Raw genomic sequence first — 284,437 nt, forward strand, 5'->3', positions numbered from 1 at the left:
TCACAAAAACATGAGCGTGATTGGAGGCTGAGAGATTAAACACACAAAGGGCCGTAACAGCATTGTGTCTAATATCGCATGTCTGCTTAGCATGTAATCCGTGTGACATGACTTCCTGTGGCGTGCGGGGCGTCACGGCAGAGGGCCAGATTATCGAACACACACATTACGACACACGCCAGAGAAACATCTGTCCGCGTTCATGCTGTAGAAAAAAAAAAAGCAAAATAAATGGTCTCTTGGAGGGAAATGTCTCTCAAACACTGCTGCGATGGCTGAGGTTCAACAACGTCGCTCAGCACGCCGCGCCACTATCACGCCGCGCCACTATCACACTGGAACGAGCCAGGTGGAAACTGGGCCATGCATATCTGCATTAGCCTCCGATTACCAACAGATTATGCAACCGCACAGCATGCTTTACATAACCGGCTGCAGCCGTGCGCTCCTCCTCTATACACCCTGTGTTTTCAAATTTAATTATTCAATAACACCAACCTCCCTCTATCCTCCTGGGATGAATGCTGCTCATCGGGTGTACAGATCGATGCCGATAACGTTGTGTAGCTGCGGTTCCATTTTTTTTTTTTTGTAACACTGACAAACAAATGCTTTGTCTGAAGAAGCACCGTGTGACCTGCCAAATCTGATCTCAGATCTTTGCCTAAAATACTTTTATGACCTGGCTTTGATTGCTTCGGCTGCAGTTAGAGTTACGTCTTGGGGTCTGAATGAAAATTACACATAGAGAGAAAATGGCTAGAGGGAGAGGGTCAAAGAAACAGCAGGGGGTTTAGTTAGATCACAAAGATGGCTTCAGCACTCGAGCGTGATGTAATGTCCTGATTCATACACAACACGTCCGTCTACATCGTCATCTGACCCAATTCATATTCATTTTTATAACGTAGGCTGGCTGGAAAATGTGGTCGTCCTCGAGTCCGTCAACAGCAACAGAGATGCCCCTGTTCACGTTTGTGGCTACAATTTTCACCATTTTGTTATGGTTTCCATGAGTGTGTTATCCAGAGATATTGTGGGGAATGATGGATTGTTTTTTTCCAAGTCAAAGAAAAGGCTCAAAGAAAACATTAACGCTGCTACCTGAAGAATCACCACAATACATTTTGTCCCCCTTTTTTGCAAAGAGAGCAAACTTGTTATTTTGGTTCTTGTTTATTTGCATATCAGTGCGTAATAGGCTTACGGAGAGACATCAGGGTGCCTCGGCTGCTCTGAATTCTGGGTCAACAGAATCATTACGTCACATAGAGACTTGCTCCACTCCATCCGGTCAAGTTAGTCAGTTATTACAACAGTTCTTGGTTGCCGAAGCCCTCCAGTCATTTTTATGTGTGCTTCAATACAATTTGAACATTTTATTTTTCAATTAAACCCTTAAGTTTCATTCTACAGTTGTGTGCATGTTGCACATATTTCCCTTGGATGAATCCTTCACGTTCCCCCGAGTGAAGTCCCCTCCAACATACGTACTTTGTTTTATAAGCATTTCATAAGCCCCCCCTCCCCCCTTCACCCCAAATGATCAAAAGTGGTTGCTTTGGAAACAGCGTGACGTATTACAGAGCCCAAGAATAGAAGCATGAGGAGATCGGGTCTGAGGCTTTTTGGCTTCTCCCCCACAATCGGTCTGAGTGCATTTCCAAATGTTCCCCTCTAACGTGTGTCGGGGGCCAAAAAGCGCTCAGACGAGTCTGACATCTTTGTCTGATGAGGGAGCAGACGGCAGGATCGGTGCTGGGGAGGTCTCCTAGATCAAGACAACATCACCTGGCTGAGACGGAGGTCATGACTGACGTAGCGGATTACCGGCCGCACCGACAGCAGATGATCAATAAACATAAACCCGTGTATATGCACACGCTCCGCTTGTTATGAAACAGCCCCCCCCCAAGTCAAACAAACTGAGTCACAGCCTATTTATAGCTCCCGCAATACATCTCTCATGTGCATGAGCTCTGGATGGAGGCTCCGCTGTGCGTCTGCCGTATAGACGCGCTGTTACATAAAGCCGAGCAAAAAAAATAAAGGATCATCAAGACGGCTCCATGTGGTTTGGATGTTACACATTTTTGGAGATTTACATTTAGAAACAAGGCAGAGCAGATTTTTGAGGGAAAATAAAAAGCTTACTCAACATGAATCGCAAAGAAAATTGACAAACACTCATGTCTCGAATATGAAGCCTCAGCTCAAACCTCACTTCCCATTAGCGTAGCTTAGCATAGAGACTGGAAATAGGGGGAAACAGTTAGCCTGGTTAGTCCAAAAGTGACAAAATCTTCTCACGCAGCACCTTTAAAGTACAGTCACTAATTAACAGGTTAATTGACCACAGAAATCATCTCAGGACACTTAACACACTGAGCTGGACTAGAATACGCTCATAATTTCCAGAGTCAACACAAAGTCCCAACATCACCTCGTTTGTTTCATCCAGAAAAAACAACTAATTTTTCCTCCCTTTGTGCTACGCTAGGCTAACCGGTTGCTGATTAACAAGGCCACATTGACAGATTAGAGTGGTATGGATCTTCTCATCTAAATTCCGCAATAAGCTTATTTTCCAAAGAACGATTTGCAACAGATAATCTCATAAACAGATGCCTGCAGGCAACAGGACAAGATGCTGGTATCAGAAGGGTTCGGGTGTCTGTTTTTCGTCAGAGTATTATTGAGCAATCACCTTGGAGGCTTCGTCTGCATGCAGGTGAACAGTCAGGAAACATGATATCGGTTTAAAATTAGCTTGCAACGTCACGTCCCGAGTCGTTATAGGACCGTAAATAATGAGCAGTGAGCTGAAAAGCAAGTGGAGGCCCGGCGGTCCGCTGGCTACATCAGGAGGCTCCTCCACCATTAGTGTAAAAAGGGACACAACATGTCGCAAGAGGGCTGCGTATAGAACGCAACGTGTGCTTTAGAAAGAGCTAAAAGGGAAGAGGAGGAGATGTGGTAAACATGTGCAGGGCTCTGAAACAAGACGTGTTCGCCATGACTCTCCATTTGTTAATGTCTAATATTAGCGGCAGCGCCTCTTGCGTAATCGTGCTCGGCTAGCACAGAGTGTTACCACATGAGACGGCGTTACATAGCGATGAAACGAGGCCAAGCTGGCACGGAGCTGGATGACACAGTGTGCTGGTGCGGCACACCGTGTCACTGCAGAGGGATTTTCTTCCCGACGCCATAATGAGGCAAACACAGGGAACGATTTCCTCACGTCCAGCTGAACGGGGACAGAGGGGATGAAGTATGAAGGTGTGCAATAAGAGACTGTGATGCTGGTGTGACTCTCAGCTGAAAGGGGATCAATGGTTATCCGTGACCTTCTTCCTGCCACAGCGATCTGTGTCAGCGGAGTGACAGCCTCCCCCCTCCCCCCCGTCCTCCTGCTCGGACTCCCCCTGTGGTCTAGTTCTGGAGTGTATTTTCAGCTCGTCCTCCGCCGCCTCCTGCGGGGCCCTTTACGTAACATGCTTTTCATCGTCGACTTGGGCTAACACCTCGCAGCTCATCTGTCTGACTCGCAGCGGCCGCCTTCGTGAAAGCCGGTCAGCTGGTGTAAACAGCCCTCGCCGTGAGTCTCGTCTGTGCCACCCACTTGGCGAGAGAGCGGGCCCGGATATTTATGTCCTGCTACACCGCCACTGCTGCGACTCCCAGAGCCGATGAATTATGAAGAAAGACGGGGATGTAAAAATGATAGAGTGTGTGTGTGTGTGTGTGTGTGTGTGTGTGTGTGTGTGTGTGGCTGCAAAGTCTCATTCTGTTCGGGTTTACTGGCAGATCATTTCTTCTGGGAATCCCATGTTTTTTACAACCTCCTCCATTGTTTTACAAGCATCACTCAGATACACTGACGCTGATATGGAACAGAAGACGTGCATGTGCTGTAGATTTCTAGTAACTGTTGAGGAACGTTTTTTTTATTTTTATTAACTGACAGTTCTGAGAACGTGATTTCAGAGTTCTGAGAACGTGATTTCAGAGTTCTGAGAACGTGACTTCACTTAAATGTGTCGTGGTGCACGCTGTGTGGAAATCTGCAGAGGCCGTCGCCACGGCGATTGACAGTTGACAGGAAGAAGAAAGCCAACTATGGCAGCCAAGAGCAACTCATTCCAGTTAGAAAACCACCCTCCGAACTCTTAATGCATGCTGCTTCAACACGTTGACAAAGTTATTCATGTAGAAACTGGACATCTCCATCCCACAGCACACGCAACTGCCTCAATCTCATGTATGTGTGACGTCTTGAGGGAAAAAACAGCACTTTTAGGAAATGAACGAGCCTTTTCCTCCTCTACCTTTCTATAAATAAATGTTTGTTTACACAGCGTGTCCCGCTGAATCTGACTTCCTTGTAAATGATACCTTTTTATTTTGTGTGCACTGTTCAGGTTTCAACTCCAGGCAGAGACCGAACGTCCTCCTGTAAATATTAGTTAAGCTCCCCTGAGACATGAGATGTTTTTCAGTTGAGGCAACATGCCCCCCCCGCCCTCGCCCCCTCAGGTCAAAGTTACAAGGTGAGCCGCTTCCATAAGAGGCTGCACTAGAATGTCAAGAATTCAGCTCAAACTCGTTGAACTCCTGTGGTTCCTCCTCTCTTTATGTTGTTTTGCTGCTCACCCAGTTGCGACACACTCCTGACCGACTTGCTGATACTGACCGTCTTAGGCAACGCATCTGTGAGAAAAACAGAGTGGTCAGTGCAATGAAGTGTTTCCCCACTAGAGATAAAAGAATCCAGGAGCCGCAGAACTTACTGTATCGATTTGAACATCTTACCAAACAAATCATGAAAAAGTCATTCTGTAATACCTTTTTCCTTCCAACAGGATTTTTTGGGGGTTCTGTTGTTCACTTCCAAAGAGTTTCTCAAGTAGATGTGTGATACGCACATTTCAAAAGCTGATCTGTTAACCAGATGTACGGTGTAACTCACTTCCTGTTGCATGAATCAAACGGATATTGCCATTTTGCAAAGGAAGGATCGTCTCATTAAACCTCCCGCTTTTTGTATTCTCCCCCACGCCGACCTGGACTCGGTTACAGCTGGGAAGCACTCCATCATCTAAAACCCATCTTTACACTGGTGTTAAATGACGTAGAGGCGGGGATTTCTCAATAAAAAGGTGAATTTATGGATGTGATTTTAGTTATTTCATATGTCCAACAGACAGAACCAGTCCTTTATTAAGTTCATTAAATCCTCATCTTCCTTCATCTGGTTACATGAAAGGACATCTTTTGGATTATGACACCCACAGGTGCAAGTGGCTTACAAAGCCGACGCTCTACTAATGTAATTTCCCAACCAGCCGTTTGGATTTGGATTCAACAAATGAGATACAACATGTTCACTTGTGCATTTAGAGGTTAAGTGGATTTTGTTAGCTTTGAGCTAAGCTGTTAGTTAGAACTCCAATAGCATCAATCAAGCAACGTATATTTCCCATAATTTCAGACTATTCCTTTAATCTTTAACTCCAAGCATTGCACTGACAAACCTCGTATTACTGTCATAACTGACACAAATCAACCAATTCAACCACAGCCATGTTTTCGACGACGCACAGCTAACGTGGAAGGTTAACGGCGTCTCGTTTGGAGCAGCTGCTGCACTTCGGTCTCGGAAGCCAAAGGTGCAGTAAAGGGGCCGAGGGGCCCCGAGGGGCCACGCTCGCCCTGAGCGTGTTTGCTCAGGGGGTTTACATACGTGATACCATGTGCTCCGTGCAGTTCATTGTCTCCTGTTCACGGTTAAAGACGGAGTTCAAGGGAGACCTCGTGCAGCTCTCGCTCACGGCACACGTGTCCTCGGCTGCCTGACATACATATGTGTTTATGATCTTCCCGACGCAACTACAGAGGCCCGATCACACGAAATGCTGCTTCAGCTCGACCATCTGACTAAAAATGTTGGTGTTATTATAATTGTTAAAACCTTATCAACGAAGAAAACACCTGTTCCTTTCTATCACCACATCTCCCTGCCGCTTCGCCCCGCCCTCACGACAAGAATCAGCCTTTGTGTTGCCTTGAAGACTTGTAGATTCCTGATAAAGGAGCCAGTGTTGCGGTAAATACCTAGCGAGCTCTCCTGATAGATCTAATATGGCTCGAACTGTAGAGAAACAGAGGCAGAGTTCAAGAGGGACGCTCACATCCTGAAAAAAATACATTCCTCAAACCTGCTTGTGACACACATACCCTACATACCGGATTAGCCTGTTAGTGCAACTGTCTGTGCAATGTGTGTGCACCCTGCCACCGCTGAGTCCTGTGCTAAAAACAATACTCCACTGCTATACGTGTACGCGTTACAAAAAACCAACCTTTCCCTTTATATTTCACTTTCCTTCTGACCTTCATAAACCCAAATATGTATTAAAGTAGTCCCTTCTGTTCGTCACAAACTGGCCTCGAACACCTGACTAATGCATGTTTTTTTAAACTGAAAACCTCCTTTAGTTTGCCAGTTACTCGCACACAAAGATGTTATGTCAGTGTCTGCCTACACTGTGATGTAACATTTGTCTCTCTCATACAGTCTGCCTCTCAGCTACAAAATAGACTTATTTAAATATAAATAAGTCTATATGATATAATATATAATATAAAATAAAAACATGCAACATAAGAAAACCCATTGTTTCCTGAGAAGCATAGCACATGAGTCACTGTGTGGCTGAAACGAGACAGAAAGGCATGGAGCCGATAGGAAAACGACACGGTGGCGTTGTTGTTGACCGCTGGATTTAGAACGTATAGTGGCGGATAAATGACAGAGTCTGTACGCCGGAAAGAGAAAGGCGAGCAACATTACCTAATTGTTATGAGGGGGGTTATGCTGTCACAGGGGGCGGGGCTTGGGAGGTCAGATGATGATGATGGTGCTGGTGATGATGATGCCTGGGTTGGGGTGTCACACAGAGGGAGGCGGTCCCAGATAGGCGAGCACAAAAAGGCCCCCCCCGCTGGTTCATGCGAGGATAGGGAACGTCCCGAGCTGAACTCGACGTTACAAATAGGAGCCGCGAGTCCAAGTGGAGCAGAGTGGAGGTGCGCCATCGTAATATCAAGTAACAGCTGCCGGCTGGATCCGCAGTGAGAAGCCGGGAGACGGAGAGACGGAGACGCTTAGAGCCTCAACGCGAACCTTATTCTCAGGTAACATTCTTATTATGTGAAGTGAGCTTTTACCCGCTCTGTGTTTATTATTATTATTATTATTATTATTATTATTATTATTATTATTATTATTATTATTATTATGGACATGTTTCGCTATTTAAATACAGTAACGTGAAAAGACGACGCGCTTGAATAAACGTTCCCTCGGGACTTGAAATCCAAACAAATAGTTCCCGTGATATTCTTAGAGCTGCTTTCGTGGCGTTTTGAACCCTTGTTGTGATTTCAACGCTGTGTTGGGAATAACTTTAAACGTTTGGTCCGCTGTTGGTCGATCCCCTCGACTTAAACAAGGCTGCAGCAAGTTTGCGCCTTTAGTTCGGACTCGGATGCCGGCGATGCTGCCGCCGAGCGGAGTGAGGTCAGATTAGATAAGTACGAGCAACCGACGGGAGATCAGCGTGTTCCCGTCACGCATGTGGGTCAGTGCTGATGAGGCGAATAAAACCCGGCGGACCGGAAACCGCCCGCGCGCGGACGATGACACATATAGGTCATGATGAGGAAGAAGAAAACGCTCCTAAAGATGAACGTTAAAGTGCCCCATAGTTCTAATATTCATGGGTTCGTGTCCCATTGCGGTCAGCGTTTATTCCCTCTTGTGTGTACAAATGGAGCCGGGAGCTTTTAGTGATGCTAAAGGTCTGCTGTTGATTACTTTTGTGTTGACAACGCGCGAATTGAACACATAATGAGGCTGGCAAGGTTATGGTGCAAGTCGATAATGTAATGGGGTTACATAACACTGTGTTGTAATGGCTCTTGCGTAACCTCTAAATCCCTCTTCTGGTGTCCCTCTTTCAGTTTGACCACTAGGAGGCACTGTTGCTGCATCTTCAGTCCAGAGCGCTCAGCGAGGAGAGACTCATCTACCCGACAGGAGTCATGTATGAAGAAGAGCCCCAGCAGATGAGGGTCCAGCAGAACGAGACCGAGTCCCCCGTGAGTCCCGGTGGGAGTGGAGGAGAAGGAGCCATGTCCTTCACAGACGAAGCCGTGTCCATCCTGACCTCCAGCAGCCTGCTGGCCCGCTCCCTGCTGGGTCGCTCCTCCGCCGTCAAACGCAAGGAGAGCCCTTCCTCCAGCATCCGGCGCAAGCGGGAGTTCATCCCCGTCGACAAGAAGGACGAGGGCTACTGGGACAAGAGGAGGAAGAACAACGAGGCCGCCAAGCGCTCGCGGGAGAAGCGCCGCGTCAACGACATGGTCCTGGAGACCCGGGTTCTGGCTCTGCTGGAGGAAAACGCTCGTCTCAGGGCCGAGCTGTTGGCTCTGAAGTTCCGCTTTGGCCTGGTCAAAGACCCGTCCAACGCCCCTATTCTGCCCCTCACCACAGCTCCGAACCACAGCGCTCAGACCCTGACCCCGCACTATTACCTCCACAGAGGGGATTCCTCCGCCTCTCATAGCAACAACCAGACAGGCCAGCTGAGCTCCAGGGCCTCCAGGGATGCCGGGAACCTGTCGGAGGACTCTGGGTTCTCCACGCCAGACGGCTCCAGCGTGGGCAGTCCGATCTTCTTTGAAGACCGGCTCAGCGACCACGGCAAGCTGTCGCCACAGAGGGCAGAGGAGCTGTGCTACGAGCCCCACACCTCCCCTCCTCACACCTACCACACCGAGGTGATAAAAAACCTCCCTCACAAGCTACGTTTCAAGACGCCCGGCAGCGGGGACATGTTTGACACGGCGGGGGACGGCAACGCCGCCAGATGCAGCCCCACGCTCTCCACAGCAGGACGGGATGTATCGAGAGAGGCCCCTAAAGGACTGGGTGGAGGTGAAACCACAACAGGGCACTGCTCCTGGCTCCAGCAGCTGGACGGGGAGGAAGGCAGGAAAGGGAGACAGTCCCCTCAATACAACGCCTCGGCCGGCGGCTACGGCCTCCCGCCTCCTCCCCCCGCGCAAGGACACACCGAGGTCCAGTACAAGCACGAGAACACTCACCTGAAGACCAAGCTCAACTCTCTGAGCGAGGAGGTGGCTCAGCTGAAGAAGCTGTTCACGGAGCAGCTCATGGGGAAAGGCAACTGAGGTGTTGTCTTGACTTTTAAAAAAGGACAAATAAACTTTTGCTGTAAGTGAGCCTAAAAGAATTCAGCGCACAAACAGGAATGCTCACGAGGACTGATCAAAAACGTTCAATTCTATCTAACTTTTGACAATGTGTTGTTGTTGTTTTTTATTTCAAACACTGTATTATATTGTAATAAACGTCTATAAAAGCATTCATCTCATAACCTGCTGTTTAACATCCACTTAGTCTCCCCGTCAATCAGGCGGGGAGTCTCACCTGTAGTTCTATATTTCATGCACTGTGACGACTCAAAGCAGCATTAAGCGACTCACGTCACTGAAGGAGGCGGCGGGTTTCGGCGGTTCAGGAGGCAGCAGCTTGTTGTGACACATCGCGATGGAGGAAGCGTTGGGGTCGACTTACTGCACGAGTTTCCCTCCGCTGAGTCGGGTCTGCTGGAGGCTGTCAACACAAGCAGAGAGACAGGAAACACAGACAGATTAAACGATGAGCTGGCAGACCCTCGAAGGCCAAAAGAAAAGTTTGAATCGGTTTCTCTCATCACTCCTGTGTCAAGCAGCTCCCTTTAGGAAACATCCTCTAACATGTGCTGTGTCGGTGTCATCACATCTCACTTCCAGTTTTAACCCATTTTATTTATGTTGGTTTATCTGTGACGACGAGAATTTCGTGTCTGCTGTCTTTCTGTACATTTTCATATTAAAAATAAAAAACGTTTGACAAATATCACGGTGGTGAGTTGATCCTTATTGGGGGGGAAAACCTTAAATGACCGTAAACGTTGCATGAGGTTGGTAGGACATTATGTCATAATGATGTCATCAGTGTTAACTCGGCGTAGCCTGACATGTTAACACAAGGCGTCTTTCGGAATTTCCATTTATTATGTATATCCCTTGTGAGTCCCCTTTATATATAACAGAACAATGCCTCACTGTTGTGTAAAATACATTTTTGGCAACAGCACACGGCAATAAAACCTAACACAAACAAGAGCTCACTGCTGAGCCTGGATCAGATTTCTCTAATAAGCCATAGTGAGAGAATAAAGAACCAGAACAAGAGACCTGACTGACAAGTGTTGACAAACGCCGGCGAGGTGAAGGAGAGTTGTGCACTTTGGCAGCCTCGGAGACAGAGACGGAGACGGAGACAGAGACGGAGACAGTGGGTGTGGCAGCGTTTACTCAACAATTCTCTTAGAAAACTTCAAAACATGAGAGCTTCAGTTACAGCTGGAGGCTAATTCATCATCATTCATATCAGCGAAAGTGGCTGGCATGATTTCAGTGGTGCATTGCCGTCACGCCGGGTCTAGACCACGTGATCACACAGTCAAAATGCCAGAATTTGAATACAAAAAATAAATATTACCACTGTTTTTCTTGGCTTCAGTTGACAGTTTGTAAAAGACAAACAAGAAAACAAATCATGCTGCTCTGGAGTCAGCAGGGGGCAGCAAAGACAACGTCTTCAGCATCACCAGGAGTCTTTAAACAGCAGGATGCTCGACATGCCATGGATCACTGCGATTTGTGATGTTCCCGCAGGTGAGCAAGTTAGTTGGCATGGTGATGAGTTTAATGCAGCAACGGTGCAACGTGTGCAGGGAGAAACGCACAAAAGCTCAAGTAGAAAAAGGTCAATTACAATTAGAGCAAACACATACTTGATGCAATACAGATGTCCTTATTTCACACCGTCACCAGTTCGCCTCCTATCATTTATTCAGCTTGGCATGTGCGTCACGTGACTACTTCTCCTCTGCTTATGCATTCAAAATCATTTTGTATCTGTTGTGGGAAGCTGGGGGAATATATATATACACACACACACACACACAGATGCTGTAATCAGAGCATCAGTTTGCGAGCTGCCTGAACTTTAGGAATATAAACACTAATCTTGGCTACAATTCTTCCCACAAACAGAGTAGAAAGGCAACATTTTGCCAGTAAAGAGAGACTGAGTCAATTGCGGCAGCAGTGGGGAAACGGAAAGGTAATAGGAGGCGAACGCTGCAGGTGTGGAGCGGACAGATGAAGAGTCTGATTTAATTCATCTACTGCAACAAGCTGTTGTTACGCTGCCGTCCTCACCCACATGAAAAATAAATAAATGCAACCCCCACAACCCCATCTCAACCCCCCCTTTTTTTTCCAGTGAAAGGATAAAGCCTGTTGCTAGGCAGGCAGTGCGACAGTTGCCATGGGAACGCTTGCAGACATAGCTGGAAGGGGGGAAAAACTGTTGGGTTTAGGGTGGGGATAAGGATGGGGTGCAAAAAAAGAGAGGGAGTGATGCAGAGACAGAGAGGGAGAGTGTGTGTGTGTGTGTGTGTGTGTGTGTGTGTGTGTGTGTGTGTGTATGTGTGTGTGTGTGTGTGTGTGTGTGTTTATGGGGGAGGGGGATTCAAGTTCACGGCCAATGCCTCTCTGCTCCTTCGGTGCCGTTTGTCTCCTCCAGCTAAAGGAGGAAACAAAGAGGTGCAAAGGAATGGGGATCCATATTTAGTTCAAATTAGCGGCTCGGCTTCCAGAGTTGCCCTCGGATAATGCAGCGTGACAGGACGTAGGTGTGAGGTGGATGCTGAGCGAAAGAAAACATTTAATTACTGCAAAAATAAAAAAAAGATGGACTAATTGATGTGGGTTTAATAGTGCATGTAAAAGACCAATAACACAGAAAATCAAGAACTAGTCAAATAAAAGAGAAACAAAAAAAAGACCAATTAGCATATTGTTGTTGAGCGTGTTCAACAAACTGGAGCTGTACAAAGACGGGAACAAATAATTGCTGTAGTATGAAAAGGTGAGAAGTCCTCGATGTCCTTCGAGGACACAAAACAATCCAATTATAGAGAATAATTGCTTCAATTAAGGCAATTGTATGCACAGAGCACAATGTAACGCGGCGACATGTGGAGTGATCTCACATCTTTGTGGGAAGTGAAGGAACGAAACAACTGGGCACAAGTTCTGTTCACTCCCACTGCCCGTAAAAATATAGCACAGCCTTTGATATGAAAGGATGAACACATCCGCAGCAGACGTCAGCCTTCAAGCAGGCATCCATTCATCCCCCCCTCATCCCCCCGTTTAAATCCCTCTGTGGACTACTGCACCACGCATTAACCGAGACACTCAGCAGACTTTTTCCATCCCTGTGTCTGGAGCGGGACGGGTGGAAGATGGATATCAGACAGACTGCACAGTTGCTGTCGTCTTCATTGCAAAAATAAAACTATTCTATCTGTGTTTCTGCCTGCAACTAAATAGGAGGGCTGCTGAAATAAAACAAAACATCAATGAGTGAGCAATTTTTTTCCGCTTCCAGGTCATCTATCTTTAAGTTAACGGGTTTGTTTAATGGAAATACTCCTCTTGTGAATTTTCAAGCTTTTATAAGTCTTTAAAAAATCAGGTTGCCAACAAGTAGCTAAATCTGTCGGCTGCATTCACGCATCAAAAGTCATAATTTCAAGTCAAAACAAAACGTGGTAAAATTTGTTTTTTTGGGAGAGAACTGGTGAGATGCTAACTTCCAGGGTTGGCCTACAGAGCTGCCCAAAATAAATAGAAACCTCCCTGAGCGCTGTCACTCAAAGACACTCTGATGGCCAGGGTGATGGATGGCCATTCAACTGCTCTCCAATGAGCGGAGGAGCGACCCAAGCAAACATCTCAACCCCTCCCCTCTGTGCGTGCGTTGCTGACCGCCTGCCGCCGTGACGTGCACCGCGGCTCATCCTCAGGATGAATCCAAACACGCACTTCAAGTTACATAATACCATCTCATTCCGGCCAGCGGAGCCAGCGCTTCGGCTCGTTGCAACAATTCAGCAGCAGATGAGCGAGTGCCAGGAGAGCTTCTAGAACCTGAGAATAGAGTGTGTGTGTGTGTGTGTGTCTGTGTCTGTGTGTGTGTGGTTTCCTCCAGAAGGACAGTGTCACAATAGTTGTAAACACAATGAGTTTGCACAATGAGTCTTTTCCTGATCGACACGTATCTTGATCTCACGGTATCGTTGTTTTCTTAAAAAACATGTATGTTCTGTGAAAAATGACTTCCCAAGTCCTTTGAGTCTGATTTTCATGATAAAATGTAGTCAGATTACTTCAACCTCCTTCACTGCAAATCCACTTGCTTAAAGAATGTGTTTAATTGGACCCTGGATTATTCCTTCTTATTTTTATTATAACTTTTATTATCAGTAAAATGTGGAGAAAATATTCTGGGTTGGGGTTTGGATTCCAGGGAATCACCTGGACCTGGACAGACGCAGATCTGGCTTTGCTGCCTCCTTCACACACCGCTGGAAGGAAGGGAGGCACCGGAGAACCAGAACCAACACTGTGTGAGGCAGACTGTCAGACCCTGCTGCAGTAAAATCACAGGTTTTCCAGAGGGAATCTGGTACTTGGAAACATTACTGCTTTTGTCCACAGGGACCGCCAAAATCAACACCAAGAGTTCCTCGTAGTCACTTTGAATTATGGTGAAAATGAAAAATGAGAATGAGAAAAAGTTGATTTCCACAACTGGGCTAGAATTGACTTAACCTTGTCGGACAACTAGGGGACATTTGAGGCACTATAGTTGAAAAGATGGTAGTTTACTACCTTCTCTAGTTCTTTGCAGAGTTGAAGTTCGAGATTGATGGATGGATGTCATGATAATATTGCAGTGGTACCAGATGATGTAAGCATGTGTCATATTTCACTTTCCAGGAAGAAAACAATATTGGATTTTGAGTTCAACATAAAAATAAATTTATTTTTTTGTGTCATTTTTGTTCAGCATATACTGGTAAACAGTGTGACCTGGGCTGTATTGTCTTTCACATTTTACTTATTTGCTTTCTTGCACACGTTTACACGAGAAGACTGCACTAAACTACCTGAGTGCTGGCGGCAGCCTCGCATCATCAGAGGATCAAACATGAAACGGCGTTCAGTTACTCAGAAAGTCTCAGGGGCCCGCCAGACAAAGTCTTTGCTGCACCAAGAATGAGGATGTGCTTTTCCCCAAAGTGCCAGCCGTGGAGAAAACGGGTTATTTTAATACTCCTGAAGCTCCTTTCTCTGTGTGTGTGTGTGTGTGTTTGTTTGTTTTAATGTCTAGTAACCTTATTATAGGTGTCAGGGGCCTTCATGACCGATTCTGGCTTGGAGCCTAGTCCCTCCCCCCCCCCTTAGGGCCTTTCTCCTCCCCTTTTCGCTCCCCTGCAAGAGAGAGAGAGAGAGAGAGAGAGAGAGAGAGAGAGAGAGAGAGAGAGAGAGAGAGAGAGAGCGAGAGAGAGAGAGAGAGAGAGAGAGGGAGGGGGCAGAGCAGAGAGAGAGAAACAAAAAAACGTGACTAGGCACCCAAAGCGTCCTGTTATGCAACAACTGACCTACTAACATACATTTAGAGACTCTGAGGGAGAGGGGAAGAGAGAGGAGGGAGGGCGAGCGAGGGGAAGAGAGAGAGAGAGAGAGAGAGAGAGAGAGAGAGAGAGAGAGAGAGAGAGAGAGAGAGAGAGAGAGAGAGAGAGGAATTGGAGCAAACATGACATGAGGAGCGCAGTGAAAACAAGCAGCACTGTGTTCACGCTCTCGCGTCTACCTGCACTAACCGGAGAGCCGATGCGCAGAGCGGATTGCGGGAATCACGAGGATCCTCTGTGGAAGCTGGTCTTTTTAACGCAAACTAAAAGGTAAGCTCTTGTTATTGATAGCTGATTTATTTTATTATTGTGTTATTACACACATGCTCTCTGAATACTGTTGTTTTTTTTGGGGGGTTTTTTTGTACATGTGTGAGAATGCATCAGCTCGTGTTTGTTTTGGTGCTTGGGCGCATTTTCTCAATGTCAAGGTGAAGCTGCCCCCCCACAATAAGACTGTGTGGGGGTCTCTGTGTGAGGGGGCGGGGGCGGGGGGAAGCCAAAGGATTTGGGATTCCTTCAGAAAAAAAAAAGGTGCGGTGGGGTTTGGTGGAAGACGCACGCAGGCGGATGTGGATTGTTTTTGGAGCGGTGCCATAGGTGTAATGAGGCAGGGTCAACACATCCGCGCTGTCGTGTTACGGAGCTCCTATTAATAATCATATACATATTCACGGGTTGTTGTGGTGCTTTTGGGGGGGGTTCAGCTCCACATTCAGGTAATTATCATCTCACTGCAAATATTCTAATTATTAAGCCACATAATGAGAGACTCCGACGCCTGTGACGTTCATGGTCAGGTTTATGTGTCGGAGAGACTTATTTATAGCCTACCCGCTTTCTTTTGGGTTAGTAGTCCATGCAGACAACTGGTGGAGAGAGAGAGAGAGAGAGAGAGAGAGAGACAGAGAGAGAGAGAGAGAGACAGAGAGAGAGATAGAAGCCCACGCAGGCACCGACGACACACTTCTCTCCGTCACGTGGAGCAGCGCTTTGTAAAGGTTAACGCGGCTGTGCGGCTCCCAGGTTTAACCCTTTCGTGAGCTGAGAGCAGTCCGACACACGCCGCCCGGTCCCGGACACACATGTGGGTCCGTTTTTAGTGGGACTTCTTCGGCTTCCCTTTACAACCTCGGCTCGGCAGTCAAAAACGTAGCAAGGATGACTAATGGTGAAGTTCACCACGGGAGCTGACGGGCGCAGAGCAGCAGCCGCCAGGTGAGGTGTGGATCCGAACATCTGGATCAAATGTGGGTCAGACGTGTTCCGTGTGTTCCTGCTGCTGTAGACGTGTGTGTGTGTGTGTGTGTGTGTGTGTGTTTGGAAAAACATGTGTGGATTGTGGATTTCCAAGCATGGATGGATCCACGCAGTCGCCTCGGATGACTGAGGATCCGATTAAATATGCATGAAGCCGATTTGTCAGACGGAGCAACAAAGAAGGCACGCGGGGCAACGCGTCTCTCAATGCGTCGCTGTGCGTGAATGGGAAGTGGGGAGATTTTTTTTGTTGTTGTTGCGGAATTTAATCGGGCCTTTCATTGAACCTGTGCGCGTATTAAAACTCGTTTGCCACGCCGGCTTTGTGGCGTAGCTCTGCACGTGGGCACGGTCGTCCCCTTCTTCTCTGGCATCAATGCTTCACATGACAAGACTTTCTATTCATATGGTATAAAACAATACCACATATTCATAATCACACTACAGCAGGTCGTTTTCTACATTAGAAGATGACTTGCCGTGAAAGCAGCGCGGAGCGTGACTGGAGGCACTTTACGCAGTTAGCCGCGCGCGTGCCGCATGCCCTATAGACAGGAGCATACATTAAACAGGGGGTGGATGCAGGTTGCATAATGAATGAATTGAATAATTGAAATGGATCAAAGTGAGGGGCAGATTATGCAATCGGCGGAAACCCGTATAGTCTGTGGCGATGCAGCCCCCCTGCGCTCTGCTGCGGAGCGGCCGCTGCCAATTGGCTGGCGCACACTGGGTCTCTATGCCAGCTATGAATGTAGGTCACATTGGTCCTGTGGGAGGAGGAGAGGAAGAGGGGGGGGGGGGGGGGGGGGGGGGGGTAAAGGGAGAATCAAAACCCCACCAAAATAAATCCTCGCCCAGCCATAACAAAGAAGCGAGGCAGGCATGCAGAAATAGAAGATAAAAGCATTCAGTTTATCAAAACATGTGCAATCTAGGATAATCCCCCCCCCATACCTGTTTGTCCTAACATTTTAAAGGCTATTGCATCACTCCTGTGAACTGCTTGGACAACTGTTCTGTGGTTATTTAGGTTTGATGAAACCCTGTCCGGCCTGACTGAAAATAATATGTGTGAGTGTGTTGGGGGGGTCGTGGTCAGAGGCACAGGGCGGTTTCCATCCTGTCGTACTTTGTGGCCTCTTGACGTTGCCGGGGTTTCCTGGCACATGGAAGATGATCCAATATGAGGGCCAGGCTTTGTTATTGTGCTGCGGTTGCGGAGCCATGGCAGAGGCGAATTACAGCATTTAGTAGGCCAACGGAGCACATGTGACTGGTGCAACACATGGACTGAGTCACTCAGCGCTTTTCCTTTTTTTTCCCCCTCTCCCCTTTGGAGGATGATACGGAACAAGGATCTAGGACTCCGCCTTGCTGGCACGCCGCCTGATTTCCTAACCCCCGTCCTTCTTTTTCTTGGAAAGATAAACTCAGCCCCAAGACTTGAAATTCAAGCAGACCCCACCCATGACCCCCCCCAACCTTGCACCGCGTGCCATACATAGCATTCTTCCTGGATAGGGGAAGGGGGATGTCTCATCATTCCCATTTTCTCTGAAGTATGCCCCCCCCCCTTCTCCTTTTTTTATTTTAAACCTGCTCCCATTTCCTGAACCGCTCCGCAGGAACACGTGCTGGGGGTTTGAACTCGGTCCACTGTTTCCAGAGCTGGTCGCCACATTTAGACTCTTGCGGGCCCTGTGGTCGTGTGAGCGAGTGCAACTCGGATTCTTTCACTGCGCTATCATTCCACAAGTGCCACGGGGGCTGAGTGATGACACGTGAAGAATATATGAACGATTGGAAAGAGTAATCTAGGTCAAGGAAATGTGTGCAGGGCGGGCCAGCAATGCACTGTAGGTGATTCAGAGGGACGTGTTTTGAGCTGGAAACTTACATTCATTACATGAAAAGCAGGAAAAGCAGGGATTTATATTGGTTTGTGTTCTGGCATCTCCGTAAAGCCGTTGTAATTTCTGATGACAAAGAGGGTGAATGAAACGGATTACAGGCTGAGCTGAGGGAGAGACACGCGGCGCGCGCCGCTGTGATTCACGCTCATTCACGCGGTGGAACAGAGGGGGGAACGGCACCAGCAGGAGTTAATTAAACACCGGGGTTCATTCATGTGCGACCCGGGCTCATCTGTACATGCAATATGCACACATGGTGACGTCAGCCACCCTCCTTTTGTTACAGGATGCCGGTTTTCTCACCATCTGCATTTGGCCGTGTCAAGCCGCTGTTTCAGGGGAAGGGAGAGAGAGTCCGATATGATTGGCTGCCCTTTCCGTTCCCCCCTCCTTTTTTGGTTGCTATGGGTGACACATTCCTTCTATTGATACCAACATTGTCGCAATTGCCTCTGGTTCCCCCCCCTATCCAGCTACAGTACAATCTAATCTCCATCCCTCTCTTTGTTTTAACTCCCTCATTGATTCTTTTCTTTGTCTCCACTTGGCTCGCTCTCACCTCCGTCTATCTTTAGACAATGATCTGATTATCTTCGCCGCTTCGGTCTTTTTTTGTCCTCCTTTCTTTTCCCTCTATTTTTTTGGTCTTCTTTCCGATCTCTCGCCCATTTTACCTCTCCGCGGCTCGGCTGACCTATATTCCGGCGAGCCGTGCGGTGGAGGCAGCCAGACTTGTGTTTACGGAGAGCAGTCGTTCCCTAGTTTCTGGGTCAGTGGGACACGCTGAGGAAAAGTCGGATTCTTTCTCTCTCGTGCTCATCAGCCACATGTCAAACACTCACAAGGATGACCTTAAACCATTCAGCCGAGCACAGGGAGATTCCAGACGCAACCAAACGAATATGGCGAATAAAATGGAGATTCTTAGATTTGACTCTTTGGAGAGAAATTGCTTGCATTTTTTCCCCCCAGAATCTGGGCTCAAATCCATATGGATTGGGAGGATACGCCTGGAGTTACATAATGGCTGCCAGAGCAGAGCAAAAACCTCGCCAGATTAAGAGATTATAGATTCAGACAGTGTAATAGTGTTTATGACGCACATTTACTGCAGCCGGTAAAAATGGATTGGATTTGCTCAAACTCAAACATTATGGACACATTTAAATATAGAACACAAACACAAATGGGAAGGAAAAGTTATACATTTTCTAATCTCTAATTGACCACGCAGGTATGTGTGCCACACCGCTACCACGCCTTAAAACAGAAGCATTTCAAAAGACTACTTTTTGGTTTTGTTAAGTAATTAGCATTATGCAGGGATTATGACATACATCATAGTGGTTATGCCTGTTCACTACAAAGGGTTCCCCGCTGTGTTCCAGCTCCGGGGAAACCATCTCCATAGTTATTACGAGACTTCCGACCACTTTGAGTTTTACCCAAACGTTGATAGGCTTTGTTATTCCTGTCTCGCCTCCCGCCTCCTTTCTTTCAAGGAGGTCTTGACCCATATTTATCAATGCCCCACCTCCCGGCTGGCCCCACACCCCCAAATCTCCCCAGTCTCAGCCTCTTTATCCTTGACCTCCGCTGGCTGCTGCCTTTGTCTGCCTTATCTGCTCACTCTGCATCATTGATTTGGCATTGAGTTGTTTTGGCGAAGAACGCCGCCACATTCCTCTGCGGATGAACGCATGGAGGGTGTGTGTGTGTGGGGGGGGGGGGGGGGGGGGGGGCAGTGTTTGTAGATGGGGTTCAGCAGTAGGCTTTCCCTGGCTTTTGTGTGTGTGAAATGTAAAATGGACCCAGGGAGCAGCAGCTGCATCTGACTCACCCGTCTAGGCCCCAATACTCACCAGGCAAACAAAAAGAGCCGATCCTTAAATATGCTGTGCTCTCAGCATGTGTCAGGCTGATGCAATTTCTGTAGCGTTACGTTCTAAAACTCATGTGTGCACTTGCCTCCGTTTGTTTCATCTGCCTCAAAAAATGCGGGGTATGCAAATATTTCTCCTTTTAGAACTACTGATGGTGAGAAGATGAAACCGTATTATCTGCCTTGCAATGAACACAATGCCCTCATCACGTCACAAAAGTCAACATCAACATGTCAGGATAGAGGTCAGAGGGCATAGGCTGCAGACAGAGCAGATCAATAGTGGGCTAAAAGGTCAGACAGTGAGGTCGAGCGACCATTCATTAGTTGCCAGGGGTGACACCGTCAGTTAAAGCCAGACATGCCAAAACAGCAAAGGAAATGCTAGAAAAATACCATCATGGAGGGGGAAATGGTCAAAATGCAGTCAAATAAATACCTCATCAGTCTGCTATGAGAGTGTATCAGGAAGTACCAGCAGCCCACATGTATTAACGCCATTTCTTTTTTTATCTCTGCAGCCTTTCATCAAACGAAGAGAGTCAGACGGACGGAGTGAGAAAGAAGCTCCCCAAGAGACTGGCATGCTGAGGTAGACGGGTCGACCTACATCCTGCTTTAGGCGTGGAGATCTAGGACACTTCTCTCCCAGCTTAGCTTTAACAACCAACAGCGGAAAAATCAAGAGGAAAAAAAGAAGAATTTGTGCTTTTTAAAGCCTGATCTGATCCGCTGAGGGTCTGTGATACTTTGAAGAGTCTGGACACTGAATCAAATACCCCTTCAAGTGGATAAATGAGGGTTACTAATACAAAGCTGCAGCTGTTCTTTATCCGTTTGGCTAATTTGGACACTTGAGTCCCCTCTAGTCATTACTCAGATAACCGAAACAGACCCAGAACTTTGCAAGAAAAGTGGTTTTTGTTGCCACCCCCTCCTCCTCTTGACCTCTGACCTTGTTTTTTTTACTCCCAAAAAAACTGGCTGCCATTAGACAAAAATGGAAAGTCTAACTTCAGCTCTCAAAACGCTAAACAAAAACTCAGAGAATGACCATAACTGCACTGAGACCTTCAGCAGTTATGAAGAGTCCCTTCCTTCGGCCGAAGGGAGTCCTTCTCGCATGGGGCGCCTCTCTAAGTCCAAATCCAGCATGAGTTGCAGGCGAAAGCGGGAGTTCATTTCGGATGAGAAGAAGGATGCCTGCTATTGGGAGAAACGCCGCAAAAACAACGAGGCGGCCAAGCGCTCCAGGGAGAAGCGGCGTCTCAATGACATGGTTTTGGAGAACCGCGTCATTGCACTGAATGACGAGAATGTGAGGCTCAAGACGGAGCTGCTGCAGCTGAAGCTGCGCTTTGGCCTCATAAGCACCGCCTCGTACATCGAAAAGAGCCAGCAGATGGGCGGAGGCAGCAACAAGGGAAATGGAGGCTCGTCATCATCCTCCCAGTACTACTCCAGCGGTTACTCTAGCGGTTCTCAGGTGATGATGAACTCTGATTCCTCAGAAACTGAGCAGTCTGGACCCGGTGAAGGCCTCAGGCAGATGGCAAAATACTCCCCGCGTGGCTCCCTCTCCGACATGTCCGACGGCTCCTCCAGTGACAGCCCTGAGCCAATGCCATTTGAGATCAAGCAGGAAGGTGACAGGCTAGAGATGGACATTGCCAATGGCACCACCACCCAGATCATGTTCAACATCCACCGTGGTCTGACCTCTGTGCCCACTCACCACCAGATCCAGCAGCATTCTCAGGAGCTGGAGGCTGCATATCACAGCCAACAGCAGCACCATCATCATCAACAACAACAACAACCCCATCAGGAGCCTCTTGCCGCTAACAATACTGTCAGCCAGCCTGCCCCTCACCCACCTGCCGCCCAGCGGAGCGTCATTCTGTATGGCTCCAGCAGTGCCTCCTATCCCGTGGACACCGTGACGAGGCACCAGGGCGTCGATGTGCAGGCAGCCCAGAAGCAGGGCGGCGTTGGCCAGACGTGTGTCAGCCGCCTGCCCCAGTCTATTACAGAGAGCTCTGCAGAGACGCTGGCTGAGGTGACAAAGCAGCTGGAGAGGAAGACATTAGACTCCCCTTCGTATGAGCTCTCAGACAACCAGAACGAGGCCGCAGAGAGACAGGGGTACAGGGTTTGCCAGCTTCCCCAGCAGCACCAGCAGGAGAGGGATTCATCTGTGGAGCTCCTCCACAAACAAGTGGACAGGGTCAACCACTCCCACCTGTACCACCATCTCCAGCAGCCTCACCATTCATACCTCAGTGCCCATGACGAGGAGCCACCCGTGCTAACCTACGAGGGCGAGGGTGAGCGCGAGGCTTATTACCGAGGTCAATCAAACTCCTCTGGCAAGGACACGTCATCCAGCGACGGAGATCCACGCAGCTCTGACAAAGAGGCGTCCACCGATGACGACGAGTGCCCCTCCTCATCTTGCTCAGATATGGGCAGCTACCACAACCAACATGTCACCAGCCTCCACCACCCTGCCTCGCCTCTGCCTTCCTTCCAGGGTGGCTCTCAAGGCCAGGGCCGGGATCCCCATGGGGAGGTGAAGGGCACAGCGTTGCCCCACAAACTCAGACTCAAACACCGGGCCATGAGCAGCGGAGGTAACTGCTGTGGCCAGGAATCCCCGACAGCCCCTCCCTCTGCCACGCCGCCTCCTCTGCCGCAGCATCCATACTTGTCGCTCATGCCACAGCAGAACACGCGAGAGAGCCCAGCTGGAGGCTTCAAACAGACCGCCGCAGGGGAGGGCAGCAGGAAAGAGAGTGGGAAAAAGGAGGCCGGCGGACGACGAAACAAGAGGCGAGAATAGGTGACATTCACTTTTAGAACTTTGTCACAACAAAAGTCCTCTAAGAACTACCCTGCCATCATGCCTTTGCCCTATAATCAAATCCCCTCCTCAAACTCTTGGGACTTTTCTACTCCCCTATCCCCAATGTCACCAAAAAAAAGGCTGGACATCTTGTAGGGCTGTATATTTGTATATATTGTACAGATTTGTCATTTCTTACATCCTCTCCATACTTACAGAAGCACTTTTGTTTATGTGATGAGAGGAGGAATGGAACTACCTGCTTTTCTACTTTTGTCATCCAACAATAAACAGCGGAGTACACCGACATTTAGATCACTCGCAAACAAGAATGTAGGAAAACGTTTTGAGCTTTATCAGTTCTATAAATTTGGTGCGTAGCTGACTGTAGACAAACATACACATGTATGGCTATCTGCCTTAATTCAAATCTAATGCAAACGTTCACTGGGGACATTCCCTCGACCAAAGAAGCACCAACACTACAAATCGAGTTCCATACCTCTTCCCAGACCCTACCTCTACCAACCCATACTCTCCCCAACCATCTCCATTATTTCACAGAAGATCGCCATCACCTTTATTTTTTAAGCACTTGGTTTGTATATTACTGTGATATATGAATATATGTATCTATTATAAATATATATTTTACAAAGAAATTTGAATACAAATTCAACAAAAATGCGACAAACCTACAACGGTAAAAGAGGGTTGTTTTTTTTTTGGTTTAAAGTGACCATCCTATTACGAATTACTGTACAGCCACGTTGTCCGCTGTCGCTACAGGACCCATTCGAATTAAAACGCCTCTCTCTTGATTGTTGAGCTTTAGCATTAATCATTTGTTAATGCCCTGTTTACACAGTAATGGCCGTCCGGTTTGGAGCGCCAACAGCACTGAATGGAAAACATGTTGTTTCCTGAGGCGAGGGCCTCATTAAAATGTTTGGATTTCTTAACCTTTAACCAGCCTTTAAATATTCGGTGGAATTCACCAGCTGCAGGCTATAAGCCTTTATTTTATTTGAGCTTTATCAACCATATCTTGTTGTTGTTACCATTCACTGGCCCAATGTATTTATTTCCCTCTTCTCCACACACTCATCACTGTAGAAAAGCCCACAGGAACATAGACAATGTGTACAGACCTTTTTGAGATACATGCTGCAGCCTTGAGTTTTTAACTGTAATGGAGGTTTGGGATGCTCGGGGGCAAACGCAGTTAACAGAGGGAAAGTCACAGTCATGGAAACACACTATGGCTCACTGACTTCTCAACCAGCTCCTCCTGTGTAAAGAGTTACAATCATTTCAATGAAATGAGGTTTTGTAGTGTGACCAAGAATGGCCCTCAAGGTCCATGGCTCCCGGTTAATTGAGTAACTGGGTAATAAAAGCTAAAGATTCTCGAATCCTCCAATTGGTTTCAGCGTTAAAATTCCCCAGCAACAATCTGAGCTTAAATTAATAAAGAAAATGACCCCCCCTGCCTCCCATGTGCCTCCATTATTCATTTCAGTGGTTATTCATCCTTTTCTCCTGGCAGTTCTGCTACTGAGCAGTGATGAATTCATTGCCTGCACTGGATCCTAGTTTAGCGAAAGTCTATGTACCACGTTTGGCTTTTTGGTGCTTGTGTATAAATGTAAAGTCCCCCCCGCCCCTCCACCCTTGAACAACACTGTAATGTTTATTTCATTTGTTTTATATCCTTTTTTTTCCGTCAAGGTGTTGTTCTGTTTTCTCTATACTGTGTCTTTTCTCCTATTGACTGTGATGACATGTATTTGCCTCATTCCTCCTCCCCATCCACCTTTTTTCAGTGTGTATAAATCAGTAATGTTTGTGGTTTTGCTGATGGTTTAATGGAAAAAGAAAAAAAGAAACATGCAAAGATAGTGTGGTGTTTAGAGATGGGTGGTGGTTGGTCTGGTTGGTCATTACCATCGCTTCCTTTTGACATGAATATGTATGTAAAGACACTAAAGTTCATTGTGGAAGATGGGAGCATTTCAACATCGAAAAATTGAAATAAAAAAAAGAATGTTGACCATATCAACATGAACATGAACATGGGTGTTTTTCTCTGTTCTTTCACCAGTGTGTGTGTTCGGCACTATGACACCAGTTAGGAGGTTATAAGCTCTTATTACTGAATCATCGACTGACTTTCAAAGCCCCACAAAGCAACACCAACATTGAACTGAGCAGCCATTTCATTTTGCAGCAGCTGTCACCACGGCGATCACAGCCTGCAGGCAACACGCAGTCTGACTCGTCATCCTATCACCTGTTATGCTGTTCTATAAACCTCAGGCTGGAACCAGCAGTTGGGTAATACATTACTGATTGACATAAGAGAATGAATCACCAACCAGTAACCAAACAGAATACATTAAAGCTATACAGCATTATAATCCTCCTTGCTTTCTTTTCTATTCCTGGAGGACAGTTAGATAGTTTCTTCATACTGGATGCCATATTATGTAAAAACGTCTGTTTCAGACACTCTTTACTTTCCTTAAAAACATATTTAGACAAAGGCAGAACCTCAGGGGTACAACCTGTTTTTATTGTGCAGAGCTTGGCATTCCCTGTGAGCAATCACTCTTTTTTTGCATCGGAGGCTAATCTACAGCGGGACAACTCCGCGGTGACACTCTTCGCCCGCCGGGTCCAGCAGGCTCGCTGGTGAGCTCGTCTGATGTAACACTGGCCTACTTCTACTAATAGACATGAGCCTAAATACCATCCAAATGGCGTGCTCGCGGCAGCCAAAACCCATGCTCTTCTGATTGGACCCCTGCACCTAAGACTTGTGGCTAAGCCTCTCTGAGGTCTCATACATTTAGACAGAGACGTTTGCCTACGCAGACAAAGGAGGAGCACTTTTGTTCTAACAACTGGAACAGGTGTGCCCCCCCTCGCTCCCTCCCTCTCCGGAAATCCAGAATATTTATAGCAGAGGAGGAGCGCCATCTTTCAAACTAAACCGCTATGTCTGAACTGGGGGAGTCAGCTCTGCATGATGTGCGGGACAAAGCCGGGTCAGAGCCAGTCTGAGCCTCTGTCTGTCCTGCCAAGTCCTGCTGTATTCTTTGTATTGACACAGAAACGGCTGCTGTGTTATCAAAGTCCAGACTCACAGGCTAGGCTACTGTATTTTAACTAATGCATAGTTACTTTTAGTCTTGCCTTTTTAATTAGGGTCCACACTATTCCCTTAAATGCAAAATGTAGAATTACAGTACATACATAATAAAGGTCAAATTATAATAGTTGTATTACTCTGATTATTGAGTAAGTCTACCTTAAATAATCCATTTCTCTCTTTGTCTTCCATCCTCCAAACGAGGTCATGTTCATCAACAACATAAAGGGCAAAGGGAGGAGCAGTGAGGGGAGAAAAAGGGGGGGGGGGGGGCGATACAGGAGGGGAGGGAAGTTAACCCAGTGCACTAACTTGATCTAAGCCTGCAAACAAAGCACCTCTTTGAGGCTGACGCATCAATGCCCTTCACAATGCTCTCAGTCACACACACACACACGAAGCAAACGCATGCACACACACACATACCGATGCACATTCCCTCACACACGTGCATATAGAAAACCCGGAGGATTTGGGCTCGACAGGAAGTTGTTGAGTAAACATTAAATTCTTTAGAGTAGCCACCCTATGTAGCACCCGTGGGATAGTGCCAAGGACACTCCTTGCAAGCATTTTGCCGCGTCCCCTCTTTTCCTGATTTGACTTCAACGGCTGCTGCTGCTGCACCGGAGCTTGCATAAACAGGTCAGGATGAAAGTAGGTCAGTGTGCGCAGGGAGGGAGGGAGGGAGGGAGGAGAGGAAACGGAGACGTTAAGAGAGGGGAACGCGCTGAAGGGGATGGATCGATGAAGGTTATGGCTCCGTTCGTGTCACTCTTGTTTGTCTCTGGCAGCAGAGATGCTCTTGGCAAACGGAGCAGAAACGGTGCTCTCGTGTTACCTGGTTCTCCTTCACAGCCTGGGGAAAGGGGTTAGTGGAGCAGGAAAGGAGGGAGGAGGGAGGGCGATGGAGAGTGACAGAGGGGATGAGAGAGCAGGATAGTAGGGAACAAGGTGGTGTGGGGGACCCCAGGACTGCTGGTTCACTTCCAAGATGACACACTGGAGGCGTCTCGCACATTTCTGGGGCAGATCCTGGGACGCCTGCAAAGCCGGGTCAGATTCAGAAAAAAGGACGGAAGAATCGCACCTGAGTGCACGCCGAAAAGTGCGGCCGAGCACTCAAACAGCTTTGTCACTGCATTCTGTAGCAGGTGCACGGCGACCTGCATCGTCTGCTAATGAGGAGAAAACGCCGGTCGACTGACCCCTTTCTTACCTGCACCTGTAAACATTCAGAGCAAAAACCCCTGCACGTGCAAATGCAGACATACAGACGACATGCACAGAAGGGCTGATGCACACAGGTTCACCACACTGCTCAGGTGACCTACTTGTTTATCGCCCTATTCAACAGTTCACTATCTGACGCTGGGGGCTCTCATTATGAAATCCCCTGGTCCTGCTGTATCATGACTTAAGCACGGGGGTTTATCGCATTCTCGGAAAAACATCCCAGTTTTCAGGAGAACAAGCAGGCAGAGAAAGTAAAGATGAAAAAAACATTTCCTGCTTACATAACTAGCACGTAGCTCCAGGCTCTGTACACATCTAATCCTATGTTATGAAGAGGTTACAGGCAGAGGCAGTATTGCTTGATCAGAGGCGGAAACATAAAAAGAGCTAAAAATGTGACGGAGGTGCGCAGATAAGAGGCGGTTAAATGCAGTGTAATGAAGGGAGGAAGACAAATGATGTTTGTTGGAAAAGAAGTGAGGCTACAGTGTCAGTTTGAGATAAAGTGGTACGGAGGAAGTGACAGCATCTTCAGTTTTAGCAGAGAGATGAGGTGGATGACACATTTAATCCTCCACGCAGTTGTTCACCCACATTCAAACTGGTCCGAAGCGGTTGGCGGAGGGAATAGGGAGTGGCCTTGGCCTGATTTAGCAATGGGCCCAGTGTCGCCCCCACTCCCTTCACCGCACTCTGTCATGCACGTACCATGCACACACCTTGACCTGCTGCCCCAAATCCACCTCGCCTCGAAAGTACGAGCTCACCTAAATAATGCAAGAGTTACAGGATTGGCACAGACTTTTCTTTGGGCATTTATTCTTGAAATAAAATGAAAAAAATGAAAAGAATTCCACAACTGTGTGTCTACAAAGAAACAACAAAACCTGACTTTGTTCAACCCTCAACCTTTGATCTACCTATCACTATATTGTTGTATATTGTTTAAAAGCACCTTCAGTCCTTTCATCTGGCGAGAGAAAACCTCCAAATGGTGCCTGAAAAACCTCTCACCACCTACACCCGCAGTGCAGCGGGAACCCCACGACCCAGCCTTCCCTTAGAAAAGCAGCATGCAAATGCAGCGGTGGAACGGCCGCCCTGGGCCTGACCTGGGCCTGACCTGGGCCCGACCTGGGCCGACTTAGGCCCGACCTGGGCCGACCTGGGCACTGCAGTTGAAGGGGCTCATACTGCAGTGCCAGGTTCTGCCAGCTCCCATAAGAGCATGGGAGAAAATAGTCTAGCGGGGGCGACGTTGAGAGAAAGAGTGGAGAAAGAAAAGACAGGTGTGAGAGTATAAATCTGCAATAACCCGAGGGAAACAGTCCAAAGGGGGGTGGACAGATAATGAATGATGGTGGAGGCCCAAAGGGCACAGCAAGGGAGTGGGAAAACACTGTCAAAACAAAGAGCTGGCTCCGTCATTTGCCCCACGGGCCTCGGTCCTGTTGGGCCACGAGGCCATCAACTAACTAAAGAAAACAAACAGAAAGTGATAGCAGATCTCTGCCAGGCGTGCCGGCAACGGCCGCTGCTGTGTAGTGTGGACGGCGTTTGGACGGTGTTTGGTTTCCCGGTGTATCTGGGACTTACGCCATATTGGATGTTTCAGCCATGACTGATGAAACATCGTGGTGTCTATGTTGAGCTAAGCCCCTCCCTCTCCATTGCGTCTAGTGCGAGTGATGCAAACAAACACAAATGATCCTGCGGTCAAACTTGGGCGTAACCCAAGGCGGAAATGCGCCAGGCGGGGCCGGGTAAGAGTGGTGAGTGAGGAGTCAGCCGGCAGTCAATGGCTGCATAAAAGAGGGAATTAAATGTGTTTAGAGAAAGTGACCTTGACCTTGACCTTGTTTGCTGCAGCCGTGGACAGACACAGAGGTGCACACGCGAGATTCTCCTGGCGGAGTTGCAAAGTCTGCTCTGCATACCACTCCACTGCAGCCCCACCCAAACAGCAGCCCCACCTGCACCTCCCTGCCAAACTGTGGGGGGTGACACAAATACCACAAACAGCACAAACATGCTGTTGTTTGAGCACTCATCGCAGCTCCACCTGAGCCCTCCAGTGCCACCCACGCACTCTCCCCAACACCGGATGCCAGTCAGGTCGAGACACCTGGGGCCCGTTTCACAAAGCAGGTTCAACAAACTCTGAACCTAACCCTGAACTCTGAGTTGACCAACTCTGAGATGGGCAACTCTGAGTTTTCGGTTTCAGAACAGCGGTTTTGAATTAGTTCAGTCAACTCTGAGTATGTAAACTCTGAGTTACGCGCGTGCCTGCCGACTCTATAAAGCCATCATCAATGGAGCTCCGATACTACGATTCACCGTGGCAACCGGGAGAGCGTTATTAGATATTACTGAGTGTTTATGTAGAAAACGAGCTCATCCTGAGAAAGAGGAGCAACGTAACTGCAGCAAAGTAGCGATAGTTAGCGTGGCAGACAATTACTGCCCGATCTAATGTGTATAACTGAATGAAACAGTTGATTGATCTAAAGGTAATAAGTGTTCATTTTCAGTTTTGCAGAGCGACACTGTGGTGTAATGGTTAGCAACGCTGCCTATGGTGCAGGCGATAGTGGTTCAATTCCCGTGATTCACAAAGTAGCGCACTGAATAAAATGTCATTTTCATTGGGTGTAATCCCCCCAGACACAGAAAGAAAGTGGCTTCAGTTGAAAATTAAGCATAAGAATATTGCGCAAATACGTTGACTAAGGCATATGATTTTAATCATATTTCACATATTAAACAGTAAATATAAGCAGATATTTCAACACAGAAATGTACTTAAACATTTCATAAATCTCCCGTTCGCAAAAACACTACCACCGCAAAGAATCTGGTTGCGGATTATGTCCGCGATATGAAATGTTGAAAATGTCGGAGAATATTGTTTAGATAATATCTAATGTGATTGAAAGGAAAGGTAATCAAAATCCTCTCCCGACGCAAAGCTACTAGAATCACTTTTATTTCCATATCGATTAGGTTGACGATGAAAGGACGGCACATTTTTTCCAGAGTTGGTTCAGATTCCGTAAAAAGGCGGAGACATGTAGGGAGAAACTCACGGTTTGTTGAAGCAAACCTGCTAGCGAGCAGGTTAGGTTCACGGAGTATGTTACCCGGGTAACTGACTCAGATTTATGCTGAACTGGCTTTGTGAAACCGAAAAACCAGAGTTTCCCTCATCTCAGGGTTAACTAACTCAAGGTTTTTACTAAACCTGCTTTGTGAAACGGACCCCTGGACTCGTACGGCAGGGAGACCAGGGCGCGGAGTGATATCATACGTACAATCTGGAACGTCTCAGTTTATCCAAGTGTTTGCAGTATATCAGATCGTTTGAGTGTGCTGTGCGATGCTGATGCTTAACAAAACGCTGACAAAACAATGGCTTCTCAAAAACCAGCGATGACAAACTGCGATTTCACAGGCCAAGACAACAAACTGAAGCCTGACGAACATGTTGGTTGTCAGCAGCTGGGCAATGTTGTTTCACCAAGACTGCAATAACACTGAGGCTGCCAAAATCTCTGGCATCCACTGATGATAGGAGGAAAATCTGACCGTGTCACCTTGTGTTTATTACACAATGACTTGTCCAACGTATACGCAAAGGCTCCAATTCCAGTTAAATCTGAGAGGGCGTTCTTTATCTTCTCAACGTCACGGTTTAATGGTTTGCCATGAGGAACAAAGCGATTATGTAACTGAAAAGGAACGGGTTTATGTAGTGTGACGATAAGCCTTAATACAATTCTTGTGAAACTCAGTGAAAGAATACAATGGTATTTTCACCATTAGGCCTGAGTCGTATGTGCTGCACCTGACGGAGAGCGGGGCACATCAAACAAGAGCCATAAACGAAACTGCGCTAATCTCATCTCAATATTGACTTGGCGGCTATCGGAAGGTTTTACGATACGCAGCATCATAATGAAACCTTTACTGGTAATGTTTAAAAGCGCGGAAACACATGGAGCTACGTGCAGATCGGATGTTTGTGTGCCATCGACAGAGATAAAGAAAAAGCCAGCACCGTTCCTGTAATACATGCGCTTCTTCAACCAAAACAAACAAAAATCACACTTTCTTTTTGTTAAAATCTTAAAACGTCTGTTGTGGCATTTTATTTTTGTCTGCTATGCAAGCAAAAACACTGATTTCACAGAGGCCATATCTCAAGCCAGCAGTGTTGTGGTTTATGTTGGAAAGCACTGGGGAAGGTGTTCCACAATACCAGGCAACCTGCTGCCTGCACTGAGTAGCATACTGTCTGTGTTCCTGTGGGACCGGGCCAGGGAGAGTGAGGAATGTTTGTTTGGATTTTAGAGGGCTCAGTCGGGGGGCCCAGGACCTTACAGTGTGCATGTGTGTGTGTGTGCATGTCAGTGAGGGGAGGGTTCATTCATGGCAAATTACCCTCACTTGCCTTGTCTCTGTTTTTGTTTTCAATTCCCCGTCCACTGCAAAAAAAAAAAATTAGGTCAGCAGTCACACGTGACGCGTTTCAGCCAGAGGAGCATCGAGAGACGGAAAACAAGAACTCGGAACACGAGGCATTCTCAACCTTTTTAACAGATATTTCTATGACGGTCTGTAACAAAGCCTTAAAGTCAAACGCTCAAGAGCTTCGTCGGCTATCTGGAGACTTGTTCAGGCCACATATTCGTCAACCAAAACAAGAGGCTTTTGGTTTTTTTCCCCAGCGAGCCACACAGGAATGGCAGTTGGCCGTGTGTTCTGCTTACTGTTGACTTTGGACGGGCTCCAGCCTGAGTGACCTTCAGGAAAGTCACAATCACAGGTGTCGCTGGTGTGTGTCGGTGTGTGCCGTCTGATGTGTGTGTGTGTGTGTGTGGGCACAAAGGGAGTGGCAGGAACGAGGAAACAAAGAGCAGAACATTGAGAGTCACACTAATATGTGTATGTGTGTGTGTGTGGGGGGGGGGGGGATATGTACAGCATTGATATTCACTGCCAATAAGGAAGCAACACAGCCTTCAGACTGTCAGACCTCAAATCTGTGTTGTTTTGAATATCCAGATTGATTTTCAGCAACAAAAAAAAAAGTAAATTCTTTTGCGTTTGGATCCGAGCCACATCTGGAGATGGTTTTTAAAGTTCAAAGACAAACATGCAGTCACATGTAAGCAAAGGATTAGCATGATCAAATTTGCTATTTCGTAATAAACAGAGGCTACGATGGTGTCATTTGTCTTTCAGGCATTTGCTCCTAAACTAAAGGAACTTCTAACTATTTATTTTGGCAAACATTCACATCATGCCTTTTTCTTTGGTCACATATATCTCAGTTAAATGACCTTTCGTTTCGTCTTGCTTCATCAGTTTAACTGTCACATGCTAAAACGCTTTCTCAAGCGACCATCTGGTGTAATCTTCCATCCTTTGATGTGTGCAAGCCATAATTTGAACCAAAAATAGGTATTAGTCAATCAGTCCTTTGTGGGTATCCACAAAAGTGCTAAATCCTGGCGCTGGAGGCAGCAAGCAAAATGTAGGTCAGCCCCTCCCACTTTCTTCGGCACGGCCCTGCCTTGCTCTTACCCTTCCACCAAATAGCTTCACAAGCAGCGAAGCCTTAAGTGAACCCGTGCGCCACGGCAAAGCAGCCGAGGCCTGTGAGGCTGTGGGGTAACGGAGGGGTGCAGCGGTGCGGTGGGTTGGTGGGTGGGGACCAGGGGCAGCAAAAAGGAGGGCATGCTTGAAATTCAGATTTGGCCTTCCTAACATGGCTCTGTCTCTTGGCGCCCCACCCTCCTCCCTTTTTTCCTCCGTGACTTCAGAGGAAACCTCCTCTCTGCTCCAAGAATCCTGACCATATACAGCAGCCTGGGAGATCACCAAGCAACACACTAAACTGCAGTCACGTGTCTCCACTGGCTTTAATCCACGTCAACGGCCGAGTGCAGGAATGTCGCATCTCTGCTGCGGAGCGTCCGTTATCTATCAGCATGTTCAGTTAGTTCCCCCCCGGTGTTAAAAGTGCGACCACTAGGGCCACCTTTTAAGGAGACCTAGAACAAAGGTGCTATTTCATGTCTGGTCCAAGGGAGTAGGAGAGGAGGATGGGGGGATTTTTAGCTTCTCCTCAGACTGGAATGTTTCGGGGCCCCCGGCAGCAGCTGCCTGCATCAGTGTGGGTGGGTGACTACAGCCTTCCATTACGAGTGGACCGTTCAGGGCAGTGTGTCACATACTGAGGGAAGCACACTTTCCACACTGGCAGGGAGCGCTGCAGCAGGGAAGTTAAATCATGGTTATGCATCAAGGACTGAGTGAGTCACTGATGGGTCGGGGTGTAACAGGACACGTATCCGTACCGGACAGATTCAGTACTGGACGTTCCTACTGTGCCGTGTGACCTAAACAGCTGTTTGCCTTCACTACTGGTGCATGTGGGGGGTCACCTGTAGCATGCTAGTTGGTTTAGCCCAGTTAATGAAGCTCGGACTACGATTTGGGTCAAACTGCATGATAGGGTTCAGCTGAAGTTGGGTATATTTGTGGATACACTTTCATTTAGGACAGAGTCACCCGGTCGTGCCAATTAGCGGAACAAAAACACAAAAGGCGAGTACTTCTACCTACAGCGTTCAGGCTCCTCCCACTGCAGGTTCACACCGAGCCAAAGTGACTCATCGACGCGTAGAAATGTGACCAAACTCCATCGTAGACGATACAGAATGAAAGCATACGGTCAGAGTGCTACAATGTGCGTTGATGTGAGCGAGTGTCAGTCCGTTCTGCATCCTGTTGGGTTTAAAAAAGTCACAGCCCAGTTCAGGAATCATCAACACAATCCGGAATACTTTATTGATCCCAGCAGGGGAAATTACATTACATTTACATCACTCTGTTCTGATTTTTGACAATATGCCAGTATCGAGTGCCTTAACTGTTACAAAAAGAGCAACTGTTTAGAATAAATTACTAAAAGGCTATTGTCTGCATGTTCTTTGCTTTCCTTTTGTATCAAAAAGGTACTGAACTGTGAATGTTGTCATTACACCCTTACTTAAAAGTCCAGCTTAAATGAAAAATGCCTTTTTATCCCACATCCCCAGTCACATTGTGAACCTATTTAACAATAAATACAAATGACCAAAAACATACATTTATTTGTGTTTATGTTCTCCCTGAAAACATTATAAGATGCATCCTTAAATCAGCCAACCGATCAACCAATAATATCCTGATCAATCTGCAACTACAGCTCTGCAAATCTAATCAAAGCTAATCTTTTCAACCATAAAATCTAATTCCTCCCAGCATTACGTCCCGCCTGTCTGTTCTGTTTCACTCAAATACGTCACCACACGGAAGCTACATGCCGCTTCGGCTCCACTTTAAGACGCCGACGGGCAAACGCCACGCTAACGCCGCCGTTTCCTGCACGGTGATTTTAAGACGCCTGGACTTGACCTGCCCCGTGCAGCTGTGCTACAGGCACAAATCACAAACAGAAGTGACAGAAGTGTTGCACACACAGCAGGGCGTCAACGCGGTTCACAGTGAAACCCAGATATGATGGGGTGGGGTGGGGGGGGGGGGGGGTGACCCTCCAAGAAGGGTCTCCCAGCGAGAGGATCTGAAAGCAGAGAAGCTAAACTCTGTTCAGCGGCCTGTTACGCAACTGGGTATAAAAAGATCCCTTTGTATGTGACTGAGGGAGCAAATAATAGCGCTATCTATAATCCACAGTTGCCTTTGTGCAGAGAAGAGAGATGAGCCTCACAAACAAATGCAAGAGCTCAAAGGCGGTTGTTTACATTGTGTGTGTGACCGACTGTACGCCGGTTATGTTTCTTGGTAAACAGGTGGTTTGCCGAAGATCTGCGTGTTGTTCACATACATAGATAATACTGTGACCTGAATACAGTAACACACACACACCGCTCACGTTATCAGTTCATGCACACACACCCGGCAGCTCCAGAGTGTGTCAAGTGTAACGGACGCTTCTTCCCACACACACACACACACACACACACACACACACACACACACACACACACACACACACACACACACACACACACACACACACACACACACACACACACACACACACACACACACACACACACACACACTCAACGTCAGTGGCCGAGTTTCGCATCCAGTTGGATCCAGTTTGTCACAAAGCCGTGAACAACGGGCCTCAGGTGAGTGAGACCTGAGAGGATTGTGAGCGGACGTTCCAGAGAGCCTTGTGTAAGATTGTTTTGGGGATCATGTGTCAAAAAAGACGTAGCCATTTCCTAACAGGGTCAGAGGTCAAGGTCACATTGGAGGCACACTTGTAGGCGCACTTGGCACATTCTTGCACAAAAGAACAAACACATACACCATTTAACACAATCCACACTACCTTTAGGAGGTTTAATGGCCGTTGGCTGACTGGAGTCTGGTGGCTTCGAGGAGAGCATGTTAATTGCATGCTTTTGTAGATTAAGAAACGATAATTATTGTCCAAATCCCTGTTGATATTCTTTATTACATATTTATATATTCACTTCACATAGGGCCCAAAATGAGCGTGTCCACCGGGTGTCATGTTGCAATCATTGCCAGTCAAAGCTGGAGCAGGAATGTATGCTAATTGTAACCTTTAAAGACAAACAGCCAGATGTTGGGTGTTCATGGTGGAGGGGCTTTAGTTAGTCAAATCAAGTGGGTATCCTAGTAGTAGTTTATTATTTTAGGGTTTTGTATTAGCATGCAACCACCAGGACGTAGGAATTCCATACTAAAGAGGAAAAGTCAGGGCATCTACAAAATAATGACGACTTTGGGTTAAACCGTCCAAGAGACAATTCACCCCAAAATCAAAAACACATTTTTAGTTTTACCCGTAGTGCAATTTATGATGTTTTGGTGGGATTCTCCGATGTAAGTATATGACACTCCACTTGTGCTGCTGAAAGAAACAACTCAACAACAATGTCTCTTTTCCAGGAATCATGACCTGGTTACTCAAAATAGCCTGCAGGGCTTTTTGTGAGCTGGTTTTTATGCAGGAACATTTTTCAAAAGTATTTTTCACCTCGTCTCGTGAACCAGCTTTGTGGGTGAGACTTGTTTGCTTTCATATACAACCAGTGAGTTCATGGAGATTTTTTGAATGGAGCACAAACTTGTTTAGATCTAGTCTGTATTTTTCATATTGCAGGACAAGTCATTTTTGTTTCAACATCATGCAGCCATACTACAGGTGGACAAATATGCATTTACAATTTAGGGGTGAACTGTCCCTTGTAGAATGTAGCAGCAATGTTAGCCAACTACAGTGGGATATATATGAATGCAGGCAGGTGTGAGAGAGCGTGTCTTGTTGACTGGCATGTTTCAGGATATGTTATCCCTCCCCACACTGGCTTCCTGACACAGACAAAGGACTGGGCCGGGAGCCTGGATTCCTCATCGGCCTCCATGTGGATCTGGTTTATTGTGCCAGCCAGGCATTAGCTCTCAGACAATGACAGGCCTTGTACCTCAGTCCATGTCTCTGTAGCTCACCATCACTCTCTATCACATGCTCCTCCTCTCCTTCTTCTACCCTTCTCTCTCAGCCTCTTGTTCCCTCTGATAAGCTTCCCCTCACTAGGCCCCGGCCAAAAAACAGCTACATGCTGTAACAACTAGTCATTGTTTACACAGACATCTGCACAGACGCGACTCACTGTTTTGTAATAGAAAGAAACGAGAAAACAAAGTAATTTAATGAGGCTGCAATGGCTTCTTGTGAAATATCTTCTTTTGCAATGTTGCTTTCAGTGGGTCTGTTATGCAACCGGCTTTCAGCTGAAATACTGATCAATGTTAGATTACAAAGATCATCATTATCATAGTTTTATTGTCTCATCACCGATTACAGTAAAATGACACCTACATACAACACACACACACACACACACACACGCACACGCACACACACACACACACACACACACACACACACACACACACACACACACGCACAACACACACGCACACACACACAACACACACAACACACACACACACACACACACACGCACAACACACACGCACACACACACAACACACACAACACACACACACACACACACACACACACACACACACACACACACACACACACACACACACACACACACACACACACTCATTAGAGACGTACATCTTTGAATAATAAGGGTCTCACTGGATATGTTGGTCACTTTATCACATTAAATGTAAGAAAAAGACGAGTTGATTTGATGAACTAATTGTAAACAAGGCACCGCTAATTTCAAATGCTGTCCTTTTGTCTCATTTAACGCAAAGCATTACTTAGTACATTTAATACTTAGTGTCCAGTCTGAATAAGAAAAATAGAAATAGATGCCTTTTAAGAAAACTTGGACCCGGACTTACAAATAAAAAAGTTGAAATAATTTTCAATGTGATGCGTATCAAGTCTATGTGAGAGTCCTCTGCTGTTCTTTTCATAGATAGACTATTTACTTGTCCTTTTCCCATCATAAGAGACGGGTTAACGTCCTTAGTTTAAACCAGCTTTAATTAAATGTCATCGTAAAGTAATCCATTTATGACTGTATGGTTATCACCTTCGCTGGCATCCTGGACCTGGACCCACAACTGGATCATATAATCTGTGTTCGCTCGATGTTCAGAGTTTTTAGCTCTCTACTGATGAATCCCCCCCCCCCCCCCCCGTTGAGTTCCTCGTCCCTCATTCCTCCTCCTCTCTCATGTGACGGGTGAATCTCTTGCATCAAGGTCTGGCAGATATCTGTGTGAACACTGATTGTTTGTTTTATGCATCATCTCTGTAGCAACACGCGGGACCTTGGTGAAAAGACGCAAGTCCTTGTTTTTCAAGGTACGAAATGATACAGTAACAATAAGGGCCCAAGGACTTTTGATAAATCATTGAAAACAGTTTTCATCGGACTTCATAATATCACTTCAACTCCATTTATATCCTGGCATCAACATGCACCAGTAACTTTAATGTAATGACAATATTCATGCATACCCATCATGTGAATGGAAGCATTCCGTTGTGTAAGAAGCCGCCACCACCACATTTGTTTTTTATCAGATGCCACAGCCATGTCATCACCATGTCATCGCCATGTCATCGACCATGGCACGCTGAACTGCCAGCTCCGTCAAACACACCACGCTCCCCTTTCATCCAGTATGTGGTTTGACAAAAATGTGTCAAGGCTGAGCTTCACTTCCTGTTTACTGCTTCTAAACAAATGGTAGCGTGCTAACACACTTTTGTTGGCATTTCTCTTTCATATTCTGATTTATGTACAAAGTATGTACGTACACATACAATATAGGACACGTAGAACTACGGCCACCAGTTTCCAATAACTTTTCTACTGTTTGCTCTAGTGGTGGAAGGTTGTTTCGGGAGCACCTAACTTCCAAAATAATTACAGATAATAGGTATCATATCCAACGTTGATAATAACGGCAAGGCTTGGCTCTCTTTATCTAGGTCAGGCATTCCTGAAAGGTGCATTACGCCAGATTGAGAGCATTTTGATTGCCTCTCAACGGCTCTCAACACGGCGACGCCTGAGCCAGCGGCGAGTATCCTGACCCTGTTCTAGTCCTGCTCAGTGTCCCGAGATAACTTCTGTTGTGATATGACACTATATATATAAAATAAAATTGAATTGAATTGGAGCCAACCGGTTAGGATGGCGTTATCGGCTGTAACCGTCTTATGAGAGCATCGGCCTCGTCAACACACAACAGAGAACCTCTGATAACAAGCATTGCTCCACTATGTCTTTATTAGCTGTTTACTGCTTTACTTATCCTCTGAATGTCTTATGTTGCTCTTTTAAAGTCACTCACAGAGTCAACAACTGCCACCTGCTAAGGAGCAACATTCTCATACACACACACACACACACACACACACACACACACACACACACACACACACACACACACACACACACACACACACACACACACACACACACACACACACACACACGTTACAATGACCTTGTTCTGTTTCCTGACTATCATACTTCCAGTTCCACTTGATTAACATTGTTGAATGGTGAATGGTGTTAACTAGGTTCCTATAACCACAATAGTTGCTAATAACATAATGATAGCATGGTTTAAATGAATGCATACACGTTTTATATGGACAATATCCAATAGTTTTAAATAAAGAACAGAAATATCAGAATTCTCATTAGCATTCTAGCTGTAGTTTCAGAAACTATGGAGAAATGAATCACTCGACACACACACACAGAAAACAGTAAGTGTGTGTGTGTGTGCGTGCGTGTGTGTGTGTGTGTGTTCGCTTTGCTGCCACGTGAGTTGTTGTTAAGTAGGTCAGTCAGTAAGTCAGGAGTGGCAGAGAAGGAGTGCACAAACACAGGCTAACTCCATTACCTCATACAGTGGATTAGTGTCAACAGGCCCATCTGTCTGTCTCCAGGCGTGCGGGTTCCAGTGACTGCAAGGAGAGCGGCGGGGGATTCGTGTTTCTGCCCTGCTTTTGGTGCCCGTAAAGCCCCATGACCACACGCATACCTGTAAGCAACCCTCACTCACGTAGGAGAGCTCACCTACACATGGGGGAATGTCTACACACACACACACACACACACACGCACACACACACACACACACACACACACACACACACACACACACACACACACACACACACACACACACACACACACACACACACACACACACAGGCCAGTAAAGTTGCACCTGTAGCCGTCAGTGTGGAATTAGTTTCAACAGCAGACAAACAAAAGGAACACTTCCTGTTTCTTCTACAGCGTGTCGGACGAAGTGAACTGAACAACAAAGAGAAGGGGGGGGGGGGGGGGGCATCCTGGTGATATAAGATCATAAACAACCCTTCCAGGCTATGCTGACATGTACAGGAAGAGTCCTGAGATTATGTCTATGACTAGCAACAACACTGACATGACTGCATGAAACGCTGCAGTAGGGTTTAATTACACATCCAATCGTTTCCTGGGAAATATAATGACGAGTAAAAGTGAGTTATGTTCGAGGCATAAACCAAAAGGCTGATACACACAAGATGAAGGTATCACTTCATAAATATGTGGCTGCAATCAGCTTTACGGAATTCCATTTCCGTTGACAACAACAAACAGTCAAGTATCACTTCCATGAGGCTGTTCTCAGCAAATAGATCGTTGGTAAGTTCATAGTCCTTCCACCAGAGTCTCTGCTCTGCCGGATCGGCACACGGAGAGAGTCACCTGGTCTAACGGCGCTGCCCACCAGCAGTCCAGGATCCAGCCGAGGCCCAGAGTAACACAGGAGACCACAGCTCACTCTACTGTCGCTCATCATAACTGGCCTTCTTTTGCTTTGATATATACTAATACCACTAAATAACAACATGGGGTGAAACACCTGTTGCTCTGAAAGTGTCTTTGACAACCGAACATGCAATAACCAGACATCGTCCGTTGTCAACATATGCAAACACATTTTTAATGACGTCGGTTCTAAAAGGGTCTTAAGGGCAGATATGAGAAAATAGCTCAACCTGATGGAAAATAGAAAAAGGAAAGTTTAGAGGCGAATGCACTTGAAAGCCTCATGTAATAGAATGCATGATTTTATGCTGTAATGGCCGTGGGATCAAAGAAAGCCAAACATTGTATAAGCTGTGACTAACGGCTTTGAATAATTTACTAAAGTTTTATGGATGGTTACAGGATATTAATACAAAAAACAACTTCACCAGGTTATGAAAAAACATTTAGACCATATGAACCTCAAGGGCTGGAGATGATCAGACAAAATCCAGTTAACTACTAAATTAAAAATATATTTAACACAGTAACAATAAGTAGATTTATCAAGATTTTAAAAGAAGAAGAAGAAGAATTTAAAAATAAATGAATGCGCAACCATTTTGATAATACATTAATCATTTAAGTTTCAAGCAAAAACTGTAAATAAATAAATGCTCTGAGTTTCCTATGATAGTAATTTGCAGAACATAATTAACCCAAATGATGTTCTTGATCATTTCTTATAACTGAATCTATAAAGCCTTAGTAATAGATTTATTGGCCATTTATTAAGACATTGGATTACACATTATAAGATTATAAACCCTTTAAAGAGGTGTGCCTAACTGGAAAGCTGTACCCAAGTGTAAACACTGATATGTTGTCTGCCAAAGTCTGAAGTCAGCAGGTTAATCATTACCTCCATGTCTATATAACAGAATCACAACCCACCAATTGCATAACTTCAAAAAATTAAATATTAAAGAAGTGTTCAGTTTTCAAAGGAGCAGGTGTTACCACATGTTTGGACTAAACCACTGAAGCGCTGCACCCCTGTACAGATGTTATACAAGGCTGCAGCGCTGGGTCTGACTGGTCCGGTCTTACTTGTGCTCACTCATAATAGGATTTAAATAAAGGAAACAGAAGGAGAAGAAAACTGCATAAAAGTCATCGAGGCTTGAGATGGGTAGTCTGAGAAAGTGTGCTATATGTGTACACAGCAGCAGCAGAGGAGTCAGTTTACAGAAAGGGCCTCCCTGTTCCTCCCCGGCACTCAATCCTTCCTCGGCTAATCCAAACACCTGGAGGGGAGGGAGGGACGGGGGGAGGAAGGGAGGGGGGGTGACCAGCAGGCCCCATGTGAGTGGTGGCTCACATGCAGTCGGCACACAACGTGTTATGGTAACACCTTCACTGGCGCAAAGACAGGCAGTTGTGTCAGGCAGCCCCTCTTTCTCTCTCTCTCATACAAACCACATTTCCAGAAAAGATATTTTCCAAAATGCAATAAAAACTTAAATGTGTTTTTTACGTGAGCTTTGATTAAACTGACACAAAGAAAGGATAATCAATAGTTATCGTGAACAACTTAATTGTATTTTGTAAATAAAGTTAGAATTTGCACCAAGTTGGCACAGAAGCCTGTTAACCATTGTCTTACATCACCTTTCCTTATAACAACACTTTTTCGGCGATTGCTGCAGTTTTGCAATTGGATTTTTTTTTCCCCCACTCGGGCCTGATGCAAGACTTGAGCTGCTCAACGGTCTGTGGTTCATGAGGCGTCAGACGTTCTCAGGAGCAGACGGATCTGGACTGGCAGCCCGCCAGCCAAGCACACGCCATGCTGCTGTAGGTAGGTAGCCCGTCCAGAATGAGGCTTAAATAAACCTGGACAACATCTTGATGCCTTGATCGGCAATCCTCTAAAATCCCCAAAATACACCTCTGCATGTACCTCGTACCTTCACACACATGGCAACGTGCCCATGCTGTGGGAACTCGTACACCCTCATACAAACACGGATGCTGGCTTTTGCACCTTTCGCTGATAACAATCTGGAGGGTGTTCACTTTTGGCAAGAAGAACTCAACGACTGGTTTCCCTGAAAACAGGCTGAAACGTGGACTCCTCTGATCCCAGCACACGTTCCCAACAACTTACGGGCCACCATGAGCTCGTTGTGAAATACAGTTTCAGACTAAGGGTTTTCCCAAAGTACTACTGAGCCCATGTGACTGTATTTGTGATATTAGCGTGAGGTTTTTTCCAGGCGGAGGGCTTGAAGGTCACGCACATTCAACAGTGGTTTCCAAACCTTGCTCTTTACACACCGATGTCTCAAAAGTCTCTGAATCTTTTCAACATATTAAGTACTGCTGACTTTGAAAGACCTACATTTTATGCAATCTTGCGTTGAGAAATGTTCCTTGTGAATTGACGAGCAATTCTCTCAGCCAAGAACCGGCTGTGCTTGTTGAGCCTTTGGTGCATGCTCCTTAACCAATCACGACACCCTCACCTGCTACCAATTAACCTGCTTATTGTGGGATCTGTCACAATGGTGTTCCTTTAATGTCCTATAAACCTTTCTGTCTTATTTTGAGTGTTGCAGGCATCAAAACTTGGTTTATATTTACAAAATACATTTATGTTGGTCAGTAAAACTATTGGAAATATGTTCTTTGTACTTTTGTCACGTGAAAAATATCTCAACTTTTCTGCAAATGGTGCGCACACACACACAAACACACACACACAGCTATGGATATAGATATGTGTGTGTTTGGTTATTTGAGTAAACTGGATGGAGTGGATTTGCAGTATCAGCTGTTGTCTGCTGCTTCACTGATAACCTGCTGAGCTAAAGTCTGCCACCATAAGCTCCACCATTGTCAACACGTTGTCTGCCAAAGCAACATAATGTGTGAGTGGTTTACTTTCAACAGGTTTATTGGAAGTGAGTTGGCTGTGAAGGTGACAAACCCCAAAGTGTGACTACGAGATTAGAAGACAAATAAAAGTGAATTGTAGAGACTTCTGAGGGTTTCATGCAGTGGTCCGAGGCGTGGCGGCGTCTTGTGGCATCCTTGACACATCTGGAGTTATGAGGTCGGGGAGACGGACAAACAGAAAGGAGACTAGACCAGAGATAAACAAGATGGCTGCCTTTCCAGAAGGCTCCTGCGAGTGAGGAAGACGGGTTAAGCTGGGATTTCACTTGGAGTATGTGGGTCACTGAACCTGTAACACCAGGTTTTTTCACCCTTCTCCTAATGCTTCCGATGACAATTAACAAGGCAGCTGCCTGAGTTCAAACACTCCTGAGTGACCTTCAGCCTCAGTCAAGGGCAAATAGTCAAGACGTCTGGGAACTTAGACGCTGTTGTGAATTTGCAGAGAACATGGGTTTTCACGTCACGAATGTGTGACGGATGAGATGCTTCCCCTGCCGCTCATTCACCTGGTTTTCTAAGAAGCCCTCCAGCTTCCACAAACCCTCCTGGAATTCTTGGTAAAACTTTGGCGCAGACAGCTCGTTATTTATAGCAGGCAACGGCTCGAACGGCTGGGACATGTTTACATTTAGCTTGAGCAAGAGCACTGCAACGGAGGCGATGAAAGGGGGGAAAAAATGGCTCATCTCTTGCTGGTTCAGCTTGATGTTTTTCCAAGAGAAACTAGGTTATCTGCAGGTACTTAAACCAGGGAATAATGGTGGCCATTGTCTGTGAAGCATCAGAGGAAACGGGTGGGTTCGTGGTAAAAGGCAGAACGGCAGCAAGGCTGGAAGAAAGAGAGGGAGGGAGGGGGAAAGAGTGTGTCGTCGGAGAGCCATGCGTTTGGGCCGAGCATGCGAGTGACTGAAACTGTTCACGTCACTGTGTGACTCACAAAGTGAGGAGGCTGCAGCGCTCCACACATCTCCATTCACAGACACACATCCATAATGTGCACAAGGACGCCAAGCGTCTAAAAATAGACGGGCACACACGGGCACACACACACACACACTCGATACAACGAGCATACACACACTAGGCAGAGAAACTGGTCATGTGCAGACATTGTCCTCTCCGCCATGGGAACAGGGAAACGATGACCGCGTGCTGAAGTCTCTCCTGATTGGCCGAGTCAAACAGGTCGCCACAGAGCCTTATGACCCTGAAAACTGTCACACTTCAGCTAACAGGATAAACATGTACTGCAAAAGATGATCAACAATTACATATAGAAGGAAGTATAACACTGACCTAGTTTTTCTAATTGGCTTCAGGTTCCTTTGACCCAGTGACCCATGTGCAGTGGCACGAATGCATGAATATTATTGTTATTGTTTGTTCATTGTTTATTACGGATCCCCATTCGTCAGTCAGTCATGCATAATGACATATGTATGCGTCATGCTCAGCACACGAGTGCTACTTACAGAACACAACAGGAAAGCAGGCACACAATGCTCTAATATCAGTAAGCATTCAACAAAAACTGAGCCATGTGAACGTCTGGCACGTGAACACGCTCTGTAATCTGCCTGACACTTTCAGGACGAACTCAAAAACACGGTCATGACGATGGGCCATGGATCTGGTGTGAAGCTACGACGATCGTGATTTGCCAAATCTGATTTCTTAGTTAGATGGGTCGAGCTCAGCAGTCAAATACGAAGTCACGGAAGCATGCAGCCGCAGCAACGCCTCATTGTAGTGACAGAAAATGAGTTATTGTGAGGATAAGGTTAACTATCCTCTTCAACGTCACACATTCACTTCGGAGGGGAGAGTGGTAAGAGCCGTGAATAAGTCACGTGGGCGGCGAAACATATGTTTACAAGTATAAATGGCCGTGCGAAGGCATAAACGTCTGCGTTGAGGTGGTGGGAGAGTCACACTTACCTCTTGATGCATATGCACCAATCGGCACCCTGCCAAGATGATGTGTGTGTGTGTGTGTGTGTGTGTGTGTGTGTGTGTGTGTGTGTGTGTGCACGTAGGGGGCTCAGCACCTTCCTCTTCTGAGAATGGGGAACCAGGCTTATCAACAGTGTGCACATCGGCCTCGATGCTGAAATCACGCTTGCAAAAGCTGCCGACACATGCCCTTTTTTCCCTCCTCCGGCTCCGAGCTGTTGCCTCACATCTCTGAAAGCTAAGAAAGCCCTCACACGTGTCTGCAATCAACGACACAACGGAGAGATGTGTTCAGAACGTGAGGACGAGTCCCAGAGAAGAGCTCCAAGTGATGCAAGCGGCCCAACACAAGAGGATCTGATGTCATCGCGTCTTGTGCAAACTGTGCAAGAAGATGTAACAGCTGAGCAACGGAGCTAAAAGGGAATTTGCTGAGTAGGCATGTGACGATACAAAAAATGTCATGTCAAGATCATCTTCGCCGAATTATTATATTATCCCAATAATGGCTCACTAAACATTATATTGATAAAATCATAAAGGTCCCCTTGCATAAATAAAGGACAAATACAATGTTTTTTCTTATAATATAATTCCTGTATTTTTCTACATCAGCCTTTTCAAGTCACTTGTGACGATTGTCTAGGTGATGGAAACAAACCATGGTTATTATAAAATTCTCTCTCCCTTTTAAATTTAGACAAGACAAATAAATACCAAAGTTCAATGACCCTGAAGATGTGGAAACAAATGCTGTAACGTGCCCCGAGGCTGTGTGGCAATGGCTTCTGACCTCCCCACAAGTTCTTTCACTTTGAGGATGTGCACGGTGGTGAACTGCAACATCCCCGAACTTCCTCAAAACGGTCTCGGGGTCAACGGAGGTGAAGACCATCGATTTTTATTGACGACTTAACTCTGTGTCTCATCAATCCTCATTAGAGACCTGCCGCCACCGGTTTCCTGGAAAAGTCCCAGATAAGACCTTGAACCTCTCACACGCGGATACGAGGTGCACTTAACGTGTCTCACACACACAAACACACACACAGTCGCACATCACGGGCATGCATAATACATGAGGAAGTATGAGCTGAGGGACAGTGTCCTGTTTCTCCTCCAGAACTGCTGACCTGAGCACCCCCCCTCCCTCTCCCTCTCTCTCTCCCTCTCTCACCACGAGGAAAGTTCTGACCTAATGAATCCAGACCCGTATCCCTCTGCTGAGTGTGCATCTACTGCAGCCAAGTGCACTGAGTGGGTAGACGGGCCGGCAGCACTCCATAGAGGACTGGTTCTCTCCAGGTCTCATCAGCTGATCCAGGTGAGCCACTGCTGGACCCGTGCTTCCTGTTTAAGGAGGGTTACCAAGCCAACTCCACATTCAGTTGAAGGTTATAAGTTACTCGGTATGTTGTTGCATTGTCCAAGCGTGACACACAACACACCTCTGTTGTTTCGAGCTAGGTTAGCGAACACAGCTAAGATGCTAGCACTCCCTCCTGGCGTCTCGACGTTAGTGCAGTTTACTGTGACATTAGCACACCTGTGGCTGAGTGCGCGGCTCTCTGACGCCACCTGGTGGCGGCATGTCATTTAGTTATCTGTCCAGTGCTTTGTAAACACTGAACTGTTTTGGACACTTTAAATGAGCTAGTTGAACTGAGTGAGACGCGGTGGTCTTACCGTTGGCGGGCTGTCTCCGTGTCCGGGTCGGGGACGTCCATGGCTGTTTTTTGGTGAGGACACCGCCGTGATAGCTCGGCGTAGACCCGGTCCACATGGTTTGTTAGCTGTTAAAACCGTCAAAGAAACAAGGACAGCGAGACTGCGGTTGCACCACGCGCGAGGCACTGTAGGGGTCAGTGACGTCACGTGAAACAAGAACGCAAAACCGGAAGTCTCATTTAAGCATTTCTTAGCCTGTTGAGTTAATGGAAGACACATACAAAGTATTTATTTATTATTTAAATGTATTTAAAGTATTTATTTTTATTATAAAGGTTTGGCTTTTATTTGGGAGAAAAATGGAGAAGAAAGCTTGACCCAACACCAATTCAATTCAATTCAACTTTATTTTTATTGCCCAAAATCACATTTGGATTTATAATTTGTACAACATGCCACATCCTGAGCCTCTAGGAATGTGAGCACCAATGTGAGAGTGGATTCGTTTTGGACAACGTATTAAAATGTTGATGTTGATACAACTTTGAAAAGTAATCGATTTCAAATTAGTCGTGAAGGAAACGACAGAAACACGAGACGAAAAGGACTGAAAGTGTTTTTCTTTTACAGCTGTGACAGTTTCTTCATTTTCCCCAAGAGTGAAACAAGTTGGTGCAGCTGCATACATGCTGTTAAACAGTGGCTGACTGTGTGTTTTACAGCAGAGGTGAGCGCGGTGCTGAAGCTGGAGAATACAGTGATGGGCCAGACCACCACTGTGTGTGCATGGACAGGTAGAGGATGTCAATGACCTGTCTTCTTTCTTCAACGGCTATCCTGAGCCCTTGAGCAAGGCTCTCCACACTCCAAGAAGACTTGATTTTGTGTGTGACTTGAAGACTTGAAGTGTGTTCAATATGCAACTCTTCCTCTTTGCAAATACTCCCATGAAGGCCGACTGTCGGACATCCGAAGGCTATTTCACAAACCTAGATTGAGGATTAAGCTGGGATTTTCCAGTTATCCTGGCTAAATTTAGCCTTGACTCAGTCTCATGAAAGAAGTGGCGAGGAGCAGGGGAGACGAGGGGATTGGATGAAGGGTACGAGCCAATGCGAGCCTTCCGGAGCAATGGCTCCCATTGGTCAATTTCTATGCAGGCCTGAATAGACTGAATGGATCTTTTTTTATTCCAAATCGTAGACCATAGCTTTAAGAGGCGTGGTTAGTAAATGTGGATTTTTAGGCTTTGCACTTCTAGTCACACTAGTCGTTCCGCTAACTGTCTGCCACACCTTTTCTCGCTGCTTTATTACAGTGGTCGTATTTCCTTTTATGCAGATTATATACTTTATTTCCTCATACATTTCCATCAGAAGCTGCAGCTGACTTGGTCAAAAGTACGCGGCCGCTCGCGTCTTTTCCATGTCTGCATCAGTTGAACTGTGATCGACACCGTGGTCTGTGGTCTGCTTACACCAGGCTCGACTTGGTCTTCATCCTGGCTTGGCCTACGTGAAACCTATTAAGCCAGGATACACGTAGGAGACTAGTTCAAACCTCTCCAGCCTGCTTGTGTGAAATAGCCCCCCCGATTATTATCATCAGCCATCTTGTGAGTCTTGGCGTCACTGAAATGATTACATCAAACCTTTAAAATCAAGCTGTTAAAGCACAAGTTACATCCAGGCTTCACAAGACTGAACCAAATGTGTTAAATACAATAACAACAACAAAATAATAAAATTAAAACAAAAACAATTAAAAATTGACATTAACATCCTCAGACTTCATCAGAAAATAAGACATCTCTAAAATGATAAAGTCATTCATCACAGTTGTTTTAAAATAACAGATTTTTTTTTTTTTACATTTGTTTTAATATCAAGACAAAAGACAACTTAAAGTGACTCAGCGAGTCTTCAGATGAAGGTGCGGTGAAACTGAACCATGACAACAAAAACTAAACCCTGACAATTGATCTAACTTTGATACTGAAAAGCACACATAGCAGTTATATTATCGTCTCATCAAATAACATTAGCACTTGTGCGTCCCGTCCATCAAAGCCTCTGCTGCTGCCATGGTTACCCCGACTCAGGAATGCCACCCTTCCAGTCGGGGCTGCTGGCCTCACACGCCAAGGATCACAGCAGCAACTCCCCAGGTGTGCAGGGCCCCCTGGTAAGAGCACGCCGGGCCATGTCAGCCCCAGTGGCTGACAACCTGCCAAGGTGTCCCGGGAGTTCATCATCATCATCTGACCCCCATTCCCTTTTTAAACACACAGGTTATTAATGGCGTCCAGCTGCGTTGGGAGACGGCCAGGCGTTTCCCAATGTTCACGTTGGGTCACTCATGTTGACGTCCAGCAGAGCCGTAGCTGAAGTCAACCATATCCCCCCGGCTTTACCAAAACACCAAAAAGTCAAGGAATGGGTTCTTCCCCCCCCCCCCAAACAGGAAATATAAACATGTCCGATCCAGATGTTTCTTTAAGCTCCATCTGTTCCTGTAGCGGCGAGTGTTCTTCTTCATAAAGTGCTGTTGCATCATCTTGTCATAAAAACTTAGGTATCCAAAAAAAAAAAAAAAACAGGATGGACTAAAAATGCATTGTTTTTATAAAAAGACTATTAAAAAAAAAGACCATTTTCCACAGAGAGCCCCGTGCGCTCAGTTCATATTTGCAGGAGCAGGACTCGTAGACTTGAGGTGCTACTTTGTGTATCGTCCGAGACTCGACGTGGCCCTCAGTGGTTTCTTCTTTCCTTTGGGGAACTGGCGCAAAACAAAATCAAAGTTTGCCACTGTGGACATGGCGTAGAACACGTTGGCTTTGTCCGGTATCAGCAGATCTGAAAACAGTAACACACACGATAAATAGTCAAAAGTGGCGTTTTATTTCTTCCAGCATTCATTTTTTAAAGATTCCCCCGACAGCAGAGTCGTTCTGTTCTCACCTCTTTCCTGGGAGATGACCTGTGTCAGGGTGAAGTCCTGCCAGTCCATGTGCTCCAGGTGATGCTTCTCCAGCGCCCGTTGAATCACATGGGCAGTTTTGTCCTGGCTGGTCAACTGTGAAAGACAAAGAATAAAACACGTGCTATTAAACACACCTTTTTTCTCCTCTTTTATTTGCTCGAGAACATCGATTGCAACGCCGCAGTTTGTGCATCACTTTGGCTGAATCTAAATGTCCAGGAGAAGAAGAAGAAATCAGTGAAGATAAACTCACCAGGATGCTCTTGTACATGTTGCCGTTGTTGTGGCCGAGGTCGACGCTCACTCGGACTATACACGAGTCGGCCACCTGGCGGTTGTACTGAGGCAGGGAGGTCATGGACACGGAGCGTTTGTGGTGCGTGGCGAGGGTCGGCTTCGGCCGAGCGCCGCCGCAGGAGGCGTCTGAGGAACAGTCGGAGGGAGCCAGGGAGTCTGGGTAGGAAGCTGCAGAGGAGCAGGGGGATGAAGAGGAGGACGAGGACGAGGAGGAGGAGGAGAAGGCCTCGCACACGTTGTTGCATGAGCTGTGAAAGCACTGCGGAGAGACAAAACAAACGAGGTCAAGAACAACAATGCTGTTGAGTGAGAAATGTGTGCACCATGAAACAAGCTCAGCTGACCACCTGACCAACAGAAAATCACGCTAGTTTCGACGGCACTCTAAAGAGGATTCTTTTGTGAAGGGATGTTTTTTCAGAAATGCTTCGGGCTATGTTTGACTATTTGAAAGCTGCTCACGAGGTGTAAACAGTGCTTGTTGTGCTGAACACAGAGGCCCATCAGATTAAGGTGCACACAGCATGACATGCACACACACACACACGTGGCGGGGTTTACCTGCAGTCTGATGGAACAGGCCGGGTTCGGGGAGGACAGGTCCTCCATCTCGGATCCACTGGATCCAGAAGATGAAACGCTGATCTGATCAGCGGGGACTTTTTTAGATCCATCGCTCACCGTCAGGAGGCTGCAGGCAAAATATTCAACACAACAATATTGATATTAAACTGACACTGTATACCACACTTCATACTCAAAATAATTGTCACGTTCAAATCCGTCCACGGCGCCATACTCACAAGGAGAGTTTCTTGGTGAGTGTGCGGTGGCTCCAGGGATTCGGAGAACACAAGTCCAACGGGGGCTCCAGTCGAATCGACAGGTCATAGCTGGAAGAGAAACAGCAGTGTGATGTCACATCTTGTAGAAACATTAGGTGTTCATCTTTTTTATTATTTTATCCATAATTGGTGATGTTTTTTAACAATTCTCTGCATATTATTGCTGGTCTGATTATCAATTGTTGGCAAAATAATTATTGCATTATAAATTATATATTATAGCATTTAATAAGATTAAGATTACTTGCATGATCAACCAACATTGTAATGATCTTTTTCCTGGTATTTTCCGTCATCAGCAGACTTCTCGTTTCTCTCGGACTTTTTTTATATATATTGACAGATTTTATGAGTTTGTAATTAATGATTACACTGTAAATGTCCAACGAGCGGCTGATATTTCTCAGCATGACGAACCTTTCAGTGGAAACGTGTGAAGGCAACCTTTATTTTTCCATAAAGATAATTAACTCCTCAATGACGGATGAAGAGTTTTTACGATGCATACCGCAAGTTATGTAACCAAACTTTTATTGGGCCTTCCTCTGCTCGAGATGCGTTCACAGGGGGGGTGGGGTGGGGGGGGGGGGGGGGGGGGGGGTATCTTGGGCTCACCTCTCCTGGTCCGTGAGCAGCTTGTGTCCCTGCAGCCAGGCGGCGATTCTGGGGTGATGGGGCAGGTTGTACTGGGAGCAGGACGCCTGCAGCACACAGATCTGCGACAGAACCTCAAACTCCTGCAGGGAGAGACAGTAATGGCTGTGGATAAACAGAGATGACTCCTGCGTGTTGACATAACCTGGAGCAACAAGGTACAACACTGTGGTATTTCAAACGGTAGCAAAAGCATTTGTAAGTGTTGCTTAAAGAGATATGTCAAAGTTTAAAAAAGCTCTCTGGCTTATAGTGTGATGATACTGAGGAGCTAGAATAAATAATGTGTAATACATGAAAGATGACACAAAGAGGAAGCACTTACCCTCCTTCTCTTCTCAAAGTTTATGAGCCCACCCTGTCAAGAGAGTAAGTAGGTATTTATTGCGTATATCAATGACTCATTAAATCAAGAAATGAATAAAAACACTTCATCTAACATCCCCCAATTGTATGTGCTGTATATCAATTGTAAATCAATGGTCTATAACACATTGTTAAGTAGTTGGAAGCTTTTATTTGTGTATTTCTTAACGTAGTTAGTATAACTCCTGTAAATCAACTACAACTAATGCATAGACCATCACTCACAAATCATGAATATTTCTTTTTATTTTACTTACATAGTTAATCTAAAATTAATTTATTAAGTGTTTTTTATTTATGTATTCATGGTGACCGAGTTAACTCAAAAGGCCATGGGATGTGGCTGAAAGCTTTTGTGTAGACGCAAGCTAGATAGCTAAAGCAAGACCGCTACATCAAGCTAGCTGGTGAGACAGACACAGTTAGCTTAGCCTTAGCTAAAACTAAAACTGAATGCTCTCACTCTGTAAATGAAAAATATAAAACTTTGTTCCTAGTCATTTTGTTTGTTATTCCACATAACTAAATTTGTGATATTAAATTATATTATATAATAATAATAATATGAAAACAAAACTGCTACTAAATAGGCAGCTAACGTTAGCTTAGCAGAACTCAGAAGCTACCATCTTAGCTTATGACTCTCGTGGAATTTGTGCAATTTGGTGAGCTGCAGCCACCTACAGATGACATTTAAAAGTATTAAACTGTAAATACATTCATCACATCTCAATATAAATATTAAACGTAGACGAGCACTAGCAAAACAGAGCTCATATAGTGAAAATTAAGTCTAAAAAGAGGAACGTCTTGCCTCCTTATTAGCCCTGGAGTAAAATACAAAGTATGTTGCAGTATGAAGCCAACCATTAACACAGTTAAATATGAAGGAGAGGGACTGTGGCTGTATTATGTACCTCCACAGTGTCGGGCAGAGCCGTGTCCAGCATGGTGAGGACGGTCAGATAGGTGCCCAGGTAAGGAACCACTCCACTGGACGTACTCTGCAGAGAGACATGCAAACACACCGCCCATCAGGGTTTCAGCACTTGTTTCCTGTGTCACTGTATCTGCCATCCATCCATCCATTGTCTACTGTATCTGCTTATTTGCATATTTCTTTCCTCTAAATGGGTCAAGATCAGACGACATTCGGGACAGGGCGAGGACCAGCCAGCAGCACTGTGGGTTCATGTTACGGCCCAGGAGAACGCGCATATGACTCATAAAAGATCCCGGTCTAGTCTATTATTACTGTCCTATAATCCTGGTGATGTGGGGCCATTTGAAACTTGTTCAGCACAGAGCGGGGCTAAAGATAGGTTTGGGTATCTGCCATGCCAGAGATACTCCACCCACACGGAATGAAATCAGCTCCCTTTAGGCTGTCAGTGCAGAGTAATAAGGAAGGGATTTTGCATGTGTCTTTTTTTAAAGCTGAAACTCAACACTGCCTCAGGTAAAAATTTAAAAAATGTTTTTTTAAGCATAATTAGCACACTTTGCAAATTTCCTCACACGAAACTGCACGTTTAATGACGATGTGTGCCACTGGGCTCCATCTCACGTCTTCAAAACATCCCGAGGTTGGGCTTACCATCTGTCTGGAGATCGGACACCGCTTGGATATCTTTGGAGAAATGTTATCCACGGTCGCTTGGCCTCCTTCCTGTCAAAAGTAGAGCAGACAGAGCTGCGTTCAGGTGAAGGTGACATTTTAAAATTATAAAACAAAATGGTTTGAAGTGTTTGAGCAAACTGTAAACTGGAGCGAGCTCTACAACACAAGACATATTATAAATTAACTTTATGAAAGGGTGGGAGGTCCCTTTGCATGAGACATCAATCAATAACTGCAATAAGGCCTTTAGGAAATGTACGAGTGGCTGCGTTTACATAGATAAAATCCTCCTTAATAAACAGACAGCGCCTCAACACAAATGCAGAACGAGTTCATGTATAAAATCGTTTCCCCCACAAGGCATTTATTTGAATGTAATAGTGGAGCAGGAGATAGCAGCATGTTGGTTGCTGTGTACAGAGAAGACAGGTCCATCCACTGTATGATCTGTTGACTTTAGAGTCCTTTCACTGTAACTAGACACAAGTGGCCTCTGGAGTTGCCTTAAGGAGGCTTCATCGAAGAAAAGAGGGAACACAATGTGCTCCAGGCCCGTAGTTTCCCATTAACACTCGGTTAAACATTCCTGTAAATATTAAACTCAAATATGAATGAGAGATCCATGTCTTTTTCAATATCCAAAACACTGTTCGCACTGTGTTGTTTGTGCTAACATTACGACAGGTGGGGTAATCCGTTGCCATGGCTAAAAAATCCAACAAATATCATCAAATATCACAAATGCACAACACAAATTCATATTTTGAGACCAACAATGAAGGGGGCGTGTATTTATTGGAAACAAAAACAATGACCTCTACAAAGGTTACCGCCGTGTGTTTACATGGACATGAATAAGCCACTGATAAACAGGTTATGCACGTCCATGTAAAGACGGTGAGGTGCATCGGGCCCGTTTCGTGTTTCCGTCTCACCTCCACCAGGAGCTCTCTGTTGGTCAGAACACAGTTCTCGTCGGGGAAGGTTTCCCAGAGGTTATCGAACGTGGCCATGCTATCCCTGAAACGAGAGAAAAAGACACGATATGTACGAAATACACGCAGTTATTCATACTTTAACTACCAACTCTTACACAACATAACTTGTGCAGATGTTGGCACCATGAAGAGGGCGACATATCCTTGATGTTATAATATCTCACATGACCCGCCATGCTGCAGAATATGGGTCACTGAAAGCTAAGACATGCTCCGACTTGCTCTGGCAGTGACATTGAATTGCACCCGATGAGGGTTCAACGTCCTCATTAAAGCTCGATTATGTAAAAGCGGCAATAAAATAAAAAGGTAACCATAGAGACGGACACGAGTTGTGGCTCCAACTCAACCCTACCTGCTGACAGCGGCCCAAGTCTTCCTCAGCCTGTAAATAGCGTTGGACTGCAGGGCCGACAGGATCGCCTTCAGAGAGGAGAAGTTCTTCAGCAGACGGCAATCCTGCGGAGAGAAGTCGCATTCAGCGGATTCGATTCAGAATCAGAGAGAAATAATGCCGAACAAAGCTCTTATGAAGTCTAGACCGACCTGAGCTACTCTGATCCACTTCTCTATGACGCGGGCCCGCTGAGCCGGCGTCGTGGGAGGCCGGCGGCTGGGAGTCGGACTGGACGTGGCGTCCGTCGGCCGGCAGAGCAGGGACATGATGACCTGGTTGGTTATGGCGTTGAACTGTGCAATAGTGGCTCGGATGGTGGGAGACATGTTTTCCTTCTTGTCTCGTTGTGACCACATGCAGCCCAGACACTGGTACGGCACCACTTTGACAAACAGAGCCTGAAAAAAAAAAAGCAAAAACCCTCAATCATCAGCGGTTCATGTAAAAACGACAGGAAGGCAGGTTGAACACACTCTCACGCACAGACTCCATTCTGGTGAGCTGCTCGGCGACGGCTGCGGCGGAGAAGTCCACGACGCCGTGATCCGGAGGGTTTTCACATCCCGAATCCTCATCGCCAGAAGCCTCCTCGTCTTGCTCCGGTTCTGCTCGGGCAAGGCCGACAGTTGTGTCAGCTGCTGAATAAAAACACACAGAGCAGGAGTCAAGAAACAGCGATGCAGGCTTTTTGCTAGTTAACGTTTCCACTCATGTGTTGTGATGGTCACCTTCTCTCTGGAACCTCGCGAGCAGCGCCTCGGCTTGCCCCGCCAGCGAGCTGAAGTTGGGCTGGCTACGCATGTTGGTGTGAACCGCAGAGCTGATCCTCAGGTGATCCAACAGCAGCCTGAGGGCCGGGTGCAGCGGAGCATCCCTGAAGTCCTCACAATACTCATCCAACCACGTCTGGACGAAGGCCAACAGAGGGCTGAGGGGGCAGCGGGAGAATCTTTACAGTTTAACTTGTTAAACCAGGGTGACATATTAGGAATTAACTGGATAAGAGCTCAAGCACATCGTTAACTCACGAATCATCCACTCACCTCCGGTAGCACTCACTGTTGTCCAGATCTGACACAGCATTGTCTCTATTGGGGGAAAAAACAGACTTAGTCATACTCCTCCGGCTGTTTTCTGTATATTCTTTTTAAATTATTGTTTGCTGCTGTCCCTCAACTGTCCTAAATCTGACCTCAATACATGCGGACCGCAGTCAAAAACCTCTATGTGCATAATTGTTGTTGTCGAAAACCTCGAGATAATGAGCACCTGCGAGGTACTTATTACGACATCAAAGCAGGCGCTGTATAAAAAGATGCTGACGCAACGCGGCGTCTTCGCATGGGCAACAACCAACGTTGTTCATCATGTTTAAACTGTAGGAGCTCAAACCCAAAGAAAGGAGAAACTGACTGTGTGTGTGTGTGTGTGTGTGTGTGTGTGTGTGTGTGTGTGTGTGTGTGTGTGTGTGTGTGTGTGTGTGTGTGTGTGTGTGTGTGTGTGTTGTGAAACGTTAGCTAACCATTAAAGTCGAGCTGAAATGAAAAATGCCCTTTCAACCAGTTAAAGTCACATTCCAGGTCAAATTGTTCACCTATCTAACAATATATGAAAAAAAACTGCAGAGGTATAATTTGATGTTTGGGGAAATGCTTAATATGAAGCTACCGCCAGCAGTTAGCTTAGCATAAAGGCTGGAAAGAAAACCAGAGACAGTTTTTCATGTTTAGTGAAGCCGTTTAATACATTGACCAGAGCCAGGCTAGCTGTTTCCCCCCCTTTCAGTCTTTGTGCTAAGCTAAGCTAACAAGCTGTAGCTTCATCTTTGCTGCACTGTTGGAAAAAAAACATGATTGTACCTGTGGAAGAGCAGCTCGATGAGCTTCGAGGTACCGAGGCTGAAGGTTCTGTAGGTGGAGAGGAAGATCCGGCCGTAGTCCTGCTCCTGGCAGCCAGGGTCCAGGAGGTGGTTCACAAGGAGCTCCAGGGGGGCAGCTTTCAGACGCCGCACCTTGCAGGTCCGGTACTGCACGAAAGCGCTGCTCGGATTCTTCTCACTGGGGTTGGGGGAGGAGGGCACGGGCTCCCGACGCAGCGTGACCCCATAAACGGCGCCGTCCTCAAACTCCTCGCCCCACTGCTGCACTGGGTTCTGGGGGACGGCAGAGGTGGGAAACCGTGAAAGTGTGGCCGCCATTCACCCGTGTCAAGCTCGTGTCCCAAAAGAATATGCGGGTGTGCGTCAAATACACAAATATATATATCTGGTTATGGTACTGGTCACAACATTGGGGTCAGGGGTCGGGCTGTGAGGAGGTTAAAAAGAAGCAGCGGGGCCAAACAGCCACAAACAGGCGATGCAACATCCCACTAAGACTCACGCTGATCCCATGTGACCCACGACGACCCAGAACCACCTTTCCGAGCTTGGAATGAGCACACAAACAGCCTCGCGTGTGACTGATGATTATGAAATTGGCGATTTCCCTGCTACACAGCAATCCCAGGTTTCCCAGAATTTTGTAGATTCACATGAATGTTTATGGACAAATACAGTACTATCAAAAAGGTACATCAAACAGTACACCACAGCAAAATACCACAACGGATGCAAAACACTGCCTAAATGTCAGCGAGTTTCCGTCAGCTTCACCCGTCCTCCAACGACCAATAAAACAAGAGCGGCGGGGAAGTGTCGGGACGTTCTGTTTCGGGGGGCGACAGGGTTAAAGAACGTCCACAGGACATTATGAGGTCACTGAAAAAGCAAAAAAAAAAAATGAAATGGTAGCTCTTTGAAAGTTGTCGAAGGAGAGATCTACCTCGCCTGCAGAACACAAGATATGCACCAAAGACACCAAGAGCTGCCCTCTGACCTCAGTTCCCACAATGCAACTTAACAGCATCGGGGTCCGAACCGTGACAAATCACACGGAGGCTTTTGTTTACAGTGAATTTTAGTTTTTGGCCAAACTTTAGGTTTATACTATTGGAGACCCAGAAAAACATTCTGTAAAATATTTTGCTGAATTTTGAGAATCCTTCCTGGGAATTCTGTCATTTTTGCACCCTAAAAAAAGGGTGCCATTTTTAGAGTTCAATATCTTCAGAAATGAGATTCAAGAGCCACGCAGTTTGGTAGAGGGACAGACAAAATGGTGTACAACAGACACAAATGATTGAAAGGCACAAGCAGACATCATATTACTCACTAATGGCTGCTTAATATGGGGAAAAAGTCCCCAAAAAGTATGGACATTTCAGAGGCGTGGCCCTTTAAATGCCTAAAGGGTTATAGAATAACGCCATGGCATCAATAACTGACCTCACATGGCTGCGGTCTAATCCATCTGGTTAATATGCAAACGATTCACAAATCTATAGCGATGCCCCGGAGTGAAAGCAAGTAATTAGTTCAACATCAGTTCCAATGTCCAGAACAGAAAATCATTGGTGTCACAAGCTTTTAGATGGGGATTCTTCTATGCAGCGTCACACCTATGTACATCTAAATACAAAAAAACGTTAACGTTTTTTATCTGAAGGTCATCATGTCTGAACAATATGGGCTCAAGGGATGGGATCGAGATATGATGGGATCGAGATATGATCCATATATCGGCAAGATCGCCAAATGAAGGAATAGAAAAATCTCTCTGTGACGCAATAAAAATGTTTGTTTCTTCTCAAAATGTCAGGTGATTCTATAAGTGTTTTACTGCCAATTTAAGAGCTTTAAGCACATTTTGATGATTAGCAGTATAATATGACAATAATACTACTATAACTAAGGCCAGGATAATCGTGACATTTTCACAGGAAACAAAAGCAAACTGTTTCAAATCTGCTGTAGATGGGAGGACGACCGTCCTCGTATGTAAACGACCATTTAAACGTCTTCAGGTCGAGGGGCCGCTGTATCTGCTCATCGGTATCACACAAACCCCATTGTCCCTCATAGAAACTGGGGGTCGTTTGTCAGCCACACAGATGTGAAACCGTGCATTGTGTCTTACTCGGTGTCGGCGACGGCGGCGCTGAGCACTACTGACAGCCAAACCCAAAAACACAAAGCGTTTCCACGGAGATCTGCTCCTCTACAGCATTTTACATGAATGGAAAAAGCAGATCATGGAGCAGCAAAGGGGTGACAAAACCAAGTCACATTTTCATATCAGTTATTTTTCTTCCAATTATTCTTTATCATACAAAATCTAAATTTCCCCACAGGTTTAACAACAACAAAAGGACAGGTGTTGTAAAATAACTGCGATTCACAAAATCACCCAGATAATAATCAAAATATGAACTTATATAATATCACTTTACATTTTTTGTCTTACATTATTTTGAACATAATTTTTAGTGAAACACAATCACATAATGTTAAATGAGATGATGGTTAATTATAACGTCTTCCTGCATAAATAAAGGATAAATACTTCTATAAATGTATATTTGTACCCCATATAATTTCTTTAAATCTGGCTCCATTTTTCACTTCTCTATCTTGACAGAGAGCTAGACAGCTTTTTCCAAATCGCTTGCAGCAGTACTGATTCATGATTTGCAATAAAATCTTTATACATCATCCCATCCCTAAGTGTTTGCAATTCATGCAGGTGACAGTGATTCAATTTGTTTTTTAGAATAAAGTCTGGGTGTTTGAAACATTGCCAGGTTTCCTCTCAGATGTTAATGTTAAGAGTCACAACCCCAGGCATGCATACTCCAAGTACTCCAGATCAGCTGTGTGTACATGTCATTTACAGAGATGATGTTGTTGAAGTGTAGCCTCACAGTAATGAGACTGGGCCTGATTGGCTCTGTGGAAATCAATGACAGAGCTACAGTTTGTTCTTGGATCTCATCCAGCATTTGTCTTACCATTGTCAGCTCCCATTTTCTCATTCTCTCGTCCTAAGGAGTCCCGCTGCTGCTGCTGCTGCTGCTGCTGCTTTCCATCCTCACGAGAAACCGCCGGGGACTCAAAACCAACTTCCACGTCGCGACAGCACACGCTTACGGCTGCATGTTGATATAATAAAAACCCATTTTCTAACGGTTAGGGAGGAACTACATTAAGGCGCCAGTATTACAATCACAAAGATGTTTTTTCTGTGACGTTTCCTCTACATTGCACGTCGGCTCATAGAATCGCGACGAACGCAGACGGGACGTGAACCTGTTGGTGTCCGCCGGTCGTTGTCCCTCCGACGGCGGCTGGAGGTTCCCGGACTGTGGGCAGTGTGGGTGAAACTCACGGGGCTTTATAGTGGGAGGCGACTCTCTGTAGGCGGAGTGAGAGGAGGTGTGCCTGCTCCGGCGCGGTGTGGCGGCCTGTGTCTGTGGTTGACTTCGCTGCTTGGTTCTTATTTGTCAAGAGTTAAAGCCCTCATGGTCCTCCGGTGCTACAGGCACGTATAGCTTAGCTTAAAGAGTGTACACCGTTAGCTCCAGTTTAGAGGAATGCTACATGTTAACAATGGTTAAAGATATTTAACCGGCAATATCTAGGAAACCCCACAAGTTTTTTCAAAGCACGGTAGTTAGGATATATTTTTATGATATATTAGCCTATAATATTCTGTCCCCTGTCCAATAAAAAGAAAAATGGCATTTCTTATCCGTTTTCCCAAGTTGTGCAGGCTGCCATCTTTGTTTTGATTCAGAAACAGGCACAACTATGGGGAAACAGGTCGAAAATCTTTTTTTAAATCATTCATCAGACGGCATATTTTTTCTTCTTCTTGTGGTTAGAAGAGTCTTTGTGGATTCTAGAAAATGGGTTTTTAAATAACCTTTGCAGATTGCCGATGAGTCACAAACGCTGGTTCTGAAAAGTGAAGCCAACACTGAAGGGTTGCAAAAAGATTCTGATTGCATGGAAGTCAATGGGGAAATTACCCTTTACTTTTGCGCTCTCGAACCAGGAAAATCACAATTTACTAAGCAACTGTGAATGAGAGCGAAGTGGAGTTTTTGTTTCAGGTGACATTTCTGACATTTTTTTGACCAGCATGATGCTGGCTTTTCCAAGAAAGGGACAAGGTGCTTAACTTTTCTATGAATGATGGCAGCTCCTTCCTGAGTCTGGCATTTCGTGACAGGCGTCATATTCACAGCTGCTTTACGTCCAAATGCGAGACAACAAAAGCCTCGCCCGGTTGATTACTGGAAATTGTACAACTTACTAAATGTTACTCGTGTTTTGTATACTCATGCATCACACTGGGATCATATTTACATCTTTTGTATTCACAATAGTGTGCTCTTCACCGAAAATCTTGACACAGATTTAGTTCCAGCTCTGACGCCTCGAGGTGTGGTTCTTCCCCCCGAGCACCTCATCCATTGTTGATAGCGTTGGCATCATATGTTAGCCCAGGCTGTTACACAGATCTGACACCATCACCTTCATCTGCTATTAACATGTTATCTATTTTTGATAGACTGAATGCGATGTGTAGTATGAGCTCAATTGTAGGGCATTTCTGAATTATTTTGATTCTGGTAACTATAGTGAAGTTTGGACTTTAAAAAATTCAATCCATTTTTTATGTGAATCCGGTTATTTGTGCGAGTTGAAATATTTCCACTCCAGCGAAAAATGTGCATGTTCGCATAGCAGTCTGTGGTCTTCCAGAGCTCTACGATAGTAACTCACAGTAAGCTAATTAGCACTAAACACGAAACACAGCCGAGACTGATGGGAGTGCCATTCGGTTTACAGGTGTTTGCTGATAAACCAAAGTGTTGGAGAAATAGAAAATTGGACCAAAGTTATCACGAGTCATCCCGAGGGGAAGTTGGTGTCAAATTTCACACCAATCCATCCAATAGCTGTTTATACATTTACGCTGGTTGCGCTCGAGTCAAATCAGGGTAATCACCAAAGTCAGAGGGATTCATCCTCCGGAGACTGTGAACGGGAACATTTCATCCAATAGTTGTTGAGATATTTCAGTCTGGAATCAGGGTGACTTGCTAGCATAGAGATACAACGATTAGTCTCCACTTGTGATGGTTGCAGTGATTTTCATTGGTCGTTATGAACAACAGCATCGGCTGACACACTCCAGTGTTGAGTCGAAGGAATACAAGCTGAAAATCTCAGACGATTCGTAGGATTTGTTTGTCTCGAGGAATTTTAAGACTTCAGCCTGAGAAGAAAAAAGAGTGACGCACTGTGGTTACAGTAGTGTAAAGGAATGCAGACAGACGGTTCTTTATCAACACAGCCAAAGAGACAAATACCTCTTGAAACCCTTCGCATTCATGAGTCTCATGATGGGGCCTCGCCTCCGGGGCAAAACACGTAAAAGCATGTTTGACGGTACGTTTTGGCACATTAGTTACAAGTTAATTCTTATAAGCTGAAAATAAATAAAAATCTTAAGTTTGAGTTGAAGCATTACAATTAAGACAACACCATCTATATATCACACCACAACTGTGATGGCCTGAGGTTAGTGAAGGAAGCTCGTGACCAGCAGGTCATAGGTCCAATCCCTGAAAAGGCTGGGTAAATAGAAAAAGCAGCTGTTGCCCCTCCCTCATTACTGCCACTGAAGTGCCCCTGAGCAAGGATCTAAACTGCAAACTGCTCACATCCGGCTGTGGTTATATAATGTGCAATGTGCAGGGCCTTTCTGCAAAAGGAGAGGCCTCTCTGTGAATCTTCCCAGAATAAATGACGATGCAAAATCATCTGTAATCCAACTGTTTTCTTTGGATTGCTCTCAAACATGTGTCAGCAGGTTACATGTTGCTGCTTTAGGCTCTCTCCAACGAAAAGTGGTCAAACCTCACCAACCTTGTCACCAACTTCAGAATGCTTGAAATGGAAACACACTGGCGGAGTATTTCACATGTATTAGTATTTCACATGTATTGTTGGGCTTGCCAGGGCCACAGTGGCATATATCAAGTGCATACCAGGTATTCTCAAGAACTCTGCCACTCCTGCTAATGACTCAACCACTCGGGGCAGCTCAGGTGTTCTTCATTCAAGACCGGATCATGAAAAGAAAAAACCCTTCACCTGCCCACAAGCCTCGCCAAGCACTCAGGGCCTCTGACGCAAACCTGCTAAGAAAACAGCATCTTTTGTAACTCAGCGGCTGAATTATCGCTCGCTGTTTGACTGCAAACAAGGCGAAATGAAGCCACACCGCCTGGGGACACCGATGATGCCGCGCTATAATCCTTTACCGCGTCAACGAGATTATCATGCAAAAAAAAAAGACCTTTGGGAAAGGTGCGGCACGGTGCGATAAAAAGAAAAGGCAAAAGTCAACATCGACCCGTTTCTTTTTGAAGCCACACAAAGGGATCGCTTCAAGGCCAACACACAATGGAAGTAGGTTACTGGAGAATAATCTCTCAGTTTTTCTCCCCAAAGAAATGCTGTTTAAAGGTGTGTTTTACTGGTTTATGGCACAGAGGCGTGTTCCTCATGTCCCACTGCCACTGGTTTTAATGGATTTGACACATTTAGTTCTTATCAAGGATATGTGCGACTCCGTGTCACCAATTCACTCGTTTAGTCTCCAACACGCCGGACTGGTTGAAAGTGTCAGTCAGCACAGGTGACGTCCGCGTCGACTCCTCGAAACATGATGGTAATCTAAGCAGGTCGGAAGATTCCTGCAGCCGTCAGGTGACTCCAGCAAGGCAGGCTGAGGTGAGGCCTTCCTCTGCTGGACTGACCTGCACGAGAACAGCTGATGTAGATTACACACTCCCCCTCATGGGCAGTAACAGAACAGCAGGTAGCATTTTATTATTTAAATAGAGTGTCATGTGTCACTGAACCAATTTAACTATCCTGTTTTATATCATGTTGTATAATGTTTTATTTTTTTTTAAATCACAAAGCACTTTGTAACTTAAGGTTCTATTTACATAAAGTTATTATGCTGTGTTCAACATGTCCTTGTGTGTGTTAAGCAATGGAATGTACTGCAGCCACGAGGTTAATTACAAATATATAAATCAAGGTTTTATAATCAAAACAATCTGTAATCCAAATTCATATTCAGTCTGTAGGGTTACGAGGCAGAGCCTTGTGATGAAAATCAAAGAACGGTGCGATTCATTTGAGTTCATATTTGTGTTATGTAGTTTGAAAAAATGCAGGCTTTTTGGACCTAATCTTATTATACAAATAATAATAATCTAATATTGGCATGAAATGAAATGAATGAAAGCACACAAATGCCTCAGTGAGTATCGAAAAGATTAAACATAATTATAATAATCAACTTAAAAAGAAAATTACAGCCTGTAATGTAGTTTGAAGTCCAGCTGAAGTGAAAAATGTCTTTTTAACCCTTTTAGGTCACATCATCGGTCATACTGTGTACAGATTTAATGACCTGAAAAATTACATTATATCTTTTTTTATCATTATCAAATGTTTACATTAGATCACATCAGCTTGTAAAATACATTTTAACCAATGATATCACAACATCCATTAATTCATCTGCAAACTTTCAGCTGCTCTGTTTGGAGCGGACGACATTCACGTTGTTTCTCTGCAGCCATTTTGAGCCCAGTTTCAATATGAGACATTTATCATAATTACATATTTGTGAAATCTGATGGTTGGGACTGAGAGTGGACTAGATTATCATCGACACCCGAAGGATCCGAAGATCAGGGTGAACAAAATAAGAGTTCTGAGAGCGTAATATAATAATTGGAGAAAAGGAGATAATAATAATATAATAATTGGTTAAAAGGAGAGACAGACTCTACAATTATGTACAAAACTATGTTTATTTCAAAAACCTTATCAATTCAACTCCACAATGATGAAATAAGCATCAAAGTATAACCATATACATTAAAATACAATATAAATTGTACTTTTGTTCTGATATTATATTTAGCTCTATGCTTGCTGATATAAAACATTTAAAAAAACAAAAAGGTGCATCACAGCATCAGATGCTTTATGAAATAGTCTAATTGTAGATTTACACGTCCTCCGTTACGCCTGAGCGGCACTTTAATGGCTTTGGTAACACGTTTAAATATTTACTCAAATATAACACAAGACAACACGATGATAAAAGCACAAACACGTATTAAACTAGTAGATTACATTTAGACATACCTTCATGTAACACTAATTAAAAATAAATGAATAAAGCCGATAAAAAAAAAAATTAAAAAAAATTTACAACATAGTACAAACGGGTTTGGATGTTAACTGAATTCAAAGCAGAAAATATTTGGCAGTAACAGAATATAAGAGATGACACATGATCGTCACCTGCAGGCTCCCGGTGACTGAAGGTAACAGGTTTGGTATCTGAGCTGGTTTCCACAGAGCCAGGTGCAGGTCGGCCCACGGCCTACTGGGCCGGCTCCGGGCTGTTCTTCTTATTCAGGACCTTGCGGAGACTCTCGGGCATCAGGTAGGGCCTCTCTGCACTGCCGTCGTTCCTCTCCAGATCCTCCACTGGAGACAGATTCAGCACACAAGCTATTAGACTCGATTCACGGCGAGCATGTTCAAACAGACGTCAAGCTGCACAATTCAAGTTCATCTCCTGCAGAGTTTCATTTACATTTATTAAATGTAAATAGACAAATCGCCAACAACATGAATCCATTTCAAAGAGTTTAAATTACTTTACTGCCAGGCACACATTTCCTTTATGAAGAGGCACCGAAAAACTGCACACATTGATTTTTTTTTTTATACAGGAGAGAGAAAAAAAAGACCCAGCTCGCCTCGAGAAAATCACCAGAATTCATTCCTACAGATTAATCCCTGTTGAGACCAGAAATCAAAGTGATCGTGCGTCCTGCTGAAAACTCTGGTTCTGATTGCATTAACAGTAAAGTACCAAGTCAGAAGGTGCAAACAGACCGACGTTAACACTGTCAATTAGGCACATGAGCGGCTTCAGGTTTCTATTGGCCGGTGGCAGTAGGAGCACTATTAGTAGGCTATAAAAAAGTAAATTCATACAATGTCCAGATATTAAGAGTGCTGCAGAGATGAGTCTTAAAAGCTGGAAATTAGTCCGTATTGTTGCAGTTCAGGCTCCCTTGTCTTTAAGTCATTTAAAGTTTTTAAGGGGAAATGAATGAAACATGTAAGGAAACACCCCTCTCATGGGAGAAGGTGGTTGCTAAGGGGATGAATAAAACGTCATCGCACTGACTACTCTACCTTCACAGCTTCATTCACGTCACATGGTTTAGTCCCTTTAAATGTTTGTTCGCCACAGAGCTTTTCTGCAATAACCTTAAAAACCGACGGAAACATCCCTTGGCTTTTTGTCGCTGGAACAATCCTAACTTCCTGTCCTACAAAAGACACGTCATCTCTGCAGCACTCGGTTGGGCATCAGAAAGCAGGCAGACATTCAAAGCACCATGTCAGACCTGGCTGTTAAACAGTCTAAACTCAATCTCATCACCTCCGATGAGAGGCCATTTCATCGTCTTAATCATGCAACAAATAACCAGCTCCAAGTCAGTCAGGGGTTTATCGAATGGTGAATCAGGAAGACAAATCCCTCACATCTCGTTTTCCACGGTGGCCTTTGTTTAAGGACATATAAAAAGGTAAAGGGAAATATCCAGCACTCAGCTGTGAATAAACACTGAATCTCCACTCTAAGGCATGCTGTACTACAATTAGAATATTATTTCTGCCTCTGTGAGATGAGTGGGTTAAGTGCAAAGAAGAATTTCTCAACAGGCACGATTCCAGCTCCTTAACATTTCGGATAGTCTTTAAATAGAACAGTTAAATCGGTGTCTTTTCCCACAAAACTCCTCTTCTCTAAGCCGCGTCCTCCTCCTGAGCCTGCTGGAGCTTCGACTGGACGTCTTCATCGTCGTGTTGCCGAGCAGAAGATGAAGACGGGTCCTCGGCTTTGTTCTTCCACAGAATCTCATGAAGGGTTGAGGACATGTAATAAGGCCTTGCGGCTGAACCGTCGTTGCGCTCCAGGTCTTCACCTTATTGTGTATGTGCGTGTGTGTATTTGTACAGGTTAATGGATGGAACAGAAAATTAGTAGTGGAAATCGAGGTTAAAAAAAAAAGGGCCAGTAGGAAGGGGAAGGGGTGAATTGTGGGAAGTGAAGGGGGGGGGAGGAGACAAAAAGAGAAAAAGAGGTCAAATAGCAAGCAAGCAAAGGCACCCACAGGCAATTCAGATTTGAAAGTTAACAGTTCAACCAACCAAGCAGCAGCATTTTCAGATTTACATAACAGATGCCACAGACTGTTATTTGGCAATGATGGGGAAATTTCCAAGAGTGGCACACCATACTCATGCAATTCAGAATTAGTGACAGCCCAACACCGAGAGCAATGTGAGACCCGAAGAAGTGAGGAACCTTTGGATTTAAGCTTTGCATTTTACACCGAGGCCTTTCTTCAGTCTGCAACGTAGAGTCCATCTAGAAGTAAAACACGGAAAGCGGCGATGGCCGAGGAGGTGCTACTTACAGAAGCAGAGGAAGAGAGTGTCCACACACATGGAGTACACGCTGAAGAATCCGCTGGCAATGAGGTACGAGCCGACCACCACAGTCTGGGGAGGACAACAAGAACCAGAAGTTATCAGTAACAAAAAGCATCGTGGATCAGAAGCAACAGAATTATACACAACTTCTGCTGTATTTGTGATGATATAATGCTGATGCAGACTGACCAGGATGGGTACCCAGTAGTAGTGCAGATGGGGAGCCGTGTTCTCAAAGGCCTGCACTCTCCCAGAGAAGAAAAAGAAGGCAAAGATCCCTGTGGAAGGAAGACCAGAAACCCTCAACCTCATATCCTGGCTGCAGCCTTCGGGCAACTCCATTCAAATTTCAACATGCTCTACGCTGCACACTGATTGGCTATGAGCGAGTTCGTTAACGATAATGAACTTATTCATAGCCAATCAGTCGTCATCGGGCAAGTTAGATAACACATGAAAATCTATGGAAATCCATTCAGCCTCATTCTATTTGTACAGCACCTGTTTTCATTTCAAATTTAAAAATTCTTAGTATTTCCCACTTGTCAAATGTAGATAAGCTCATTAAAACAGCATGCATCATTTATGAGTTATATTTTGCATTAAAGCCTGTGGAAGCCCGTTCAGTCCCGCTGTGCTCATCATGCAGCACCTTTGTACAGCAGTGACTCACTGTGAACGAGCTCATTATAATGAACCGTGTAGTCACAACTGTGATGCATCAAAAGGTGCAACGCTTCTTGTTTAAAAACTACTGTTCTGCATCAACAACCCAGCCAATACATTCAAATCACGTTTTATTATAAAAGTATGATTATAAATACAAAAAGCATGCCAATCAGCAGGGTGGGCACATATATATATCCCACGTCTTCTTCAGGAAATGCTTAACCCTTAATGTATACAACATGTAATATTATAATTGCACATCTTCCTCATATTATGCAGCTTTATTCTCTAGTCTCAAATAAGTTGTGTCCCATGAAATAATCAAACATGAAGAATAAAGGTAACATAAACAGACTCACCCACGAGCCCAACAACGAGCAGTTTTCCCAAAAACAAGAGGAAATCAGTCACTTTGTCTAAAACGGCCACCCTGGGGATTAAAGAGAGTCATTTTTCCTTTGAAATTAAACTTATCAAAATAAACACTTTAAACACAAAATACTCAACACATATTTGTACAAAACGTTCCCCTTGAACACTCACCTGATCATGTTCCTCATGAGGAGGAAGAAGGCATTTCTGGCAGAGGTGCAAAAGTTTTTGCCATAAATCGCCACCTAGAGGCCAAACACACTCATTACATTCAAATACTTCAACCTTACAAGTAATGCATTTCTATTTATTAAATGATGAGCATCACACACCATAATGTAGGCATTTCTGTTTAGGAACTTGATGAATTTCTCCAGACACCAGAAACAGCACTTCAGACAGCACAGCAGGAACCTGGCAAACTTGTTTTGGGCTCCTGTGATTGGTAGAAATCCCAGACATGCATTAGAATGTAGTTAGTTACTTGGATGCAGATTTATGTCTGAGCTTTGCTATTTGTGCAGGTCATTCATTTAACAATCAGACTGAAACACTGAGCAAAAACTGATCAAAGGTTATTGCTTGATTCAGGCCTGTATGCTATTTAATGCCTTGACAAGACATATAACTGCAGCCAAAAACAGTACCAGACCTTTCAGCTTGTGGTCCAGATACTCCAGAAAAACCCTGATGAGCTGAATGATCGAGAGGATGAGGGAGCCGAACGCCAGAGTTCCTGTGTGGTACCTAAAACAAGATAAAACAGCATCTGTAATATGTCGATTGTTAGATCTATGATGTAGCGATGCTCCCTCCACACACGCATACACACCTGAGAGATCTCCCTAGGGAAGAAAACACTGGGAAGGCAGGCATGTCATCCGGCTTGACGAAGGCCCAGTAGTAGGAGGCAAAGGCCCCGGCCAGCGTCATCTGTCCCAGAGCCGTGACGAAGTTGGCACACCAGAAGAAGAGGAAGACGTTGTAGAACTGCAGGCCGATCAGGTATTTATGGTAAACGGTCTCCCCGCCGTAGAAGGCAAAAAGGCACTCGGAGTCGGGACACTGGGCTTTTTCAGGAGTGGTCGTATAGTTCTGAGCACAGACACACGTTATAAAGAGACATTAAAAATAAACTGCATTCACAAGTGACAAATTAAAAGAAGAATCAGAGTTCTGAAGGTCAACATGAGGATAACTCATTAACAAAAAGGTGTTACGTTTAAAAAATGTTGCCTGAAGGATCTAACGTCCATATAAATGAGAAAACTTACCGCTGGGTCACAGGTTTTCCTAGAGTGGTCGCATGCGGTCTCGTTGAAAACTTTGTAGATGGGTTCATTAGAGGTAGACAAGAAGCTGATCACTTCCATCAAGGACAATAATCACAAGGCCTTCAAATGACATCACATCATTTTGGGTAAACCGCTGTCATTTACTCATTAACTTCTGCTTGATGAGTTACATGATCGGAGGTCTGGTACATGAAGGAGCTGAATCAGAATGTCTGGACTAATCACACTCAGACTGTACATAAGAAGTCTTGGTTTTTCCAACCAGCTACAGTTAATCCTTAATGACGACACTGACCGGCAGCGTGTTGAAAGGATACACAGCAGTAACGGCCCAGTAGGCGATGACCATGGCCAAGAGGAGGAACGTAAACAGCGGGTAGACGAGGGAACACATCACATGCCCGACGGCTCTGTGAACAAAACACCACAACCAAGCAAAACATCAATAAAAATACGACTATGAGCTCAATGACCTCATCTGTGTCATATATCCGACACAATACTGAGTTATTAAAAATAGTATGAGTCACAGTAAGGCGATTTATAAGTCTCCAACAGTCATTTACTACATTTACATGCACACTATTATTCACACACTGTTTCCTGTTTACTTCCAGCTCTGTGTGCTGTACACAAACCAACTAGCCAACAGTTTGGAGTAGGGATGCATGGCTAAAAGAAAAGGAGGACAAACACTCCTCCCTTTAAGCATTATGAAGGCCTTGGATATCAACAGGTTTTTAGATATGAACAAATATCACCACAACAACCTCAGGAAGGTGGTTGAAGGATTAAAAAAAAGAGAGGCAGTGTTCACACAGATGGAAAACTCTGAAGATAACATTTTGACTCAAAGCAGTAGCAGCTGCCGTTCCACTTTTCCATGTTTCAACGTGTTAAACAACATGTTAGGGCATCGACACGTCAAACCCACCGACATGGGATTCACTAAACCCCAGTGATGATGGATGTGGCGACGAGCTCCTCAAATGGAACAGATGATGCTTGGAAGAATTTGGAAAACGACAACTAACGTTACAGTAATGGGAATTCACGGCTGCATGCTAACGTGAATATTAGTGAAATATTTATTTTCATCAGCCATGTAAGCGGCTTGGCAGGAATATCTAGTCTTTTTTGGAATAAAGGCAAAAACGGGAATATTTGGTGCAAATAAACACAGTCACTGAACTGTTTTCCACACCACCGTCCTCTCCTCTAAAAGCTTGAATGTGAGGTCTGACCTGCTGGCTTCTTTGATGAGAGCAATGGCAATGAGGATCCTCTTCCTGAGGAAGATGAGCAGGAGGATGATGATGACCTCCACAATGGCCAGGATGATCACTGAAGGAGAAGGGCAGCAGAAGGGAAAGGTCATACGGGTGTCCCGTGTCAGAATCCATAAACATGTAAATTAGCTGCTGTGTACTGACTGAAGGCCAGCCAGGTCTGTCTAATCTGGAGGTAGACTGTGAAGTCTGTCTGGAAGCCCAGGTCCTGTAGAGTAACGTCAGAGCCCGGCTCTCCTTTCAGGGAAGCGTACTCCATGTAGCAGTGGAAGATACCTACAGCAATAACACACAAACATATGGTCGCTTTAAAGATGATGGAATTATTTTGGCAAAGAACAGTTTAGTAAAATGTCTCACAGGCCCTTGAAGCGAGTATAGCAAACATAATGACTGATATGCGTTGCTCTTACCATATCCTATGACCAGTATCACCAAGACAATCATCACCCAGACCATGATCCCTGCCAGGAAGCGCAGGAGGACGATGAAGAGCAGGCTGGTGAGCATAGCAATCACCAACCCTCTGGAGAGAGTGGGAGGTGTGAGGAGGGAAGGGAAACACAAACACTGATGCTTCATTCTTTGCACAGAAATTGGATCCAAGAGAGAAAGAAGCAGCTGTGGGTGACTTACATCAGGATCCAGTACCAGGACTGTGTAAAATCCTCAAAGATTTTCATGACCACCTGCCGAGCCTCGATGACCACGGTGGCATTCCTAGAGGAGAGGTTCTGTATGTTTATCTGTTTATGCACTATGGGATCGCTTGTCAGATCTAACGAGGGATGCTGAGACGGGCTCAATTCAAATCGGTGATAGTTCTGACTCACTTGACTCCGTCCACAAGATCCTTGGCATCTCTCATTTTTCCACTTCCATCATCAAAGTGAGAGTTGTTTCCCACCGTGATCACTCCTCCTTTCTGGCCCAAAGCAGGGAAACACCTACGGGTGACTGAGGGAACATGGAGGAAACATTAACAATTATAAATGAGGCTGGTTCATTTAATTCTTTTGAGAAGTTAAAAAAACACCAGCAATCATGATATATAATATAGTATAATATATATTTTGGGTCCAACTCACAGGGTTTGCTGGGGATCAGCATGGCAGGACAGAGACCTAGGCTAAGGATTTGTGGTATCCCCTGAAACACAGGAAACACTTAAGAAGGTGAGTGCAGACCTTTGAATCTGAATGATCAAGTTTCTACAGAGCGGCCTTGAAAACAAGCATCCAAGGAGGAACTCGGCTTTAAACTCACCATTGTATTAGTCACACCTTCCTTACAAAATGTCTTGTAGTAGTCAAAGTCCTTTTTGTTGGAGTAGGCTTTGACTAATGTCATGAACTTTTCGGGGCACTTCTCCACACACATCTAAAATAAAGAGGGAGCGGTAGGAAACAATTATATGAAGGCAGGAAAAGCATTCACTGGTCAGGATGCTAAATGCAGCACGATAGGAGATTGAATGCTAAGACAAAACATTATTTTTAGACCATGGCTGATAAATGCTGTGTCCCAAATCCCAAATCCGTGCTGAGAGAAGAGGAGTTCCCACCTGTGTGGTGGGACACTGGAACTCCAGCAGCACCATGGGGCTGGCACACTTCATGATGTTGAAGTAGAACAGCACCCTTTTGTCCCTGTTAACGCACACGAGAAACGCTTATAGGAAAACTTCATGAGGTGTTTAAGCAGTATCTGTGCATTCAATGAATAACAGACTGTTTTATTTCCCTTCCTGGCTTCATGCTTGTGTCAAGTACACAAAACAAAAGGTGTTGTTGGCGTCGCCATCCTTTTCTCATGCAGGTGGAATGGTGAAAGTGAGCGGAGGGGTTTCATGGTTTCTATGTGGAAAAGGACGTATCGGAAGTTGCACCTTTCATGAAAACTGTCTCTTTACTAAGATATATGGGAATTGAGATGGTACGTCTTTTCAATGCGACTTGTGATTGGATGAGTCAGACTCGGTACTGGATCGGCAGGTGATCATATATATTTTGTGGGCAAAAGATGCGGCTGTAAATTTCAATTTCATTTCCAATAAATTCTTCACAATAAAAGTCCCCCGTTATTTTTGCTGCTTACTCTTCCTCCCTCCTCTGCAGTATTAGGAGACTAATTTCATTGAAAAAACAGCCTGAAGCAAAGTTCTGCTAAGTCGGTGATCAACACATTTTCCTATAAATTCTTAACAATAATGGTTAAATTATTTAGTTATTTAAAAGCAGCAAAATCAGGAAATGTTGGGGGTTCATCAGCTATAACTTAACTCACTTTGCTCTCCTCGGGAGAGGAACCGAGGACCTGTTTAGATGAAAACGTCCGGATTGTGTCTGCATGCTGCTCATACCTCACTGAGATCCGAACTCAGTGCAAGCCATACCACCTCGGCATGTGGTCTGGCTGATCGGATCCCAACGTGAGTAAGATCTGATCTCTGAGCGTCCAGACTGTAAATACATCCTCACATGATCAAAAGTCACATTGAATGAAAAGATCTGAGAGAGGGGAAGATTTAGAAAAGGCGCTCCTTATGAGGGAGGTACTACCGAGAAGGTTAAATAAGGAACTAGACTTGATGCCAGTTTTACAGTCTTCTGAATTAAACTTGTTCACAAAATGTATCTTTTTTAGAACCCAATTTATTCAGCTAATAGCTGAATGGGTAAAGGACACTGCAGATTTTATGGTTTTTGATCAATATTATGACATGGAAAAGCTAAAATATTTTTTTTTAAAAGGAGGATGAAATAATTTGTTGCCTTGTTTTGAAAAACAGATATTCAATCATTTTGATGGGAAAATGAAAGATTGCATTCTGAATATACATTCTGAAAAGAGTAACACAAATGACATTTTTTCTGTACTTACTCATCTTTCTCTTGTGTTTGCATAAACAGTAATGATGTTAAGTAAAAGGGATTTTTGAGTAAAAGGACGATTATAATATTACTTGTTTATACCTTCTCTGTAGCTAAACCTTTGGTGAATAAAGATGCTGAGTCATGTTCGTTTTAATGTTGATGGACATTTGCTGCACTGAAACTAACACCACGCTGTGTGTGTGTGTGTGTGTGTGTGTGTGTGTGTGTGTGTGTGTGTGTGTTTGTGCGCTCAAAGCAAGATGAAAATGTCCAGCAGAGGAACAGGGACAATTATAATTATAATCTATACTTGGAAAGCGACTTACGCAAGTGGGGTGCCAGCCTGCCCACAGAATTGGCCTCGACTGTCTGTGGGATAGATCACCTTCCTGGGATCACCCTGGGACCAGGCTGGAAGCACAAAAGTAGAAGGTAAAGGTTACAAAACGTCTTTATTGTAGGTTTTGGATGATGTTTTTAGAGGTATACCAAACTGCACGGACGTTTCCTTACCGAGTACTCCCACTGCAATATAACCCAGTATGGCAATAATGAAAAGGATGCAGCACACAATGTCTGTGCAGCCCCTAGAGAGGAGAAAGCAAAGGTTGAATGGTTGAAAATAACCTCTTTGTGGCCACATGCACACAGTAAAAAACAGAAGTAAAATCACATCCAGCTCACCTGTTCTGGATCGGGCCCTTGAAGGTCGGGTCATACTTCCTTGGCTCGCCTACACAGGAAGGAAAATAGTGTTTTTATAACTCTCGACATTGTGACTGCTGAAGCCATGGCTTGGTGAGAGGTCTTCAACTGGATGTGCAACAAAATACGTCTGAAATAGAGATGCACCTTGCACCCAGACTGGGTTTTTAAAAAGGGGAGATCATCTAAGGATAAGAATCTGTACGCCCCCTTCTTCCTCCCATTCTTCTGTCAGATGACTTTCCCCTGCAGGCAGACACGCCTGGCAACACAACAGATTCCTCCCTGGTGACTAAGCAGCAGCGAACCCATGTGAAAGACTTGCACGGCTACTACTGGGGGCCTAAATCATTCATTGCAGTAGATGCATCCATTGCATGAAGTTGAACCATTTGTACGATATATATTTTACCATCAGCCCTGCCATGCCTTAAGGTGGATTTAGAATCTCAGTATTCAACCGATGCTGGGTTCTGGGATCTATTACAGGCTCAGACATTTAGTTTAAGTTTGCTGCAGGTTAGCGGAGGTCAGCAGAAGCAGGACACAGAGCTTCTGTTATCTATGCAAATTCATCTTTCGATGCTTAACTGCTGCTCTCCAGGACATAAACGATGTGCCATGTTGTTACTGAACAACAAAGGTCACAGATGAGCAGGCAGTAAACGCCACACTAACACAAAATAATGGTTTCATATCCAAAATAACACCATATTTTCACATCACAGCTGCGTTGTTATGGCTTTAAAATAGCCCCACCATCAGCCCCATGCCACCACAGCATGTACATGTCCACATGCGACACCCGAGAGTCTAGACATGGGGTATGATGTTTGCTGTGGCGTCTTTGCACGTTAATTATTTATGTGGTACGGACGATAATGCTGCTGCAAGCATTTCCCAGGCCAGCTTTTAGAGAAGTCACAGCTTCCTGTCAGAGAGCGCATGGGTGAAGAATTTCATTTACATGGTGTGATGTCAGTATTGTCACTCCTGAGGTTTTGGCAATTTAAAGGACAGAGTTAAAGCTGTTTTAATATAAATTGCAACAACAGAGCATTTTAATTGATTGATATAAAGATAGACAATAAAAGGGAGGTGTTGTTAACTTCATGATAACAGCAGCTCGTTCAATGATTATCCACACAAACAACAGTCATATTTGTGCAAGAGAAAACACTGATATAAGAGCTCCCTGCTCTCACACACCTGTATAATCAGCAGAGCTCCACACACACACACACACACACACCCAGTCCTTCCCCACAATGTTGACATGCTGATACTGCCGCTGCAGTTTCACTCAACACCCTTCACTTCACGAGGCAGATTCATTTGAAAAAAGCTGAGAATTGAAAGAGAAATAAAAGCAAAAAGAGTAGTTACCATGCTTTCCATAAAATTCTCCTTCTTCCTCCGGCATGTTGAAACTCCTCTCTGGGCCAATTGTTGAAAAGAGAAGCTTTTTTGACCTTTTGCTACAGCTAATTAATCCGGTTGACTTCTTCCTCCCTCTCTGCTGGTGTGAATGAGCGGTAGCAGGGGAACGCAGGTATTGTGGAGGTAGAAACCAGTCCAACCTGTCCCTGAATAGCTGTGAGCCTGGGCAGCCAGCAGCGCTCCACCTCAGATTTCCCTCTGTGTTTATCCTGAAACAACTGCCTCTTCGCATTTCTGTGCTCCACCTGTGCACCTCCCTCTATCTCCTCCCACTTCTGTCTGTTTCCCTCCCACTTTATTTCTGTCCTAAAAAAGCCATCCAAACAGGCAAAAATGACTTATTCACAGGAAGAGAGTGAAAGACGAGGTGTAAACCCGTGAACTTTAGTCAAATTCTTTAGATGTTATCAAAAACATGTGTTTGGAGACAACAATGGGGGGGTTGGCTGCACCGTTGCCTCCAGTGGTGTTTTGTGTAGCTGCAGAGGAGACATGATTACATTCAGGTGAGCAGGATATTTTGGGCAGAATATTTCATCTCCACAATATTACTCCCAACAATACATCATTTTTTGAAAAACTGTGACAAAAAAAACAAACCGCCATGTGGAGCAGCTCAAACAGGCTTCACTCAAATCTCTTCCCATCAAAGTGTTTTCTCCCATCTTGTGGGAACATGGTGGTATGGCACTGAGACCACAAGGGAATAAAAACTAATCTGTTTGGATCCTGTTTGCTTTCATACACGAGGAACGTTGGATCTCTTCCTGCTCTGAATTCAACGGCCAAATGCAAGTATGGCAGATGAATTCACAGTTCCAACAAAGAGCCCACAGAAGGACTAAATGCCTTCAATGTTTTGAACAGATGCTGATAGAAACTTTCACTCCAGCTGGATTGACTGAGTGTTTCCATCCACTCTGTTTTGCTTTATGGCCAATGTCATGGTGCATTCCCATCAGGAGTCCTGCTGTAATTCCCATAACAAAACCGACTCCGAAACACAGGCTCTGAGGAATTTGATTCTTTGGATGACGATACTGGACACAACAGTAGTTCTTACTTCCATCTATTGTGCTTTCACTGTTGACCTGTGGTAAGTGGTGGTGGATTAGCTTGGACTGACAGCTAGTTTGACGTGTGGCGTGGTGAGTGAGTACGATGGAGTAAAATCCACTGTTCTGGTTTTTAAACAGGCTTAAATTAATTACTGGTAATGTGTTTTTCTTTGGTGGCAGTGAGCAATTGTTTTAATATGTTAAAAGCTCTCCAAGGGATGTAATCTAATTCCACTGTGCAACCAGACAACCCTTGAGCATCCACTAAAATAATTAAAAAGAAATACAAATGACATTTGCTTTATGTGTAAGAGGTATGATTGGATTATTAAAAGCCATACCATCTTCTAATGCATCTTTTTTACAGATAAACAATCTTTCTTTATATTTTGCTTTTGAGTGTCTTGATTAGGAGTTCAGTAATGTATTGAGTCATCATCATATTTGCTATTGAACAATGAATCACTGTTAGGAAGGAAGTAAACTTCATCTTTATCTGAGTTTTCTCTTCACAGAAACAAAATCAAAAGTTAAACTGAAACCATTGTCTTTTTGCAATTCTGTGTTTCCCCACTCTATTTATAGGTTTGCCTTTTTCGCGTGGAAGACATTTTGACATGTCACAGTAGGGAAAGCGCAGGTGTAAATCATCAGTTTAGTTGCTTCAGTTTCAGGGTCCTGGTGCCAAGACTCTCACTGGGACACTCGAATAGAACCGAGACATAGTGTTATGAGTTTCCTACTATGACAAGTCTAAAAATCTGCTGTGCAAAAGGCATTTTGTCCGCTGTAACATATACAGCACAAGTGTGGTTGCTAAACTGTTCAAATGTTTTTATCATGCCCCAGTTTTGGAAGTGAAATACAATTGCACTCCCACCCTTAGATGTGTAAACTTAAATTCAACTATAGTGAGTATGATAGTAAAAAGTTGCATTTTACTTCTATTCGTTCTGGTGGTTTTATTTATTTTCTAATTCAAAATCAGAAAATTAAAATCAAACAATTTTCTTTTAAATTGCACTCAATCTTTATCACCATGAAAAGAAAAACACGTTGTATTTAAAATGTATTTATATAAATAGTTTATATAGCCAGACAGGACAGTAGGCGGACTTTAATAACACCTAAAGGTTACAGCTGCTGCCCATCGCCCACATCTCTTTCATTACAGTAAAATGGGTGTGGACTGTTCAAGCACAAGTTCAGATCTATTTCGGGTCTAGCAACACTACAAATCTCACACTCACACACACACACACACACACACACACACACACACAGTACAGTATACCCACAGTAAAACGTTGTATCCGCATCTGTCTCATAATATATGGAGGTCAAGCGACAAAAATGTTTCCTTTTTTCTAAAAGAAATCAGAACAGTTGGATACGCCACTCTACGCCACTCTTACGCCACTCTTCACCCTCATCACCTCTTGTTCCCCCACCGACCTCACAACAGTATTTTGGGAAACATGTGTGCTCTCCTTTCTACTGAACTCAGCCCTGTCTCCTGTGTCACTCTCAGTGAAGCTGAAATGAAAGTGAAACCAAGATGGTTTGAGTTGTATTTGAATTAGACAGAAACAAAACTGGCCCAAGTGAGAAAACAGGAAGCAAAGACATTTTCTAGACTAAGCATCCCTCTTCAATAAGAAGGGTCAGCCAGATGAAGAACCACTACTGACTGGTGAAAAATAGCTGTGAACAGCTCACTGGGATGGTCCTACATTCATGTCACATCCTCATTTATATAGCGCTTTTATCCAAAGCGCTTTGCAGTGTTGACTGACATTCACCCATTCATGCACACATTCACACACCGACGCAGGAGTCAACCACGCAGGGCGACAGGAGCAATTAGGGTGAGGCGTCTTGCTCAGGGACACCAGGCACTCAGCTAGGAGGAGCCAGGGATCGAACCAGCAATCTTGCAGTTACAAGCCAACCCGCTCTACCTCCTGAGCTAAACCCCCTCACATCCAAATTAATCTGCATTTGATTCTCTTCCTCTCTCCAAACTCATTTTCCCAGACCGTAACACTGCTCTGGACATGCCTTTGTATTTCAGACTGTAGGCAAGTTGACAGGACCACTGAACACTTAGCAGAGTCACATGATCCGGTTTGGGTTGTTAGGGTATGAGTAAGGGCATTTAAGTGGAAGCGGGTGGCTGCAGTGACTGAGAGGCTTTTGGCTGCTTGTTAGTAGTAGAGAGAAACAGCTGTAGCATGCAGGGACTTAAAGCTGCAAATGTAGCTCAAATGAGCTTCAACAAACTGCTTGAACGCTTGGCATCGGATTTCAAACCATTCTCCTAAATATGTCTTATAATTACAGATAATCTGCACCAGGGCACGGCCGCCCGGCTGCTTCAATCCTGTCATTGAGGTTTCTTGATATATCTCAGCCTGAAATTACTCCAACATGTAGAACTAGCGGGTCCTCACAGTATGTTCTGAAAGGGCATGATTAGGTTTCTTGTCTCCTCTTCTTCTTCTTCTTTTTAAGATGGTTTTCTGGTCTCAAGATGCACTGATAAATATTAATGTGTTGCACTAAAGGTTCCTGGAGGCTGCTATCTCAAAACACAGTCATTCCTGAAATGAATTTGTAGCCGAGTTGCACGCATCTTCTCCCTTAGGTCGAAATAAAATTGCGTTCCTCCTCCTGTTTTCTCCCTGTCCGAAACAGTGACACACTCTTGAGCATTTTCATGATTTAAAACAAGCATAACGTGAGTCAATTAGCCACCCCGAGGCAGCGGAGTAGAAAACAAGGGTGTGTGCAGGCAAAACACTACGTTAAAGCCACATCTTGAATCGCAGCACAGAAGAAGTGCCTCCTTTTGATCTGCAGAAGCTAAACATGTCGCTGCAGAACAATATGAAAAACAAAAAAAGAGGCCATTCATTTATATAAAGACAAGGTTATCGACATACAAAAAAGGGGTCTTTCTTGTATAAACATCCTCCCTTCTTCTGTGTAAACTCCCTATCGTTTTATTGCATGAGATCCACTTCCCTTATAAGAAGCTGCATACAGGATGCGTCACTATGTTTATGGGCAATTACAACCACACAGAAACGGTTATAAATACTGTTTGGAACAATAAAAACAAGAGTACATGTGTACTAAACATGTAATAAAACCGAGTCTAATATTTATATTTTGACACCAACCCATAGAAGACGACGACAAACCCTTTTCACGTGTTTGAGGTATTTTCTAATTAGCTCTATACATAGCTGGGCGTCGTACCAGTCTGAGGAATGTGGCAGCAACTGGACAAGCATGATACACCGAGGCGCCGTAGACCCTGAACGCCAGCAGCTCAACTTCTGCCCACGTACGACCTGAATCTTGAGAAGACACGACGGGCAAAAAAACAAAAACAAACACGCACGCGAGCGTATGCAAAAGTTAGTATTCACGTGCGAGTTAATATTTAGGTTAAGCGGAAGATAATGGATGGATGGATGGAGTTAATATTTAGGTTCGCGTGAGTTCAAAAGGAGAAAGTGGTCCACAAAGTAGTTCCCAGCGAAGCGGAGCACAAACATGAGTCTAATGTGATAAAACTGCATCGCGAGGAGTAACGGTAGCGCCTCGCGCCCAAACAAAACTAGCTAACCGTGTTTATTAGACGTTTCGTTAAGCTAACGGTTCGTGAAGTGAAGCGTGCCCGTGTTGGACTTTAAATAATTACCATATTTTGGTTTCTCCTCCAGTTCCATGGTCTTGTAGTGTTTCTTCTGAACCCGGGGTGCTTTTTTTGTTGTTGACTACCGACGACTAACTACAGCATATCCCCAGACACGGAGGCTACCGCGCAGCGCTTCTGACACTTTGAACACTTGTGTGTAGAAATCCGCTCCAAAATCTTGACGGTCCTGGGAACGTTTAAAGGGAGATTCCTGAGGGAGAGCGTCGACCAATGAAAACGCAGGACGCCGTGACTGACGAGGCGCTACACCAATCACAGAGCGAAGGCGGGAGGTAATATTCCGGGACTGGCTACGTTGCTCGTACCGTTAACCGATACTGGCATAACTGTCCAATGAGCTGCTATAACTGTCTAATAAGCACCACATACGATTAATCTCGAAGTTTAACGAAGTTGACGTTGTGTTCGTCCATCATTGCTCGTTGACTGCGAAAACGCGTCTATAGAAGAGGACAGCAAATCAGTGGCATAACTTTAATTGGGCCTGATGAAATTCAGGACATTAATTATAAAAGCAATCTATTCATTCATAATTCAACTTACACGCCTAACATTACCTGGTTTGACTCTGGACTTTGTGAGTCACGACAGCTGCTAGTCGGCTGCAGAGGCGGAAAAGGTAATAAGATCCAAATACCAGTGAAATAAGAGAGTGAAATATCACATAAAAAAAATACTCCATCACAAGTAAAACGTTTAAGTAATTAATTGCAGCTAAATCTAATACACGTGTTTTAGTAAAACCATTCACATTCAGAGGATTAGCCTACATTATAGCAATGGGTAGCAGATATTAAAACAAATTAAAGGTGCAATCCACCAATATGTCACATCAAGTTTAATTCATTCAGTTAGATATGACTACCATTAAACCTGGAAAACAGTTGTATAATGTCTTCTGTGGCTCTGGACGGAGCTTTCCACGGTCTGAAAAAATAACCCCAATGATGAGTTATTTCATCCCGGGGAAGTGAAGTTTAAAAAGATATGTACAGTGATGTACAGATAAAACACTGTTGGGTTACATTACTGGAAATGTATAATCCAGTGTTTCTGGATTACAAATTATCTAATCAAATTGTCTTTATTTTGTTTGTCCCCCAAATTTACTGACTGATTTTCTTTCTTTTTTTTACAGAGCCCGTTGAACAGTGTGATGTAGGCCTATTATGCTGTATGTTACATTTTGTCTGTAGTAAATACCACTGTCATAGAAATATGGTCGAGTAAAATACTTGTCTGTCATGCAAATTAATATTGGATTGGTTTTATTCTGAGAACTGAAATATTAATAGATGTGCTGAAGTATTCCCTGAAGGCAGCCATCTTTAATGATGATGGATGGCCACGAACACAGAGTTCATACATAATGTTTATGTATTTATATGTCCTGCTTTCACACTGACAAAGACGACTCCTCTGTGAAAAGATGAAGTTGGTATGATTTCATGCTGCCTTCACGTGATATCGCAAATATGGTAAATAAGACTGGCCGACTCGGAAATTGCACGTGAACGCCCCCTCAAGTTGTAATTGTTGTACGAGTGGGGAAACTCCGAGGAAAAAACCCGAGTTGGGGTGACGGGAACCTTTCAACGTGGCAGAGAAGAGGACAGTTTCAGTAATGATGCGTCTGTAGCCTATATCATTTTACAACAAAGCACTTGAACGTAACATTCTCGTTCAAGTCGGATTTCCCCGACTATCACGTGAAGGCAGCAAAAGGGGCACGTCTTGTTTGGCGTGATTTACGTGATGACGTCGGCTTGTGTTTTGACGTTCAGTGCCACTGCGCCGTCAACCTTTAGTGGCAGTCAGAATCGTGTAGCCGAACTAAGGACAGCTGACCAACTAAACACGGGTAAACGCTCCTTACACAACATGTTCACTATTATTCTCAACACACAGCGCTCATTGTCACCGTGGACATTTGGAAATAACGTTAACACCCGAGTTACTAGCTAGCTTGCTATCACGGGCTAGCGCTGCTAGCTTACCTTATGTTGCAATAATGTCACTGGCTACAAAGGTTAGCTGAGCTAAATTAGCTTAGCTTGGCACTGTGGCAGGTAGCGTCATTGGATATTATAGTGACAGGTTTGACATGGACCCGGGAGAACTGCATGTAACGTTACAAAACGTGGATGAGCCATGCGGTCACACAACGGTTCAACTCTTGGGAAGACTGCTGTGGACGTTGTTGCCATTACTTTCACCGCCTAAGCTTAATGAATGCAGAAGGTGTTTCTTTTATAGACTCGTCTTCATCATGGCTATGAGAAGCGCTGTGTGTCGTCTCTGGGCCAACCATCACAGATGTGCCATCATCTCAGCCTGCAGAGCACAGGGAACTGCAACAAACGTCAGATGGGGTGAGTAATATGACGTCAGCTGCGTCCCACAACAACACAGCCAGTGGCATCCGTGTGTGTTGTACATTTCAAAAACTGAACAGCAGTGTGGCTACAGCTGATGTCTGTAAACATTCATGACGAGGGGGAGATTGACCCTGTTTGTCATTTTAAAAGAAAATTGCTTTGTCGTTTTTGTTCCCAGACTTGAAATATCATTTGACACCCACAAGGAGACCCGTGGTAGCATTTGATTTGAAGCTTCATTTGAGAAAGAGTTAAGCAATTGTGTATATTATTATAGTATGTTTTTCTGCTTTGAATTTTCCCCAGATGCAGAGAAGACTCAGCAGAAGTCTAAAACACGTATGTTAGTCACTCCTTATATGTGAAATCTCTTTATTGTCCGAGATCATATTTTGAACATGAGGCTCCCACTGGAATGTATGTTGTTCTGTGGTTGTAAGGATTTTTTCTGCCGTTTCTCTTCTAAATGTCCGACAGCGAAAGTGCAGTTCAACTGGCGTGATGCCCTGAACCTGGAGAGCCAGCTGACGGAGGAGGAGATCATGATCAGAGACTCCTTCCGGACTTACTGCCAAGACAAACTCATGCCTCGAATCCTTATGGCAAACAGAAATGAAGGTGAGAGACTCATCTTCAGCCAGGACCCTTAATTCATGAAATGTGTAGTGCTATATTATCACTTTGTAATACGACGGCTGCTTGTGTCATTCATTTCAGTGTTCGACAGAGAGATTGTGTCCGAGATGGGAGAGATGGGAGTCCTGGGCCCAACCATCAAAGGTCTGTACTCACTGCATAAAGAGAAGATTTTGACATTTGTTATTGTAGCATTTTATTGTGAACTATAAAACTTCACCACACTTCTATTGTAAAATCCAATTTCTGTCCCATAAATGACAAACACACACACATCACAATGAAATGGACTTTGGCCGTGTCCACACTAGTCCTGTGTGTTTTGTTTGTTTTTGAGAAATCTCTAAGTTTGTGTGTCTACGACAAAAACCCATTAAAACTACTTTTATTTCCCAACTTTAATTTCATTTTTCACAATAACTCCTCCTGTGTTCGACATAAAGGTTATGGCTGCGCTGGGACAAGCTACGTGGCCTACGGTTTGATCGCCAGAGAAGTGGAGAAAGTGGACAGCGGCTATCGCTCGGTCATGAGCGTGCAGTCGTCGCTGGTCATGCACCCCATTAACGCCTACGGCACAGAGGAGCAGAAACAGAAGTACCTCCCCAAGCTGGGTCTGACACGTTATCTATCAACAGTCATTGTTCGTCCATCATTATAATGGTTCACAGTGATGAGTGACTGTGCTCGTGGTGTCGCTCCCCAGCTCGGGGAGAGATCTTGGGTTGCTTCGGCTTGACGGAGCCCAACCACGGCAGTGACCCGGGCGGCATGGAAACCAGAGCCAAGTACAATCCCTCCGGCCGCAGCTACACTCTCACTGGCTCAAAGACCTGGTGAGTAGGGGATGTGTGAATGAAATAAATATAATAGAGGTAAAATAATAAGGGATGCTTCTGGAGCTGCATCTCTATATATAGCATCTCATTGGTGGTTCAACCTTTGTGGAATTCAATGTCCTCAACTTATGAGACTGATTGTGTCATTTCAGGGTTTACACTTTGCAGTTTTACATATTATCCACTCCAATTGGCTCTTATATTTTAGATAGAAATCTAAAATGTATTTTAGACCATTGTGATGCATTTTCCCCTGGTGAAGCACTATTTCAAGGCAGCGTCACAATGTGTCTGATGGGGAAGAGTTAATTTTTAATAGATGAATCACGTACGTATGAAAGATAAAGTATCTGATGTTAATGTCAGGTATTTTTACACCCAGTGACTCTTCTTGGTTTTATGTAATATTTTTTTACTATTTTGGGTAGTATTTCGGTTTTGAAGATAAAGGTTTTTGTTGTGGCACAAGATTCAATATGACATTAGTTGGCCACAAGGTGGAGCTCTTTACGGATAAATTACTATAGGAAACTAAAGATGTTGCCTTTTTCCTCTGGTGTACTAGAGTGGCATTTGATGAATCGATGGACGTAATGTTTTTTTATACATTTTATAACTTCATGCAAGTAAATAAGGTTATTATGCTGTAGGTCCAAAGAAACAGAATATTAGAAAACATACTACCAGATTAAAGTAAACCAGTAAAGTACCGACCAGCCGACTGCGTAGTTACAGCTCAGGTCTATGTTCTTTACACTTAAAAGTAAAAATCAAGCCTACCTGTGCATCACTCCTTCTGCTTCCGCCCTCAGGATCACCAACTCTCCTGTGGCCGATGTTGCTGTGGTCTGGGCCAAATGCGATGACGGGAAAATCCGCGGCTTCATCTTGGAGCGTGGCATGAAGGGCCTGTCAACACCTAAGATTGAGGGAAAGTTCTCCCTGAGAGCCTCCGCCACCGGGATGATCATCATGGACGAGGTGGAGGTTCCTGAGGAGAACCTGCTGCCCAACGTCTCTGGCCTCGGGGTGTGTGGAGCTAAACCATGAACAATCTGGTTAGGGAGTCATGTGACGGTGGAAGACGGTGAAAGATAAAGTTACATTCATCGTATCCTCATGACACATCGACTTTGTTATTGTACTGTTTCTAATAGGCATTCACCTTCATGTAAAAACCACACGGTGTGGCTCAGTGTTTTACAATTCAAACTCAGCATTAATTGCTCCTCACTCTCCTGCTGCTGCTTCCAGGGTCCGTTTGGCTGCTTGAACAACGCTCGTTACGGCATTGCCTGGGGCGCTCTGGGTGCTGCCGAGTTCTGTTTCCACGCAGCTCGACAGTACACACTCGACAGGTCAGAGTGGACAATTAGAATGGATATATTCATGTTTCTAATGTGATTTTATTTTGTATTGATAAGGATTTATCGTTTTCTGTGCCAGAATTCAGTTCGGCGTGCCACTGGCAAGGAATCAGCTGATGCAGAAGAAGATGGCCGACATGCTGACAGAGATCACCATCGGTCTGCAGTCCTGTCTGCAGCTGGGGAGACTAATCGACGCTAAAAGGTAAAGGCAACTTCATCCACTAAGTGAAGTCTGACCTCTTCTGTCAGGTTCAAAAGAAATACATTATTTATCCTTTGGTTCTCAACAGTGTTATGAAATAGATATAGATAAATATAGATTTGCTACTGTGTCTTATTTTGGTGGCTGACTGTGGTTTAATACAGGAATTGCAAAGATGCAACCAAACACAAAGTGCATCTGAGGCTGATTGTTTTGCAAGTATTTGGTCATAAGGGTCTCCCTGTGATAGACTGGCGTCCTGTCCAGGGTGTACCCTGCCTTCGCCCAATGACAGCTGGGATCGGCTCCAGCCCCCCCGTGACCCTAAATACAGGATAAGCGGTAGAAAATGGATGGATGGATGGATGGTCATAAGGGTCATTCCGTGTCATTTCATCAAATGCCTCCCACCTGACCATCTTAGAATGTCCTGAAAAAATTTGAGTACAAAGACACACTTGTTAATAGGACATGAAACATCATTGAATGAAGGGTAGTTTAGACGGTTTTTGGCATCATACTCTGAAAAGCCATTTTTAAACGGCATTATCTGGAAAACTATCTCACCTGTGGCCTTCAGAATTTTTACAGTGTATATCTGTTACTAATAGCTTCCAGACATGAAATATCAGGGGTGTAGCTCAATGATAACCTAGTATGGTAGGTACTTAAAATGAGGCTTGTTGAAATAAGGTAGTACATTTGAAGAGTGGCTGAGCTCCCATTTTTACAGATAAAAGACTTCTATCACTTCTGCCTCTATCTCTGGTGTTAGCTTAAACATTCTACAAAATATGGTCTCTCTTAGATTATTACTTTCACAGATATTAAGGCTCAAAAATGGAAGTTAACACATCTTTGCCCAACTTCAGAGTCATATTCCAAAAAACTGACAAGACGTATCAGGTCCAAACTTACTTTTTTTGAAAGATCATATTCTTCTTAAAATCATATTAAAAAATCAGGAGGGTGTTTTGCCTCATTTTGTTGCAGTGATTTTTTAAAGATCCTGATATTGGTGGGGTTTTTGTGGCTGGTTTTGGTACTGCATGTCCTAATAGCCTACCAGAAAACATCACAGGAGGGCAATTCAAATGTGTTTTTTACCATTTGCCAAAGACTTACATGTGCCTAAATGCTACTGATAAATTTAGCCTCACGAAAACATTAAAATGTAGCACAGTTGTAGTTACAGAGGCAATAAGTCCTTGAATGTGAGTTAAACATGGTGAAAGCAGCTTTTAATGTCTTAAACCATGAACAAAAATAGCATAATATTGAAGACTGTACATTTTGTCATACTTTAAGTATATAAATACCACAACCAAATCAAATAATAATCTTAATTTGAGCATAAGATTTTACATTACAGTACAAAAGTCTCCAAAGTTTGATATTGAATAACAGTTTGTCTCTATGCTCACTGTGAGGGATCACACATTTTTCATCTTTTAGATCCAATTCCTTTGTCACATTCATTAATTTGGCAGTCAGTTTAGAAATTGTCTAATGTACATCTCTGCTCTGTTGTGCTCATCTTTTTTGATGGCATACATGCGCCCAGTTTCTGGAGAGGGAACGTCAATCCTTGCAATTCTATGCTGCAGTGGAACATTGCACATCTTCTCTTCTTGGCCAGTAGAAACTCTTGGCGGGGCCATGTGGGTGCATGAACTGAACCAGTACATCTTCATCTTGATCTGAAACATCTCTGATACTTCCTATCCACCATTTCTGATCATAACTCACATATTGTCTCATAGTGAGCACAGAGACAAACTGTTATTCAATATCAAACTTTGGAGACTTTTGTACTGTAATGTAAATTCTTATGCTCAAATTAAGATTATTATTTGATTTAGTTGTGTAATTTATATACTTAAAGTATGACAAAATGTACAGTCTTCAATATTATGCTATATTTGTTCATAAGACATTAAAAGTTGCTTTCAGCATGTTCAACTCACATTCAAGGACTTATTGCCTCTGTAACTACAACTGTGCTATATTTTAATGTTTTCGTAAGGCTAAATTTATCAGTAGCATTTAGGCACATGTAAGTCTTTGGTAAATGGTAAAAAACACATTTGAATTGCCCTGCTGTGATGTTTACTTGTAGGATAATAAGACATGCAGTACCAAAAACGGCCACAAAAACCCCACCAATATCAGGATTTTAAAAAATCACTGCGACAAATTGAGGCAAAACACCCTCCCAATTTTTAAATATGATTTTAACAAGAATATGATCTTTAAAAAAAAGTAAGTTTGAACCTGATACGTGTTGTCAGTTTTTTGGAATATGACCCTGAAGTTGGGCAAAGATGTGTTTACTTCCATATTTGAGCCTTAATATCTGTGAAACTAATAATCTAAGAGAGACCATATTTTGTAGAATGTTTAAGCTAACACCAGAGATAGAGGCAGAAGTGATAGAAGTCTTTTATCTGCAAAAATGGGAGCTCAGCCACTCTTCAAATGTACTACTTTATTTCAAAAAGCCTAATTTTAAGTACCTACCATACTAGGTTATCATTGAGCTACATCCCTGATATTAAATGTCTGGAGGCTATTAGTAACAGATATACTCTGTAAAAATTTGGAAGGCCACAGGTGAGATAGTTTTCCAGATATTGCTGTTTAAAAATGGCTTTTCAGAGCATGATGCCAAAAACCGTCTAAACTACCCTTCATTCAATGATGTTTCATGAGAAAACTATTGACAGTAGAGACCTAATATTTTGGATTTGTCCTATGAACAAGTGTGTCTTTGTACTTGAATTTTTTCAGGACATTCTGAGATGGTCAGGTGGGAAGATTTTCACAAATTTGATGAAATGACACGGAATGACCCATAAAGTAAAGTTTTGGAAGATTACAATGTATTCAAATTATCCTGAGAGAAACACGAATACATCTTTCTTTAGTTGATAAAATATTTCAGTTGGGGCCAAAGTGGTTCAGGACTGACATAACATAACGCAACACAAATGTGTTTTCCTAACAGAGCAGCCCCAGAGATGATATCCATGCAGAAGAGGAACAGCTGCGGCAAAGCCCTCGACATCGCCAGGCAGGCCCGAGACATGCTGGGAGGAAACGGCATCTCCGACGAGTACCACATCATCCGCCACGTCCTGAACCTGGAGGCTGTCAACACATACGAAGGTGAGGCGGGGGGAGAGACGGTTTACAGACTTTGGTTCCACGTTAGCCACCAGCATAGCTGGAATGAGAGCATCATACTCTGATAGTCATCTTATTCACGCTGATGTGGGTCGTCTCCTCCTCCAGGTACCCATGACATCCACGCCCTGATCCTGGGCAGAGCCATCACGGGACTGCAGTCCTTCACTGTGAACAACTAGATGCAACCGAGGATCCTGCTGTCAGAAATGTAACTCGCACGTCTGCAGCAGTTTGAAGATGAATACCTGCCTTTTAGTGATGATGTTTGTTTTCACTCAGGTTAACAGAAGAGATATATATTTATAGATATATATGAGTGCTTCGTTTTGTGTGCAGTCATGTTTGGATTAATTCAGAAGTTACATTTTCAACAAAACTATTTTTCTACTCCTAATCACAGCACTATAGGAGAGACGTCCTCTCGGCTCCCTATATCCCCCGTTGTATAGACAAATTCAAATTGATTGTATATTCATTGATGCTGCTGTAATGAAGTATTGACGGTTCTGAATGAGGTCAAGATCTAGATCTGCTGCTGGTTACTGCAACGTTGATACTGTCATCATAAAACTAAATTAATTACAACTCGTTTGGAATTGCATGTAAATCTTTTTTTAAATTAGAGTACAAAGATGACGAGATCAGTTACTGTTACGTTTGCTTTACTGGCTCTGTCACTAAGATGTCATAACTTTGCATGGTTTGCCAGAGGTGGGAGCATTCATGAATAAAATCATAAATAAAAGTTGTTGATGCATCCCAAATGTCTACGTTTGATGAGGTAAGACTTTATTCTCAGCATAAATCTAAGGAATGGAGAGGTGATGTGTTGGAAAGGGGAGTTCTGCTTTGTATTCATCTTTTCTGGGCAATATCAGATAATTTGACCTCTTTGGAGCTCAAACAGTTAAAAGAGAGGGTTTCATTTAAATGAGACGCCCTGTATATACAGTGGCTTGTAAAAGTATTCATACCCCTTAAACTTTTCTATATTTTGTCGCGTTAACATTTCAGTTTTTTATCTGTAAAAAGATGTGAAAACCATGTATTATTTTCCTTCCACTTCACAATGATGCTTCACTTTGTGTTGGTTTATCACCTAAAATCCCAATAAAATACATTTACTTTTGTGGTTGTAACGTGACAAAATGTGGAAATGTTCAAGGGGTATGAATACTTTTACAAGCCACTGTATTTAAATCTGCATGTTGCAGACCAGGTCCAAGTCTGTTGATTCATGAAAATAGATCAGTGCAAGTCTAAATTCTGACATCTGATCATATTGTCTTAAATGGTCTCATTTAATTGTCATATTTTCTTACAATTTCGCAACTCATAATTGTGTCTGAAACAATTCCTTTAAAAAATCAACTTAAAACTGTCTTTAAAAATAAAATTTTGATATAAAGCCATAATTGACTTAAAGTATTTAATCTTAACTTGTGCAACGTTGGATGATTTGATTTCTTTCGGATATTTAAAAGAACCATCCCATAAGTTTGGATGGAAATCTTTCAGTGGTTAACTGTTAACAACTCACAGACATCTGAAACATGACGGTCTAATAGAGGTCATCCTTTTGATCTTTAACAATATATCCCTTTTTATAAGCTTGTCTGTTTTCATCTATCCTAAACTGAAAAGTAAGTAATAGCAGCCAGATGATGATGTCACGATGACCACGTCCACGTCTTCTACACCATGAAGACAAAAGGAAGTGGTTCAAGTCACTGAACATCTCCAGTTAAATCAATCATTAAGAAATAGAAACACTGACTGATGTTTTTTATATTTGTATAATTCAGACATCTGTTTTCACTTCGACATTTAAGCCACATTAAAACATTTTTCAGTAAATCTTTCTTAAGCGCTTGCAAACACTTTATCCCCTCTCCATTATTAATGTATTTCATCCTTCCATCTTTTGTGCATGTGAAGATATGACTGGCTGACTAATTGCCCCCTGGATGACCTGTGTGGTCAGTGCGTCCTCTCTGATACACGCCATCATCATCATATTCTCTTATCCATCAGCAGCAGCTATGACGCTCTTATACTCTATGATTAGTGAGGTTTTTCATCTCAAATGATCATCTGGATAATAACCACGGTGAATTACAATCTCTGTCTAAATGAGTCACGATTGGACTAAACACCCCCTCTCGACTCAAATCTTTTAAAGCGTTTAACAAACATACTAATCCTCTGACTGCACTAAATTATGAGATTAGGATTTGGTATTGGGGGGTGTGAGCAGTGTTACTGTTGTGGGATAGGTTTAGGGCGTAATGTATATGATGAGGAGGAGGAATAACTTTCTGCATTTAAATTGACTGATGATCTAGAATTTAACTGAATACTGAAAACTAATTTGCTCACGTTATCTAAGGAAATGTTTCATAAAATTAAGTACTGGCAGTAAAAATGTCAGTGTTATTAAGCATTGGTTGGTCTGCACCCATGGGTGGTCCCAAGGTGGTGTCAGGCTCAGTCAGGGTCCAGCAGAGTGTCTCACCCACCAGGGTCCTGCCTCCAGTGGTGGATCCGATCCCTGGAACTCTTCACAGAGATAAAATACAAAATAACATGATAAGATTTTTGATAAAAATGTGTTTTTAGAAGAAACCTAAAAGAAGACGCTGACTCAGTCAGCCAGGTCGTCGGTCATTTTTAGTTTTTGAACACTGAATGTAAACTTTGTTTTTGTCTGTTTGCAGTAAACCTCTACGGGGCGCCTTTAAACCAGTGGAGCAAAAACAAGATTATCGGCTGGCGTCGTAAATGTTTCTAACGGCTGCGCCTTTAAGAGAAGGTGTCCCGCCTCCTCTTCAAGGAATCCCTAGATAATAGAGCTCTACTAGAGGGGACTTCTCGGTAACGTGTGTAGGAATTAACGACACGTGGATTATTTGTGGTTGAAGCGGAGTGAAGAGGGACGGCTGGTCCGAGTGGGCGGAGCTGACCGTCTGGACCTGCTGGCGCGGGACGAGCGCGCGCGGGCGCTTCATTTCAGCACCAAGGACAGAGGCAGCGGCTCGCGGACACCTCGCGTAAAAGGACGCACTCCAACATTTGGATGGATGTGGGGCTTCAAAATAAGGTTAGAAGCGAAGTTTACACTTTTAAATGCTCTTATTTAAATTCCCTTAGTGTTTGCCTTAATTGCCCCCCGGGGACAAATACAGTTTTTGATTTAATTGTTCGCTTTGCAGGATTTAAGACTTGCCTGCGACAAACAGTGACTCGAGGAGGAGGAAGCCAGATAGCCAGCAGTTTCATCGGTCGGAGTTCATAGTCTCTGATCATGAATGGCGACATCTTCCCCGCACTGAACGTCACCGGTCGAGGCAAACAGTACTCGTTTTCACCGACCGTGGAGGCTCCTCTCTACCGGCAGTACAAGCCCCCGGCGAGGGACATCATCCCCCTGCCCAAGGCTGTGGTCTACCTGCTCATGGCGGTCCTGGTAGTGGTTGGAGTTGCCTACGCCATCGTTGGACATCTCATCAAAGATTTGGCCATCGACATTGCAGGTATGGCCTTCTGTGAATTACACATTTTAACATAAAGTGAAACGTGCGGACGCTCAATCTCGTGTCCATTTGATTTTAAACGAATTATTATTTATCACCATTAACGAAATAAAAAGTGGAAATTGTTACAATATTTTGTCATACAATTGGGCTGGTTGACATTCGTACCATGGTTAATGGCAGAAACCACGTCATCCTTTAATGCTAACTGACGTTTTCACGCCCCATTTCATAAACGTTACAATTTACCGTCGTTCACTCGTACATTTTAGATAGTTTAAAAAAATAATAATATATACAATAGGCTCATTTTAGTTAACTCTAACCGTTGTTTAATTTAGTTTATCGAACTATTTCAACTATTTGGTATTGCACCCATTTAGCTAACGTTAGCTCGCATTTTAGCTAACGTTAGCTCGCAATTTAGCTAACGTTAGCCAAAAATGTACGTTGCTGCTAACGTTGTTCGTTCATTGCTTTTCAGCCGTTTAATTTTAGCAAACACCCACACTTTATTTATTTAATAAGCTGCATATCTCAACCATTTAACCACTACTTTTAGCTAACAAGCTAAAGTTATTAGTTTACTTATATTTCCCCTGCATAGCCCTACATATTTTTTTCCTACCCAAATATATAGCATTACATTTATAAAAATAAATAAATATTTGTCTTAATATAATAATAGATCATTTTAGCTACTCCTCCGTCTGCGTGATTGATCACCCTTTCATCATTGCTGGTATTAAACCTATAACCTCTGTCCCCCTGGTTCAGAGTGTGTGTTGGGTCCATCTGGTGATGAAGACAAGGAAAAGGACAAGAAACCACAGTGCAGCGCCTCCAGCCATCCTCCCTCAGCGCATCCATTTGCCCACAATGCCTTCCACGTGTGGGACCAGGAGGACGTGGTCATCTCTCTGCCCCACGAAGAGAGAGACAGCCCCCAGATGAGCCCGATGATGATGGCTTCTGCCATCCCCTACATCCCCTCTTTCTTCCCGCACTTGCACAGTCCCACAAGTCACAGCTGCCCGGCTTTCTCCAACAGCCCGGGGCCAATCAGAGAGAGCAGCATCACGAGGGAACTCTGACCCTCGCCGTGATCATGAGCAGCCTCAGTGACTGGCGATCGAGTGTTGCAACCTCCGGCGCACACAATGCAGGTACGACTTTGGTGTGTACCGGTGAGGCCATTGTGTAGGAAATGCAGACTTCCCGCTCACATTTTAAATGATTCCTCAGAATTATGCAACGTGATTGGAGAGTGGTCTCTTTTCACACATCATATCAACAGAAAAGGCAAAAGCAAACACCCTGAGAAGGGCAACCCAAGGACAAAAAGGGACCACTGGAGAAGGTCACTGTTATTGTCTCTGTGTGCCTTCAAAGGGAAGCTGTTACACGTATTAGATTTGGTTTAATAAAGCCTAGCAAGTGGCTGTACAACAATATGAGAGTGAAGCAACTGTATGTTCCGTGTGTTAGAGATATTTCTTCCCAAGTATAAAGTTTGTCTCATTTGTGGAATTTAACTGCTGGTTGATTTTGTTATTGCTCTTAAAGTGAACCTTACACTCAGATCAGACACTCGAGGTTACTACATCATCCTCTGTCGTCAACCAAGCCGTTTCCAGGCTGTAAACCAACCACCTGGCAGTCTCACACACAACTGAGGAAAATGCTATTTCAAGAAACCGAGGGATAAGCTTAAGAGGAAGACTTAGCGGAGTTCCAGCGATTCAACATGCACACAGCGTGACTTAATCCCACGGCCTTTACCGCAGGCGTCATGGATTCCCCTGCGTGGTATGCAGAGTCTATAGCGCTGTTTATAGTACAGGGAGTATACATTATGTGGCATGATGGGGAAGTGAGCTGATTTCTTCATTTAAAGATCTGGATTGGCATCAAACGTTTGTTAAATGCAGATTTACAAAAATCACAAACAGCGGGTGGTCTACTTGCATTTAGTCTGTTTTTTTAAGAAGGAAGCTGTTGATAAATTTAAATATTCTAGGAAGTTTTGATCATTACTTTTTTTTTTAACAACTCATCTAAGCAATGTCACAGTCATTTCTTACAGCGAGAGCTTAGTGAGCTAATTAAAGCACCGAACTGTCTCTGAACTTTTGGAGCAGTGAACGCGAAACGTAACTCTATTCAACAAGTGATGCAATTGTACACAGGATTACATGGGGATCAAATGCAACTTCAAAATAAAAGGATTTCAAGTTGAAATCCTTTTATTTTCAACATATTTCCATTACAAAATTTTGCACATTCTAAGAAATATCTGTAAGAGCAGCTTTCGTGCTAGCACGGCACCAGATAATGAACTCGGGGAGAAATATTTCATGACATATGACAATATTCAAAATGCAATCCGACATCCTTGGAATTACAAAAACAGCCACAGCTTCTTTTCCGTCTGCATTTCTCAACAAGTCTTTTTCTACTCCCTGATAGAAGTAGTTACGGTATGAATAGAAAAGTAACAGGTAACAGATCAAATGTTCCTCCACTAGCAGCTAGAAACCTGAACATAAATCCTCACTCTGGGTTCAAACGTACCGTTGTCACAGCACCCACTTGGACTCCTCAAAGCAGGAAAAGCTCAGGTGGGATTGATAACATTAACGATAATGAACGAGCACCACGATCCCCCCCGAGGGAATTCATGTTGTTAAATGCACCCGTGTTCATTCTGAGCACTGACTGGAGTTGCAGGTGGAACGTTAAGGAACCAAGTTAGACGAGTTAATGCATAAACTTTAAATCTTACAGTAAGATTGAGTGAAAATTGAGTCAAACAAAAAGTTCAGACAGAACCTCATGTTTACAACAAACACAACTCAGGTATTGGTATTTGGAAAAAGCTTTTTTTATTGTCACATTCCAAAAGTAGTATTTCTGTACAAGTAGGTGGTTTGTTGTAACTAGTAACCCAGTTCTCAGTACGTAACAAAGCTGAGGTCAGCGATGAGGTCAGCGATGCAGCTTGGTTGAACCTCAGGACTCCAGTCGACATATGGGGCTGTCGTAGACCATCTGTAGGTTGACCTTGTGCCCCACCAGCTCTCTGATGTTGTTGATGCCGTATTTAATCATGGTGGGCCTGCGAGGAAGAGGAGAGAGGAAAGAAAAAAACAGTTGTGATGCAAAGACGCAGCCACAACAGACGCGTTTGTGTTGTCTGCTCTGGGTGTGACGGGTCAGAGCGAAGCAACGCAGGGCCGTTTACTAAACAGGAATACTTTAGACAACAGACCTAGATATCTACAATGTGGGTCATGTGTGCGCTGGCCGCCTGCACAGCGAGAGACTCATGACGTCTACAGACAGACTGAACCACACTCCTTTAATCCTTAAATGGAAAGAGATTAGGTAGTTTGCACAGGCACACAGATGTGCTCTCGCTTTCAAAAGAATTACATAAAAAACAGGCCAGTTGTGATCTTTCACAGTTTGTGTTCTGTTTAGTTTCATGCGCTTACCTTTCCAGAGACAGGCCCCAGGCAATGACGGTCACATCCTCAGGGAGGCCCATGGGCAGCAGCATCTCCGGTCTGAACACGCCGGAGTTCCCCACTTCCACCCACTTTTTAAGTCCTGTACCAACCCAGACACGTTGTACAAAGATGGCAAAGGAAGCAAAAAAACTACTTGATACTTTATAAACCAGACCAAATAAATGCTTTCAGGCAGAAGGCCATAAAACCGAAAAATGCATAGAACTTCAAGTGTGAGTGCTGAAAGGGTTGGTACTCTACCTTCATGGTAGCTGAACACTTCCATGCTGGGCTCTGTGTAAGGGTTGTAGGCCGGCTTGAAGCGCAGTTTGGTAATCCCTAGAACATAAACAAGAACGGGCGGATTTGTGAGGCTTGAAATAAAAAATAAAAAAAACTGCAGAAAATCTTATCACGGTGTTGCATAACTCCACTAAAACCATCTATTATTACTGTGTGTTGTATTAACTTTCTTTATGCACACGGTGTCATGGAGACCTCCTGACCTAGCTTAGTGAAGAAGGCATGCAGCGTGCCCATGAGGTCCCCCAGTGTGAGCCCGTAGTCGGCCACCACGCCCTCGATCTGGTGGAACTCGGCCAGGTGGGTGGCGTCCAAGGTCTCGTTCCTGAACACCCGGTCGATGGAGAAATACTTGACGGGGGTGAACTTCTCCTGGCGGGTGACGAGATGGAGAGGGAGAGAGAAGAGTCGTGGTTAGTGACGTCACAAGTCACAAGTATATGGACGTTACACCGATGCGATTGGTGGACATCTCAGTCTAAAGCAGTGTGCTGCTGTTAAAGGACAGCCTTTATATTATATAACAAAATGATGTATTCAGGTCCTGGTGCAGGTCGGGTTAGAGGAGTCATCTCATCAGCATGTACGATCCACCAAATCCTTGTTATAACAGTATGTTTTCATATTAATACTTGGAACAGCTTTTCAAAAGGGTTTGGAACACGGCTGCACAGATTTGCTCCCTTTCAGCTAAAGAGCATTAGTGAGGTCATTAGTGAGTTGCAGCTCATCCCTGAGGAGGGTCCAAAAGACGGGGGCGTGCTTACAAGGTACGTCTTAAGATCCAGTCCAGAAACAAAGCAACAAAAAAAGGTTGATATTTTCCATGTAGTATGGAGTATGAGTTGAGGAAAGAAGCCGAGCTATACTCGCTATGTCGCTGGATGAGCGATGTCTCATACTATCCTTCAGCCACCTTCTCTTAAAAATTCAATCCTCTTAGGATTTATTCTGGGAACTTGCGACGCCATGTATGTGAGGTCGCCATTTCTCTGCCATTGCAGGAACGACATGGTTCGTGTCCCTAGGAGCGCTCGACGTTTGGACCTCGACCCACCTGTTGTGCCAGCTTGTACAGCATGCGTGCGCTGACTGCCGTGGTGTGAGTGCGGAGGATGTTCTTCTGAGCCTCCTCTATCTTCCAGTCACATTTGTACCTGAAAGACAGCAGCATAGTACAGAAGTATGTCACCGGCTTTGCTGAAAGCTGAATAAAAGGGGAAACCTGTCTCCACTGATGTGATGGGGGGGTTGATGGGGAATGTAGTCAATTTAAGCAAAAGCTTCCTCAGTGCATTTTAGAAGTGAGGCGAGTTCGCAGCCGCAAAAATCTGCTGTTCGTCCTGCATCCGACGCCATCAGCTGACTCGCAAAGTGCAGACTATTTCAGCTTGGATTTAGAGGGTGGGCCCCTAAATGTTTCCAGGAAACTCATATCAGGAATAATCTGCTTGATGTAAAAAGTACATCTAACTGACAGATTTCTACTCCCTCTGACTTTTATTGTATGCATAATAAAAGGTTGATGGGGAAAATAGCAGATTTTGTTAGAAATCTTTCAAATAAATTATGAATGTTATCCACTAAAGGGGCATTACTGCTCTCATTACAATCAATTGACTATGTTAAAATTATTTTGTTTATTCTGATTTTGAGCTATGGAAAAACATTTGGATTGAAAAATTAAACTTATTTTAGATGTTAAATTGAGGAACCGAATGCTTCACCTGACTAAATTTCCCTGCAACATTGATTGGACATCCACCTAAAAATGTGGCACGTTCCCTTTAATTTGAGTTATGGCCCGTCTCACCCTTGTGAGCCAAAGCCCCCCTCTGTGTGGACCTTCTTCACTCTCTCCAGGTAGTCCTGCGGGAAATCGTGGGCGAGTGCTGGGTCTGAAAAAAAGGAAAGAAGAAAAAAAAAGATGTCCTGAGAAAATTCTCATGAAAAAGAGACTTGGAAGTTTGGAAGTGCGGCGGGGCTGGAGAGAGAAACGCCACACGGCCTCACCAGACAGGAAGAAGGTGTCGTGCTGGTCTCTGGCCGGGTGCTGCTGGGGCTGGAACAGGGAGTCGAAGTTCCAGAAGGAGCTCTCTATGAAGTTGTTGGTCGGCATCTCTGTGAAGCTGCGGGAAGCGGGGAGTTCATGTTTCGGGTGCGCTCGTTTGCATGACGTGTTATTCTCGGCCACTCACCCCATCTCCAGGAAGATCTGCCTGAACTGCGTCCGCACCTTCATCAGCGGGTGCATGTGGCCGCAGTCGGGGGCCACGCCCATCGCCTCGAAGTTGTAGGGCTTAAATTTCTTCTCTTTCCAGCTGCCACTAAGACGAAGCAAGACAAAAGAAGAGGTGTGAAGGAGGAAGGACTAACTGTTGCCTTGACTTCAGCTCCAGCATCCTAACTTCTTCTTCATCTGGATGCTGCTTTTAGGGAAATCCCCTCTATGATGTAATTTCATGCAAACCTTTTCATTCTCCTCAGCATTAAAACACGATAAGCTGAATCATGAGTGCCCGTTATTTATTTATCATTATTTCCTATTTTTAAGTACGGTGGCTTTCAGGTAAAGTAACAACGTAAAAAGGCCTTCTCTAGAGCCAGTGTTTGGTTTGTCCCTTCTGGGCTACTGTAGAAACATGGTGGCGCTCCCTGTGTGGATATGAAGCGCTTATTCTAAGCTCATGCAAACACTACAAGTCTTCGTTTCAGGTCATTACACTGATGAAAACACAGTGGAGAATAGAGACGGAGATCATCACAATCATGTTGTCCTGCCCTGCCTTTAGAACAAAGTCCTCATCTCTGGACTTGTCCCCTTTATTGGGCGGAGGTTTCTCTGTGTCCTCCGCTGAGATCCTGCACACCGTCACTGACAGACAGAGGAGGACAGACGGGACACGTGTTTCCCAGTTGTGTTCGGCCGTGTCTAAAGCAGACAACGGTTCAAACATATTCACAACTAGAGGGTAACAACCGTACTCACTTGGCGATCATCTCAGGAGTGAGCTCCGTCTCCTGTTTGGTGATGGTGGTGCTGAAGGAGCTGCCCTTGGCGATCCAGTACGACTTCACCGTCCTAAACACGGACAGAAAGATCACTCCATACCACCAGAACAACACTGTGGGGCAGCGCATTATTAGTAGAAGTGCTCCCCTGGTGGCGCGGTATTGAAATGACTGGCGACGTACATCAAACCCACGGACGTGAATCATGTGATTATGAATATGAATGATGACATATTTGATGACATGTTCTTTTTGACTCCAGATACTATCTTCTCTCAGGAGAAGGATGCTCACCACATCTGATCCTAAATCTGCAGATTGTTTTTTTTTTGTAAAACAAATTAAATTTCTCTCCACGACTCTGCCCTACGTTGTTATAACTATTAAAGACATACAGCAATATTGAAGCTATATATATTATTTTGTCTCAGAGAACCTCAAAAAACACTAGTGCCTTCTATAATAAAAATTTAATTATAGAACCCTGCAGTTACCCTCTCCGTTATATGGTTAATAACTATTTTTATCTGAAATATCCCTGTTTCAGCAGAATATAAGACCATGGAAGGGTCTGCCACCACCTCGAAGAAATGTTGGTCACAGACGCCGTGAAGCAATCTCACATTTCTAAGGAATTACAGAACAAATTCTGGCAAGAGGAGCAGGATTTATAAACCTCATGCCGTCTTGTGGATGGCAACCACAACAAACATTCTACCGCCACCTACTGGTAGACACCGGTTCACAACCCACGCTCGTGTACAAAAGGACCAGGGACTCACACTTCTGAGAGCAGTTTCCTCTTCTTCAGCTCGTTCTTCTCCTTCTCTTCCAGCTGAGAGGCGCTGCCTTTCTGGACCAGAAGCAGCTTCTCTCTGACCTGGTCCTCTGTGCTCTCCACCTGGGGGGTGGGGGGGTCATACATGACTCATTCTGGGTGACCGCTCACAAAAAAAGCCCACGACAAGTTGACATGACACATACGGTCCTGAATATCCTCGGGCCGCCCTCGTGTGCCTTGTCCACTCTGATCCACTTGTTGGACATGGCCTTGCTGAAGCCGATCTTCCCAAAGGACAGTTTCTGTATGAGGACAAACAAAGAGGCACGACGGGGGTCACTGAAAACAATCATTTAGAATTTAAACAGCATGTGCAGTCACTCTTGCCTCTATTCTGGTTGTTTATTTTTATACTAAGCTTACATGACAGCACCTTAACTTACATACAGAAGGGAATATACAAAGTAGACATTACTGGGAGGGAGAAAGGAACTATATATATATATATATATATATATATATATATATATATATATATATATATATATATATATATATATATATAAATAAATAAAGGATAGATGATGGTGATGACAACAGAAATGCATTTTCATTGTTTTTTCCTCAGAGGGTTTCATGAGGAGCATAACCAGTAGAATACATAAGAGAGATATTACTGATATTTTTCATTCTTCACAGCAGACCTGCTTAATACTTGGGGGCTTCATGTTTACACCTGAACCATAAACCAGTTCCCACCAGTTTATGTTGTACTTTAAGCCCTGCAGGTGATGCAGTCCAGCTGTTACACTCACCATGAGCTCACTCTGTGCCAGACCCTCCGGCGGGATGGAGCCGAAGACCCGGGCTTCGTGGCTGCCCTGCTCGGCTATCTCCGTGCCTTCGCCCGACAGCTCCCAGTGTTTGGTGGAGCGCTGCTCGGCTGAGATTAACTGGACAGCGGGGAGCAGACGTGACATGTCAGGTTGTCAGCTAACAGTGTACATCATATTAACCCTGACTGGATAAACTAAACCCGTCTATCCGAACTGCTCTGACTGACAGTTAAAAGTCTCTTTCACACGTTATTGCATCAGTTACACTAAACGAACAATGTTGACGGTGACAGCCGACTTCCGCTGCCGCTCGGCCCGGGAAACTCACGTCGCCGAGGGCTTGGAGACTCTTCACGGCTCCGACGATGACCTGGTGGTCCAGCCCGAGGCTGTTCGCCACCTCCAGGCTGTCCACGCCGTCGTCCGCCTTCTCAATCCGCTGCAGAAGCGTCTCCGCGACACCGGTGTCCGCCATGCTGCAGCCCTGCGAAGCCCCAAAGAGACCGGATGTGACGTCGCCTTTCCCGAAGGCCGAATGTATTGGAGTAGCAGGACGTCAAAAAGACGCAAATTCAATACCGTAAATATTGTAGTTAATCTTACTTAGAAAAAAGGTAACCTTTTTGGTTTTTCAGAATAGAATAACTTGAGTTATAGAATATAATAACTTGAGTTTATAAGTTATAAGCATAAATGCAAGGTATTTACAGGTGAAAACATAATTAATTATTTTCACAAAGGTCAAATACTAAGTTGACTAAATATAACTCCTGTAAGTGAAATCATAGACTTGTATTTTTTAAGTCTTCATATGAAATGTTATCTCCTCCCTATTTCAACAGTATCCATCAAAAATATATGGAGACCATGAAGCACAGAGATGAAAAGAATATGTCTATACATATTTGCTTCAGAGCATAAATTATCCACATAAGTTGCAGCTAATTGCTTTATTAATAGTTGAAAATCCTATTTATCAGTTATTAGCCATTAATAACACATTTTGGGTTGCCTGGTTTTGAAAAATCCCTAGCTGGTGAGTAAATAGCTAAGTTATAATAGTTAACCAGGTCATTAAGTAATGCATAGTATTTCATACTGTATATAAAACACATCAAATACTTGATACTTAAAGTCAAAACTTTAATAAAGACCTCTATTCAAAATAAAAATCATTTATTAATACAAACACACTTTGTTATACATTAACAGGCACAAATCCAACCCAATGCAAAAGCTCCATTGAGCAGAAATGTGGATTTAACTTCAGAATGTAAGTGTAATCTCCAAAAACATTTATTAAAATAACTACATCACATTAGGGAAATTACAAAATAAGCTGAAATTACAAGCAATGCCGAAAAGAACAAGCTATTCGGGTTTATTGAATTATTACAAAAATACAACAACCTCTGTAGTTTAAAACTACAAGATTTTACTAGTTTCACAAGAGAAAAAGAAAAGGGCTGTCGCCACACAACTCTTTAAGGAAACCGAGTCAGAGCCAGTGAGTAATTTGGAGAATCAGAATTCATATTTAGTGACGAGGACTGGTAGCTGGATAAAAAAAAAGAAAAGAAAAGAAAATTAAAAATGACCTAAAACACAAGACTAAGCACTGACCAGACCACTGGAACAAACCACTAAATTCAGCCACAGCTCGACTCTGACTCTTACAAAGTCCAGACAAGTCAACTGTGTCCACGTGTGCGACATATAGACCCCAAGAGCACAGAAGAAGCAAACATGGAAAAGGCGGAGAGCACAGGTAAGCCGTCAATCACTTTCTTTGGAGAAGGCTTGAGACTGATGCAGGGTGCCGATGAGGAGAGTTTATCTGTACTGGTAACTCATGCTGCTGTCTCCCCGGTAGCCCACGGGGTTGTGGAACTGAGACTGGTTGGTGCCAAAGCCCTGGGTGCCGCCTCCGCCTCCTCCCTGTGTGCTGTAATTGGACTGGTGGTTGAAACCTACAAGGGAAGTGTTTGGTAGTTAGTTAACTATTTTCAAGAACATACAACCATTTGTTCACCGTATAAATCTGAAAACAATAAAAGCTACAAATGTTCAGCCACTTGTGGGCAGCGTTGCACTGACATCTAAGGTGAAGACGGAATAATGTGGTGTGTAGTAATTAAGTATATTTTAACGTATAAAAGGATCTTGTTAAATCGATATTATGACTGCCAGAAAGTGAGCAACTATTTTTGTTGTTGTCATGGTGATCAAATCAGGAATAAAAAGTCATTTTTACACGACTGAATGGATTTCTCTCATTTTAACACAATGGAAGTGTTTCCTCGTAACAAAAAAACTGAGTGAATCCTTTTATGTAAAATCAAATAATTCATCAAAATGGTTTCAGATCATCTTTCAAACTTTCCCCTGGACTCACCGTCGTAACTGTAGTCTTGGCTCCCTCCAGCACCCCCCGTCACCTGGCTCGGATAGGCAGTGCTGTACGAGTATCCACCCGTCGCCCCCTGGTTCTGGTTGAAACTCTTCTTCCCCTGCCCATATCCCTGGCTGTACTGGCTATAGGAGCCCTGTGCTAGCGGGTTGCTGGCCTGGTAACCTCCTGCAGATCCGCTGCTGGCCCCCGGGGGACCTGGGAAGGCGGTCTTCCCTCCTTTGTGCATGGGGGGTTTCTTTTTGGCACTTTTCGCAGATGAGGCAGTGTAGGCTCCGTCGTTCTGGTAGTACGAACTGTAGGAGCCCTGAGCTGATCCCGGTGATGTGCTGGCTGGAGGGCCACCCGACGGGCTGCTCGAAGCCCCGGCTCCTCCATTTGTGCCCCCGTTGTTGTAGTAATCTGTGAAGTGACAGCAAGGCACAATCAGCTACCGCTTGCATGTTGGCTCTGTGCAACACAGTCTCGTCATGTACTCAGAAATTAATTGACACCCTGGAGTAACACAGCAAAGAATGGTGATGTCACATTTATTTAAAAAAACAAACAAAAAAAACATCTGGAGCAAGAAGTCTTCCCTTCCCAAACATTCAGAACTCCTAAAATCATCAAGTTTGTGTGTGCAAACTTCGTGCCAATAGCCTCGGTTCATCAATGCCTCATGCCGTTACAGATGGGATAGCTCAACTACCGAACACTGCCAAAGTAACAATCATGCATTCAGTGTAGCTGTGACTAAACAGTGTTGCTGATATGACACAGAAACAGCAGATTCTACAGAAACACAAAGCAAAACAGAAATTTAAAACAAACAGCTCAGTCATGATTGGAAGAATATTTGAATTAAATAAAAACAAGTCATGTTAAGATTTTCTCATCCAAGTAAACAGTATGGAGACACGGAGACCAGGCTATTGAATTTTTGACAATAATCCAAAAGGCAGTATGTTGTCCAGCTCCAACAGGCCCTCGCTTAGTCACCATCCAAATAATGGTCCGACACATGGAGGTGAGCAACAGTGAATCAGCCCCGTGGTTTGGGGGGAAGGTCCAGGCGTTCAGGTACGTCCACATAAGGTGACTTATGGCTACATGCATGCAGTGGCAGATCGTCTCCCCAAGGGTGTCAGGACGTGACAAGTGGATTGGCAAGACAGGCTGGAGGGGTAGTTGTCACTTTATTCCCAGGGTTGTGGACTTGGTGGTGAAGGGAGTTCACGATGCTGCTGGAACACTACTGAGAATTTTGTCCATTTTTTTAAAATCCTCTCTACGGGACTGTTTTAGATTTTCTAAGACTGGGGAAGATTTATGTTGCAAACTCGTGGTAGCCATAGCAGTCTGAGACAAAGTCACCTAAAGAGTGAGACAGGGCAGAGAAGGGGAAAAAATAAAATTAGATTTGTTTATTTGGATTTTTTAGTTTTTTTTTTTTTTTCTGCCGATAAAGAGGCAGTTTTATGACTCATTTGGTCAGATTGTGTTCAAACTCAGTTGTTGGGTTTGTTTGTCTTTTTAGATTTCTCTGCTCCTGTCACGCTCGGGTAGGTCAGTCCTCAGAACAGGCTGCCAGAGGGAAGGAAAGGGGCTCTCATATGAGGGGGGCTTGTCAAAAACAGATTCAATCCCTTGGCTTAAAGCAGAGAAATGTAAAATCATTGAACTGGGAACATCCCAACCCATTTTATCACGGTGTGGTCATTTGCCCTATAATAGGCTACATCCCCTAGTTTGGTAGGTATAGCACAAGTAAGAGCTGCTGTTTCCCAGTCATGGTAAAAGAAAGCTTGACTGCAGCTCAGACTACGAGTAAACATCCAGTCCAACCAGGATTATAATAATGGGTGAAATGAATACTCACTGTATCCGGAGATAGCGTTGTTCCCGTAACCGTACGTTCCGAAGCCACCTGGCAGGATGAAACGCATTTAAATGTGCTGATATAACACCCGTCAATCATTTAGAGACGTCTACTCATGTTGTACCGGTCTGCTACAGTAAAAGTGTGTTTTTACCTCCCTGGCCGTAGCCTCCTCCATTATTGAAGCCCCTGCCTCTTCCACGACCTCGCCCTCCTCTCCCTCGGCCCCGGGGTGAAGTGGGGTCTCCGGCTCCGGGCGCTCCCATCATGCCAAACCCTGCCGTGTGCTGAAAAGAAAGTATAGCAATTTTCATCTCTACAAGGACCGTCATTCAACCCTGTGAAGTCTGGCTCGTTAAATCATTCTTAAAAAACGATTGAACTATTAGACCATATTAAAAAAAATCTCTTTGGGCAGGTTTATGTATTTGTCTTTTTCTAGTAAGTGTTTACTCTCTCCTACTGTATCATATTGACCACATACCTTTTCAACATGACATCACACTAAAATAATCTCCATCTTACTTTGACCTGAGCCTGTTATTCTGCGTTACTCGGTGCTTACCATGGGTGGCCCTTTTTTCTTTTTAGCCGCGTCCGCCATGGAGCCCTCGGGGAAGAGCCGCTCCAAAGCGGCCAGCGCAGCGTAAGCCTTGGCCACCTTCTTATTGGATCCCGTCCCCTGAAACTTCTGGCCGTCAATCTCCACCTCCATGACAAAGCGCTTGTCGTGGCTGCCGCCGGTCTCCGAGATGAGCTCATACTTCAGGCCGCGGCGCTTTTCGTTCAGCTCCATCACCGGGTTCTTGCCGTGTTTGGTCAGGATTGGTCCCTGTTGGCGAGCAGTCTGACAGTTAAGAGATAAGGTCAGTAAAATGAGTTCACCCAAACTACATGCAGACCGTGGTCACCTGCCGACACACAAAGCTTATCTAGCAGCTCGATTGCATCTCCATACTCCAGTTAGAGCACTGAGGTCAACCAATCAGATGCTTCCCAGAACAGACACAAAAACAGTGGCGACCAAGCTTTTACGGGGGCCGCCTCTATTCTCTGGAACGGTCTATAGAATCCTATAAAAACTGCTGAAAACAAAGAACATTTAAATCACTGTTTCTCATCAGCATTTGATTGCTTTCATCCCGACTTGATCGTCTGTTGTGCTGCATGTATTTTACTGCTGTTAAGTTCTAACTATGTGCTCCTCTGTTCGTATCGTCATTTGGTTGTTTTGTACTTTATTTGTCCTATACAAATAAAGTTGGACTTGACTTGAGATGAGCCGTGTACCTCTACGGCCTCAGTGGTTTCTGCATTAGCTGCTCCTGTGGCAGTGGCGGTAGTTTCCACGGGTATTATGACCGGCTTCGTTTCTTCCACGCTGATGGCGACTACGGCCTCCTCTGATTTCACCGACTCAGCGGTCTTTAGTTCCACTCCTGTGGGCAGGCCCATGTCTTGGAGGACCTGCAATTGTCCACACAGATGCATAGCAGTTTAAAAAAAAACACAAATAACAAAAATTAAACTATAGGTATGTGTGTTATGCACACCGCACTCACCTTTACAGCTACATGCAGCTTGGCAGTGCGTTTGGATGGACCGGAAGCCTCAAAGGTCTTGCCGTCCACTTCTACAGCCATAGTGAAGACTGGAACATGAATGGGGCCCGTCTGAGAGATCAGTTTGTACTGGAGGCCTGGCTTCAGCTGATTGAGCCTCATCAGAGCGTTCATAGCCTGGGGAGGCTCAGCCTTCTCCTCTGGAGCTGGTTTAACAGCATGATTTACAGTAAGAAAACATAGCTAGTCCATTTACTTTCATTCTTTATCAATTATCCACAATGTTTTTCTTTCCCACAAAAGGCCAATATAAGGTTTATTCTGATGCAGGAATGATGTTTCAACAAATACAGGAGCAAAATGAGCACTTACATTTCTTCTGCAGCTTTTTCTTCTTCTTATTTGGACTCTTGTCATCAATTCCCTCCTCTTCTTCAATGGGCCTTTTCATTGGTGGGGCGTACGCCGTACTGGGTGGGATTTGCACTGCAACGGGCACACAAGAGGAGACCATAAGAACATGCAAGGCAGCTTATTTCATCATAAATTAGAAATACATACATGCTTAATTCTCACAGATAAGGTGCGTGGGTTACCTATGTAATCAATAGGAGTCTCGCTACGAGGTTTCTTAGGCATCTTTGAGGGGAGGGGGTCCATTCCAAGCACTTTGTGAAGCTGTCCGAAAGCTGATAACCTTAAGGCATGCTGAAGATACATGAGACAGTGTCAATTTCACATTTACTAAATTGAGAATAAGCACCCAAACAACTCTCTCACTCACTTGTGCGCTTGCTGTGATGTCTTCTCTCTGCTGGTGGTCCAAGTGACCGATGGCGTCTGTGGGCTCCTTCTCACATGGATCAGAGATTCCAGCACCGTCTGCAACACCAGCAAAAAGACGCGGCTGAACACTTTAAAAACCCCAGAGTGGACTTTAACTCAAATAGCACTTGAAGAAGAGGCGATACGTACATATACCATCCATGAGGATTCCTGAAGCCAGGCACTCTAGAACCCTCCGCAGAGCTTCCCCCGCCCCCATGGGCCGGTTCCCTGTACCAATGGCTTTCTCACAGATCAGCTCCAGTGGCTGCAAAGGAGAGGCTCATTGTGTGAGGATTCTGTTTTTAAGCTGAGCAACTAACACAGAGACATTTTAGGTCACTGCATGTGATCTTCACAACTTAACAATGGCAATGTGATTTTTTGGAGCCAGGCAGAGAAAGCTTAAGGAGAGGATGTGTTGATTATAATAATAAGCTTTGGGGCTTTGAGCAGCCAACTCAGTCTGAATAACTCTACCTACGATATATTTAGCCGGTCTCAGAAGCCACGATCACCGGCGCTTCATAAAGACTTTGGGCTATTGAGGCTGTGAGGAGGCCCTTACTCACCCAGCCACGAAGCGGGGCCCATGTGGGGACGCGTGCACAGAGGTCCCTTAGGATCCGGATGACAATCACGCAGGAGCGCAGTCCGTTAGCTCTGGCCTGGAGACACAAGCAGGGAGGGGGGGAAGGAGGAGCACGAGGAGGACAAGCAGCCTTAGTCAAAGAGGAAGACGACGAGACGCCCAAGGCAACACAAACGTCTAAATGAAGTAAAGTAAATCAAAAAGGAAGCCACACTTTAACAGCTTTGCTTTGTCATTATGGAAGTGTCTGGAAATATGGGCTGATAGAATAATGTTAGATAGACTCCACGTGATTGATGGTGTCGTTCAGTAATAAGACATTTCGTTATGTGTTCGTACAAACGCTCATGAGTTAAGTTCAGGAAGAAAAGTAAATCTCAGGCTTAATATCAAATTTAATGTGATGACCAAGTTAAAAGGTTTTAAAATAGGGTTTGCTTACGTGTGCTGTCATTGAAAGGGGTGGTGGTGAAGTCAGTGACAGTAAAATAAATAAATAAAATTAAAAAAGACTACTACTACAAAACTAGTCAAGGTGCAATATTCCTGTTGATTTTGTGGCACACAGAGTGACAGAAATGCACTGATTGTTATAGTGTGAAAGCCAAAGATGACACTCCACAGTGCTAGAATGAGTTATCATCAACATGGCTGGCTATGGAAACAAAAGATTGGATATATCCTCAAAACTACAGAACAGGGCAGCAGTGATCTACATGTAGATTATAGAAATGTGAAAAATAACAACTCACTCACACCGTCGTTATAGAAATATTGCACCTGGATACATGGCGTATTAGTCCCAGATTTGTTTTGCTGATTTGCGTTAAGCAGCTGTGAGGGAGACTAAGGAGTCGGGGACTAAAAGCAGCATTGAACTTCTTAAAAAATGGCACTGCAGTAGAACCTGTTAAGTGAGTAAAGCAACTCTACACAACAGTGGAATGACAAAAGTTTCCTAAGAAACAAACATCCAGATCATCCAGTATTACTACAGGAAGTACACTTCAAAAGAGTAAATTAAAAAAACAAAATAAAATAAAAAACACATGGAACGCCCAAATAAAAGACAAAAGAACAAACAGCATGAAACCAAACTCAAAACTACTTCTGTTTTTAGAGACAAATAAAGACAAGATCCAAACCTGGAACCACTTAGCGTGGCGGAGAGACGCCAAGGCAGTTAGGCATTTCTGCCTGTCCAGAACATCCGGGGGATCGTTGACTGAAAGCGAGTCTATTGGCAGGTGGAATAAGAAGACAAGGTACAGTTTGACCAAGGGGAGTTCTGTCAGCCGGCCAGGGGGAACACAGGCAGCCTTCCCAAACCACAGGCAGGAGGGGGAAGGGGAGGGGGACCCCTCCTCTGCAGAACCACCAAGCGCTCTCAACCTCCCCTATTAATAGTTTTGTACGGCCCGGCACACTATGATTCGATTTAAATCCCATCAGAACGACAGCAGTGTTGAGTGGGTTCTAACCTGATTTAGCGAAAAAGTAAAAATCATTGTAGAAAAAAATCCCTGTCATAAGAAAATGTGCATTTATTAAGGGCTAATTGGTCGTATCAAATGGGAGGTTGTCTTTCCATGGTTGCTTCAACTTCAATGGATGCTTCAGTGCTTAAAAAAAGGTCTGCTTTTCCTTTCTGGCGTTAACAGGAGGCAGAGCCCCTCCCCTTTGCCCCTATTCTGGGTACACTGCACTTTGCCCCTTCCGAGACAGAGAGCGGCCAGTTGGTCAAAGGTCCAGCGTCCCTAAAAATTGACAAACTAGAAGGCTTGACAGAGAGAATCAGAATTGGAACCACAGGCAGAAGTTATCAGATGCACAAAAAGTGGGTATCAAAACAAGTCCACACTGCAGCAAAACTGATGGCTTGGGGGGAAAAAATAAAAATAAAAGACCCAAACTGGGCATCACTGTGAGCAAGGGGCTACAGATAAGGTCATGGTTCAACACCTGCTATATTGAGACCCTCACTACATGTGGGTGCTCTCGAAGAGAACAGCAACTATAATTGCAGAGCTACAATAATGATTACACGCATATTTCAGGATGCCTCAATCCATCACTACCTCACATCTGTTGCCACTCCCCTGGATTTTGAATGGGGTTGGACGTACAGACAGGATCTAAATGCCCCTTGTCGTTATCTGTAACCCTGAGCATTCCCTTGCAAATGAACACCAGAGACAGTCAATAGCCCACCATTGGGTCTTACAACCAAGGACAGTTTCACCACATGTTTTGCTACTCATTTTTGCTGCAATGCAAACCGTTCATCATCAATGATAAAAACACATGCAAACAAAGTGGTCTCTCTTTTTGGTTAAATTCTCAGTAAGCCTTCATTTCATTGGTGGCCTTGATCATCACCTTGGGAAGAGAAAGCCATGTCTTCAGCAGTCAGTGAGCTACCTGCCCTATACTGTATATTGGGCCATCAAAAATGTACAATTACATTACATGGAACTACGAGAGTCTAGAGAGCTATAAGCATAGCACAGTTTCATTATGTGATGGTGCATTCTTGTCCCCTAGCTCCATTGAAGGCCCAATAAACAATATCTATCTAGCCTGGTCACCAGCCTGACCTCCCTGCTGGAGAGGAGGGGGGCACTAAAAAAAAAAAAAAAACACTGAGGCCCTCAGGTGGGAGCTTACCTCCGGATGCAGCCCTCTCAATCTCCTCGCGGACCAAAGGGGATGTCAGGTGGATGGTGAGGGTGAGAGGGGGCTCCTTGGTGTTCTTGATGACAATACTGGCCTCGCGGATGTGCTGGGTCACCACATACTTGTCTTCTGTGATCGCCTGTCAAAGAGCAACGTGGTTAAGACACGACAAAGGCAACATTCCGACAAGGTCCGACTATTATAAGACGGATATTATTTTCTCAATTGATTGATGTGAAAAAATAATGAAATATGCCCTTTGTGGTTTACTGGGGCCATGTTTAAATTGCTTATTTTAATAAACTCTAATTTACAATAAACTCTAATTTACAATTAGAGTTTGATATCCAGGTATTTAGATGAGATACTCAATACACCATCACAGAAGACTATGGAAAAATGGACAACTGCTTTTCACACCATCATGACATTAAAGGTGGTCACTGTCAACATTATGTGCAAATACTTTAAATGAATGTAAAATATATGCCTACAAATATATATTTATATTAGGTCTAACTGGGTCTGGTGCAATTCTGTGGTTTAGCCAAGATGTGTGAGAAACATCAGGAGCAGATTATGTATTATGACAACGCAGACAAACAGGGATTTGACAGCAGTTTGGCTCTCATTTTCAAACCTTTTATACCAGACAGATCATTTGGCGATTTACCTCATAGATTTACCATAGATTTATCATATTGAGTATTTTTAACTTTGTATGCCGACTCATGAGTAACAGAAACATTGGTTTAAGCTGCTTCGCTTCTAAACGTGTCACAATTCTTAAAATGAAAAAAAAAATGTCACGTCAAAATAAAAAACATGTTCACACTTCCATACTAATATATGTAACGACATTGAAAATTGGTTGAGCTCTTATCACATGAGTCAAAGCATTGAAATGGTCATGTTCCCACCTTGAGCTGTGTCACAAGGTTTTCAGATACTTTCTTCAGCAGACTGACAGTTGGTTTTTCCTTGCAGAGGAGCACCAGCTCCAGGTCCAGGTCCCCCTTCAGTAGCAGGCCCTTGGCAACCAGGCCTACCCTCATTACACCACGCAGGGAGCGGGTGGCCTGGTCTCTTTGTTCACTACCAAAAAACAAAGAGCAGGCAGAAGGGAGAAGGACAATAAAGACAAAAAAGAAAACAATGGTTAAAGAAGAACTGAAGCATTTTTTACCAACTGAGCATGAGGAATGGCATCCCTCACCTTTCCTTATCTGTGTCTGCGCTATCAGAGTCAGACTTGGTGGATCCCTTCTCCTGCTTATCCAGCCAGTCAGAGACAGCCTTGAGGGCCCGCTCTGTGTGGGAGACCATGTTCTGTACACTCTCCAGTTCCTCCTGAGTTGGGTAAATGACAGAGTGTTTGGCCATGACGTGGCGGTCGTCGTTCATGAAGACCCGCATGGAGCGGTGGCGCATTGGAGGCGGCTGGGGTTGAACAGACACGAGATCATTAATAAAAGGAGAAACACCAAAGAGGTCCATGCAAAGACTAATTTATTGTAGCTACAGGCCCTGCTGCGAGGATGAAAACAACAGATCATCACTGTTTACATGCAGAGACCTGTCTCACAAAGCACTATTACCGAGGATGACTGGACAGAATAAAACCAAGAGCAGCTTTCAACTTCAGTCCAGGGTGCAGATTTGAAAATGTTCCAGGTTTTATTCAGAACAGTTACTCAACCAACTTAATTAATCCTGCTTTATGAGACAGGCTTATGTTTAACCTGCACAAAGCATTTATCAGGATTAAAAGGGACCTACTTTGTCTGTCAGTGTCTTGTCTTTGATTAATTCAAATAAATAAGTAACAGGGTCTCATGTCCAAGCCAAGCTCCTAACACCAGTGATTACACAAGCCTGGTGTACACACAGGCAGCCAAAGCCAATTTAGAAGAGAGCGGTGATGTGGAAGCTAGAGCATGTGTTCCCAAAGCCCCGGGCAGACTGGAGAGGCAAAAACGCTGGCACTAGCACTGTCACTTAAATTAGATCACACATTTATGTGTCCCATTAACGGCGATATTTCACATAGAGGCCAGTGAACCCTGTGCTTTAGCTGCTGCCAGCCGACAAAAAACACATGATACTGATTAATAACTTCAAATCAAATAAAGTAATTACCATTGCTGTTCTAGAGATCGTGGTGTCTCCTATATCCAGTGAATGAAGGCGTTAAAAAAAAAAAAAAAAAAAAAACTTCTCAGCAGCAGATGATGATGTTGCAGTCCGTCTGTACAAGAGGGGGAAATGTTCACACATTTTAACATAAATTCACAGTAAGGCAGAAGTCAAATGTCACTGAGGGAAAATAAAAACTATTATAGAACAACAAGGGCCTGCTGGCATGCATATTTGATTTAAAAGGCACAGTCAAAATAAATGTTTTTCTGATTACTGTAGTGCTATTTATCAATGTAGGAACTAGTTCTTTCATCCATAGTTCCTGCACCTCATACAACATCTGTGGAAATAGCTTTAGTAACCAGGTGGAGATTTATGGAAATAGACATTGCTGTTGAGTTTTTCCTAATGTATGTGGCGCTTTGAGCACCGCAAACCAAGTGCCATCTTGGCCCATCATATGAGAGCGAAGGCAGACATCTATGGCCCATATCTCCAAAACTAGGCAACGCAACAAAACAATCTAGATTGATAAATACACCCACAGGCAATTGGAATTAAAATGTATTTGTTATTTGTGGGGTGAGGTGTCAATTCAAAGCCATTTCAGTACCCGAGGACAACAACACTGAAGACTCTTCTCCATCAGTGAATTAAAAGTTGTTGCCCGCTGTAGCAACAGGGGAGGATTGTTGACACGGCACCACATGCCTGGGGGATTAAACACACAGCCCTACTTTCCCAGGAAGGGAACATGCCAATATCGTTCATTGGAATCAATCTGACTTTAGGCACACAGGCTGCTTTAAGTGAGGCGTGGACGCTCATATCATAATAATGATATCATAATTCCAAACATTTAAAAAGATCTTATCTACGGTACTTAGTAAAACTGACAAGTGAGGACCGCGTTAAAGGAAATTATTCATCCGAGTATGTGATCAGACTCGGGTAATTAAGTGGGAATGTGGGACATCCCATTCACAGTTTTAGGAAACTTTTCAGGGATGATTTAGTTTCCGGTTGCAGTTCAGCCAAATGGGGTGCAACCGTGAGGAGCATAACTACTGCCACCATTTTAACCTGTTAAACCTGCATGGACATCTCTTTATTTCAGGAGGAAGAGGGAGAAGAAACGTTAGCCAATCAGTTCTGGGACCCGGACCCCGCAGCTCCATCAGGGGGCAATTTAACAACAGACGCCATTTTAATTCAGCGCAGAGCTTGACTGGCGTCGGCTAGCTAGCTAACAACCCCCACAAAAGATTCGCCCGTCGTTTAAAGCTGCGCAGTACCGACATGCCCAGAGAACCGCAACACACAACACACCGGCTAGCATGCTTGTCAGCTAAGTACGTAGGAGTGTAGACAAGTAACGGGAAATTGTGTTTGAATGCCAGTCTGTCATATCAGACACCAAAATGGTCGAGGAGACAATACCGAGACCCCACTCAGCCACAGTTAGCAATTAGCACGTTAGCTTAGCCGAAAAGCGACAAGGGATCCGTTTCCGAAGCGCGTAAAAACGAACACGCTAGAACAAACTAACGGGCGTCGTTTGTCCTCTTCAGTGCCCACCCAACACCTCATCTACTTTTTATGTTAAAGGGTAAAAGCATATATGTATTCCGGACTCACCGTGGTGTCGTTACTGCTAATGGACGGCTGCTGCACGACTAGCTCCCGGTCTGGACCCGGAGTGTGCGAGGAAACGCCCACGATCTAAAAAGCGATCCTCCTCATTGGATAGAACCGGCACGATACTGCGATCGCAGCCAATAGGAAAAGAGGGGGTACAGGACCGGGGGGCGTGGCTTCAATGATGAATTGAAGTGAGTTGTCCACCCACGCAACAGCTGGCTGATTCATTCAATGTTTTGGGGGCCTGCCCTGCTGATATCAATTAAAACACGACGTGACACTGGTGTAACCATTGTATTATGTCAGTCTTCATATTACATAAACGTGTTTAGTATTAGTGTTGGGAAGCTCCAGTTTGAAACCCCAAAATATTGATAGCCTACTTGAAATACAGAAACATTGATTATTTAGTGTAATATGTTTGTATGTTGATTCAAAATCCAATAAAAATTGAGTGGCATTTCACTTAAGCAACTGCAGGTGAACAACATGCAGTTCACACATGGAGCCATTTCTTTTGCAATCAAATATAGAGTATGTTTTGATGTTTTGATGATAAAACATCCTACCTACCATTCCCATCCACTGCGTTGGCTTTGCAATCTTACCTCCATGCATGTTAGCTTGACCTGCGGAGTTCCACAAAGATCAATACTTGATCCCTTTCTATTCAATCCACTTGCTTCCATTAACGTCCAGATTACATTCACGTTAACCCTTATAGATCTCCTCCAGTCATGTTGTGCAGCTTTTTAACAATACATATAAAAAAATGTAAAAAATCCATCAACTTCTTAATATTTTTATATAAAAATCCAATCCAACCCCCCTGCGAAAAAAAATATGAAATCTGCTGATGTAATATAGTATCAACAATACAACCAATCATATAATGACATCCATCAATCAATCATTTAAACTGCAACTTTTAACGACAAGAGGTGGTTTGTTTGTAGCTCCGTATACATTGTAAGCCTACACACTTTTAAGCGATCCAATCGCATGCAAAGGATTTGATTTAGATCCTTCTTGTAACTCTACGCAGCTCAAATATTCTGTTGATGTTACAGAACAGAAGTTAAAGATTAGTTAACCTCCGTTTCATTGGAACTTAAAGCCAGATGTTACATGCTGAGATGATTGCGCATATATCCCTGAGGTAAAAACACTGAGTGAGGCCAGGCGTCTGGGAATTGTTTGGGGGTCAGGTCTACATTTTAGCTGTTATACTATCAGCCTTTTGAGTAAGAAGGCAATAGTTCTACATTTAATTAGTGAGCGTGAGGTGTTGCTGTTAGAAGACAGAGCCACCAAACTGTTTGTGCTCGGAAGCATTACCTGATCTTGGCAAGTGTGTAAAAAGAGGAGGTCAATTATACACCGGAATAAGATGAAACACCAACAGATGTTTACCATTTATTATCCAAATCTCACATTCCCTTTTGTTAACAACATCACATTCAATGAGCTTTTGCAGCTTTACTTCAGTCTCCCGGACACACCGGGGCAAAACACACAATTACAAACACGCATTCACATTCACGTCACGGCACAATGCTGGACACGCGTGGTTATTTTTCACATCTTCAGGCTTCATGTGAGCATTTATACAAGTCATTGACTTTTACATTGGGTCAAAGGGCAAAAGGAAGGAAGGCTTTGAGTTGAGATGTTTCCTTTGTGACTTGATACAGTCTTACATGTAATACTCCAACCGGTCGAACCCTCTTTTCTTTGCTGTCGTCGAGGACACACTGCCATGCGAGCATATCCTGTATATGGGCCATGTGGCTGTTATAAGAATTTTGTATAACCTCATGTCTTAAAGCTTCTTTGTTTAGGTTACAACCTTGAGGGCCTCGTTAACTTTAGGATCCTTGATAAGTTGTACGACCTTGGCATCCTCGTTGACCTAGGGGGGGCCCATGACTTCAAGCATGTGTTGAACTGTTAATGACATTAGTATCCCCACTATTGACCTAAAAACCCTAAAGCCATATCTTAAAGTGACTAATTGTTATCAGGGACCTTGTGCACAGGATGTCTTGTTCTACACGAAGATTAACTGTCAATGACGCATTATCTCCTGAACCCTTAAAAGACTCAAGTCACAACACTGATTTGAGCACTTTCTCTGTAGCATCCTCATACGTTGTTGCATTGTAACGGCTCCTCTTGTACAAGATTAAAGTCCGATGTCGACTTTACTTCTCTGTCTCTGATCTCCTTGTAAAGAGTTTATTCATTTGGAGCATAACACTGGCTCATACTGTACATACAACACGTCAAGAGCTTTCATTTCCCAACACATATGCTCATGTAAACCCGGGTTGCTCTGGCGCCCACCAGCCAGCAGACACGACTCTTTTTATTGAGACCTAACACTGAATATGGATCCAGATGGTGGCCTGCTGGGCTCAGTGACGATCACACTGGCAAGAAACAGAGACTGATGGGTGACACTTCCCATTTCTTCATCCATTAGTCCGTTCAGACCTTAGCAACACTTTTTTTCTCCGAGCTCTGCAGGGAGCTGACGTCCCAGCGGAATGAGCGGAACGTACTGCCGCTGAAACTGGCCTGCATTTTGGTGATGCGGTAGATTTTCCTGAGGACGGCGCGCCGCAGCAGGATGTAGACCCACGGGTCCAGGATCTGGTTGCAGGTCGCCATCCTGACACCTATCACCATCAGACTGGTATACATTTTTTTGTCTTTGCCCAGGAAGCCCCTGTAGGACTGTGAGGCTGACATCAGACCAAAGATCTGAAAGAAAAATGGAACCAGATCAGTCTCATCTTATACCAGCTGTTCAACCGATTAAACCTCACTCATTCCTTACAGTGTAGCCAAAATATGTCTATAATTTAATGTGTATAAAATGAAGCACAAGGGATGTAGGATATATTTTACATTTGATCTAATGGTGCAGCCATAACATTTTTAATTTGAATATTTATTCCATGCAAGCATCAAAAAGGAGCTGAAACAAGAAGGTACCGAATAAATACGAGACTCAACAGAAATCCAGTTAAAGATAATCCACAGATGTTGTTGTGAGCATTTAAACGCAGGAAAGAAGTTCCTATTGATAAATTGCACTAAAGATAAGAGGGAAAACATACATTTTACATGTATTTCCTTTAACTCAAACAGGTTTAGTTATCTAACTGTTTGTGATTTCCTATCATTTCAAACCACTTTTAATCAGACGCATATAAACATGATGACATCTAGTCATACAAAGAGAGTTTTAAGATTAAATTATTTGAGCTGACACTCACCAGCAGAGGGCACCAACAGATGCAGGAGGTGACCATGATCCCAACCAGCTGGACCACCATCTCAGTGTCGTGGGACCGGGCTGAGCGGCGTTGGGTGCAGGACCTTTTCTTCAGCCGGGCTCTCACCAGCGTGAGCCCGCTGATGGTGTTGCACACGAAGGCCGAGGCCAGAGAGCTAAACGCCAGTCCAGAGAAGAGTGTCAAGAAAGCCAGATCTGTCGCTCCAGTGTCCTGCATCACCTTGATAAAGCACCACGTCCCTGGGTGCTGGGACGTGTAGGCACCGAGGCCGAAGTAGGGAAGAAGCGCCACACATAATGCCAGCAGCCAGATCAGGGCCAGCACCATCTTTGTCCGTGCCGTGGTCACCAGCTGAGCGTGCAGCAAAGGCCTGGTGACGCCCAGGCAGCGCTCGGCGGCCATGGCGCAGCCCAGGAAGAGAGGGCACAGGCCAAAGAACACCATGCAACCTCCCAGAAACAGACAAGACGCATCCGGATTGGTGGGGTCGAAGCTATCCACCGAGTACATCCTCAGCACCAGGGCTCCAGCGATAAGATGTCCAACCAGATCTGTTGCCACCAGGGAGCTGGCGAGGAGCAGGAACGTGGCCTTTGACCTCTGCCGGAAGCGGTTGTAAGCCTTGGCGAGGATGATGAGGGCCACCACGTTGAAGAGGATGCCCAGAGTCATGGTGATGCCAGCGACTGTGGGATAGTGGGTGGCGTTCCGTGCCACGGCCACGGTGGTGAGGTTGATGGAGGGAAGGGGAGTGGTCATCGCTGAGGAGTTGGAGTGCGGCATGGTCAGCATCATCGCTGGGCTCCGGGCTTGATGTGGTTCCTCTGGTTGAGAAGATACTGAAAAGATGAAACCAGACGGGGTCATCATATTGACACTTATAAATCCCTCACACCTTTCCCAGGTAAGAGAATCTCCTCAGGGCAAAGTGACTCAACTTCAAGAAACCCAAATTAGTTCTCAATCATTTTAGAGGTCTACCCACGTAGAACCTCAGCTCCCTCCTGATATGACAACATCGGGAATTCTGAACAAGTCCCGACAGGTTCTGTTGACACTGAAAAGTCCTGCACACATTCCTTGAACGGAGCTGTTGCCACGCAGCTGCAGCCAACGTGCAAACGGGCAAAGACTGAACTTTTGTGTGCATAATGATAGCTGAAACATTATTTTTATATTTCTATTTATTTTAATCTTATCTCTATACTTTCAGATAGATAGATAGATAGATAGATAGATAGATAGATAGATAGATAGATAGATAGATAGATAGATAGATAGATAGATAGATAGATAGATAGATAGATAGATAGATAGATAGATAGATAGATAGATAGATAGATAGATAGATAGATAGATAGATAGATAGATAGATAGATAGATAGATAGATAGATAGTAAACATGATAATAAATTACAAAAAAAGCACAATGATGATCACATTTAAAACAAAACAAGACTTGGAATGACAACATTTGTCCTTCACATGTCAGATATTTGAACCTACCTTTGAAATAATAAATCCATGGAGACGATGATGGGGATCACTCTGATACTGACAGTCACTCATAACTGAAGCCACTTCAACTAAATTAATCCAACTTGTTCTCTGATATCTTCTTGTGTCAGAAGAAGAGGACGCCTTCCTCTTCTTCTTCACCCAAACTGTTTCCTTGTTCTGAGACTATGTACAAGAGACAGCCTCCCTGTAACGCTGCACAAGCAAGTCCTCCGTCTCTCCAGCTGCAGCTGGCTGCTTTTATACGACCGAGCTGCACCGCGCTCGTATCGCCTCTGGGTGTCTCAGTCGGTTAAAGCCCAGCAGCATCCTCCCGGCAGAGGACAAGGGTGAGTGGCTGTCTGTATATCTATGATATCACATCCAGCTGACTCACCCACAAATAATTATGAGATGTAGAGGCTCAGATGTTAAGCCAGTAACTACGGCAACCTGTAGAAGTGCATTGGAAAAAAGCTTCTTTCAAGTATCACTTTTACAAGCAGGCAACTCAAATAAGCATGACTTCATATCACTTAAACAAATATTGGTTTTGTCTTCTTAATGCCAGATCACTCTTCCAAGTAAACGTTGAACCTGCCTTGAACCTGCTTTTTACTGTCTGAGGTATTAGTCCCTCATTGTTAATTGTAGATATTAAAACCCTCCTCTGCTCTACTGAGCCTCATCTGAACCACCTCAGCATCCCTGTGGTGGGCCCTCATTGATGTGGACCAGCTGTGCTGCGAGCCTCCCGCCTCCACAAACACCGAGCTGACAGTCTGTAGCTGCAGCTGTGTCTGCTAACGGGTTCTCAGTCCTCCGGAAGACTGGCTGTTGGTCTCCAGGTCTCGCCTCAGCCAGGAGACACCCCATTAGTGATTATGAATAGAGAAACGGACAGATGTGGGACCAAGGCTGCGGATCACGAGTCCAAGTCAAGACTGTGTGTTCCCAAGTCATGTCCAAAGTAAAGACAGGCATGTCCTGAGTCAACTACCAAGTCATGACTGACAAGATGCAAGTCAAGTCCCAGGTCAAGACTGAGAAGTCCCGAGTCATGTCCAAAGTCAAAACAGACAACTTCAGATTCAAGTCACATGTCATGACAGGCAAGTCCCAAGTTCAAGTCAAACTGTAAGTCTTTTTTGAGTTAGTCAAGTTGAGTCTTAAGTCTGACTCAAGTTAAAGTCGTGACTCAAGTCTGCACTTCTGCAAACTACTAAAGGCCGCAAATGATGAAAATAATCGTTAGCTTATCAGGTTCCCTTCATCACCAGTTTGGCATATCTTTGCACTCATCTGAAATCCCCCCTCCAGCGAGACGTCTTCACCCTTCACTGTCACCTTATTATGTCAAAACAGTAGAAGGAACCAGCTGAAAAAATACAAACACACAATACAGTTGTCTGTTCATGTACACAGTGCAGGTGTGTGTTGAAAAATGTCCTCTCCGTCAGGCAGCGAGTCGAGGAAAGGTCTGGAACATGTACTCCTCACGTATGCCAAGAACAATTTAATGGACAGTCGTTTAAATATTGTGTTTTAAAAGCACACGCCTGAGCATGTCTGCACGTAGGTGTGTCAGACAGCATGTTGTTATAGAGACAGGTGCAGCTGCAGCAGTGCATTCTGGGATTAATGTCTGTCCGCTGTAGTATAACACCTGGAGCCGGGCTGAGATTAACCTGAGATGGCTAAACGGAAGAACTCAAAGGAGAAAACACAGGAGGGAGATCTGCTGAGAGGACGGGCCCTTAGGAAGAGGAGCGAAGAAGAAGAGAGGGACGCCATTAAATATTAACAGAGTTAGAGCAGCAGGGCCAAAACATTGTTTCTTTTCTTTGGAAGAGACACAAGAAGCTGTCTGCAGCAACAGATTGCCATCCTGCCTCATTTTAAAAAGATGTTTCCTCTGAACTCCCCGCATTTACAGTAAAACAATCTGGATGCGCTCATGCCGTCCTGCCTTATTTCTAAAAGATTTTCCCTCTGAACTGTAAAAACAATCTGGTTCATTTCAGGTTAAATGTAAAAACAAAAAAAATAATGGAAAGGAAATCACCAGCACAGAAAAAAGCATCCTTCTGCTGCCGTATCTCCACATGGATGCTATTTACTCGTGCAACCATGTTAATTGCATATATATTTTTAATTGCACCAACGGGACACGCCATAAAACAGGAAACCACATGGCAAAACAGCTGTAAATAAGCCTTTGTGTGGTTTTTGTGTTGTACACCAGACCACAACGTACATCAATTCAGCTACTTTTCTGACAAAGAGCAGCAGCAGCCTGTCCGGGATTGTGTTTTTGGACCGTGAGCGCTTCGCTTCATTACACAGGAATCTGCTGGCTGAACGACACTGCCTTGGACCCAGTAAAAACACAGGAAACGCAGTGTGTTCCTCTGTAAAATTTTGTCCCACGTCGCACTGTTTAGACTCTTTTTGGGACACCTTCCTCGGCGTCAAGGCCTCAAATAATAACATGGCAGCCTGCTCAGATGTGGTTGGCACCATTCTCTATGTTTCTGTTTAAAAAATAAATACATATTCCATTTTTGTATAATTATGCATCCTGGTTGGTTTTTATGTATGTTTATCCGTCCACTGGCTCTGTGATTTGGTTAATAATGACCAAATTGGGCTGCGCGCAGTTGGCGGAGTGGTTAGAGCGCATGCCATGTACGAACGTACATACGCAGCCGAACCCGGTTCGAATCCCGGCCGGAGGTCCTTTGCTGCATGTCACATCCCCTCTCTCTCTCCTCATGTTTCCGATCTATCCACTGCTAATAAAGGGCGTCTATGCCTCAAAAAAATCTTTAAAAAAAATAAAAAAATAATGACCAAATTGGGTGATAGTATGTGTGCCTCGGGGCAGTGCGGCTGTAGGATCTTGGGACAGAAGAGAAGTGGGAGTTGTATTTTTCTCAGGAAAATAGAACAACCAGTGTGTGTGTCAGAACGGAATTTAGTTGGAACTTATTAAAAAAAGCAACTTTCTCTTATATTTTGACCTTTTTTAGTATACCCACAGAGATAAGGCCTATCAATCATCTAAAATAAAAAGTACACGCCTCCACTTTAACTGCATTGCCTCTGCTTTAATGTCACTCAGACAAAAAAAATAATAAAACTGTGGGTTAATAAGGGACTATTCAATAGGGAAGGGGGGGTCTTATGCTTCAATAATTTGACTACAAATGTACATTATTTTGAAAAATCACACACCAGAATGGGTATTCTAATACAATATACACGTTCTAAGTGAAATGGGGAATTAACAGATTAATACAAACGTATGTAAATGTTGACTATTCCATCCATTGATGTAGCTACTGTGTTTATGCAACGATCAACGAAGTGGTGCTAAAATGACCAAGAACTCCAATCACCCTGTCTGTTCTCATGATTTATTGCTTCAATCAAGATAAATTACCCCATTTGGTAATACTTAACATTAAGTAGACACTCATCAGCATTAATTGATGCTTAACTAATGCCCAGTTCATCCTGAGTTAATGTAGAACTCATGTAAGACTCATGGAGGACTCAGAAATGAATGAATGGTTACTCCATCAGTAACTAATCAAAAATCAGTCTTAATTCAGTCATTCATGAGAATCTATAACCCAAGTCGTAGTTCATATATTAACTCAGACATGTTTCTTATAATGGATTCATACTATGAATAAATTAATTAATTACCATAACTGAAAACGTGAATTTAAAGTCCCATATGTCAGCAACCTCCATTCCACAGTACTATTTGGACTGGTATCTGTATTGATTTTTGTCAACAACATCTACAAATCTTTGCAGCCCGACACAACATTATGATATTTTTGCAAATCATTAGGATAAACTTGCCCTCGCCCAATGATAGCTGGGATCAACTCCAGCCCCCCGCGACCCTGAATACAGGATAAGCGGTAGACGATGGATGGCATTAGGATAAACTGGGTTTTAGTTAATCATCAATTTATGCTGATGAGTGTCTACTTAATGTAAAGTCTTACCAAATGTTTCAAAGAATCTCAATTACTGCTAATAATGTTGCAGTGTATTCCTGCATGTACAAAAACCACATGCACAAGAGACCCTGTGAAATACATGAAGCAACAACACAGCTGCAATAGTCGGTTGTCGAGGCAGCTGTAGACTCAATAGGTCAGAGTAGATTTAGACACATGGGATATAACCAGACAACAGCTTCCCTGCTACTTTTCTCTCAGCAGCCCAGGTGTGTTTGAATCATGCCAGGACAATTTAATGGACAGTCGTTTAAATAATGTGTAAAAGCACACGCCTGAGTCTTTATTGTGCACTGCACCTTAAATGTGTACTAGCACTGTACTTTTGACTAGTAGGTAGGGCAAATTGCACAGCTCAGATCGTCTTGCACGCTGGTCCCTATCTGGTTACCAGTTATGTACTATCCTTCTATGTTGGATGATTTATTGTTTTTATGCATTGTTGTCTCTGTATGTTCCATGTTTGTTCATGCAGCACTGACTCTAAACCAAATTTCTCCCCAGGGAGACGAATAAATGAACCTGAACTTGAACTTGAATAGGGTTGAGGGAACATAGGCTGAGGGAACATAGTGTTGAAGGAACATGTGGTTGAGGGAACATAGGGCTGAGGGAACATATACACTGTCCCAACCAGGACCCAAAAAAACAGCCTGAAAATGAAGAAAATCTGAAACGATCCGTCTATGAAGCAGAGCAGGTTAATCGGTCCCTGAGGAGCTGGCCAGTGCTATGCTATGATTGGCCAGCCTGTGTTCAAGGGGCGGGACTCAGCACTGTGTCTTAAGGTTATCAAAGTTCGTCTTAAGGTGACATTTTAATGTTTTGTGTACAGATTGTTCTGCTCCCACCAAGTGACCAAAAAACTTTTAAAACTGTTTTTCCTTCTGTGAAGCAAATGTACATCATCATTATTCAATTTAGTACATTATATTCTGACATCTGGTTTGCTTGTTACTTATTATTATTATTAGTATTATTATTAGCTGACCTCTCTGAGGCTGCTCAGGGTGCCACGTCATCACTGCTATATTCATTGCAGAATCAAACCTCCTCCATTATTTATAGCATGGTGACGCACTTCATGTATTACTATTGGCATATTTCATAGGACTTATTTTTTGCTTCCCGTTCGTCATGCATGCCTGGCTTTGCCTATATAATCTCAGTTCACTGAGCTGCTCACATTATCATTCCTGTCTTTCATCGAGCCTGCGTAATGAATGACCCCTCCAAGTAACAGCAGCCCAAGAGCAGAGGCCACTTATTATTCAGTTACTGTATAAATGAAATGAAAACTTCCATCTATGCATCACTCTGAGAGAGAGTAGTCACCGCTGCAGATGCGTGACTCCATTTAATGCACAAGACTGTTTCATTTCAGCCTTCTGCAGTCATGGCATTGAGAAATACGCTGCTTTAGGAAGGTTGTGATTATGTAATGGTTAGCCTGCAGGATATGTGCATCATCAAGGGATAAATGTCCTACTCTGACACACAGCGCTCTAAAAGAAGCCTTCTTTTTTTAATTTAAGCTATTGTTATTATTACATGCTATGACAAAGATTCAAAAAGCAAGCTCGCTGGGGAAAACGGAGTCCTTATGCAACAGCATTTTCATTCTTTTACAGACCATTGATCCTTCCGGAAATGCTGGGTTTTCTCACAGCTTCCCCCCCCCCCCCCCCCATTCTAAAATCACCTGCCATGTGGTTAGTCTGAGCTATTTAAAACATCACTGCTGGTCTCTGCTTGAGGGAGTTAACCTTGTTCCTACTTGCCCTTGCCCTGAATCGTCTTTACATTGTGCTGAATGGTAGGTGCTGGATGCTAGCGTCGTCGACTACGGCAGAAAAGAAACTTTTAATTACCAGAACTCAGAATCAATCAAGTCACCATGACTTGGTTTGATTAATCACTTGTGATGTGTAATAAATGTTCCAGGCTGTTTTTGATATGTATATTTATTGTGTTTTCAACTCAATAATGTCGCTGGATGAAAGCTTGAATACAGTACATTCAAATTAATTCCCTACAAATAAAAATGAATTAAAGCTGCATTGCTCTTTTTTGGCTACTTGGGGGCAATGCAACAAGCCGACATATTGTACGTTTTTGAAGTTGATATGTGAGTAAACAGTTTACACATCCAGCAGGCACAGGGAACTCATTTATTTGGCCCCGTGGCTGTTAACCTGATGATATTTACGACCAGTATTCACTCTATTTGTAGCTCTTGTTTGGCCTCCTCCCATTCTTAGAATAGCTTTCTATTTAATTTAGCTAAAAACAACCTGTTTCCTGTAAGAAAACACCTTACATTATTATTGTGAATGTGAACTAATACCTAACTTAGTATCGCTCTACTCACAGCACCAAGCTAGCATTGGGAAGTTTTGTCGGCCTTCTTTTGTGGAAAACTCGAGGGTGACGAGCAATGAGAACATCCGGAGTCCAGTCATTTCATTCGGCCATCCATGTGTGCAAAGAAATGACGGGTTTAGATGCAGGATTTGTTTTCTTACTAGCTTTATAGCTTTAAGTATTACATTCCTAACAAGTGTCGTGTTATGTAAAAAGAGGGGAAATAATCACAAAACAACAAGTAATAAAAATGTTTTTGCTTCGGCATCTCCAAATCAGCTCCTCTGATTATGTTGTCATTTCTCAAGAGACCTTGGGGAAATGAGGGAAAGACTTTCACTCATGTGTGAAGTTGTTTCTCTGCCCTCAGTTTTTCCACAGAGGAGTCACTTGCTGGACTTCACTGCTTGTCAACGCGAGTCAAACATAATGGTGAAGCACGCTAGCAGAGCGAAGGCTGCCGAGGACGTGCAGGGGAAGCTTTAGTCATCAGGTCTTTTTGGACCAGGTGTTGACCAGACTGACCCTTCGCTAAGACCTGCTCTTGAACGCAGCCTGGCCAAGAAAAGCGTAGCATTAGCCAGCTTCCCGCAATCAACTCAGATTCTTTTTCCAGCTAGTCATAGCTAAACGTTGTGTTATAGTGATGCTCGTAACCCGCAGTGGTTGGAACAAGATATACATTACTCAAACGTTTCTTCTACGTTAAAACCTGTGGAGCTAACATAAGCGGACTACGTTAGCACAGTAGCTAGCATAGCATTTCTATGCTACGCTAGCTACTGCAGGTATACTGGAGTACTAGTACTAGTGGAGTGCAGTTAGTGGCAGTGTGGGCTCCATGGTAGCTCTGACAGCTTGATACCATATGTTTGGAGATAATATAGAAATATTTTACAGTTATATCAACATAACAATTACAGGGTCACAATGGGATTCAGTTTTTCAGTTTACACCGGGCCAAAGTTGAAGTTATTCACAATTTATTAGTCAGAAAACAGCCTTATGTTCACTTATAACTACACATTTCTTACCCGGCTTTAACTACTTTCATCAGATGCTAAAATGAGAAATATAAAAGGTTGAATCAGAAATCTAGGTCAGGACACTACTTTTGGTTTGCATACGTTTTTGGTAACTATTTTGGGCTATTGCGTCACAAGCACACCTTTTTTGTGACCTACTTTCATGATTATCTGGTTCTGCCTGATCACGAAAGCTTTTCTTTTGCTTTGTTTGTTTTCTCTAGGTGCCAAGAACAAGAACAAAGCTGGATCTGTCCAGACATTTCATACTTCACGAGAAAATCAAGTGGAGAATTCATGGGAAGGCTGACAGCAGCACACGGCATGCGCGTGGGAATCAGAAAGAAAATACAATTTCCCCTATACTTGTACAAACGTATTATCTAGATATGTTGCCTGGTTACCGTTCCATACCTGTTTAGTCCTGACGGATGAAAGGATCTTGCACGTACTGCTTCTGAATTTATGCATTTCCACTGTGTCACTGTAAGATTGTGTCACAGTGTGAGCTGCTATTTTGTTACACATCTTTAGAAAACGTGTGCACAAACAGTAAGTCCCTCACAAACACTCAGTTAGCTAAAGGTCCCTCTGTTGAAATCTGACCTTGACATCAATCTGCTCTTTCATAGTTGATGGAAACACACTAACCTTGTCCTGTACAGTAAACCTCGCCCAGAGACAGACACAGCTTGTACACACGTGTTTGGACTACAGGGCTTACACTGCTATCAACTCTTTAATTTAGTTTGTTTTGACTAAACATCTGATCTGCTACGAGACTGTGGGAAAAAAAACAAGCCACATACCATACTTTATGGGCAAATGTACAATTTAACAACAACACACTCTATTTATATGATAAGCTAAGCTCCTATAAATTTAGTCCAGTATGAATCATACCTTTCTTTTCACAAAAAGATGAGTTTGTTAAACAGAACTATTTCTATCAAACAGATTCCTCCAGTTCCTGCATGTTTATCGGCCACAAATCACAAATATATCCATATTTGGAACTTGCAAAAATCTTTCCTGCTGCACTTTCTGGAGCAGCACGGTTGAAATATACAATATAAAAATAACAGGCAGCAGCGACATAACGTATATGTGTAGAAAACAGGAAACGGGCTGCCCATTAGCCCCCCCGTCGTCTACTACTGCACCACAAATTAAATCAAGCTAATGAAGTCAATCTGGTGTAATTGTCAAGTTTACAGTTTAGTCTATAAATTCCATGTTATTAGTTCATGTGTTTGCTGCCCGTCCATCACATGTAACCAGTGAATGTGTTGCACACACACCCAGGCAGCCAAGTTTCCTCGTGGTGAGCCAGTTACAGTTTACCCTGAGGGATGTTTCCTCCCAACTTTCCAACAATGCAGGAACTCAGACGCCACTCGGATCAAGCAAACGGAGACGTGTATGATTTTCTGGAACAATTTCAGCTGTCAATTCTCATGAATGAGTTAATAATTTATAACAATTGATGTTTGAGAGACTTAATGCATAAAAATACTCCTGAAGAGTCAACATTATGAGATACTGCGTCACCAAGTCGACTAATTATGACTATTTTTAAACACAATTATGACATTATACAGTATCTTTCAAAGTTATCAGGATGTTGACTTGAAAATGATGACCCAAAATGTCAAAATTTGGAATTTGACTTCATTGCTCATTACTATGCCCTAAAAAAGTTTTGAAGTATGATTAAATCAACAAATCAACCATTTAAAATGATTATCTAACAACTACCACATAAGAGTTGAGTTAATTTCTCATAATTATGACCTAAAACGTTTTTGAATTATTATTCTTTTAACCTTAAAAGTCAGAATTCTCAATTATTAATTCATAATTATGACATAGTATAATTCCAACCAAATCATTTCAACCAAACCACTCAAACTCATTTTGACTTTGAATTATGATTTCATGATTACTGTAAGTCAACATTTGGAATTATTATCTTACAAACACCACACAGTGTCGACTTGATTCATTATGACCTATAAAAAGTCAACATTTAAAAAAATGATAAAATAGCGAAGTTTATATTGAATTATGTCACAATTATGATGAGAAAGACACGTCTGACTCTGGATCTATAAATGTAATCTATCAGTCACATTCTCTTACATAACTTCCATTTCGGTATCCACTGCCAGAACGCAAAGAATGAAAAGTTAGCATTTAGTTGTTTTTGCTGAAAAACTAAACAGGACTGCTGCTATTTAGATATAATCACACATATTTTAGGGTTTTGTCTAAAAAACCCACATTTCTCTGCTGAAACAGTGGCATCCAGCGCCGAGCTTGCGTGTTTGCTGATAGGAGTCGAGGATGCCTTCGCTCCACTAAACACACGCTGGAATGCTGTTCTGGGAGCCACACTCACCCCCCCACCGAACAAAATGTGTGCGTTTGTGTGGCAGCGGCGCACGGTTACCGCCAGAAACTCATTTAAATGTCAGAGTGTGGCTTGAACTGGCTGTTTTTGGTTCAAAGAGTCGTGTCCAAACATCCCATAAAGGTCTCATTCACAAAGTGCCAGCCAGAGAGTAATGGACCGGCCTGCGGCGCCGAGATGGGGACCAGATGCTGCTGCAGCTTCTTCCCTCTGCAGCACATCAGGCCGACGCAGCCTTCCATCCCTTCCATCACACATATGCATTTGCGTTTCGTCTTTCTGGAGTTAAGATCCCCAATTGAATGAGACTTATGTGAGTGATTTAAAGGTTGCAACAGCTGGAACAAAGTGATACTGGTCCCTCGACGAGCTGCTCCACGAGTGGCTAAAAGGCTGCAGCAATGAGTCCTATTCCCTGGGCATGAGTCAGCATTTCTTCGCCTCGAAGAATGGCTCTTTTGAATGTTTTTTTTTTTTTTCTTTTTGGTTAGACGCCTGAAATAAGGTCTGTGTTTAACATGAGCTTAAGAGATGTGGATGTTTTGTCCTACCATATAAAATACTTTGGTAAATGCCCCTTTTTAAAAATAGGTGGTTACTAACAAGTGGCTAAATGAGACGACCAGAAGTCATTACGCTGATTAGTCTGCCTTTAAAGCCTCGTTTATAGCCTAGAACGTTAGCTTTTTACTTCTGCCGACTGCATTCGCGCTACAAAAATCATAAAACTGTTCATTTGTGATCTCAATTATCTTGCCGAACAAAACATGCATCATAAATGAGCTTGCATGATTCCAAAATCCAATGTTCGAATCTTGTTGGCTTGTCGTCATCCCTGCAGCAATCGTAGTCCTTTTCTACTCCTCTTTTTCCCCTCATTTTTTTGGTCATTTTCAAAACAATGGGTCCTTGATTTCAGATGCAAGCAGATAAAAGTAGCTCATCATTTCTAGCCAGCGTTCTTCGATGCGTTACCTTAATGTTCTAATTTTAATCTCATCCTAATATTCCTTTCTCTTGTACTCATCAAATGTCCTGCTGCTCCTATTTGTTTGTGGTTAACTTTTGTTATCCTGATAAGAAGACCTTTTTGTCTTTCCCTCTTCCTGGACCGACTCCGAAACATCCTTATCTCACATTGATTGATCAAGGCCCGATGAATGGCCACTGCTGTGATATTGTGTAGAGAAACCCAGCTGCCCGGAGAGCAGCCCTTCTCAGGTAGTCTCTTCCTCTTGGAAGAGATGTGCATTGAATCAATGTAAATCCTCTCATCACACCTTCCTCCGTGTTCTCTGTAAATAACTCTGCATAACCCCACTCTTCTTAGAAAGGATTTTATGGCACGCTGTGACTTCCTTTTTCCACTGTCAGTGATTAAACTGCATCTGAACCAGCCACAGAATTGGACCTGAAGAATTTTTCTTCCACACAAGCTAAACAAGCTCACAGCAGATTTATGATCAGCTGACCTGATCAGGTGAGAGATCAGGAAAGCCCTGCACAGGTCAATCACAGGGCTGACACTAAGTCATGGAGAACCATATTTAAGCCCACAGAAAAGTTATGGTCAACAATAAACCTAGTTGACTCAACCTGCATACAATATTAACGCTATATTGGATAACAATATGGTGAGCTGAATGTACAACTAATTAATATCAATATTAGATACACTGGAATATATTAGCAAGTCTACTGCATGAGTTATGGTTTGGGTTCCACAAATCTGGAACCACAATGAATAATCCACTGCAGATATGCTAATGCAGGCCTGTGACCTGTGACCTGTGGTCATTATTAAATCATCAATAATGCAATGCATTTGCAGATGATGTGATTTATGAAATGATATACATTGGGTGAATTAGGACAGGCAGTTTGTGTGGGAATGAATAGCTGCAGCCCACAGTGACACAAATAACACCGTTGAAAGTTAGGTCTCCTTGTTCCTAACACTATCCTTGGAATGTGAATGGAAAGGTAAATGGTTCACGATTGCTCTCATTTCTGTTGCAGTTTCCTCCTGACCTCCAGTTATAATGGGCCCCCGGAAGGGAAGCGCTCTTTTATTTGAGCACCATGGCGCATACCTCAATGCGGGACTTCCCTGTACTATTGGCATGGTTTATTTACAAAAGGCCAACAGCCTTCTTAATGCTAACAACATGGTGGCAAAGGCAAAAATCCCCCCACTGTGACAAAATGAAGAGAGAAGAGGACATGCTCTGTGTGCTAGCATCTGTTGAGCAGCCCTAAGAGCAGCCCAGAGCCAAAACACCGACTTGTTGTTCCACTTTAGGACGCGGATGCAAACAAGAACACAAATTACTCATTTCAGTTTTGCCGCTAGTCTCCTAACCGGCGCCGCGGTGGCGAAACCCATGGGACACAGATACAGGAAACTGAGTCTCAGTGGGCTCAGTGGAACTGTCTCTGCTGCCGCTTTACACAATGGCTGATGGGAATAAAAGACCTGATGAGGGCGCTAGAAGATCCTCAGGGGAGCCAGAATGCCTGAACCAAATCCATCCAACAGTTATTGAGACATTCCACTGGAAAACAATATTTGTCAACCTGCTGGCGGCAGTCAGGGATCACCAAAGCCATTAGGATACATCCTCTGGGGACCACGAACGCAAAGTATAACATTGCCATAGAGCGACGCTGCTAGCATGGCTAAACACACAATATCCCCTTAAAAATCGTATTTGTAAACCCTGACTCTTTTCAGACAATGATGTAATTTAACCTTCCAGATGGCCCCGTAAAAAAAACAAAAACAAAAAAAAACACCTGTTAAATTCATTTTCAGCAGAAAATGTTTACAAGTCAACCAGACAAAATAGGGGATTCAGATGCAGCCTCCAGATGTTTGGGCATCAGCTGACACAGGAGCACATCCACTCCCACCACACCACCTGGCAAAGCAGCTATCAGGGTGCGAATGAGCTCATTTAGCCAACGCCATTTAGATGAGGTCATGGTTATCGATTCAACCTCCCACGCCGTCACACGCCAGAGGAAGTCACCATTCTGATCATTTCATGATCAATCAAATGGGTTTTCAGACCATTGGCTGTGATAATGCCTCACAAAAGATGGGAAGAAAGATGATGATTTCCACATCAGGGTATTTTTCAGTGGTCTAGAAACCAAACTGAGTGAAGTCGGAAAGATTGAAACCTGGAGGGAAAATAACACAAACAAACAAACCAACCAACCACTGAAACGCCGTCCAACTGGAAGCATAAACACGACTTGACTTGAAAGAGACTGAGAGGTTATTAAAGGGATATTTCCATCTTCACACAGTGGAGACAAATGCTTGGACAGACATAAGAAACAGAAGAAAAACAAACCATGGAATAGAGCTTGTGCATTTCAGCACGTTCTCGAGTGGTGTAACCTCCTTTTTAAAACGCCTGGGAAAGCAGATAACGGAGCAAAACCACTTACTACTACAAACAACAGTCACATGTGACAATGGCCACTTCAGAGACACGCTCCATCCACGCCACCCCTGTGTTGCATTTCTTCGTGCAGCACAATAAGTCAGAGTTAATAACAGGACTTCTAGTGGGAGCCTCGCTCGCAGATATGTAGATAAACACGGGAGGCTCTGAGTCGCCACTCAACGCCTCTTTTGTGTGACCACGGCGGATACACGCTCCAGAGCCGCCAGCCAAGGATCACAGTGAGGTTAGACATGTGTCGTTGGATTTGTGCTACAACGTATTATTATTTTTCCCTCATATCGTTTGCCAGAATACACCCGTGTTCACCCTCCGCTTTGGCACCTGTCGCTTTAAGGCCCCCTCACAAAAAAGCCCAGTCTGCTCCGATTGGCTTGTGAGGAAATGAACGTGCAGGTACTCATTCAAACAAGCATGCATAAGCCTGCCCCTCCCTCCCAAAAAAGGCCAGTCAGTGATACCAATACATTTTAGCCCCGTGTTCTTCAGCTCCTCTTCCATTAGGAGTCCATACATGAACTTTGTCTTCTCACATGGCTCAGCTCCGCTCTTGCTAGCTTTGTGGACAGATAAGCAGCTGGTCAGATATCATGCAAATGTGTTTCTTAGGGGGAGGATAACTCCCTTTAGGGCATGAACTTTAGACATTAACACTAATAGGTCTTCTTTAATACTGCCCTGTCGTTTTTAGTCCTAGACTTCTACCGACACCAGCGGCTCAATATCACATTCCCTGCTTTTTTTTTTATGCACCTGAGTTTGGCATACACGAACGGCGTTAAGATTGCTGCAGCCCGAACAGATCAAAGGCTGCACTGTTTGATCACAGAGGCCCGACTCCACTCTGCTGTTATAATCTCTCACTCTCTTGAACTTACTGCTTGACTGCGAGCCTCCCCGCCGTATTTGTCCTTTTGTGGTCAGGCTTCGGACGGCGTGTTAATCCACACAGCTGTGAAGCCTCACTGAAGGACGCCTCCTCCAATGCATTCAAACTGTCATGAAGTGAAGGACAAAGGGCTCTGCATCTAACAATAACACACTCTTGCAGTCTGGAGGAATGAGGAAGGACGGAGATTCCTGGTTCTCCGAGTAGATTGTTTCCTGGTCTTCTTCTGGGTTTGGTATCTTGTCATCGTTATATTTCGGGTGAGATCTGAATCAAGCATGACAGGATAATGACAAGTAATTAGAGGCCTCAAACTTTAATGACAGAAGTCAGATGCATTAGCATACTGAGTGAAAGCTAAATGACCCCTGACCCTTTTTATGCTCCATGTATTTCACAGATTATGATACAGGTAATCTAAAAATAATTATGAAATAAATGTTTTCACGGATGAAAAACATTTTTTCTCACCTATTCTCAAGCCCATAATCAAGAAGATTAATCAGATCGGATTTAGAAATTGGATCACCCAATTGTTTTTCCCCCTCACTTGCCTCTCAAGGCTTTCATACGAAATGCAATTGTGTGTCATAAGAATAAGATGAGCCACTTGATGAAACTTTGACTTCTCCGGATGTTAAGCAACAACAGAAAATGGGCGTGATAGATGTTTGTGTACATTTTACAGGAGAAGAAATGATAAACAACCCCGAAAATATACTCACATTTGAAGCATCACCACCTCCTCGGCTGTTATTTTTACTCTTTCCCTTGAAATTGAACAGTCCTCCTATTCAAAGTCACGTCTATGGCATCCGCTACTTCTCTCAGTGCAACGCAGAAAGGTTCCATTATGGAGCCATTCGTTTACGTAAGTCGTTATTCCCGGCAATCCTCACAATCTTGCCTCCAGAGAGAGCACAGGTCAAGCGGGAAAACACAGCACATGCTGAAAATATTGAGTCCAAACAAGTCGTTGCATTGAAAAATAGGAAGCTAATTTTAATTCTGTGTCTACAAATTACCTTCAGAAAAGAAATTCCACTTGCGATTCAAATCAAACCTTTGCTTTGACTCGGGGCTGATCATATCTTCCCCTACGATGCAAATATTAGCCGAGGTGTCGGGGGTGGATAACGGTATTTTATGGAGGGAGCCGCCGGCGCGGGAAGGAGAGGCGATAAGCCCAAGAGCATGAATCACCTCTCTCACTGACGAAACACACAAACATCTGAGATCAGATCAAACAATGTGGAATCAGATGGATGATGTCAGATTGACAGAAACACTCAAAACCGGAGTTCCTCACGTCAACACTTTTATGGATCAGGTGCACGTGAGCCGGGGAGAGTTGTGAACCTCCACTTGATCTGTTGTGGTTACGTTACGTCGCGCTCAAAGAATGAAAGCTTGCGGCGGCGGACAACATAAACGGTTTTAGGGATTACGGCATTACATAATACTACACTTTGCTGAAAAACATCAGACACAAGCAGAGACCTCTCGCCCGCTAAGAGCATATTACTCATCCTGGAACCGTTGAACCAAGCTGGGTGGCACACCGGCCTCCATTTGATTTCCAACACCTGGGCTTTCATTTGGCGCGGAGACATCTCAATAATTGCACCCATGGAGCACATGTTTAGAGCCATTTAAAACAACTGTAATGATCCAAGAAGAAATATGAGAATATTTATATGCAGTAAGATAAATGAAGCCTGTTGGTGGGAAGAGGCACGCAGCAGGGACTTCATTAGAATCCTATTTCATTTCTGCTAATACACTAAGTGTTTTGAGGACAAACACATTAGCTAGCGCTCTACTAGACATTGTTTTGTCCACTTTGAAGTAAAACAACCTTTAATAATATGCACACGAACTTTACAGAGCAGTGACTGGAAAATAAATACTTGCATTTGTGCCGAAATCAATCATATTATGGCTAAAATGTATTTTTCTTTTTTTTTCTAGCTCAGCGGATGATAAAGTTGCTGGTGAAATACTGTAAATAAAATCTTGATTAAGTGTGAATGACGTACAGGCCTCCTGATCAGAAAAAAAAGCTGGGTCTCATAAAGTAGGATAAACAGGAAAGCAGCAGAGGAGGATGCACAACTGCACAAGTAATCAAACTTACGTCGGTCCCAGGCTTTCCCAGAATAAAAAGCCAGCAGGGCAATTTGTTGTTTTTCAGAGGGCTTAATCAGGCCATGTTTGGCGTCTGGATTCAGATCCGCTGAGGGGAATGATCTCTCTGGCCTCCACTTATGAAAAGGATCCATGTGGAGCTACATGTGGGTGATTAGGTGATGCAGGTGAGGAGGTGAAAGCCAGGCAGGGTCCATTAGGGAAGTGGGTGCAGGTGTGCAGATAGGCGTGGGTGCATGGTGGTGCACGGAAACTAGAAAAAGTGCCTAGAGAAATATAATTGGCATTTTCAATTAGTATGTTTTACTTTTGAAGCTGCAAGAGAAAAGGCTTTTAGGATTCAGACTGATCGGTGTGTACAGTCAATGTTACACTACCTTGAATAACAAGTAAGGCTGACTGCTCCCAAGATATTAAACAGAGCAGCTTGGGGGCGTAATTTATGTCCCCAGGGTCATATATTCCCCACTCAACGTCCTCTTAATATGGCACAATGTTAGGAACTGAGTTTTCCCAGAGTTGTCCCCTGGTTTCCCCTCCTTCCTGTCTCCAGCTGTGTCCCAATTCAGCGGGGGCTTTCGAGGTCTAGTAGGCCTCAACCACATCAGTTGTGTCTGAAATCACTATCACAGCTCCCTACTCACTATCCAGGGAGTTCTATGTCGAGGACTAGATAAGCTGCACGTCTCGGGTCATATTCTCTGCACCGTTAATTACGTCACTGCTCTCTTATATTGTGACAGATCAAAGGGGGCTGCTGGACCATCCATAATAAATGCTGACATACATTTATGCAATAAATACATATTGTGCGCTATTTTGTTGAGTTGCCTCTTAAAGAAATACTGGGAGTGAATTTAAGTTTCCCTGGTAAGCAGTGATGCCACATATATCTCTAGCGCTTTTATTGTGAAAGGTAATAATGAAAGGAGCGGTGTACACTGCCGTTGTCAATGCGGAGGCAATGTGGGGTTTTTTGCACCACAACTCATGAATGGGGCCATCCCTATGTTCCCTCAGTCTTATATCCCCTCAGTCTTATGTCTCCTCAGCCTTGTGTTCCCTCAGCCCTATGTTCCCTCAGCCCTATGTTCCCTCAGCCGTATGTTCCCTCAGCCTTATGTTCCCTCAGCCTTGTGTTCCCTCAGCCCTATGTTCCCTCAGCCGTATGTTCCCTCAGCCTTATGTTCCCTCAGCCTTATCTTCCCTCAGCCGTATGTTCCCTCAGCCTTATGTTCCCTCAGCCCTATGTTCCCTCAGCCGTATGTTCCCTCAGCCTTATGTTCCCTCAGCCTTACGTTCCCTCAGCCGTATGTTCCCTCAGCCTTACGTTCCCTCAGCCGTATGTTTCCTCAGCCTTATGTTCCCTCAGCCCTGTTTCCTCAGCCCTATGTTCCCTCAGCCCTATGTTCCCTCAGCCTTATGTTCCCTCAGCCATGTGTTCCCTCTGCCCTATGTTCCCTCAGCCTTATGTTCCCTCTACCTTATGTTCCCTCCACCTTATGTTTCCTGAGCCTTATGTTCCCTCCACCTTATGTTTCCTGAGCCTTATGTTCCCTCTACCTTATGTTTCCTGAGCCTTATGTTCCCTCCACCTTATGTTCCCTCAACCTTATGTTCCCTCCATGTTTCCTCAGTCTTATGTTCCCTCCACCTTATGTTTCGTCAGCCTTATGTTCCCTCCACCTTATGTTCCCTCCATGTTTCGTCTGCCTTATGTTCCCTACACCTTATGTTCTCTCCACCTTATGTTCCCTCAGCCATGTGTTCCCTCAGCCCTATGTTCCCTCAGCCCCTCAAGTTAGTTAGCTAGATGTGCTAACATTTGCAGCTTATATTAGAGCAAATAAACACAGTTTCATTCGTCCTGTACACTTTGCTCTTGTATCTGAAATGATAAATGCCTTTGTAAGCCTTGAAAATATATTAAATAGTAAATATTCTAATTTTATTTTTATTGTGGTAAAAACTGCTTTTATTGTTTTTAGAGTCAGGATTCGGGACATCTAGCTTGAAACGATAATCCTGGACGTCTGGTCACCGTGTGGCTGTTCGTCATTTCAAACCATTTGTTGGTTCCACGATGCGGGCATTACGATAACCATTTAAACATGAATCACAGGTTGGTCTCAGAGGCCCATCCAAACACAAGCAGCTGCAGTGACAGGAAAATTCACACCACAAAATTCATAATTGAACCAAAATGAGAGAATCACTCATGTTCATCAGAAATGAGATTAGTGATCCTGTTTCCTCCTCAGAGCCTGGCACCTCATTAACATTTCACCGTATTTGATGTGAGTGGCTGTGGGAGTGCTTCTCTTCCTAATGCATCCCCAGCCTTCAGAGGCCATCAGCGCCGATCAATATCGGCTTGCAGAGCTGAAAGCTTGTTGGAAGATGCATGCCTGTAAATCACGGCTGATTTCGCCCACGCTGTCGGAACTGGGCGGCCTCCAATTTGTCAGTGTACAATGGCTCTCGTGATTTCTAAAAGGACTAAGGTATAATAATAATATAAAACAATGGAATCCTGCAGAGAATTGATCTATTTTTGGTAGATGAGGATGAAAGTGATCAGAGTGAAAGAGTGTGTGTTTCTAAGTAATGGAGGCCTGTCAGTAATCAAATCCTGTCCTCTCCAAGATTCTACCAGTTCTGGCTTTTCACAGAGCAGCATTTCAAGCTTTATTTACAGCATCCACAAGTCCAATTAGCAGAATATATAAAAATATCAGAACCCAGTGCAAACTTCCCTATATGGATTTATAACATTTCTGTTTTAAGTTATCTATGTTGATCAGCTGACAGACAAAACGATAAAACTTAATAACGGAAGCACTGCAAGTGAACCCCAGCTGAGACTAAGAGGCATATTGCATATTTCCACCCCTGAATCCGGAAAGTCACCTGATGCTCGTAATTGAGCTGACATTAATGGGACATCTCCAGCTGACCGGCCAGGGGAGCGAGGGCCACATGGTGACTCAGATTTACGAGAATGCCGTGCAACCCTTGATGCTCTTCGTGGTGACATTAACGGAGCCATTAAAAAGCCGGCGATGAGATCCTAATACGTTTGCTCATCTTCCTAGACTCTGTAGAGGCTGCGCTCGCTCAGCGTTCACCTCTCCGGATGCCGGTAATTACCTCGGAGGTAATGGGGAGCATCATGCTCCAGCTCAAATGATGCCAAAAACATGTTCCCATTATCTCCGCCTGTTGACAGTGCATTTTAGAAATGTTTTTCTTTGAAAAGACTGTTTTCAGTTTGTCATATCAGAGCATATTTCCACGACAAAAGGCCATCCAGACACATCAATCTGTAATTACAACTCAGCACCAGAATAGAGAAGGTCGTAATCTAATCTTTTGATCTAATCAAATTCCACCCAGCGTTAAGTCCCGCCTTTTACTGTTTACATTCTACAAACAGTTGTGAGCAACATAATTGGTAAGAATCAGTCACAGGCTGATAAAAGTCAAAATTAGTTGGGTTTAAAAAAAACGAGGCCTCATTCACTTTGCTATACTGGTTATGCATCAACACAACCATTAATATCAATAAGATTTTTTTATTTTATGCCAGATTTTCACGAGTGACTCATTTGAGCCACGCAGTCCATTTCCTTCCAGTTTACAGCTACAAGCTATATTTACTCTGTTAATCCTCGGAAGCAGAAATCGCCGGAAGTTCATCGTCAAATGTTTGTCAAATACAGTTGAAAAAAAAAGTTTTCCCAAAGAAATTAATATCCGCAAAACATCCCCCGGGAGCCCCAAGGAAACCAGGACACCTGCGCCGGGGGACTTGTCGTCAGGTGCACTCTGCTCTGTTTACACCAAAATCTGGAGAAAGGGAGGAAGCTGTGTGCTCAGATGGAAGGCCTTTTTCTCGGTCAAGTCTGTTTAAGACTCCAAAATACCCAACGTAAACACATCCACTCCCGGGGGACGTCGAAGACAAACAGTTCACAGTAGCGCCTTTCTCCGCGAGCAAAAGTGGTGTTTTCGGCAGCAGTCGCAGATCCAGCATGGTGACAGAATAAACAAGGCCAAACACAGACAGGCTCAGGAGAGGCTGTGTATCATATAAATCTGCAGAAAAAAACCTTGCATGCTATGACTGAGGTCTTCTTTTTTTAGATTTTTTGTGTAGATTTTAAACAAGGATTTGCAAGAAGGGGCTGTGAATGTGGGATCAAGTGACAGAAAGCAGATTTTTTTGCCTCGGGGGGGTCGGGTGGGACAAACCGGGAAGCCGTCGGGTTATATGTTGACGGGTTCTGGCCGGCCAAGCTCAGCCCGTGATGATGAACGTCCTGGAGGCGTCGTGAGGAGGAATGGTGCCAAAATGGTGAGGCCTCTCTGCTCAGTGTCTCACTATGTTCTGAGTCCATAAATCTAAAAGATGACATTTCAGTTCACAGGGTTAAAATAAAACTAAAGATAGCCATGCTGTTTAAGTTATTGCTCAGGCTGCTGGTAAACTCTTCGAAAGCTTTTGACCTTGCAGAAAGTAATGGGATCACCTCAGGGAAAAGATCACTGGGCTTCATCATCTGGGGACCATGAATGTCTGTACATTTCACAGCAAATGATCCAATAGTTGTGACATCTGTTTGGACTGACCACACAGCCTGAAAAGTCATATTTAATTATTCAAAATGTAATTTTCACCACTGGACAGTACATTTCATTTTGTTTTACTGTTGTTTATTTGTTTGATTCATATTCTGAATACATTTTAAATCTTAGTCTGATCCTTAGATTCAACCTGGATATCATATTCCACCTACACGCAATCAACTGCTGGGCTTCAAAGCTTTTAACATTGGGGCAATTTCTTTTGAATAAATCTGAAAACAGCACGCAAAGAGAAGGAATAACTGAAAAAAATGAAAGCGTCTACTTTTTTCCTCCATTCCACAATATCTTCCATATGGTGTGCAAATTTTGAGACATTAATAAATAAATAAAAACTGTTTTCCTGGCACACAATTGTGCCAGACGCACAACTCAAACACTTGTTTTTATGTGAGGATGAAATAAGTCTAGAAAGAGGCATAGCCAAAATGTTTTTCTTCATCACTTCATCAAAACTGTGTTAATATGCGACCGAAAGGAGCCGTGCAATAAAAATGTGTCCTGTGTGAAGTTTACGCCGTTGTGTCTCCAGTGGCTCGATCTTATTGAACAATTTTAATGATTTACAGTTGGGATTTTTGTTGTGCAACATAACAGTCTGTTTTACAGGCTGTTTGACCCAATCGACAATAAAATGGGTGATTCAAATATCCAAGTTCCTTTTGATGAAAATAGTGAGTAATTGTAAATCAACGATGTTGGCTGCATCCAAAATCATTCACTGATTCATTACTCACTACAGTAAATAATACACCCTCAATAGATAACTTCAGCAGGGAATTAACATTTTGGTAAAGAATAGGAGGATTATTCCAGTGGACCATGGGAACAGCCAAAATATATCTGGTATTCTATGTCCAGGGACAAATCCTGTTTGAATTGTGCCATAAATTATGTTTTATGTTTATGTTTTTTTTATATTTAAAATGCATGAGGGGATCAACATCGTCCCTGGAGCCATGTTACTGGCTCCAGGGACGATGATGATGAAAAACCCACATCAGTTCAACTCTGGACTTTGAGTTACGTCTCAAGAATCAAGCCGATGGTGGGTCTTCAGGGGGAAACGCAGGTCTGACCCCACGTCAGATTCCAGGGTGTGCACTGACATGACTATGTGCTCAGGGGAGACACCGGGTGGTCTGAGCAGCTCTGAGACGCCACTATTCTTCCACTACTATCCATGACTTTCATCTGTCAACAAGCCCTTCATTAACTAGCGGATGAGGCTGCACAAGACGTGCTGGACTGATGGATTTTCAACAACGGCGGCTTGTTATACAAGTGCAGATTTATGTTTTCTGACTTTCTCACAGCACATTTGACTCGTCGTCGCCGGGTAAACACAGGTGTAATTGATAACATTAATTACCACCCAGGTGCATTTAGGTGACCCCGGGGGGTTAAACCCATTGTGCTGGAATTACTTCTATTTATGATTGTCTGTCTAAGAAAGTCATTCTGCTATTTTCGGTCTGTTTACTTTGAAACTATTCTCCAAACTGTCCGAAACACTGATGTTTCCTTTGCTCAACGTCGTGTGGGTTCTCGCTATGTTGGCATGTCCGTGACTTTGTAGGGCAACAATAGGTCGGGTGGGGCCATTCGTGCAGCACCTCAGGGGGCCACGGAGCTAATCTTCAAAGAGAGATAAGAACCTTTCCTGTTTCCGAGTATCCCCAGCATCTAAACAAGGGGGGAAAGAAGTATCAAGATGAAGGGCCAGAGTGTATCCTGATACAGATTAACTTATTAAAATATTTGGATCCATCAGTTGAGACGCCTAATCCCCTTGACGTGTCTCACTGGATGCCGTGCGAAGAGAAAACGGTTTAAAGGTGGGATTATCTCTCGTTCTCGCACCAAAAATGGACGTGATATGAAAAGAGTTAATTACAGTGGAGTGACCTGCCTCGACTTCTTTCCCTCAGCATTTGACGTCTAATAAAACTTGTATAGCCTAAAACTGACCTGGAGAAATATTCTGCATCCTATCAAAACAATTCTAATTAAATGTGAAATATGATTCCAGTTATTATAACTCGTCACATAAGCTCTCAAAATGAAAACTTCCTCTATGTAGTGTTTGGCTGAGCAGTAAGCTGATATTATTAGGTTGACTTTAACAATGTCCTACTTTCTCTCTGGCTGAATGGGGCGGAGGGATTCCCAGGAGGATGAGGTAGCATGGTTTTAAGTCAGACGGAGAGAAAGATCCGACACCTGTTATGTGTCTTTAGCTGAGAAGTGTCTGGATTTGTTTCTTTTCGGATCAACCACAGACAACAAGACAAACAGATTTATTTGATGAATGTCGTTTGGGCTGCTGCTTAAGCTAGCTAGCCGCCGACGTCCCAAACAAACAACCCGTTCAACTTCTTTCCTCACAAATTAGTTTTTTCTTTCACGACCGTAGCCCAGACTAATAAAGAGCCAACGCCCAGTCAGTCTCGTCCCTCATAACATTATGGGGGCTCTGTTTTCCCAAATTGCTCATTTTGGTTAGCGGCTCTAGCTTGTTTTTTGTTGTTGTTGCTTTAATGTGTTGCTGATTAGCTAGTGACAGACAGACAGATGTACTAGGTTGGATTCAGCCCAACAAAGAAGCACCTGCTGCAAGACTAGTTTCCACACTTCCTTGAGTGTGTTTACAGGGGCAATACACTATATTACACTATATAGCCTATGTATCGTCGACATTGGTTTTTCCAGCAGGGTCAGGAACCATCTCCACGTCGACTCATTTGAGTGCTGCCAATGTTGCGGTGAAGTAGCAGGTGCTAACGTTAGCATATTGTTGCCTACGCAGCAGCAGTAGTGGCTACGTGAGCTAATATTAGCCTAGTTGTGGTTGTGTGCATACCACTTTGTTGACAGCCTGCATTGCATTTGCTTGATAGCAGGTGAAAATTTGGAAAGTTTGTCTCAGCAGATGTTTTGTTGGGATTTTGCCATTTGATATGACTTGTTGTTAACAAGAGTGTAATGGTAGCTCAGTTAGGAAAGTTGCCTGATGATCAGTTTTAAGAGGCTAAACTACAATGTGAAGTCACGTGACCGTGGACGTGAGCATTTTACCCCCAGAGAATGTATTTACGCCTCAAAAATCATAAAAGTTTTCATTTGTGTTTAAGCATTATGTTACTGCGCCCCAGAACGCCAAACGAGATCAGCAGAGTGCAATCAGGAAGTACATTTTGACAGACAGGCAGGCGTCCAATTATTTTCTCTGGCCCAACTTTTTTGATTGGACGGGGTTTTGACAGTCCTACCATGACCACAGATGAGATTTTAAAATGTTCATATCGGAGCATTTGATGTATTCTTTGCTATCAGTATGTTGCGAAGATTTCAAGTAATAGTAAAAGTAAGAAAACAAAGTGTTTCAGTATATAATCACCTACTCAACCTTTGAGTTGCAGCAGAAGACAAACAAAGCTTTAATTCCAAGTATCCGAACGATCAAGTGCAGTTTATTTTGGTGTCAATGTGCCGTGTCTTATCAATCTTTGTAAAGCATATTAAGCAGCAGATGAGAGCCTTGTCAGTAATCAATACAAATCGCCCGGCGGTAAACACTGGGGTGGGCGAAGGGAAACACCTGGGCAGCACTGTCGCAGTGACGGAGAGAAAACGAAGGTGGCAGGTTTGAAACCCGCTGACTGGCCCTTCTGTGAGGAGTTTGCATGTTATATATTTGGTTTTAGCCCTGTAGCAGTCATACGTATTACTGGTTTGGCTGTGTCCAAATACTTTCTGCTTGGCACAAGATAACAGACTTAAGACTTTGAAGAAAAACAGCTAGTTTTCATTCTGTTGCACTTTGATCTTTTGATAAGACTTCAAGGTTTGTGCAATTCTCTCATCTACATTCATGTCCGGATTCTTATTTGATTTTTTTGTATTTCTTTCCATTACAAATAAAAATGTGGCGGCGGCCGTGAACCGGTGATAAAATCCCCCAAAAGAGTTGCTCAGGGATCGAGTTGTTTATGCATCATGTTGGTGCTATTTCTAAACATTTACAGCACACATCAACAGATATCAACAGATAAAATGTTTCACTGATAGGTCTTTGCATTCCATTTTTGACACATCACATCGCACATAATACTGGAATCCAAGAGAGTTGTTTATTTACAGGTCAAATAACTCTTCCCTAATTGATGCCATCTGCATGTCATTGTTTCAGTATGAGAGTAAACTTGATTCTTTCGTTGCAGCCTCGTCTCTCCCGTGGATTCAAACCCCTCCATGTTTGTGTGCTCAAGGCGTCTGTGTATTGGCAGGCGTTCAGGCGTGACATCCACAGATACGCATGGCGTCCTGTTTTGGTTCATGTCCAAACTAAACAATTCAATTCACCCCACGCAGTGTGAGTGACTCCTTTTTATTTGCAATATCAAACATGTCAAGACCTTCCCCCTCCGCCCCCAAAGGGCTCCGTCCGTTAATGTGTCATCTGTATCTAATAGGAATGGTTCTGGACAATCTCAGGAAAAGTTGGGACCGGCATCCTCATTGCCGATCCCTGAAGCAGCAGAGCAGAAATAAAGTTAAGAAAAACACAGATTTCCCACCATTTTGAATGTGAATATAAACAATAAGATAAGGAGAACCAAGTTTTCTTTGGGTTTGAAAGTACACAATATGCGATTGTTGCAGTGAAAGACGGTCAGAAAGTTCTTTCTTGTGAGGCCATTCTTTCCCATTCTGTTATCTCAGGGAGTTTTCCATCACGGGAATGAACTAAAGGCAATACAAATAATACAAATGGGATCCACACAGATGTTTGTAGGACAAGACTGCATTGTTGCTTTAGATGTTGGATCTGCAACTACAACAAAGAGCACTTGAAGTCCCATCAGCTACACAAACCATGATAAGTGTTTCTCCACAGAAAACACCAGCTGCTATATTGATGCACTATATTTTCCAGCCGCTGACGTCAATCAATAGGGACTGATAATTACAAGGTCTTGCAATTTACTGCCAAATTTCAGTGTCTTCAGACATGCAATGCTGTGCAGCCACTTTAGCAGAACTCATTAACTTCATTATCGACAGAATTATTGCTTTCGCTTTGAGACACGAGTCGGGTTAATAAGAATTGATCTGGGATGCGTCATGGGTGTTTTCGGGGGGGGGGGGGGGGGGGGGGGGGATTGATGTCATAAAACATGAAAAGTCATTAAAGTGGTGAAGGTTAATTTGTCTCCTGCCTGGGCTTATGAGCGAGCGCTCTTAAAGGAGTCTGCACTTCCCATCAGCTCGACGGCACTTTTTAAGCATCTTCCAACTCATTTGTTGTGGTTTTCTGTCCTGCAGCTTCACTTTTCACCAGACAGACAAAATAAACAACAACGCCGTGACCATCGTGGGAGCGTTTAGCGGTTTAGCTGAGAGCAAAAGAGAGTGAATACTGCGCTCGCCGAGCTGAGGTGGTTAAAAGAAGCTGCCAAACATACAGAAACTGTAATGGTGTGATGGCAACCTGAGAACGAGAGATGAAGAAGATTGAAAATACGATGGAATAAAGTTACAGTCAAGTCATTCATTAAGACCTGATTCAAGTATCTATAGCCAGACACGTCAAACAGATGTTTTCTATTTATTGATTGCAGTCTAACTTTTAGTTCAAATACAAAAAAGACTCCTGAGCCAATGGTGTCAATGGTGCTGACAGACTATAAGCACAGGTACACCACAAGGTACAATGTTAGGACCTTTGTTATTTTTGATGATGATGTGGCACTTGTTCGCATTGCAACATACCGTATATTTTTCAACTATGTAAATCTAATGCAAGGTATTCAACAGTAACTGATGACAGCTGTTTAAATAAAATACTGATTATAGTTTAGTTGGTTGTTTTGAACACTGGGGGCAGTGAAAACATGTTATATGGCAAGTTAGGTTACAGCCACCTCTAAAACGGCCATTCGCTCTCCTTTAAGCTCTGGTTTGGTCTCCACCAACTCCAGAGGAAAAATATCAGACACATAAATGTGTGGAACTAAAACAATGAGTTAAAAGACATTATAAGCTGAGAGAGAAGCGCAGAATTACGCTACAATACTATTAGTAATTTTTAGGCAACAAAACCACTTAGGTAGGTTCAGGAAAAAGTCACGGTTGGCTTAAAGTTTGCATTGTAAGGCAACAAATCGAACGCTTACGTTAAATGAACGTCGGGTTCACTTTGGGCACCCATCTCATGGTTGAAAACCCTGACCGTTCTATTCACGCAAATGTCTTGAATCTGTTTCCACCACAAAAAAGGATCCCTACTTTCCATTGGCATTTTTTTCATTCTGAGCGACACAAAAATGTTGTGGTTAAGCATTCTTTGACGATATGTAAGAATGTGTTGCAAAATATGTTCTTACTCATACGTTGTGGAAACCTGTAATACAGAAAAACTGAAGAATTAATAAAAAGCCAACACAACATTGGCGTTTTTTCTATTTCGTTGCTTTACAATCTGGATTTAAATTTGGATCTACTTATATTGAGATCATGTAACGTTCAGAATGCACACAATTCATTTAACTAATTCTGTGACTTTAGAAAGTAACTGGCAGCACTGGAGCTTATTTAGAGGCTTCATGGCACCACTTTCCCTTTCTTTCCTTTCACTTCCCCAGTTTTGACTGTTTTATTTAGCTCCATTAGATCAAACCCAAATTAAAAACCCATTTAAATCCCAGGTTGTCCCACAGTAATATAGGGCACAAGGGCATGAATGCTTTTGCAAGGCACTGTAACTGAGAACCTTGCATTATAGACAAACTACAAACTACAAAAATGTCTTTAACTAAGTCACTGTAATCTGTGGTGTTGTATAGGTACCTCTATGGAAAAGATCGCATCACAAAGTCCATTTAATAGCTACTCTGGAGCTTTCAGTAATATCACATAATCTTCACCAGCCAAGTTGTAACTGTAGTGTACTTTCAGGACTTTTCCTCCTTGTTGGGTTCGTCTGGAATTGTCTTGATTGTTTTGTCTGGGGCAAGTGTGAAGTAGTAAAATCTGTATTTGCCTTTATGCTCATATTCTGTTGTTCTGGTCGGGTTGACTTTCCTAAATTAACTGCTGCGTTTTTATACGTACAAGCTGTTAAGTCAAAGACAATTTCCACAATGTGGTCAATTCTGTTCCCAACTAAATTCTGTTTTCCCCATCCGTCTAAGGGTGGATTCAAATCCAATCTGCCTGGAATAAAACATGTAACCACCCTAAGAGCTGATGTCGTACCACCCCCTAGTGGCCAGAAAACATAACAGGGGGTACAAGGGTTTGAACACAGCATTGAACACCATCTCCAGTATTCACACCAAAGGCAACAATTCAGTGTCTGAAATTGAAATCACATTTATTGTTTGTTCTGGTGTTGATTCACTTAAAACTTAACCCTTTAGTGTGCAGAACGGTTCTTCCTTGAACTGCATCCGTTTCTTCTCAATCGTCGCCTCACTTGTCTTTTTACGCACTTATACGCACAAACACACACGCGCGCGCACACACACACACACACACACCCTAAACAGCCAGTTGGCTGAGTCTTGTAATCTTAAAAGGGATCTCTAACGCACGAGCCAGCTTTTCAAGAGGATCGCGGCCCCTGTGCGAAAAGGGGTCCCCTTTAAGGCCCTTGCGTATTAGAGTCCTGTGACACCAGGACGTGACAATCACATTGAAATGTCTTTCCTCGCGTTTCTGCTACCCGCCAGCTCCCGGCCTGCAACGCGCCCACCAGCACCAGAGTTTCAGCATGGAGAAGACCAACGGATAGAAATCAAAAATACTCTAAAAGATTCACCTTGCCGGACTGCAAATACAGAAATGCACAGAGCAATAAAAAATACATAGCATCAAAGGTTGAAATCAAATCACGATAGAGGAATTAAGATCACTTATTTTTTTTTTTTTTTAACTACCTTGCTAATAGAACTGCTGATAGCTCTACTAGCATCAGCAGTGTCTTAAGTACATGTAGTTATATAGTATGCATCTATACTCCATAGAAGGGCTTGGATCGCCAGCCTACATGGACCCTTTAGTTATTGCTTCAGTCCGGGGTTGATATGAACGCACGCTGAAGCAGTGGCAGAAACAGAACGGGGACTCCCGGAGCCCAACGAGACCCGGTTGTGTGTTCGGACCGGCGGCTCAAGAGCCCCGCTCGAAAAAACAAGTTTGGGTTTTTTTGTTGGTTTTTTTTGCGTTCACGTTTTAATTGGCATGGTCGACGAGTCCCGGGGAAGCCGCTCCAGTCGCCCGAGTCTTCTTTCCCCTCTGTGCATGTAGTGGATGGTTCAGTCCATTGTTCAGTGTGGAGGAACCTGGGGAACTCGATCTCTGTGCAGTTTCCTCCACCATCAGGTCCGATGTAAACAGCTTTTACAGAGGCAAGACAAGGAAGTAAACAGACTCTTTGGCACATCCTAACACGGCCATGGATGCATGGAAGTCCTGATCAGACTACGTACAGACCGGCCCCGCGTTTAGTCCACTTTGAGCTAAGGAGGCCGTCTTGCTATCAGCAGGTTTTACTTACAAATGCACATTTGCTATGTATGTACACAAGCATACAAACTAACACTCACACACGCACGCACACACGCACGCACACACACACACAGATGCGTGCACGAGTGTAAAAGTGCACCACTGACCTATTTTCAGACATTCCATAGTTCTACGTTAGCTTTTAAATGACCTATCTTACCACATTCAGATGCATAATAATAAATAAATAAGAACTCGGGTGGGATTGAAAATGGAAAAAAAAAGGCAGGAAGAAAAAGGGCGACACTATGAAAGGAGAACAAATCGGAACAATTGTAACCTTGAACGTTTTCTATGGCCTTGCTTTAGATTAAAAAAGCTACTGTGTGTCTTCAACACAGACTGTGGAGTCAAACTACCAATGGTATCGTAACATGGGGCATATATTTGATTGTGTATGAATGTGTGCATATAAAAAAAGGTATTAATAAGTGCTTTAAGCTACATTCAAGCAAAGAAGTATATTTTGGGGAAAAGAATGACATATTCTCAACAAGGGGGAGTTTCCCTTTTTAGAGGGGGAGGGGCTGTGCTTCCACTTCTTGCTCCTTTAAGCAATTGGAATTCTTTGCCAAATCTCGCCCGTTTAAATGGGCGTCTCAGTAAGTGCTAAGTGACGATGTCACCATTCAAAGTGCCTGTTTTAACACTAAGTGTTACCACATGTTTGAAGTCTAAACCATAAGAGACTGGCGGGATTACAAATGTCATTTAATCTCAGTCGGGACCTTTGGGATGGGAAGCCGGCGCTACCAGCATGCTGATAGCTTCACCGGTCTTAGTAACGCACTGTTCAGAAAGGGAACGGGGGCAAAACTGTAGTAGATTGGAGGGGGTGGGCTACATTAACCCCTTAATCCCCCCCAGTGACTGGGAGGTACAGCAACGGTCCACATCAACACCTGGACATTCGATATAAACAAGGCAAACACAAAACGTTCGTTCATCTCTCGTCATAACGTCTGATACTCCCCACGATCACCCATCCCGCTGCTCAGATAAGCCGGGAGAGCTTGGTTCCCCTGGTAACGGGACTTAGTAACAGTCCAGAAAGCTGCTTCAAAAGGTGCTCGGGGCTCAGAGGGCTCTTTGGAGGGGAAACGCTCCTCCTCAACAACACTTTCTGGAGTCCAAAAGGAAAGAAAACGGATGGACGAAAAGATATTAAAAAAAAGGCAGGAAAAAGCAGATGAAGGACAGTGATGAGTTTGAGCTTACACCGTCTGGGTGGGGAGGGGGAGAGACGTCGGAGAGAGGGTGGGCTGCTCCTCCGAGACCTTTACGATCTCTGTGGCAGTGACGGGCGGAGCGCACTCGGCCACCGGAGGCGTAGCGGAGCGGCCGTTGGAGGCTGCGGTGCGGGTCGGGGTGGAGGTGAGGGAAGGCGTAGTGGAGGTGGTACTGGAGGTAGAGGCGGAGGCCTGGACTGGGGCGGAGGCCTGGACCCGGGCGGGGTCGTCACCTGGGGAAGGGGCTTCGGCGGAGGCTGCCTTGGGCGCGGCGGCCTTGTTGTAGTTCATCTTGAGGATGTGCTGCTGGAGGTGTCTGATCCAGTCCTCCTGCACCGACAGCGGACCGTGAAACTCCACCTCGCAGAACCTGACGCACGCAGAAACACGCATTAAAAACCAGCAATTACACTTTCTACGGATTCACGCAGAGAAATGAACTGTGTTGAAACTTCTACCGCCGTCACTTAGACACTCATTTGTGTTGCCTGGAAAAAAAAATCCCAAATGTTTCCTCGAAATAGCGCATCTGCCAGTAAAAGTGGAGTGCTGCTCAGCAGGGAGTGGGGGGGGGACTGCTGTTTGGGGATTATGGGACTATTTAAAACTTAACCAGACAGTTCTATTAACGCTGCTGTCCCAAAAAAAAGCCCTGAACATTTCCTGTCGGGGCGGCGGGAATCCCCGCTCGTACACAGGTTCCACTCACCGGCACTTCAGGGTGTAGAACTTGCCCACCAGTTTGACCAGCGGGTAGGAGGGTGGTTTGGGCACCAGGGCGGGGACGGTGCCTGTGCGGGGGGGCTTAGGAGGGCTCTCCGTTCCATCCGGGCAAGACGGGTGCTTCAAGGGCCGGCGCTCGAAACCTTAGCGGGGAGAGGAGCCTCTTTTAGGGTTATTACAGTCATTTGGTTGGAAGCCCATAAGGTGGAGCTTTCTTTCTAGACCCAGGAGGCTATAGTGTAATGAAAGACAATTCTATGTCAACAAATAAAGATAAAGGGCAACTCAAAGGCTGAAAACAAAAAGGCGAGCACAGAACTAATGTACCTGACTGAGTGCATGGGAGCAGAACCATATGGTGCATCGTGACGTACCTCGGGGCAGGCGGACGTTCAGCTCGCTGCGTGCCACCTGAGCCTGCAGCGGGAGGCCGCCGGCGGGCCGTGTGGGGCTGGGACCGCCGCGGCTGGGCCTGAACGGAGCGGGCATGTGGGTACCGGCCTCGCCGGCGGCGGCCTTGGACGAGCCCTGGCCGACCTCGCGGCTCATCGGCCGCACCAGGCTCACAGCCAGGGAAGAAGACCACTGGGAAGAGGAGGAGGAGGAGGAAGAGGAGGCCTTCTGCGATGAGATGGGGAGGATATGATCAGAATCCGTTGGCCCAGTGAGAGGCGAGCTGCTCTTCTGGAAAGACGGACAGAGATGAGTTTTCTAAATCAGCAGTATGTCGACGAGAGAGCCTTGAGACTGTGTCTTGGCTGGCGCGCTGACCGACTTACTCGCTAAGCTAACTGGCTGTAGATTCATACTCTTGTTGCGAATAAACTACAGATAAATGTCAAAATATCCCTTCGTTTTGCTGCAGAAAGGATTTTCACTCTCTCTGGGACGCGTCTCTCGCCTTTTAATACATATTAATACATGAAAACGTCCTGAGATGAAATCATGAATACTGAACTGCAGCTCACTGGAGCCAAAACAATCAGTCAACGGGCTGATGAGTCGCTCAGAAAATGTACTTTCAACAACTTTAATATTTGATGAATCCTTTATTCTGCAAAAAAAAACTATATCTGGTTTCATCTTTAATATTTTTCGTTATTGGATTGTTGATCACGAAGGGATTCTGGGAATTTTTCCGTTTAATTGCAGCTCTACACCTAACATTTATTTTCTATTCATTCGTTCAAACCCTCCAAACATTGGTTCGCTTTCACAAAGAAAAGCAGCGCATCCTTTCCTCCGCTTTGCCCTGAGATGATTCGGATGATTAGAATGAATTAATTAGAAAAATAGGTGCTGATTAATTTTCTATTGATTGACTCATCAATTAAACGATCCGTATGCTAAGTCTCTTTAGAATCCTGCTCCAGTACAGTACAATGCATGTAACTCAGGTCCATTTCCCCCTTAACAATACGATTACAAGGACATTTAAAAGGTGCTCCATCCGTTCTGTATGTGTGTCACATCACTGCTCGGGGAGAAGGTGTGACAGTGACGCAAATGAAGCAGAAACTAATTCGGGGGGGGGGGGGGGGGGTGGCAGGGACAAAAGAAAAGAAACGTACGTTTTTCTTCTATCAACAGCATGCCATAATTTATCTGAGGATGAAACATAAGCTGCCAGGCAGCCGGGTTACTATGGCAACTATCAAGTCAATAGCTGAGTTGCTCTGGCATCTGTCCCCACAGTGATTTTCGCTGGGTGTAAAGACACAGGATCTACAGTAAGGCTCAAAGCTGTTAGACAACACGTCTCTGAAGCTTTCCAAGACACAAAATGTCTGTCGAGCCACCAGCTGAGGAATGTTAGATCTCCGAGAGCGAGGCCTATTCAAAGACGCCGGGAGGAATGAGCGCGAGTCGCAAAAGTAGCACACCGGGTTGTGATCTCGTATTGTATCGCTGCCGAGCTTTGTGGGAGCACAAGTCCTTCCACTGATATTTTACATTTTTCCTGGTGAGGGGAGAAAAAAAAAGCACATTCAGACTCGCAGCAATGGCCTTCACTGAAGTGTCGGAGGGAAATGAAAAAGGATAAAGCCAAGTCTGAGAGCTTGCGAGTAAAAACACCCGCATCGACCCGAGTTGTCGCAGCGAGATGAACGCCGGCCTCTCCTCACCTTCTTGAGGGTGGAGCGGTTACCCTGCATGTAGTTGCGATGCATCTCAGCACCTTCTGCGGCCGGCTGCGCATCCAGGCGCTGAGCGTCTCGATGGGCGAGCCGTTCACGCACCACTCCGTCACGCCGAACTGCCGCAGGTGGGCTCGCGCGTGGCTCGCCAGGGCCTTGCGGTTCTCGAAGTAGAAGCCGCACAGCTCGCAGCTGGGATCTGGAAAAAAAACAAAAAAGAAAGAAAGAAAGTGCAGGGAAGCAAAGGGAGATGTGAAGTGTGTGAGCAGGAGGTGACGAGGACTCACCCTGGTGTCCGTGCTTGTCTGGGGAGGGTTTCCTTTTGAAGGAGAAATCGTGTGGCAGAGGTGGTAAGGTCTTGAGCTGATGTGGCGGCGAGTGGGCGGTGTCCGCCGACAGGGCGTCCTCAGACGGAGGCCTCTTCCCCAGCGGGGACAGCCTGAAGAACTTCCCCGCAGCGGTGGATGTGGACCCGAGGCCCTGCTTGTGGAGCCTCGACCCCGACTGCAACAAACTGAGCGGGGATTTGCGGTACTTGGCGGACGGGTAGGCCAAAGCGCCGTCCGAGCCGCCCGCGCTCTCCCACGGGGGGCCGTTGGCCCCGTGGATCGACTCCTTCTTCACGCTCTGGTGAGTCCAGGGGCTCACCCCTCTCTTGTGCATCACCTCCCTCAGGGTGTCGATGGGCGAGCCGTTGACCGTCCACTCCGTGATGCCCATCTGGCGCAGGTGGGAGCGGGCGTGGCTGGAGAGGCCTTTACGGTTCTCGAAGTATTCCCCGCAGAACTCACAGCGGATGTCTCTCGTCGGCTCCACTTCGTGGGCCATGGCTGCCGAAAGAGCAGGGGGGGGGGGAGACGGTCAAGAGAATAATAAAGATCCAAAAGCAACACAAAATAATACGTGTATTTGTCTGTCTTCTCATCGCTAACGACGACGTGAAATAAATCCGTAATATTATAAAATAAACTACAGTAACAAGCAGCAGTAACACGAGGATATAGTGGATGGATTTTTAAATTTGATCACGAGGGAGGTGAACAGAGAGGGGAGGAAAGATTAATCAGTATATCCCACATCAGTATGAATATATCATATAGAATACATCATTATGTGGACGTTACCCAGGTTCAGGGGGAACACGCTGTCGGAGCTGCTCCAGCTACAGTTGAGGGCTTCTCCAGAGAAGCCGGCGGATCTCCCCGCGGCTCCAGGCGCGGTGACCTCCAGCTGCACCGGCTCGGGCTTCAGCTTGAGGATCAGCCCGCCAGAAGACGCCGGCGGAGTGGAGCTGGATTTGGTCAGCGCCGAGGACTGAGCCGGGCTGGAGGGGCGGGCGAAGGCGAAGGGCAAGCGGCTGAGGAGGGTGGCGGAAGGAGGGGAGGAGGTCGGCAGAGGCGAGCGAGGGGGTCCCGGAGAGGACGGAGGCGGCGTTTTGAGAGGTTTCAGAGGAAGAGCGCAAGGCAGGCCCCGCCTGGTGATGATCTCCCTCAGGGTGTCGATGGGCGAGCCGTTGACGGACCATTCCGTGATGCCCATCTGGCGCAGGTGGGAGCGGGCGTGGCTGGAGAGGCCTTTGCGGTTCTCGAAATATTCCCCGCAGAACTCGCAGCCGATTTCCTTTGGAGGTTCACCTATAAAAGAAGTGAAAAGCGTTAGAAGTATCATGAGAACAGATGAAGCCCACTTCACCGGAGGGATTTAGCCGGACACTCACTGTGCGGAAGGGCCATGAGCTCCCCGCTGCTCAGGCGGAAGACCCTCATGGACGAGGACTTCAGACGCTTGGCGGGTGGGCCGAGCAAAGACGGCACGGAGGGAGAGGTAGCTTTGGATGTGGACCCGCCCCCAGCGGCGGTCACCTTACAGAGGAGGGAGGAGGAGGAAGCGAGGCTCAGCAGGGACTGCTTCGGGGAGGCGAGCGTGGTCGAGAGGCCCTGCGGTTCGCCGTGGCTGTTGAGCTGCAGCCCGCCGGCTTTGTGCTTGAAGTCGTCGGTGTCGATGAGCTGGTTCAGGAGGTCGATGGGAGAGCCCTTGGATTCGGAGTACTCCACGCCGAAGTGCCGCAGGTGGGCTCGCGCGTGGCTGGACAGGCCTTTCCGAGTCTCGAACCAGGCGCCGCACAGCTGACAGACGATGTCCTTGTTGGGGTCCACCTCCAGCGCTGCACACGGAGGAGAAACAACTCATCTCAGACTCATGGCAACAAGGAGCAGCGGGACTTTTCACCGCGTTAACGGAGACACTTACTGAGGTTGAGGGGAGCGTCATTCTCCTGCGGCGCCCACAGGGGTTTGGTTGTGACGGTGGCGGAGAGGCCAGAGGTCAAGCCCTTCATTCCCCCGGCCTTGTGCTCCGGGGAGCGCAGAGGGGAGGACACGGGCAGCAGGGAGGAAATGGGGGCTTTCCTTACGACTGAGGACGGAGAGCCAGAGTGAAGCGGAGCCGGAGAGGCTCCCGGTGAAGGCGTGGGCGTGGAGGAGGAAGAGGCCGCCGCCGCCGCCGCTTTGGCCAGGAGGGAGAGAGGGATGGGCTTCTCGTCTAAGTCCATGTCTTCTAACGCCTCATCTTTGTGGGGAACAGACGGAGGAGGCGACTTTATCGGGCCGTCTGTCTCCTTGGCGATCTGGTAGAGGAGGTCGATGGGCGCCCCGCTGCTCTCCGAGACGCCGATGCCCAGCTGGCGCAAGTGAGAGCGGGCGTGGCTGGAGAGTCCCCGCCTGGTCTCGAACTGAACGCCGCACACCTCGCACTTCAAGTGGACTGAAAAATAATAACACGAGTTCAACATCATTATCTCGACCAAACGCAACATAAAGCTTCTTCTGCGTCCCGGAGGACGCGTCACCTCACTTACCCTTCCCGTCTACACTCTCACCCAGCCGGCAGGAACGCCAGCCAAGTGTTAGAGGTGCTCTCATTAGCTCCTAAATACATCTGTCTACCTCTCAGCATCCCCCGGGGACAACCCTCTCTGATGTGTCGCCAGTCCTCAACGGCTATACAGCCCCCCCCCCCCAACCCTCTGACTGACAGCTAATCCGATCCCCTTGTCGGGGGGTGGCATTCCCATTTTTTCTCCCTCACCCTCGGAGTGTGCATCCTCCCCAGGAGAGAGGCGGCCTGAGTCCACGCTGCACAGCCCGTCCTTCTGCGTCCGACCGGATCTCAGACCGTCCACGGCTGGAAGCTGCCGCTCCTCCTCATCCTCAGCTGCGTCCTCCTCCTCACCTAAACACAGCACAGACAATAATAATAAAACATAATAACATAAGTGCAGAAAAGCCACGTTAATTAGACGTACACGCTTCTAAAATAAGTCCGCCTTTGTACCTAAAAGACGCCTGCTGAGAGCAGAGAGAGAGAATCTACTCTTGTGAGCCTGTAATGTATCACTGCTTGTAATAACAGCGCATCATAACGTCTTCTGTCAGGAGGTGAAAAAAATCATTCAACTCATGAATCGCCTGTCAAGAAAAGGAAGAGCAGGAGGAGGGGTGGAAAAGTAACTGCACTAGTGTGTGAAACAAAACATGGCAGTCATCATGCTTCCCCCGCAGTCAGACGTTCCTGGGGACAAAAAGTGCCATTTTCTGCGACAAATCGCGTAAATCAAGAGGAGACGCGGAGACAGACAATGCTTTTTGTCTGGTGGGCGGCTCTGCGCTTGTCAGTTCATCTCCTGACTGTAAAAGAGCGATGTGACACCTCGGAGCGCAGCGTTATAACACCGTCTATTATAACGAGGACAATAGCGCGCAAATGCGCCGGCTGCTTGATCTACAAACCGGAATAAAGAAAAGTAGCGAGCCGCTAACTTGACTCCGAATCCAGCCGGGCGGAGTGACACCGAGCAACCCAAATACTTCCAAGTACTTCCTCGATACGGATAAGTTTAGTAATAGCCTTTAGCCTACAAAAGTTCCCATGTTTCCACAGCGATCTCGCTCTTCGTCTACTACTATTAATAGTATTATTAGTGGGTAAAACATGCACAAACGCGTGCACTTGAAAGCACAGCGTGTCCTCTATCACAAATCAAAGCTGAGTAAAAATGGCGAGGATTGGGCAACTGGAGGTAATTTTAGAGATCCTGCAGCATTGGAAGGACTGGACGTCATCCCGCACGAGCACAATAAAACACCACACAGACGTCCACTAAACACAAACTGTAGCAACAAGATCATAAAAGCCCCCCCACCCCCCCCCCCAAAAACACACAAATCAGCACTATTTATCTGCGCGTGCACAACAAGAATCGGGAACACCCGAAACAATAACAACGAGCCGCTTTGTGAGCGTCCTGCCGTGCGCGTGTTGCGGGCTACCTGCGCGCCTCTCCTCTACATGCTCTCACAGGATGAAGACTTTCTAATGGCTGAACGTCTGGCCGAGATGTCACAGGAGATGCGGCGCGAGGCGCGCGGCGCTACACGCCGCCGCGTGAGCCGAGGGCACGCGGCGGCGTCGGGGAGGGGGAGGGGGGGCGGTGGTGGCGTAGGGGGGGAAGATGTTACGGGCGCGCGGTACTCACCGGTCCGCAGCCGCAGTGCATCGGACTCCCGGTGGCTGGAGCCAGACGGTTTTCTCCGCTATTGTTTGGGTCTACGGGGAGGTGGAAGCAGCCATTTTGCCCCCATATGCACCGCTCGGCTAAGGCGTGACCAATCGAGTGGAGGCGGAGGTTGGGATGAATGCACCGAGTGCCACATCAACCGCGAGCATCGGTGACTCTCTCTCTCTCTCTCTCTCTCGCTCTCGCTCTCTCACACACACATTTTTCCCGACAGCCCCCATCCTGATTCAAACACTTCCCACACTGCACAGCGGTGTCAGCCGGGTCAGACACTTCCCGGTTTTTTTTTTTTTTTTTTTTTAATTCAAAAGCAACCAGGCAGATTAAAACCACATCGCTGCTATTTGCATTTGTCAACATCCTCCTCCTCCCCCCCCCCCCCAGGGATCACAGGTTGCCAGATCAACTATTGAACACACTGGCATCCAATAACTGAGGTGATCAATAATGAGGACTCACCTTCTCCACCCTCCTCCTCCTCCTCGCTGTGGCAAGGAGACGCTGAGGGCAGCGTGTCAGAAATGCCAGCACTGGTCCCCCCCTCCAGCTTCACCTCAATCATTCCCTCCCCTTCCTCATCCTCTTCCTCATCCTCCTCCTCTTCCTCCTCCAAGGAGCCGGGGCTCCGGGGGGGAGCCGTGGGGATCACGAGATCGGGCCTGCTGGAGAACAGCTCCCTCAGGATGTGGATGGGCGAGATGGTGACGTCCCAGTTGGTGATGCCGAAGTCGCGGAGGTGGGCCCTGGCGTGGCTGGACAGGCCGGCGCGGGTGTCGAAGCCGGCGCTGCAGAACTCGCAGTGCATGACGCTGAACGTGTCCGGGTCGAAGTTGGCGACTGTTGGAGAGGACAGGCGACAAGTTTACACGCCGGACGTTTGCCGACCTCCCCACCCCCGTTCGGCTTTTGGCCCCTTGGGTCAAGTCTTTGATGCACTTCCGTCCAAACTGAATGATCACAACACGTATTCGATAATAATGTACGGACATTCATGGCCCCCTGAGGATGAATCCTACCGACATTGGCGATCCGATTTTCCTTTGGTTCCACCAGGAGGTAAAAATGTGTATAACGTCCCCGACAAATATCGGACGGATCACTTTTGAATATCGCAGGCACATTCGTGTTCCCCACAGGATGAACCGTAATCACGTCGATGACTGGAATGCTTTACTTCTGCAGGTGTTTGCTCATAAACCAAACGAAAGGAAAGACAATCTAAAGGCCGAAACAGGCTCGTCATGAAAGGTAAATATCACAGACATATTATATCTACACTGAAGAAATACATGCAACAAGCCGCTGACCTTTCTTCTTCTTCTTCTGATAGGAGAACTTCTTCTCGATCGCCTTGACTTCCTCGGGGGAGATGAAGTGACGCACGTTGTAGCTGACGCCCACTCGGTTCAGGTGGCCTCTCACGTGATTGGCGAGGCCGATGCCGTTGTGGAATCGGTCGGGGCAGTAGGGGCATTTCCTCTCCACACTCCTGAGCATCTCCGAGTCCTCGTCAAGCTCGTCCGGGTCTTCGTCCAAGAAGCCCTCCGACAGGAAACGCCGCACGCGTTCCTCGTCGATGTCGTCGTCATCGTCGTCCTCGTCCTCGACGTGGGCGGCGGTAACCCGGTTGCTCCTCCTCAAATGGGAAAGCCTTCCGTCTTTCTCCGCCTCCAGCTCGTCTTCATCCTTCACACTCTTCTCAGGAGGGAGCGATAATGTAGCACTCTGTGTTGAGCAGTCCTCTGAAGGAAAGAGAAAAAAATCAATTCTGAATAAACAGACAAATCCTATTTAAACTTACACAGTATGCTTATCTTAAATACTACATGTGAATCTTCGGGTTTTGGGGTGAAAGCTCCGGTAGGGCTCCTCTGAGAAGCTCTCGGAAGTCTGTCTGACCTAAATCACTCCTTAAAATGGTTCAAGAACATTTATAGTTTGACCTCGACGATGTCTCGGCACTCGGAAGGATAGTTCTGTTTTATTACAGCAAATCACACCGTTCCTCTTCATAATACTCACATTATACTCAAGTTCATCATCTTGAAAGGAAACACATTTTTTCATTAATCTGATCACTTTGTCAGGTGAAGGGATTAAAAATAACTTCATACAAATCCCTGACCTCAGCATCAGAGTCTCTTGGAGTCTCACCTGTGTTGGATCGTGCTCTGGTGTGCGGTTTCCCTCCGGCAGGCGAGCCGGCGTCTCGTGGGGAACCTGCGGCCTCCAGCTCTGCACTCCGCTCTTCTTCTGCACTACCGGTCAGCTTGTCGTCCTCCAGAAACTTGGCCAGGTCCGACCAAGCCTTCCCCCTTCTGCTGAATCTCCTGTTCCCAACGCACTTGAAGACCACCTGGCGGGTGGGCCGGGCGGCGGCGCCATCCAGTGTTGTGCCGTCCTCGGAGGTGGCGGCGTTTTGCTGGCTATCGCCTTGTGCTGCGCCGGGCGAGGACCCAGACTCAAGGAGACGGTCCGAATCTAAAGGTTTTGAAATTCGAGTGATGGACCTCGAGCGCTGGCCGGTCTCGTCGGACTGCGGCCCACTGAGGGAGACCTGACCCGGGTGAACAAGTCTCTGGTGTTCCCTCATTACAGCTGGACTCGAGGTCAGGAAGGCACAATGGCCACAAGGCAGGGAAGCGGACGCCAAACGTGATGGCGAACCAGGTTGGGATGGGGGGTCAGCCTGCACGCCGGCTTTTTTCCTGTTGTGGGTCTTGGCGTGGTTGGCCAGTGCCTGGGAGGTTCTTGTGCTGAAGTTACACGTGGCGCAGACGAAGCGGCGGCGGCAGGCGGAGAGCGCCCGGGCCTGAGCTGGCGTTCGGACTGAATTCGGAGGAGTTGCGTTGGAGTGGAGAACTGCCGGGTCTGCATCTGTTGTTGAAACCAGGGCTGGGGAGAGAGGCGGCGACGGGACCACTTCTGGGTCTGACATCTTGCCCGGGGTCGAGGTGGGGCTTGCATCTTGCCCAACGGTGGGCTCCAAGCTCGCCTGCTGCTTCACCGTCTCTCTCGCCTTCCCGTTCTCGTTCAGCTTCTCGATCTCCTCCAAGATCTTCAGACGGGACTCCTGGTGCCTCCTGAGGTGATCCGCCAGCGCGAGCCGGCTCGGCAGGCTCCATCCGCACTCGAAGCACCGGAAACGGCCGCCCTTTCCTGAACGCCGGCCTCCCGCCGCGCCGCTCTGGCAGTGCTCCACGATGTGCTCCTGCAGGTGGACCTGCTTCTTGAAGTAAATGCTACATTCCACACAGGTGAAGATCTCTTCACTGGGCTCCTCCCCCCTTTCTTCTTCTTCTCCTGTCTCTCCAAACTTCACCGGTTCCTCCACCGCTGCCTCTCCGAAGCGCTCTTCCTCAAAATCGTACCCTCCACCTAGGTTCAGCTGCGCCGCGTCAGTGTTTTTGGATTTCTGAGGACTTGCTCCAGGCTGCAGGCCGGCCTCGGGCGGCTTGCGCTTCAAGGTGCCGAGTCCGGAGAAGGGCCTGAGCAGCACCCTCTTCTTTCTGCACCGCTGAATGAATGTGCAATGAGCCCAGGGGGCGGGAGGCGGACTCTCGGGGTCTGAGTCTCCAGGGAAGGTGTACACATCCCTCTCAAGCTCTGTGGTTTCTTTTCCCTTTGGCCTCTTCTCTCCCTCACTTTTGCCTGCCTCCTCCTCCTCCTCCCCCTCCTCCTCCATTTGGCAACCTTCCTTTGGTTTTCCCTTGGACAGAAACAGCTCAGCACCCTCAGATACATTCCACACGTCGCTGTCTGCCACTGCGAAGAGAAAAACAGAGGAATTATGAATGGAGGCTCTCCAGTGTGCAGGCACATTTTGGCGTCTTCCCGACGGTCCTTACAGTCTGTCAGGCCAAGCTGAGATGTATTTGGCTCTTCTGGCTTTGTGCTCTCCTCGCGGTCGCCGCCGTGCCCCTCCGCAGGGGAAGACGAGTCGGCCCGACTCGGCAAAGGCTGCAGTTTTTCAGGTTCCTGGTCTTCGTCGCTATTAAGTCTGGGTGGCGTCAGAAAGGAGAAGGATTATGGGACATTTCTGACAAGCTAGCGTCTCTGCCCAAAAAATGCCAAAATTGCAAACCATTTCAGTCTCACATTTTTCTCACACTGAGGTCTATTGGGGTTTTAGTAAACTGGCAGGAAAAAAACACATGTGGTGACAATTTGTCATTTGTAGTACTCAGTATATTTAAATTTGATGACTTAAATGCGACATTTGTTTTTTATTGAGTTGGCTTAAATGTTTCTTCCCCATAATTTCAACCCTTGTGGTGTAGAAAAGGCCTCCAACTTGGGAAATAAAGCAGTAACGTTACATTTTATGGGCCTGAAAACAAGAATTTATAAATATATAATTTACACGTTAGCAGTACTAATAGTGTTAGGATAGTAAAAAAATAGTTTGAGTTAGTATGAAGCATTAAAGTTGAGCTGAAATCAAAAACACCGGTCATATTTAATAATATTTGCTCCCAAAATACAAAAAAATAAATAAATAAAAATGTGTTTGTATTTTTAACTCAAAATGCAATGTTTTTTCCCTGGTAAACAAAATCGTATGCTTACATCAGCTAGCACCATCCATCAATCATGCCCCCCACCCTTCCTCCTGAACCTCCTCCTCACCTGAGTCCAGAAGACGGGGATCCTGGGCTGTGAGCGGCCAGACCGTGAGGGTTAGAAAAGTGCTGCAGCTCCTCCTCTGACACGCGACGGCACACAAACACACAACCACAGGAACATCACTGCACAGCCCGACGGTTACAATCCACAGGTGAAAAGACTCACAGCGTGGGACGTCATGGCAACGCCACGTCACGATTATCTCGGCTAAAACTCTTATACATGGCACTAAAACATATCGGTGCCATACTTTTTTGCGAAAAACAAATAAAAACATACACTACTCACAAAAAGTTAGGGATATTCGGCTTTCAGGTGAAATTTCAGGATGAACCTAAAATGCACTATGACCTTTACAGGTGAACTTGATTTGACCTTCTCTGAACGTATGAATGCACGTCCACCTGTTCAATGTTTCAGTACTTTTTGCACAACTTGCTGTTTTCTAACACGGAGCTGATTGGAGCTGTTTGATCCTTGAATCGACCAATCAATGTCCTGGTTCAATTATAATCGGTACTTCAACAGTCCTCGTCATCATGCTGTTCACATGTTGACATCACAAGACCAAGACGACACCTAACAAGTGAACAGCACCTCGCCATTGCGAGACTTCAAACAGGATGTTGTCAGAGGGAAGTGGCCACTGAGCTTAGAGAGTCACAGAGTGTCATCAGCAGGTTGCTACAGAGACACAGAGAGACTGGAAGAATCCCAGAAAGGCGTGGACGTCATTTAGTCACATGACAAGTTATTGATGTTGTGGTAAACCACCACTGTTGTGGGCTTTTGTTTCAATAAGTTATTAGAGATGAGGAAATCACCATGCTTCTACTTAAATGCCCTACTTTCATTATAATATCACTGTAGCGTGAACTCTTTACATTTTCCATAAATTCCACCTGAAAGCCAAATATGGCTACCTTTTAGTGAGTAGTGTGTATATTGTTTATATCCGACAGATATGAACATGTGTTACCATCTGGTGTTTCTTTCTCAGAGTCAGAGTCCCAGCTTAGGGAGGAAGGAAAGGCTGAGGACTTGAATCTCCTCTGTGCGCTCCTCCCCGGGTCGCCACTGGGCTGAGGGCCTTCAGTCTGCTCGGGCCCCTCATCTCCGGCGCTCGCCCTCGAGCGCTTGGCTGACATCGGGCCATCCCGCACATTCAGAGAACGCGAGGACTGGGGGGACAATAACAAACCCTGTGGTCAGACGTTGGGGTGGGGGCAGCGAAGGGATGGCGAGTTTGGCGACGTCTTACCTGTAAGGTGCAGTTGAGGGAGGCGGGGGCGACGGGGCTTTGTGCTGAGGCGAAGGGTGGGGGCCCATAGCTGGTCCCTGGGGTTAGGGGTCGCCCTTCTGGCTCCATGGTTCCCCCCCAGAGAGCAGTATGGAGTCCCACTGGTGACCAGCCCTCCTACATTGTGCAGCCTCCTCTTCTTCTGGAAACAAAATCAAAAGTATAAAATAAAAGTCCCCCTCCCTCTTTATCCTCACTCTACTTCCTGTAATAACATACATACAAACACGTTAGGAAGCACGTGAGACTATATGGAAGTGTCAGATCTGCAGGATCAGTCATGTGTGTGTGTGTGTGTGTGTGTGTGTGTGTGTGTGTGTGTGGCTATATTTTATTTTTTGCCAGCTGCAGGACTGTCTGGCCTATTTCCCCAACACGTCTGGTGTTAGAGGATGAAACAGGGCGCCCAGATGGTTACGTAAAGAAGTGGCCTTTCTGCTCAGGCCCGTGTCCTCTCCCGCTGCCCCTCTGAAGGAGCAGGAAAATGCCCGGGTGCATCAAGGTGTCCCACGGGTTGCTCTCTGTTGCTTCAGAGGACGCGGCCGGTATCGATCCCCCGGTCGCTGTCAGGTGACTACAACAACAACGCATCCGTGCGGCGTCCCTCCCGGAGCACGAAACGCCCAGAAGCTGCAGTTGTCTCAAGTGCAAATACTCACTGAGATCGGCCTGGTGTGTGCGGTCCGCGGCGGAGAGGCTGTCCCGCTTTTTTAAGCACCGTTCGCCATAGTTTGGAGGACGCAGCCGACGCTTTCACGCCCCGAGACGATGCTCGCAGGAGCTCCGACTGATCTCGCGCGGACCGAACTTGCCGTCTTGGAGGGGGACAAATTAAAAAAAAAATCGCTGCTCAGGTTTTCGCGTGGATCCCTCGAAGATGCCAGACGTTGGACTCCATGTTATTTGGCTCGCGGGCACGCCACGGCTGCGTGCGTAACGTCGACGGGGAGGGACACGGGAAGAGTTTTTTTTTTTTTTTTTTTTTTTCTTCTCCAAGTTGGATAAGTTTTTTTATTCTCGTTTCCGACAAGGTGACGCCGGCGTACGTAACGGGCTTTTTTCTGTTCCCAACGCGTTTTAAAATCGCGACGACGCGTTTTATTCTGCGAGATACTGCGAGACTGGACGACGTTAACATGTCACACCGGTGGCCTTTATCAGGGCAGGCATCGTTTATGGACTCAGGTAAACTACTACATGTCAGCTGGTGCCGATGTGGTGGCACGTTTTCCCGCGTGTCCACCACCGTTAACAGCGTGGTTTTCAAACATATATGTCCCTCCATACGAGGTGAGGAAATGTCTTACACACATCTTTTTTTGTAAGACATTTCCTAAATGTTGGAAAATCAATAAACGCCTTTTCCCCCCCTCCTGGTTATTCCTTGATCGTCAGGCGCCCTCTATCGGTCTGAGGTGGAACTGTGTTATCATTAAGGACAACTTGTAAAAAGTAGTAATACAAGAAAATACTAACTAAATGTCCTGCATTGCAAACTTTGACTGAAGTTAAAGTACAAACGCGTTTTAAGAGGTAAAATATACTTAAAGCAGGCTTCTCAATGTAAAAGTACCATTTCAGGATAATGTGTTACAAATCATTAGATTTTAATTATTGTGGCGTCAATGTGTAAGTATCACTAATGATGCAGCTGGTGGAGGTGGAGCTCATTTTAATCACTAGTTGTTTAATTTCCCCACGAGATCAATAAAGTAGCCTGTTTAACATATAATCTAATAATAGTAATAATAACAATCTCAGGCTGTCTGAAAAATATAGGGCACCAAGCAGCTGCATGCAGTTCCTGTCCCCATCCATCAGTTTGAACATCACATCATCAGTTTCTTTATTTCATATGTGCTTTTGCATACATTTGTTATATTGTGGTATATACAGTATCATTACTGATAAAAATAAACACTAATATTAATGTCATATCATTTTCACTCATTGTTAAGCATTTAAAAGCTGACTGAAATGGAACTATTTTATATATATTGTTATAAAATCTTATTCTGCAATGCAACCAGTAACCTACGCTCTCAAATCAATGTAGTAAAAAATTAAAGTATTTACTGAATTGCAGTGGAGTTGAAGTATAAAAAGCGTATAATGGAAATAAGTAAAGTACAAATACCTCAGAAGTACAGTACGAATAAATGTACTGCTTTTAACAGTAATAATCATACAAGATTTCGTTCAACAGGAACATTTTTATTGTGTTGAGTTTTGGAACATTCAAGGTTCTTTCGCTTGTCAAGCACAGCGTTTTCATTTCTTCACCTCCTAAACGGGAGGAAACATGAAATAAGATAAGTGAAACAGTGATGGAAGACATATTCAGATGAAAGTAACAAAACATCAACAAACCAATCGAAGTACAGCACAGTATAAACAACAACATATTCTGAAAGTATCAGTAAAAGGCCCCTCGTGACTGGTTTATTTATTAGATATGACATAATTAGATGAATTAATTAATTAATACTGATGCATCCAATGTATAAGCAGCGTATTACTTTAGTCGTGGTAGAAACAGAGCAGAGTGCCGGTACTAATAACTCAAGTCAGAGGTATGTCCCGACACGTCCAACAGGAGGATTAAGGGACATAAAGAGGACTGCCTCGCCCTGTTGGGAAAAGTATTTGAAACAGGCTACACCTGTTTTCCTGTCGGAGATCAGCTGACCCGTGTTGTGTGTTTTACGTACGTACCCCGAAGTGGTCCCAGCCTCTGATCTCGTTAAAGAAGGTGTCGCCGGGACAGGAAGTGCTCACCACCTGTCTGTGGCCCTGCAGGGTGAAATTGGCAACCAGCCTCCCACCACCGACAGCGCAGGATGCCAGCTGATCCCTCACCAGCCCCATGGACTGCTGGGAGGGCAGGCGGGCCATGTAGTCTCCAATGAAAGCCACCCCGTAGCCCACGGTGTTGTGTCCGAGGGTGTGGGCCCCCTGCCAGAGCCAGCCCCGGCCCTGGTAGATGTGCCCGTCGGAGCCTGCGACAAAGCTTTGTGGAGAAACGCAAGAGGCGTCTGAGACATTTTGTACATCGGGTGCTACATTTCACACAAGCAGAGTGTATTTGACGCGAGAGCTCGTACCTGTATCCTATGTCGTCCCAGCCTCGGTCCTCCTGGTGGAAGCGCTGCATGGAGCGCATGTCTGCAGAGCACTGCTCGAAGGTGAGACAGGGCTGGCTCGGCGTGGCGGTGTGGTGGATGAACATGAAGTCGAGAGGGAGAGACAGGTTGGTCGGGGTCCCTCTGTACGGCTTGGCGGCCCACATACAGCGAGGGATGATGGGAGGGCAATCTGAAACAGATTTGGGATCGATTTAATCACTATTTTCAAGTTGACCACAATTGTTTTCATATCTGGTTCGCTTACCGACGAACTGATGGACGAACTCCTTCATCCCCTCTTTCACCATGGCCATCAGCTGCTTCTTCCCTCTGGCGTCCATCTTTGAGCGCCCCTTCAGTCTCCGCTGCAGCTCTGCTGACTTCACCACCTGTCTGGCGAGCAGCGGGGAGACCACCAGGCCTCGGAAGTTCTCCCTGCGACGTCGGCTGATGAGGTGCGGGGCGGCGTCCAGCCCCCTGCTGTCCAGCTGGTGGCAGTAGTACTCCGTCAGCAGGTTGCTGAGCTTCAGAGGACGCCTGCTTTTGGCAGAGACCTCCATCCCTAGAACCACGCCGTCCATGCCCCCGTTGACCTGGGCGGTGGTGAGCGCAGAGGGGTCGTCCAGGAGGGTGAAGACTTGAGGAGAGGTGAGGCTGTCCCAGCAGCCGTCAGGCCCCAGACGCCGGCTCAGAGGAAAGCGGTCCAGGTCTTTGGCCAGAGTGAGCTGGTACAGTCCCCGCACACGGCCCCCGGTCTTGGAGAGGAGACCAGCCTCGATGCCCAGGAGCAGAGGCGCGAGGGCGACAGTGGTGCCATCAGGAGTCAGAACCACGCCTTCCTCTTTGGCATCTTCAGTCACCTTGTGACGCACGGCCCTGCTGATGCTTGCCGAGAGACTCGGGTCCATTTCAGCACCGCCGGGGTCAGCGTCGCCGAGGAAGTGCTGAGTGAACGCATCATTGAGGCCGGCTGCCCCGCGCAGCTTCCTCAGCACGGCTACCGGCTCCGAGCCGGGGTCCCCGTCCTCCACCCGCTTCACCACCTTGATGAAGTCATTCATGTGCCGGGAAGATGAAGCTGGGAACAGATGAAAACCCATCTCTTTAATCCTGCATGACCTTCAACTTCTCCTATCTGTCTCGGTGTAGTGGCAACTAGGCTTGGGCCGGTTTAAACAGTTTGAAAACCGGTTTGGTACCGGACCGGTATACCGACTTTAACCACTAGGTGCCGCACTTACCCCAGCAGCCCCTCCTGAGAGAAACATTCGCCCTTTTAACACAGAAGACTGTGCCGGAAAGGAGAGTCAAATTTTCACTCAAGGCTTTAAAACAACCGTGAAAGGTGAATCTTTGCTCGTCTGGCATATTAACATGACTCTTCAAACGCAAGCTAGTTGCAAGTTGCTGTACGTCATAAACATTGATTCTACAACGGTGGCCTTGTACAAGCAACTACCAACTTTTTTAATCTTCTACAGATCTACGTTAAATGCTCCAGTGGCGCATCGCCTAGTAAAACGTCTTCAAAACATTGATGAAAACAAGATACTGCGCACTCATCACTACGGAGCCCCAGAGAGGCCATCCGGAGAAAAATGTATATATTGAGGCCACGTTTTACGACATTGAGCGCACAAGATACAACTCATTCCCACGTTTAAATTATTTCGTTCCCTGGTTTAAATTATTTCGTTCCCTCGTTTAAATTATTTTGTTCCCTCGTTTTAATTATTTCGTTCCCTCGTTTTAATTATTTTGTGGCCACAAGATAAGTTAATTTGTGTGCTCATGATAGTGTGAAGACAGGACCAGTGGTTCTACCTGTAACGTGTGCAGTGCACCTACTTTAAAACTGTAAGTTATGTTTATTATTAGCTTGCAAGGCAACAATTTAGAGGTCAAAATGTAAATCATCCTGAAAGAGACAACCGAGTGTACAGTGCTAATCTAATTATCATCTGCATGACCAAACATAACTTTTGAGATTCCAGTAGGGTTAAATGTCCCAGATTATGAAAAGCAGGTTTTCTCTGGTCTCTACACCTATAAACTGGTCCTCCCTGAGCCTGTCAACTCCCAGAATGAGGAAAACAAGCGACTCCTGCATGGTCTCTGCAGCAGAGCCACTGGTACAACGGCGCTCCTATAGGCTGTTCAGATTCAACTCCCGTTGTTACGTAACGAAGGGAGTCATTTGCATAGGCCGGAGGGGGCGTTCATCACCGAGGTGAAGTTCGGTGTGTCCTGCGGTGAGATAGCGATGTTTCACAATGTCGTTGCTCACAGCTTGACACTCAGATTGCTCTGTTGTTGGTTGTACAAATCAGCATGCTTATATTCGGTCCCAGCTACAGAAGAACAGGAGCGACAGTGGTTGCGTTTCATTTGTAATGACAATGTGCCGGCTACGGTCCGTGTTAGCTTCTATGTGTGTGCTAACCACTTCACATTGGACTGCTTCAGTAATGAGGGTCAGTACAAAGCTGGCTTTGCCTCGACACTGACCCTCATAAAAGGATCTGTCCCAACCATACGGGACCCAGCAACTTCACCTGAGCCACATAGGCGAGCCATAGCGATACATCCACATAAGTGGCATTGTCTCCGTGGCCTCCAAGTAGGCGGTAACAGACGGAGCTCATTAGCATTTAAAGGTGCAGGCACAAAAACAGCCTGTTCTCAGCAGAGCTCATTTGAGCAGCTTTTAGACAGCTGAAATTCAGGACCACGGATAGGTTTGGGGCAAAGCATATCAAATACAGTGTTGTTGGACCTCTGACAGCTGTGTGAAATTGATGAAAATCAGAATAATAGGGGACCTTTAACACAATATTATGTTAATCTCTTATCATTATTGCTACTTATTACTAATGCAAGACATGTTGGATTTAATGCCGTAACGCCATCGGCACAGGTCGCTGGTGTTTCCAGTGTCATAAGGACAAACGCCGGTTCAACTGTTTTAAAAAAAAAAAACGGTTTAGCACTGTACGTACAGTGAAACCGGAAATCACCCCAACTCTAGGGGCAACCGCCAGATGGATTTCCACCTTTGTCAGATTGTGTAGACTTCCTTATTAAATGTGTTGTAACAACTGATTATCGTGATAAAACCTCTACGGATGCATGTTAACTCGGATGCACAGGCTGAAAGGAGGGCTGGTTCTCATTACGCTGATAAACATACATAGATTATGTTTGTGGTGATATAAACTCATACACGGATTATTATGGCTGTTCTCGCTAAACAGAAAACAAGTGAGTAATGTTTGCCAAGTTGGCACACAATGGCGAAGGAACGTACTAGGGTCAATACAGTTTGTGTATACGTCGCCAATACATCCAATACATCCAGTACATCCAGTACATCCAATACATCCAATACATCCAGTACATCCAGTACATCTAGTACATCCAACACATCCAGTACATCCAGTACATCCAATACATCCAATACATCCACTATTTCCAATACATCCAATACACAAGACTGGTGAGCATCAACCAATGTCTTTACCTTCCACATACGCGGCGACCAACACCACAGCAAGGGCCACGGTCTGTTTCCAGCAGCCTTTATCCATCCTGAGGCGTGAACACCTTGGAATGCCTGCAGCCTTGTTTGCCCCCGTCACTTATACAAGTTCCTAGTGAGTGGGCGGTTATGCAACTCTTGTAGACTCACTATAGATACGCCTGCGTTAAGCCGTCGGTGTGGCCCACTGAGCAATGTGGGAATCTGTCACCTGCCGTGCACAGCCGCTTGTCCTCAGCGCTCAAGGTCTTCCTGCGTGCGTCCTCCACGCACTGTGGGCATTTTTTGAGAAGTTCACAAGTTCTGTAATAAATCTCAGTTTTTTTTTCTCATAATGCTAAATGTGCCCCGGTGCTTGTGAAATGGGAATAAAAAAGTGTCAAACTCTTCACTTCCTGTCCGCCGGCAGTCCTCTCTGAGGCAATGAGCAATGTTCTCACTGAAAACATGCTCACGGAGCCGGGGCTGCAAAAGGGAGGAAATCCCAGGAGAGCCAGTGCTGGGAAGTCAGTGACCCAAACATATCTGCACACTTGATTTACAGGTTTACAGTGATGCCTATAGAGGTGCACAGCACACTGTTGGGACCATAAAAAGCTGATCGGGCTGCAGCAGAGAACAGGAAGTGGATGTACTCTGTGGGTGGACTGGAAAACCCACTGCGGAAGGTCCTGGATGCAAATACCTAAAGGCCAAAGATAGGAATCTGAAATCTAATCTGCAATAATAAAGATATAAAGAGGGAGGAACAAGAAGAATAAGTTAATGTTCAGAAGATGTATTAGTTAGATGGAACTAATAATATTAATAACTGGCAGATGTGCAGTAAATGCATATATAACATATGACACCCTAATATATTTGATTTTCTTTTTAATGATATGCCATATTGCTACATATTATTACACTATGTCATTCCATGGGCCGTTGTAGTACTATATACTGTCTTATACCCCATACTTTATCATAAGGTGCCATATTATACGATGTGATGTTTACTCTTGCACTATGTTCTATTATCTTAATACCACTTAATCATGGCGATGACATGTTGACTCTGCTGCTGTTACTCCCTCCACCCTCGCTGTAACAGCACCACTCACGTTTGTGTAGTTTCTATGTTTATTCTTCTCTCATTTTAGCTGATGTGCTTCCTGTTATTTCTTTGTTTCTTCTGTCTTCATGTATTTCTGTCATTGTGCTGCTGCAATGGCCACATTTTCTCATTGGGGATCAATACAGGTTTGTTATTCCATCTAATCTTATTTTGTCTTATCTTACTCTGTATCATTTTTTTCCTTTTTCATTGAATCTTATTTTAACTTATAATATATTGTATCTTATTTCAGTGAATCTTATTTGATTTTAGCTTACTTAATTTTTATCTTACATTATTTTGTCTGATCTTAACTTATTTGATCTTATCTGATCTTATTTTGTCTGATCTTACTTGGTTTTATCATACTGTTTATTATTCTATTTTTATCTTACTTTATCCTATCTTACGTTATTTTATCTTACGTTATTTTATCTCATCTTATTGTATCTTATATTATTCTATCTACTCTTATTTTATTGTATCTAGGTTTATTTTATACATTATCTTATTTAATTGTATCTTGTCTTACTCTATCATATCTTTCCTTATATTATTTTATTTTACCTTATCTTGTCGTTTTATTTTTAATCTTATCATATTTTATTTTATCTTACTCGGTGATCAAGAAAGGAAACACCAGTGATGCTCATCAAGCAAACACCTCAGGATGATACATTCGAAGTAGGATGAAGCCTGTCTTGCTCTAAGGTTTAATATAATATAATATACTTTGGGGGTTTTGTATGAGACAGCTCCAGTTTTGGTACTCTGCACTATGTTTACCAACATTGCTCCTGCTTCATAAAAATGCAATCAGTTTATATGATTGGGGATTGTAAAGAGGACAAACATTCATAAGTGTAGGTGCACTGGTTTGTGCGTATGTATTAAATCATTGTGTTGTTTGTATTTATTATACTTTTGACATTTTCATTTACAGTTTTTTTTCTGCTGATCAATGGACATCCGTTTAAATAAACAACAACATTAATTTAAAAAGTATAAAAGAAATGAATGTGGGTGTATAAGTAGATAAAACAATGTGCATTGTGAGACATGGGTGGAGCTTGAGAATAATTTAGGTTTTCTGCTTTTTTTGTATTCAACAAACATGTACATACGTACTTCAAACTACTACTTAAATCACGGTTTTACAGACACAATATTATCATAATGTAACTATTGTCTGACGCTCCGATACAGAAGGTGGCGCTGTTGAGATTAAGTCCTGGCAGCGACTCACGGAACATACAAACGTAAAGGAGGAAGAAGAAGGCAAACAAACTGGACACTCACTCGTCTATTCTCCAACAGGGTTCGTTTATTTACGAATACATACCTTTCATATATTTAAAGTTATGTAGTCTGTGTTTGCGTTTTGACGCGTAACGTTATGTTTCCGCTGCTGGAGGCCTCGAGTGCATTTATCCTAACAGGAAGTGACAGCTAGCATGTTTGGCTAAATGGCTAACAGCTAGTGGTGCTCGGCTGTCTGCCGCTATGGTCTGCCCGGTTTGAGAGCCTCAAACTGGGCTTAAGTGGAAGCAAAGTGGGTAGTTCAGCTCAACGTAGGTATTGGTAAATAGGTGATATAGCGTTAATGTGTTTAATGTGTGTTTGCTATGCGGAAACATCCGTAAATTTGATGTCGGGAGAAGTGTTGATAAGAACAATTCAATGATTCCCCGAGCAATATGCTAAACAATCTCTGTTTTGTTTGTTGTTGTTGCCTTTCTCTGTCTTTATATTATTGTTTTAATTTTTGGACTGCACGAAACAATCAATATGATGATGCTTTCCTGGGTTTCTGGGGGATTGAGACGGGAATTGCAACAATCAACACATTTATGTAATAAGAAGCAGGATACTGGCTTGTTGCAACAGCCCTGTTTTAGTTTAGGTACCCCGCAAAGACGTATTCAACGTGATTGATGTGGGGTTGATTGTTAAACATGGGAGCCAAAAGTCACCACTGACCGTCTTTTAGTTATATTCTGGCTAGAGCAGCAATGTTGAACTAATGTTTAAAAATACACAGCAGATATGATCATGTCCTTATGGTGGTAGTCCCGAGCAGAATTATCAGGACCCAGATATTTGTGCAAATACATGTATATGTATTAGATGACAAATGTTCAACAGAAAAACTCAGCTTGTTTAAAAACTAAGACCACTTGTATCCGGTTCTCCCCTGTTAGTTAAGCTAACTAACCTCTGCCTTGTGGTCCCTCCCAACAGAAAATGGACACGCGGTTCACTCGAGGGAAATCCAACATCTTGGAGCGACCCCTAACCCGACCCAAGACCGAGGTCAGCGTGAGCGCCTTTGCCCTGCTGTTCTCTGAGATGGTCCAGTACTGTCAGAGCCGCGTGTACTCCGTGTCGGAGCTGCAGACGCGGCTGGCAGACATGGGCCAGAGCGTGGGAGCCAGCATGCTGGACGTGCTGGTGCTGAGGGAGAAGAACGGGAAGAGGGAGACCAAAGTGCTGAATATGCTGCTCTTCATCAAGGTAAGCGAATGTGAAACGCCACTGATGGTTTGACAGTTGAGCAACATTTTGTTAAACACTTTTCTTCATTTTAGGTCAATGTGTGGAAGTCTTTGTTTGGGAAGGAGGCCGACAAGTTGGAGCAGGCCAACGACGATGACAAGACTTATTACATCATAGAAAAGGAGCCACTTATCAACGCGTACATCTCCGTGCCCAAGGAGAACAGCAGCTTGAACTGTGCCGCCTTCACTGCAGGCATCGTGGAGGCCGTCCTCACACACAGCGGCTTCCCTGCCAAGGTCACTGCCCACTGGCACAAAGGCACCACGCTAATGATCAAGTTCAACGAGTCAGTCATAGCCAGGGACAAGGCTCTGGATGGCAGATAAGGAAGGTTCGGAGACAGTGGTTGGTTCTATTAATCAATACAGGTTCAAGCTAGTGTTTGTTCCTCATTGAATTTCTTTGTGGTAACTTATGAGCCGGGGGGACTTTATGGATGGATGGATGGATGGATGACTGCACCATACTGAGCCACATCCAGAGCAGAAAACATGCAGCCAGTTGGTTCAATCCTCTGTGTTTTGTGGATCATCTCACTCCTGTTACACCTCATGACGTGGCACAGAATCGTGAAATGAAGATCATCTTTAATTTGCAGTTTTCCATCCCATTTTTACATCACATGTCATTCGTAAGAGACAACCTATAAACACGTCAATTCTGTGATTTTATAGATAAATGTAATTAATTCACAACACCTCTTTTTAGTGCTACAAAAACGACTTGGCATAATTTCACCAAGTTTTTGTTGTTTTCTTTGTTTCATTCCAGCTCAACTCGCGCTGCATGTTTCATCTCTGTAAACTAGATTCACGATCAGGGCCGTAGCTGCCAGTGACGACACTGAGGTCATTTGTTCACAACTTTTAAAAATGAAATTTTATTGTTGTAACTTTGGGGGGTATTAGTAATGGAGGGGAGCTTATATTCCAAAATAAAAAACACAATTTACACATTTATTAGCTGCCTCTTAATATATTTAGACTTGGCATCCAATTAAATAATAAACGAGTAAAGGCTGCAGCATTTCTCCCCCCAGAATGTTATTCCTGGTAGCAAAATGAAGGCATTGAAACACCATTTAGACCTGCAGGTTGGTAAATTTACAGAAAACATAATCCAACAGTCAACACTGAATAAAATAGGAAAAATCCAAATGATTAAAGGTACAATATAACGGATTGGGAGCATTAATATAGCAGCAAACAACTATTTGCAATGTTTACCTGAGCAGAGAATTGAGTCACTCTTCCTCTGTGTGTGTTGTTGTCCGAGCTTCTACTTGATTTGTCGATGTAGCTGGACCGAACGCGTGTGATTTGACTGCCTATGAACGTGCTCCACTGGCTAGGTCGCGGCCGCCGCTCTGCAGGGCTCTCGTATGGCTGGTACAGATGATAACACCGTCCTGACCGATGCCATCGTGACAGAAGCGCAGTAGCTAACCAGCACATTTGCCGTAGTTTGCACTTTTAGTGCCGTTTGCTGCAAGCAACCCCCCCCCCCCCCAAAAAAGAGAAAGATATACAGTGACATTTTGTGAAATCTGCTTAGTTGTGTTTTCCAGTGTTGCGTGGCAACGGCCCTGCTCCTAATGCTTTCTGCTTGTTGTTGTTGATTTGTCTGATGACCATGAGAATAAAACTGTAATAACAGTAGAAATGTGTCACTGTGACTCATAACCACATGCACTTGTGATGATGTGTGTGGAGACTTTGACAGGAGTGAACAGAGTGGGCACATCAGGGCTGCAGTTCAGAAGTCTTTGTTGCTTAGGAATGTTCCTAACAGAAGAAATGACTGGAAGTATCTAAGTGGCAGCCATGATAATGGCTGGTCAAAAAATGTAACTTTACTTTCATGCATACATGAATTGTGTTGATAAATAGTGGATGGTGAAAACCATGTACTTTCACGTTATTTGTGTTTATTTCAATCATATTATAAATGAGTAAAAGAAAACAACTAAAATAACAAATACAGCAAACTGTCAAAATATTTTATAAACAATATTCATAATCAATAAACAAATACAACTCGAACTTGAAATAGGTCCAACCCTTTCTCCATAACTCAAACAATAACTTAATTTATCATATAACCTAGCCTATATTCATTTTTTTAATGTCGGTTCTAACCCTGGATATTCAATAATATTTGTATATTATATTTAAGATAAGATCAGTGTTGCAGCAGTAAATATGAGAGATAGTTCAATTAATAATTGGCAAACATGGCAAAATAACACATGTTCACATGTAGATTATTGATATTGAACAGTTGAGTCGATATAACGCGTGAATAAATGAGCAGAATGTTTACCGGCAGCAGTGTTGATAGTAACAGCAGCAGGAAGTAGGATCTCGGTCACGTGATGATGGAGTCACGTGGCTCCCAGGAAGCTGCGCTCTTGTTTACCTCCGTGTCGTCCACTGCGACAGCGAGCATCCTTTATGAAAGCGCGATGAAACCCGCCATGAAATCACTCCAGTCCTCGGTGTCCGAGTCGGCCGTGTCCTCCTCCGTCCTCCCCGCCTGATCCTCGCCGCCAGCATGGCGTCTTCCAGTCACACCGAAGACACCGCCACAGGTTTGTTTACGGAGCTCCTCCTGGGTCTGTCCGGCGTCATGGCTCGCGGTTCCCCGCTTCGTGGTGGCTCCTCATGTATCTACTGCTGCGGATGCTCATTCTGATGAAGGGCATGCTCAAAACCGAGGTTAAATAGATCCTCCTGCTGTACCCCGTTTTAGTTGTGACGTCAGGTAAAGCAGCGCCCTCGTGCCACTTTGAATGAATGATTTACAGAGACAGGTAAAGCAAAACTTAAAGGTGCACCTCACCTGTTTTTTGTTTTTTGTATACATTTACATATTGGGTTGAGGCTCTGGAGGGAAATCGTTTGGGGAAATATTTAGGTTTTGCTTGAAACCTAAACGTGGGTGAGTAGATGACAGATGCCACTTCAACTTCCTTAAATCCACGGTGAGGTCATCAATGTACCAACAGCCCAGGATATTCAATTTACTACAATGTAAGATAAGAAAAAGCAGCAAATTATCAAATTCGACAAATTGGAAGCAGAAAATAATGTACATGTTTGCTTTTAGGTCACATTCCAGGTCAAATTGTGCATTTATTCAACAAAATATGACGCCTGCTTACATCAGCTTCAACCAATGACATTGTGACATCCATCTGTTAGTTAATCTGCAACTTCGGCTCTGCACAGAGAATTGGCTTGAGAAAAGAGATAGGTGCAAATGGATTGTTCTATTTTTTCAATCAATCAAGTGTTGTTATTTTATTTTTAGTCATACTAGCGACTAAATGTCATGACTTCGCCCAATTCTGCTTCAATTTTGTCTCTTGTGGGTCTCCCAAGTATTATACTAGATCTCTGGAGTGCCTCTCCTTTGTTAAGGGTATAATAGGCAACAACATCATAAAAAACAACTAATACAAATCACATTAACCTTTTAATGCTGATCTTTCCAGCGAATCGCCTGTCTGAGACCATGGTTTTCTTTGTGTTTCCCAGAGAAGGACAGGCTTCTCTCCTCCGTGACCGGCTATGGGAGCCCTCGCCCCACTGCTCTGGTGGGCTCCGAGGCCCCTCGGAGGCAGGAGGAAGAGGAGGAGGAGGCCCTGAGGAGGAAGCTCAAGTACTTCTTCATGAGCCCCTGTGACAAGTATCACGCTAAGGGACGCAAGCCTTTCAAACTAGGCCTGCAGCTCCTCAAAATCATCATCGTGACCGTGCAGGTGGCTGCAGCTTCATGATTTCATTACTTCAGATTGCGTCATCTGTGGTTGCCTGGTCGTTAAAGTCTGTTTGTTTCTGTCCCTGCCTCCTAGTTGGTGCTCTTTGGACTCAGCAACCAGATGGTGGTGACATTCAAAGAGGAGAGCACAGATGTTTTCAAACATCTTTTCCTGATGGGTTACCATGGCGGCGCTCCTCAGGCCGTCCACACGCAGAAGGAGCTGTGCAGCCGCATCCACTTCGCCGTAGAGCAGGTAGCCAGGGAGTCATTTCAGTGTCTACGGCTGCCTTAAAGGGCCAGTTCACCCAAATTACAAAAATCCCCCAAAAATGATTCTATGATCTCCAGGAATGTCTAGCCATGCAGATAGTTTTGAGATATCATTTCCAACAGCAACGTGTTTTATTTGAAACGCATACATCAACCCCGAACAGTCCGTGAATGCAAACGTGACCTGCTGAATCTCCAGTACGAGCCATGCTAGCAGCTCTGTGTGGCTGAAATTGATGCACAGCAGCTAAATGCTAGTGTCTGCATGCTAACACGCTCTAAATGACAATGCTAACAGGTTGGTGTTTAGCACCTATAGAGAAACAGCATAACGCTTCATAGCTTGAAAGCCACGCCAACTGCAGGGTAAAACCACTGGCCAACATATGAAACCCAGCTAGCAAAATCCCCTAGCTAGCTAAAAACATCAGATTTCAGCACAACAAAGGATTATTTTACTAAGGATTACATACACCGTATGTCTACCAGCGGTGCAGTTGATGACTAAAATGATGATGATTAAGCTGATGAAGTTAGTGAGCTAATGTTAGCTGTGTGTTAGCGATCTCCCATTCCTGCTGTTGCCTTACGTTTGCCATGTTAAAGTTGCAGCTTAGAAGAACTTTAATATAGGCAGTGCATTCCGTTTACCATGTTTGCCATATTAGTTTAGCTTGCTAACGTTTGCTAACTAGCACTTAACACAAAATACAGCTGAGACCGACGGCAAAGTCGTTATTTTCGGGTTGTTAAGCAAAATGTTGGACCCAAACTGAAAGAGATGACAGAGAACGTGTGTTTGTTTTTTGTAATTTGGGTGAATGCATGTTTTTTTTCCCCTTACAAAGAAGATTTTTTTTTTATGAATATGCCTCAAGTTGAGGTTTAATTCTCTGCCTCTCTGCCCCCTTCAGTACCTGACTCTACCTCAGATCTCACTGGGGCGGTATGCGTACGTGTTGGGCACCGGCGTCAACGACAGTGCGCTGTCCCTCTGCCAGCGCTACTACAGGAGGGGCACCATCGACCCCCTCAACGACACCTTTGACATCGATCCCCATGTTGACGCCGGTAGGATGACTGTTTTGTCTTTCACATTTTCTCTCTGTGGCATTCGTTAAATTTGTCCCCCTGTATTCGACATTAAAACCAGCCGCCAGTATTTCCTTGGCCCTAAAGGAAAATACTGTGTCGGTGAGTCATGTCAGTGAGTCATTGTGCTGCTGCTCCACACATGTTAACAGATTCCCTGTAAATGTGCCCTACTTTCAAAAGCTTGAAATAGCTTTTTCCATATACTTTAGTAGCAACGCGTTAGTCACCGCCTTGGGAAAGGAATTATTTGGATCCAGCTGCTGATTTGGCAGAGTCGCGCTTTGACAACACGTGATAAATATAGTGGCGAACCAAAAATCTCCAAAGGGACGATTCTGCTTTTACATGCTGTGAGGAAGTGTGGTTAGGGCTTCATGTGATGAGGGAAAATTACACATTAACTTCCTCTAATGCTATTTTCTGATTATTTTCTTCGTTCCAGAGTGCATTGGCCTGAATCCACTGACCTACGCTTCAACTCCAGGAAATAGTGACTACAAGAATTTCACTCTCAAGTTTGACAAGTCAGATGACATGTTTGCTCTTTTAGCATTGGGAATGGAAAAATCCAAAGTGTGATTTTTCCTCATTGAATTCCGTTTGTCGTGCGTTTGTGTCCAGGCTGATCAATGTGACGATCGACTTCCAGCTGAAGGCCATCAACATTCAGACCATTATAAACAATGAAATCCCCGACTGCTACACCTTTGCCATCACTGTGAGCTTTCCCTTTTTTATTATTTCTATTTAAATAAACACCCTGAGAGTTGAGATAATAAGCGTTTCCCTGCATAGAGGCTGCATATTTACTCTGGTTCTTGCTGTGATCAGGTCGTCATGGACAACAGGGCGCACAGCGGCAAAGTAAAGATCAACCTGCTGAACAAGGCCACCATAAAGGAGTGTCGAGACCCCAACGTGTCTGGACACGGTGAGTTAACTCCTCATCTGCCACTTAATGATCCGACGTTTTCTCATTTGTCATTTGATCCCCTCAACCGGCCGCTCTTCCTGCAGCGGATACCTACCTCCGGGAGTTCTTTGACGTGCTGGTGGCGTTGGTCTGCCTGCTGTCTCTGCTGCTGTGTGGGCGCTCCATCCTCCGAGGCATCATCCTGCAACACGTATGTGCTCATGTCGTCAAAATATAAATGTCGTCCTGCTTGTCCTCGGTTTTGACAATTTGTAGATTTTGTAGGTTTATTATTTTTTTTAAATGGGACAATACATATTAATGACCCGTGTTCGAGTCCCAAAGAGTCATTGTGAAGTTACCCTGGTGACGTTTTCCGTAAATTTCTTTACGTACTTACTTTCAGCCCGACCAGGATGTTTTTCCTAAACCTAATATCATGTTACTTTTAACAAACCGCCTCTCCAACCAGGAGTACGTGCAGTTCTTCAAACGCAGCCTTGGGCGCAGCGTGAGCTGGGGAGACCGGCTGGAGTTCATCAACGGCTGGTACCTCCTGCTCATCGTCAGCGACATGTTCACCATCATCGGCAGCTTCATCAAGGTCGGGATCGAGTCCAAGGTAAGGTGGCGCGTGTCGGTAAACTGTCTCGGATACAGCGGTTTCTTGTGATTAACGCCGCCGCCGTTGTGATGCAGAATCTGTCATCGTACGACATGTGTGGGATCCTGCTGGGAACCTCCACCCTGCTGGTGTGGGTGGGAGTCATCCGCTACCTCAGCTTCTTCCAGAAATACAACGTAGGTGAAACGCACACACATCCTTATTTTTCCGTCTTGTGTTTCCGCATCGCTGCGCTTTCTCCGAAGGTTAAATCTATTCCCCCCCTCTCTCCCTCCTTGTCTCACAGATCCTGATCGTGACTCTAAGAGCTGCTTTTCCAAACGTTATCCGCTTCTGTTGCTGCGCCGCTGCCATTTACATGGGGTACTGCTTCTGTGGCTGGATTGTGCTGGGGCCCTATCACACCAAGGTAGGAGCAAGTATGAGTCACAACAGCCCAATTATCATAAAATGCCCTCCAGCATATCATCCTTGCAGCTGTGTATAATTTATGAAAGAAATTGACATTTATTAAATATGAACCATAGCAACGCGATGCAGACGGATTGTTTTTGCTCAGTGTTTTCAGGCAGACGGAGAATCAGCAAACAACCCGAGAAATAGCGACCAATAAAATGACACAGATGCAAAACATGCATTCATGAAGAATTGTGCTAAAATTAGCAGCATTTCTACAAAAATGCCTTAAAGGCGTCCTCCTGTCATTTATTATTGCGCTTTCATAAAGTCAGGTGACTCATGAGAGACCGATATTTAAATAAAGCAGCAGAATGACATCATCAGGGTTATTTTATTTAAAGGCAGAGTCGTCCTCTGAATGACCTTTTTAACTGAACTTCATACCTCAAATTGATGGGAAATCTGCTTAATTGCTGTGTTGCACCTGAACGTCACTTCCTCCTGGAACCAAGACCACTACGCCTGAGATCTTCAACAGGGGGTCTGTGACCCCTAGGGGTCTGCAGAGTTACTGCAGGGGGTCCCTAAAATTGATCCCAAACTTTTTTTCTTTCAAAAATTTAAATATGTCCAAAAATACAGATTAACATGAATACAACCTATAATAAGCATTGTAATGTAGAAATGCCAACATAGAATTAAAATATGTTCTATAAATATATTAATCTGTCAGCAATTATTATTTTATTGACTTAGCATCGTATACATACGTCGTTATGAAGTACTTGTACATAGGGCACTATAAGCTGCACTACACATTATTATTGGCCGGGTTTAATAAGGAACACAATTTTAAATATGTAATAGGGGGTCCCTCCACTGTGTTACTATAGGCCTAGGGGCTTTAGACCTCTGCACTACACCATCAAACCTGCTGCAATATTTATGTCGATCGATCTTCTAACATTGGCAAGTATGAGAAGAAGTGCATTTCCAGAATATCGCCCTCTCACCGGTGTCTTACTTCTCCATTTAAATATTGCATTATGATAACTTGATGACACATGGTGTGTTGTGTTGCCCGTGTCCAGTTTCGCTCGCTGTCCATGGTGTCCCAGTGCCTGTTCTCTCTGATCAACGGGGACGACATGTTCGACACCTTCGCCGAGATGGAGAAGAGCAGCACGCTGGTGTGGATCTTCAGCCAGGTCTACTTTTACTCCTTCATCTCGCTCTTCATCTACATGGTGCTGTCCCTCTTCATCGCGCTCATCACCGGAGCCTACGACACCATCATGGTAACCCCCGGCGACGCCCTCGTTGCACGTTGACTCGCAGGTGTAACTGCAAGCAGACACTTTTCAGCTTGTTGTTTGTCGTCCTACAGGCTCAGACTCAGGAGCAGGTCCGGGTCAACCATCTGCACGCCTTCATCGCAGAGTGCACGGACACGCCGAGCTCCGGCAAGTTCCGTGGGCCCGAGGGCCCGTCGTGCTCCTTCCTCTGCTGCTGTGAGTGGTGAGGAAGAGGAGGAGGAGGAGGATGCACAAAGGAAGTAAGCGGCGTATAGCCCAATCCCAACGAGGCACGCTCCCGTGAGGTCGACTGTCAACTGCTTGAGGGCTCTCGTATTCCGATTACCCACAATTCACAGCGTTGTAAGCAAAGGTAACCCAAGAGGCACCAAGGGTGTTCAGCCATTCAGATTAAATATACACACACACATTAAGGATTTAACATGTTACGTAAAAAAAAACCGCCCAGGAATTCAGTAGAATGTAAGCACATCAGGCAGTTAAAAAACCCTTAAACCCCACAAATGTACTTTACATGATTTTCAAAGACATGCAGTCATATTAAAATATATATATATATATATAATAATTATATTTTATATATATATATATATATATATTATTTGAAGCCCTTGCAGCCTCACTCAACCGTTTACCGGGTGACATCGGTTAAGTCCCTGAGGGTTCAGGGTTTAAGTCTTAGGGGGGCATTGGGATTGGGTCTACGATTGTGTGGAAGGGCATTAGGGCAATGGATTTTTTTTCTCTCTTTTTAAAGCACTGTATTTCCACTCTAGCACTCTGCAAAGGCACTCCTTTTTCTCTTTTTTTTTAAATCCCCAGCTGGGACGATAAATGCCTCGGCAGTGGACAGACTGACCTTGGACCACGCTGTCCTCTTTGGTCCGTGTTTGAATTTTTGCATTTAGATTTGTACTGGAACGCCTGAACGCACCGTAAGCCCAATTACCTGCTTGGGCTTTTGTGCTGAATGAATAATTTATTGGGTCTGTCTGAAGTGTCAGTTTGCAGGGCTTTGACCAGTTCATTGCTACAGACAGGACACATGGTCCGCCGAGTAAAAGGGATACACGTTTACACTCAAATTATTTTAGTGTCCACGTACCTGGGTTACAGAACTTTTTAAAATTTTGCTTCTTGATTATGTAAATATGTCTACATCCTCTGAATCGTCCTAGCAGAGCTAGAATGGACACACAAAAATGATGCACGTTAGTCGAGGCTGCTCCTCCGCTACCGTCTTCTTCTTCTTCTTTGTTCACATCCTCTGGCTGGAGGGCGACGATGCCTCCGCGAGGAATGACGAGCCCTGCAGCCTTACCAGTCAAGTCATCAATATGTATGAGCTGCTTCTGCTTGTAGAGAGCACTGATGCACTGCGAGGCAGAGCCTCTTCGCCGTTTGGGTTAAAGTGCTCCGTGCAAGGCTGCACAGTAAAGTTCAGGATTCAGGCATCGTCACCAGGCCTTATAGTGCAGCTCAGCGGCATTGCTAGGCAACAGCTTGGGTCAATGTTTACATCCTGTCAGCTGGTGTCATCCAAGTAGCAGGAAATTGGACTAATTTGGGACGTTTGCAACGGCTCCATGGTCCATAAAGGCGGAGAGCGGTAACTAGCTGAGAAGAGAGAGTTAAGCTAAACTGTATAAAACCTCCATATTATGCTGAATATTAATCATTGTCACATTATTCACATTTAAGGTAAAACGATACAAACGGCACGTTCCTGATTCTTCTTTGTCTCGTCCATTTGAGCCGATGAGCTAGTTTTTAATATTTTAATACTTGATCCCACTGAGGTCGGACGCTGCAGAGACGGCGGTTCATGCTACTCTGCTAAGCTACTTGATCTGGTGTGTGTTTGGCAGAAAAGGGGTGCGACTGACCAGGAGTTTCCTGGAATAAGTGGTAAATTTGCTGAAGGCTTACTGGAGTGCACTCACTGCAGATTAGATTTGATCTCCTACCTGTTTTATTATGTTACGTTTTTCGTGCATTTCTTTCCCGAAAAAAAAAAAAGACATTTTTATGGAAAGGTAAGGTGAGGTGCCTATTTTATGTTAATGACCACATCTTTGTTTGGCGGTACCGGCAGCTCAGAGCCTGAAGCCATGTTCAAGGGTGATGGCTCTGGTTTTTATTATGTGTGAAGGAGCCGGGGCATTTCTGCAGACCAGCAGCTTGTTCCTTCACCCTGTTAGAAGGTAAATGAATATTCAGAATATCTTAATATAGAAACGTACTGAAGCGGTGATGTCGTTCCAGCATGCCGCTTGGAGGCACATGAAAGGCACACAGGACTAAAGGGGACCTTTTTTTTTATTGTTCACTGACATGCCAATTTAAATGAATGAATATTGTTTACAAGTGTCGTTTTAATGACTGTTTATTTATGTACTTTTTTGCACTAAATGAAGACGGACTGATTTCACTTGATTTAAATGCACAGGGGAGCAAAGCATTGTATATGTAATGTGTTCCGTTGGCTTGACACTTAGGGAAGGTTCTTTAATGCCACTTTAATGGTTACTTTGCATTCATTTCCTTATATTTTGTATGCTTTCATAAGTATTATTAACCTCTCTCAGAGGATCTGATAGTTTCTTTATAGGAGGAACTTGTACAGGTTTTTACCCTCATTTGTACTGAATCTTTTCTGTGAAGACGCCGCTGCCTTCTGAATGAACGTACATGTCGGTTAAATAAACGACTCTGAAATGTTTTCTGTCCCATCAGCTGCTTAAATTCTTATTTTTCTTCAACTTTGTATATTTGACTTTCGAGAGCCATAAACAAGACAAAGCTATCGACAAATGAAAGAAAACATTAAATAATACATAAAAATACAATAAATAGAAAAAATACATTTACTTTTATTTATTATTTCTATTTTTTATTTCTATCCTGCTCCCAGAAGAGATGCACCAAGCATATCAATCATGTGAAAAATACGCTGCCATAAATTCTTGATGCGATGTTAAATTATCGACAATGTTAAAGAGTACAATGACATCCAACAGTTTTATTGAGAGAACGATCATGAAATTGATTTCCACTTTTCTTAACTCGTGTAAAACTGCTTTTATTAATGACCCTATTACCACGAACACTAACCCACGATTCCACGGGTTGTTTTATCCAGAACACTAAACCCACAACCATCAGGATTCACAGATTTTGGGGGCTGGACAGTCTTGTTGAACCACACACGTGGCTGGGTGTGTGCTGGGATGGAATATTAAGTGTGTTGTGGTCGTCTGGCACCACTAGAGGGAGAGAGCATGCTCTGTCTGCAGCCACCAGCCAACCATCCAATCAATACAACCCAGAGCCAATGAAGGGAAATACAGGAAGCTGAAACGCAGCTACTTAAGGAAGAGGAGGAGAGGGGGGAAAAAACATTATGAAAGGGAGCGGTTTGTTGCCTTCATTAAAGATGAATAACACTGACAGAACAAGTTAAGTGCTTAACCTTCAAATGTGCCATTACCACAGTCTGCATCTTAAGGTAAACGGACGGGGCTCCGGATGTACCGGCCAGAGAACTCAGCATGCAAATGGACCAAGACGAGAATATGTGAGGGGCAGATAGTCAGGCAGATACGTGCACGCTCACTCCTCTTGGTGCAGAGTTGTATGGCTGTCCAATACCCCTCAGTACATGCATGCATTATTTACTCAAGGATGCTGACGGGGTTGAGACGGAGCACTTATAGAGTCAGACTGACAGGAAGTGGCCGGCCTTTAGGGTAAAGGGGTTAAACAGTCCCACAGAGGAAAAGGGGGCAGCTGCTCTCCCATCCCCGGATTTGCATTTGATCGTCCTCATATTCTAACGTGATACATGTGTGTGTCGCTCGTGCTGCATGTTAATGATGAGCTCTGCTGGCATGCTGCTCTCTCTATAGGGCGTACACGGCGTGCTCGGGGAGCAGCAGCTGCACCCACGGGTGCTGCCTGGCATTCATTCACACGGCCCGTTTATACCTGCATTTGTTTCCAGTCACAATTGGACAATTAGAGTGCTAATATCCCAGGTTTAAAGAGGGCTTTTGATTAACACTAATAAGAAAAAAACGAAACAAAGATGGCGACCGTGTCTGTGGTGTGTGGTGGGTGTGTCTGGCTGCTTTCTCGATGAGCAGGAGACTCTCTGTGCTGTCCGACTGTACACGCTGGAACACATGAAGCGCGGTGAGAGCGTGCCTGTATCTGCTTAAATAACTAACGTGTTGTGTAAGAGCTTGTCTAAGGAAGCGGAGCCCTGACTGGGGGCCAGGTTTTTGGGAGGCTTGACAGTGCGCCAGCCCCCCTTTTGTGTTGTGGATGCCCCAGCTGGGGGAAAAAAAACAATGAGATAAATAACACGGGAACTGTGCAGCGGGGTACACAGCCCTGCCCCTTCCTGTCTCCGCTGCCGCACACCACCGCCTGAGTGGAGGAAAAAAACAAAAACCCCACCTTCCTCTCTTTGTTGCGGCTGGCTGACCATGCCAATACGTCCATCAGCGTCGAGCCAACAGGCATCGAAAACCTCCCCGGTGTTTCCACCTTCTCCCCGGTCTCCTTTCCTTTCACTCGCATGCACACCGTACCATCACGCGTTCTCGCAGTTAGGGTGCTGTTTTCCTGTGGGTGCAACTTGACCTTCAACAGCGAGAAAAAGTGGCATCGCTGAACAGCAGACAGCACGGAGCTGTTCATCACTGATCAGAGGAGAAAACTTCCCCTGGAAACCTGACAGAGACGGATAAAAGACCAACGGATCACATGTTTTTTTATGCAATCAGGTGTATCTATTTGGTTTTCGTGCCACACATTTCCACCCAGAGCTCAAACAAATGTTCCCCCCGCCTCCCTCTCTCCATGCACTTGGAGAGAGAGAAGAGAACACCACAGGCTCGACATGAAAAGAAGCCCATCCACAACAGACGAGCACACAAAAGGCTGGCTCATGTAGACGAGGGCAGGCGGCTGCTGGGAGCTGAGCAGCAGCGCGGCAGACAGACAGGCAGACAGGCGGCATGCCCACCCAGACTGTCTCTGATTTCTAAAAAAAAAAAAAGCCTGTTCTGGTGAGGAGCACACAGAAACAAAAAGCTTGGAAACCATGAAACAAACGCCCGTTTGGGACTGAGAAGAAAACACGCAACTGCACTCTATGTTTGCTGCTCTGCGAGCTCGCCCCTTTTCAACCGGCTTCTCCAGATCTCTGTGACACACTGACCTGGCAGGTGCACATGTTTAACTGCATGGGGAGTTAGGATTGCAGGACATTTTAATTTTAAGACAATAAAAACATTTAAAAAAAAGAAATGTGCAGGACCTTAAATGGTGTGTGCATATTCGTAGCAGAATTACATCCTCATTTGGAAATAACTTCAATTACTAAAATCAACAGGTCTGAAATGTCGCCAGAGATTTTAAATCGATGCAACAGTCACATTGAAGGCAGACAATGCCTACAACTTGATGCGTGTGTGTGTGTGTGTGTGTGTGTGTGTGTGTGTGTGTGTGTGTGTGTGTGTGCACTGGGGCATGGAGAAAGGAAGAAAAGGGTTTGAAGAGAAGAGAAAAGGGGGTGCAGGGGCCTAAGAGGGAGGGCAACAGACAACCGGGAAGAACTCGGGTGAGGGAGTAGGGTGACTTGCAGGAGGTGACATCATCCTTAATTTGAATAATCCCCCAGCCTGAGAGGGGATTGGCTGCGCCGAGAGAAAGCAGAGTTCCCCTGCTATTCGCTATTCACCCCTTTCAATTTCAGCGTGGCGCGCTGTCGTGGTGCATGCTGCCTTCAAGGACTCCTAGCAGCCTCCTATTTCTGAGGTTGGAAGTTGTGAAAATAAAAAAATGGTTTTAATGATTCTGAAATGAAAGAAATTTACTTTAATAGTTGAAATGTAATTTATAGTGATCAAGTTCTCTGGAAGGAGCCTATCATTTTTAAAGGCAGTGATACCCATTATTAAATTAGCCAAATATAATGACAGATCAGGATCAACCTTTTATTAACATAAGGCCAATTGTGTTTGCCCATTTGACAGGACTCCCTCTGTTGAAATTTACTTTGGATTAATGTTTGCCACACCCACGACTGGCAAAGTGGATCCCGAAGCCAAACAAAAACAAAGGCATGTCTCATGGTGGATTTAGACTTGTCAAACATAACAGGAACTACTATTATTTAATAACCACTCTATTCCAGTTATGCCAGTATCTATGGTCATGGCTGGAATTAACCAGGTCTTCCACGGTTCTACAGGCTACTCCTGAAGCACAATATTCCACTAGATAGTGTGCTTTAGTACATGTTCCTCAACAAATGTGCAATTAAAGGGGACATTTTGCACATTAAGGTCAGTATTTGTATTGGTTAGAATAATGTCCATAAACACAGAGGCAGAACACATTGGCTCAAATGCAATCTGGGAACCTACTATCGCCTGACGGTGATTTAGCTTGTTATTGCTTGTTATAGCTTGTTTAAAATGAGCTTGTAACTTGTTACTTGTGAAACAATCCGGTCGAACACAACACTTGCTACACAAACAGGTATAAAGACTCAAATAGACAATAAAGCAGGGTATGCTTTTAGGCACAGCTACCTTGTGATCGACAGGTCGCTACTAATGCAATTAAATATGAAGATTACTTTGACACTTAGCTGAAAAGTTTACCTTGAACTTTGAGGCTTATGTCCATCAGATCCAGCCGTCACTCCTCCTCAGTCCAAGTAGGTCACTTCCATTAAAAATCCAAAGATGGCGATGGCCAAAAGGCCAAACTAAAGGCTTCAAACCATCGGGTGACCTCATGATGACTTCGTCCAGTTCTTATATACAGTCTATGTTGTGAAGGGAGCTTTGTGAAGCCGAACCTGATGATGTCATCGCAATGAATTTAAACTTTATGGCCTCCTTAACATTTTTCTCTGTCCCCCAGTGTTATCCCAAACTAACAGACTAGGGCTGCAACTGATGGGTATTTCCATCACCAATTAATATGCTGACTATTTTCTTCAAATATTTGATTATTTGTTGGTCAATTGAATGCTAGAGAATAACGGGAATGACAAAATTGTAACTGCAGTCTCCACTGTGGTTGCCTCGCAACTGTTAGAAATAGTCTGACACACACACGTAAACTGATATTGTTGTTTTTCACTTGTACGGAGTAGACAAACGTGATATTACGTGTTAATTATTGATCTTGTTGTTACCTTCGGAGAGAGTCAGGTGTGCTGTTTTCCCGTCCCTCGTCATTAAGCTAGGCTCCTCTCATCTAGCGTTACCTCTGGGCAAGAAAACCTATTTTTTAACAAATTGATTCGCTTAACTGTCACCTATTATCATCTCTACAACGGACACAGACAACCCAAATGTGTCGGACTCTACTTATGTACGTAATGTCGCGTTTTTACAACAGCACAAAACATGTTCACGTGTCTTTTGTATGTAAATCTTTCATTATTCCGACATTTCTTGTAGCACCTGAAGGCAGCGGCAGCCCTCTCCTCTTCTCCGCCTGTCCATCCATCCGTTCACCGGTCTACTATCTTGCGTGTGTGTGTGCGCGCGCGCGCGTGTGTGTGTGCGTGAGCGAGAGTGGACTGAAGCGTCATTCTCCTCCTTTCTTCCTTTCAGTGAACGCGCATCACTTGTGAGAAACGGCGCTCGAGAACCAGAAGTTTCTTGTTTGTCGACTCGGCTCGATTCGCTCTCCCGCGATTTTCTTCCGTTTCCCCCGGTTTCATTTTTAACCTCATCCTCACTTTATTTTTCCTGACTCGAGGACTCGGTCGGAGAGTGCTGCTAACGCTGGGGCGTAGCTGAAGAGGATTTCGCTAGCTCCGCCGCACCGACTGGTAAGGGCGATATTCGTTTAGCTGTAGCTAGCATGCTAATGCCAGTTTGTAATCGCCGTTAGGCTAATTAACCTTTATCGGAACCGAATGTTTAAAATGACCCGTATGTCAAGTAGCGTACGTCCGAGTCCCACTTGTACGTACCGTGGTATTACTCGCGTTTCCTCTTTTTAACAGTGCATCGGAATTATTGCAGCTCTTTGTGTGAATGAATGTTTAGTACGCAGCTGAAAATGTCTTAAAAGGTTTCGTTTTGGGTCTCACCTCGTCTATTGGTCGACGAGGGGCTCCGTTTCCAGAACCAGATTGATCCCCATTGAACGGGGCTGATGGGGCGGTGGCAGGCTGCGTGGTCGCTGGAAGTGCTCAACAGATCTCTGAGGCTACCTTAAATCAGACGCGCTGTTTCAATATATGCTCTTTTCCTCCTCCATTAACAGAATGTTTTCTGTATTTGTGCAACCGTTTTGTCTGTATTTTCCCTCGCTAAACTTTTTGTTTTTCCCCCCCTTGCCTCTCCATCCTCCATCGCGGGCGTCTATTGTTCTGTGACGGGCCAAGTGGTGTGAGTGCTGAGAAATGTAATCGCCTCAGGGGGGGAAAGCCGGCAAATAAAGGGGCTAATGATTTAGCAGATGCCCACTCAGTTTTCATGTCAACCAAACCGAATGACTTGGCATTAACTTGTAGCACGTTAAAAAGCAACAATTTCCTCAGACCTTGGAGGGAGTGCGTGAGGCTGAAACATCCCTTGAGATGGCTGTGCACAGACTCGAGCTGGCATGTAATCAGAGGTGATTAATGTTACCCCCAGAAGTGATCAGCTATTGTGGTGTTGAGAGTTAATGCTGGAGGGCCCCGTATAGCCGCTCCTCCGCCGACTCTTTTTCGGTGAGCGAGTGCAACAAGACAGATTACACTCCCCTCTGTAGAACAATGGGGGAGGCGAAAAACGCTGCCAGTTCCCAAAGCCCGGCCAAGACAGTTTAATAAACTGCAAACACGCAAGCATTGGAAATCTTTATCCTCAGCCCACGACTATTCTCCTCCCTTGATGTGCTGCAGACACCGGCATGAACCGTCTCGAGCTTCTGTGGCCAGAGTGGGCATGGAAGGGTCACACAGTGTGCGATAAACCATGATGATATTGGTGTCATTCTTAGTAAATGGCATCCCGGGGTGACTAATATGAGCACTTTTAAGACTACCACGCAAGGCTTGGAGACTCTCCAGGACTCTTAAATCAGAGTTGGGCTAAGCCATCAGTTAGTCCGCCCCCCACCCCCCTGCTGGTGCACGGATGAGAGAATGGCTGACTCACAATGTTGGTGGATGAGGCAGGAAAATGGAGGAAAGACAGACGGCCTAATGCAATCACATGAAATTAAATTTAGCTGCCATTAAAAACCTCACTGTCTTTTTATGAAGTTGTTTAAGATGGTCTTAAAAAGATTATTGGAGGATGTAAATGAAGGATGTGAATACCGCCTGGGGCATTTTTTGTGTGCGGTAGATTTGTCAGAAACGATAGTTGAATAAATGAAGCCGATTAGTGTCATTCTGACAAAATGACACAAAAAAGTGCAAATTTAGCACAATAATCTCCTTTCCATTACGGAGTGGACCACAGTCTTTTCTTCATCCCTGTTAGTTGTCTTTAATATAATGGATGACTCCTGTTACTACATGCACTTTGTTGGAATTAATCTGTATTGTGTCTGAACCACTCCTCCATATGACGAGCTGAAGAATACTCACAAATCTAGTTACTAATTCAGAAACGGTAATTCAATTAATCAATCAGTGGCTTGACAAAACAATAAATATTTGTCATTTTGATAATGACTAATAATAAGATAATTAGTAGGTTATAAATAAAAATAGTAATAACTAATATCATAATAATTCTGAGCACAGTTTCACAAATGGAAAGAAATGCGTGCTTATGTCAATACATCAACTTGTCAATCAACAGAGATATAATTAACAACTATTTTGATAATTGATTAAATGTTTCAGTCATTTCTTTTTTAGCAAACATGCCAGATATCCACTGGTTCCAGCTTATAAAATGTGAGTTTTGCTGCTTTTCCTTGCCATATATATGCATTTTGCAGCGTTAAAAACGGTCACATTATTAACATCTACTGTTGCGCTTGTTGTATTTTAGGGCAATTAAAATTTTATTATCGTCTTTTGCCCCCAGCTGGCCTCTTGACCCATGATGATTGTCACATTAATAGTCCTGTGTGTGGAGCTGCCCTCAGGACTGGTGTTTGGTGGGTGGGTGAATCAGATTGAAAGCCCCCCAGCTCTGAACTTCTCAATGACGACAAGGGCAAGCCTGTGCCTCTGGTCATCGGACTGAATGCATGACCCTTGCACCTTTTAGGCGTCTTTAAAAATTACCTCCATCACCTCCAGCCCTGTTTTAATCTATTGCAACAAACAACACAATGGCTTCTTGTTTTGAGATTATCAAAACGCGAACAGAAACTGTTTGGCTCAATTTCCTTCTCTGTTTTCTGGGTGATTGAGGCTTGAGGAAACGCTGCTGTCGTCTGTGCTTCCCAGTCATGATAGCAGCCTTGCTTGTCACAGTTGTCAGGGCATGCAGTTGGCAACTGGCGGTGCGGTTTCGAGGCTGTATTTGCCAGCAGCTGCAGTAATTTGCTGTGTTTGGACGCTCTGAATTCCTCTGGTGGGAGGATGGATAATAGACGTGGTTCGCAGCCTTGTTGCTAGGTTTCAAGGCCAACTTTTTTGTGGCACAACGTGTTTTGCGGTGCCTGGTTGTTTGGCGTAATGCGGCATTGTATATGTTAAAAAATGTGGCCAAAAACAGTGGCTGCTCTGTCAGTTTCTAACTTTGCTCTCCCACTTGTGGCTCAAGGATATTTGTGTCAATGGGTCCCTCTTTGCATCGACATTGCTGTATGTTTGCCGCTCTGGCCCAGTGCCTGATGTGGTCAAGATTATGTCAGAGGCTACCCAGCCTGCCCTCGCCATAGCCATGCGTGGAATGATAGGCATTTGCACCAGGCACTGGTGCTGACACAATGATAGACTTCCTTCCCTATAGGCAGCTGTGGAGGCCAATTTATTTCTCTGTCGTATCAGTTTCTCCTGGTGACATTTAAATATGGTTGTGGCCTGTCACAATGTATTAGTATTGGTTGAATGTAAAGATACATCATTAACTCTCCAGGAAGTGCTCATTTAAATGTATGTTAATGGTTGTTGTGGTAAAGGGAGTTGGCAGATGTTACAGTGTTGAGGCCAGTTGTGTGGTGTATGGTTTGTTCTTAGGAAGCTGTAGTTAGTAGGTGCTGATCTGGTCAACCGTCCAGCCTGTCCGCCCTCCTGCAAGGGATCAGATTCCATCTGGAACGTGCCTTGTTCCACTTCAAACAGGAGGACATAATCCTCTTATGGACACGTTCCACGTGTACCTTGCGTGTGTGTCCATGTCTCCGGGCAAAATCTCGAGAGAGAGAGAGAGAGAGAGAGAGAGAGAGAGAGAGAGAGAGAGAGAGAGAGAGAGAGAGAGAACGCTAAAGCCTCTCGGGTGTGTTTCTGGCGTTCTGTCCAGATGCCTCGGTTCTGCCCTCTTCCTCCATCTCTATATCGGCTCTATCTGGTGTCATTGATCCAACCCACCAGCTGGTCCTGGGCTGGCCTGATCTCATTTACCCCCAAAGAGGAGCTTGTTTGTGGGCAGACGGCCCATTATGGAGATGATCCAGCACCTCTTCAAGTTACAAATTAGCCTTAGTTTCTGTGTTGCCTTTCGGCTGGGTCCTCTGTTTCTCTCCTTTTTGTTTCTCTTCTGTTTCTTGCTAGCTCATTCTTTCTGCCCCCCCATCTCCTAAAACGTTGTCACTATGATCTCTCTTATCCCCCATGGGAGAGAGGGCTAACAGCATCAGAGGAACCCCCCTCACTTAATGCACTTCATCTGCCTGTCTCTGTCCTCCCATCTGGGGAGCAGCTAGTCTGGCTCCCCACTTTCTCCTGTGCAATCAATATCCACAGAGCTGAGCTCTTCGCTGCCCTGCTGGTCGTCCCTGCCCTCACCGTTGTTTGTAGTCAGGCTCTGTTTTGGGCCTGATGGACCCCCTAGCCCTGCCTCCCCCACAGTATTGTCTAATTTCTAGGACATACTGAGGCCTCTGTTATTGCTGCGTATCCCTCCCTTGTTCTTTCTTGGGCTCATTCTCTCTCTCTCTTTCCCTATAGCTGTGTCTGTGTACTGTTTTAGGACAGTCAAGGCCGACTGTACAAGATTAGCATCTCTCTTTGTCCATGGTTAACAAGCTCTGTCATGTGTTAATCTGCCCGTCCCCAGGGGGCCGAGTTTCTCCGAGCATGGACACACCATGGGAAGGACAAAGTTTGAGTGTTTGTATGTGTGTTTTGTGTGCATCAACTTATTAGGTGCTTGTAGGGGGAGGGGGGGTGGTGTGAACGTACACAATGTACAGCCGTAAACTAGGCTGGCATTTTCTGCTCGCTTTCACCCGCCGTTATATTGTTTTAATACAATGAGCAATGTAATTAACAAAGGGGTGTGTTTTTAGTCGCAATCCCTTAATTTCACTTGAGTTTTCACTGGAGGACATTTTAAAATCTCAGTGCAACGCTCCGAAGAATCCTTAGGATTAGTGCCAGCCTCTCTGGTCACATGTTTCTGTGATCCAGGTGTCTGTCGCACAATCTGCTGCTCTTTCTCACACACGCCAGCTGCCAAGTAAACAAGGAGACGGAAAAAGACTTGTTCCTTCCTTCCTTCCAGCGGGGCCTTTGTTCTGGCTCAGTTTGTATTATTGAGCATCCCAGCAGCTCACTGGAAAGCAAATGCTTGGAATGACTGCGCTTTACAGGTTGAAGGAGTTTACTTGACAATCAGCGGGGGAGGAGACTGGTGTGTTTGTTGCGGCCCTGCTCTGTGCACCAGGTAGGTCTGGATAACAAATGGCATCGATGGCCACGGTTTTCTTCACTGCTTCATTTTTTGTCTCCGTACCGAAGTACATTTCCATCCACCTGGTTTATGTGTGTTTTGAATGCGTGCATAAAAGACCTGAGTGAAAATGCTCTCAGGCCACATCATCGTAATGAAAGACGATTTAAATTGATGCAAATATTGATCTGACTTGCCTTCAGTCATCACCAGGTGCTGCTGACAGCAATCAGTTAGCAGCAGCGAGTGTTTTTGCCCCTGGCGTTGCCTCTAAGGCTACACACAGGTTTCCCTGCCTTATTGGTGAAGGTTGTCTGGGTTGTATGGCACCTGAAGGGAAGAAAAAATAAATAAACGGTATGATTTTTTTTTTTCACAGTTCATTTTCTCCTAATAGAACAAGGTAGTAAACCACAGAGCTCTTTATAGTAAAGGTGCAAATACGATGTTATATATCACAAATTCCTCAGGCAGGGTAGAGCACTAACAATACAGCAGAGGTTTATATTAAATGCACAATAACCAATTTCATCCTAATTTTAAATGTAACTAAAAACAGATTAAATCATGTTGTTTTACCCTAAAACGTGCAGAGGAGAGAAGATAGCAACAGCGTTCCTTGAAGTTACACAAAAGCTAAAACAAAACAAAAGTAACAATCACAGTGTGGAGAGAGACCGGGTTGCATCATTTCCCAGAGTTGTGACATATGCCGACTGCATTCCACACTGTTTTAATGGAAGGTTATGTTCTGTCGCCTGCCTCCCCCCTTGGTTGTTCCTCCCTCTCCTCTGCCAGCTCAGCCCTCCCACAGTCTACAGGGAATCTGTCCATGCAGAGTAGTGGGCTTTGTTTGGAGTTTATTTGTGTGCAGGACAGAGGAGGTTTCCTGACCTCAGGTCGAGGGTGTTTGTGGAATGTGTGAGCTGTGATTAGCATCAAGGCAACACCGGTAACCCCCCGCTGGATTAAACTGGGTGTCGTGTAACTTCAGCACCCCTCATCCAACTCCCACACACTCCCAACACCTATGCACATCATCATCAGGGATGCGATCGGTAATAACAGCCTCTCGTCTCCTCCGGAGATCAGCAGTGAGCTGTGATGATGTGTGTTGAAGCTGAAGAAGAGGCGGTGACGTGCAGAGAAACCATCCCTTTAAGTGTCAGGAGAGAGAGAGGCAGCGTTTGCAGTGGTGGTGGGTAGAAGTGGCTTTGAAGGTTCTGCCTTGATCATGGACTGCTGTTATGTAACTCCTTGACAATGATGAGTCCAGAAGAGAGAGCTTGCTTTATAGACAGAATCGGCTTTTTGACAGCTTACAGTCTAATATAAATGGCTTCGTTGACTGTGGAGACAACTCTTTATATCTTGTGCACTACCTGTTCAAACAGTGTGTACCTCTGACTGATGGTAGCTGTTGCTGTTAGTCTCTTATTTGTGCTCTGCCCAGATTTAAACATGCATGGCGTCTTGGTTCTACATCTTTACCTTTGATTCAATTCTCTAAGAAGTAAAGATGGATCTCTCTCCCCGTCAGTCCTCTGTAGTACCCACGTTCTTGCATTTAGCCATCTTCCTCAACACCGTTTAGGAGTCCTGGTTATCCTGGTGTTAATCTCACCTTCTAGTTGCAGATTTTGTGTACTAATAATGTACCATTTTTGACAGTTCATCTGAGTACTAATTAATTGTTGTTGTTGTTGTTGGACTAATTAGATTCATTTCTAATATAGGGTATAAAAACATGGGTCTAAGTAGCACTAAATGGGGTGGAGAGTTGACTGAGACTACTGTTGTGATTTGGAGTAGGTTGAATGGACAATCTCTGGCCCCATGCCAGCATGAGGCGTCTTGAATCTGACATTCTCCCCCTTGCAAAGAGTGATAGACACACAAACACAAACACGTTGTTGTCTATGTGAGACCAATAAATACGTTTTCAATTACAAATCAAGACAGCGCTCGGTTTCCTGCGTTGATGTTTGAGATTTTTACATTGTGAGATTTGTAAATCCTACCGAGCTGTGTCCGAGGAAAGAGGACAGCTTATTAGCAGTGTCAAAGAGCAAACGCTGCATTTCAGTATCTTCTGTTTACTGCTTGTAGAGATAAAAGCATGTCAATTACAGGGTCAGAGGCCACTGACTGCTCATTAAAAATGCCTTCCAAAACCAGACCTGGTCCACCACACCGCTAACATCTTTTCTCGAACCCTCTATCCTCATTAGTTTGTCTTGATTCATACCATCGAGGGTGCACAGGCTCGTGTCGGCATCAGTGGAGTGTTACATCGACCATAAAAGCTCACTTTCTTTTTTGCATCTTTTCTACCGTCTCTGCCACCCCACCCCCACCGCCGCTGCCTCCCTCCCCCACAATCCCTCTCTTTGACTACTATTTAGAGTAGGCCCCGGGGATAGAAGAAGGCTCACAGAATGCGTGTACACAGTTGTGTAGTGTGAAAGCACAGCCCCTTTCTACCACAGCGGTTCATGCCCAGCTTGGACGGTTGGTTGGCTAAAGTGAGCGAATGAGCCGGAGCACTTTGATTTTGGATTTTGTGTAGAGAAGGGCAAATAGTCTCTTGTTTCTAACCGGCAGTGGATGTGATTAGATGTGAACACGCCACAGCCCTAAGAGCAGATTTGACATTAACTTAACATTTAGCTCACTATTAAGCTCACACTGCAGCTTCTTAATTTGAATCTGCATAATGAATCCCAGCTACCCTTAGCACATTTTTTTCCAGAAATGTGTTATTTTGCTGTGGGCAGTTCTTTAAATGTAACTGCCTGCTGTTTTCTGAACGGGCGTGTTTAGTTCCTGTGCACCTCCCTGCGCACACACACACACACACACACACACACACACACACACACACACACACACACACACACACACACACACACACACACACACACACACAGTAATAGATTGTAGTTGATGCAAAAAGAAGCAGTTTTCTGCTTATGCTGATGACCTGATTATTCAAGAACAGCATTCTTATGTCTAGACAGTCAGAAAAGCTTAGATCTCTCAGCGGAGCTGGATACCTTCCAGTCATTGACAGTGTAGGCCCTGTTGTGTGTCAGGGATACACACACACACACACACACACACACACACACACACACATTTTATGTGTCCACTGTCCAAGTGTTGGTATTAGGAAGGGAGGATGCCTCGGAGGATGATCTCACTTTGCAGAGTTGGCTAGCCAACATTCATCATTAGCTTACTTCTCAAGGCCGATTAAGTGTAATAACAATGACAACAACAACAATAGAAATAAAGTAGTAGACATGTCCCTGAAAGCAAATTTTCCAACATTATTCAAAATACATTTTTGTATTTTGTATATTTTAATTGATGAAAACAAGAAGGGGTTAAATGTATGCAATAAAATTAAAACTAGAAATCAAAAACGTAAACTAAATGCTCTATTACATACACAAAATAACATCCACTATTATATACTGTGTGGACATGCAGTATGTACTCTACCTGTACTCTGCTAGTGACAATAAAGTTGAATCTAATCTAATGTAATATGTGCGTATATGTCATTTATAAATAAGAAGATGGACAGACTTGCAAATTTAGTCAAAATTGTGAGAAAGAAAATGGCATTAAAACCAGTAGAAACAAAGGCGGTTACATTAAAGTTTGCCCATAAAAGTGCATTTTAGAGATTGGAGCAGACCTAGTTGATCAGACAAACCATGTGACTGATTGATTATCATACAAGGAATGTAAATATTTTGTGTGTGATCAGTGGAGGACTGGGGGGTAAAGGAGTCCTGGTCTTTCCTGAGCCTGGGCTTTGACCAGTGCCCATGCTGTTTGTGTGTCTCAGTATTTGTGTGGGTTTCCTTTGTTCTCAGTTACTGTGTAGCTCATCATTGAGGCTTGCAGGGAATTTGGAGTGGGATGCTGCTTGGAAGCTGCAACCACATGATTTGAACACATTATGAAGGCCAACAAACACATTTTTGCAAAGTCAACTACATTCAGAAATTTAAAGCGAGAGACTCCCACTCCCCTTTGATGCTTTTAGCTATTGTTTTTTTAGCTGAATACTGAGGACAACAAACTGCAGCCTGTTGAAGTAGTTTTCCTCCTCTAGATCCTTTGTGTGCTTCCGTGTGTCGCTCAGGCCACTGGAGGTCAGGACAGCTGACCAGCTGCCTAGCCTGATGTAGCTTGACGAGCAATTCTCTTCAGATTGAGCCATTTAATGTTCACACACATTTCACACAGCACACACACACTGTCTCTAAATATTTTGAACTTGACCTGATGTCGCTGACAGAGCCATCTGTCTAGAATTAGCTGTTGGAAGTGTGCAGTAACTCACAAGCCATTATGTTTCAGGTCATGGAAAGGCTATTCTATCCCTCGTGGGTAGAAAATGCCAGTTTGTATGCTGCAGCATTGGTTGTAGCCTTGGCAGGACCAAAGATGAACTGGAAGTCTGTCTGGGTTTTCCCTTGGTTCTAAGAGCAACGTTTAAACATTTGGCCCCACAAGTTTTAGATGTATTCACGTCAAATTGTTGAACTACAGGTTAAAGGCCTAAGACTGAATAGATCCCACCCTGGTCCATCTTAAATTTTACGATTGGAGAGAGCACTTGAGTAATGTGACTGCTGTGTAGCATTGTGTAATGTAACGTATGGTAATGCTTTCCTGTTATAACCCTCTTAAGGAATGTAAATCCACCATCAGCAGCTCTAGTTGAGGTTCCAATGAACATGCTAAACATGTAATCCCCAGCTGCTGGTTAATGGAGAAAGCTAGAGTTGTACTGCAAAGCACTATGGTCCAAATGTGTTTAATTACATGAATGCGAAGCAGGGAGAGGTAAAAATTGTATTTCTCAGCAAAATTCAAGTACTATAAGAATAATGATCACAGGGTTTAACTTGCTTTAACTTTTGCAACCACTGTTTAGTAACATTATCATTTGAAGCAAATGTTGTAAAGCTTCCAAATAGGCCAACTTACCATTTCTCGCCAAACGTGTTACCTTGTAACAGCAGTTCACTTAGTCCACTTAAAAGGGAGTAACTTAATGAAAGCCTTTTAATAGCCTTTATGGAGTCAACGTTTAATTTGGGAGTGAAGAGTCGTGGTGGAAGGTGTTAAAACCCGGAAATGACTCAGCATTTTCCCACTTGTTGTTCCCTCATCTCGTTTTTTAACTAGTTTTTGGTAACATGCCTGGAATGCTGTCCGTTTTTTTAATTCTACAATTTCAAATCAGTAAATACCCGTCCTCTGAATCTCTATACATTCATAGTGCGTTCACACCAAAGTCACCAATAATGTTGATTGTGAAGATTATCTTGCTGAACAGAACATAAGTCCCAATTAATTTGTGTGGAAAGCTGTGATTAAATATCAAAAATATGGCAAATTATGTGACTTTTTCCACTGTGATTGTTACAACTTTGGTGCAACTTCAAGGAACATTATGGCAGGGTTTCCCGCAGCGCTTTCCTGTTAAGGCGGCCGCCTTAACAACAAAGGGCTGCCGCCTAAACTAACGTCTTAAAAAAAAAAGAAAAAGAAAAAAAAAAAATCCATATACTAGCATTATTCGCCGCAGTGTTTCCCCTACCATTGTACAGGCCGGGCAGGGCCTCCAGGCATAGGCGTAATTTATGGGGGGGATGGGTGGGTTGCAACCCACCCAATAATCCAAACCAGCCACCACAACCCACCCAATTTGATATCATAATTATTGATATTGAATGTTAAGCATTATAATCACAACAGTGTGGTAGATTTTCTCAATTTACCAGTAAAAAATAGTGACGTTTGTCTGTGCCCCCTCCCGCTCTGAGATTTGGTTTCGCCCACCTTGCCGGACCTGCGCTTCTCTACTGTCTCTCCGGTCTCTCCCCGCATCAGCGGTGGTATGAAGAAAGCACGCGAAAAAAAGCAAAAGAATAAAAGTATCTTCCCAACAGGAGGTAGCTACTGCTAGGGCTCCAGTGCCACCACTCACGAGTCAAATCATGTTACTGAACAAAAGTTAGTTTGTCCCCCCCCCCCCCCCCCCCCCAGCCGGCGAGTTCGACAGTGCGTGTGCGTATAGCCCCGTTCACATACGCCACTACTCGCCCGTCACTCGCTTTCTCGCTGAATTCTACTCGCTGGCAAAAAAAAATTCACTGCCGCCGGCGACTTCAAACGGCAACTATCTGTGGAACTCTCTGTTGACGTCAACTGTCGATCATCTCTATTCTACATTGTGATTGGTACTCGCTTCACTCACATCGCAGAAAGTTAAAATAATTTGATCTCCGATCGACCACATCACATCACCTGTCCTGACCACATTCCGCTAGAACACATTCACATTCATTGACAGTTGTCTCTCAGAGATGGGCGAGTGGAGACGTATGTGAACGAGGCTTTAGTCAAAACCAAAACACCAAGGAAGGCTGAGGAATAGTCACCCACTTTTATTATTATTATTATTATTATTATTATTATTATTATTATTATTATTATTATAATAATAAACAAATTGTGTTTTAGTCATTTTTGTTTTCATCTTTTCTTGAATGCTTAAACTCATCAACCCCATTTAGTATGTCAACATTTGTATCAGTACCAGCAGTTTGTAAGAAATTGGTCAGTAATTGATATGTCATATTTTGTTTCTCAGAATTCACCAAATTGATGCATTAAAATGAAATTATTTAAAATTTTCTCCCGGGGGGGCATGCCCCCGGACCCCCCTACAGGATCGCAATCCCCCCACCATAGTCTCCAAAGATATATATATATACACCTGCTTCACAGGCGGAAATCTCAACCCCCCCAATGTTCAACTCAAAGTTACGCCCTTGCCTCCAGGCCAAAAAGAAATTAATATATGCCAAAAATAAGCCACCTATCAATTCATTCATAAATCAATAATCATTTACATGGGGGGGAGACACCCCCTGTGGGGGGAGGATTGTTTTTGATAAGCTGTGGAACTCTGAGTTAACCTATTTCTACCTGAATTTCTATGAACTATTAAGCTGTTGAGTAAACCCATAACTTATATTTTACTTCATAAAATAAGACATGCACTCATATGTCGTTGTAGTGTTTTACAGTATCTGTAGCTATTAATGTGATGCTCATCATCCCCCCCCCCCCCCCCCCCCCCCCTGACAGACACCACCTTAACTAACACATTTTCTGGGGGAAACACTGGGTTGCCCTATCTACTTCCGTCTGCATGTTTTAATGTAAAACAATATATCATTTAATCTGTATCTTTAGTTGCATTATCATAAACTTGTGATCGCCACAGAGCTTATTTTCTGAAATAACTCAAAGCCAATGGAAAAATCCCATTTTTGTTGTGGATAACTTCCTGGGTTAGCCTACAAAAATACATCTGCAGCACTCAATTAGGGTGGAGAGTCAAGATAGATATTGAGCTGTTTCAACACATTGTAGAAACAATCATCAGTCCAAAGCCTGACAAATGGAAAAACTACGCAGATTTCTTTATGGTGGTTACAATTACTGAAGCACAAAGGTTTAATAAGGTCACCAGGGTGTTAAAGAGTGAGTGCCAGGGTGGGAAATTTACTTTGGCAACAAACCAACTGAATTCTTTACCGTAATTCTTGATGCGTCTTAAATCCCCCCTACCCCCAGTTTCTTTTGAGAGTAGATAAAAAAAGTATGTTCCTGCCTTGTTTATTAGCCTGTTTATGCTTACCACTGACTGATGGTCCTAATGACGTACGGTTGGCTGAGTGAGGAATAGAGCCAGAAAGAGAAGTGCAATATCACAGCTGTCTGGAGACTTGAAGGAGGAAGAGAAATGTTCCTCTGGCTGTGGCTATGCAATCAGATTTATCACTCTCTCTCTCTCTCTCTCTCTCTCTCTCTCTCTCTTTCACACACCAGCAGTGTAGGGTGTTTTGGAGTGGAGCAGTGAAATTGAACAGCCAGGCCAGATGCTTGAGTCTACTGTGAGAAGAGCAGAACATCAGAGTCTGAAATAGAGAGGAGAGAATTGTTATTGGGTCTTATTTTACTGGTTCACTGCTTTAGGTCACAGTATTGTATTAGAAATGCGATGAGTATCAAGTGGGTGGAGTTGGATGTGTTAAAATGGGAGAGCGCCATGTATTTGTCACTTAGACTATACATTTGTTGCTAATAGTGTTGTCCTGACGTAGTTAGGCGGCCTCTTAGTCGACCAGTTTGTTGTTTTGGTTTTAGTCTAAGATTTCTTCAGTCCATTAATCATTTTTAATGTGTTTTTCATGCTAATGACTTATTTCCAAGAAACTTCCAAGCACATCTCTGGTAAACACACGTTTTAAAGTGGTGCTTTTTTATGTGATTCTTTGTTCTTTTTCTGTGGATTAAATCAACTAATCGATTAGTGAACAAAACTGTGGGATGAACTAAGAATTGAATTGGTCGAGGACGGCCCTCTTCGTTGCAATAACAGAAGAATGGATCATCAACTGTGCAGTAATAGTTGTCTATAGAGACCATTGTAAACATGTTCATTTCTGCTGTAAAGTTGAGCATTTTAACATGGGGTGGAGTCTATGGGGATTAACTCACTTATGAAGCCAGCCTCAAGTGGCCGTTTGAAGAAGTGCAGTTTCGGACACTTCCTCGTTGGCTTAATTTCTCAGCACCAGAAGTTGCAGTTTGCTATACACAAGCAATACATCATTCTATGACCAACACAACATTGGATACAGTCATGCGTGAACAAAGAGACTCATAAACATAGACTGCTGTGTTATGATGAAATTAGTCAATTCATGCATGCACTCCCCAGAGGAGCTTCTCTTACAGCAACTTTATATGTGAACATGTGGCTTGCACTTAGACCCAGTGTTGGTCATTTCCACACGGTAGAACTCCTTGCATAAAAGGTTGCGCGCGGCATTGAAAGTGGTGTTTTCTTCATCTACTCCCACACATTAAGTGGAGTGAACAACGTTCTTTTAGATTGCAGCTTTTATATCGCAATGTTGGCTTGAATTCAATCAAACGTGCATCATGTGCCTGAAAGTTAAGTGAAAAATCTGAGTGCAGAGAGTAAATGTAAGGCAGCCTGAACCACAGGTTGAAATGAAAACAGTGTGAACAAATCATTTACTCTCCATCTTGCTGTCTCTTCCCCCCCTCCCTCACGCACACCAGTGTCCACCCTCTCTCCTAAAAGCTGTGACAGGTCGTGGGTAGTAACATAATTAAGCCAACTGTCCACATTTTGTAGCCTCACTGGCATTTAGAAACCCCCTTGTGACTGAAGGCTACAGACAGAATCGCTTCTCTTTGTTTCCCTTCTTTGGTTGTTTTGGGTGGTGGCCTGTTGCACTAGCTGTGTGTATCTGTTCTTATGTGTTGTTTGGGGGTATTTAAATAAAACATTTTCTCGCAGTTTCTCCCCCTCTGGCCCTCCTCAGCTGCTCCGGCCATCTGTGCAGAGGCAAACAGAGAACAGAGGGATGGAAGGAGAGCGGTAGTGGTGGGGGAGGAAAGAAATCAAGGAGGGGGAAATGTTTGGGAGAAAGTGAGGATCGTTGGAGAATGAAAGAAGGTCTTTTGACATGTGAGATTTAGTTTCGAGGATGAGTAAAGGATGACGGAAGAGGGAAAGAAAGACGAGGAAGAGTATGCGGGAATTGTTTCCAGGAAGCTAGCGGCATAAAGATGATGTCTGTCTAGAAATAGGACAGCGAGTGTGTTTAGGTCAGTGGAAATTGGGATGACTAGTGTTGTCTGGATTTTAGAGTGGACCAGCAAAGATCAGCCAATAATGAGCTCATTTTACATCTTGTTTTTTCCCCCGTCTCCTTTCTCCCTCTGTCCCACCTTCTCTGCTTTTTCCCATGCTCCACAGGCCAAGCCTCTTCCTCTGTGTTGCCTCAGAGCTTCTCTCACCAGTTAGCCTCCTGCACAGTCGGCTCCTCGCTCTGTTTGTAAACTTTGACAAGACAGTTTCCTGCTTCCCCCCCCACTTCCCCCCTGCTTCTCCCAAACTTGTAAAAACCTGTTCGTTTCCTGCCTTTCTTCCATTTGAAAGTAGCTGAGGAAAGGGCACAAGAGACAGTTGTCTTAAATTGATGCAGACAATGTATGACAGCTCGTGTTGCAGACGGTTGCCCTTTATCTAGCTTCATATGCTTCACGTCCCACATCTTGTCGTTGGTTGCTCATGTCTCTGACTGCTCTGTTTGTGGCCCATGAGTCAAAACTGTCCGTCTATCTTTGGGTTTATTGTACATGCCTTGACCCACTTAGTAAAAACGTCCAAGCCTTTTTCCCACCTCACCTTACTTGTCTTTTTTATAAACATTTTAGCCATATATTATGAAGCAGGTTTTCTTAACCTTTCTCATGCATGTGCAGATTCAAAAGTTGCGCGACATGATTACAGGTGGCGTATACATATGTGTGTGTGTGTGTGAGGTTTGCGTGCTAAAGCCTTTTGCGCTCCCTTAAGTGTACTATGCTGGAAAACTAGTCTTCCACACTAGTGACTCTGATGCCATTTCATCCCAAGGAAAGAACGGAGCCAACCCGTAGCAGCTACGCTGGCCAAGTGTGTCACTGAGCTTTTTAGTAGCACAGAGGGGACCATTTGCCACTGCACTGCAGTTGGCATTGAAAACAATTAAGGCTATTTGTAGAATGTGTTGATTTTGCAGTAGACATGTTCTCCTCCCATCCTTCTGTGGCTCCTGAGACATAAAACATAACATAAAATGTGTTGACCTAATTGATTGACCTGAGGTTTCCCCCCCCAAGAACGACTTATGAAGCTGTCGTGTGTGATGTATGTCTTTCTCTATGTGCTGCATTGTCCCAGATATGCTTCAGTCCTCTCCTGGGTTTATGCAGCAGTTCAATCCCCTATACTATTTTTATGGTACATCCTGTTCCATTTCTGTCCCGCATTCATTTTGACTGCTAATACTTGGGCGCTTACATAAAAATATTTCTGTATTTGTGTTGTGATGCTGAAGCTGTAAGAAGACTTCACTATCCCAGGGGTTAACAACATCCTGTTGCCTTACTGACTGGAGAGACGGCAAGTGATTTCATGTCTGGTCATGCTGTTGTCCAACTGTATATTATTTTGTCTCTCCAGAACAGACCTTGCTGCCCCAAAAAGCCTGTAGACCTGTGGCCATCCTGTGAGATTTAAGTCAGCCCTGCCTTGCAGAGACGGACCACCACCACTCAAGGGGAGATGAAGCCGGATGGGGTTGCCACGGCAGCGCTGGAACCAATGGAAACATTGGAGTCCAATCCAGTAAATGAAGCGGCAACAGCCATGGAACAGGAGCCCAACCAAGCAGCCAGTCCAGCGGAGCAGGAGATGCCACAGCAACATGTAGGAGAGACGGGCCAGGTGGAACCCCAGCCAGACCAGGTCAAGGACACCCCAGCTGCCAAGACCAGCAACAAGACAGCAGGAGACTCAAAAGCCAAGACTACCAACAAGGCAGCAACCAAGACAAAACCTGGCACCACCAGCCCAACCAAGACCACATTGGCGTCACGGCCCAACACATCCCAGAGCCGCCTCTCAAATGGCGTGTCTAAGCCCCAGACCAATGGAGTGGCTAAGAAAACGGCACCCGCCGCTGCGGTCAAAAAGAGCACCCCAACCCCAGCTCCTTCCAAAAAACCAACAGGCACGGCCCCGCCCCTGGCCTCCAAGAGCAAAGTGGGTGAGAAGAAAGCCACAGGAGCTGGCCCCGCCACCAGTGGCGCAAAGCCGTTGACCGGAACAGCGGCAACCAAGAAGACAGCGCCTGCAGCTGCTAATGTTGTCAAAACCAGCGCTGCTGCAGCTGCCGCTAAAAAGCCCCCAGGTTGGTGAAAATGTCATCACAAAGCAAAAACTTGTGAAGTGTAATTGGAATGTAGGCTGTGTGGGAAGAAAGCCCATCAACAATTAGCGTAGCATGAAATGTTTTCACAGCTCTACTCTAATGAGGAGTGTCCACTGTAATGTGATGATATGCGGATAGATGCACACAGGATGGATTCAGCACACACATTACCCATGCCAGAGTGACTGCTAGTAATCTACACATGCATTTGCCCTAGATCCTTATGACATGACCTATATCTGTGATATATGTTACTATATATTATATCCCACTTTACTACATTATGCTCTTCTAAAATGACTCTTTTCTTTACTTTTTTCTCTCTCCAGCTCCCAAGGCTGTCTCTGCGACTCCCACCAAGCCTAGCTCGGCTGCCTCCCCCAAGCCGCCTGCTTCCAAGACAACCCGGTAAGTGTGACTTTTGTGTAGATTTGTAATCTTACCCTTGCTGGAGTCTACTCACACATCCTCCTATAAGTGGGCTCCTTTTACAGTGATTTTCAAGCAAATCAGTAAATTTGCTTCAGAACAGTAGCAAATCCAAATACATTGCCAGATAGATAAGATTGTGGGGAGTAAGTTCAGCATTATAAAGCTCCTCATTGATAAACAGTTGGTTCAAAAGGCTTCACTTGGCCACAGGTTCAAAGACGACCCTGTTTAAGAAAAAAACACCCTGGAGGAATGAGGGACAATGATCCCCCACATAGAGGCTTGGAAGGGCCGGGTTTAAGTAGGCCAACAATCAGCCTTAGAGGAATGCCTTGCAGGGTTTCACCAGAACAAGCATTATGCAGCAGCATTATTAATAAAACAAGTTTTGGGAAGGAGTCGGGTTTAGAGAGGGGAGGAGCGGCGGTAGGAAGAATTAACTGAAAACAAGAGAATGTGCTTATGTTTTTATTCCTTCAGAGTGAGCATTTCTCCATACCAGCATGTGAGTGTCTGTTTATGTGCAATCGCATCAACATGTGTTCCTCACCTGAGTCACACGATGTGCAGGGGGTCTGGTGCCGAGGTGACTCGGCGATACAGCGGTCTGAAGGAGGCCTTTGTCTGGGAAGACTGTGAAGATTGTGATCTTCACAGTGAAGATAAAGCCTTTGGGAGTCTGACTGTTCTATCAACAGGGGCTCATCCCACTGCCTCCGCCTCTTGTTTGTTTGTTTGTTTGTTTGGTAGAGCAATAGCCTCTTTCTTCCTCCTGTGGTCTACCACCATGGTGTGTTATGTTGTGTTATGTCGCCATGATATAGTATGTCTGTGTAGACACGTTGCGTCATACAGATTGAACCATTTCGAGCAAACTTGTAACAAGTAAAAAACAAAAGAACAACCACGCACTGTAAGCAACCCAAGGAAGACGCTTAAAGGGATAGTTTGACAGTTTGCTCTCCTGTGGAAAGTACAATTATATAGTTATATATAGTTTGTCAATCATTATCAAACATATTTGTTACGCGTTTATGTTACATATGAAAATTGTAACACACACACACCATGTGCCCCAGGTAGCTGGATTGTTGAGCTTACACTCAGATTACAGATTTATACAAAGGTTGATGTGCAAACATCTAATTCAAAAGGATTAGACGAGGGCATGTTAGTAATCGCCACTGTAGTACAGAACGCTCATTGTGAGACCTTTGTGAACTGTCATGGGGAATTTGTTCATAACAAACTTTCTCTGTGGAATGTGAAACTTCAGCACTTTGACTTATATTATAAAAATGTTGAATATAAAATGACATCCACAGCATCATGTAACTGTTTTTAACACTCTGATGGAATAAGTCATAGCAGTCGTATCAGCAGAAAAAAGAGAGCAAATAATTTCCCCCTGCCTATACTGATTGCCATAATACATTAATCATATTGGCACACTGTTTCTGTTGTTGTTTTGTTTCATTGTAGCAGCTGGCATACAAAGCTCCAGACAATTATTTTTCACTGCCACCCCAAAAATGATCTAAATGCTATCATTTTATTTTGTTATAGTCATCCCTGGTGGTTATTTGCATAAAACACACAATTCAAATGATTAGGAGCTAAAGATCTTGCCAGTAGTAGTTTTAATTATATGTAATTAGCCCCTTAGCTGGTCATAACCCCCCCCCCCCCCAATATCTATTTTATATTGATGAGAAAACATCTTCAAACAATTGAACACAATTTGACAGGATTTGAACACTTCACACATGAATCATAAGGATCACAGGTCAGTTACGGTCAATTACACTGCAACAAGTTGGGCACAAGAAGAGCTTGTATGGGTCCTATCAATAGCCCCTTTTCAGCCCTCATCAGTTAAGTCAATGCCCAGCTTGTGTTCCCATGCAGCCCTGGCTTTACTCATAGAACACTCACCAAGTGACAAGCCGGGCCTTTACATAAAAAGACTAATGAGCAAAAGACTGAGCTGAAATCTGGCTAATATTGTAATGAGGTTAACATTGGATTATACGTGTGTGACTAAGTGCACTTTAAATGCAGTATTTTGTGTTGTTAGTGCCGAGTCAGTACAATGTGTTAGCTGTGTTAGATAGCCCAGAGAAGGACTTATCTGCAGTAGATTTACATTTGAATCCCCACGAGAGAGGTATAACCATCACTGCCGATAGGCTCCTCTGACAACACCACGTACCCCGGCAGGCACATTTTGTTAAGTGTGTGTTCGCCCGTCAGCATTTGTGTTTATAATGTGCTGTGACAGGGCCATACATTTCTGCTTTAATTAGATTTTGCCCTTTTCCAACCTCCCTCAATCCTTAATTCAGGCCTGCTATCAGCAGCAGAGTGGTAGAGAGAGAGGAACACACCCTGCTTCCGCTGTTGTGTGACGCACACACAATCACTCACCCACCCACACTGGATCTCTCAATTTACTCGCCGTTACTCCTAAGGATCAATTGATTTAATTCAATCTGCAGCAGGTTCCAGTTATAAAACTGCAGAGCAAATGCAGGTTCACTAAGTGACATCAATCTGATTTAGGGCCCCTCGCAAGTGTTTTGTTCCTCCTATTCAGAGAGAGGTTTTAGCGGAATTGAATATGCCTATACCTTTTTTTTAAGGGTCCTGCAACATAAGTCACCAACACGGCCCTTACCTTTGCTTGCTAGCTAGCTAGCTAACTAGCTATATTCCATCACAAATGTAACATTATCTTAATGTGTGTTTTATCCAGCGACTCTTTTTCTCAGCGGTGAAGTGAAAGAACAAGAAAGACCTGTTGTTAGTGTGAATACATCCCGGTACCAAACCAAAACAGGAAAGCATTGTAGCTTCATCGAGTGACGTCACTTACCCGTCTTTTGGGTGTGTCGTCTTTCTAATTATGCATTTACACAGTCTTATTCTACAGTAGTAGAATGTTACTCTCTTGATGTCCAAAATGATTATCATTAATTAACAAACATCATACGTGTATTTCATGTCACAATTCAAACAGGATCAAAAAATGATTTGTCTCCAGCCATTGACTACCATACATATATTTTTCCAAAATATGGTCCCATGCGGCAAACCTTAAAGGGGCAGGACTTAGCCTCTCTTTAGTCACAGCATTTCAGCACCTGAAGAAAATAGCTCCACACCATGCACCTCATCTGTCTATAAAGATAACTGTATGGGTGTTGAAGCTGAGTCAGTGGTGATGTATGGTTTATGCATCATAGGTTAGGACTGTGTAGGGAAGCGTGTGTAACGTCTAAAGAGAAGACGTTGCCATGTATATGTATATGGGAGTGTGTGTGTGTGTGTGTGTATGTGTGTGCACCTGCTGTTTGAAGCCGATTGCCCACAGCACAGTAAGGGGGAAACATTTTAGCCTGATTTAGTGTGATGAGAAAGTAGAAATCATTATGGATTGTTTGATCGTCATGTCTATGTGTGCTGGGATGTAAGCTAATGGTTTATGAGTCAGCTCATGTGCAGAAATGCTGACCAGTTTGGGCTTTCTTGGGCGGCTGCAAAGATGATTTGTCTCCAGTTATGCATTCATAATTAGGGACTGGTAGCTGCTTCGGTGTATGTATGTATGTGTATGTATACGGAGCAGCATGCAATTAGAATGCGGAGCATGTGTTCATTTGCCGGTATATTACTCAGTGGGATGTAGAGGTAAACGGGGGAAGGGCTGCGTACGTGCTGGGCCGTTGAACACGTGGTACGTCGTGCACGTGCCGCCGAGCTGTTTTCTCGATGCAGCAGAGTGAAGTGAAACAAAAATGGTGGCAGTGGAGTATGGAAGCGACATAATAAGTCATGTGTACCTGCTGAACTCCCATCGCTGCTGCCAGAGACTCATGCAGAGTGTGTGGGCTGTGCATGCAGAGAACACAAGGTGTGTGCATGAATGTGTGTTAGAGAACGAGAGAGGCAGAGGTGGGAAGAAGAAGCGGAGGACCAGAGGGTCTCTCTGCATGAAGCAGAGGGTAATATTGCCCTATAGATTAGAGGACAAAGGAAGGGTATTCAGTCCTTATTTTACAAACTCGGAGGAGGAAACGGAATGAGCTTGCTGTCAGGCGATCAGGTGGTTTTCCTTTTTTGCCAACCACTCAGCCACCCATGTTCCCACATTAGTCATGCTGCTTTCCTCACTGATGGTCCCTTAGGGATGATACAGTTTTATTGCAGTGGATTGAATGCAACCCTCCTCATGATCTAACAAATTGCTGTTGATGTAATGGTCCAGCGCTGGTGTGTTTGTGTATGTGTGTGTGTGTGTGTGTGTGTGTGTGTGTGTGTGTGTGGCGAGCAGCATTCGGGCTCTTTGCCACAGACAGTACTTGAGTCCAGCACCAAGCGGACGACATGTCGCGCAGGCAATAAATCCTCCGTCCTGCTTTGGGTGTGGCAGATGACTCTGTGATGCAGTCTACCGCTGCCATGATTTTATAGACGTGCAGCCGCAGAGCCAATTACCAAATGGCTTTAATGGGCATGAGTCGGAGAGAGGGACACAAGGAGGCGTACATGTTTGATTGTGAGACAAAGGTTTGAGTGTGTGAGGGTGTGTTTGTGGTTGTTCACTCATGCTGCAGACGTGTGATGATGTAATAGACATTCAGAGGAAAGCTGTCTTTTTGTATCAGTTCTATTTTCAACTGAACATTCCCTATTTAATTGGGTCAACTCATCCTTTTCTAACCATTCCTTTTAACATTTTAATATTTGGCTACAATTGCTTTATTGTTCAGTCTAAAGAGAAAGCTGTGCTGATTCTATGACCTTCTTTTCACCCTTTTTATTATATTCCTACGAATAGAAACAAAGAAAAAAAAATATTTTTTAGGGATATGGAATATGAACATGTAGCATTTCACATAATATATGGTATGAACTCTTAACTCCAACTAATTCTGTGCAGTACAGCTTTTCATCAGGTTTGGGTGTTTTTTATCCACATTATGGAACATGAAGCGCCGGGGGCTGCACTTCCTGCTTTGCTGCCGCTGCAGAGCAAGCAGACACCGCTGTGTCTTAGGGCTACCAGCCACAGTGAGCTCCCATTGTCCCACAAAGATACATTAGGAAAGGGATGATCAGATTTAGAGGGAAGATCTCTTATCAGGTTCATATAACAATAACATTTCCAAAGTGCCGCAAGTCACGGGACTGTATGCTTCCTGAGAGGCCACTCCAACCAGGATGGAGATCATGCCTCCATATTTCTGGTGCTTAATTAACACAGCATCATCCGTAATTTGCTGCTCGGCTTGAGAGGAGGGACGCGTCCCACTGTACTTTGTTGCCTCTGCTGCAGGGAAGATGTCTGCCTCATGCTTGCTTAACTCCTGCTTACTCATTTGCCCCCTTTTCATGGTGCATCTCATTATTTAAATCATAGCCCCACTCTTGTTGTATTAGTAACAAAGCAGCACCAGCGGCAGGCAACCATGTTTTCACACACAGCAATCGCTCCTCTGCCCCAATGATTGAGGGAATGTGTAGTTGCAATAAAGCTAGTAGGTTATTAATGATCCTCAGGCGACGATGGGGAACTTTAAGGACTTTGCTGCCTGTAGCAACAAACAGTCATCAGATTGTTCAGCTCCGGTGCATTTCCGCCCAACATTTAAGTCCGTTTTATATTGCTGTTTCTCTCGGCGGGGGAACAATGAACGCAGCCTCCTACAAGATGCCACTGAGTTAATGTAGCATCATTTAAAGACTACAATAACTCATAAAAGCGGCGCTGTCATTCAGCTGAGCTTAACTACCGAATGAACGGAAGCTTAAAACAATTCAAGTATCAATACATCACTGTATCAGACATCCATGTGTGTCGTTAAGTAACTCACAACACAGGATCTTATTTTTCCGTGGGCTGGTCTATGAAATACTGTAATGGGTTTTCGTCTGTGCAGACTGCCTTCTTTGATAAGGAAGAAGAAGACACTGATATGAGATAATGTGTAATCGGATGAATATTATCTGCCCCCTGTGTCCCATCTCTTTCTCTCTGGTTTGGGCTCTATCTCCCTCTTTCCTCTTTCTTTCTCAGTGGCCTGGTTAATTACCAGCACTCTCTAAAGTAGTCCTGTCTTTTTGGATTATCCATATTCCTTTTAATAAACGGATTATTGGGAATCTGAATATCCCCTCAGCATACTTCATATCTAATACCACATTCTGTATCGTTTAAGTCTCCCCATTCTCCTCTCCCTGTAATTCTTTTCTTATCTTTTACTCTCTCATTCAGGCATCACAGATAGGAGCATATTTTTTCAAAAGCTTATTTTCATTCCACCTTTTGACATCTTGTTCAATGGTGCCCGATTTTAGGCTGGACATCTGAACATCTCATTCCCAATTAAAGTTTAGGATTCAGAGCTTTGCCGTAGAGGATGTTATGGAGAAGACGTTTTTAATTAAATGTACTTTCTCAGACATTGATTTGTTTCCCCTTAGGTAACAATGGTTCTGCCAAGGATTTGGTGCAACTTTGGCCGACAGTACATTTCTCCACTGTGCCAGCTGATAATATTTATTGTCTCTATTAAAAAAATGATGAGAGGGCTTTGTTTCCTCATCATGAACCGCTCTGCTTTTCCAGTAAACACACAGTAAATCAACGTGTTACTGGTGAGTCTGTAAGTGGTTTTCCATACCTTGTTATGGATTTTAGATTAGTAAAACTGCATCGCCATGATCCAGCAACCCCTCTATGAGTAACACACCTTTCACTACCTCAAAGCCAATTCTAAAGTGTGTTCATCAGCTGTAAAAGCTTGTTTGAACCTCTGACAGGACCACACCCCAATTGTGTTGCCACCCGTTGCTCCCGGCTTTAATTTAGTTTTATGTTACCAAACCGTACTGTTGTGAACAGCACGCACTATCGGGAGAAGTTATTTTTGTTCTCCTTTCAGTATTAAAGATTAACGTGGTCCCAGCCATTTTCACTCTCCCACTACCTCCCTGTTCTCTTTCTGCCAGTCCTAGCTCAATTCTTTATTTAGAATCAGCCAGTTAGTGTGACGTGAGCCCGGGAGATTGCACACCACCGCCTTGTCAGGACTACTAGATGTAGGTTACTTCGCTCAGATGTGACATAGAAGCCAGCTTCTGGGCCACGCAGGCAGGCTGATGCATATTGCCCCAAGTGTCATTCCCTCGTGGGGACTGGGTTTAGACGAGATCAGGGACAGGGTTGACCAGGGTACGAAGGCCTCTCTGGGGTCTGTTGTGACTCACCTCCCAGACTGCTTCACTTCTTAACCCCTCAGGGGAGTTTGTCATGGGACTGTGGCAGAGCGAGCTGGGCCTCGGTCTATTTTGATGTTGTAGAACAAAACGTTAACATTTCTTAAGCTTGTGTTAACACTGACCTTATTTCAGTCATTTCCCACAAACTCATTAAAAACAACAATTGACTTCGAGGCAAAGGAACTAATTCCCAGGTTTTAAGACTCATTCCTGCAGCGCTCTTGATTTATGAAATGCAAATTTCTCCCAACATGCTTATTTTTTTTAATCTAGCACCTTTTCATTTAGGTTTGTGCAATTCAATATGCTTTACAAATGACAGAAGAAGCAAATAAAACAACAAATCCAAACAATCAATTGATAAAAGACAATAAATATAACAGATAAGAGGGAATAAAAACATTTAAAAATATGAATACATGACCTCATCATGCTAACCCATAACCAAGGACATGAAGGCCTGGTCCATACATTGCAAGCAGGTCAGGCAAATAGGCGGGTGCTTTAAAAACACATGTTAAAAGAAGCTTTAATGGGATCTCTCCCTCTGGTCTCAGCAGTGTTTTGAATCAGTAATAAGGAGGGGTGTCAGTCTACCCTCTTGTTATCTTAGTAACAGTAGTCTTCTGTGGTGGGCTTCTGTGGTGGGCACATGTTTACAAGTACTCATTGGATTTGGGCAAGTGCCACATCTGTGAAAGCCTATTTAGGTCAGGGCCTCGGCTGCTCGTGCGCCCTTTAAGTGCGGCCTATCCTCTCTTCATCCCTACTAAAAAGTATTACTTTAGTCTTGCTCATGTTTGGGCTGTTTCTGAGGATGTCCTCTGGCAGAAGTTGTGACTAACGGATGATACGATAAAGTCCTGCTCCCTGTCACAATCATTCTGAGTTACTTATAGTGAAGGGCTGAGTACCACATGGTCAGGGAGAGACCTGACGTCGGCCCCGAGCTTTGGATTGCTTGAGTGCTTGAGTCACCTTCAGTTAATCTCCATCCCTTTTTTTGTAAGTAAGGAAATCACTGTCTTATTGAGCTCACCTAAGTACGTCCGTTTCATGGCGATGATGAAAGATAGTACAAGTAAGCCTAGAGTCTGTGCTGTAATGCGTCTCAATAGTTCTCCACCTTCTTCTTTGTGTTATTTCTTCAGGCCTACACCTGGCACGGCAGCATCATCTCGTCCGACCACAGGTGCATCCAGGACACCCACTGCCAGCACAACCAAGAGCTCCCCAGCTACAGCCAAAACTACCACCCCGAAAACCTCCTCCACTCCTGCCAAGCCTGCTGCGTCCAGACTAACCTCCACTACCCCCTCTGGTGGCAAACCTCCAGCATCACAAACCTCCAGAAACGTAACCCCTGTGAAAAAAGGTAAAAGGATGTTGTTGAAAGCAACGATGCACAAGCGAGCATATATATATGTTTATTTTATTTTATAAAAACTTTATCCCACAACCATGCGTTGATTTCTCTCCGTCAGAGTGGAACTTCTTGATATGAATACAGTGTCAGTGTCATAACTAGGCAAGTGCTTTACATAAAACATTAAAAGCATTGGAGAAAAAGCATTAAAACAAGCCAATAAAATAAAAATAAAAATGTAAAAAAATGAATTAATTAAAACAAGAATAATGAGGAATAGAAATGACAGTGCAGTATAAGAAGTTCATAGATAGTATTTATTACTGAAAGGCAGTGGAAAACAGAAAAGTCTTCAGTCTTGATTTAAAAGAGCTGAGAAGTTTGTTCCAGATATGTGGTGCCCTAAAAACTAAGACTTTTGGTCTTAGTGAGGACTCGAGCAGCAGCGTTCTGAATTAAATGCAGCTGTCTGACTTTTTAGGGAGACCTGTAAAGACACCGTTACAGTAGTCGAACTACAGAATATAACAATATTTTTTTTTATCCATAATCTGCTGTATAATAATAATAATAATAATACCTAATTTAGTTTAATGATATACTTGTTTAACCATTCCCTGTGCTGTGTTTCCCCCAGATGTTACCAAACCCACCACTTCAGCACCCAAAAAGCCTGCAGAGTCCCCCCTTGCCCGCCCTTCCCCCGCAACGAAGTCGGCAAAACCGGAGACCCCCAAATCAGCCTCAAAATCAGACGCCGCCACCAAAAAGCCTGCTGCTAGTAAAGCCGCAGAAACAAAAACACCCAACCGCAGCAGTAAGCCCACACCTTCCAAGCCCCTTGGCAACAAGCCAGCTGCAGCCAAGACTTCCACCCCCAAGAAACCTGTGGGCAGCAGCACCCCGACTCCAGTGAAACGAGGCCCCAAACCGGGAACTGTTGCAGAACCTGAAAAGGAAATAGCTGCTGCGGTAGCCACCGCTGCAGCTATCGCTACTGCGGCGGCTGTCATTGCAGGGCCAGAGGTACCAGTACCGTCTATGGAGCCATCTGCTGCACCAGACCTGATGGCAAGCCAGACCGAAGCAGCACAGGAAAAGACTTCAGACCCAGTATTAGAATCAATGCAAGAACCAACACCAGAGCCAGTACGGCAACTAACACCAGAGCCAGTACGGCAACCAACACCAGAACCTGTACGGGAACCGACACCAGAACCTTTAAGAGAGCTGACACCAGAACCCGTAAGAGAGCTGATGCCAGAACCTGTACGGGAACCGACCCCAGAACCTTTAAGAGAGCTGACACCAGAACCCATAAGAGAGCTGACGCCAGAACCCGTAAGAGAGCTGACACCAGAACCCGTAAGAGAGTTGACACCTGTACGAGAACCAAGTCCAGAACAAGAACGAGACATGTCTCCCGAGCCTCTCCCAGAACCACTGTCTCAGCCTTCAGCAGAGGAAGAACTAGGAGCTGAACAAGGCAGTCAGCTGGCAGCTCAGCTGGACCTCTTCACATTCAACGAGTCTGCCAACGAATCGGTTTCCTCCCTGGGAACTACTGTCATGTCTCCTCCTTGTTCCCCACCAGGCGCTGTTTCCCCCCTCAGAGAGCCACAGAATGCCTCTTCTCTGCTGGGAATGCATGTCCAGTCTGATCCCTGGGACAGGAACCAGGCCCTGGCGTCATCTGACTTTGCTCCACAGAGCCTAGTCAATGTGATTAACTTGCACACAGAAGAAGAAAAGGATAATAAAACACAGTTTGAGGCACGGATGACAAGGGAGGAGGAAGAGGAGGAGGAAGAAGAAGAAGAAGATGACGACAAGGAGAACCTGTTTATGCCTACGTCAACAGCTCCATCTGCAGAGGCTTTCAACATGATGGCACAGCCTCACTTGTTGGGTACCTCGCCGATGGACGACTTCGCCTCCGGGGACCTGCTCTCCCCTCACGAAAAGGAGGAGGCAGTGGAAAAGGCAGATGAGGAGATAAATGAGGATGATGACGAGGAGGATGAGGATGATGATGAGGAACAGAGGAGACTGGGCCACCAGCCTTCATCCTTGGCCACCGACATGAGCACGTCTCAGCCCTCTGACGAGTTCCAAGTGAGGTCCTCGGCCTTCGGGGGTTCCGCAGGGTGGCACGGGGACGACCTGCTGTCTGGGATGGACTCTGAGGACGTGAGCAGCTGCACCAGCAGTCGGCAGCAGGGCGTGTCTGACCTCAGCAGCGCTCAGCACACTGCAATACTGGAAGGCACCCAGAGCTCAGACGCCCTGGTCGACTCAAGTCTACGGGGCTCCGAGGGAGACGGCAATCTCATGGGTTCCCCCAACGTGGAAACTCTGGCCAATGAGGAAGAGGAAGATGAGGACGAAGAGGACGAACGGGTGGATGATATGGACCTGAGTTCTGAGAGAGTAGAGGAGCATCACAAGGTGTTCCAGCAGCAGGAGCACGATGAGGACGAGGAGGATGAAGATGTCGAGATGCACAGTGAAGGTGTGACAGAGAGCTGTGGGAATGTAGATGAAGATGACTTTAATGAGGAGGAGCGTTTAGACAACCTAAATCGATCCGTTCCTCCGCCTAGCGTCCCCCCCACCTCCTCCTGGGGCCAGTCCAACCCCTTCTGTGATACCTGGGCTCAACCAAGCTCACTGCTCCCCGTCTCCTCCCCCAGTCCCGTGTCTGACCACGGTGCAGCCGAGTCTGAAACGCCCATCCTGTCTCCTGCCATGGCGCATTTGGACAGCGCTGCCCCTTCCTTTGCTCCTCAGTCAGAGCATGAACCCCAGCATCAGCAGTCAGCCCATGATGAGATGGAGAGCTCAGCGGATAAGGAGGCTCACATCCTATTTGCCGCCCCAGCTGCAGGCATGTCCCAGTCCGGCACTCTGAGTGCCACAGCTCCGGCCGTTCATAGCAGTAGCGAGACGAGCACTCCAGAGGAACTCCGTGACTACGACAGCAGCTCCGGGGTGGAGTCCCGCTCTGACAAACAGCAGACCCCAGTGCCCGCTTCAGTCCACGCCGACATGGAGCAAGACCTGGGTATTCACTTGGAGAAAGGCGATGGAGAAGAGGAGGAGGCTGAGACACTCCCTGCCGACGAGGTCCTTGGAACAGGACCCCCAACGGCTCCAGCATCCGCCCCGTCTTCCCCCTCCACCTCCGGAGACGAGGCCAGCGACACGGAGGGCGAGATGCAAATAAACGACCCCGACGCACCAGTGATTATGGACGAGAGTGCTGGATTTGAAAGCCCTCCTCCCACCTGCAATCTGCCCGCTCTTGACGAGGATGAGGAGGCGGGGGACACACCGGCCGGAGAGGGCGAAGAGGACGGAGGTGGGACCACCCCTCAGTCAGCCAACTCCGTGGCATCGTACGGCTTTGACTGCACCACGTCCAACTCAAATGCCCACTCCATGGCCGAGAGCTGCGGAAAAAGCCCGGGGATCTTCTCCCTGGAGAATGAGGAGCAGCTGCCAGAGGAGGCCAAGGACCCCTCCCTCATCAAGGAGCTGACCCTGCCATCAGCTGCTGCGGCCCAGGCAGAGGACCTGCTGGGCAGACCCGTGGACCTGATGCCTTGGGGCCACCCGGGAGAGAGTCAGCTTAGCGGTCCAGACGAGCACCACTACATGCTGGGGGGGAAGATTGCAGCGGATCACCTGGAGGACGTCGACCCATTGGAGCCCAGTCGCCACCTTGGGGCCATGGAAACTGCCGACAGCCAGACACCCTACTACTCTACCATATGTGATAAGACTGATAGTTTTCTGGCAGGTAATGTATAAGTCCCTCCTATTACCCCTGGAATGCACCTTTTCCCCGCAACCCTCCCCCGTTACCTGTTGTTTGTTTTCTCTCCAGTTGGGTTAGAAGGCTTAGAAGAAGAAAAAAAAAAGGAGAGCAAGATTGTAGGAAAAGATTTTAAAAAATGAACAAATGAGATGGGAAAAAATGACTGTAGCAATTTTTAAATGAAGCCTCCCTCTTTCATACTGTTCTGATCGTGGTTATGAGTGTATGGCTTAAACTCCTTTATGTACTATAGCTACTACCATTTTCTAGTAGAATGTTCTTTTTCAGTAACACTGCATATTACCTAGCCCCTGATGGGGTAATGACTGATGGTCCACTGTGACTGAGCTTTTAAATGGAAAAAAAAGAAGAAGAAAAAAAAAAAACACAGATGGAATGAAATGGACTCATTGTGTATTTATCCTACTGTTTTTACCGAACAAATGTCAATGATTGTTTTTTCTTTTTTTGGTTTTGTATTTGCTTATTTGTTGTTTTCCGTTCGTTCGTTTGTTGTTTTTTTTTTCTCTGTTTAAACCTGGTCCTCCCTACCCTGTGTACACACGCTTCACATTCAACAGCACCATAGCGATAGTCACATGCTCCTTTTTAAAAGTTTGTTTTTCAAAGCTTAGCTATCAAGATAAAGGCTAGATATTAACACGGCAGATTTGTTGAGGTAGGTGTGGGAGTATTAGATTGCAGTCGGTGAAGTTTTAAATGTGTGCTTCAAGAGGCTCTACGCTCTTTGCATAGATTGTTAAGGTATATAACGTGCAGTCACGTACAGTATGTGTTTCAGGCATTTGGTTTTAAGTGGCCAAGCTTCAAGCCTCCGTTAGCTGATCGTTTGTGTTCCAGAAGAGACTAACAGCTAGCCTTTTATTTGTGATGAGACCCTGCATTGTCATACATCGCTCTCACCGTCGAGCTTTACACTCGCTGAAACGTTTTCATAGTGAGCGTTTGGTTTACTATTTCAACAGTATATTGCATGTTTAACTAACATAAAGACTGTGTACTACCTTGAATTTGAAACAGTTCTACACTAGACATGTTCATCAATGAATGATTCACACTAGGTTATCTTTCAAAATTCCATTAAAACATCATTGCAAGGCATTTTGTTCCTGTTTCTTATTTCCCCTACGGATCCAGCATGCCTGAACTTGCTGTCCTCGTGTTCGAGCCGCTGTGTATTTTGTGTGTCCACACAACTCATTTCCCATGGCGTCTCCTACTCTTCCCCATGGGAATAACGGGCAAACAGGAAGTGATGCAACATTGTACAATGGTGCTCTATCTAAAATGGAATTTTGGTGGAATCACAGAGAACGGTGTCCCCCAGCATGCTTATATCCCTTCATGACGTTTTCAGATTCTCCACACGGTGACCAACACCACATTCAGACCAAATCCCTATCAGGTGGTGCTCACTTAAAGGTACCCTGTAGAGGTTTCACCGTAACGCATTGTGTGCATCCTTCGGGTCTAACAAACGCGTTGAATGCATTTCCCCTCCCATAAAACGTGGAATATCTACATCTATATCTGCTAGCGTGCAGTCGTCTTCTTCTGTGCCTCTGTTGGTACATTGCTACGCTTGTTGTTGCTTTATGGCCCCCAGCTGGCAATCAGAGGAATCGCATAAAACCAGTCGCCCGCCAGTAAAAACGTTAGCACTAATGCTGGTCAAAAACGTCACAGAGTCCAATAAACAAAACGTAGGTAGGAAATACTCTCAACAAACAGGGTGAAAGTGTCAAACATATGTCCCTGTAACGGCCCCTCTTCGTGCACTTGCATGCATCTGAATGCTGAAGCTAAAGAAGACCAAACCCGTTTCTCCCTTCCATGCCTTGTTCCTCTGAAACTGCCCGCTCCTTCATATCAAAACCCTGACGTGGGGGAAACAAACCTCCCGTGTCGAACCTCATGCACCCATTTGATTGTTTTCTAAATTCATATATTCATCAGAGTCTGCAAATGGTGTTTCAGGTTTGTGTTTTGGGCCGCTTTCCTTTTGAAAACACTCACAAAGGGGCACCGGAATATAAAGAGTATCAGCTGCCTTTAGCATCATCTTCATGACCTGCTTATGAGTGTCATCAATCTCTGTGATGCGTTTGTTGATTTGATCCCCTGTGTTTGTATTCGTCTCAGTCTAATACCTGTTGTCTGTATTGTACTGTGTGCATACGACCGCTGTCTTGCATGTTAAACCATGTATTCAAAGTGGACAACGCATCAGATATGAGTGTTTAGTTCAATAAATCAATCAAAGGTACATATGGTTACATGAATACAAGACAATGCAACTTAGAGAGAAAACATCAAGTAACAACCTTATGATTTGTTTGTTTCTTGCCTTGTACATGCAGTTAAGAGATATTTAATCCTGTGTCATGGATGTCACTTTATTTTGAGAGCCCCGTCCTTTTTTTTCGTTCCACCTCCGCCCTGTTGTCGACTCTCTCCTGAACCCTCTTACTTCCTGGTCCCTGTTGTTGTACCAACCCGTTCTGTTTGATGCATGCATCTCTAATGGATGCACCAAGTGATCTTGACTGTCTCACAGGAGACGAGAAGATGGATGAAGATCACAAGCTCCAAACCCACTCGCAGGAAGACAACCAGAACCAGAACCACACTGCCTCTCTTCCTATAGCCAATGGCCACTACTTGGCATTGGTCCCAGGCAACAGGAGGCCCATTGATCCCACTGTTGCGGCGCATTTCGCCAATATCGTGCCCCCTCCTCCTTTGATAGACCTCAACGCCGACGGTCAGGCCGGCGGAGAACAGTTGAGGAGGCTGGAGCAGCACCAAGAGAAGCTGCGAGAGATGCAGCACCGCCAGGAACAGGAGAGGCAGAAGAGGCAGTGGCTGGAGGAGGAGCGTCTGAGGCTGGAGCAGCAGAAGCAGCTGGAGAAGCAGCGCAGGGAGCTCCTCCAACTGCAGCTGCAGCAGCAGCAGCAGGAGCACCGGCACCGCAGGCAGGTTCTGCAGTGGCAGCTAGAGCTGGAGCAGCAGTATCGCATGCAGCAGAAACAGATCCAGCAGCAGCAGCAGCTGAGGAGAAGCCCGACTGGAGTCATGCTGTCCCCATCCTCGGGGCTCTGCACCATCTACGAAGCCATGGAAACCAGCGACGAGGAGGACGAGGCCAGGGGAGAGCAGAACAGGAACCGGCAGGTGGTCGGGAAGAGGACGCCCTCGTCCCACGGCGTGGCGCAGGACTCCCAGAGGCAGCTGGGTCCGGTCCCTCCTCGGGAGCTGGAATGGAACAAGAAGGTGGACATGGTCCAGCAGCTCATCAACCAGACCTTGATGCTGTCTGGAGAGGGAGGCTGCCCTCCTCTCCTCCTCCTCCCCGTGGGGACAGGAGGCACCTTGAGTCCCTTGGAGAGCAGCATGTGGCCTATGCTGCCCCAGCTCAGCCCTCCTGCCGCCACAGTCACCTCCGTCAGCAGCTACTCCCCGGACAGCCAGGGCAGCACCCCGCCTGGAGACTGGACCGTGGTGGAGGTGGAGACCCAGCACTGAAGGCAGCGAGCCAACAAGTTGATCAAACGATGAGCAAATCAACATATTAATTATAGGAATAGTTCAACATTTTGGGATATATGCTTAGATGCTTTCTGGCAGAGAGTAAGCGTGCAGATATAAGTTAACTTAGCATAGCATGGTCAGTCCCAAGGTAACAAAATCAACCTCTAAGGCTCACTAATTCACTTTTTTGTTCAAAGTGTGGTATCAACAAATCTGTTTCTTGTGTGTTCTGGAGCAGTTGCTAGGCAACCAGCCGACTCCAAGAAGTGACTGCACTCTCAGCCAAGAAAAAGTCTGGCCTATAGCTCCTCGTACAACCACTTTAATGTTATGCTTGTTTATCAATGAGCTTTAGAGGTGCTTGGTCTGCAAATTTTCGCAAATTTTGTTTTTATTGCGGGACCAAGGCTAGCTGTTTCCAGTCTTTACGCTATGCTAAGCTAACCGGCTTCTGGTTGTAGCTTAATGGCTATTTTTGGATAGACTGACATTAAAGTAGCATCAATGTTCTCATCTATCTCCCGGGAAGAAAGTGGATAAGCATATTTCCTTAAAGCTATTCCTTTGAATGAGCATCTCAACATGTATCCTGAGCCTGAACTTTAGCGACATATTTGTATTTACGCTGTCAGAGAAAAAAAACCCATATCAAACAATGCAGTCATATCTGAAGCCATACGGGGATTTCAACGATCAGAGTAGTGATCGCTTCATGAAGTGTGTTTTTTTTATGATTTTTATCCCATCACAAGTCAGATCGTCATATGACCGCCTAAAACTGATTTCCCTTGAACATCCTTATTCTTGCTAATCCATATCTGTACGCTGTAGATGCACCAAATCCTTGATTCCTGTTTCCCAGACACGCGTATTACAAACCGTAACCTCACATTAGAGCATGCTTCCGTACCAGAAGCACTTAGTAGCAGTCCTCATGGACTGAAAGGCACTGTAACTCTTAGAAACACTGCTGTCGTGTTGTGCGGGGCGGAGCTCCACTGTGTTTCCCTCTTTTTGTGTCACATTTATTCCTGGGACCAAATCTTGGTCACCCTCTCAGACGAGAGACTGAGCTATGACAAATTGCACTTGTTTTTCTTCTATTTATTGTGTAGGCCAACGTATTTATACAGGTAAGTGGCAGTAATGTTCATAGATTTACATGTTTGTGGACCCCCAAAATCCCCACCAGTCTCTGGTCCGTAAGTGACCTCACTGGACCACCAGGTTCCTCGTGGACTTTGTGGCGTCGTCTGTCATGGAGGAAGAGGCGGCGTGAGAGAGAAGAAGGCCCTCCTTGTTGTGCTGCGAGGGGAGGGAAGGTTAGGAGGGTGCTGGGCTGGGGGGAGTGATGGGAGGGGGGAGGGAGGGGGGAGCTGTTGTCTCCTCTCACATTCCAAAGTTGAAAGCTCATTTCCTGGGTCGCCCAGTATTCAGGGAGTCTCCGAGGTTACCGATGATGTCATGGTGGCAGAGAAAGGAGGACGTCTGAGATGAGACAATGCAAGCAGTGAGGGGGGGAGAGGGTGATGGGAGGGTGGTGGTGGTGGGGGACTCGAGGACCAACAGCTCATGCTCACTACTTATTATGTGTTCACTATAACATTAGACTTCCCTCTACACCTTCATATATTTTATGCTGTTTTGTGATTTGTGCAGTCTATATCCGAATCACGCCTGTAACCACGTCATCAGAACCTATCAGGGCGTGTCTCATATCAGTCACTGTGATTTAAAAAAAAAAAGCACCTGTCTGTCTCATTGTGTCTGCACGAGGTGAGGAGACACGAAATACAACACCGCCACCTGTTGGCTGCATGAGAGAGAGACACCCAATGTGATTTACAATAAATCACTAGGTGTGTGTTTTCTTTTTCTATTATTACTCTTATGCACCGCTACTACAAGTGAAATGCACAATTTTATATGACACGGGAGCTAAATGGATCTCCAATTAATATTTGTGGCATTTGAACGCAGAATATAGTTTTCTAAATTGTATAAGAATTTATACTGCAGTCACGCTGTGCATGTTTTATCAAATTACCTTTTGTGTAAAAACATGTAGTCACCGCTGCCGTTTGCTGCTATATATGATCATATCTAAGATTTTTCTATCACAATTTAAACCCTTCTATATATATTTATATATACGAGCAAGCACAACTAACAATAATAATGCATGCATTTATAAGAGCGACCTGTATGTCCACCTATATTGTCATAATGATACAGTCTACAGTGCCTCAAGTTCCTTTTACGTTGATACGTTTGTGTAACTGTGCCGTTTATATTAGGTGTTCACATTATAATGCTTTAATAATTGTTTTGTGAATGCTTGGCATCACTTTCTTTCATATTGCAGAATTTTTTATTTATTTATTGTGGTGTTGTGCCAGTGGCAGAATCAATTTCAGTATGAAATGTGAAAAATCCCTGCTCCCAGTATGAAATAAATATGGATCAATCTGTTGTCCATGCTTGTGTTGTTATGTCAGGCCTTTAAAAGAGAAGAAATGAGAGGATATAGAATCAGTCAGTCATACAAAACATTGCTTATAAGGTAATTTACAGGAAGTGTTCATCGGTGGAGAATAATTAAATACGGCCCTTAAAGTCCCTCATGTCACCCTGATGTCTTCTCGGGGCAATGTGGGTATTCAAACAGAACTTTATCTCACTACCTGCATGTTATGGATGAATTTTATGGATTAATTATGTTGTTTATTCTGTACACAAGACTTGTATATATATCTTATCTCCACCCTGGGAGAGTTGAGTTTCCCCTCATCCGAGGCAAGGGATCCTGGGACGGAGGATGTCTACGTTGTGCAGATTGTAAAGCATTGAGGTAAGTTTGTGATTTTGTAAGTGACCATTGTAGTGTAACAGCAGCACAATTACATAAAGAACCATAGATTTGGCAAACTTACCCCAGTCACGTCAGTTAAATGGCAATATCTGCTAACATTAGCAACAAAATGCTACCAGCCACACCAGACCATCTGAGGCCAAAGCTGCAAAAGCTCCTTGGTGTATTAAGTTAAGGGTGCTTGTGTTCATTTTTAAGAGAAATAATTAATTATTTATTATTTTAAGAGCTACTTAGTGGGACTTTAAATCATTTCTATATTTAACCATACATGCTGAAAAGGATATAGGCTTTGGCAAGAAACCCCACTGAAACCAGTCTGCTGACATCCTGCACTTCTCAGGAACTTTTTGGGGGGGTGAGCGTCCAATCAAATCCAAGATGAATTTGGTTTAACTGTTTTTTCGCCTGATGAGGAAAATTTACCAGAAAAACACGCCACACAGCAGAAAACCCAAATCCAACGTAATCAAATTGTTTTTTTATAAATACAGTATTCCAGGCTATAAATACCATCTAAACATATGCATGAATGACCGAACGACACAGTATGCGCCTGTGCAGAAGTTAGGAAGACGTAGATTGGCCCTGCTTTACACTGCTAGCCTGTCGTCGTTACCCCCCGTCCACCAGACTAGTGTGCTGTCGTGTTAAATGTTAAATGTGATCAACAGGTCTCGGTGGAAGCAGGAGGGCGCTCGTCTGCCGCGCACGTCGGCGCCCGTTTACAGCTGCGTCAAGCTGCAAACAGAGAGGGAGCGCAGAAACAAACATATTGGTTTCAAAATAAAGACTGACGAGCCCGATATCTTTCAGATAGCCCGACATGTGTAAGCAAAAAAATACTGCTGTTGAAATGTTCTCTCCTCTGGCCACCAGGGGACGACTCCTCTGGCTGCAATGAGAAAATTACCCTCTCACTTGATTTATTATCTCAGTAAACATGGTAAATATGACTTTATGGCCTCAATCTCTAGTTATATGTCTTTTTCTACATAGCATGATGGTCCATTTAGAGTCAAATAGACCATAAAGCAGGAGGGCATGGCTACCTTGTCAGATACACCCGTCAATCCTCCAGTCCAAATATGGGCATGTCCATTTACTGGTTGCAAAATCCAAGATGGCGACCCTAAAATACCAAACTCAAGGCCACAAACCTACAGTTGACATTAGGATAACTAGGTACACTTATTATATGCAGGCTATGGTTTCAATACGGCTAAACATGCTAAAATATAATGTGGAATATGAATTGTGATTGCTAACGCCCCTGCAGACTTGAGTGGTGCACCCCAAACTCGGTTGCCAATTCTGCTGTAACCTGTTGCTAGGTTGGTATGTTAATTAGCTTTGTTTAAACACAGCAATAGTCTGTTTTTGTTGGTAAAGTTGCGTTTTATGTATGTTGTGTGATCAATGGGACTTCGAGGCACCACATGAAATGCTCTATGACCATGTTGGCCGTGAGTAATTTGTTGTAATATTCATTTGAGCACATGAGCATGACTCTGCTAGCTTGGTTGTTTTCCGTGACTGGCATAGTTTTCACAAGGACCTGCGTTTCTTTCCAGTTTATACCACAGTAATAATAACACGTAACGTGTAGTTCACTTCCGCTTTAAAACTTGCGTCGGTATAACGAATTGACAGAGCCGGTTATATTGTGAAGGTCGTAACCGGAAGTTGCGCCCTAATATTCTCGAACTGACTTAACACCTGTTCCCTCCCTCCCCTCCTCCTCCAGCGTCGCTCGCCGGCTCTCAGCTTTCCCTCAGAGCCGAAGAGGAGAGCACCGGCGCGGGGACGATGGCCCTTGTCTCCACCGGGAAGCAGAGCGGAGTGTGGCGGTGAAGCCCGGCGGGACTCGGCTGCGTTTCCCCCCCCGAGCATGAGAAGACAGTCCGCGGCAGCGCTCGCTCCCGCTACTGCTCCTCCAGGACGGACTGCGCTGCGTGACCGGAGTCCGAGAGTTGACATCCCGCTGCCAGGAGGTGACGATCCCCTCCTCTTCCTCCTCCTCTCTCCTCCGCTCACCTGCTCCTCCGTCGTGCCTCCAAACGCTTTTCGTGCACATTCATCGGGGCCGCTGAGTGATGTTGAATCTTTCATTTTGCAGGACCTCTAACGCCGGACTGCTCGTTAAATCACCGGAGGAGTTCATCTATGATCTCCACGATGATCCGACGGCTGTAAAGTGAGGCGAACCTCAGTCGAAGTCTCCTGGCGTCGCCATCTAATTGGCTGTCTGCCGCGGCACACGATGGCCAATAACAACGAGCTACAAGTGAGTTCTCCAACTTTTGCCTTTTCCTTACTTACTGTATTCCAGCTGCGGTGTGTTAATGTGCACATTAGAGCCCGCAGACTCGCGCATGTAAAGATCCAAGTGTGCAGAAACATCTGGAGATGATTCTTGTTGATATCTGTGGTGCTGGGAGGAGATATAAGGTTCCCTAAACAACTATGTGGTTAAGTGTTGCACTTCCATAATGTTTTAAAAACACAGCTTTAAAAAAAGACTGACTTTTACTCCTGATAATGGGTCAAAGTTTTATGAAAAATTCTGGATCCTACAGCTCCCTTAATGCAGTACTTTCAGTACATCTTCCATGCCTGGTAAATGCCCACGTCATTCAAAGTGCCTCTTTCTCATAATTTGTATTGAGGGCAGATATGGGAAGGATATACTCATGTTTAACTTACTGAGGAGTTACAGCCCTAATGGACTCCCCTCTCCATTCTTTGGATTTCTGGCGAAATATTGCAGAGTGTTTCTTAAGTAATCTGAGAAGGTTAGAAGGGAACGCTCTTGTAACAACATATAAAACGTGAAAAGGAGCCACAATTGCTTTTTGTAAGAGTTCAAAAGTCAAAACGCTTAGGAACCATAATCTTTTCACAATAAGCTCACACTCACAAGTGTTTGAAGCAGTTGGAGAAAACTGTATAAAATCCAACAGTAAAAGAATTATGAACTGAAAAGTGTAAAGCAGAATATTATTAAATTCAAAGAGGATGAGTGATGCCCTTCTATATGTGATATAGAGATATAAGATACACAAAGAGCCAATGGATAAAACCTGATAGTGATTGCTAGTTTGATCTTTATAATGTGTTTTATTTGGGTTTCACTATTTCACAGATAAAATCACCACCACCTCCACTGCTTCCTCTACAGATTAGATTTCCCAAAATTAGATCCAATGATTTCACATTTGTGACACAGTGGTTGCTAGAGTTGGGCCGATATGGGCTAAACCGGTTTAATTAATGCACAAACCGGTTGAACCGGCATTTGTCCGTATGACACGTTCTGGAAAAATAAAAACATCAGCGACCTGTGCCGACGGCGTCACGGCACTAAATCCAACGTGTCTTTCATTAGTAAGAATCAGCAATATTGACACGTGATTAACATAATATTGTGATTATTTATAAACGGATCGGCAAGTGTCAGAGTCGGCTGGTGCTTAAAGTGCAGCCGCCCCGCGGCCGAGCGAGACGAGGCCGGCATGACAGCATATTTTTGACTCCTTTCCGTTATTACGACGCAATCTGTGTAAAAAAACGAATGTATCACTCGGGAGGGGCTGCTATAGCAAGTGCGATGCCTAGTGGGAAAGGTCGGTATAACCGGTTCGGTCTGGTCTTTAGCATCAAAGAATCAAACCGGTTTGAAAATGTATAACTAGCCCAAGCCTAGTGGTTACCCTCGGGTGGAGTCCGGGTGAGTCATGGAAGGCTTCGTGGTGTCAGAGCCTCGAGTCTAATGTAGAGGGCTTGGGTTACTGTGACTCTGGTGTCAGCCTGGTTCAGGACACTGTGGGGGGAAATGTTAAAAATTAAAGGCTCGGTCCAGGAGCCAGCAGATCACTCTTTAGATGGTGACCCTTTTCGCAAAGGTCAACCCACCGCCGACACTCTGCAGTTCAATAAGTCACATTTAAATACGTAAATCGGTGCAAGTCGAAAACAGCTGAACATAATGTGTTGCAGGAAAGATTTTTGATTAAGATATGATAGCGTGGAATTACAACCACAGCCCAACCGTATCCTATGTATCCATCATTGGTTTAAGTCCTTCCAGCGGCCTGAGAGCAACAAGGGCAAAGATGATCCAAAAGAGTGACAAAAAGTATTTCCCATTTCCTCAGAAATCAACGTAGTCACTCGTTTGTCTATTTGATTTTGCTGAATCATTTGTTATAAGCGAAACTGATCTGCTTCCTTGACATTTAGTCGTTTCCGTAATGGGGAAGGTGCCTCCAGTGTATCTTGGAAAGCTGCGCAGCCTGTATATGACTAACTGCTAATATGGACCATAGCTATAGCCACTTTTACATCTTTCCCACAGCAGATTGATCCTTGAAAAGCTTCCTGTAAATAAGGGCAGCAGACTAAAGCAGCAGTCCAGGAATTTAGCGTTGCTGGACTCTCCTTTCCCTTTAAATGCCTGCGTCTTTTAAACAAACCCCAAACTCAGTTGTAACGCAGGTTTTCCATTATTGATTTGTAGTCTCCGAACCCCTAACCCAACATGATCAGCTTCTTCAGGGTCATTGTCTCAGGCTGGAATCACAGAGGACATAATGCTTGAACTTTGTGTTCAATTGGTGGATTCCACCCTTTAAAGCCCAATTATTGCTTATTTATTCCGAATACTGTGAAATCACATTATACTGCAACGTGATTACATTGAATAGTAAATCAATGCGAGTGACTGCAGCTAGATCTCATGATTTCTGATAATCTTAATGTCTCATTAAAAAGAAGATCTCTTCTGTGATGCGATACAAATATCTGTTTTCTTAATGAAATATGAAGTGATTCCATTATGTTTTAGTGCCATTTTAAGAGTCAAAGCATATTCTGATGATTATCCGGATAATATTGTGAATCCCATTTATTTTTGATCGGAACGATCGTAAGATGCAATTTTCAAATCCTCCCGTCCTCATGGCTGAACCTGTAGCACCATCGGTGATTGCCTGAGCTGCGATTTCTGTCCGGTGTGATGAATTCCGGTCGTCGTCGTCGCTCTAATCCCGCAGACGGGCAGCGAGCGGCGGCTGATTGAGATCAAGGGGCCACGGCGGTAATGATAATGGGCGCGATCGAGTGGACCGAGGCGCGGCGGTGAGGTGATTGAGCTCGCTTGATCGCTTCCTCTTCTCCCCTCTTTATTTCCCATGAATACCTCATCATCAAGGCTGCACTGCTGCTGACACTCACCCTGGAGGTCACGGCTGCTGGGATGGAAGAGGAAACCTCAACCGACTGACGTGACCATTGCTTTGCTGCCTTGCTCCCTAAAACATTAGACATAGATGCACAGAACGAGGCCTCACAAGCTAAAGAGCTTTGCCGCGCTGGCGTCGATCGTTGTCCTCTCTCTGCTTTAGATGGCTTCAAGGAATCGGGTCTCTCCTGCTGAGGATGCCTCTGATAACATGACATACACTCAGAGGTAGCAGCGTGCACTCATGAATTCTTTATTCCTGTTGGTTTCCTGTAGTTATCATCCGCCAGAGTCAGAGGAGCTGCTGCTCCTTCGCTCAACGGTGGTCAACTCCTTCTATGCCCGACAAAATGACTTTTTTATTGATCACCGTGGAGAGTGGAGGCAACTCGGTCCATTTCTGTAATGGCATCCGAGGACTTTCGAGCACACTCGCATGAAGAAGCACCGGCGGTGGCCACTCCTCACGGCGGTCTCACATGTGTTATAATATGCCGTGATATATCTTGCATCACCCTCACCATGATGTGTGTCTCCAGCTGCCACTGCTACGGGTAATAGGATTAGGAGAGTGGACTTCGCTGTGCGTCTGACCTCCTAGTCGGGTAGCATTAGTGCCCCTGGTCACCCACACACGCATACATCCCCCCCAACATCCAGTCCCTCCTGCCTGAGTCTAGGATTACACTCTGTCTGCAGAGTTCTGTCTCTCTCCGAGACACACCAGAAGACTAGCTTCTAACTGCAGCAGTGAAGCTTGGATGCAGTGATGGGAGATCTTAATAGCATTCGTCAATGAACCCAACGGATGCATCTGGCCTGAAGCCTTAGGGTGCAGTCAAGCAGTCCAAGGTAGAGGCAGGAATGCTGACCGAAATCTGAAATCACTCATTCCCGATAGTGAGCTCATCGGCAAAATGAAACGACACTTTCGGACATGACTCAGGTCTTTCCCCCGCTCCGTTAATTACGTCACTGCTGTCGTACAACTAAAACGTGCCGGATTAACAGCAGCCGGAGGACCATCCATAAGAAATACCCACATGTTTTTTGTTGTAGATGCAATAAATACATATTGTACGTTTATTTGTTGTAATTTAAGTTCCCCTGGTAAGCAGCGATGCTAGAGCTTTTATTGTGAAAGGGTTAGAACGAAAAGAGCTGCCGTTGTCACTGTGGGAGCAATAGGATGAATAAATAAATACAAACTACTTTGTTACTGCTTGTATTGTGATGCTCTGCTCACATGCAATATTTGATTTTCACGCCAGAACTCATGCGTTTGTCCCAATCCAGTCATTTTTCCTTCAAAGCAATGCATGATGGTATATATTGTTCGGTTACCAGTTCAGTGCCTCCTCCTACTGACCCAACACCAAGCCCCTTTCAGTTCAGCTGACCAGTCTGAACACCAGCTGTTGTTGCTGTATGCCAGTCATCCACCAGGCTTTCAGAGGATTAGTGATCATTGACACCAAGCCAAGAGAAGGAAATCAAATAAATATAACATACCACAGGGGACCTGGTAAAGGTTACACTAACTGCTAGTTTACTGGTTACATGTGTTCAGCGACATTTCAGCTGGTTGTGCAAGCGATTTAGAGTTTGTGGTATTACGTGTCGCTAAGAAGCCCAAGCTGGAGAAATGGCATTACGTAGCGGGAGCAACATGTCGTAAAGTCTATCTAGAATTTATATTTCTCTCAGCAAGGCCCGAGGATGGGAAGGTCACAGAGGACGGGAGCCATTTGCGATCCGTGTGTTTGCCTGAGAAGCGAGCATTGATTGGTTGCTGGAGCAGTTTTGTAATGCCAGAGGCCACTGAGGCTCAGCGCTGCTTGTGAAATAGCTTGTGGTTTTTGGCCTGGATTTGAAACTGGAGCAAAACTACGAGGTAAAAGGGACAAGCAAGAAGAGGTGGTGTGTTGAGTCAGCAGTCAGCGTAAGAGACCGGAGTTGGCCAATCTTCTCCATAGTTGGATCTGACCTGATAGTTTGCCATTCCCCGATGTGATGGCTATTTATGAGTTATAATTACAACCAGAGTGAGGGTGTGTGCATGCACCGGTTTGTGTGCCGCCGCTGTGAAACTGGGCAGGGCAAGTTCAATTTAGCCTATTCATGTTAGTAATCATCATTTTATCCTTTAATCGGAACAAATAAAAGATGCTCACTACAATGACCATTGTTATACATCCGCTTGTCCTCTCATCTGAGTTAAACGTGTATGACCGAATCTCTCCCATGTTTCCTCGAGTTGAGAAAATAGACCCAGACGCCCAAAACTACCGCTGCAAATTGCGAGCCGGTCTGGGATCTCCACGCTGCTCTCTTGATGCCGCCTCTTCTATTTCACCGGTCAGACTTTCTCAATGAGAGAGGAAATGGGCTTCCAGACCCTTTTCAGAGTGTTAGGTTTTTAGGTTTTATGTGGGAAAACAAAAATATTAAACAGCAGAGTATTTTTTACATCCTTAAAACAAGTCTGGAGGAGAACTTTAAGCTGAAAATGCAGTATTTGATTGGGTATGGACGCTTAAAAACATTGAATGTAACATGTGTAACTGTGTATCCATATAAGGTGATCTTGGAAAGGCCCGGGTTGACGGTGGCTCCCGTCGCCTTGACCTCACCACTTCCTTAGAGGGGCCTGCGGCGACGTTGGCGACCCACCCAGCCCGTCTTGAAACACGGAGCCTGTCTCGTTAACCACGCTTTGTGGGTGTGACTTTTTTTGCTTTCACCAGTGAGTTCATGAATACATTTTTTCCCTCGAGCACAGAATTGTTTATAGATCTACACTCTTTGCTCTCAAAGTGCATCAAATTGACGCATTCAGCTTTAAATGATTTAAATTGGAAATCTTGTACCTTTTCATATATATATATATTGCAGAAAACAAATACTGATGTAGAGAGAAAGAGAGGAACCTGGACTGTGTGACCTGATTGTGGTTACACCTGAGGCACATGAGATGAGTTGTCCCGCCAGCGTGCCGGGGTCATGTGATAGCCTGCATGTTGTGCTGCAGGAGCGGTGTTGGGTTTACGGGGAGCACAGACCCGAGGCTTCATGGGAGCAGCGGCGTGCTCGCCCGTGATGCCGCCCTCAACAGTGCGCTGTCTGTTCTCGTCAGCCCAGAGGCCGTAAAAGCCAGGCAGACGGGGGCGAAAACCAACTATTATTACCTGTTTGAGAGGGAGGGACGGAGGGTAGCCCAACAACAAGCCTTCCCTTCAAAGTGTAACCCAAACTGGAGCCATTGTTGTTATTAAAGTCTCTGAGGCGGGAACAGTGGGATACTCGGGCACAAACAGCAACCAGGTGCCATTGTGAGTTTCTTTTTATTCACCGTCAACAATGAGCGGGAGATTATGTGTGCTGTAACTGGAGGAATATAAATAGCCTTTAAGAGTGGGATGCAGCGTCTACGAAGGGGGGTCCAGAGAAAGCCAAAGAGAGAGTCCTGAAGAGGTGTGTGGCTGGTGGTTTGATACTTGACTGCATAGCGTGTCATCATCTGCTGCCGTGTGATTCGTCGAGGCCGGTGTAGCATGACCGCCGTCTCGGTCCTCTTCTTTCACATGACTCTTGAGTTTGGGCTCATAACAAAATGCAGCCTGTTATATTTGCTTCTTCAAAATACTACTGCTGGTTTACAAAGCAGTGGATGGTTTAGGGCCAAAATACATGTGTGATCTTCTGCTTAGCTACGAACCATCCAGACCTCTCAGATGGTCTGGGACAGGTCTGCTCGGTGTCCCCAGAGTCAGAACCAAACATGGAGAGGCAGCCTTCAGGTTTATGCACCACATATGGATGGATGAATATATTTTTACATTTTTATTTTATTGGCTTGTTTTAATGCTTTTTCTCCGATGCTTTTAATGTTTTATGTAAAGCACTTTGAATTGCCCTGTTGTTGAAGGGTGCTATACAAATAACACTGCCTTGCCTTATTAACAGGAAAATACCTCTATATTATTCTTTACAACAAATCCCATGACAAGACCAAAACCCAGTGAACTCGTCCTCTAACAAGTGGAGAGTTCAGCCAAAGACTGAAATAGCTTCTTTCTCTGTGCCATAAATCTCAACTGTCCAAGTGGCTCTACAAGGCGTCTTGATGACCATGCACATGGGTGGTGGAGTTCAATCCCACATACCCCCTAAACATGCTCTAGGGCTTCACATGTGTATACGTGGTTAAAATAAATTCATAACCACTGCAACATTTACTTCTGTTTGACTCTGACATTAGTTGGACCAGCTGTTAGGAAACCTTTCTTCGAGATGCACCCATTGTTTGGCTGCCAAGCCAAATGTCTAACATTGACTTGCATTATGGTATCTTTGGCAGGTAAATTATATACGGTATACTTAAATACAGTTGTTTGAAGGAGATGTTTTCACAGTGACATAAAATGGATATTAGAGAGGGAATTATGACCTGTTTAACGTCCTGGCACCGGCTCTAAGCAGCTTATCGTACATAATTAAAACTAGTGCCAAGATTTAATTTTAATCAAAGCAAATGTTTGAATAAAAATACAATATTTGATTCCCTAATCATTTGAATCGTGTGTTTTAGTCAAATAACCACTACAGACAGTTAAACTCTTTGACATTTCTACTGACTTTGGGATCGTTCGGGATGGTAAAAGCTAAATCTTCAGACTTTTTCAGCCAAGAAACGGTGCATCACTACTTCTTCTTTAAAATGATGCTGCTATAAAGTGTGTTTCTGAGTTCTGTCTTCAGTAGGAAGCTAACAAAGTATTCAGACTGAATACCAGGACGGCCGAACGCATTGTTGATTTTGGTCTTTTTACCGGATTTGTCGACAACAGGAAACATTGGGAGTGATTCCAGCCTAATCCTTTAAACACCGTAATGTACGCACGTCTGTAGTACAGCTGCACAAACTACAGCCACCTTAAAGCTCATTGCCTTTACTAACAGGCTCTTGTTTTCATTAGCCATCATACTTTTATTGAAATGTCACAAATCTGTAAACATTTCTGCTGCGTGTGCTCTCCTCCTGGCCGTGTGTATGAGGGCCACGCTATCGTAATCAACAGCATCAGTGAGGACGGATAATCATCTGCATTATGGAATGGACCTCTTATCCTCCTCGGCCCTTCTGCCATTATAATTTTTAATCTGCTTTCCATGTCCATTACCGTCATGCCTGCTCAACCATTCCATTACACAGTGGGGCTCTTTCCGCTCGCCGTGTCCCCTCCTGACCGCTGGAGGTGACTTTATGCTTCACATTGAGTGTAGACTCTTCCGTAGAGCTGGGTTGATCCGTTTACCTGCCAGGTCCAGGAGACCGATAAGTGCACGGTGGGAGGAAACCTCAACAACCACAGAAACACATGCGTTTGATTTCCCGGGTTAAAATCTCCCATGGACATCCATGCATGATTTATGCAACATCTGAGTTTGGATGTGTCCCAGGGAGCGGGGGGGGGGGGGGGGTATGCTAATAGATCAAATCCGGTAGCGTTTTTTTTTTTAATCTCATTCATGTTTTGGGCCGTCGGATTCCAGTGAGATTTGAGGCCTCTAAGATGCTGAATTATGAAACGCCCATGAGGGAACACAACACTGGGATGTTAATGCATCTGTTTGTCTTTCATCGTGCTGTCCTACCTGTGTGTGTGTGTGTGTGTGTGTGTGTGTGTGTGTTTATGTGTGTGTGTCTGTTTACCTAAAGAGTGAATAACTCAGTATATATCCCCCAGCCTCCCTCTATCCCTCCCTCATGTCAACAGAGTCAGCAGTGTAGGTTATTCTGTTCATATGGACCCACATTAGTTGAATGTGTCGGTCTCTGCAGCATCCAGCAGACAGCATGGCCCCCGTCACACTGAAAGCCTCACGCTTAAGCCGGCAGCACCCAGCTATGAAAACACTCGGCATGAAACATTTAAGGACATTTTCACAGACTGCAGTCTACGGTTGCGTTTCAGCTCCGACGGCGTTCTGATCAGACACAAGTACTCAGACGGCTACGAGATAACGCGTTCCTTTTATCTATCGTGAGCTTCATCCTGCACTTTAACTTATTGTCTCCTGCTCTCCCACATAAGACTTTTCTCTGTGAAACCATGAAGTGCCTCATTTGGTCTCCTCTGAGCAACACCCTCATCCGGGTTGACTGTTGTAGGTCAACAACTTTGTTTGCTGCCCTTTTTTTAATTTAAATGCAGGTGGTTGCTCACTGGGGCTTTCAGGGAAAAGTAGGCTGTTGGATTCTTTTTACCTCGAAGCGTGACCCTTTCTTTGTATTTAAACCTGAGTGGACCAGCTTCACTGCTTCACGGGGAAGTTAAGTTCTGCAACATTGTGCTTCACCTGTGTTGTTGTTCTGTCTTTCAAACGGCTGTTACGTGCATCATGACAGAAGCAGCTTAAGTATGAGGACTGTAGAGCTTTTCTTATGGGGGGTTTATGCCGCCTTATTCCCCAGGAGCATGAACAGAGCGGCTGTTTGTTGCTGCGGAGGTCACAATGGACAAAGCCGGGAACACGAACGCACCAGCGTTGACTGGAGTCTCTTGAGAAGCTCGACTCGTCCACAAAGACGGCGTTCACGCCGACCTGTCCCTCCCCAGCTGTGGCGCACGCCGACAGCTGTCCGAAACACAGACGAGACGCTCTCTCACCCTGCAGCGCGGCCTTCCTCCCGTTTACCCAGACGAGGAGCATCCTCTCCCCTCGTGCACTCCATCATCATCTTCATCAAGCTGCAGATATACATGCAGCCACGTTGCACTGTAACACGGCAAAGGGAGATTTGGCAACATACTTTCCCCTGGAATATGAGGGATTTTAGGGATTAACAGGAAACACACACAGTCCAGAGTCCATTCTGTAAGCTGTTAACTCATTCAAAGAGGGCCAAAGTTTAAATCGTGAGACTAGATATCAGCAGGGAATTTGGCTCTGGTTAGTTCATTGATTAATTTGTTCGCCTGGTCTTGAAGGAGAACTACAAAGATTTTGTATTTCACTTAAAAGTCTCGCTAGAGACACGAAATTAGGAATATACACAATCAATTTAGCACTGAAGTTCCAATGACCAGCCCCCCAAAAGCTCCAAACCAGCCAAAGTGGTTGATTGTGTGTATTTAACTCTGCTGCCCCACACTCAGATTGGCCCACTTACCCACATCGGAGTAGACCGGCCGACTCGCCAAGTGTCCCGATGTTAACTCTGCAGACATTTCCTCCGGCGTTGCCTTACTACGCTGTTTTATTCATTACCAAGCGGGTACAGAGCATCAGTGCTGTGTGTGTGCGTGTGTGTGTGTGCGTGTGTGTGTGTGTGTGTGTGTGTGTGTGTGTGTGCGTGTGTGTGTGTGTGTGTGTGCGTGTGTGCGTGTGTGCGCGTACAGTAGGAGTGTTGATGTGCTTTTCCTCCGTCGGAGTGGATTATTTATGTCACTCCTTCGCTGCCCGTCTCGCTTTATTTTTCCCTGCTGTGCTGCAGTGACATGAAGACATGATGGTGTTTGTGTGTTTTTAGAGGGATTAATTAGATTCACTGTTCGTTCCCCCGCCTCCCTGCTCCACCTCAGCCTCCACCCCCCCTTAACCCAAATCCTACCCACTGTCTGCTGAATGAGGCTGTGTGCAGACATCAGGATGTGAGGAGAATTTAAAGCTGTTTCCGTCTTTCACGTGCAGCGGCGGCATTGAATGAACGGCTCTGTTGGGTAAATCTCACCTCGTCACTGTATGCTCTGTCTTTTCCTTTCTCCATCTCTCTTGGCTCATGAAAGGATTCAGCCCCGTGGCGTTTTGCATATTTTGTCGCATTAAAAAGTGGAATTCAAATGAATTTTATCTTGTTTTTATGGAATGAACCTTAAAATAGTCAAAATTGGTGAAAACAACTTATTTTCAAATATTTAAAAAATACATCAATAAATAAAAAAAGCACGTTTGTTGTCTCCTACATGCCTTTTGGCTTTTTTTGTTCCTTTAAAGCAAAAGCCTTTTCCTGGCCCCTCTTCCACAAAGCCCAGCTCCTTCAGGGTGATCTGTGGTCTCTTTGTTGCGTCTTTGATTAACGTCCTCGCCTGCTGTGAGTATCGGTCCATTTCTTGTGTGCAATATTCCTTTCATTTTGTAATCATGGATTTGACTTCTGAAGATAACTGATGGCACCAGATCCTGTTCAGAGCTTTCATGGAACCACATTTTCAAGTGTTTTTTCCCACTTCAGGGATGTCAGGTTAAACCGGCTTTACAATGAACTGCAATAAAACACTGTAGGATAACCGTAAGGATTCTCTACGGTATTTCAGGACAGTGAGACATGTGAAGATCTCCTCTCCTGAGACGACATGAGTCACGATGTGGGTCGCCATGCTGTTCGCAGCGTGTCCTTTTACGTACGCAAATTTTACTTAGCAACTTGAAAAGCTGGAAATGGCAAGTGACATTCCTCAATAATTTATTTTTATTATTATTATTATTATTTTTATTCAATAGAAGTCTTCTATTTGCAGGACCAAAATAATGTTCCGAAAGTTAAAAAATGTGTGCATAAAACATTTAATTTAAAAAGAAAATCAGTGTTTCTTTCATTTTTAGATAATCGTTAAACCTTGATATTATTTTTAAATATACAGAAAATCCAAATAAAAAATATTTTAATTCTATGTTGTAAGGCAACAAAATAGGACAATTATTTATATTTTACCAGGCACTGTAGTTACAATAATTCAGTGTTTTTTCCTTTCCTCTGCCTCTCTTTGTCCTTGTACCTTCCAACAATATCTGACACTTGCAGCATCTTGAAGCCGTACACTGCAGAGAAGGCCCACACACACACACACACACACACACACACACACACACACTACAGCTCACATTGTGACCTTGTGTTCCAATGTTTTAATCATCTTCCTTAATAATAAAAAATATTTTCAGCACCAGTGACTTCCTGGAAATCCCAATCCCTCTTTTCCAGTACAAAAACCTCTCTCCATGCATTATCTAGCTTAGGGTGCATTTATTAAATGACTGTTATTTTTGGCAACACTACACTATAACAATTAGTTTGTAAATCCGGTCCAGGCCCCATCATTATTACTGTTGCGTGTGAAATGCAGGTGTTGGCAAGTAATTGAATGAATGAGTAATAAAATGACAGCGTACGGGCTGTTGACTTGGAGAATTCCCTCGCCGCCTCCACGCAAACAAAATGGACTTAATCTCTATTTATAGACGCAGACGAGCCAAGTTGAGCCGGCGGGCCATTAAAACTTAATTAAAGCGATGGCAGCACAGACCTGAGGTCTGCTAACCACGATGTGTGACAGGACGGGGCACGACGGGGCTGTGGATGAGATGAATAAAATAAGAGAGGTTTGGTTTCATTTTGGTCTGAAGGATTGTGCTCTGCTGCTGCAGAACACTGCCATAGCTATGACCTTTGGTTATGTTTATGTTTTTAGCATGACTCAGACTGTATGTGGCGTTAAATGTAGGCCAATCATTTTGTAATTACTTCAGGGCGAACAATTGTTTTCATTATGGATTAATCTGGTGGCCGTTTTCTCGATGAATAAATGAATTGTTTGGCCGATAAAATGTCAGAAAACAGTGCAAAAGTGTGAGATAGATATTCATTTTATAGTGTCGTAAAATTGGGAAGTAAAATCCTCACAATTTGAGAAAATGAACAGGAGAGAGATAATTGGTATTCTTTCGTTTCATCAATTTTTAATTAGCTTTAATTTATTCCAGTGAACTAACGGCGTCAGCCCTAAATCACTTGTCCCTCCGGTCTTTGTGAAAAACAAACCGATGCTTTCCAAGGTGGGTGTTGCTGCTCTATGGACTGTCTTTATGCTACGTTCACAATACCAGCGACAAAAGCAACTCAACGGCCAAGCGTTGGCAAGTTGCCGTGGACGTGTTGCAGAGGTGCTTGCTGATGTTTGTAAACTCATGTCATGAGTCATGGCTTTCTTTGGAAATGACATTTGACATTTCTAATGTACGTGATCCGGGTCGAACCATTGAGACTGTAACTTTAAGAGGTGTATATATAACCCAATGTGATCTTAGTTCCTGATACTGTGGTCAGCACAGTTTGGGTAACTGCACCAATATAACAGACACAATGAGTTTGGTGCTGTGAGCTTTTACAGCAGATCATCTTTAGGGTTTGAAGGTTTGAAGTTTTTTTTTTTTGTGGAGTTAACGGTGGAGTTAACGATGGCAGCGCAGCCATATTTGTAAAGGTGAGCGAGCAGCATGGATGCATGGGGCCTGCTATCTCTGCAGCCGCCTGTCCACATGACAGAGGAAGCGACGACAGCCACAGCTGCTCGGTAAGGAAATAGTCATATAGATAATGGACACGGAGCGCTGATGTGTTGTATGGAAATGGTGCCGAGCAAGAGCAACAGTCTGTTTAGTGTGTATTGGCTTTACTTCACATTATTTCACTTCCTATTCCCCTATGGCAGCGTTGGAGAATAAGAAGAACTAGACGTGTGTGTGTGTGTGTGTGTGTGTGTGTGTGTGTGTGTGTGTGTGTGTGTGTGTGTGTTGTATGACCAGGGAGAGCCATCTGCCACACAGTGAGGGCTCGGAGGGGTCAGCGACCCTTGCGCTGCTGAGTGTCTGAGTCAGATAAACCCATGACCGTGTGTCTCACTGACAGGAAGAGGACAGAAGTCACCGATAGGACGGACAGAAACAGGCCGGGGGGGGGGGGTCTGTGATCAGTCGGTGCTGCCGCTGTGTGTTCTCGTATGCAAGCTTGTGAAAAAGTCAGCTTCCAGTGGACTCACACACAGCAGGCAAATGTCCGTTTCTTCCTTTTTGTGTGCAGTTTTTTGGTTGAAAAGCAAAGAATCCCGTCGTCAGTTTTAGCTAGTCCCTTTGAAGGTCTTTTTCCTAGTGGGAATGTTTTGCCCTTTGACCCTTTCTCTCAGTGCGGTTTATTTTCTTAATTTGCCTGCATGTAAATAATAGAAGTAGTGCTGCACATATCTGCAGACGTGCACTTGCACACACACAAAGACATGCATAGTTTGATGGTCCCCACATGAATTCATTCTATCACCACAGATTTGGAGACCCAGCAGCAGGAAGAGGTGGATGTGAGCTCTCTCACTTACAAAACCACCCGAGTGTGTGTGTGTGTGTGTGTGTGTGTGTGTGTGTGTGTGTGTGTGTGTGTGTGTGTGTGTGTGTGTGTGTGTGTGTGTGTGTGTGTGTGTGTACAAAGTGCATGACGCCTCGGTCTCTATCTGGCAATGAGCAGAACAGGAAGCAGCGAGGTGGGGCTCGGTCTCTGCTGTTCTCTCTTCCTCTCCTCCGCCTCGTTCACTCGCTCCGGGTTTTAGACGGGCTTTTGATTCCTGGCGGGAAGGACATCCTGGATTTTGAGGAGACAGGAAAAGCACTCGGTGTTGCCTGATTGGCGCTGCTGTCAGTGCTGAGCGTGTTACAGCGGGTGGGCCGGGAGCGGAGCCAGGAGGAGGCCAAACATGGCCAGTGAGGACGTAGCGGAGGACCTGCCAGGGGATCAAGCGTTTGACTCCCCGCTGCACACTGAGCAGAGTGACACAGAGGCTTCGGTAGGCAACCGTGGCCCCGGCAGTCCTCGGCATGGCCGCCGCTTTTTTGCTTTTCAACCATCACCATGACCCTTCTCTTTTCTGTCTTCCTCGTTCACTTCCTGTAAAAAAAAAAAAAACCCTCTCCTATCTGACAGCAAATCACTTGTGACTTTTCATGGCTGCCCGTTGCTGTGATGTCGCCCCGCTGTGAGAGCTGTCTTGTGGCTCCAGAGGTTCTTTGTTGTAAAACGCCAGGGATAAAGTTGCATTGTGTTGAACAGGAGTGCGTCACGGCACAAAGTCTCCCTTCCTGTCTTTGGTGGCGTGTTGCTGCCTCTGCTTTCTCTTCTGCCTTGAACGGCTGTGGCCCTCACGGCTGCTCTCACAGAGAACTCCTGCCTCATTGAATCACCCTTCTTCCCTACTCTGAAGGCTGGTTTGAACTTAAACAGATCATCTTGACCACGTCTACGTGCCTAAACCAGTTGCTGCACGTGATTGGCTGACTAGATATTTGCAGTGACGAGCAGTTGGAACAGGTGTAACCTAACAAGGTGGGCAGTCGACCACCAGACGCAACCACTTCCAAAATCAGCAGACCGAGTTTGTGGAATGTGCGTTGCCTCAGAGTTGTGCAATGACATAACATTGCAGCTAAGCGGCAGTTCAAATCCTGCAAGCTCTTGGTCTGTGCCATGTGGTGTGGTTGGCTGCTCGGGCCAGGCCTGACTGTGGCACTGTATTGTGTTGCAGATGGATTAGAGCTTTAATGAGAGCAGAGCTGTAGCCTCGGCCTGCATGTAGCTGGACGCACACAGAGACCTAAGAAGTTGTAATCAGATCTGCTAAGCTGGATGGCTGGCTGCATGGAGCAGTGAAAGGTCCTGAACACCCCATCATTATACTCTGGCAGAGGAGAGGGGGCGGTCCTCGGTGTGTGTGTGTGTGTGTGTGTGTGTGTGTGATGTGATGGGATCCAATGTCAAAACATTAAATGAGTGTATGACATCTCCAGGGTTTCAAGCCTCTTTAAATGAGTTGATGAAGCATATTTGTGGTTCTCTGTAGAAACAAATATACAGGAGTCGGTGGACACAAGAATGTTAAAATGCATTTATTCTGCAACATACAGAATGTTGCTTTTGTGCAGCTCATAATGTTGCAATATTAACTGTATTGTTGTTGAGTGAGGTGTTCCAATTTTTTTTTTGAGACTGGGAATAATCATCTTAATTCCATAATCCGTGGTTTATTTGCGTATTTTAAGTAAGTGTTGGCAGACAGGTCGGCAGGTTTCTTATGTTTTAAGGATTCACTCACCGTTGATCCTGCATTGCTGCACTTTGTCTGTTCACTGCACCACGTCTCTCCTAACCTCCACGCAGCAGCTCTCAGATGTAAAGCTTTTCAATCTGTTTCGCTTTCAGATTTAAAATCCCCTTCATATGCAGCGGGCTAAATATAGTCTAACTTTCTGTTTGTACTTTTTTGGCTGATTCAATCTCCAATTTTCTTTCTCCAGCCAGTCAGCGGTCATGGATGATCAGCTATTTGTCCTAGCACCTCCTCCGTGTGTTATTCAGCCACTACCTCCTTCTTCTGTTGCACCTTCACCATAATACCCTCCTCATGTTTGCCTTCCACAGAGCGATCCAGGCGGGCTGTCGGTGCTCCAGCAGCTCGGTCTGGACCAAAACACGGACTTCTCCGACTCCAGCGTGCAGCAGCGGCTGGACGAGCACCGCGAGAGGATCCGCAGGGAGATCCGCAAGGAGCTGAAGATCAAGGAGGGGGCGGAGAATCTGCGCAGGGCCACCACCGACAAGAGGAATGCCCAGCAGGTGGACTCACAGATCCGTAGCTTCAAGCGCAAGCTGGAGTCCCTCCACGCTCAGCTGCAGGAGCTGGACGCACACATCGTGGTCAAAGGCCCTGATGACAACGAAGGTACAGTGTCCACCATGGGGAGTGGTTTACGAGCTGCTGTGGGATGGGGAACATGTGTGTCTTGTATGGCAGTTGTTGAGATGGACCGATCGACTAAAGCTGCCACCCGTTGAACCCCGCTGCTCGTCACATGATCGTCGATATGGCCCAAAAATAAAATCTCATATTCTTCACGTCACAACTGAATTCTGCTTTAGGATCCATTTTGATGCCAGCGACAGCCATGTCCGGTTTATGCACCTCATAATTGCACCGCATGGGAGAAAACAGATTTACTCATATGTTGGCTGATAAACAATAAACACTTAATACATACTGTAGCTCATGCTAACATATAAACTAAGATACCTGGCTTTGTTGAGTCTGTCGACCTCCTCTGATGTGTTTCAGCACCCAGGACAGCATACACACTCACACACACACACACACCATCTACACACACACACACACACACCATCTACACACACACACACACACACCATCTACACACACACACACACACACTCACCATCTACACACACACACACACACACACACACCATCTACACACACACACACACACACACACACACACACCATCTACACACACACACACACACACACACACCATCTACACACACACACACACACACCATCTACACGCACACAAACACACACACACCATCTACACACACACACACACACCGTCTACACACACACACACACACACACACACACACTCACCATCTACACACACACACACACACACACACACCATCTACACACACACACACACACACACACACACACACCATCTACACACACACACACACACACACCATCTACACACACACACACACCATCTACACACACACACACACACACACACACACCATCTACACACACACACCATCTACACACACACACACACACACATACACACACACACACACACACACACACCATCTACACACACACACACACACTCACCATCTACACACACACACACACACACACACACACACACCATCTACACACATTCACACACACACACACACACACACACACACACACACACACACACACACACACACACACACACACACTCACCATCTACACACACACACACCATCTACACATATACACACACACACACACCATCTACACACACACACACACTCACCATCTACACACACACACACACACCATCTACACACACACACACACACACACACCATCTACACACACACACACACACACACCATCTACACACACACACACACACACACACACCATCTACACACACACACACACACCATCTACACACACACACACACACCATCTACACACACATACACACACACACACACACACACCATCTACACACACACACACCATCTACACACACACACACACACACACCATCTACACACACACACAAACCATCTACACACACACCATCTACACACACACTATCTACACGCACACAAACACACCATCTACACGCACACACACACACACACACCATCTACACACACACACACACACACACACACACACACCATCTACACACACACACAAACCATCTACACACACACAATCTACACACACACACACACACACCATCTACACACACACACACACCATCTACACACACACACACACACCATCTACACACACACAAACACACCATCTACACACACACCATCTACACGCACACACACACACACACCATCTACACACACACACACACACCATCTACACACACACACACACACCATCTACACACACACAAACACACCATCTACACACACACACACACACTACACACACACCATCTACACACACACTACTTATGTCATGCCCTATTTAGGATTAGGATACATTGGTGGGAAAAACGATGCATTTGAACACTAATTTGGACACTGATTACCATGGTAACGGTCAAAGCTTCGAAGCCTTCGTATCAGCCTTATATGGACTATGAGACGATGACTCTGCTCACCTTAGCTGCTGTTGCTATACCAAATCGGAGGAAGTTGCCACTAAAATGATACGAGCGGCCTGGAGTCCCTGCTATGAACTATGGGAGCTCAGTGAAGCGGTGGAGGTTTTAACAATGATGTTTAACACCTGTACCAGCAGTAACCCGACCTCTTAACATCTCCGCTCCTCCAGATGCCCCCAAGTCTCCGGGGTCGCTCAATCGGACATCGGCCAGCGAGCGCCGCATCGCAGCTCTGGAGCGGCAGCTCAACATCGAGCTGAAGGTCAAACAAGGAGCCGAGAACATGATTCCAATCTATGCCAACGGAGGCACCAAGGTATCCCTCTGCCCAACCGTCAGCCGGAAATCTTTCACTTCACGATCCACCGCAGATTCTGTAAGATTCTAGTCTGTGCTCCTCCACCCTCTCCCTGATTTCCTGCTGTGTTTCCTGTCCCTCCACAGGATAAGAAGCTCCTCCAGTCGGCTCAACAGATGCTGCAGGACAGCAAGACGAAGATCGACATCATCCGCATGCAGATCCGCAAGGCCATGCAGGCCACGGAGCAGTCTGAGGACAGCCAATGTATCTATCACACTATTTTGTTTTCATCCTCACTCTCATCTTTCAATCCCCCTTTCATCCCACCTGTCACTCTTATAAAGCGTATAAACACTGCATATTTTATGATGCAGGTGGTAATGGATCAATTGCTGCTCCAGAACTCCATTACAGGCCTCTCGCTCTCTCAGGTTAGAGCCGTATTGATGTTCCTGCATCCCCCTTGATGTTGCCCAACAACTAAAAGCCATGGCTCATTTAACAGAGGTTAGAGACGAGGCAGGACAGATGCAGGGAGCCAGGAAGGGAGCGAGCCTGAAAGGACTGAGTCAGAGATGACGACAGAGAGAAGGACGGAGTCGCAGATGAAAGAGAGAACGAGCAGGAAGGGAAACAAAGCTCGGAGAGGCAGAAAGGGCAACAGTGATCCTGGACAGGCAGCCAGCTGACTGATGTAGGCACACGCCTCTAACGGGGCTGTTTCCCATCCATTCTCTACCCCGGGCCTTCAGGCTGCCATGATGGATACATTCATATTAACAAGGGATCGGCCACAGACGATCATCACCCAAATCTGCTATTCTGGGGATTTATTGCATTTGTCATTTAGGTTTTCTTTCCCACCACTGTACTGGTCTGGCTTATTCTCACAGCTCTCAACTGTATTGTTTTCAGCCACAGCATTCAGCTGTTTTAGAGGCCGACATAGTGAGCAACTAGCATTCAGCAGATTTTAATTAGTGCAGTAATTTAGTCAGTGTTGTGTTTACACCTTGTTTCAAAAAGAAGCAAATATACACCCAGTTTTTTAATTGTTGCTTTGTAGAAATATGTTTTTTTTTTATTAATTATGACATTGTTCCACGACGCTATGTCAACACCTGTTGCCATACAATCCCAACCTGATTTATTCTCTGACCGCTGGTCGGCGTACATCATCCGTGCATGTTGCTGTATACCCTGTTTGCATGCTGTGGGCTAAACGTGGCGTCGTGTCCCAGGTAAGCCGGACATGTGTGGGGTGGAGCTGCGGGTGGAGGAGCTGTGGCATCACTACCGCGTGGACCACGCCATGGCCGAGGGCGCCAAGAACATGCTGCGACTGCTGGGTGCAGGAAAGGTCCAAGACAAGAAGGCCATGGCCGAGGTCAGAGTCGCCAGGAGATGACTTGGTTTCAAACATGCTTAGTTCAATCCACTGTTCCACTGTAATATATTGATTGTAAGAATCTTAGTCTTAGATATCCGAGATAAAAACATTTCCCTCTATTTTTCCCACGTAAGCAGTTCCTAATTCATTTTATTATAAACTATGCTATCTCATGTTTTTACATATTGGCACACGTGTGTTTCCCCCAGTAAGATTTAAAGAAAATAAACAAAAACACATGTCATGATGTCTGCAGGCTCAGTGTGGTCTGAGCGAGTCGGCCCAGCGCCTGGACCTGCTGCGGTGCTCTCTGGAGCAGAGGCTGCAGGAGCTCCCCGAGGATCATCCCAAGGCTTGCCTCATCAAGGAGGAGCTTGTGCTGGCCTCCTCCTCGGCTTTCAGCTCCCGCCACAGCACCCCCTATGTCCACAACCAGTACAGCACCTTGAGCAAACCATCACCACTCACAGGTAGACAAAGAAACTGTTGAATTCATTTAAATTGGATTTTTAGTTGTTGTTTTTTTCTTTTCAAAGTCATTTTTATTAAAGGGAGTTTTTATTGCTTCCAGGTACCCTGCAGGTGCATCTTCTGGGCTGTGTGGGGCTGCTGGAGGTCGTCCCGGGGCGGAGCAGAGGGAACCCGCTGGTTCTCCCGTCCTACTCTCAGGGAGACGGACGCTCCACGTTTAAACTGAGCGGCCTCTACAGCCGCAGCACCAGCAGCATGAGTCTGAAGATCCCCGGCAAGAACGAGGAGCTCTCCTGTACGTGTGTCACGACGCCTTTAAACGTGGTGTATTCAGCTGCATACATGCTGTTAGACAGTGGCTGTGTGTGTGTGTTTTACAGCGGAGGTGAGCGCCGTGCTGAAGCTGGAGAACACAGTGGTGGGCCAGACCGTGTGGAAGACAGTGGGAGAGCAGGCCTGGGACCAGACCTTCACTGTGGAGCTGGAACGAGTAAGACACAAGGGATGGGGAGCATGGATAACAAAACACACTATAATATATTAGATATATTAAATATTGTGAATCGCAATCCCATGAGTGCAGCACACTTTCTGTCCGTTACAGCGGGATTCAACCCGAACTTGATGCTGATTACATCCCTGTTGTTGTTGTTGTTGTTGTGTGTGATCAGTCCAGGGAGATGGAGATTGCAGTGTACTGGAGAGATTACCGCTCCCTGTGCGCTCTGAAGTACCTGAAGCTGGAAGAGTTCCTGGACAACCAAAAACACAGAGTCCAGCTGGAACTGGAGCCACAGGGGCTGCTGCTGGCTGAGGTACAGGACACACACACACGCACACACACACACACACACACACACACACACACACACACACACACACACACACACACACACACTCTGCAGCTCCTTATAGCATGTATTTGCAGAACAAACACTGACATGCTCAGGTCCTACAAAGAGACGGTCTGTTTTTCTGACCTCAGACGTTCACTTGCAGTTTGCTGTTTTTACATCTTGCTTTTGTTTTGTAGGTAATTTTCTTCAACCCAGTCATAGAGAGAGGCCGGAGACTCCAGAGGCAGAAGAAAGTCTTCTCCAAACAGCACGGTAGGTTCAAGTGTGCACACGCAGCCATCGGCCTTCACTCACAGAGGAATAAACACGTCAAAACCTAAAGTTTAACTTTAATGAAAGCCACGGTCTGTTCGTCGTTCACTGGTGAATGTTTCCAGAACCCTGAGAGTCATTTACGATTTCTGCTGGATTCATTCAATTTGGATGAGTTGTTGGATTTGAGAAAATAGAGAGTGGTCCTCCAGGGATTTATAACATTGGGAACCCTTCAAGAGACAGATTGATGGAAGGAACGGTCAAACTTGAAGCAGCACAGGCCGAGTTTCAGTCCACAGTATGGGTCAAGCTCCAAAAACACACAATCCTACATTTCCCATGTGGGAACTACAATATGCTTCCTATACGCTCATGTCTTTCAAAAACCTTTTTAACCTGCTTTCTCTGCTGTAATCACTCAGCCTTCCCCTCCTGTCAGATATGGGACACGGTTTTAGATAAGCTGCTGACAGGTCTGGCCTCTCTTCACTTCCTGGTGTTAAATAATCGTTCAGTTGAATTCTTAATTGAGTAGCCTTTCTACCATACATAACAGTAAAGATGACATATGAGTTATTTGGTGTGCCTGTTCATAACAAGTGGCTCCTGCCTTGTTTGGCGGCGTTACGAGCCGGAGGGCTGGGAGGCGTGGCAGCAGGCGAAGTGTTAATGGCCTGTGGTATTTTCTGGAACTGGGATGGTAAACATTTACAGGAACTGCAAGCTCAGCAAGAGGCCTTACGCCATCAGATGCTGAAGTTAGCACGAATTGATACACTTTATTTCCTCTTCCCGCGGTAAACACAGAAAGTGGTGAGACGTGGTGGCACTGTCTCACCGTTTGGTCGTGGCGCTCTCTTCCACTTTCAGGCAAGGCCTTCCTGCGTGCTCGTCAGATGAACGTGGACATCGCCACCTGGGTCCGCCTGCTGAGGAACGCCATCCCCAGTGGAAGCAACACGCCCGCCTACACTCCCAGTTTCACCAGCAACACGCTCACACACAGCACCGGGTATGTGACCAGTAGGAACTGTGTGGTTTTACATTTAGAGCACATCTTGAGGGTTTTAAGTTGGTGAGTCTCATCTGAAGAATAATTGCTGTAATTTGGCTTCATTGAACTGTGTTTTTTCCATTTCTCTTTTTGTATAGATCAATGTTCAGGGGAGGAACTTTTTAAAAATCACAAACCACCGCGTCCAACTCACATAGGTTTTATCTGTAAATCATGTAAATGTATGTGTACATGAACATTAGTGACCGTTTCCACATCACCTTTATTAAAATCCCCCCAAAAATACATTTAGATGGAGCGAACAAACAAATTTCATTCTTTTCTTTGCATAATTCAGTGAAGATAGATTAAGAGGTGTTTTTGTTTCAGTTTTGCATTCATTCATTTCTGTTATTAAATCAATGATCCTCATGAATGAACCAATTAAATGGCGATTGCGTGTGTTTGTGTGCAGAGAAATCTCAGTGGAGAAGCTGAATCTGGGCACCGACTCTCCTCCCAAACCTGAAATCAGAAGAGATGTGGTGGATGCACCGGCTCCCTTGGTGAGTGGGGGAGGGAGGGAGAGAGGGAGGGAGGGAGAGGGGGGGGAGGGAGAGGTGGGGAAGGGAGGGCGGGAGGCCAAAGAGGAAGAGATGCAGACAAGAGGACGATTGCCGTCTTTACACTATCATGCTCCACTCATGCTGGTGTCCGACCTGCAGCCTTTGGTTTGAAACAGTGCTGCAGTGAAAAGTAAGACAAGCGTATAATTAGAGGAATTAGGAGCTGAAAGTCAGGGAGACGACTTTAATGAGGCATAATTGCATGGAGGGGAGCTTTAATTTGATCAAGTACAAATCCGTATTAGTTTCCCAGTGTGAAGAACACAAACAGGAGGAAGTAGTGCAGAGAAATAGAAATGGAAATCCTGAGAGAGAAAAAGATAATAAAACACAAGTTACTCCAAACAACAACAGGACAGTAGAAAGTTATAAAAATGTAAACTATCCTGCATTCTGATATCCATTCTGATAACACTCTTTAATATGTGACTATTAGGTTGTTGTTGTTTGTTGTTTTTTAAACTTACAAAATGTGCGTTTTCAGTTCTTTGCTTATATATATATATATAAAAAATCATACCATCTTATTTAATTCCCTTTCTCAAATAAAGGTTTTACCATAACAATTAGAAACCACATGTAAATCCAATTTGTGTATAAAATAAACAATAATAGGCCCAACACTGAACCCACAAGTTACCTTCATGAATGTTGAATTCATATAATATAGCAATCACTTTAAAAAAGAAAGTTAGATTAAATCTAATTTTATCATATATTTATATTCGATAATATAGACCAACATGCTTTGGTTAGAATTAGACGAGCACAGCGGCTCACAGGAGTGGAGGGCCTGTGGCAGATGGCATGTTCAACAGAGTTGACGTATTATGGGATTAATTACTCTGATTTTTTTTTTTTAGAGGACTAATTAGTAGTGAGCAGGGAGTGGAGTGGACAGGAAGAGGGGCGGAGTGAGGCTGTCAGCCAGCAGGGGATCTGGCAACCGATCCTGATGAGCTTCAACGGCTCTCTGTCTGTCTGTCTGTCTGTCTGTCTGTCTGTCTGTCTGTCTGTCTGTCTGTCTGTCTGTGTGTCTGCTGTGTCTGTCTGTCTGTCTGTCTGTCTGTGTGTCTGTCTGTCTGTGTGTCTGTCTGTGTGTCTGCTGTGACTGAAGGTCGTCACAGATGTCAGCACTCATTTTGCGCTCCCTCCATGTTCATCTAACTGGTGTTCTCTTCATCTCGGCGGTGTTTCACAGGAACAGACGCCGGTCATCGAGCCCCCGAACACGCCGGATGTCCCCGTTCACGAGCAGCCAACCAGATCGCTGTCCCACAACTCGTTACGCAGGTGCAAACACACACACACACACACACACACACACACACACAGAATCCACACCTGAGCCGATCGTTTTGCACTATGGCCAACACAGCATGGCACCAGAAACACCCCCCCACACACAATATGGTCCTGTGTTATAACCTTCAAACGCATGCTAGTAAAGCCGAGTCTTCATTCATGTGATACAGAAAAAGACATTGAACATTTTAGGAGTCACGTACTGAACAGCATCAGTCTTGTATTATAGATGCTCTGGAGGTTTGACATGTATCTTATGTTATGTTGCATTCAGGGTCTGTAATCTGCCTGTTATCACTCTTTCAGACCGAGCAGGGGCCCGCTCTGCCTCCAGGACTTCAGACTAATAGCAGTGCTCGGCAGGGGCCACTTTGGAAAGGTACTCAAACTTCATTTATCAACATGTCAATGGATTCATTTACTATGCATGTTTTAGGGCCTACGACTGTAATGGTTGGAATCGGTCGTTAATGAATATCCTAAAAAAACACTGAGCGCACGGTATGACGAGAGTCACACAGCACCACTTTGATTAATTGGAAATGAATTGAAACGAGTAATGATCATTCAACAACAGCCGTAATGAGAGTGACACCGTGTCCCGACAGCGAGCGTTACGTCATGTAAACAAACCACTTACTGATCAGCTGTGTGCTGGAGATCAAACTGGGGGACGTAACAAATGAACAGATGGGTGGGCAGTACTCGCTGTCTTCCTAGGTTCCTACTTTTAAAACGCAAAACACGTTTTATTTTGGGATATTTCAGCAGAACATTTTGAGGTGATCTCCCTCATGCCAGCTGCCGCCTCATTTAGCTTTTTGGAGTGAAATGTGTTGGTTTTTTACAGATCAAACTCTTTCTGGGAACCCACTTGTTTTAGAAATGACAAACCATCACACCCGTATTCACAGATTATGTATAAATCGTGTGAAAGGCAAATTTGTGTGTAAATGAATGTTCCTTTTACTTTTACTGCCATTTCCACTTCACATCAAGTATCTTAAATAGGCAGACCAGCCATTTGAAGAGGTATACGTTTGAAAAATCCCAAATAAATACATTTAGTTGGAGTTATCAAACTATTTTAATTCCCTTTCAGTAAACAGAATGTAGGCCAGCCTTTCATATCCGATTAAAGGCAGGTTAAATAACCCGGCCAGTCTGGTGTCGATGACTCCTCCTGAATCCCTCCAGGTGTTGCTGTCCGACTACAAGAGGACCGGCAGCCTGTACGCCATCAAAGCCCTGAAGAAGGGAGACATCGTGGCGAGGGACGAGGTGGAAAGGTAACTGTGTTTTCACGTCACGACCGCCGTCTCCGCGCGCCGACGCTCACCCCCCTCTGTCTCCTCCAGCCTGATGTGTGAGAAGCGGATCTTTGAGACGGTCAACGGCTCGCACCACCCCTTCCTGGTCAACCTGTTTGCCTGCTTCCAGACGCCGGAGCACGTGTGTTTCGTCATGGAGTACACGGCCGGGGGGGACCTCATGATGCACATACACGCCGACGTCTTCTCCGAGCCACGCGCCGTGTGAGTTTAGCTGTGTGTGTGTGTGTGTGTGTGTGTGTGTGTGTGTGTGTTTATAGAGATGCTTGTGTCCATCAGCGTGTGAAGCTCCACATTGTTCAAGCCTCTCGTTCTCTCCTCGTATCCGGCAGGTTCTACTCGGCTTGTGTGGTGTTGGGGCTGCAGTTCCTTCATGAACATAAGATTGTGTATCGGTGAGTACTCAGTGAGCACGTAGCGTACGAGAGCGTACGCCATGGTGGCCATAAATCATCTTCCTTTCCTTTGTCAGGGATCTCAAATTGGACAACCTGCTGCTTGACACGGAGGGTTTTGTGAAGATCGCAGACTTTGGGCTCTGTAAAGAAGGTGAGCGTCTATGATCTCTTTATCCTAACGGCCCTTACAACACCAGATGAGGAGAAGCTCCATACAGTGGAAATTAGCTTAATTACTTTGCATCAAGGCAAGGCAGGTTTATTTCTAGAGCAACAAAACGCTTTAAATAAAACATCAAAGGCCAACGGAGAAAGTGGAAATGAAACTCGTGATAAAAAGACAATTAAATAAAATAAAATAACATTTAAGAGCCAAGATAATAGAAATGAAAACCAAGCTGAAATAGAATAAGACGCGTATAAAACACAAGAATAAAAGTTACAGTTCAGTGTAAAATACAAAGAATAAAAAGCAAATGTCTTCAGTCTTGATGTAAAATAAGTGAGAGTTGCAGTTTTTGGGGAGTTTTGTTCCAGATATACGAAGCATAAAAACAGATCACTGATTCTGCATGTTGTGTTTTGATTCTGCGGACGTAAAGCAGACCTGAACCAGACCAGAGAGGTCCGGATGTCTCATCATGTGTCTGGGCCTGAAGCAGTGAACTGTAGTGTTTAGAAACAAATGATTTGAAGTGATTTGATCCACTTTCTTGGTCTTTGAGGACGCCGTTACAAGACTAGAAGATAAATGCATGGACATAAGACCTTTTAATACTTCATATGTTCTTCAGGTTAGAGATGAGAGGCCGACTTTGTAACTGTTTTAATGTGGCTGTTGAACTTCAGGTCCATGACCACATCAAGGTTTCTGGCTTGCTCTGTGGTTTGAAACGTCGCCGATTGAAGTGGATCATCACCTGTTTTGCGAGCATCAAGGTGTTTCTTCTTCCTCTTAAGGCATGGGTTACGGGGACAGGACCAGCACCTTCTGTGGGACCCCTGAGTTTCTGGCCCCGGAGGTGCTGACGGACACGTCGTACACCAGAGCAGTGGACTGGTGGGGCCTCGGGGTGCTCGTCTACGAGATGATGGTCGGCGAGGTGAGAATACAGCGTTTGGTTCAGTGTGATTACTGTCAACGCACAAGATGATGCCAGGACGTTTGGCAGCCTGGTGCATGCTGGGATTCTGGACGTCTCGAGAGTTGGATGAGAAAACTCTTTCTCACTTTGCACATTTTGATTACTAACTGGAGTGAGTGTCCTGTAAGAAGAGGAGGTTTCAGGGCTAATCTGTGGATAGATCATCATGTCTTACACCACTCCTCAGAGTTTATCTTATATTTGAGTACATCTCATCAAGCTACAGGTTTATTTTACATCATGAAGTCGAGGTTAACGTGTGCGTGTCGTTTGCTTTCAGTCTCCGTTCCCGGGTGACGATGAGGAGGAGGTTTTTGACAGCATAGTGAACGATGAAGTGCGCTACCCTCGCTTCCTCTCCACTGAAGCCATCGGCATCATGAGACGGGTCGGTCCCCTCCCCTTTACTTCAACTCACATTAACTAACACTTACAATACAAAAAACAAACAAACATGGCGACTTGTTTGTTTTTGTCCTTTCTCGACTGCTAGTTGCTGAGGAGGAACCCAGAAAGACGACTCGGCTCTGGAGAAAAGGACGCCGAAGACGTCAAAAAGCAGCCGTTCTTCAGGGTGAGTGTTTGCTTCTCCGTCTCGTTAGTGAGCGTGCGCCTTGCTCAGGAACTAAACCTCAGTATGTGGTTCAGGGTGTGGACTGGGAGGAGCTTCTTCAGCGGAAGGCCACGCCCCCGTTCATCCCGACCATCGCAGAAAGAGAAGACGTCAGCAACTTTGACGTGGAGTTCACAGCTGAGGCTCCCGCGCTCACGCCGCCCCGCGAGCGCCGCACCCTCTCCCGCCAGGAACAGGACCACTTCAAGGATTTTGACTACGTGTCCGACCTCTGCTAGGGTCAGAGGTCACGGGGGGGTTATTAGCTGCCCACTGCCAGCCGCAGACTCTGAAAGGAGACTGAGGCGTGAAGGCTGACTCCCGCACAGAGGGAGGGGAACTAGAAGGTGACGAGAGGAGAGAGTCCCTCTTCCTCTCTCCTCTTCCTCTCTTGTCTGTCCGTCTGCGAGGAAGAACCGGCTGGGCGTGAACAGTCCGATGCCGTGTGTCACGGATCTACTGACCTCCAGAGGTCTGCAGATCCGTGACACCGCGTGGGCTTTAGATGAGGAGGAAGCGCTGATGATGACAGAAGATAATCCAGATTATGTAACAAACGGATCCTGCTGTCTGTCCAACGCAGTGAAACCTCGTCAAAGAGCCGGCGGTCTTACTGAAACCAGTCCAAAGTGATTATTCTGACAGGAAGCAGTTTGTCACTCTCCTTCCTGTCTCTTGTCCCTTTATATCTGCTGTGTGCTGCTCAGTGTGTGTCTCGTTGTGTACGGTGTCCCTCCGTCATGAACATATCCCTGTCGGCCACACTCGTGCACCGCCCGTACACCGCCACACGGGGGAGCCAGAGGAAAGAGAGAACTCTGCTGGTGTTTTCACAGAGGACGGCGAGTCATGTGCAGTTTGTGTGTCTGTGCTCCACGTAGGACTCCTCTTCATCCTCTTCTCTTCTTCACTGTCTTTCGGTACAACGCAGATTTTTTTTTTAACTACAATCGTTTGTTTTTGTTGTGATTTTAGAGTTTTTTTCCCCATCTTGTGTTTCCTCTTCTGTGATTCGCTGGTGAACTATGTCAGAACTGTGACTCAGTAAAGATGTGAACCCAACACAGAAGCATTGATGCATTTATTTTCCTTTCAGTCACTACTCAATGTACGTACGTTCATGGTCCCCAGAGGATGAAAGCATGCGTGCTGAATTGGTGATCCTCTGTCTTATCCTCAAGCGCCACCATGAGGCATTTGAGACATGAGACAATGAGACATTTATGGTTTTTGGTTGAATGTTTTAACAGCTATCGGGTGGATTGCTATCGAATCTGGTGCGGACGTTCATGTTCTCCTGAGGATAACATCTAATAATGTTAAAAATTTCAATTGGCAAACACTTTCTTTACCAACAATGTGGTTTATGATCAAATACCTACAAAACTATGGGCATTCCCATCAGCCTCAGCTGTGTTTAGTACTCTGCCTAAGTATGCTAGTAATCTACACTCAAGCAATTCTTAAATCTTGCATGTATGCAGAAATTTTAGACCTTCTAGAAATAATGTAGTCTCTGGACGTCTTGTTTTAATGCGATTATAGCGATGGATGTTTATGGACGGGTGTAACGACTGAGAATATTCCTTAGATCACGATTCTTCTTAGTCACGTGGTTAGACATGACATATCCTTAATATATAATAACCTAAAAATAATGCAGACTGTAGACCACCAAATAAGAAAGCTCTTTGACTGTTCATTTAAAGAGAGCCGTCTGCGCCAACATTCAGGGTCACACTGACATGTGACCTTGACTTACAGCCGCTGATTAAGCAGCTGATGTCCGAGTCGGTTCTCCAAACTCTCGGATGCTCAGATGGATTTTGTGGAACAGACAAACCGTTAAAATGCAATATGAGCGCTAATAATATTTGGCCGGTTTGGCAGGGATTGGGCAGTGCCTTTCCATCTGTGAGTGCTTTTCAATTAGGCCGGGTCCCAGCTGTTCCTGCAATTATTAGTGGGAATGAACATGGAGGAAATACAGCCATGTAGTAAAGAATGCAACCCACACAGAATTGACCACGGAATCACCCTAATGGTTGTTTGCTGGCATATTAATGCTCTGAATGTCGTATATTGCGAACCCGATCTCACGGCAGGTCGTCAAATTAAATGTAATCTACTGGTTTCGTGTGCAGGGACACGAGTTTTACAGATTTGAACATGAACAAATGAAATGCATTCATGTGACAAACAACGTAGACTTTGATCTGATGACAAATTCACAAAATGAGACTGTTTATGTGGCACCTTTAAAAATCATTTTGGGGAGGATAAGGTAGAGGTGTCAAAAGTACTTTTATTTTTAACAAGGCTAACTGACTTTCTGAGTCATTAATTAAAGAAGACATTTTAAATGTATTAACAATTCTGTTTTGAAAAAGTGAGGAGTAGAAAGTACAGATATTTCTTTTAAAATGTAGGGAGGAAAAGTAAAACGTCAGAAAAAAAATACTCAAGTAAAAGTAGTAAAATTCTACTTAAGTACTGTCACAAAGTATTTGTACTCTGTCACTTCCCACCTCAGTCTCCTTCCCTCCCTTTCTCCCCCCTCCTCTCCCCTTCTCCCCCCTAATCTCCTTCCCTCTTCTTCTCTCCCCCTCTCCCCTCCTCTCTCCTTCTCCCCTCCCCTCTCCTCTCCTCCTCTCCCCCCCTGATCTCCTTCCCTCTTCTTCTCTCCCCTCCTTTCCCCTTCTCCCCCTCCTCTCTCCTCCTCCCTTCCTCTCCTCCTCTCTCCCCTCCTCACCGCTCCCCCCCCCCCCTGATCTCCTTCCCTCTTCTTCTCTCCCCTCCTTTCCCCTTCTCCCCCTCCTCTCTCCTCCTCACTTCCTCTCCTCCTCTCTCCCCTCCTCACCCCTCCTCTCCTCCTCTCTCCCCTCCTCACCCCTCCTCTCCTCCTCTGTCCCCCCTCCTCTACCCCCCCTGATCTCCTTCCCTCTTCTTCTCTCCCCCTCTCCCCTCCTCTCTCCAGTCCTCTCCCCTCCTCTCTCCTTCTCTCCAGTCCTCTCCCCTCCTCTCTCCTCTTCTCCCCCTCTCCCCTTCCTGTTGCCTTCTACGTCCTGAGACGTTTCCAAAGCCTTTTATTCTTCTCCATCTCGCCATCTCTCTCTCCACTCTGTCACACCATCCCGCGGTCCCTCCCACTGCCCCCTTTTAATTGTGACTGGGCCCCCTCCCCCTCCCGGTGTCCGGCCCCCCCTCCCCCTCCCGGTACGGACACCGGGGGGGGGCCCCGGTGTCCGTGCTCGGTGCGTAAAAATGAGAAATATTTCACCACTATAATACTTCGTTTTGCGCGTTTGGCGGGAGTGTGTGAGGGGGGTGAGGGGAGGGGGGGAGTGGGAGGGGCGTGTGATTGGGTTGCGAGGACAGCCTTCACGGTAAGGTCCGGATCAACAGCTGGATCAGCAGCTGGATCAGCAGTCCGCCTGTCCCTCCGCGCCGCGCCGCAGGTGAGTCCAGCTTCTCGTGTTTGTGATGAAGATGGGACACAGAAACTGTACCATCATAATAATATTCTAATCTTTTTATTTAATGCACCTTGCTTCTATAAGTTGGAATATTTGTTTTAGTTAATAAAATACTCGGTTCACTTATGTTACTGCATTGTTTCCGGTGTGTTTGTTTGTTTTCCTGTTTGAATATAGTCAATGAAACCTCTGCAGACCTCTGATTTAATATTTTGCTATTTATTATATTGCTTGCTGCTCAAAGTTGAAATTAAGCTTATGACTGTTTATTTCTGTAAAATAAATTCAAATAGTGAAGCAACAATTTTACCTTCATATCAATTTACTGTTGCTCTAATAAATTATTGAAGTTTGTCTGTTTTATGAAGAATAATATCCATCCATCCATTGTCTACCGCTTATCCTGTATTCAGGGTCGCGGGAAGAATAATATTTATATTTTAAAACAACTAAATATTGACTTTATCTAATCATTATTTTCAAACGTTTCATCACGTTTTTCCTCTCCAGTAAAGTTGCTTCCATGGCAACCAGGATGGCTGGCTCATGATTAGGCTGTAACCTACTTTAATATTTTAGTTTGAATTATTTTAGTTATCTGTAACTTTTCTCGAGTGTTCAGTTTGTCTTTGAAATGTCAGAAAATATATAAAATGCACATTATATGTTTCCACATCTCCAGGTTAGTTTGACCATCAGTCCAAAACTTTATTGTATTTAGTTTACATCATTGACGACAAAGAAGAGAAGATATTCTTCTGCTTGAAAATGTTCTGAAATAATTGATGGACTATAACATTGTTACCATTCTGTAATAACTTGTTTGTATCAGTGACAGGGCCATTGGTTAACAGTAGGAAGCTCTGTACCATCTAATGTGTCCTGTTTAGTTGTGTACTGTGTGTCTTTTTGCCTGGATGTTGCAGCAGGAGTCGTCACATTAAGCCAGTGTAGCAGTGAAGTGCTCATGATGCCTTCACTGTCAGGGCTCGCTGTCCTCTGTCTCCTTCCGCTCTGCAGGATAACGGCAGGTGAGAACACATGGATCTCCAGACCAACTGCATTACAAGCAGCCACAGGTCTAAAGGCTTCACTGTCACACCTTCTCTTCCTCCTCAGCTCAAAGTGTGGAGACACAATGCTCTGTGGCACCAGCGGGGGCGCCACACCCCGTCCAGGGTCTGCTGGAGAGGTTCAAGGCCGGACCGGGCTGCGCCGCCAGAGAAGGCGGGGACAAGGAGACTCATGTGGTGGCAGTGGGAAGAGGGACGAACGAAAACAAGGTGACGAGCTGGAGCTGGGCGTTCGGGTATGAAGTAGCCAAGTACACTTATTCAAGGACACTTGAGGTGTACTTGTACTTTGGTACTTAAATTTGGTGCTACTTTACTATACTTACTACTCCATGACATCTCAGAGGGAAATATTACTGCGTAAATTTATAAAATATGATGGATTAAACTATAAAAAAAATTTCCCCCAGCTCTAGCTAATGCTGCTAATTACATGTTATGATATATAATTATTCAAAATGACATATATAAATATATGCATGTGTATGTGTGTGTGTATATATACATTTGTGTATAGTATATTTATGTGTGTATGTATGTTGAATGAATTGCTTTCTAACCAACTGATAGTAGAAACCTTTATTTATTTATTATTATGTATACACATATAATGACCTAAGTGTGTAGGGGGTGAGGTAGGTGTGTTGAATTAATTTCTTCAGTAGGATAGAATTGGTAGAAGTTAAAGGAAAAATATAAAGCTGTATTTGAACTCTTTAGTATTTATTACATATTATTATGTACTGATGTATTGAGTCATACTTGGCTTCTGCTACATTGGTTAGTTTCAGGGCTGTACATCTGTCCTCCTTGTTCTACCAGTATTGAACCAGCATGCATTGGGACCATAATGACCCTGCATACCAGGTGACACCCCTTCCCTCCTCTGTGTGCAGGTGACGGTGCTGCTGAAGCCTCTGTCTCTGTCCCCCCCACCTCCCCGAGCCCTCCACCTGCTGCTCAGCTCCAAGCTGCCCGTCACCTGGTGGCTGGAGGCGGACCGACTGCCCCCCGACCTCCCGGTGCTGGTGCAGGTCAGCCGGAGTCTGCCCATCGAGTGCACATGTCAATCACGTGGTTACTGACACGCTCTCCTCTGCTAGGTATCCTCCAACTCCAGCGTGAGGTCACGCAGCCTGCGCTTGAACGTCCAGACGGTGCGTTCGCTGCCTTTTCATCCACGTGCGCTGCACCGCTGGGCTCTGCAGCACCACGGCAACCTGTCCTCTCTGACGCACACGACGCACGGCAACAGAGTCTACGTGCTGCTGGGAGAGGGTGAGCCCCCCTTGATCACAGTGATGAGAGATTAAATTCAATCACTCCATCATGTTTGACTTCCACTCACAGCGGGGAAGACACAGCGTGGGCCATTTTTAAGTGTTTCCAGCCCTACAGTCAGGTTTACTGCATATTCATGGAGAAACGTGTCTCCATCTTTCAGATCCCAACCTGCCCGTTGTGTGCCGGCTGGAGTCCGTCTTCCTCTCCAGCAACTACATGACCTCTGAGCTGCAGCCGCAGAAAGTGCAGGGCTGCTCTGACGCAGCAGCAGGTGGGATCGGCCCAGAAGTCCATGTGATCAAGCTCCACTCAGCCGGCTCGGGCCTCTGCGGGTGAGAAAAAGCCCTACAGGGTGAGTCTGTATGGCTGCTGCTGTACGACTCGGCTTGCAGGGTTCAATCTCTCTTCTCTCTTGTCTCCGTCAGCGCTCTCCAAGTGGAGGTGATCGTCTCTCTTGTGCCCCCGGTGGCCAACTCAAAAGCCCAGGTGGTGGTGCTCATTCTCAGCAGCTCTGTGCGAGTCAACTGGGCCATCGTTGCTCATGGGGTCCGGGGTCATGTCTCCATTCATGTGAGGGCCCCGTCTCTTCTATGAATCCGAATTCATCATCTGATTTATGTGTCTAACGACTTAGTGATGGAGAGAAGCTTCAAACGCTTCAACAGAAATCTTTGTCTCTGTTTCTGTAAAGTGGTGATGTCACCAAATAACAATTTCTCATGATGTCCACCCAGTCACAAGTTTATCAGGTCCTGAAACAAAGCTGGAACAAGTGGCTGCAATGTATTTGATCACATTTCCTCAGTAGAACAAGTATCTGGTTATGTTATTTCTGACAAACACACTAAGTGGTTGACCAATCACAACAGAATAGGCCGGCTGACCAATCAGAGCAGACTGGGCTTTTTGGGAGGGAGGGGCAGGAGGTCAAAAAGAGCATTTCAGAGATAGAAGAGCGGCTGCAGCACAGCCTGATGGGAAAAATAAAGGATGGATAAGGATGGATAAGGATAGATAAGGATGGATGGATGGATATGGATGGATAAGGATGGATGGATAAGGATAATTAAGGATGATGGATAGATAAGGATAGATAAGGATGGATGGATAATGATGGACAAGGATGGAGATGGATGGAGATGGATGGATAAGGATGGATAAGGATGGATAAGGATAATTAAGGATGGATGGATAAGGATGGATAAGGATAATTAAGGATGGATGGATAAGGATGGATCAGGATAATTAAGGATGGATGGATAAGGATGCGTAACTCTACATGTGTCTAACTGTCAACACCTTATTGAAAAAGACCAAATCCAACAATGAATTGAGTATTACAAGTATTGCCTTTAGCCAAAGCCTGATATATGGTCTTCCTCTGTGCCATAGAGCTCCATTGTTGTCCAGAAACTATTAAAACACACACACGTTCCTTCATTACCACAAACACACACGCTGTAGTTTACTCTGACTCAGTCCTGCTGCTGGTAAATACAGGACTCATCTGCACACCAAATGTGTATTAATACACAAATAAAAATAGTCCTCCACAAATACACAATGTACTCCTCTTGAACACTCCTATGTCTGTGTATCTCTCTCCATAGTCCTCCAACAGTGTATCCCCACCCTACCCAGCTGAGCCTGGCCTGACCCTGTCCAGCACCCTTACCCCTGACCTGTCCACCGTACCAGACCTTCTCACGTGGGCCCGCGAGAGCGGCTACGCCACGCCAAGCTCATACACCGAGGCTGCCCTGGCCAATCGCTTTGTGATCCGCCTGGCTGGGGGCGGCACAGGTCAGGACCCCTGTGTGTCTCTTGTTTCCATCACTGTGTGAGTTTGTTTTATTTTGAAGTCCGCCCTAGTTAGGTTTTCTAATTTCATCTATGTACAGGAGAATCGTGGTGCTTCTGTGTCCATTCTGAGAGCATTTCCATAAGTGTGTTGAATGAAGGCGATTGGAAGTGTAAGTGTGAGTATTTCATGTCTCCGCTCTGTCTGGACCACAGACGTGGTCGCAGCGATGAGCCCTCTGCTCGCGAGGCCTCCCTGGGCCGAGGAGCGCCGGCTGAGGCAGTGGCTGAACGGCGGAGGCCGAGCGGGAGGAGGCCAGGAGAGTCTCACGGTGCAGTGTGAGGACGGACGCCTCAGCGTTGCCGTAGACCAACGCGTCCTGCAGGTCTTCATACCTCAGTATTACACCCAATAATATACCGATAATATCGTGGCATCCATCCATCAACTACTGTAATTCCTTTTATAGAAGATAGATCCAACTTTAATATATCCAGAGGTGCAGCCGCTTGTGGCATCATCCACATCAAATTAATAAGATTTGTTTGCAACAAAATGAGCTATAATCATCTATCAAGTATACCAACCTTTGTTTTTGCTTGGAATATCTTATGAATCATACTAAAAGCTGCTCTAATCAATATATAGTTTTACTCACAATAGATCATGTCTTCATGTAATATTAAAGTGATAAAAAACCCACAGAGAAATTCCAAAAGTTCCATCGTCTCACATCACGTCTCCCCTCCAGAGCTTGTCCATCCCTGTGGCGGCCATGACTCTACAAGACCCGACGTGTCAGGCTCAGTCTAATGGGAGTCACTTCCTGTTGGTGTTCCCGGTCATTTCCTGTGGGACGGAGGGTCTGCTCCTGGGACAGCCTAGAGGGGTGCAGTACAAAAACATGGTGAGATATGGAGATTTAGCAAGAATTTATGGTATCTTGAATTCAATGTTGAATTTACTCCGTTAAATAATCCATAATCTTTTTATAGATTTCTGGGAGATTTTAAAATCGAATGTAATCATTGTTCAAATCATTTCCACAAACCAACAGAAAAGGAGACGGACTTATAATGAGTGAAGCTTTGAGAGCGGAAAACATCTGATTTCCAAATCAGGTCAAAGTTAGGACTGTGGTAAAAACAAAAACATGAGGCATGTAATAGACACTTGAAATGGTGGTAAATGGAAGTTGTCCTCGGTGCGACCGAGGTCATCATGACCAGAACAGAGTAGAAGCCTGACAACGGGATGCTGCACAGAAGCAAATTAGGTGAGAGAACGCTCAGTTCTGAGGCAAGAAAGGGAAACATGGAGCGATTTCAGCAAAGACAGACAACGGAGGCAATCGGTGTGTGTATAGAATCAGAATGAAACGTGTCTATAATGTGTAATAATGTAATAATCATGTTTTATGCAAGGTTTTAATTACTGCTATATATATATAAACATACTGTATTACACATGAGCAGATGCAATATGCTCTTTTTTCTTGAACATATGGGTCTAAAATAACTATAATAACACAATAAAATCCAAAAGAGACGGGAATTCCGAGCCAACGCTACTGTCAGTTCTCTGCTTAGATAACGATAGAGAGCTGACTAGACCTTGCCAAAATATGGAAGCTTGTCAATAACTGTGAAGTGAAGAGTGGTTGCAAAGACACATATTTGTAGTGGGGACTTGCTGCTGTAAGACGTACCCTCTGTATGACAGGAGACATTGCTGGGTGTTTAGGACACCAGCAGATATTCCTCAAATAATAATCCATGGATCCAGTTCCAGCTACACTCCAAATAGTTCACATATGAATTTGAAAGTATATCTGTCTTCTCTGGCCAGGTTTTATTATGGAGAGACCAGCCTCAGACCATTCTGGCCCTCAATGAGACAGAAAAGGAGTCCAGAAGTCCACTCGGCATACATGTGAGATATCTCTATACCTTTATTGTGGTACAATACATCTCCATTATTCATTAAATACGTTCAACCTGTGATCTCCTCCCAGATCAGCTGTTTGGCTGAAGTCCCCAGCCTCCCAGAATCTGCTGACGGTGCTGATGTGGACGTAAACACCCCTCAGACAAGGCTGGTCCCCTGGGCACCCAACGGTCCAGGGCCTGATCCAGGACTGAGCCACCTGCCGACCCCTAGACACAGATCCGGGCCTGTTCTTCTTCTGAAGCTCTTTGTCACCGAGAGCTACGAGCGAAGGCGTATTGGCCCCTGTGTCGTGACTGCATACCACCGTGTCTATGTTGAGGTCTGTGTCTATCACTCACTCTACTTGTTTCACGCACATTCTTCGGATTCATTTTAATCTCTCCTCCTGCAGATTTCTGCCAAAGGGCCCTTCATAGATGTCTTGGAGGTGAAGTCCTGTGTGGTCTCTCCCCTGTCAGACCCCAAAAAGTCCAGTTTCTGGACTGTTATAAGCAACGGTTGCTTCTCAGACCCGTCGCTGACCCTCGCTGCAAAGACAAGCGACGGAGACGAAGAAGAACAGGCCAAAGAGGAACTGGAAGAGGAAAAGGAAGAGTTGGATGGACTGGAAATAGGCAGAGATGGCGACGTCCTGCTCAGACACAGAAGAGGAAGAGGAGCGCCAGGAAGGACGGAAAGGAGCAGCGCAAACGTGGGAGCAGAGGAGGAGATCCAGCCCTTGAGATTTAGTTTCATACTGCGACCGGTTTATAATGACTCGATGCAGTTCCTCCACTGCAGCCTTCGCCTGTGCACCTCTGACTCAATAAGGGGGGAACCCCTGAAGGAAACAGTACAGGAGGAGTGTCAGGGTGGGCTTCGTATCCCTCCACTTATATCTAGATCACCCAGCCACCAGGTACACAAACACACCAGGGTTATAGCAGATTTAGGAGACTAGATCGATAGAAGATTCCTCCCACACAGTGTAGTCGAAAATATAGTTTATCATGAAACGGACCGATCTCGACTGTAGCTGAGTAATCAGAAATACTGGATTAGTCATGAGGAGGAGACTCATGGGAGTTTTCCTTTTGAATCAAGTTTCTTTTGGGCTAGCTCTTTCCTGTCCATGCGCTAAGCTAGGCTAACCGGCTGCTAGCAGTAGCTTCATATTTACATTTACATTTAGGGCATTTAGCAGACGCAAAGCGACTTACAATACTGGTAAGTACATTTGTCAAAAGAAAGAAACCACAACATATCATTGCCAGTAAAGTAAGAGTAAAAATAGAAACAAGTGTTAGGTCCTCGTCTGAGTAAACTAGTAGGCTAGCTGTTCAGCAAACATACCTTAAGACTAACAGTGCTATGATCAAAGTGCTACAGGTAAGAACATAGAAGTGCTTGTTTTAGAGTGGTATTGATCTCCGGGTCAAACTCTCAGCAAGAAATATTGAAAATGTTGGGTGATGGACTTCAAGGAAGCTTGTTTGTCTGTGTGATTTTCTATCACAGGTAGGAAATGTAAGAATAAAGTTGTGGCTGTATAACCCACATGTCTCCTCCTGGTTTCTGGTCTCAGTGTGAGATCAGAAACCTCTCCAGGCCCATGGTGGTCACCCAGGATATTACTTCACTGGCACCCAAACTTCCGAGGCCCCCTTCTGGCCAAAGAACCAAGAGACCGAGTGCCCCCCCACTGACCAGGCCAGAGCCAGAGCATGGCAGTGAGTTTCATTTATTTAATCATTTTTCACTGTTTCTTCTTCAGACTATTTCACGTATCGCCGTCACGCTGTGTGTCCAGGCTTTGTGGTGCAGACCGGACCGGTGATGGGAATTGTCTTCGCCGCCTTTGCGATGGGTGTCAGTCTGATGGGGGGGCTGTGGTGCATCTATTATTATACAGGTAATAAGATCAGTTTCCTTCTGTCACATACATCATCCAAAAACCAAAGTCATGCAATTCAATGTCCACGACCTTTGACCTAGGAACTGGACAAATTAAAGGTCTCATCATACGGTCAGATCAAAGATGAGACCAACAAAAACAATAGAGCAAGTGAGGATCTTGCAGGTTGAACATTGTGGTATCTTTTGAAGGGACACGTGCAGCATTAACGGGAGGAGAAACCAATTTAACGGAGCCCGTTCACGAAGGCTGCAACATCTGGAATCCACCGTCACCGCCGGATCAGGCGTCCAGCTTGGTGTAGGGGTAAGATCTGATGAGGAGAGGGACTCCCATCAAATTCTGTTTACAGGTTATTACTGCATTGTGTGATCAAGTTGTGTAGTTTCTTGTGGCTTCAGATGGAGCTGTCTGAAGTCTGCCTCAAGTGATGTCACTGGAGTCAGCATCTGTTTGGCTTGAAGACATTTGAAAGCGTTTGACATTGGTTCCGTGCTAAAGCGTTAAAAAACAAAACAAACTCCACACCTTACAAACTAGTGGAGAGGTGCTGGGTTTTCAATGAATGCAGCCCAAGTCATGCTTCATCCTGCCGAGGCCTGCCTGCTCTCTCTGTGCCTGCCTGTGCTCTATCAGTCTATTCATTGTTTTTTAGAAAACTGTTGCATTTTATAGCTTTTAGACCATGAGCTATTTTGTGCTGTGATTGAAGGAATAAACTGACTTTTGGTAACTATCTATCATTTACTTTAGATAACGTACCATCCAAATGAAATGCCAGCAGGACATTGCATCACATTACTTAGACAAATGCACATAACCTTGTGTCAAAGCAGCGCATTTAAAATAAGCCGTCGTGGTTAGAAGCACCCGCAGTTCCAGAAAATACATCTACATTAGGCGAGCACCTGCAGATTTCAACTCTGATACACCAGATAGGTCTGAACAGTTGTGCTCTTTTATCTCTTTCTCAGGATTTCCTGTAAATCTGAGGAAGGAGAACTGGGACGGAGGTTATGGCAGCTTGAGTGCAGAGCCACGTCTGTGCATCGCTGATCGCTGGTCTGCAGAAAAGCGAGAGGGCCGAAAAACCGTGTGAATAGAATAGCACTTATTTTACCGCATTGTGAAAAAGTCGGGTGTTTGATTCAAAGCGAAACCTTGTGAACTGCTCCGCGTCGAGTCATCTCAGAAGTGGCACAAAATTGTTTGGATTCACCGAAATCCAAACTTGGCCGGAGCGACTCAACCAGAGACCACGCTGCCGTCGCCTGCAGAGCTGGAGCAGGTCGGTGTTTTACAGAGAGATTTTCACTATTTGTGCTGTAACTGTGAATCAGCTGAGAAGTGCATTTATCTCAATGTCAAATATGTTGTGTTTATGTGGCAGATAAGATGTATGAAAAAAATGGCCTGAGATCCATGTTGGCTTGTTGTTTCACTCTCAAATCACACGCAAATAAAAGAAGTTACTGTGATATATATGACTGACCCTTTCAAAAGTAATTTTAAAAAAGGACCTCCTGTTCATGCAGCAGTTATAGTGCTTCCTGTGAATGTATCATCGTCATTCACCCCGTCGGGAGCCCAGTGTATTAACCATGCTTCATCCAATAATGGGAAAAATCACACACACGTTTCTGAGAATTACATGACGTAATTGGATGATGGTCCTCTTAACGCTGTTTCCTTTCCAAAACAGCCAAAATGCTCATTTGTACTTTTGCCTGAAAGACACAAACCTTCAACAAAAACAATCTTTTGAAATTCAAAAACACAAACCAATGAAAAATCCACCTTTTATTTCCAAGCATGCAAGGCATCATATGCCTCTCATTTCTACAGTTAGGCCTGACGTCACCCCGTGTACATGTCTCCATAGCCACAGTGCGTCTCTCGGTGGCGCTGCAGGTCAACCCTGCGCTGGAAGCCGTGCTGACAGTGGGGGCAGCTGAAGGGCCGGTAGCTGCTGTGTTTTCGGCTGTGGGTGATTAGGTTGGAGCTTTGGCTGAATCCTTTACCGCACACTTTGCACACGTGTGGTTTCTCACCTTGGGGAGAAAGAACAGCGAGTTTTTCAGAGCGCTTCACGGCGTGGTGTCGCCCTGCTGCCGCTGCGTTCACCCACCTGTGTGTATGAAGGTGTGTTTCTTCATGTCGGACTTCTGGTGGAACCTTTTGCCGCAGTACTGGCAGGGGTAGGGCCGCGTGTCCGAGTGGATGAGGAGGTGTGTGGACAGGGTGGACGAGCGCTTGAACACCTTCCCGCAGACCTTGCAGCCAAAGTTCCGCTCCTGGATGCACAAAAGCTCAGGTTGACGCAGACATGAGGACAAACCGATGAACTTCGAGTCACGCGTCTGTCCTGAAAATGATCAAACTATTCCTCACGAAAACATTCTCACTGTGGGTCTACCTTAGCTCGCCCATAGCTGCCTATGGCTCTGAAGCTGAAGGGCATGTGGGGCACCGCCACGGTGGGCGATCCGGTCATTGGGACAGACAGGCTGCTGTGGAGAAGAGCCTGCAGGCCTCCTCCTGATATTAAGACTTCGGCAAGTGACTGAGGGAGACAGAAAAAGCATTAGAAGAATGATACCGCTGCTTCAAGACAGCTGCCAGTTAGCTTAGCTTAGCATAAAGACTGGAAACATGGGGGAGGCAGCTAGCATGGTTCTGTCAGCACTTCTAAAGCTCACTAAATAATATATATTTTTTGGCTGGGATCATAACTTCCTGGTGTTGCCACTGGTTACATAGCAACTACTTCGACATACAATAAGACACAAATCTTTAAATCTAAATGAGGAGTAAGGTGTTAAAGCTTGAGTGAACGTTTGTCTCTCCCTATGGTAGCGAGAGGAATTACCACATGGGAGAGACCATAGCAACCAAGCAGCAGGTGAGTGTTGACGAAAGCTACGGCAGAAAATCCAAGAAAGAACTAATTCTGAGAAGAAACTTGGTTTAAGAGTAAAAAAGGAAGACTTGACATTAAACCATCAAACATTCTTAATTTTATTTTCTTCTATAGTGTTTATTTCCATTAAAAAAACACAATTCAAATGATAAGGAAATAATTGTATGTTTTTTTTTAAACACATCTCCTTCAAATAACAGTTTTTTGACAATATTACATTTGAACAGAATTTAATAATATTATAATTTACTCTTGGCTCAAAACTAATTTTTACTCCATCGAGTAAGTCTTCCTTGAACGCTTCATATTGTAACTCAATGCTAACTCATCACCAGCCGTTCCTGACCCCACCCTTTGCCATTTCCGTTAACTAGCAACCAACTGCTGAATAAGAAAAAGTGTAGAAGAGGTAATGTTATACGATTAAAATGGAGCCAGAGATCATATTTGATTCTTTTTTCTTTTTATATTATGATGGAGGATATGCTTCATGATATATTTCAGGCAGAGGGAGTTTTTTTGCTGATCTGCTCATGATTAAAATCCATTCTCGCGCAATGAATCTTGGGATAAGTTGGGCTTTGAACGATCCATATGTTGGATCCTCTGAAAGAAAGAAGCATTTTTGCATTCAGTCTTCAAATGCAAGTAAGGAATTTTGACATAGCTTTTATTATCAGGGAGAAAAATAAGGTAATGAGAGTGTTTAACATGTTACTACTGATTGGTCAGCATATTTGCTGTGATGAAAAGACTTATTCTGGTTTCCTCTTTCATTAAACAGATGACAAACACAGAGATAATAAGGACGTGATGAGGCCTCCTACCTTTTCACAGAGCGGACAGTCTCTGACGGGGGATTTCAGGTCAGTGTGGGATGTGTGGTTGAGCAACATGAAGACCAGTCCCTCCAGTTGTCTCTCTCTTTCAGATACCTGGTGTCTGTCCACCGTCCACGGTGAGACCGGCAGAGCGGCCTCTCTGTTCTTCACTGGGTCTTTGGATAGAATATGAAAGGATGATGGTGACGATGGGAACGTCTTTACAGAGAGTTAAAAATGAGAATCATTTCTATCTTTTTTATGGTCTTTGCGTAGCATTTTGTCACAAATCCTGACGACTGAGATCAGTAACACTTATACGTGTCATCCAGGAAAACATACTTCGTAGTCTTGACATCATTTCAAAGTCACAAAAAAATAAAAAACACCAAAGAAAGGGTTGGGTACCTGAAGGCCGAGGGTAGTCCATGGGGGCACTGTGAGGGCAGACTGCCATCCCATCCCATGGCGAGCAGGCTTCAGCCAGCAGGTCTTTGACCCCTAACATGGGGGGCAAGGGCTCCACAGCATCATCAGGACTCTTCCCGCCCTGTTCCATCGCATGCCTCACAGGCTGGCGGGTGTCTATGTCGGGCTGGGAGCGTTGCCTATAGGAGTACCTAGATGGCTGAAGTGGGTGAGTCTTTTTACTCCTGACGAGGAACGACCGCGGCATGGTGGACTGAGCGGCGGCTGAGGGAGGTGATGGGAGACGAGGTAAAAACATCTGCAGGAGTCTGAAAGAATCTGTTCTTTCATGTCACGTTTAGAGCCTCACGCAGTCATACGTCGCACACCTGCTGGTGCGTGTTCAGTTACAATGCCAAGCTTGAGGTTTCCTTAGCAAAAACAGTCCGCCACCTGCACGAAGGTTTCAGGGCTTTCACCGAGGATAACCGGGCTGTGGTGTTGTCTGGCAACTTTGAAACTGACACTGTGCTACAATTTTTAAAACTCCATTTGAGCTTTGTGTTCCCCGTTTAGACATTTAGAACAACAGCAGAATGATTTTTGATTTTGGGACTATTATCTGCACAAACTTAAATTAAATATCTAAATAAAGTGGATCTTCCAAGTGCTAAATGATGATACATTTATCATGAGGTTTGTGTGAAATAAATCCTTAATAGTGGAATTAGTTGATTTTAACATTATGTCAGATCATACGGAGAAACAAGAAAGAGGACAGCCAGGAAGAAAAAGCTAAAAGACACAACTCAAGAAAACTACGCTACAGACGAGTAATGAGTAAACTAATTTTCCAAGTAAATCTTAATGGAGATTTTGTATTTTAATAAAGATGATTTCTTCAGTAACCCAATGATGTATCTTAATAAAATTATACACTTTACAACATATAAGTTGTGATGTGCCGGTAGATTCTACTTGCCATGTTTTAGGTACATAAGAAAACATCTTAAAAAGAATGAAATAAATAGAATATATCGTTGATCATATAACAGTGAGAATTGCTTATCTTACCTCTGTGTTGCAGAGCAGAATGGTGAGAGCGTTTCTTGCGTCTCTGTAACGTCCTCTTTTCTCTCTCTCACACCCATCAACTGATGACATGACACAAAGAGATTTGATTTGATTTTGACTGCTGCAGAGGATTGTGGGACTTAAAGTATTGGTGGGCCAACAAAAAAAAGCCCAAAAAGTGAATTGATATAACAAAACTTTGAAACTATCCTCCTTGTTGCAATCACTTTCGGGGGGTTTATCCTTTTTTTCTTCTCTTATTCTGACAAGCAAAGTCATGACACCATCTTGTCTTCTCTGAAGGTTTGGTCCACACTTTAGACCCACTGTGAATGAAGGTGTCGTGATACCAAAGTCATGATGAAACCTTATTTATTGCAGTGCCAATATGCTTATGTCACTGTTGGATTTCCCATTCTAATGACTGTTCATGTGGGTGAACACATAAATAAACTGAGCATCCTTTGGAAAGTTTGAATATCTCATAGTTCTCATGTGAACATGTGGACCTTTACTATTACTCCACTCCTCCACATCTGCACTCGTATGCGGCACCCAGCCATCCTACACAGTTCCTTACGTGAATGGAGGGAGATATTTTTACCCCCTTTTTTACCAACTTCATCTTCAGCAATGAACTATAGTATGACTAACCTTTTTGTCAAGGAGACATCGAAGCTTATTACCTTAAACGTGTTTTATTTTAACTCACGGCTTGGAAAGAAGTCACAGCTGGAGTTGGATTTTATAAGTAATTTGTAAGCTCTTAATTAAAGGTAAACTAACCATTATCATATCATTTATTGATATTTATAAATGACTGATTAAAAGGTATCAGTATAGTCAGATGTTTTATAATTTACAAGCCATTAAGTAATAAATAATTCACAAATGATGGATTATCATGTGCTGAAAATATCTAAAAAGATGTAATTGCAAATACCAGCTGTACATTAACTTGATAGGAACAATATATGACCACTCATGGAAAAAGACAGAAGTGCCAAGAAGACATACTGAGTCATCGTACTGTATGATGCTTGTCAGTGCAAAGTTCCTCCTTTTTCTTCCGAACAACAAATGAAGCAACATCCCCCGAACACATTTACAAGAAGATAGCATTAGCATTAGCAGATGCCTACTCTGACCAGCAACGACCTGCCCAACAGAAAACAAGCTGCGTCTGCAGGATCAGAAATCAACAATACAGACTGAAAATAGGATCTCTGCGAACACACAAATATGGTCAAACAATGGGCCCATAAGTAACGACTCAAATAATTCTCCTCACATGATCTGTAGGTGATGTTTGAGATTCTTCGTCATTATTTGTCAAATGTTAATAACAAATAATAACCGTTATTATTTAAAAAAAAACATTTACAAATGTTACAAAATTCCTCAGCAGTCAAAAACGGCTCAAATAAGTCTCATCACATGATCTGTAGGTGATGTTTAAGATTCTATCAACATTATTTGTCAAATGTTAATAACAAATAATAACCGTTATTATTATTTTTTTAAACATTCACAAATGTTTCAAAAATGAAAATTATTAAATGAATTAATCGTGATACGCTTCTAAAAAACTATAAACCTTTCAGAAAGAACTTAAGCTTTGCTGCACCATACTCAGAGAAATCAACCATAAAAAAATGTAAATGAATTACTCATTACCAGATCACACTTGCATGAGTGTGGCTTAGAAAGAAAATGGCTAACTAAACAGAGCCAGGAAAAAGAATAACCACTCACAAGACAGACAGAAATATAATTAAAGTCAGAAATCAACAAACTTCTCGGCAAGAGTAACACCTGAACGCAATAGAAAAAAATCACAATAGAATAACAAAAAGTCACAAACCTTTATTAATGAATCTTTCCAACAGGCTTACCCTATCCATGTTGCCAAATGTTGGGCTCATCCATCTTCACAATCTCCAATTTGCTTCATATATTGTACCACTTTGCAGGACAATCATCAACAGGAATGCATGAAAGAATACAAAATCAATCCATATGCGGATGACACAGTCTTTTACTTAACAAAGCCTCCGGAGTCAGGGCGATGATCTAATGCAGTATGAGGTAATTCAGCTTGGGCGGTTTCTGTGGTTGCTATTAATTTGTTAGGATGGTAACATACAGGCTTTTCCTTTCAAGTTCACTCAGAAAAAGTACCAAGGAATCTAATCGTTGACAACCTTTATTTCACATTCACACTATTGCTGAAAGTCATATAAAATGACCCAACCCTTTCCCTGATTGGAGGAATGGCAGCCATGAAAATTAGATATATTATGAAAAAAATAGTATTAATATAAAACTTGTTATGTCACTCTTCAGCCTGGCCTTCTAAAATGTATGTTCCCATTCAACAAAAAAAATATGTTTTGAGGGAACTTATTTTCTCCTTCATTTCTTTTGTTTTTGAAGGCATCACAAATACATTTCTTATTAGGGACGTTCGTGTTGGGAGGACCTCATGGTGGATGGATCATCATTTTGCACGAGACAGGTTCACACTGTTGGAATATAATTAACATAATAATCAAACGGCGGAATAAACTTCAGAATCACACTGAAGAATACAATCCTTTGGGGAAATTCTACTTTATCTTATCTACCCAATCACAGTAGAATAATATCATAAAGTACACAAATCCTTAATAAAAGCTGATTGATTGCTTCACTGTCACTAAAAAGCCGTTTTCTTTCTTTCAAAAACATTTTTGCACATATACTGTTGTAATGTCAAGTAATGAGGTCTGAATCAGACCTCAGATTGAAATCAAATCATCAAGTGCCATGTACAAACTCGAACCAAAGCTTTTCTCAATGTGGCTGTATATTTGCAGACAGCTCATTTGACTCCTGGTGTCAGCAGTGTTGAAAATGTCGCTGAGTTCACCTTGATGTGCATGAAGGGAGGCATGTCGGAGCACTGTGGTCGATGTGGTGGGGGGCTTGCAACCTTCTCCCAGGGGCTGTCAGGGAAAGCAGACGATAGGAGTGCAGCGAGCTGAGACGGGCTGGTGGGTTCGGTGGTTTTCTGCCTTTTTGGGGTAGGGATTCAGGGGCTTCTTGTTCCCCCAGGGTTATAGAAAACTGCCTTTCTAGGAACCGAAAACTTCAAGGGGAGAAGAACGTGATTGTAGTCAAAAGTTCATTTTCCTATTGCTTTGTTTTTTATGTTCACTTACAATGTTAGGAGTGTTAAAATCTGACTGGTGTTTCACATGGGAGGAATGAGCAATTTGTCTGATATAACTTACCAAATGTGTTGAATACATATAAATAAAAGCTACTTTTTACTTTATTTCTTTTTTTTATTTAAATGATCATTTTTAAGAAATCCAATCTTCCAGTCATGACACACACACACACACACACACATGGCAACCGATTGAAGGGTTACATGAACATATAATTGTTTAATTTAAAGTGTTTTCTATCGAACCCCGTTGATGCAAAGCAACAAAACATATCCAGGTGACATATTTCTGCACCCATTTCTGTACATTCTGGTGAAAACGGCGTAGGTGTTTTGCAGGACTTTAAATGACATCATGAGATGGAATGACCACAGAACTAGAAGGATCGGGTCGTCAGCAGTCTCGGCCCTTTGGTGTTTATCTGTCTTGCTGCTGTGGCTGGTGGCTGACAGCGGTTTCAGTCAGAGGACTTGACAAAAGAAACGCTGTGGCACTTTCTCACGGCCAACAGCTTCTCTATCTCACCAGTTTGCCCCCACCCACCCACTTTACACTCATTTCCTCACAAGTTTTTCAACTCTCTCTGACTTCGGCTGGTGAAACAGTGAAGGTTACGGACAGTGCAGGACTTTCTATTCCTTGCCAGGCGAGACAACAGATAACAGGGGAGGAACGTCTGCGAGCTTCATGACATGTTGATGTCGATACTGTCTGTGTTAAATGTGTGCACGAATCAACTGAGAATTAGACGACAACAATAAATATACATGCAATAGTGGGGCAAAGGAGGAAGTTGCTTTGAAGCACATGGTGTATGAACAAAAAAATCTTCTATAGCCATGAACTGTGGACTGAACCTCCTCTACATGTCACACTCGGGTCGTGTTTGAGACCAAAGCCACAACACTATCAACCGTGCCTCCCACTTAACAGGAAACAAGCGCTCTGCTGAGATATTTCTTCTTCTTTACGTGTCGCAGCTTTTGACATCCTCCTCGTCTTTTCAATCAATCGCTATCAGATTGAAAAACATCACAGATTGAGATTAAAACCACTGTTAGCGTTTTCCACCAAAGACTTTACTGAAGAAAAGCAGAGCATGAGTCCCATAAATATGTGGAGGTGGTGGTGATATTGGTGGAGGAGGTGATGGGGATGATGACGACAGTGAACTGATGGGCATCCCCACTCCCACGCGCATCATCATAATGCAGGGTTACAGAGAGGTAAGGGGGTGTGAGAACGCCAAAGGGACATGGTACCCAAGGCAGCCGCTGCCTACGTCTGCAATATCAATGGTGGTTATAGAGAGAGCCGAAATGTAAAACCCCAAGCCTTTGTAGTAAGTAAACATGTGAATATCATAGAATTGTATATTCTTATTGTCACCTTGACAGAAGCAGTGCGTCCAAAAAAAGGCTACATGCTAGCAGCTGTGTGAGGCTACGTAGGCATGCGTAGGCCAATCGTAGTATTTCTATTCATATTCATGATTGATTGCATTATAAATTGAACAACTAGAACTACTTCCATTGTTTACCTCAAGAGTGACTTTGAGTCATATCCTCTTCTTCATATTCATGGCTTATGTTTTGAGTATTAAAAAAAGTCAAATTCTAATTCCAATCAACTTCATTTTAAGGACCTTTTTTCAAATCCAGCTTCCATCTCCAACATCCTTAAGCAAACAATTTGCCCCTACTAACATTTTTTTGGTATTTCAGTCAGGGTTGACTCTCAGCATTGCCATTGAATGTTGCAGATTAAACAAGTACCACGGGTCTGTTGCACACTTGTTATGTTTTTTCATGACGGACGTGTGAATCCTTACATAACAACCCCACCCAGAACGTCCCTGCCTATCGGCACGGTTGTGTCAGTGTGTCTGTGTGTGTGTGTGCGTGAGGTGTGAAGCCGCAGGCCTTTTTTGCAGCAGATCTCTGAAACCGAGGGTGTTGAGGATCTCGGCCCGCTATAATGTTGAGCTTGCCACACCACAGCCCTGCTTTCTAATTTTAAAGCCGTATTTCCCTGAAGGACTTTGTTTCTCCTTTCGTTTGCAGTGAGGTAATGGAACCGCGATGCACTCTTATTATCCTGTTATGAGAGCCTATCTGTAACTTAAAGTGATGGTTGGGAGTAAAATGCACCCTAGGTCATTTCCACCATGACATCCAGCCAAATACCCCCTCAGAAACATTTTTAGCGATGGTCAACATTGGTCAAGATAGGGCGATCAGCCGATTGGCTTAGTACTGGCGCTAATGGTACATTATGTATATCTCGTAAATTACCCCACTGATAATGCATAGAATGTTACCAAACTTCTGCAGTAGTACACATAGGGTCTGTACTCACAAAACGAGGCATAAAAACGAGGCATAAATTACGTAAATTACCCCATTATTAGTGGGGTAATTTACGAGATATGAGACGATATAATTTGTTGAGAATACGGAAACCAACTCTAATGTATGGGTGACACATTAAGAACTACCAGGAAGCAATGAGCATTAGCATGCGAGTCTGTGTGTCTTCTCACTTCGTTCTCTTTGGTGTCAGTAGAAGCGAATCTCACTCACACCTTTGCAACTATCATGCCGCTTTTCTGTCTTTGCTCTGTAAAACCCCTACACTCACTCGACCACACACGCCCAGCCTGGTACTCCAAACTAGGATCTATTGTCCGTATTGGTGACGTAATTCAGAGTGAAACAGGATAGAGAGGCGGGACAGAAACGTTAGGAGGAATTTGTTTTCCAGGGAAAATAGAACGTTGGGTTTCAATATAAAAATATGAAGAAATTCATTTTTCTGTAATTTTTTCTGTATATTGTTAAATATGTACACAATATGGCGGAGAATGTGATCTAAAAGGGTTAGAAGGGCATTTTTTCATTTTAGCTCGACTTTAACCATTACAACTAAACTTAATTCTACCCTGAACCAAGTCTGAGCCCTCAAACGGGCCTTTGAACGTCTGAACCAAAGTGGGGTCCGGCCAAAATGTCCTCACATTGAAGATCCAAAATTCATATAAGTCCTCATAAAGATAGCCGTACAAGTATACACACACACACACACACACACACACACACACACATTTTCACAGTTCAGACACAGAAAATACACACACCAGCTGTGTAGAGTAGATCACGTTGTGGTTCATTGTCAGTTTGAGTCTTTGCTCCAGATTCATCTTGGCCCAAATACAAAGTAAACAGCACCCGGAGTTACGTATGACCTTCCCAAGTGTTTATACACACACACACACACACACACACACACACTTGTGCAAGAATTTAAATTTAATATGCCCCGGTCATCAGACCTACGTAACCTTTAACCTCTTGAGCAAACCTTGTTTTTCTGAAGAAGTCACAGTAGTGTGACACAGAGCTGCAGCAGAGACTCACAGCACAGTTACAACAGCAGCCCCTGCTGGATAACACTTACAATGTTGTGAAACATTTTCTAGAGGGAGCAAAAGAGGCAGGAGCAGTGAGTTTATAATATACATGAAACTACCCAACAGGTGGCTGTATAAAGAATGGGATTTTAGCAAATAGACTCCATACACTTCATTCTCCTGGCTGAGGTCATTTTGCATGGAGAGCATTTTTACTTTTGAAATATATAATACATTTTTTTCCTGATACTGTTTTTTCGGTGACCGTTTCTGTCTTTGTGTTTAATATTTCCTCGGGTCAGTTCTGAAGGAGTTAAAGGGGGAAGGCATCCCCCACGGTGGGTCTCGAACGGGCTTCTAGTGAATTAGATTTTTGCCACACATCCTCCGCTGCCGTGGCAACAGCTGAAAAGCTGTGTTGTCAGCCAGCTGAGGAGGAGTTTGTTGTAAGTTTCAGGAGGTTTTTCCACGGTTGAACCGGACAGCACCGGAATGAAGTTTCTAGCAGCAGTGGGCTGATCAGAGGAGAGAGAAAAAGAACAAGTAATTTAACCAGGTAGGTGAAATGGAAAAATAAAATGAATTATTTAGTTGAAATTTGTATTAATTAAACAAAAAAGTAGACTACAATAGAAATGATTGTGTTATTTAGTCTAGTTTTTGATAGTCTATCAAAAGAACGTTTAAGGTCCAGTTGTGATGGCTAATATGAAACTTTCATTTAAAATAAATAATTTGCTCTCTTAATGTTTTTTTCAGACACACGTCCACTTGCTTTAAAACTTTTAAATCATATTCTCTTGTATTTTTTGGAAAATAAACTTTTTAATAATCAAAAAACTCACATCGATTGATGCAAGAAAGAACACTGAAATATCTTAAGTGAAATAAACAAAACTCCTCTGACTCATGTAGCACAGCATTCATAACAAGAAGCTGATTTAGAAAATCTGTTTTCAGGGCATGTATTCTGTGACCTGATCAGGAATTCTTGGATCAGCTTGTGGTCACATACTGTAGTTTTAAATGGTTTAACAAAACTCCAAAAGACTGACTGCGAAGTCCAAACTTATGCATCACGACATCAGTTTATTTGCCTAACCCAGATCTTTCTTCACAATTTATGTTTTACAGTCATCCTTGTTGGACCCAGAGGTCGCCATGTTTTCCCTGTCAGAGCTGACGCCTCTGAACCAGCACCAGAGTAGGTGTAAACTGTTGAAGCCCTGGTGGGACGTCTTCAAGGACTACCTGGTGGTCCTGATGCTGATGACTTCTGTCCTGGCTTGTACCGAGCAGCTGTCCAGAGACCGAGTGGTGTGCATTCCCTTGGATCCGCTTGTCGCTGCTAACACCAGTTATTATTACAATCTCTTAACCAAAGGGGATGTGCCGAGTCCATCTTCAGAGAGCCCGTCCCATGATCCACCCAACATGAGCCCAGATCATCACTCTACAGCCCGGGGTCGACGCACACATCTGGCCTACCAGCAGTACGTTTACATTAGCCAGGTATTCAAATTATGTTTTGATCTTCTGGATTGCGACTATATTATTTTTACTTCTGTTCTGTTTACAGCCCAAAATCCCTAAGAACCTACCGAATGCTATCAGCCCTGCGCTAGCTAACGTTAGCAGCTAGCAGGTGGAGCATTTAGCTGCTAAAGCGCCAGATATTTCCATCAGGAGTGGGTAGAGACCAAAAACAGAGCTAAATTGGACTATGGCTATTGTACTTAAATTCAGCAGGTGGTCAGAAACACGACTCCACATAAATGATGATGTTGCTCTGTGTCAACTGGATGTGTAAATTAGCAAATGTTTTTCAACAATTTTGCTTGCAGGTCATGTTGATAACATTTTTATTTAAACTAATATGTTTTTAAATAATACATCCACAGAGCTTTTAGAAAGCTACAGAATCAAATTATCACTTCTTGTGATAAAAATGTTTTGATTGTGAATTAATCATTTAAAAAAAATTATGTTTTGTTTACCTCTGTGTAGATGTGTGACGTGTGGCTGCAGCTTCTAGCAAGGCTTGTGAGCCAATAGAATAACGACGTTGGTATCACGTGGTATCTGTGCATAGTCAGGGGTCAAGCGTCTTTGGTGGTCCCAAGTGCTCAGAACTGGCAACCCATTGGAGGCAACATTGTGACATGAATGCAATGGAAGGGGGGAGTGCGAGTGCGACATCTAGTGGCTGGATGTTATCAATGTTGTCAATAGCACCTTTAAAGGATGATAATATATAATATAAAATGCTGTGTTCACAAACCCCACGGGGACAAAAATATAAATGATTGCAGGTTTCAATGTGTGTCTGTCTATCTGTCTAGGTTTGCTACCACAAGGCGTTGCCTTTGTGCTCCCGCTTCTTCCCATACATGGCCATGCTGCAGTCTCTGGTGCTGGTAGCCAGCGGCTCCTTCTGGCTCCACTTCCCCCACACATCCGCCCGCATAGAGCACTTCCTGGCCATCTTGGTGAAGTGCTGCGAATCACCGTGGACATCTCAGGCCCTGTCTCACGCTGCCCGGCAAGAGAGCATCCAAGAGAAGGAGTTGGTGGAGGAAAGACAGCCACCCCAAGTTCCCCTCTCCTCGGCTTCAACCTCATCTCCAGTAAACGGGCCGAGACGAACAAGCCTTGAGTCGGGGGTGGACAGCCCGCTTTTGAAGAGGTCCTTTACTGCCCCTCCCTCTCCGTGCCCCTCCACACTTTCCTGTAACTCCACCGTGTCGTCTATATCCCTTGGGTCCCAGGTGGACTTTGCTACTTCCAAGCCCTCAGTCATGGCTGAGAGACCCAGGCAGGTAATCAGTCTGGATAAAAGTGATGGGGAACAGGCCAGGGCGCTGTTTGAAAAGGTCAGGAAATTCCGGTCCCACTGTGAAAGCTCCGATGTCATCTACAAGGTGAGACATCCTTTAGTAGGATCTACCATATATATTTATATATATTCTGCAATCTGCGGCCTCATCATGAGATGCCATCAGATCCTAATGAGTTTAACTCACAAAACAAATCAAACAATGTATATTTCTTCATTATACCCCCTCTCATCTATCCAGGTCTACTTGGCGCAGACGATATTGAAATTGGTCATGGTGACGCTGATCTTGAGTTACACCATCCCTCTTCTCAGCTCCCTCTCCTTCACCCACACCTGTCACCCTGAGGAGCAGGCCTTGGTGGGCTACGCCACCTTCCAGTGTATCCATGTGCTCTCCTCCCTTCTACACAAACTGCTGGTGGCTTACCTGACCCTGCTGGGGCTGTACGGCCTGCTGAACCTTTACACCCTCAGTTGGATTTTACGCAGGTTAATGTGGTAATGTGTTGGTGCTGTAACAATACCAAAAACTGTATATTTGGATTGAAACATTAAAACGGCCCTTATCAATATTTATACATATACAAGCAATGAAATCCCTACATGTAATGAAGAAGGACTGACTTTTAAGAGAATTGACCTCTGCAATTGCCCTCAGTTTTTTCATGTCTTTCAGCTCATTGTTTTGGTTTTACGGCCGCAGCTTTACTGTTTTGCTTTACTCTCACCGCTCTCATCGACTTAGTTTCCGGCAGC

The 284,437-nt window shown here is 44.8% G+C and overlaps 18 protein-coding genes across 34 annotated transcripts in view; 10 read left to right on the forward strand and 8 right to left on the reverse strand.

Moving 5' to 3' along the window:
• Window positions 1-7,010: 7,010 nt before the first annotated feature.
• nfil3-6 (nuclear factor, interleukin 3 regulated, member 6) lies at window positions 7,011-9,994 on the forward strand. 2 transcript variants are annotated; one of them, XM_084037721.1, is made up of 2 exons: window positions 7,011-7,200; window positions 8,029-9,994. In XM_084037721.1, the coding sequence occupies exon 2, from the start codon at window positions 8,110-8,112 to the stop codon at window positions 9,259-9,261; it is 1,152 nt and encodes a 383-aa protein (XP_083893847.1). In that variant the 5' UTR covers window positions 7,011-7,200; window positions 8,029-8,109; the 3' UTR covers window positions 9,262-9,994. The 2 variants fall into 2 exon arrangements, with proteins under 2 accessions (XP_083893847.1, XP_083893846.1); XM_084037720.1 differs by having other exon boundaries at window positions 8,041-9,994.
• A 4,787-nt stretch (window positions 9,995-14,781) lies between these two features.
• On the forward strand, window positions 14,782-23,494 carry LOC311031566 (uncharacterized protein). Its single transcript, XM_084037912.1, has 2 exons — window positions 14,782-14,963; window positions 20,273-23,494. The coding sequence occupies exon 2, from the start codon at window positions 20,752-20,754 to the stop codon at window positions 22,591-22,593; it is 1,842 nt and encodes a 613-aa protein (XP_083894038.1). The 5' UTR covers window positions 14,782-14,963; window positions 20,273-20,751; the 3' UTR covers window positions 22,594-23,494.
• A 23,840-nt stretch (window positions 23,495-47,334) lies between these two features.
• On the reverse strand, window positions 47,335-60,366 carry LOC311030558 (ral guanine nucleotide dissociation stimulator-like 1). 2 transcript variants are annotated; one of them, XM_084036363.1, is made up of 17 exons: window positions 59,992-60,366; window positions 56,964-57,256; window positions 56,148-56,192; window positions 55,833-56,032; window positions 55,588-55,739; window positions 55,254-55,502; window positions 55,063-55,166; window positions 54,645-54,729; window positions 53,686-53,757; window positions 53,006-53,092; window positions 52,048-52,080; window positions 51,684-51,805; window positions 51,027-51,116; window positions 50,785-50,914; window positions 50,180-50,482; window positions 49,905-50,019; window positions 47,335-49,799 (listed from the first exon to the last, which is right to left on the reverse strand). In XM_084036363.1, the coding sequence occupies exons 1-17, from the start codon at window positions 60,013-60,015 to the stop codon at window positions 49,660-49,662; spliced, it is 2,244 nt and encodes a 747-aa protein (XP_083892489.1). In that variant the 5' UTR covers window positions 60,016-60,366; the 3' UTR covers window positions 47,335-49,659. The 2 variants fall into 2 exon arrangements, with proteins under 2 accessions (XP_083892489.1, XP_083892488.1); XM_084036362.1 differs by having other exon boundaries at window positions 55,588-55,742.
• Window positions 60,367-64,871: 4,505 nt separating this feature from the next.
• On the reverse strand, window positions 64,872-81,187 carry LOC311030804 (choline transporter-like protein 2). Of its 4 annotated transcripts, none has more exons than XM_084036807.1 (22): window positions 81,023-81,187; window positions 74,792-74,840; window positions 74,621-74,694; window positions 74,434-74,518; window positions 72,796-72,880; window positions 72,498-72,611; window positions 72,320-72,380; window positions 72,065-72,188; window positions 71,868-71,951; window positions 71,645-71,757; window positions 71,376-71,507; window positions 71,187-71,286; window positions 70,260-70,352; window positions 69,922-70,006; window positions 69,480-69,742; window positions 69,300-69,394; window positions 68,980-69,083; window positions 68,819-68,892; window positions 68,635-68,705; window positions 67,796-67,884; window positions 67,591-67,675; window positions 64,872-67,095 (listed from the first exon to the last, which is right to left on the reverse strand). In XM_084036807.1, exons 1-22 carry the CDS (start codon window positions 81,048-81,050, stop codon window positions 66,917-66,919), a joined length of 2,187 nt encoding a protein of 728 aa, XP_083892933.1. In that variant the 5' UTR covers window positions 81,051-81,187; the 3' UTR covers window positions 64,872-66,916. The 4 variants fall into 4 exon arrangements, with proteins under 4 accessions (XP_083892933.1, XP_083892935.1, XP_083892932.1 ...); XM_084036809.1 differs by having other exon boundaries at window positions 64,872-65,578; window positions 81,023-81,186; XM_084036806.1 differs by lacking the exon at window positions 81,023-81,187 and adding an exon at window positions 76,199-76,451.
• Window positions 81,188-82,800: 1,613 nt separating this feature from the next.
• LOC311031760 (glutaryl-CoA dehydrogenase, mitochondrial-like) lies at window positions 82,801-90,418 on the forward strand. The gene is made up of 12 exons (XM_084038223.1): window positions 82,801-82,901; window positions 83,297-83,412; window positions 83,725-83,757; window positions 83,896-84,036; window positions 84,136-84,198; window positions 84,498-84,668; window positions 84,761-84,890; window positions 85,706-85,922; window positions 86,148-86,251; window positions 86,340-86,465; window positions 89,473-89,633; window positions 89,760-90,418. The coding sequence occupies exons 2-12, from the start codon at window positions 83,310-83,312 to the stop codon at window positions 89,831-89,833; spliced, it is 1,323 nt and encodes a 440-aa protein (XP_083894349.1). The 5' UTR covers window positions 82,801-82,901; window positions 83,297-83,309; the 3' UTR covers window positions 89,834-90,418.
• A 2,165-nt stretch (window positions 90,419-92,583) lies between these two features.
• Window positions 92,584-94,699, forward strand: LOC311030751 (uncharacterized protein). Of its 2 annotated transcripts, none has more exons than XM_084036716.1 (3): window positions 92,584-92,754; window positions 92,894-93,187; window positions 93,965-94,699. In XM_084036716.1, exons 2-3 carry the CDS (start codon window positions 92,959-92,961, stop codon window positions 94,279-94,281), a joined length of 546 nt encoding a protein of 181 aa, XP_083892842.1. In that variant the 5' UTR covers window positions 92,584-92,754; window positions 92,894-92,958; the 3' UTR covers window positions 94,282-94,699. The 2 variants fall into 2 exon arrangements, with proteins under 2 accessions (XP_083892842.1, XP_083892841.1); XM_084036715.1 differs by having other exon boundaries at window positions 92,585-92,754; window positions 92,867-93,187.
• A 1,350-nt stretch (window positions 94,700-96,049) lies between these two features.
• On the reverse strand, window positions 96,050-102,143 carry farsa (phenylalanyl-tRNA synthetase subunit alpha). 2 transcript variants are annotated; one of them, XM_084036527.1, is made up of 13 exons: window positions 101,960-102,143; window positions 101,611-101,748; window positions 100,999-101,097; window positions 100,797-100,915; window positions 99,992-100,084; window positions 99,201-99,329; window positions 99,016-99,131; window positions 98,816-98,900; window positions 98,060-98,159; window positions 97,206-97,371; window positions 96,961-97,038; window positions 96,685-96,799; window positions 96,050-96,305 (listed from the first exon to the last, which is right to left on the reverse strand). In XM_084036527.1, exons 1-13 carry the CDS (start codon window positions 102,104-102,106, stop codon window positions 96,200-96,202), a joined length of 1,491 nt encoding a protein of 496 aa, XP_083892653.1. In that variant the 5' UTR covers window positions 102,107-102,143; the 3' UTR covers window positions 96,050-96,199. The 2 variants fall into 2 exon arrangements, with proteins under 2 accessions (XP_083892653.1, XP_083892652.1); XM_084036526.1 differs by having other exon boundaries at window positions 97,206-97,374.
• A 647-nt stretch (window positions 102,144-102,790) lies between these two features.
• ilf3b (interleukin enhancer binding factor 3b) lies at window positions 102,791-115,453 on the reverse strand. 2 transcript variants are annotated; one of them, XM_084037553.1, is made up of 18 exons: window positions 115,335-115,453; window positions 113,697-113,805; window positions 112,774-112,997; window positions 112,478-112,652; window positions 111,549-111,696; window positions 110,027-110,118; window positions 108,862-108,957; window positions 108,446-108,557; window positions 108,249-108,346; window positions 108,061-108,172; window positions 107,837-107,950; window positions 107,465-107,670; window positions 107,193-107,369; window positions 106,468-106,749; window positions 106,057-106,189; window positions 105,903-105,950; window positions 104,027-104,443; window positions 102,791-103,601 (listed from the first exon to the last, which is right to left on the reverse strand). In XM_084037553.1, the coding sequence occupies exons 2-18, from the start codon at window positions 113,697-113,699 to the stop codon at window positions 103,465-103,467; spliced, it is 2,574 nt and encodes an 857-aa protein (XP_083893679.1). In that variant the 5' UTR covers window positions 113,700-113,805; window positions 115,335-115,453; the 3' UTR covers window positions 102,791-103,464. The 2 variants fall into 2 exon arrangements, with proteins under 2 accessions (XP_083893679.1, XP_083893678.1); XM_084037552.1 differs by having other exon boundaries at window positions 108,440-108,557.
• Window positions 115,454-116,746: 1,293 nt separating this feature from the next.
• On the reverse strand, window positions 116,747-134,390 carry LOC311030658 (prostaglandin E2 receptor EP1 subtype-like). Its single transcript, XM_084036565.1, has 4 exons — window positions 134,336-134,390; window positions 120,149-120,592; window positions 118,622-119,481; window positions 116,747-118,103 (listed from the first exon to the last, which is right to left on the reverse strand). The coding sequence occupies exons 3-4, from the start codon at window positions 119,435-119,437 to the stop codon at window positions 117,828-117,830; spliced, it is 1,092 nt and encodes a 363-aa protein (XP_083892691.1). The 5' UTR covers window positions 119,438-119,481; window positions 120,149-120,592; window positions 134,336-134,390; the 3' UTR covers window positions 116,747-117,827.
• A 14,112-nt stretch (window positions 134,391-148,502) lies between these two features.
• On the reverse strand, window positions 148,503-165,461 carry wizb (WIZ zinc finger b). Its single transcript, XM_084036634.1, is given in 18 exon segments — window positions 148,503-151,314; window positions 151,654-151,810; window positions 152,042-152,351; window positions 153,794-153,843; window positions 153,846-154,004; window positions 154,093-154,635; window positions 154,930-155,439; window positions 155,523-155,969; window positions 156,056-156,568; window positions 156,893-157,036; window positions 158,841-159,218; window positions 159,689-160,123; window positions 160,536-162,146; window positions 162,230-162,381; window positions 163,011-163,086; window positions 163,987-164,188; window positions 164,269-164,449; window positions 164,967-165,461. Coding segments are annotated over 17 exon segments (6,180 nt in total). The 5' UTR covers window positions 164,377-164,449; window positions 164,967-165,461; the 3' UTR covers window positions 148,503-150,929.
• A 1,039-nt stretch (window positions 165,462-166,500) lies between these two features.
• pglyrp6 (peptidoglycan recognition protein 6) lies at window positions 166,501-171,162 on the reverse strand. The gene is made up of 5 exons (XM_084038211.1): window positions 170,953-171,162; window positions 167,698-168,510; window positions 167,412-167,622; window positions 167,023-167,317; window positions 166,501-166,593 (listed from the first exon to the last, which is right to left on the reverse strand). Exons 1-5 carry the CDS (start codon window positions 171,017-171,019, stop codon window positions 166,579-166,581), a joined length of 1,401 nt encoding a protein of 466 aa, XP_083894337.1. The 5' UTR covers window positions 171,020-171,162; the 3' UTR covers window positions 166,501-166,578.
• Window positions 171,163-173,238: 2,076 nt separating this feature from the next.
• trappc5 (trafficking protein particle complex subunit 5) lies at window positions 173,239-175,727 on the forward strand. Its single transcript, XM_084037225.1, has 3 exons — window positions 173,239-173,384; window positions 174,308-174,580; window positions 174,655-175,727. The coding sequence occupies exons 2-3, from the start codon at window positions 174,311-174,313 to the stop codon at window positions 174,949-174,951; spliced, it is 567 nt and encodes a 188-aa protein (XP_083893351.1). The 5' UTR covers window positions 173,239-173,384; window positions 174,308-174,310; the 3' UTR covers window positions 174,952-175,727.
• Window positions 175,728-176,991: 1,264 nt separating this feature from the next.
• Window positions 176,992-185,721, forward strand: LOC311031749 (mucolipin-1-like). The gene is made up of 13 exons (XM_084038210.1): window positions 176,992-177,215; window positions 178,165-178,388; window positions 178,482-178,643; window positions 179,575-179,731; window positions 180,198-180,279; window positions 180,377-180,473; window positions 180,587-180,686; window positions 180,773-180,879; window positions 181,141-181,290; window positions 181,368-181,469; window positions 181,580-181,702; window positions 182,784-182,990; window positions 183,080-185,721. The coding sequence occupies exons 1-13, from the start codon at window positions 177,179-177,181 to the stop codon at window positions 183,212-183,214; spliced, it is 1,683 nt and encodes a 560-aa protein (XP_083894336.1). The 5' UTR covers window positions 176,992-177,178; the 3' UTR covers window positions 183,215-185,721.
• Window positions 185,722-190,513: 4,792 nt separating this feature from the next.
• prr36b (proline rich 36b) lies at window positions 190,514-221,756 on the forward strand. 2 transcript variants are annotated; one of them, XM_084037964.1, is made up of 5 exons: window positions 190,514-190,872; window positions 206,982-207,711; window positions 208,062-208,140; window positions 216,600-216,823; window positions 217,452-221,756. In XM_084037964.1, exons 2-5 carry the CDS (start codon window positions 207,084-207,086, stop codon window positions 220,625-220,627), a joined length of 4,107 nt encoding a protein of 1,368 aa, XP_083894090.1. In that variant the 5' UTR covers window positions 190,514-190,872; window positions 206,982-207,083; the 3' UTR covers window positions 220,628-221,756. The 2 variants fall into 2 exon arrangements, with proteins under 2 accessions (XP_083894090.1, XP_083894091.1); XM_084037965.1 differs by lacking the exon at window positions 190,514-190,872 and adding an exon at window positions 195,625-195,829.
• A 7,061-nt stretch (window positions 221,757-228,817) lies between these two features.
• pkn1b (protein kinase N1b) lies at window positions 228,818-258,579 on the forward strand. 5 transcript variants are annotated; one of them, XM_084038169.1, is made up of 23 exons: window positions 228,818-229,052; window positions 229,178-229,345; window positions 245,544-245,844; window positions 248,002-248,147; window positions 248,276-248,396; window positions 249,374-249,519; window positions 249,779-249,992; window positions 250,094-250,288; window positions 250,374-250,483; window positions 250,665-250,808; window positions 251,027-251,102; window positions 251,976-252,117; window positions 252,575-252,665; window positions 253,927-254,018; window positions 254,337-254,409; window positions 255,228-255,319; window positions 255,389-255,565; window positions 255,694-255,756; window positions 255,834-255,910; window positions 256,720-256,862; window positions 257,185-257,292; window positions 257,398-257,478; window positions 257,553-258,579. In XM_084038169.1, exons 2-23 carry the CDS (start codon window positions 229,322-229,324, stop codon window positions 257,754-257,756), a joined length of 2,820 nt encoding a protein of 939 aa, XP_083894295.1. In that variant the 5' UTR covers window positions 228,818-229,052; window positions 229,178-229,321; the 3' UTR covers window positions 257,757-258,579. The 5 variants fall into 5 exon arrangements, with proteins under 5 accessions (XP_083894295.1, XP_083894294.1, XP_083894293.1 ...); XM_084038168.1 differs by lacking the exons at window positions 228,818-229,052; window positions 229,178-229,345 and adding an exon at window positions 241,616-241,687; XM_084038167.1 differs by lacking the exons at window positions 228,818-229,052; window positions 229,178-229,345 and adding an exon at window positions 242,454-242,658.
• A 2,310-nt stretch (window positions 258,580-260,889) lies between these two features.
• Window positions 260,890-270,473, forward strand: engl (endoglin, like). Of its 4 annotated transcripts, none has more exons than XM_084038172.1 (17): window positions 260,890-260,975; window positions 261,923-262,024; window positions 262,113-262,276; window positions 262,963-263,100; window positions 263,170-263,344; window positions 263,511-263,682; window positions 263,776-263,920; window positions 264,961-265,153; window positions 265,367-265,536; window positions 265,903-266,058; window positions 267,000-267,083; window positions 267,166-267,420; window positions 267,493-267,999; window positions 268,666-268,810; window positions 268,891-268,992; window positions 269,187-269,301; window positions 269,970-270,473. In XM_084038172.1, the coding sequence occupies exons 2-16, from the start codon at window positions 261,961-261,963 to the stop codon at window positions 269,297-269,299; spliced, it is 2,583 nt and encodes an 860-aa protein (XP_083894298.1). In that variant the 5' UTR covers window positions 260,890-260,975; window positions 261,923-261,960; the 3' UTR covers window positions 269,300-269,301; window positions 269,970-270,473. The 4 variants fall into 4 exon arrangements, with proteins under 4 accessions (XP_083894298.1, XP_083894297.1, XP_083894299.1 ...); XM_084038171.1 differs by having other exon boundaries at window positions 260,892-260,975; window positions 261,920-262,024; XM_084038173.1 differs by having other exon boundaries at window positions 260,953-260,975; window positions 262,113-262,302.
• Window positions 270,474-270,788: 315 nt separating this feature from the next.
• LOC311031731 (uncharacterized protein) lies at window positions 270,789-276,185 on the reverse strand. Its single transcript, XM_084038180.1, has 7 exons — window positions 276,083-276,185; window positions 274,219-274,298; window positions 273,145-273,429; window positions 272,743-272,912; window positions 271,412-271,558; window positions 271,124-271,289; window positions 270,789-271,046 (listed from the first exon to the last, which is right to left on the reverse strand). Exons 3-7 carry the CDS (start codon window positions 273,410-273,412, stop codon window positions 270,853-270,855), a joined length of 945 nt encoding a protein of 314 aa, XP_083894306.1. The 5' UTR covers window positions 273,413-273,429; window positions 274,219-274,298; window positions 276,083-276,185; the 3' UTR covers window positions 270,789-270,852.
• Window positions 276,186-281,248: 5,063 nt separating this feature from the next.
• The window catches only part of LOC311031737 (volume-regulated anion channel subunit LRRC8D), a 5,772-nt gene continuing 2,583 nt past the window's right edge, over window positions 281,249-284,437 (forward strand). Inside the window, exons 1-4 of the mRNA XM_084038191.1 lie at window positions 281,249-281,398; window positions 281,977-282,354; window positions 283,185-283,763; window positions 283,920-284,170. Of these exons, the coding sequence (XP_083894317.1) occupies window positions 282,004-282,354; window positions 283,185-283,763; window positions 283,920-284,170 (1,181 nt within the window). The 5' untranslated portion in view covers window positions 281,249-281,398; window positions 281,977-282,003. The remainder of the gene's footprint in view (window positions 281,399-281,976; window positions 282,355-283,184; window positions 283,764-283,919; window positions 284,171-284,437) is intronic.

The sequence above is a fragment of the Eutrigla gurnardus genome (assembly GCF_963514095.1).
Source record: "Eutrigla gurnardus genome assembly, chromosome: 20".
Lineage (NCBI taxonomy): Eukaryota > Metazoa > Chordata > Actinopteri > Perciformes > Triglidae > Eutrigla > Eutrigla gurnardus.

Coding starts and splice junctions, on each gene's coding strand:
- nfil3-6 (XM_084037721.1), top strand. CDS start 8,110: ATGTATGAAGAAGAGCCCCAGCAGATGAGGGTCCAGCAGAACGAGACC.
- LOC311031566 (XM_084037912.1), top strand. CDS start 20,752: ATGGAAAGTCTAACTTCAGCTCTCAAAACGCTAAACAAAAACTCAGAG.
- LOC311030558 (XM_084036362.1), bottom strand. CDS start 60,015: ATGAGAAAATGGGAGCTGACAATG. Junction 55,167..55,253: donor AGTGGATCAGAGTAGCTCAG/GTCGGTCTAGAC, acceptor TTCTCTCCGCAG/GATTGCCGTCTGCTGAAGAA. Junction 51,806..52,047: donor ACTTTGAGAAGAGAAGGAGG/GTAAGTGCTTCC, acceptor CTCTCCCTGCAG/GAGTTTGAGGTTCTGTCGCA.
- LOC311030804 (XM_084036806.1), bottom strand. CDS start 76,235: ATGCCGGAGGAAGAAGGAGAATTTTATGGAAAGCATG. Junction 72,189..72,319: donor GCTGATCCCCAGCAAACCCT/GTGAGTTGGACC, acceptor ATGTTCCCTCAG/TCACCCGTAGGTGTTTCCCT. Junction 71,952..72,064: donor GATCTTGTGGACGGAGTCAA/GTGAGTCAGAAC, acceptor CCTCTCCTCTAG/GAATGCCACCGTGGTCATCG.
- LOC311031760 (XM_084038223.1), top strand. CDS start 83,310: ATGGCTATGAGAAGCGCTGTGTGTCGTCTCTGGGCCAACCATCACAGA. Junction 83,413..83,724: donor TGCAACAAACGTCAGATGGG/GTGAGTAATATG, acceptor AATTTTCCCCAG/ATGCAGAGAAGACTCAGCAG. Junction 84,669..84,760: donor GAAGTACCTCCCCAAGCTGG/GTCTGACACGTT, acceptor GTCGCTCCCCAG/CTCGGGGAGAGATCTTGGGT.
- LOC311030751 (XM_084036716.1), top strand. CDS start 92,959: ATGAATGGCGACATCTTCCCCGCACTGAACGTCACCGGTCGAGGCAAA. Junction 93,188..93,964: donor TTTGGCCATCGACATTGCAG/GTATGGCCTTCT, acceptor CCCCTGGTTCAG/AGTGTGTGTTGGGTCCATCT.
- farsa (XM_084036526.1), bottom strand. CDS start 102,106: ATGGCGGACACCGGTGTCGCGGAGACGCTTCTGCAGCGGATTGAGAAG. Junction 98,901..99,015: donor CGACACCTTCTTCCTGTCTG/GTGAGGCCGTGT, acceptor CCTTTTTTTCAG/ACCCAGCACTCGCCCACGAT. Junction 98,160..98,815: donor GGGGGCTTTGGCTCACAAGG/GTGAGACGGGCC, acceptor GCTGTCTTTCAG/GTACAAATGTGACTGGAAGA.
- ilf3b (XM_084037552.1), bottom strand. Junction 108,558..108,861: donor GGGCCCCGCTTCGTGGCTGG/GTGAGTAAGGGC, acceptor TCTCCTTTGCAG/CCACTGGAGCTGATCTGTGA. Junction 103,602..104,026: donor CCAAGACTACAGTTACGACG/GTGAGTCCAGGG, acceptor CTTCCCTTGTAG/GTTTCAACCACCAGTCCAAT.
- LOC311030658 (XM_084036565.1), bottom strand. CDS start 119,437: ATGATGCTGACCATGCCGCACTCCAACTCCTCAGCGATGACCACTCCC. Junction 118,104..118,621: donor TCTGTTGGTGCCCTCTGCTG/GTGAGTGTCAGC, acceptor TTTTTCTTTCAG/ATCTTTGGTCTGATGTCAGC.
- pglyrp6 (XM_084038211.1), bottom strand. CDS start 171,019: ATGGATAAAGGCTGCTGGAAACAGACCGTGGCCCTTGCTGTGGTGTTG. Junction 168,511..170,952: donor GGTCGCCGCGTATGTGGAAG/GTAAAGACATTG, acceptor ATCTGTTCCCAG/CTTCATCTTCCCGGCACATG. Junction 167,318..167,411: donor TGGGACGACATAGGATACAG/GTACGAGCTCTC, acceptor TTCTCCACAAAG/CTTTGTCGCAGGCTCCGACG.
- trappc5 (XM_084037225.1), top strand. CDS start 174,311: ATGGACACGCGGTTCACTCGAGGGAAATCCAACATCTTGGAGCGACCC. Junction 174,581..174,654: donor ATATGCTGCTCTTCATCAAG/GTAAGCGAATGT, acceptor TCTTCATTTTAG/GTCAATGTGTGGAAGTCTTT.
- LOC311031749 (XM_084038210.1), top strand. CDS start 177,179: ATGGCGTCTTCCAGTCACACCGAAGACACCGCCACAG. Junction 180,880..181,140: donor GAGGCATCATCCTGCAACAC/GTATGTGCTCAT, acceptor CTCTCCAACCAG/GAGTACGTGCAGTTCTTCAA. Junction 181,470..181,579: donor GCTTCTTCCAGAAATACAAC/GTAGGTGAAACG, acceptor CTTGTCTCACAG/ATCCTGATCGTGACTCTAAG.
- prr36b (XM_084037964.1), top strand. CDS start 207,084: ATGAAGCCGGATGGGGTTGCCACGGCAGCGCTGGAACCAATGGAAACA. Junction 207,712..208,061: donor TGCCGCTAAAAAGCCCCCAG/GTTGGTGAAAAT, acceptor TTCTCTCTCCAG/CTCCCAAGGCTGTCTCTGCG. Junction 216,824..217,451: donor CGTAACCCCTGTGAAAAAAG/GTAAAAGGATGT, acceptor TGTTTCCCCCAG/ATGTTACCAAACCCACCACT.
- pkn1b (XM_084038166.1), top strand. CDS start 243,826: ATGGCCAGTGAGGACGTAGCGGAGGACCTGCCAGGGGATCAAGCGTTT. Junction 257,293..257,397: donor CCATCGGCATCATGAGACGG/GTCGGTCCCCTC, acceptor CTCGACTGCTAG/TTGCTGAGGAGGAACCCAGA. Junction 257,479..257,552: donor AAAAGCAGCCGTTCTTCAGG/GTGAGTGTTTGC, acceptor TATGTGGTTCAG/GGTGTGGACTGGGAGGAGCT.
- engl (XM_084038172.1), top strand. CDS start 261,961: ATGATGCCTTCACTGTCAGGGCTCGCTGTCCTCTGTCTCCTTCCGCTC. Junction 265,154..265,366: donor CCTGGCTGGGGGCGGCACAG/GTCAGGACCCCT, acceptor TCTGGACCACAG/ACGTGGTCGCAGCGATGAGC. Junction 268,000..268,665: donor CTAGATCACCCAGCCACCAG/GTACACAAACAC, acceptor TTCTGGTCTCAG/TGTGAGATCAGAAACCTCTC.
- LOC311031731 (XM_084038180.1), bottom strand. CDS start 273,412: ATGCCGCGGTCGTTCCTCGTCAGGAGTAAAAAGACTCACCCACTTCAG. Junction 271,290..271,411: donor GCAGCTATGGGCGAGCTAAG/GTAGACCCACAG, acceptor TTGTGCATCCAG/GAGCGGAACTTTGGCTGCAA. Junction 271,047..271,123: donor ACACACCTTCATACACACAG/GTGGGTGAACGC, acceptor TTTCTCCCCAAG/GTGAGAAACCACACGTGTGC.